The sequence below is a fragment of the Phaenicophaeus curvirostris genome, chromosome 10 (genome assembly GCF_032191515.1).
Source record: "Phaenicophaeus curvirostris isolate KB17595 chromosome 10, BPBGC_Pcur_1.0, whole genome shotgun sequence".
Lineage (NCBI taxonomy): Eukaryota > Metazoa > Chordata > Aves > Cuculiformes > Cuculidae > Phaenicophaeus > Phaenicophaeus curvirostris.
In genome coordinates, this window is record NC_091401.1 from 25,796,284 (window position 1) to 26,071,746 (window position 275,463).

Sequence of the window (275,463 nt, forward strand, 5' to 3'; positions counted from 1 at the left end):
GTGGATCTCGCTCAGCCCCACTGAGTTTGCCCAGCTGCAGCAGTACACGGACTGTGAGTACCCTGCACGCGCCCCGGGGCGGGGAGAGGGGGTTGACAAGTCATAGAATCATGGAGCAGTTTGGGGTGGAAGGGATCTGAAAGCCCATCCAGTCCCATACCCTGCCATGAGCAGGGACACCTCCCACTAGATCAGGGGCTCCAAGCCCCATCCAACCTGGCCTTGAACATCTCCAGGGAGAGGACATCAACAACTTCATCCTAAGATCCCATCTCAGTCTCCCCTCTTTCAGCTGAAAACCATTCCCCTGGTCCCATCCCTGCCCTCCCTGATCCAGAGCCCCTCCCCAGCTTTCCTGGAGCCCCTTTCAGCGCTGGAAGCTGCTCTAAGTTCTTCCCAGAGGCTTCTCTTCTCCAGGCTGAACAACCCCAATTCTCTCAGCTTGTCCCCATAGCAGAGGTTCTCCAGCCCTCAGGTCATCTCCGTGACCTCCTCTGGACTCTCTCCATCAGCTCCATGCCCTTCCTAGTCCTGTTGATCTGTGCCGGGCCGGTGACCCACATGTCCTCGGTGTCCTCCTGGAGAACCATATGACTTCTTAGGTTTGGGATGGGGAGGTTCCTGACCCCCAGCACTGCCTGGTGGGGCACAGCAGAGGAGTTCTCATGCCTGCACGCTTGGGAGGATTCAGCTGAGCTCCAGCCCCCCCTGCTTTGGGGGATGCACGCATGAGCTCGGCTCAGTCCCTCCGGAGGCGGCCGTCTCCCACGTTCGTTAGTGAAGTGAAATGCCAGCGAGGAAAGCAGGCTGGCTTTTCCTAAACACGCGGCGCTGCTTCACAGCTCGCCTTGGGGTTGCCAATTTTACTCAGCACTTTTGCAGAGCAGCCTTCTCCTGCAGCTCCTGCTGAGGAGAGGAGGTTGGCTGCGGTGCCTGGGGGTCCCAGGGCTGCGGGTGAGGGGCATGGGCAAAGCCCAGGGCTCCAAAACCAGGTCCTCGAGGTCCTGCCTGCTGGAGAAACCAGGTCCTCGAGGTCCTGCCTGCTGGAGTAATCAGGTCCTTGAGGTCCTGCCTGCTGGAGAAACCAGGTCCTTGAGGTCGTGCCCGCTGTAGAGCTGGCATGCAGGTATGCTTGTTGGTGTGGCTGATGGAGAAGCGGTGCTGCTGTGACCACCAGTTCTGCTCTGTGACCACCTGTCCTGCCCCAAGCACCCCAGACAGTCGTTGTCCAGTGCCATTAGGGCACTAATCTGCTACCAGAGGGACAGCAGAGGGCTGGGGACAGCAGGAGCCTGCGCCTTCACCCCTCAGAGAGAGGTTTTCACAGTTAACAGAGCTGGAGCATCCAAGAGCCTTTTAAATTCATCCCCAGCCATCTCTGCCTGAAGGTGAGGGCTTGATGTTCGCTAGCCTTGATCTTTTTTTTTTTTTTCCGGCTTTCCCTTATTTCTCAGTTTTGGAAGGACCAGTGTCCCTCCAGCCTCTCCAGCACGGAGGACACCCAGCCAGGAGAGCTTCTGGGCCACTTACTGTTTGTGTGGAGATTTGCACGGAGCAATACCCTTCTCGTTCTCCATCCTGCCACCTCCTGGAGATGCCAACAGGCAGCCCAGAGTAGTCTGCAGGGATGCCAGGGGGTGCTGGGAGGCACCCAAAGCCCCTGTGGCGGTGCCAGGACAGGGCACTGCAGCCAGCCGGGAGCAGCAAGAGTATCCCAACTGTGTGTGGGACAGGGCCAGGGTTTGTTCTCAGCGTCACCCTCGGAGAACCCAGGACTGGGGAGTGCTCTGGGCTTTCCTTGCCCAGCACCGTGGCTTCACTCTGGTTCTGAACTCATTTTTAAATAGATTGGAGGAAGAGAACCCATCCCTGCTGGGCAGCTTTATGTGTATGTCCTGCCAGCACATCGTCCCCCTCCAAAGCAGGAGGAAAGCAGGCACAGGTGACCCCTTCCCAGGCATGGAGGAGTCCAGAAATTGTGTATCCAGCAGATAAACTCATCTCCAGCACAGCAGGAGCTGTGTTCTAGGGCAAAGGGGTTTCCATGGTGCCAAGCTCAGTGCAAAACCTTTGCCTCCCCAGACTCCACCAAGAAGCTCAAGGATGTGCTGGAGGAGTTCCAGGGGGACGGTGTCCTCTCGAGGTACAACCCTGAACAGGTATGACCGTGTCCTTTCTGGCCTTTTCCCAGGCTGTTTCCAGCTCCCGGTCCCTTTTCTCCTCAGCCCAGCTCCTGCAGCCGGGACAGGGCAGGTCTGTCTGTCTGTCCATCCCCTGGCTCCCCACGGCCGTGCTCCCAGGACTGGGAAAGATGCTCCCATAGAGGAGGAGCCGCATCTCACCCCAACCATCCTGGGGACCAGGGTTGCCATGCAACCACTCCATCCCATCCCCATCCCCATCCCCATCCCCATCCCCATCCCCATCCCCATCCCATCCCATCCCATCCCATCCCATCCCATCCCATCCCACCCGTGCTGGCTGCAGGCTCCCGTTAGAGCATCTTGGGGCATCTTCTTAACCAGGCAGCAGTCAGGAGGGATTTACCCTCTCTTAGCAAAGCAAACGATTTTGCCGTTGCCGCGGTGGGGGCAGGAGAAGACCCTGTGCCTTCTCGCTTTCACCTGGGGAAGGCTGAGCTTATTTTTTTTCTACGCGGTGCTTTTAGAGAGACCTATTAGTGTGCCAGCAGGACAGAGCCTTTCACAGGCCGTAATCACTAGAAATGAGGCAAAATGTGAAAAATCAGTGGGCTGACTGCAGCAAGGAGGGGCAGCAAAACTACCCAGCTATTCAAGTGCCCCGCAGGACCCTCGCTCCGGCTGCAAAATCCATCGGGAAGGCAGCATCCCAATGTGCTGGGGATGCCCAGCAGGGAAGGTGGGGGTGAGGAGCCCCCAGGGCTGGGGGTGGGTGGGCTTGGAGGGTCATGGTGCTCTGTGCCCTGCCCAGGGGGAGTGGGAGGCTTTGGGGCACAGCTCGCTACACCCCTCTGCCTCCTTTGACTGTGCCAGAAGGTCCAGATTCAGTTTTGGGGAGGGCTCTGCAGCCCCAGTGCAGGGAGGGGCAGGGCATGGACCCCCCCAAGCCCACCACCAGCTCTGAACCCCCATGGTGTGTCCGGGGCACCTCGTAGAGTCACAGAATGGTTTGGGATGGAAAGGACCTCAAAGCCCATCCAGTGCCACCCCTGCCCTGGGCAGGGACACCTCCCACTGGATCAGGGGCTCCAAGCCCCATGCAACCTGGCCTGGAACCCCTCCAGGGATGGGGCAGCCACCCCTGCTCTGGGCAGCCTGGGCCAGGGCCTCCCCGCCCTCATGGTGAAGAATTTCTTCCTAATGTCTAGTCTAAATCTTCCCCCTTCCAATTTAAAGCCACCCCTCCTCATCCTGTCACTCCAAGCCCTTGGAAAAGCCCCTCTCCAGCTTTCCTGGAGCCCCTTTCAGCCCTGGAAGCTGCTCTAAGGTCTCCCCTCAGCCTTGTCTTCTCCAGGCTGAACAATCCCAGCTCTCTCAGCCTGTTCCCGTAGCAGAGGTGCTCCAGCTCTCACATCATCTCCATGGCCTCCTCTGGACTCACTGCAACAGTTCTGCCTCCTTGTGTTGGGGATTCCAGAGCTGGACGCAGCCTCCCGGTGGGGTCTCACGGAGCAGAGGGGCAGAATCCCATCCCTCTCCCTGCTGGCCGCACTGATTTGGATGCAGCCCAGGAAATGTTTGGCTTTCTGGGATGCAACCACCTCCATCCTCTTCCTCTGTCCCCTCCCCAGCCCATCGACTACGAGGGCTTTCGCCTCTTCATGAAGACCTACCTGGAGGTGGACGTGCCCGAGGAGCTTTGCCAACACCTCTTCACCTCCTTCAAGAGGAAGATCTGCCAAGCGTCCCCCGAACCCCAGCACCAGAGCCCCAGCGCCTCGCAGCTCGGCACCCGCGGTGAGCCAGCCGGCACGGCGTGGTGGCATCTTGGGCTTGCTCCCGTGCTGCCCCAGGGGACAAAAGTTGTGGGGTGGCATTGGGGTCATCAGACGGATGGATTCTTAGGGCCCCTGCGCTGCTCCAGGCGGGGAAAGGACTTACCCTTGGGCTGGGGACCAAGTGGGCTCTGTTGCACTGATTCCTCCCTTTCCTCCATGCATTCAGAACCCAAGTCACTCGATGCCGGCGTCTCCATCCAGAGCGAGGTGGCCTGCGCCCCTGTCACAGGTAGTGGCGTGGGCGGCGTCTGAGCACGCAGCTGCACCCAGAACAAGGGGTTTGCGCTGGGCCACCAGCTTCTGCCTCCCCGAGCCCTTCCCAAGGGGATTCGCAGTGTGTGGAGACAGTGGTCAATAGGACTATGAATTGCAGAAGGAAATGGAGAAGCCTCCCCGGGTGCTCAGCTGCTGCACTGGGGCTCCGGAGTGGCTATGCCAGTGGTGGAGGACCATGTCATCCCCACCTCGTCTTGAGCACCATGATCATAGAATCACTAGGTTGGAAAAGACCTCTTAGATCATTGAGTCCAACCATTCCTATCTGCCACTAAACGAGATTCCTGAGCACCTCGTCCACCCATCTTTTAAACCCCTCCAGGGATGGTGACTCCAACCCCTCCCTGGGCAACCTCCGCCAGGGCCCACAGGCATCTGTCTGCTTTGCAGGGATCAATGGGAAAACGCTACGAAATGCCCTGGGACGTCACCCTCCTGAGCCCAAGAGCTGCCACAGCAACGCGGCTGAGCTGCAGCCGGCATCCCTCACGCCGGCATCGATCCCCAGCGCCTCCCCCAGCTGCTCCAGGTCATCCTCTCAGAAATCCACCACCGGCACCCCTTCTGCTCACAACTCCTCGGGCTCTTCAAAGGTCTCTGTGCTCAGTCCTCAGTCGCCAGGTGAGCTTGGCTGGGGCTCCATGGGGGACATGGGTGGTTCTGGGCCCCTCACCACAAGAAGGATGTTGAGGCTCTGGAGCGAGTCCAGAGAAGAGCAACAAAGCTGGTGAGGGGGCTGGAGAACAGGCCTTATGAGGAACGGCTGAGAGAGCTGGGGGTGTTTAGCCTGGAGAAGAGGAGGCTGAGGGGAGACCTCATTGCTCTCTCCAACTCCCTGAGAGGAGGTTGTGGAGAGGAGGGAGCTGGGCTCTTCTCCCAAGGGACAGGGGACAGGACGAGAGGGAATGGCCTCAAGCTCCACCAGGGGAGGTTCAGGCTGGATATTAGGAAAAAATATTTCACGGAAAGGGTGATTGGTCCCTGTCAGAGGCTGCCCAGGGAGGGGCTTGAGTCACCTTCCCTGGAGGGGTTTAAGGGATGGGTGGATGAGGTGCTGAGGGACATGGGTTAGTGATTGATGGGAATGATTGGACTCCATGATCCGGTGGGTCTTTTCCAACCTGGTGATTCTATGAAAAGCTTTCTGAAGGCGGGGAGCCCCACTTTGCCTCGGCAGCGTGGCTGATCAGGTCCCCAGCGTGGTGCTGGTGACCTTCCAAAGTCAGCAGGTTCCTGGTGTTTTGATACCTTTGCTTTGCAAACTTAAGCTGTTGATCCTGTCCCGCGGTGCCTACACCAGACAATGTCTTAATTACCTGGCAGCAGCTCGTAGCGCGGGGGGCTCGGAGCGGGGCTCGGAGCAGTGACTCACGGCTGCCTCCAGCCCAGCTCCTGCCAGGCACCGAGGCCGGGAGCGCTGGGAAGGGCTCTGCCAGGAGCAACCATCTGCTGAAGCTGCTGTCGGTGCCGGCAGCCGTAAGCGTGGGCTGTCCTGGCGCGCTGGCGAATGGTCCCACCGCCAGCCGAGCTTCTCGTTCCTTCTGGCTGGCTGCTTGTCCCCAGCAGGGCACATGCCCTGGGCTCCCACCACTCATCCTGCCTGAGGTGTGAGGCGTGAGCTGCCCCAGGGACCAGCTGGTGGTGTTTAGCCCTGCTCCTTCTCGTGCCCGCAGGCACGAGGAATGTGGAGAAGAGGTTGCCCTTCAGCCTGCGCAAGAGCCACGGCTCCCAGAAAGCCGCCCCGCCACCACCCCTGGCCCCAGCCGTCCACCTGAAGGACATCGTCTGCTACCTGTCCCTGCTGGAGAGGGGACGAGCAGAGGACAAGCTGGAGTGTAAGTGGGACCTGGGATGCGGGGAGCGGGGAGCTGGGGTGGGGGGTTACTCAAGGAACGGCACGGGGATGGATGTCCCTGCTCAATTTTTCATGCTGAAACATTAAAACCACTTAAGAAAACTGCTCGGCATCGCCCCTCTGCTCCCGTATCCGACAGAGGGGCAGCCGGGACAGCCGTGGGCTTGCTCTGATACCCCACAGCCTGGTACGGGCTCAGATCTCATCTCGCCTGGGCTGAGCCACACTCAGCTCCCATCCTGCAGCTCCAGCACCGGGCACTGGCTGCTCCGGCTGCCCCAGGCTGGACTCTAACCGGCAGCCGGCTTCTCTCTCTTCTCCCCCTCTCTCTTCTCCCCCTCTCTCTTCTCCCCCTCTCTCTTCTCCCCCTCTCTCTTCTCCCCCTCTCTCTTCTCCCCCTCTCTCTTCTCCCCCTCTCTCTTCTCCCCCTCTCTCTTCTCCCCCTCTCTCTTCTCCCCCTCTCTCTTCTCCCCCTCTCTCTTCTCCCCCTCTCTCTTCTCCCCCTCTCTCTTCTCCCCCTCTCTCTTCTCCCCCTCTCTCTTCTCCCCCTCTCTCTTCTCCCCCTCTCTCTTCTCCCCCTCTCTCTTCTCCTCCTCTCTCTTCTCCTCTCTCTTCTCCCCCCAGTTATGTTTCGCCTCTACGACACAGATGGGAACGGCCTCCTGGACAGCTCGGTAAGTCTTGGATGGAGAGAAAGCCAGGGCTGCTCAGGGGACTGGAGACACATTTTTGATAGGAATGGTTGGACTCCATGATCCGGTGGGTCTTTTCCAACCTGAGGATTCTGTGATTCACACAAGGCAGTGTTGGGATGCCAGCTGCCCCGGGAAGGTGCTCTGAGCTCCCCAGGGCTCTGGGAAATGGGAAGGAGGAAGGCAGGGCCAGACCGTGGGGCTGGGGGATGCACTCCAGCATCCAGCAGCAGCTCCAGAAAAAATCCACCTTCTGGTGATTGTAGCTCTACATCAGGTCACAGTGTCCCAGGAAAGGAAAATCCATGCACGCCCCCCTGCCATGCAGTGTTTTCTCTTTGTCCTTATTGACCCTTAGCAAATAAATATCTGTTTTATCAGAGGAGTTTTTCTGAGGGGAAGCCCAGTGCTGATTTTCTGGCAGGTTTTCAGAGGAGAAAGCAGCAAGAGGAGGGGTTTAAGGGACGGGTGGACGAGGTGCTGAGGGACATGGTTTAGTGTTTGATAGGAATGGTTGGACTCGATGATCCGGTGGGTCTCTTCCAACCTGGTGATTCTATGATTCTATGATTCTAAGAAGTGGGAGGTCCCTGCCCCACTGTGTGGGCTGGGGTCCAGGGCAGCCCTGGGTGTGGTGGGATGTAGACCTCCTACGTCCCCGGTGAGGCTGGACACGCCACTTGTGCCCTAAAAGCTGGTTGCGGTCGTTTTTCTGTGTTCAGGAGTTGGATCGTATCATCAACCAGATGGTGCACGTGGCCGAGTACCTGGAGTGGGACTCCACTGAGCTGAAACCCGTGAGTGCCGGGGCTGGGGCCACCACGGGAGCTCTCGGCAGCAGCCGTGTCACCACCGCTTCTCCCTCCTCCAGATCTTGAAGGCGATGATGGAAGAGATTGACTACGACCACGACGGGACGGTGACGCTGGAGGAGTGGATCCGGGGTGGCATGACCACCATCCCCTTGCTGGTCTTGCTGGGGATGGAGACGGTGAGCGCGAGTACGGGGACCTGTTTTGGCTGCATCCAACCACCCTGCCCGCTCCTGAGGAAATCCGAGGGCTGGGTGGCGATGGAAGGTGTGCAGGGACCACGGGAGGGCACCCTACCCCCAGCAACACGCCGCAGACTGTCTGGCACCGCACAGCCCCGAGCTGTTCCCTGCAGACACCGTCACCTGCCTCTGCGTTCAGTTCTGAGCCCCTCACCACAAGAAGAGGAGTCCCCTTCCCTGGAGGGGCTTAAGGGACGGGTGGACGAGGGGCTGAGGGACGTGGGTTAGTGATTGATGGGAATGGTTGGACTCGATGATCCAATGGGTCTTTTCCAACCTGGCGATTCTATGATTCTGTGACTCAGATCTTTACAAACTGAGTTTTCAGCCGCAATTGTTACCAGCTGCTGTGCCCAAGCAGGCTGGACTCGCTCCTTGAGGTCTTGGCACGCTCCAGTTTGAGGAATATTTAATCAAAAAATGAGCACCTGAAATGCCAGCTCCTCTCCTGGGGTGGGCTTCAAAGAGCAGGAGTGGGGTGGTTTGGGACCCAGCCCCTTACTTCCCTGTGTTGTTTTTTCCTCCTTTTGGGCTTCATAGAATCATGGAGTGGTTTGGGTCGGAAGGGACCTCAAATTCCATCCAGTCCCACCCCTGCCCTGGGCAGGGACACCTCCCACTGGATCAGGGGCTCCAAGCCCCATCCAACCTGGCCTTGAACCCCTCCAGGGATGGGGCAGCCACCCCTGCTCTGGGCAACCTGGGCCAGGGCCTCCCCACCCTCAGAGGAAAACATTTCTCCCTAAGATCTCATCTCAATCTCCCCTCTTTCAGCTGAAGACCATTCCCCCCTTGTCCTATCCCTGCCCTCCCTGATCAAGAGACACTTTCCCGTAGCCCCTTTCAGGACTAGAAGCTGCTCTAAGGTCTCCCCGCAGCCTTCTCTTCTCCAGGCTGCACAACCCCAACTCTCTCAGCCTGGCCTCATAGCAGAGGTTCTCCAGCCCTCAGATCATCTCTGTGGCCTCCTCTGGACCCATTCCAACAGCTCCATATCCTTCATTTCATGATGGTGCATCACCTGGTGCCCACCCTGCTGCTTACTTCCCACGCAGAGGCAGGGGGTAGGTTCCTTCCAGCAGGAATGTTCAAGAAAACAGGGAATTCTAAGTGGCTCCTGCAAAGCTCGGGTACCTGGAGCCAGATTTGCTTTAGTCACCCTGTGGTGCTGGTGGCCCCAGACATGCAGTCCCCTCCTTGCCATCAGCCACCGGCAGAGCATCCCCACGGCTGAGCTGCCCCGAGGGTCTGCGCGGAGCCAGCGCTCGGTGCCAGGGGCTGCACATACCCTGGCAACAAGGGGGGGGACGCAGAGGGAGGAGGGATGCTTGAAGAACACCTGGGAGTGACCACCCCAGCCATCCTTTCTCCTGCCCTGCAGAACGTGAAGGACGACGGGCAGCACGCGTGGAGGCTGAAGCACTTCAAGAAACCTGCCTACTGCAACTTCTGCCGCACCATGCTGCTGGGCGTCCGCAAGCAGGGCCTCTGCTGCTCCTGTGAGTCTGAATCATGGGCCCTTGCCCAGCAGCTCCCACCCTCTCCCAGTGCCCCAGCGAGGGGGGACACTGGTCCGGGTCGATTCCCATCTCTGCGGGTGCCGAGGGTGAGCAAGGAGGGGGCAGCGCCCGTGCCAGGGGGTGATGCTCACCACCTTCTCTCCCACCAGTCTGCAAGTACACTGTCCACGAGAGATGTGTGTCCAAGGACATCGCCTCCTGCATCAGTACCTATGTGAAATCCAAGAGGAACACGAGCGTGAGTAGGCGGCTGCCGCGGTTCTGAGCCAGCACGTCTCCCACAGAGCCCTCCCAGAGGTGGCACCTCCGGCAGCAGCAGCCTCCTCGCTCTCCTGTTGTTCTCCCATGGTTTTTTCTCTTGGGATTTGCCTGTTGTGTCCTGGGCAGCATCTTTTAGGCACTCCTAGCATCCAGAGCCTGGTGGGATGGGGCTCGTCTGCATCCCCAGGACCCTCAGCCCTGAGGTTTGCTGCAGCTCGGGGTGGGCAGTGGTGTCCTCAAAGTGCTGCACAGAGCACTGGGGAGGGAAGGCAGCGGTGCCAGGGGCTGGTTTGGAGCAGTCAGCATCCCTTGCGTGACAAGCTCCACTCCGACATCACGGTGCAGCCCTTAATGGAGAGGGGACCCCCATGGGGCAGGGGGTGCTGCGCCTGCAGTGCCCGCCCCGTGCCTTGCAGGTGATGCAGCACACCTGGATCGAGGGCAACTCCCCCGTCAAGTGCGACCGGTGCCACAAGAGCATCAAGTGCTACCAGGGCATCACTGGCCTCCACTGCGTCTGGTGTCAAGTCACTGTGAGTAGACGGGTCACAGAATCATAGAATAACCAGGTTGGAAAAGACCCACCGGATCATCGAGTCCAACCATTCCCATCAATCACTAACCCGTATCCCTCAGAGCCTCGTCCACCCGTCCCTTAAACCCCTTCAGGGAAGGGGACTCAACCCCCTCCCTGGGCAGCCTCGGACAGGGACCAATGACCCTTTCTGTGAAAAATTTTTTTCCTAATGTTCAGCCTGACCCTCCCCTGGTGGAGCTTGAGGCCATTCCCTCTCGTCCTGTCCCCTGTCACCTGGGAGAAGAGCCCAGCTCCCTCCTCTCCACAACCTCCTTTCAGGGAGTTGGAGAGAGCAATGAGGTCTCCCCTCAGCCTCCTCTTCTCCAGGCTAAACACCCCCAGCTCTCTCAGCCGCTCCTCACAAGGCCTGTTCTCCAGCCCCCTCACCAGCTTCGTTGCTCTTCTCTGGACTCGCTCCAGAGCCTCAACATCCTTCTTGTGGTGAGGGGCCAGAACTGAACACAGGATTCGAGGAGCGGTCTCACCAGTGCCGAGTCCAGAGGGAGAAGAACCTCCCTGGACCTGCTGGTCACGCTGTTTCTGATCCAAGCCAAGATGCCATTGGCCTTCTTGGCCACCTGGGCCCCTGCTGGCTCATGTTCAGTCACTGTCAACCAACACCCCCAGGTCCTTCTCCTCCAGGCAGTTTCCAGCCAGACTTCTCCTAGTCTGGAGCTGCTCAGGGTTGTTGTGCCCCAAGTGCAGGACCTGGCATTTGGCCTTGTTGAACCTCCTGCCATTGGTCTCAGCCCAGCGGTCCAGCCTGTTCAGATCCCTTTGGAGCCTCCCTGCCCTCCAGCAGATCCCCGCTTCCACCCAGCTTAGTGTTGTCTGCAAACTTGCTCAGGGTGCACTCGATGCCTTCATCCAGGTCATTGATAAAGACATTGAACAGGGCTGGACCCAGCCCTGAGCCCTGGGGACTGCGATTGGAACTGGGTCTTGCGGGGCAGGGTTCACCCTGCGCCGTGGGGCAGGAGAGGCTTACAGGTGTCCCCTGCCTAAGGTCCCTCCTTCCCACCTCCTCCAGCTCCACAACAAATGTGCCTCCCACGTGAAGCCGGAGTGCGATGGGGGCCCCCTGCGGGACCACATCTTGCTGCCTTCCTACATCTGCCCCGTTGTCCTGGTAAGTGCCCTGGTCAGGGACCTGTCTGGGCATCACCACGGCCAACCTTGCTTCCACCGGTTCGCGGGGCAGCGTGTGCATCCGTGCCTCTGTTCCCCAAAGGACAGGCAGTCCCACTGCCGGAGATCCCAGAGCGACTCCCCTGCCAGCACCAGCCCTGAGGACAACCAGGGCTTCAAGTTCAACTCCACCACGGTGGACGGGCAAGGGCTGCAGGTAGGTTCCTGTGCTGGGCTACCGGGGAGCCCCGCAGCGGCCGGGCATCCGCAACGACCCTTTCTGCCCTCCAGATCAGCCCCCGGCCCGGGACGCATCCGCTCCTGGTGCTTGTGAACCCCAAGAGTGGAGGAAGACAAGGGGAGCGGTAGGTGGGGACCGGCATCCCGCTGGGGTCAGGGGCTGCTGGTCCCTGTCTCATCACCTTTCTCGGCAGCGGGGTCACCTCCGCAGCACCTCTCACTCCTCCCTTTCCCTAGGGTCCTCCGGAAATTTCACTACCTGCTCAACCCACGCCAAGTGTACAACCTGGACCGCGGCGGGCCCGCGCCGGGGTAGGGAGACACTGCGGCTGATCCCCTGCTCCCTCCTGCCAGCCCCTGCTCCTCCACCTCACCCCTGGACCCTTCTGCCTTTCTGCAGGCTGAGCTTCTTTCGGGACACTCCGGATTTCCGCGTCCTGGCCTGTGGAGGGGACGGCACCGTGGGCTGGATCCTGGACTGCATAGGTAAGCGAGGAGCCCTCGTGTTCCTGCAGAGCATCCTCGGTGATCCCAATATTCCCTCAGCACGAGCGGTGATCCTGCCACCAGCGTCACCCCGGGGACGTCGGGCAAGAAGGGACGTGGAGAGGAGCAAGGAATGAGCCCGTTCAGCCCCAAATCTCTCTTTCCCCTTGAATTGCAGACAAGGCGAATTTGGTGAAGCACCCACCGGTGGCCGTCCTGCCCCTGGGGACAGGCAACGACCTGGCCCGCTGCCTGCGCTGGGGAGGAGGTGAGGCTGGGCGAGCGTCTCCATGGGGGTGTCCAGCCCGTGGGGACCATCCATCTGATGTGGCTGGGTGGGGGCTGTCCTGGTGTGGGAGTGCTCCGGGGCTGCATCTTGGCCCTGGCATCTCCTGATGGTGCCTCTAATGCCTTCCAAAAAAAAAAAAACCAACCACTGCTTTCTAACTTCTCCATCAGCCAGGTCCTGCCCAGCTTTTCCAGCTAGGAGAACCTGAAACCTCTGCCATGGCTGCAAGGACAAGCTGGGCGTGTTGCTGGTGCCCCAGGCTCCTCTGGGTGCTCAGCACCCACCTGCCTCCATCCCCACGTGAGTTGGCTGTGCTTGCCTTCATCCTCCTTCATCCTCCACCTTCTTTCCCTTCCAGGCTACGAAGGAGGCAACCTGATGAAGGTCCTGAAAGACATAGAGCACAGCACAGAGGTGATGCTGGACCGCTGGCAGATAGATGTCATTCCCAGCGATGGAGAAGCCAATGGAGATCCTGTCCCATCCACCATCATCAACAACTACTTTTCCATCGGGGTGGTGAGTTCCGGGGGGCAGGGACAGGTCCCCAGGGCAGCCCAGCACGTGTTTTAGCTAGAGACTGTGCCTGGATTGTGCCGTGCCCACCAGAGCCACCCAGCCACAGCAAAGCAGAGTCCCAGGAGCAGGGGCTGGGTCCTGCTGATGATCCTAGTGATGTTCCTGATGATGTTCCTCAGAGACCATGGAAGCCTTCCTAAGTGTTTGGTGAAATTCAGCATTTGAGCTTGAGTCCCCCAAGCCAGGGACTCTCCCTCCCTGCTCTTCCTTGCTCATGTTCCCAATCTCCCTCCATCTCCTGGCATTGTTTTTCTGGTTTTATTGTCATTTGTAATGCATCAACAGGCATGGAATCTCTTCCCAGCTGGGAATGTTGCAAGAGCAATTGTGCAAGTAGCTTAGATGAGGTTCAGGGAAGGTTGAGGTCCCAGAGATGGGTTGAGATCTTCTAGACAACTAATGGAAGCTTTTGCTGAGACGGCACCCTCAGCGTGAAGAATTTCTTCCTAATGTCTCATCTGAATCTCCCCTCTTCCAATTTAAAGCCATTCCTCTTGTCCTATCACTCCATGCCTTTTTACAAAGCCCCTCCCCAGCTTTCCTTGGAATAGTTGCAGTACTGGAAGCTGCTCTAAAGTCTCTTCTCCAACAACCCCAGCTCTCTCAGCCTGTCCTCACAGCAGAGGTGCTCCAGCCCTCAGATCATCTCCGTGGCCTCCTCTGGACCCATTCCAACAGTTCCATCTCCTTCTTATATTGAGGATTCGAGCAATACCGCCCCAGCGTGGGTCACCCACGTGGCAGCACTGTGGGATCTCCTACTTCCACATCAGCTCCTAGTCAGATTTCAAAGCCCCCAACCCTACCAGGGGAGCCATCAGGGTGCAGAGTTCTGGGGTGTCCCTCGAGCCTCATTGGTAGCTCTTCCTCCCTCCCTCAGCATCACCTCTGTGCAGAGCCCCTGTGATGAGGGAAGGAGGAGGCCAAGTGCGCTAATTAGGTCTTGCCTAATGAGCCTGTTGAAGGCTCAGCCTGGCTGAGGGCACCTCCATCGCCACGGGGGCTGGTGACAGGGAGGAAGAGCTGAACCCCCTTATCCCAGCATGTTCTGCTTCCATGGCGGACTTCTCTGTCTCCTCTCCCCACAGGATGCCTCCATCGCCCACCGCTTCCACGTCATGCGAGAAAAGCACCCCGAGAAATTCAACAGCAGGTAAGGGCTGCCTGGGGTCCCCCTGTCCCAGCTGGGGACACGCCAGGTGGGGGCAAAAACCTGGGCACGGAGTGGGGCTGGGCTGCTCCTTCAGCCCCAGGCAGCATGGCAAGCTGCTCGAACTTGGCCCCGCACCCGATTACGTTCATTCATGCTTTATAATTAGCGATGAATTCCAGGACCAGCAGGAGCAAGCCGGGCGGGCAGCAGGTTGCAGCTCGCTCCCGCTGTGCTCGGAAGGTGTGGAAACAGCAGCAAGAGGCGTCCGGCCCCATCCCTGTGTGCAGAAATGCCTGTTAGGAAAACCTCAAACGAACCAAAGCATCTTCCTCTGCTCTGAAATTCAGCTTTTCCTTGAAGCTCTGTGCAGCAGTGGATGCAGGAGATGAGCAGTGCTCAAGGGATACCTGGGAGGGTACAAGGCAGGCGCTGAGGTAGGGGACATCCCCTCCGGGGTGTCCCCCAGGGGACCTGTTGAGAGGTAACAGCCCATGCTGAGAGCTGCTGAGAGCTGGTGGAGGCCCCCCTGTCCCATGCCAAGGGAGCACCCAGCACCTCCAGCCTGGTAGGGTGTTGGAACCAGGTCCACCTGAGCCACCTGTCCCCCCTCGATGGCTCCTGTCCCCATCACAACAGCTCCAGAAAGGCTCTGCCGGCCCATCCGGCTGCGCAGCTTGTGAGTGGGACGTTGATGCCACTCCCCAGTGGGACGCTAACGCGCCTCTGTGCCCCAGGATGAAGAACAAGCTGTGGTACTTCGAGTTTGGGACGTCGGAGACCTTCGCAGCCACCTGCAAGAAGCTCCACGACTACATCGAGGTGGAGGTGGGTTTGCTGGGCTGCTCCCTGGCACCAGCCCCAGCACAAAGGCTTTTGGGGAGATGTCACCCGCGGGTTCCTGGTGCTTTTGGTTGGTTGGGGAGAGGGTATCAGGGCAGCTTTGACCCCTTATGGCAGGGGAGGATGCTGTTTCTGGCAGGACCTGCTCTTCCACCACGCGGCGCTTGCTGCAGAGCCGGCCAGCTGCGGGCTGAAGAATAGCCCTGTATTTTCCCCCCCTTTCCAGCTGTATTCCAGAGCGTGCTTGGAATATTCTCTCTGTAAACTCTGCTTCTGCTCCCAGCCCTCGTTGGATGACATGGAAACAGCCTTTAATTACAGCGGGGAGGAGGGCGCACGGTTGCTAAGAGCGCTTGTCAGTTCTCCGCTCGCGCTGGGGGGTTTGGGCTGCGCTTGGCTATAAACTTCCGCCTCTCCTCACCTCGGGATAAATGACCCTTTGATAATTTAGGCTTGAGGGTGAGGGAAAGAAAACGTTGCTCGCTGCAGAGGGCTGGTGCGGGTCTGAGCTGGTGGTGGGTGCAGGGCACGAGGAGCTGGTGGGTGCAGAGCACGAGGAGCTGGTGATGCAGGGGCAGAGGATCTTTGAAGCCTGTTTCTAGGCAGGGATTTTCAGCCTTTTCCAAAGCCCAAAGTCAGTAGCTACACCCTTGGCAGTGGTGGGAAAGGGCAGGAGCAGGGGGCATGGTCATCTCACCCCACTATGTCCCCAGAGCACATAAAGTCCATGTCTGTGGGGCTCGGAGCTGGTAGAGACGGTGCGAGGCGTCCCCTGCTCCTTGTGCTTCCCCACCAAGCCCGTGTTGGTACTGGTTGTGACAGGAACGTGTTAATCCTACAGTGTTTGAAGTTGAAAGCCGCAGCCTGTCCTCCCTCCAGCTCCCAGGCAACTGTCAGCCTTGCAGAGAAATGGCAGTTTTGTTTTGGAAATTGGCACTCGTTCCCCTACCGCTCCTGGAAATGAATTTGCTTTTTCACCAGCTGCAAATTTCTACTTCCAGCATCGCTGCCAGCGCGCAGTCAGCTGCCCCTGCTCAAAGAGCCCATTGTAGCTCGCTGGCAGGCTGAGAGGGAGGCTACGCGGCGAGGAATCGCTCCCTGCACGCGTGGGGGTGTGGGCAGGCGTGGGCAGCCAGGATCTTGCAGCCCCTGGGATCTTGCAGCCCCTGGGCAAGAACGGGCTCCCGCAGCATCTCTGAAAATCCCACAGCCCAAGGGAGCCAACCTGCCCCATCCCACCACGCCGGGGTTGGTAATAACCAACCTGCCCCATCCCACTACAGTGAGGTTGGTACCCACCAACCTGCCCCATCCCACCACAGTGAGGTTGGTACCCTCCAACCTGCCCCATCCCACCACGGTGAGGTTGGTACCCTCCAACCTGCCCCATCCCACCACACTGGGGTCAGTACCCTCCAATGTGCCCCATCCCACTACAGTGAGGTTGGTACCCTCCAACCTGTCACATCCCACCACGGTGAGATTGGTACCCTCCAACCTGCCCCATCCCACCACGCCAGGGTCGGTACCCTCCAACCTGCCCCATCCCACCACGCCAGGGTCGGTACCCTCCAACCTGCCCCAACCCACTATGGTGAGGTCGGTACCCACCAACCTGCCCCATCCCACCGCGGTGAGGTTGGTACCCTCCAACCTGCCCCATCCCACCTTGCTGGGGTCGGTACCCTCCAACCTGCCCCAACCCACTACAGTGAGGTCGGTACCCACCAACCTGCCCCATCCCACCACAGTGAGGTCAGTACCTGCCACCTTGCAGGCCAGGAAGGAATCTGGGAGCGATGCTTGGCTGGAAGACGTTGTCCATCCTCCAAGGAATCGAGCCCTTTTGCTCGGTACCCACTATTCAGAGAGTTAGTGTCTGTTCCTACAATTCATAATATCATTGAAATGTATTGAGGACAAAAGGATTTGCATCCTTTGCAAGCCTCGGAGAGACAGCTCTGCACTCCCAAACTAGAAGATTCCTGCCTTTTGCTTTCAGCACGAGGCTAAAAATAAGATTGCGGAACACTAAGGGAGGAAGATCAGATCTGAACATACAGGGATGTTTGTTTGGGTGTGCACCCAGCTCCACGGGGTATTTAAAATAAGCTTGAGGCAGGCTTGATTGGGAGCAGCCCTGCTGAGGAGGACTTGGGGCGCTGCTTCCAGTCCATAGGAAAAGCCACAGGGAACAGATATTTTACCTTTTACAGGGACTGTTCAGCTAGGCAGTCCTGCTGTACGACAGCGAAGCCCAGGATATAATTCCGTGTCCTGCTATGCAGTTTTCTTTCCTAAACTGACATTTTTTTAACTCTGACACCTTTTCTATCATTCCCTTCCAGCCTCGTTTCTAGCTTCCAAATTGTGCTTGAAGACAAACTAATTTGAGCTGGTTTCTGAGCAGCCAAGCTTTCAGGTTCTTTGAAGTCTGTTTGAACAAGGGGAGGTGGGGAACCACATGCTGGAGATGCTTGGATGGAGGTCACTCAGGGGCCGAGGTGGCATTGCTTCCGATTTTGGGTCGCAGCACCAAGCTCAGCGAGGTTTTATGTGCTCTCGGAGGAAATTTGCTTTTCAAAACTGTTTATCAGTCACGTAGTAAAATTCATATTGAAGCAGAGGGGAAAGCAGCACAAGGAAGGGGGTGGGGGGTGCTAGTTGAGGGTTATTTGCATCTCTGGTCACCCTGGGGCTGCCTGTGCCACCCTTGGACCAGCTGGTAGCTGCTTGGAGTGTCCTGCTCCTTCAGCCTGACGCTGCCCCTGTGCCCGGCAGTGTGATGGGACCCTGATCGACCTGAGCACCACGTCCTTGGAGGGCATCGCCGTCCTCAACATCCCCAGCATGTACGGTGGCTCCAACCTCTGGGGAGAGACCAAGAAGCAGCGCGGTTACAACCGGCTGGGCAAGAAGGCACCGGAGAAGCTGCACACCACGGTGGTCACCGATGCCAAGGAGCTCAAGTTCTGCGTGCAGGGTGAGCAGTGGGGCCGGCAGCGCTTGGGTTTGGGGGATGTTGGAGGGGGGTTAGCACAGGGAAGCTGGCAGGTGCCCATTCTGGCTGCAGCTTGGGGCATGCGGAGCTGGAGCACCAGTACCAGGGGGGTGGCTGTCATCTCACTGCCCTTTGGGGTGCCACGGTGACCCCAGCAACCACGCTGGGAAAGGAGAGAGCGGCTCTGCCCACCTGGGTATGGCCCAGTGCCGTATTTTTGGTGCTGGCGAGGTCGTGGTGACCGGAGAGGACGGGGCTCCTGCTCCCCACCTCCCGAGGGTCACGGCTTGGGGGTGCCCGGCTGGGACCCCTCTCCTGCGGGCGTGAGGCTGGGCACCCCCCGTGCCCGGTGGGGCTGGCAGGCGGCCGCTGCGGCGCTTGGGCACCCGCTGCCGCAGAGGAGGAGCCGGAAAGGGAGCCGCAGAGCTAGCACCGAGGGCTTTTGTGAGCCTCCTGCCAGGCTCCGCCGCGGCGCTGCCAGCCTGGCTGCGGGCTTCGGGGAACAAGACGGGGGCTGTGCCCCATCCAGCACCTCGCACCCGCTGCGGCTGCGGCCACCGGAGCCGGCCCCGCGGGCAGCCCCGAGCGCTGGCAGCGTTCCCCGGCGGAGAGCGGTGGGTTAGAAAGCAGCCAGCGAAATAGGCAAAGCGCCCGTGTTTTCCACCCACGGTTTGCACCCACTGCACCTCGCCAGGAGCCCGTGGACATGGGCAGCAGGGAGTGGGGCAGAGCAAAAGCCGGTTCCGAAGGTGGTGAGAGGCAGTGAGGTTCCACGGGCACATCCCTACTTGCAGGAGGGCATGGGAGGCTCCTCCCGAGGAGGTTTCTACCACGAGACCCTGAAGGGAATGAGAGTCAGAGAGAGCTGCCCCTGTGCCGGGCACCTTTGCTGGCAGCCCCGAAGGGCAGGAGGAGCTGGGAAAAGGGGCGATGCCCTGGGATTTGAGGAGATCCCCCCGCTGGGGAGGATTCTGCCGTGCATCCCAGCTCCCCGAGGGGCTGCAGCACCCCAGGACACCCAAGCTGGGATGTGTGGGGGGAAGCGTTGTCTACTGCAGTTTCATAAAATGCTCAAATAAGCCATCGAAGGGCTGGTGGGGATGCACGCTGAAGCCACACAGGACCAGGTGCCTGTTCAAACCAGGGGTGGTTTTGCTCCAGGTATTTTGGACAGCAGCGTTGCCCAACACTGCATCCAGCTGGGTGGTCTTGGGGCACAGGGGACTTGGGGACACATCCCCACGGTGCCACCATCGCCGCTGCCCCACGGAGCAGCCAGCAGGATCCCTGAGGATGGGGAAGCTGACTCAGATCCCTCTTTCTTGCAGACCTGAGCGACCACCTCCTGGAGGTGGTGGGGCTGGAGGGCGCGATGGAGATGGGGCAGATCTACACGGGGCTGAAGAGCGCTGGGAAGAGACTGGCCCAGTGCTCGTCTGTCACCATCAGGTACTCATCCCCGTCCCGTCTGAGCACCCAACTGATGGGTGAAAGCTGACATCTGTGTCACCCTGCGTTCCCTCTCTTTGTGCCTTGCAGGACCTCCAAGCTGCTGCCCATGCAGGTGGACGGGGAGCCCTGGATGCAGCCGTCGTGCACTGTGAGTCGATGGGATGGGATGGGATGGGGTGGAGCTGGAGCACAGCAGGATGGGAGTGGACAGGGAATGGAGCCCAGCAGGACAGGGTGGGCAGACGCTGAAGCACGGCAGGCAGCCTCAGCTCCCCGTGCAGCGTGGCAAAGCCTCTGGAATTGGAAGGAGGCTCCTGTGCTGGTGGAGGGGTGCAGGGAGCAGCCACCTGCGAGATGGGGACATTCATCCCTTACCAGGTGGGTGGGCACAGCAGCAGCTCTTCTAGGGGAGCTGTCGTGGGGTCCTCCACCATCCAGCAGGCAGCTTGCCTGGAGGAGAAATCCTCTGCCCATCCCAGTGCTGCCTGGATGTGATTACAGAGCTGTTCCTCCAGTGCAACAAAGCATTTAATGACCCGGGTTGGGAGCTCTGGTGCTGGGCTGCTCCCAGCTCGCTTGGGTCGCTCCTCAGGCTTGCTGGGCTGGGGAATGCCCAGAGGGGGCTCAGAGCCTGGAACCCCATTGCTGAGCTGGGTTTTTCATTTCTTTTCAGGTCAAAATTACACATAAAAGCCAAGTGCCGATGCTGCTGGCGCCCCCGCAGAAGAGCAGCTTCTGTTTCCTCAAGAGGAGAAACCGAACTCGAGATTAAGCAGCGTGCAAGGAGCCACAGCCCCGAAGCACACAGTGTCTCGGACACCCACCCACTGACTGGGGGAGTTCCCCAAATCCCTGCTCTGTGACAGGGAGAGAAAACTGCCTTCCAAGCCTGGCAGGGATGATTTGCCCTGGGAAAGTCTCGGAGGCTCCTTCCCAACCACCACAAGCATCTTCTCCAGCCGGGATGGAAGCAGTGGGCGAAGGCAGGACCCGTGCAGGGAGTGCGTTTGCTGGAGCAGCACTAAGACTGGGTTTTTTACCCCCTTTATTTAAATAACTCCTTCCCCCGCTGCCCCAGCGGGGCTGCGAATGAACGTGCTCCCAAGAAAAGGCCGAGCTTCACTTATTTATTTCTCATCCTCTTGAAGGACGTGGATGTTTCGCTGCGCTGCCTTTCTGCCCATCAACCCCTGCACATCAGAGAGGTTATTTATTTTCTTAGCCTAGAGGAGACGGTCTCTGCCGTGGCTTTGGAAAGCATTTCTAGGAGGAGTTTGAAGCAGATGCAAAGCCAGCCTTCCGTGCTGGCCCTGGGAGCCACGAGGCATGGGACAGGCTGGGGACAGACGGTGTTTTGATGTGGAAATGGCCAAAAAAAGGGATTGGGGAGGAGGGGGAGCTGCTGGGACCGCTCCGTGCCCCGGTTCTGGGCTTCGTGTTCATATTTATGTATTTATTTAGCAAACTTTTGGGGGACTTCGGGCATCACCTTCCTTTTCCGAGCCCAGGTTGGGCACCAAGACCACCTCCCTTCTCTGCTGGCTGTTCCCCTGGCTGCACCCACAGCTCCTCCTTCCCTGTGGACTTGCCTCTCTCCCAAAGCCTTCCAGCCTGCGCCAGGGGCTGGGAACCCTGGGGACAGACATCCAGGAGCTCTTCTCACTTGAAATTGTCCCCCCACTACCTTTTTACACCTCTCCTCGTGCTCCACCCGGCCGTTGCTCTCCTGGTTGCGTCCAGAGCTCTGGGATGGCTGCAGGGAGCCGGGCAGAGTGGTTGCACCTTGATTTCTGCGCAGCCAGGTCTCTCTCTGACCCACCTTGAAGCCGAGGAGCTTTTTGGCCGGCCCTGCCGCCCCCTGGTCTGTACAAGCACCCACTGCTTGCCCCCCAGCCGCTCCTTTTTTCCTTGCCCACTTGACTGCTGGAGTCCGGCTGGGGGGCACACTCAGTGGCCTCGTCCACGTGTCGCCAACCAGGTGCATGGGGACACAGAGCATGGGATGCAGCATCTCCCCAGGATGCGATGGGGACCAGAAAATGGATGAATGCACGGAGGAAGCGGGGATCTGGATGTGTGTCCCACTTCACCACCCTCCCAGGAGGCAGGAGGCAGCCGGACGAGCCCATGGAAAGGGCTGCTGGGTGCTTCTACAGGCAGCTGCTGCCTCCTGTGTGGGGCAACACTCACCTCCTCCACCAGCTTCCACTCCCAGACAGCTCTTCTGGGGCTGGTGGAGGCCCCTGTGCTGCTGGGAGCAAGCTGGGAGCGACATGTGCCCCGTGGACTTCACTGCAGGCAGGAAACCCATTGCTTGTCCCCGCTCTGCCCCTGGGATCACCCACAAGACAAGCCACCCTGCCCTCCCCCAGTGACCCCGCGCCCCCATCCCTCCTCGTGCTGCAGGTCCCCATTCAATAGCAACGCCTTGGCTGGCCCTACGCTGCTGCCATCATTATGTTTCAGAGTGAACAAGGAGCCGAAAGGGAGCTGCTCCTCACTGCCCAGGCAGTGCTGTCGTGCACCGTTCACGCTCAGCTCGGGGCTGCTCCAGGCTGTGGGGCCCTGCTGCCACGGGAGGAGGTGGCAGCGCCCCAGAGGAGCCCCAGGGTGCAGGAGGAGGCTCCAGGGAGCTACCCCAGCTCCCTCGCCCCCCGCTCTCAGCACCCAGAAGGTGAGAGCGAGCTGGGAGGCACAGAGGTCACTGCGGCTCAGCAGAACCGTGACCTGCATCCACGGGCACGCTCCACCCACGGTGCAGAAATCCACCCTCCTCCTCCTCCTCACCCGGGGCAGCTGTTAATGAGTAGCCAGGCGAAAGCGCGTGGGAGCCAGGCCAAATAAACCCTGGGACCCAGGGAGGGGCAAGCCTTGTTTCCCCAGCCTCTCCGTGACGCTTTGGGGAAGGGGAGAGAAGGAAACCTCCACCATCTCCAGAACTTTGCTGGCAGGTGGGGCGATGGGTTTGGTCTGTGGGATGACAACACACGGGATCAGCAGTGTTTATAGCAGCAGGTTTGGCTCCGTTGCCCTCGACCTGAGGTCTTATCCCAGAAAGTGCTTGTGTGGAATCGGTTTTCACCACAGCCGTGCTCCTTGCACCCGGTCACGGTTTGCTGGGCTCCGGGCAAAGAGCAGCACTCGGGTCTCGTGTTTTGCCATCGGTGGCGGAGCTGGGGGAAGGAGGTGGACGCTGCACCCACACCAGTGGCTCGTGCTGGGGTGAGGAGCTCTCCTTTGAGCTCAGAGCTAGGGGGGAGCGCAGGGCCACCACCCAGGTCCAGTGGGACAAGGACACACCAGCACTACAGAGACATCAGCTTTGAATGGTCCCTGCCACCCGTGTCCATCTGCTCCCATCATGTCAAAGCCATGCTTCAACGAGCCTCACAGCTAACGACCTCCTGAGTCCAATAGTGCAAAGTTTTCTGGCTCAGGAGGGGACCCCCAGGGGCCAGGACACCAGCCCAGCTGTCCCTGGCTCCCTGGAGGAACACATCATGCAGCTGAGGGGCACTCGAGGCTCTGAACCATCCCAATCCCCATCAATGTCTCCTAGCTCAGCCCTGTTTGTCCCCCAAAGCCCATGGGATGGACTGGAAGCCCCCAAACTTTTCCCAGTGGTGATTGTCCCATCCCTGGAGGGGTTCCAGGCCAGGTTGGCTGGGACTTGGAGCCCCTGATCCAGTGGGAGGTGTCCCTGCCCATGGCAGGGGTGGAATTCGATCATCTTTAAGATCCCTTCCAACCCGAACCGTTCCATGATTCTATGAAACATCCCCAGCCACAGATGCCAGTGCGCAAACCCCCTGCCGAGCCAGCACCGTGGTGGGGGACCCCAAAAGCCAGGAACCCCTGTTCCCATGGGAGCCCCAGCCCTGTCCTCCTGCTGTGTGCGTAGCCGTGGTTGCCTGCATGGAAATGGCATCAGTAACGTAGCGCGTGTTGCCGTGTACGCCCGGACTGCTGCGGGCTTGCCTCAAATAAAGATGGTGATGAAACTCTTGGCTGCTCCTGGGGTTCTCCGGCCAGGGTTGGGGTCTCGACCTTTGGGGATTGAAACGAGAGGTGCCCACTTTGGGGCTGAAGGGCGCTCTCAGCAGCAGCACGATGGTGCAGCGCTTGGTGAACGCTGCAACCGGCTAATTTGGGAGCCTACAACATGGTTTTTTTTCCCCTGAGCAGGCTCTAAATTTAGCAGGCACCGGTTGCCATCCCCCCTCCCAACCCTGACTCTCTGGGGGCTTCTGCTTTCCCGAGGGCACCGCTGCAGCCACCCACCCACCTGCCCCGTGGCTGCGCTCGGTCCTCAGCATCTTTGCTGAGCGGCTTCAAAACACCCAGGGGTGCTGAGCAGCCACCTTGGGGCACCGGTTGTGCCCAGCTCTGCGCTGACCCAGCTCATCCCCAGCAGGTTTTGCCACCTGCCTGCCTGTGTGTCATGGGCTAATTTTACCAGCGGTGATTTAATCCTGGTTGCCTGCACAAAACGGGGGGAAGTGAGAGCGGCAGCACCTGCAGAGCCCCCCCGGGAGCAGCTCTGGGTGCCAAGGACACCCCGTGCCCTCCGCGTGCTTCCCCTCCTCGGAACGGGGGCACCCGGTGTTCAGCCAGGACAAATGGGAGACAAGCTACCTGCCACCACCACCACCCCCCCTGTCATCCCTGGGGGATGGGGGTGGCCCTGGAGGACACTGGAAGCTCATCCATACAACTCAGCCACAGAGGAATTCCCACCATCAGCCCAGAGACAAGTCCTCTCCCAGGACATGCACAAGCTCATGACCTGAGGCTGAAGATTCCAAAGGGCTTCCTAGCCCTGGGGTATCATCCCGGCTTCCAAGCGGAGGCTCCTCTCACTCCCAAGCCAACAAGAGCGGTATTTAACTGAGCAATCCCCCTTGGTATTCCTTTCTCCTGCAAGAATTTCCCATTCTCACTCCACACTGAGGCCTCCCCATGCTCAGGTTGTCCTGTGCAAACTGCTGCACCCACCGTGAGCTGCCACTGGCAGGGCCCCATGGCAGCAGTCACCACTCTCAGTCACAGATGGGGAAACTGAGGCAGAGCAGCCCTGGGGAGGGTGCCTGGCAGCCCCTCGCCTCGCAGCGGGGCTCTATCCTGACCTCATTCCCAATCCTCTGAGCCATTCGCAACCCTGCAAAGGGCTGCATCCTCCACTTCTGCTCAGAGGGATGTGTGGCTGGGGCAGCCACAAAGCCCTTTGTGGACAAACTGTTTGGGCTGTGGCCTCCTCCAAAGAGCTTTTACAAAAAGCAAACCTGGCTTTAGGGTGCCTGCAGGGGCCAAGCTGCCAAAGCCGCCGCTCAGGAGTGGGGTAAGCCCTGGGCTTGCAGGAGAGCTGGCGTGACACCACCACTGTGTGTGACACCATCTCCTGAGAAGCACAGAAGACACACGGTGGGTGCTGAGGGGACCTCACAAGCGTGGGGCTCGAGGTTTATTCCACCTGCAGCCTCTCGGGCACTGTGTACAGGTAACAGAGCCCCCTCAGCTTAGATCATAGAATAGCTTGGGGTTGGAGGGGACCTCAAAGCCCACCCAGTGCCACCCCTGCCATGGGCAGGGACCCCTCCCACTGGATCAGGGGCTCCAAGCCCCATGCAACCTGGCCTTGAACCCCTCCAGGGATGGGGCAGCCACCCCTGCTCTGGGCAACCTGGGCCAGGGCCTCCCCACCCTCATAGTGGAGAAATTCCTCCTCATGCCTAGACCCGGATCCCCCCCGCCCCCCTCCCCTCTCCCCGCGGGGGCCGCGGCCCCTTTAAATCCCGCTCTGCCCCCGCCACCCCCCCCACCTTTCCCCCCTTCTATTTTTTTATGAATGAAAAGCTCTCTCCGCGCGGCCCCGCCAATCGCGCCGCTCCCATTGGCCGCCGCGGGCCCCGCCCCCCCGGGCCCGGCCTCAATGGCGCCGCGCGGCGGCCAATCAGCGCGCGCGGGGGCCCGGGCGGCGCCTTCTGATTGGCTGCGGCGGAGGGTAAACAAGCGCTGGGGGTGGGGGGGGGGGCGGGGGCCGCTGGCGCGGGGGCTGCGGGCGGCGCAGAGCGGCGGGAGCGGCGCCCGGGCGCGGAGCGGCCCCTTCCCCCGGCCCAGCTCCTCGGTCCCCAGCCCCGCGAGCCCCGTCCCCGCCGCGGCCGAGCTCCACGGCGGCGCCCCGGCCGGGGTACGTGGGAGCGGGCGGGGCGGGGGGTGTTGATGAATGGCGCGGGCCGCGTGAATGGCGGCGGGTTGAGGCGGGGGGGGGTGGAATGAGGGAGGGGGGGGGAGGAGGCGCGCGAGCCCGCGCGCGGGGGAGGGGAGGGCGGGCGGAGTTTATGAATGGGAGGGGGGAGGAGTTTATGAATGGGGCGCGCGGGGCGGCGTGGGAACGGGCCGCCGCCACCGCCGCCGCAGCAGCGCTGAGCACCGCGGGGAAGCGAAGCGGATCGGAGCGCCCCCACCGGGCTCCCCGCTCCCCCCCACCGGGCTCCCCGCTCCCCCCCACCGGGCTCCCCGCTCCCCCACCGGCCGCCCCGCTCCCCGCCCCGGGCTCCCCGCGTGATGTCAGGGCCGTTCCTATAGAAATCGGGTGAGATCAGGAGCCGGGGGGGGCTGCCAACCGGCCCCAAGGGGATCCGAGCCAGCCCCCGGGGCTCCCCCTGACCCCTCCACCCCCCCTCCCCTCCCCCCCCGCAGCCGCGCACCTGCCGGACCCCGGGCGGGACCCCCCCACCCCCTTCCCGGGCCGGCGTCGATGCTGAACGGGCCGGGGGCTCTGCCTGCCTCCCCCACACCATGGACGGCTTCTACGACCAGCAGGTGCCCTTCATGGGGCCTGGGGTAAGTTTGCTCTCTCCCCCTTCCTCGCTCCCTGCTGGGCTCCCGCTCCCCTGCACCCCCCTGCCCTGGGGGGACCACCTCCCTGCACCCCCTGTCCCCCTACATCCGCCTCCGTGGGGGCCATCTCCTCACCTCACCCTTGGGCAACCTCCCAGCCCTGCACCCCAGTCCTTGAGGGGCCAATCCTCCCTTTCCCCTACACCTTCATCGTTGGGGGACCACTTCCCTGTACCCCCTGCCCCCCTACATCCCCATCCATCCCCATCCCTGGAGGCCATCTCCTCACCCAGCCCTTGGGCAACCTCCCAGCCCTGCACCCCAGTCCTTGAGGGGCCAATCCTCCCTTTCCCCTGCACCCTCGTCCTTGGGGGACCACCTCCCTGCACCCCCATCTTTGGGGGCCATCTCCTCACCCAGCCCTTGGGCAACCTCCCAGCCCTGCACCCCAATCTTGGGGGGGGTCACCTCCTCATCCTGATCCTTGGATGGCAGCCTCCCTGTCCCCCAGCACCCTATCCTTGGGGGCCACCTCCTCGTCCTTGGGGGCCACCTCCTGTACCCCATCCTTGGGGGCCACCTCCTCGTCCTTGGGGGCCACCTCCTGTACCCCTGTCCTCGGGGAGCCACCTCCTCGTCCTTGGGGGCTGCCACCCTCACGAGCCGCTCTCGCCCTTGTCCTCGCAGAAATCCTGCGCCGAGGAGGGCCGAGGCCGGCCGGGGTCCGATAGGAAAAGGAAATTTTTGGAGACCGACCTAGCCCACGACTCGGAAGGTAGGCAGGGCTGGCCCAGGCAGCCCCGGCCTCGCTGTGGCCCCGTGAAACCACTCGCCTTCCATTCATCGGGTTAGAAATAATCCTGAAAATAACAGCAGTTTTATTTATTCTTCTGTGGAGTGCCTAAGTCTTTCTCTCTGTTCCAGAGCTCTTCCAGGATCTCAGCCAGCTCCAAGAGGCCTGGCTAGCTGAAGGCAAGTCTTCACCTCCTCCTTTTGCTGTGTAAAATCTTCCTGCGAGTGTGTTTTTAACAGAAAACGCCATAAAACCACGCTTTTTTTTTTTTTTTTTTTTTAGCTCAGGTCCCTGATGACGAACAATTTGTCCCAGATTTCCAGTCTGACAACTGTAAGTGATTGTTCTGGGTTTTTTGTTCTCTAGGGGAGGAAATGTTTGGGTGCCTTTGCAAAACCTCACGCTGGGTTCGAAGCCGCTTTCTCGGGGAGGCGGTTGTTGCTGGGGCTGACGCTGTGACATCGTGGCCTTTTGGGAGAAAGCACGTGCGGTTTGGGTTCATCGAGATAAAACTCGCAATGTAAATGAGGAAAATTATAGCCGAGCGCTTGGAAATGGCTCGAACTGATCTCCGGGCTCCTCTGTGCCTCGCTGCTTGTTTGTACTAGAGTCGATTTGCTTATAAATGCTTTTTTTTTTCCCTTTTCAAGTGGATGCGGGAGCCTGCGCTGGGCTCCTCGGTTAGCCACAAGCTCTGCAGTTTCTGGAGCTTTTTACAGTCCTGGCTCGGCGCTGTTGGCAAGAGCGGACCTGAGCGGTGAAACTTGAGCCGCTTTAAGCAGCATTAATCACTGGCAAGCAAGCGTGGTTAAAAGGAGGCCAGTGAAAATGCAGTCCCTCTTGGATTGCATAAGAGGGAGAGTTGGTTCTGAGTCGTGGGTCGGTGCCAGCGCGGGTTAGCGGCGAGGGCAGGGGCTGCGTGTGGCGCTTGCGCCGTGTTGGAGGGGCAGGAGGGGGGAAATGAGGATGTTTTCAGTCGTTACCTGGCAAAGAGAAATAGGAGCTCGGTGTTTGCGGCTGGGTTTTGCTGCCGAGCCAGACACTGCTCCAGAACTTAAAGGAAATCCAACCTAGCCTGCAGTCGAACAGATTTTTCATTCCAGCTTTGTCACAGCATGCAGCGGGGTATCTTCTCCTACAGTAAACGCATGTTAATTATTGCTCTTTGATTACTCCTGAGTGGGAAGCTTGCCATTAAACTGTTCCAGACAGCCCGAGTTTCGGATGCGCTTCTTTCCCTTGCTCCCCTGAGATAAAAGGCAAGCCCGGAGTCAGAAACCCAACTGGCTGTTGACATCCTAGCGCAGCCTGGCAGCTCTTGCTCGGAGCGGTAGAAACTGCAGCGTGCGTGGGAGGGTGGCTTGTAGAGCTGAAGCTGTTTCCAGTGCCTTTTGGCAGTCTCTTGTTTCCTTGTAACCTGAAGAGCTCGGAGAGGAGAGAGACAAACTTTTCTTGGGCGATGCAGGCAAAGTGGAAAAAAAAAAAAAAAAAGGAAAGGCTTTTGGTTGAGGTTTAAAATGTTCTTCTGACCCGCTCGGCCTCTGCAGACCTGGTGTTGAAATGACTTTGTCACTCAAAAAGAGACCTCTCTGGGTGGCTCCCGGCTATAATAACCTTCTTTAACTTTCCTGGGGTGAGAAAGCAAAGATTTGCTTCGCTGCTCTGCAAGGGGCTGTGCTGGCTGGGGGGGCTTGGGCTGGAGGGGGATGGGGAGCCCAGCTCTTCTCTAGCAGCGCTGGAGAGTGTTTAAAGAGGAGAAAGTTGCTACCTTACAGCTTTCTGGCCACATCTTATTTCGCTCTGGTTTTGAACAGTTGTGGGATGCAGGAAGAACGAGAGGAACAGACCTGGTGCAGCCTCCCCCTGCACGTGGGTTTTGCTAGTGGGGACGTGCTCCTTTCCCATGTTGGGGGGGTCACATTGGGGTTCAGTGGTAAATCCTAGTCCATAGGAATGTTTAGGGGGATGCCTTGGACTCTTCCTGCAGTTGTGTAGCTCCGTGCCTTTTCCCTGAGGAAGCTGCTGCTCTCTTTTATCCCAAGCAAACCGTCTCCTCCTCCTGCTTCCTTGATGCAGCATCAAAAAGAGACAAACCAGCCTCAGTTTTTGACTGGAACACGTGCTGCAACGTGCTGGAGGGTGACGGGTTGCTCTGCCAGAGAAGAAATCCCACTGGGGGATGAGGAAAGCAGGGTCCCTCAAAGGAGGGATGTTGTCATTGCTCCGAACTGAGCAACATGAGGCTGGATTTGATGCTATTAAGCTACCTGCAGAAGCAGCAGAGCCTCTTGGAAGGCGAGGAGGCTGTGGGGGGACTCCTGCAGAGCTTGCCACGCTGGCCATCGTGCCACATGCCTGGCTGTGAGTGTAGGTGTGGACTCATCAACATGGTCCTGAGGAGAAAGGTGTATGCACAATGTTATACCTCAGTCGACTCTTTAAATAACACGTGGTTGTGCTGGGGAGATCAAACACCACAAGAGGCTTTGCCTTTTGCAGGGTTTTGCTCCCAGAGGACTTGTAGCCCCCTGTACGGGGCGGCACGTGGTGAAAACCACAGCCAGGGTGTGGAGTGGGGTTTCTTATGCACCGAAATGAGAGCAGGAGGTTTTGTTTCTGAGGCAGGGCTGTTTAAACAAAGGAAAGCAGGAGCCCGGCTTCTATTTCTGTCTCCTCTCCTGGCGTGACCTTGGGTGCGTCCTGGAAGGCTGGGGATGGAGGGGCAGGCGGGGAGCTCGGCTCCCAGGTGACGGCTTGAGCGGGTGCCAAGGGGCTGGAGATTCTATGACTCGATGATCCAGTGGGTCTCTTCCAACCTGGTTATTCTGTGATTCTATGCGATGGTGGTTTGGGTGCCTTCCCCGTGGCTCGGGCAGCGAGAGCTGCCAGCAAAGCCAGCGTCCTCCAGGCTCGCCCTCGTAGAGGTTCCATCACACTGATGGTTGGGAACAGCCTGTCCTGTCCCCCTACCCAGGCATCTGGCAGCTATTTAAGGCCCCAAGCAGCTTGGGGGGGGTCACCTTTCTTGTGGGAGATGTCCGGCTTGGCTGGCAGTGCAGCTGGGGGGATGCGCCTGACCCCCAGCAACCAGTTGTGCCGTGTTACTGGCCGGGCACACCAGTGGCACACGGGGCTGGTCCCCTCACCTGGGCTCTCAGGGGCTTAAAACAGCCCAGAGTGGGGCCATCATGCACCCACAGGTGCTTTCCAGTGACTCCATTGTGGTTTGGGTCCATTGAGGCATCTTTTCCAGCTCCTTCTAGAGTTAAGCTGCTCCCTCTGCATATTTTCCTACTTTTTTAGCTTTTAATTACAGTGCCGAGCACTGGACCGGAAAGGTTAAAAACACTCGCACGCCCATCGTGCCTTTGAGGCACGGGGACAGAGCATCTCCTTCCTTGGGGACCCCTCCTGGTGCCTTCCTTGTGTGGGACCCCAACCCAGCTCCTTCCCCCTGGGAGCACCCTGGAATCCCACCCTTGGGTGCCCCAACCGGTCACGAGCTCGGTGGCCAGGGTGCGTCTTGCAGGGTTTGTGTAAGGAATCCAAACGTTGCACAAAGTCCACGCTCAGCCAGCTGCTCCCTGTTAGGATCTTAAACCTTGTTTTGCTTTTCTTGAATGGCAGCGCTAAGCTCTGGGGAAATTTTTCTTTCCTTTTTTATTTTTTTTTTTTTCTTCCTCCTCAGCCGCATGAATGGAGCGCTCCAAATTGTTTGTGAATGGAGGGTGGTGCCTGCTCAGAGACTTGGGGTTGGTTTTTTTTTTTCTTTTTTTTTTTTTTTCTCCTTTCCTTCAATGAGTAACCAGACCCCATTGTACGGCTGGCGGAAAAACAACCCGCTGCAACAACACGGAGCCTGTTAGGGAGAACCATGCCCGCGATAGGCAGCTGGAGCCCTTCCAAAGCCAGTTCCCTTTGGCTTTCCCACCGCTTGCGGGGTGCTCGGGCTTTGCCGCCGCCGGGCTGGCCCCCCGTTAAGGTTAGAAATGCTGAGAGCGACAAAACTTGGCTTGGGGGGGAAGGAAGAGGGGCTAAATCCGGCTCGGAGAGGTGGGGGAAGGCGTGCAGGGGGGCTGTGCTGGCTCAGCGCTGGGCTTCGTGTTTCAAATCCTCCTTGGGGGGGGTTTATGCCCTTGGTACCAGCTGTGCCGAGCTGTTTCGGGGGGGAGTCAACAGCTCTTTAAAGGTTTTGACAAATTAGGGGAGCAGCTAATTACCTGGCAAGCTGTGAACAGTTGTTCTGGAGCTATTTGCTCCTCTCGGCTGTAGCTGGGCTGTGTTTAGACTTTGCATGAAGCTAATACTCCACTTCCGATTAGTCTTGGCTCTCCTCTGCAGGCACTATTTAGGTAAAGATCTCCGAGGCGCTTTCCCTTTCCTAGAGCGCCTGCTTTTAGAAATTAATTAGGCTAAGCTTATATCACTTGATTTAAAACCATATATTGCGAGTGAGCTTGGGGAGCCGGAGGAGCTGTGAAGCATTTGGGTTTAGTGGAACATTTCCAACGTTTCCCACTTGAATTCATGCGATTGTGAGATCCCAGGTCTGGAGCACCTTGGTTGGGGGAAGGTGGATCCCAGTTAGCTGCTTTCTGACTCTCTGGCCAGCAAACTGGGAGATGGGGCTGCCCTGATGAGGGTAAGGGGGTCGCTTGCAAGTCCTGCTTGCAAGTTTTTGGAGCTCGAGGCTGTCAAGCCCCCTTGTTCCTCGCCCGCGGCTCAGGGAGGAACCACTGTCTGCAGTGCACAGGCTTGTCTGCGCTTGCTGAGGGGGTTTGGGGAAGCAATTTCTCCTCTGTGAGCAGTGTCCTGGGCTGCTGGGATTGTTGCTGGCCTGGCAGCTCTGCCCTCCCCTGCAGAAGCCACCCTAGCTCAGTCCAGCAGCACGTCAGGGTCTACTGGAGCACCATTCTACCATGGTTTGGTTGCCTGATGCCCCTGGGGTGTAATTCATAGAATAACCAGGTTGGAAGAGACCCACCGGATCATCGAGTCCAACCATTCCCATCAAACACTAACCCATGTCCCTCAGCACCTCGTCCACCCATCCCTTAAACCCCTCCAGGGAAGGGGACTCAACCTCCTCCCTGGGCAGCCTCTGCCACTGCCCAATGACCCTTTCCGTGAAAAATTTTTTCCTAATATCCAGCCTCTTCCCCAGCTTCGTTGCTCTTCTCTGGACTCGCTCCAGAGCCTCAACTTGCTCCCCAGGGGTGACGTCCCCCATTCCCTTCTGCATGGATGATCCTGTATCCCCCTCCATCTCGTTGCAGTGGTCCTGCACGCCCCACCTCCAGCCAAGATCAAGCGGGAGCTGCACAGCCCGTCCTCGGAGCTGTCGTCCTGCAGCCACGAGCAGGCTCTGTGCGCTGGCTATGGGGACAAGTGCCTCTACAACTGCTGGTAGGTCGGACAGGGGTGGCTGCTGCCTGCAGACCCCTTGGATCACGGCATGGGGACTCGTCTCGCTCACCAACCTGGTGTTCTCGGTAGCATCACTGCCAACCCCCCGTCTCCTCTCTCCTCCGCAGTGCCTATGACAGGAAGCCCCCCACCGGGTTCAAGCCATTAACGCCGCCCGCCACGCCGGCATCTCCTGCACACCAGGGATCGGCTCTGCCGCTGCCGGCCCCGGCCGTGCAAGCAGCCGCCCATGGGGCAGCTCCGGCCCCGCACGCGCTGCAGGAGCCGAGGCAGCAAACCTTCGCCGTGCCGCGGCCGCCTCACCCGCCCATGCACATGCCAAAGATGATGTCTGAAAACCAATATCCTGCAGAGCACAGGTGAGGCATCCTCCAACGAAGCAAGCGCTGGCGTCGTGTGGGGGTTTATGGGGACTTTGACCCACTTGGGATCAGTGGTTTGCATTGGAAGGGACCTCAAAGCCCATCCAGTGCCACCCCTGCCATGGGCAGGGACACCTCCCACTGGATCAGAGGCTCCAAGCCCCATCCAGCCTGGCCTTGAACCCCTCCAGGGATGGGGCAGCCACCACTGCTCTGAGCTGGTGCCTCCCCACACTCACAGGAAAACATTTTTCCTTAAGGTCTCATCTCAATCTCCCCTTTTTCAGCTGAGAAACAGTCCCCTTGTCCTGTCCCTGCCCTCCCTGATTAAGAGCCCCTCCCCAGCTTTCTTGGAGCCCCTTTCGGCACTGGAAGCTGCTCTAAGGTCTCCCTGGAGCCTTCTCTTCTCCAGGCTTAACAACCTCTCTCAGCCTGTCCTCATAGCAGAGATGCTCCATTCCTGAGATCATCTCTGTGCCCTCCTCTGGGCTTGCTTCAACAGATCAGCACAGGAAAGGGATGGGACTGATGGGGTGGATCGGTGCCTTGAAGGGTGTGGAAGGAAGAGGGGTGCCCAGGCCTCTGTGGCTGCCAACAGTGGACCAGGCATTGCCCTCTGGCATCCCCTGTAAACCAGTGCAGCAAAACTTGCTGCTTCCCAGTGGGTTTCATGGCTCTTCCTGTCCACAAGGCCCCTAACAGGGACCTGCTCCTTGTGGCCACAGGGACAGCAGGCTTTGCCTCCCCAAACGGAAGGCGAGGTCGGCAGGGGCTGCAGTGATGGGGAATAGCACCGGGTCAGGGCACCCACTCTTCTTTCCTACCTGCTTTAGCTTTCTGCCCTCTGAGCTGAGCCCCACCTGGCTGGGGAGCTGTGGCCAGTCCTTATGTCCCCTGTGCATCGCATGGCATCCCTGTGATTTTTGGGGCTGTGGAGGGAGAAGCTCTGGTCTTTGTTTCCTCTCCAAGCCATGGCTTGTCCTTCATCATCCCCATGTCCCCAGAGGCTTTGCTGGATCCTCCCTCCCCTTGGGTTTGGTGCTATCAGTCGGTGGCTTTGCACGGGTCACAGTTGACCTCCAGCTTTGCTTCTGGCCTCCTGGCTGGCTTTGCAGCATCACTGGTGACGGGATGTCCCTGTGGCAGCTCAGCAAAGTCCAAGCAGTGGCGCCACGGAAAGCCTCGGGATGCGGGATGTGAGCATCTCCGCACAGCGAAGCGGGGCTCGGCTCTGGGTGACCTTCAAGCTACGCAGTGGGGTTGGCTGCGACCCCTCGGGAAGCGCCGTGCCAGCACGGGGCTTGGGTTTCACTCAGGAAGGGCAGAGGGACACAGCTCGGAAATGGAGTAATCCCAGCTCGGCAGCTGGGAGGGCTCTGGTTACAAAGCCAAAGGGCCGAGAGGAGCCGAGCGTGGAGATTGCAGATTGCCTTTCAAGGTACCGGAGGGCAAGGGGATGCGGCAACAACCCCTCGAGATGCTCCCTTATCCATCGCAGTCTGGAGAGACTTTGCTGGGGCTCGAGCTGGCAGCGGCAGCACCCGGAGCCGAAAATAGTGCTCCCTGTTGCCGAGTTCAAGGTTTAATCCCAGCCGCGCAGGCGGATTAGCGGCCAGCTGGGGCTGGGGGGCTGCTGAGTGGATTTGGCTTTGTGTAAATGCCTGCTTGGGCGCAGCATCCCCTGGGCCCCACAGCTCTGCCCCCACCCTGGGCAAGATTTTACTGTTGGGTGGTGGCTGTTTTTTGTTTCCCTGGCATCACCGGTGCGGCTCAGGACTGTCCCCATCGTGCAGCACTGCCCCATGCGTTGTTCTGCTCTTCCAGTGAGGGGTTCCCGGTGCTTGGAGGGTTACGAGGCTTCTTAGCACCCCATGGGGAGACCCCTCGTGGTGGCTGTGCTCCATCCCAGGTGGAAACATCAGCACCCAAACCATCCCAAGAGCACCCTGGGCTGAGGGCATCGGTCCTGCATGGGGTCCCGGGTTGGGGAGGGAGCTGGCAGAGTGCTGGCTCCTAGGTAATCGTGGAATCACTGGGATGGAAAAGACCTTGAAGATCGTCAAGTGCAATTGTACCTGTCCACAACCAAACCAGATCCCTGAGCACCTCATCCACCCGTCTGTTAAACCCCTCCAGGGATGGGGACTCCACCACCTCGCTGTGCAGCCTCTGCCAGCGCCCCAGAACCTTTTCCCTTAAGAAATTATCCTGATGTCTAATCTGAACCTGCCCTTGTGTGACTTGAGGTTGTTTTCTCTTCTCCTATCGCTTGGGAGAAGAGCCCAGCACACACCTCACTACAACAACGCTGCATCCCTCTTCCCCGCAGGTTTCAGAGGCAGCTGTCGGAGCCCTGCCACCCCTTCCCGGCGCAGCCCGGCGTCCCTGGGGACAGCCGCCCCGTCTACCACCGGCAGCTCTCAGAGCCCCTGGGCCCCAGTGCCCCCCGCCCCGCTCAGGGATTCAAGCAGGAGTACCACGACCCGCTCTACGAGCACGGCGGCCCCAGCCTGCCCGGCCCCGCCGCCCGCAGCTTCCAGCCCGCCATGGGCATCAAGCAGGAGCCGCGGGACTACTGCATCGACTCAGGTGGGTGCACGCTGGGGGAGCTGCTGAGATGGCATCTGCAGCTCTCGGATGGCAGCGGACGCGGGGTTGAGCCTTGGGGCTCCCGCGATGCCCGGCTGCTGCTCCGACTGTAGTGCTAGATGATCTCTTCCTTTGTTTTCTTTCCCAATCTCTCACCCCATGCCTTTTCTTTCCAAAGTGGTGGGGCTGGAGCAGGCGTCACCTGCTGTAGCTGCGGGTTGGGGTGCCCCGTGGCACTCGGCAGGTCCCCCCGCAGCCCCGGCCCTGGGGCCAGCTGGGAGTTCTGGCCGCTGGACCCCATCGGCATCATGGAAAAAAATCCTTTAATCGCCTTAGGACCTAAAAATACCCCAACCTCGCGATGGAGGGTGGCACGGCCGAGCAGATGGCAGGGGAGGTGCGGCGATGCCTTCCTTCCCTCAGGGCCTGAACGATGCGATGAGCGCTTGAGCTGACTTAAAGCTCGCTCCCAGTGCTTGTTTTTGTGCCCCTACTCCAATCCTACTGGTTTTCTCCTCGAGTTGAGGATGGGGGCTGAGGTGCTTCGTGGAGGGTTTGGCTGCAAGATGCGCTTGAGGGGAAGATGCTGCCAAGCGCTTGGTGGGCCGTGAGTCCTTACGGCTGCCTTCCTCTCCCTCGCAGAAGTGCCTAACTGCCAGTCCTCGTACCTGCGCGGGGGCGTCTTCCCCAGCAGCCACGATGGTGAGTGCGCCCGTGGATCCCTTCCGCTCACGAGCATCCTCGACGCGTCCCATCCCATCCCTCCCACCGGGCAAGCAGGGCCCCTTTCAGCGGTGCTGGACACCCTGAAAATGCCCACGAGAACCCACATGTGAACAGCGCCGGCACCGCCGCTAAAAATAGGGGCTGTGCCACGAGGGCACGGCGGTGCCGTACTGCGTAATCCGGGATAACACACCCCGATATAGCTGCTAAGAGGGTTTTGGTTCCCCCAGCTCCCTGGGGTGAGGGAGGGACAGGGCTGCGTGGCGCTCAGCCAGCGAGCTGCTGTGGTGCCACCAGAATGAGTGGGGACGGGGCTGCTCATGGGGATGGGGTCTTGAGGCTGGATTGGGCTACACCAGGGATGTCGCGGGGTCTGGCCAGAGTGGTGGGGTCCCCTGCTCACTGAGGGTCTTTTTTTCATAGGATTTTCATATGAAAAGGAGACACGATTGTATTTTGATGACACGTGCGTGGTACCAGAGAGGCTGGAGGGTAAGGATCCAGCCCCTAGAGGAAGATTGAGGGGGTGATTAGCGCTCATGGAGGGAGATTTGGGGCTGGGTTCTGCAACAGCCAGTGTCTAAGACCAAGCTGTGCTGGTGCGGGGCTCTCAAGAGCTGCCAAGCATTGTCTTGTGCACCTGCTTGGCATCACTGCCTGGCTCCATCCCCATCCCTGCCGCTCGGTGCCCGCGGCTCCATCTCCTGCACCTCTCCCCTCTCTGATGCTGTGACCCCATCCTGCAGAGGGGTCCTGGTGCAGGGGTGAGCCCAGCATCGCTGTCTGTGACCCCTGCTGGGTGGCACAGCCCTTGAGAGGGGCACAGCCCTTGAGAGGGGCCCAGCCGAGGTGCTTCACCAGCTGCGTCTTGGTGTGAGCAGGTAAAGTGAAGCAGGAGCCCACCCTGTACCGCGAGGGCCCTCCCTACCAGCGCCGCGGCTCCCTGCAGCTCTGGCAATTCCTGGTGACCCTCCTGGATGATCCTGCCAATGCCCATTTCATCGCCTGGACCGGCCGGGGCATGGAGTTCAAGCTGATCGAGCCCGAGGAGGTACGGAACGACGGAGCCGAGACGCAGCCAGGGGGAAATCTGGGGATGGGGGCGCAAATCCTTCCCGTGAAACACAGCAATTCACACTTGGGCTTGAAGCAAGACACGTGTTTTTTACGCTCTGGGCAGCTTTTGAGGGCAAGAGGGAAAAGCCAGCTGCACTAAGCAGCCGTAGGCATTTATTTGCCTTTTATCTCCTCCCGGCGCGCACGTGCTCGGCTCCCGGCGCCGTCACCAGCCGCGGTGGCGTTGCCCCTGCGATGTCTCTTGCTGAGGCTCGTGGCTCCTGCCCTGCTGTGGCTCTGCAGGAGGGTGACACAGAGGAAGAAGCAGTTTGGGCAGTAATTGAAAGCAGCTGTTAGCACCGAGCGGCGCATTGTGGGTAATTACCCATAATATCTCTTACGCCACGCATGGAAATTGTATGGTGGTTGGTTTTTTTTTTTTGGTTTTTTTTCTGAAGCGGCTCTTTTGGCAGGCTCCCCTCATCAAATGGCTTTTGATTCGGCCCCCGGGTTGGCTGTGGCGGCGATGTAGCAGCCGTAGCTCGGGGCTGGAGCGGCAAGAGGACAACGGGGAATGGGTTTTGAGCTGGAAGAGGGGAGGTTGAGAGGAGATCTTAGGGAGAAATGTTTTCCTGTGAGGGTAGGGAGGCTCTGGCATGGGTTGCCCAGGGAAGTTGTGGTTACTCCCACTGGGGACACCTGGTAGCAGCCTCTCTAGTACTTTGAAAGGGCTCCAGGAAAGCTGGGAAGAGGCTTTATATGAGAGCATGGAGTGATATTTTGAGGGGGAATGGCTTTAAATTGAAAGGGGAGAGGTTTACATGAGACATTAGGAAGAAATTCTTCATGATGGGGGCGGGGAGGCCCTAGCCCAGGCTGCCCAGAGCAGGGGTGGCTGCCCCATCCCTGGAGGGGTTCAAGGCCAGGTTGGATGGGGCTTGGAGCCTCTGATCCTGTGGGAGGTGTCCCTGCCCAGGGCAGGGGTGGGACTGGATGGGTTTTAAGGTCCCTTCCAGCGCAAACCACCCTGCGATTCATTTATCACAGCAGGTGGGGAACATCTCCAGGCCCACACTGATGCTTTCACCTCTGGCTGCTCCAGCCCCTCAAAACAATCCCTCCCCCTGTGTTTCAATTACTTTCCCGTCCGAGCTGTGGCTGGAGCCTTCACGGCTGCTCCCTTTCTCCCTGCAGGTCGCACGGCGCTGGGGCATCCAGAAGAACCGGCCAGCCATGAACTATGACAAGCTCAGCCGCTCCCTGCGCTACTACTATGAGAAGGGCATCATGCAAAAGGCGAGTGACCCCTCTGCCACGGGATGGGGGTGGGGGTGTGTGTGTGAATGTCCCCTGTTGTCTCCCCAGCATCCTGGGCCGCTGTGTCCCGCATCCCCTGTGTTATTCCAGTGGGGAAGGCGTGGGGCCCCTCTCACCCCCTTACGAGGAGCAGCTGAGAGAGCTGGGGGTGTTTATCCTGGAGAAGAGGAGGCTGAGGGGAGACCTCATTGCTCTCTCCAACTCCCTGAAAGGACGTTGTGGAGAGGAGGGAGCTGGGCTCTTCTCCCAAGGGACAGGGGACAGGACGAGAGGGAATGGCCTCGAGCTCCACCAGGGAAGGTTCAGGCTCAACATTAGGAAAAAATTTCTTCACAGAAAGGGTGATTGGTCCCTGGCAGAGGCTGCCCAGGGAGGGGGTTGAGTCCCCTTCCCTGGAGGGGTTTAAGGGACGGGTGGATGAGGTGCTGAGGGACATGGGTTAGTGATTGATGGGGATGGTTGGACCCGATGATCCCGTGGGTCTTTTCCAACCTGGTGATTCTACAAGTCTATGATTTTCCTCCTCGCAGGTGGCTGGCGAGCGGTACGTCTATAAGTTCGTCTGCGACCCCGACGCCCTCTTCTCCATGGCTTACCCCGACAACCAACGCCCCTTCCTGAAGACGGAGCCCGACTGCCCGGTGCCCGAGGAGGAGACGGTGCCGCTGACGCACTTCGAGGACAGCCCCGCGTACCTGCTGGAGATGGATCCCTGCGGCAGCCTGCCCTACGCCGAGGGCTTCGCTTACTGACTCGGCCGCCCCGCAGCGCCTCGAGCACTAGCACATCATCCACTTTGGGCAAATACGGTTTTGTAAAGAACACTTTTTTTTTTGTTTGTTTGTTTATTTTTTTGGTTTTTTCGCTGATCCTAAGAAGGTAAAAAAAGAACCCGAAGCCACCAAACCGCATGCGTGCACACACACAGATTGGAGGAATCTAAAACGCCCGGTGTGTGTCAGTGCTGAATTCCCACCTTACTGTCCAAGGGCTAGTGCGTAGGACTGCCCGTGGCTGGAATCTCCCCCCAAGCATCGCCGCGAGGTTTTTTTTTGGGGTGACGGGAGCTAAGGACGCGAGGGCTGCCGGCTCCAGCCGTGCCCCAGGACTGGGCTTGAGCCAGCGTGGCCGCCGAGCCAATTGTCACGACAATCCGCTTTGCATCGAGCGCGACCCGCGTAGCTGCCTTGTGTGGTGGAAAGGGCTTTGATTTGCACAGAGGAGGGATGCGGGGAGCGGGGTGGGGGGCGCTTCTTGCCCAGCACCCCGGGGCTGATGTGTGCAGCATCCTACCCCGACCCCACGGAGCCTTCTGCCTTCTTCCCAGCCCTCCCTGCCCCACTCTCGCGCTATAACCCGCTGTAACGGTCTCCCTGTCTCCTCTCCGTGCCCCTCTCGCTCCTCCTCCCCAGCTCCAGCTGCGTGCCAAGGGTTGCATTTCAGGGAGGACACCCCGACACTATCTCCCTCTTTTTATTTTTGTTTTTTTTTGATGGTTCACGGGGCGGGGGGAAAAACGTTTCTAAACCGTTTTTTGTAGATTTTTTGTATTTTAAGGCAAAGCTATTTTTTTGCAGCCTGGCTGCCGTTCCCACAGCCCCTAGGGATGTGCCCCTCCAGCTTTCCCGGTGGCGGGGTTGCAGCAGGTAGCTGTGGGTACCCGTGGCTCGCTGGGACGGCTGCTGAAGTATCTGGTCCACTCCATTTCACCACTCCAGTCCCCTCGCGCCGGGGAGCCGGGGCAGAACCCCCGTGCTGGCTCGGCTGCGCTCCCTTCCCGCTCGGCACAGCCGCGGAGCTGGGCAGGGACAGTGGGTCCCCCACCCCGCTCTCCCCAGCTCCCCCTTCCACGCTGCGCTTCCTAACACTCCTCCACCACTCATATATTCATCCCTGCCTCTCCCCGCCCTGCTACATGTTTTTGTTGTAAATGCTGTATAGGAATTTTTTTTTCTTCCTTACTTAGCTTTGGTTGGATTTTTTTTTTTTTTTGGTTTTTGACTGATTAATTCTGGTTTTTTGGCAAGTATGAAGATTAACCCTGGGTAGACTGGGTTGCGTGCACCCATGGGGAGTGTTGGGTTGTGGGAACCCCGCCTCGGGGACAGGGTTTTAACCATTTGCTCGGTGTGGCAGGTCTACAGTGCAGAAGGGGTTAATCTGAGGACTGATTTGAAATAATCTTTACTTGAGCAGGGCTGTGTATCTCCTGCAAAGCTGCATTACATTCTGTACTGTGTACAATAAAGGAACTTGCTTTCTGTTCCCCCCTGGCTGCCTGGGCCCCTGCTTCGCCGGCACCGTGGGACCTGCCTCCAGGTGGGATCTGGGGGCAGAAGTGGTCCAGGGGGATGCTCTTCATCAGAGCTGGGACTAGATCATGGGCATTGCGTCCTACTTTGTGGCCTCCTCTGGACCTGTTCCATCAGTTCCATCTCCTCCTTCAGTTGGGGATTCTAGAACAGGACCCAGGGCTCCAGGTGGGTCTCTCAGAGCGGAGCAGAGGGGCAGGATCCCCTCCCTCCCTGCTGCTCCCACGGCTCTGGATGCAGCCCAGGACATGGGTGGTTTCTGGGCTGCGAGCACATGTTGCTGGATTGTGCTGAGCTCCTGCCCCAGCCCCCCAAGTCCTTCTCAGGGCTGCTCCCAATCACATCATCCCCCAGCCTAGGTTGGAACCACAGATATTAAACAACCCTGGTTCCAGGATGGGCCCTGGGGGACACCACTTTTCACGGATCTCCATCTGGACATTGAGCTGTTGACCACTATTTTCCCATTCCTTATCCTCTGAACGGTCCACCCATCAAATCCATCTCTCTCCAATTCAGAGAGAAGGATGTGGGGGACCATGTCAAAGGCTTTGCAGCAGTCCAGCTAGATGACACCCACTGCTTTTTCCCTTGTCTACTGCTATGGTCACCCCATCAAAGGAGGCCACTAGGCTGGTGAGGCAGGACTTGCCCTTGGTGAAGGTGTTGCCGGCTCTCTCTAATCACCTTCCTGTTCTCCATGTGCCTTTGCACAGCTTCTAGGAGGATCTTTGCGGTGCAGAGGTGAGACTGGCAGGTCGGTAGTTGCCAGGGTCCTCCTCCTTTCTACCCTTTTTAAAAATAGGAGCAGAGTTTCCCTCCTTCCAGTCACCTGAAACTTCCCCCTGGTGACCTTTGTTACCACAGGGCTGTCCTCTCCTCAGCTCTGGTGCTGCTGCTCCTGCATCTGGATGGTGCCATGTCCAGCAAGAGGATCCTCTTGAGATGGGAGCAGCTTCTCCCCAGTGAGGTGCAATTTAATATTGCCTCTTCCCCAGGGTTTCTCAGCAAGTGGATCTAGTTTTCTGTGTCCCCTTCCCTCTCCTCTGGAAAGCCAAGCCCCTTGCCATCAAGCAGGGCTAAAGCTGGCAGGGACCTCTCAGTGTTGGGACCTGGAGAAGAAAGCCCTGCCAGGAGCTCCTCCAGGTGCTCTCCCAGCTCTTACTGGCTGGGAGAAATCCCATGGAGCAGGAGGGTGTGCAAAAGGCTGAAAGAGGCAAGTGGAAGGTGAAGGCTGTTCCACAAGGACTTGGTCTACTTGAAGGGTCTGTGCTGCCCCTGACAGGCTGGAGAAAAGCTCGAACACCCTTGATAGGGAAGGTTCTTACGTGCCACGATGTTCTTGCAGGTGGGAAGGAGTCACAGAATCGTAGAATCATAGAATCACCAGGTTGGAAGAGACCCACCGGATCATCGAGTCCAACCATTCCTATCACAAGGCAAGTCCTTCTTCTTGTGTCAGGATGGTTGGACACCCTCAGGGCTCTTGGTATGATGAATCCACCCAAACTGGGCACACAGCTCATGCCATCCTCCCAGCTCCATCCTGTGTTTATTTTCTCCAAAGCTTTGTCCTCTGCCTAAGACCGCAAAATCAAGTTAAAGACGAGAGGGTGAAGAAAAAAAAACCCCTTGCTGTCAATCTGAGCTCCAGACGATGGTGCCCAGTAATCCCACCTCGCTGGGGATTGCAGGAGGCTGAGTCCTGATGCTCGGGATGGAGCAAGGGGAAAACGGGGCCACCGGCAGCGCTGCCGGCAGGCAGATGGCCCAGGGCGGCTGGACCTCAAGCTGGTGGTGTGGCAAGTGTGGGACCAGTTAGGGAGGGTGAGGATGAGCAGATAAGGCAAAGCTTTTCAAAGTCTTTATCGAGCAGCTTGTCACGGCGCGGCGCAATGGACCCTGCAAATCCTGCTGGGGTGGTCCCAAAGCACCCCAGGAGCTGCACTTGCTGAAGGGTAAGGACAAGAAAAAAGGTGGTTTTCTATTCCAGCCCATCACCGTGGGATGAAATGTTTAGACACTAAAGGGTTTGATACCACAGTGGCTTTTAAGTACTCAGGGCATTAAGAATTTGTGTGCATCTGAGGGACATGCAGATGCTTTTTCTCCATCCAGATGGGATGGAGCTGCCCTGGGTGGGCGGTTACCCTCATTCCCTCCCCATCCCGCTTCCTGAAGACCAGGGATGGTCTAAAGTGGCTCAATGTCCTTCCTGCAGCCCCCCCAGGCCATGGGGACAAGAGCTCCAAGGCAGCCCAGAGCCTGGTGTCAGCCTCCCCAGCCCTTCGTGCCGCAGCTCCCACCTCCCATTCAGCTTGTAGGGTAACGAGGCCATCAGGGTGATTCAGGGTGATCAATAATTTGTGGTAGTGTGTGAGCAGATGATAAAACAGAGCTGGTATTGAATAATAATAGATGGTTTTCCTATTTTCTTCTCCTTGCAGTCTCGCAATGTGCACCAAGCAAGAGAGATGCGTGTTAAGAATTATTTGGAGAAGAGGAGCCCGTAAAAGGGAGAGCATCATTACGGCCCTCGACACATCCATAATTCACTGAGTGCATTTCTGCTCTCCCCATCTCAGGAGGATGGGGCTGGACTGGAAGCCATTCAAACAGCACCAGACGTAGCCAGAGGTCTGCAGCGGCTCTTAGACAGGAGCATATAAATAGTCTAGCGCTTCCGCCTGGAGTAGGATTTGTGGCTCAGGGACTTCATATTTAATAGCTCTTGATGGAGTTTCCCATCCCTGACTAGAAGAGCATTTGTGGGAAGTCTTACTGCCCACACAGCTTGTTCTTACGGCAGATGGAAGGACCAGCAAACCCAGAGGTGCCAAGAAGCAGCTCCTACCAGGGCAATGTTCCTCTGCCCTGTCATGGGTGACGTAGGATCCTGGCATAGTTCACCAATTTGTGACAAATACATTTTTACACAGCTTTAATTTCAGTTTCTGTTAACAGTTTTGAGGTAAATCACAAGATTGCGCTAATCCCTCCCAGCGCTTTATCAACAGGCAGTTTAGCAAAGTGATTCAATGGAGTTTGTCACAAGTGAAACTGCTACTTAGGGGGAATTGAGACTGGTAAGGTTCACGTGAGACTTAGTGCAGGGCTCCTTATGTTGAATCACGCGCACACAAGCACGAAGACATGTGGAGAGGCACTGGAACAGGTTATCCAGAGCAGGGGTGGCTGCCCCATCCCTGGAGAGGTTCAAGGCCAGGTTGGATGGGGCTTGGAGCCCCTGATCCAGTGGGAGGTGTCCCTGCCCATGGCAGGGGTGGGGATGGATGCTTTTTAAGGTCCCATCCACCCCAAACCACTCTATCATTCTATAGAACACACAGAGGTTCGCCTATGACCATAACTGCGCTCTTCTTGAGCCTAATGAATTGCTGGTGCTGCACAAAAACCTTGGAGTGTTTGAGTTTCCAGCCCCTCATGAGGCAATAATACCGGAATAAGCTTCAGAATCCATTAGCCAGTTGCTGCATCAAATGCTCTTGGTGCCACAAGAGAGGCTCCGTCATTCAGCAGCCCCTTTCCAGAGAACAAGAACCTCTGGAGAGGCTCAGGTGGGGAAGGAGGCGCCCCCACCTCAGGAACAGGTCCCTCCTGCGTGGTGGGGCTGGGGCTCACCTGGCTGGGAGTGAAACGCTGGCACAGGTTTTGCAGAGAGGTGGGAGAAGCCTGGAAACGTTCCAGGCCAGGTTGGATGGGGCTTGGAGCCCCTGATCCAGGGGGAGGTGTCCCTGCCCATGGCAGGGGTGGAACTGGATGGGCTTTGAGGTCCCTTCCAACCCAACCCATTCTGTGACTCTGTGATTCTACAACTTGCCTGGTGTACGAGGAACCAGCTGCAGCATCTTATTTTGAAAGCTTTTTTGTTTAACATAAACAAAACCCCATCCTGGGGAGAGCAGGTAGCATCTGATACCAGAAACCGTAAATACTCACAACGCTTTTCCCTGCAAGAAGATGCGCCAAGGGTGACCTGCACCCAGGCTTGCAGGAATCTCTCATAAATACCATCTCTCAGCTTCTTGGCTGTCTCGGACCCAGGAGAGGGCAGCAGCAGCCCAGGCTGCAGCCTCAGCTGCCCTTTCCAAAGCTCCTTCAACTCCTAAGCTGCTCAGAGAAGGCTGAGAAAGAAAAGCAGCGGATGCAGGGAGCAAGCAGAAAGCCAAACCGCAGTGGGCAGTGGGCAACGACCTCTTGGGCTTCAAAATTTTTTGCTTTCAAGGTGCAAGTGGAAAGAAAATGGTCTTTCTTTGAAAACAAACTGGAGCACCAGGGCTTTCCGTAGCAGCCTTTCATGGTTTTGGTATCGGTGAACACCGTACGGGTGCTTTTTACAGCACCAGAAAAGGAGGTGGTGATGATGGGGGGATTAAAGGGGTTCCCTGTAGAGGCGGAAGGTAAGAGCAGGCAGCGTGTGTGCTTCATTCTGTTGCAGAGATGCTAAAAGCTCATGAGCTCCTGCTCTGGAGCTCTTGTGGCCTCGCTCAGAGAGCTTCGGGATAAAGAAACAGGCTTACAGCGCTCCACGGACACACCGGCTGCCTCCCCATCACTTCCCTGGAAGGGAAGGTTGGAAACAAGGGGAGTTTCTCCTTCTCCACCTTGGTCCTCTGAAAACAGGTTCACAACCGAACACCGTGAAACTCGTCGTGCTCATTTCCACTCGTAGCATCACCTTTTTAGGTCAGCATCTCCAACACAGCTGTGGCTCCGCTTTGCAGCCCAGCCAGCCTGGTACCACCCTCCTAGTTTTACCGGCTGAGATCACCAGGATGAGTCACGCAGCAGGTGAGTGGGAGGAGGACATCCTCATCCTCACAGCCACGCTGAGACCTACCCAACGCGGTACGGAGCCAACCTCGGTTTTGCAGCAGGACCTCCCATTTCTGCAGGTGCTGGTCTTCTCCACGGCACACGAGCTGCAACGTGTCCCTCTCCGGAGCTCGCAGTGTGGCTCCTTCTCAGGCAGGCTCGATTCATGCCTTTGATTGCTTTCTTCTTCTTTTTTTTTTTTCCTTTTGGTTCACACCCTCTGAAATCACAGCAAAGCGCAAAATTGTTGCTTACCAAAGCTGTTCTTCTGCAATGAGTCATTGAAGAAGGAGCCTTGTTGCTCTGCCAGGCACAGCCTGGTTGCTTCTCTAAATGGAACAAGAGAGCAGCTTGATGCTCCGTTTGGGTTTCAACCTGCCCGCACCCCAGGTGTTACCCAGGTTCCATCCAGAGCCTGGACAGAGTAATTCCTGCATCATTCCCACCTCTCTGGATGACCATCCCTTCTCCCCGAAAAGGCTATAAATTTGAGAGGGGCAGATTTAGACTGGATTTGAGGAGGAATTTCTTCATGATGAGGATGGGGAGGCCCAGGCTGCCCAGAGCAGGGGTGGCTGCCCCATCCCTGGAGCGGTTCAAGGCCAGGTTGGATGGGGCTTGGAGCCCCTGATCCAGTGGGAGATGTTGGAACTAGGTGATCTTTAAGGTCCCTTTGCACTCCTGCAAAATTGCTTTTTTACTCTTTTATTCAGAAAAACATTCAACCAAACTCAGTGCTGCCTCTTCTGCTTCCTCCCTGGTGGCTCTGGCGCAGAGGAGCGGCTGTGGAAGGAAGAAGCAGCAATAATGTCCTCACAGCTGATGCTGCGTCCGCACCGGCTCTTGGGAGACATCACAACAACCACAGCCAAATTTCTGGTCTAAATCTGTAGACCAGATTTATGCTCTACATGCTTTCTTGTTCCCTTTAGGTGATGTCTCCTGTCCTGGGTCTGCAAAGTCAATGGGAATGGTTTCTTCTTGGTGCCTGAGAAGAGCCAACCAACAGCATTAGGTATCTCACTGCAATTTAGAGCTTAGTTTCTTACCTTCGGATCTTGGACTTCTCCTTCCCATCATGCAAGGTTTTGGTATTCTTAAATCATTTCCAGAGACAGGAGTCAGAGAGGGGCCTTTTGGAGCCTTCTTTCATGTGTCTAGTGAGAGACCAAGAGTACGTGTGAAGCTAGATCTACTTTCCATGACTGCTCTCAGTTCCTTCTCTAGTCTGGATCTGACACAGACCCAAACCCCATTGCTTGGATGCCTCTTGGACCCCTCCACCCAGCTGTAAGCAGCTCACAGAGCACAGAGCCTTGGATTTTCTTTTTTTCATTCTTTTCTCTCCTCTGCAGAGACCCCTCCCAGCTGAATCCTGTGCTGGAACCCCTGGCTGGGATGCTGGGCACGTGGCTCTCAGACCTTCCCTACCACAAAACCCTTCCAGGACCCAGAAGAAGTGCACATCTCCTAGATTTAGCAGCTCACACTCAACTCCTTAGCCCAGAGCTCTGTTGGAAGCAGCGTTTGGATCAGAGCAGGTCTGGCTCCAGGGAGACTGGCTTCGCTTTTCTTTTTTTTTGCTTTTTAAGGCAATAAAGATTTCATCCGCTGGGTGAGAAGATGTGACAAGATCTGGCCCGATAACTTCATTTTTCTTTAAAACTGCTGATAGTTTCCAGCGTTGTCGAAACCTGTCTTAGGCTGCACGCCCGCAGGCAGCGGCGGCTCGCTAGCCTGCAAGCGTGCCTACACAGCTGAGCATTTCCAACTGAACTCAAACCTTCATCGGGGAAGGGATGGAAATGGACAGGATCAACGCTGCGATCATAATTTGGTGCCTGAGGCATTCTATGGGGAAAAATAGTGTGCAACAAGCAACGCAGGGTTGTATCAGAAACGTGTGGCCAGCAGGACCAGGGAAATGATTCTGCCCTTAAACTCTGTGCTGCTGAGGCTGCACCTTGAATCCTGGGTTTGGTTTTGGGCCGCTCACTCCAAGAAGGACATTGAGGGGCTGGAGCGTGTCCGGAGAAGGGAACGTAGCTGGGGAAGGGGCTGGAGAACAAGGGTTCTGAGAGGCAGCTGAGGGACCTGGGGCTGTTTAGCCTGGGGAAAAGAAGGCTGAGGGGAGACCTCATCTCTCTGTGCAGCTCCTGAAAGGAGGTTGTGGTGAGGTGGGTGCTGGGCTCTGCTCCCAAGTTGCAGGGGACAGGACAAGAGGGAATGGCCTCAAGCTCCACCAGGGGATGTTTAGATTGGAAATTATGAAAAATTTCTTCACAGAAAGGGTTATCAAGCCCTGGCAGAGGCTGCCCAGGGAGGTGGTGGAGTCACCATTCCTGGAGGTATTTAAACATGGGTAGATGAAGTGTTCAGGGATATGATTTAGCAGTGGACAGATACAATTGGAATTGGTGATCTCTAAGGTCTTTTACAACCCAATGATTCTATGAAGGGAACTGAGAAGTTGAGCTCTGTGGGCACCACAGGGACCTTACAGGGGCCCCAAAGCTGCCAGGGTGGCATCACCATGAAGAATAGCATCACCTGCTTGAGCAAATGCCATCAGCAGCAGTCCTTGAAAGCTCAGCGACGCTCCAGCTGGAATCTGGCACGCACTGTAGCAGGGAGCAGCCAAGAGACAGGCTGCAGAGGAGATGCCCTGCGTTCCTGCTGTGTGCTGCTTGTTGTGACAGAGCTGTCAGCCAGGAAGGGAATATTTTTAGCCTGGTTTCCAAAGGAAACAAAGCTCCAGCAACCATGCTCCGACTGTCAAATACCCCCTGCGACTTTGGATCAGTGGCTACTTTTCAAGACCTTTTCTTCTCCTACCCTAATTTCAGGACAAGAGGGAATGGCCTCAAGCTCAATCAGGGGAGGTTTAGGCTGGACATTAGGAAAAAATTTTTCACGGAAAGGGTGATTGGGCACTGGAACAGGCTGCCCAGGGAGGGGGTTGAGTCCCCTTCCCTGGAGGGGTTTAAGGGCCGGGTGGACGAGGTGCTGAGGGACATGGGTTAGTGATTGATGGGAATGGTTGGACTCGATGATCCGGTGGGTCTTTTCCAACCTGCTGATTCTGCGATTCTTGCTGGAGAAATACAGCTCCAAGACATCAAATACCCATAAGTGGCAGGAAAGGAGGTGACAGGGTAGAGGTAGAAGCCCCCATCCTCTCAAAATCATGGAGATGCTGCCACCTGACTGCCCAGCAGCAGCACCCTCAAATACCCTGCACACTAAAGAAGCCTTATGGATGTTCATCCCATGTTGGACTCAGGACAGTCCCACCACAATGTAGGACACCGGCTTTACCAGCTGCTGAGCTCACAGGTGGGGATGAACACCCTCCAGCACCGTCCTGCACCACCAGCTTGGCTCCTTCCCCTCCCACACCACAACTGGCTGGCCATGGATAGGAGGAGACACCCTTCGTGTACAGGCAAAGCCAAACAGGAGGAGTAATTCACCCCCGGGGAAGCCTCCAGTAGCTGAAGGCACCCAAATTTCTCCTCAACAGCGTATCTTTGCTGTGCTCCCCGTGCCCTGCCAGGTTTCCAAGTGAGCTAATTACAGCTTGCAGAGGCGCTTTGTGCCAGACCTGGGACGTCAGCCTCCAGGAGACTTTGATTTTCATAGAATCATGGAACGGTTTGGGTTGGAAGGGACCTCAAAGCCCATCCAGTCCCACCCCTGCCATGGGCAGGGACACCTCCCACTGGATCAGGGGCTCCAAGCCCCATCCAGCCTGGTCTTGAACACCTCCAGCTACCACTGCTCTGGGCAACCTGTTCCAGGGCCTTCCCACCCTCATAGTGAAGAATTTCTTCCTAACGTCTCATCGAAATCTTCCCGATTCCAATTTAAATCCATTCCCCCTCATCCTATCACTCCAGGACTCCATCACTTGTAAAAAGCCCCTCCCCAGCTTTCCTGGAGCCCCTTTCAGCACTGGAAGCTGCTCTAAGGTCTCCCCGCAGCCTTCTCTTCTCCAGGCTGAACAACCCCAACGTTTTCAGCCTGTCCTCATATAGGAGGTGCTCCAGCTTCATCGCCCTCTTTTGCAGGATTATTCTATCTTAGCTCACATAAGAAACACATTCTTTCCACTTTTGAGCTCTGAATATCTCAGTAATGGATAATTTCACTCAGTTTGCCACATGGCAGGACCTGGACAAGCCCCTTGGTCAAGGGGACAGGAGTTGGACTCGATGGTCCTTGTGGGTCCTTCCAACTCAGGACGTTCGATGATTCTACGAGATCTGTTCTGCTATTGCCTCCAACAAGAAACAGATGAAAAAGGCCAGTCTTCCCATTGAAAAAAAAACCCTAAAACACTGCAAAAAGAGAGTATTTGGGATAGAGTGCAGCTGCGGCACCAGGGGAAGGTCAGGCTGCCCAAGGGAGCTCCTCAGCCAGCTGCTCAAGAGACCGGGGAGCTCTGGAGTATCTAATAACTAACCCTGGCTACAAGCACAAGCTGTGACTTCTTTTCTACATATTTATTCCAACCCTGAAATATTATTCTCCTGTTGCCTAAAGCACTGCTGCATCCAGCCACGGAGATGGCTCTTTGAATCTGGCGTTCATCGTCAATGCACTATGAATGAACATGTATTTAAATAGAACAACACCTCCTCTGAGACAAGACCAGGCTAAGATCTGGGGAGTGTTTGAAGAACCACAGCATTTTTTTTTACCAAAAGTGGAGAATCAGCCACATCAAACCTGACACCGGTAGTGGCACCATCAATGCCCAGCGCCGAGAGAGTCCTCCTGACCCATGGATACAGATGTGCTGCAGGAGGAGCACTGTGATCATTGCTCTCTACTGCTCTTTTCAACATCATATGGAAAATTACTGGGCTGCTCTAAAGGATACACCCCTGCATCTATCAGTGGGTTCAACGTGCCCTTTCTGGCACGAGCACCTTCATGTCCAAAGCCCCACATTTCCAATACGGGAAACATTTCCTGGTTTCATATAGATTTTTACATTGTTTAGCTTTGTATTGGACTTTGGCTCTGGCCTCCACCAAGAAGCTCTGACAGACCTTAAAAAAAAAATCACAAATTTCAGAGTTCCTCAAACGTCTCTTGCAGTTTCCCACAACTGAGCGACAGGATTGTCTTGCGCTTCCCTCCTGCTCGCTCCCCTCACGCACAAGTCCCTGAGCCTTTGAAACCTTTGGCAGCTGGTTGAATTTCCAGGGCATTCACATGTTGCTCCTGGCCCTGGTCCCACCAGTGGCGGCTGCTCCGGGCTGGCAGCTCCAGCCTTGCTGCCAGCTCTGATTTGTGCTCACCAGCCCTGTTATTTCTTCTTTCAACCTGCGCTCACAGCCCAGAGGGCCAGTTGTGTCCTGGGCTGCATCCAGAGCCGTGGGGCCAGCAGGGAGGGAGGGGATCCTGCCCCTCTGCTCCGCTTTGAGAGACCCACCTGGAGCCCTGGGTCCAGCTCTGGAGTCCCCAACATAAGAAGGAGATGGAGCTGTTGGAACAGGTCCAGAGGAGACCACACAGATGATCCAAGGGCTGGAGCAGCTCTGCGATGAGGACAGGCTGGGAGAGTTGGGGTTGTTCAGCCTGGAGAAGAGAAGGTTGTGGGGAGACCTTACAGTGTCATTCCAGTACGTGAAGGGGCTCCAGGAAAGCCGCGGAGGGGCAATGGGTATAAACTGGAGAGGGGCAAGTTTAGACAAGACATAAGGAGGAATTTCTTCACCATGAGAGTGGTGAGGGACTAGAACAGGTAGCCCAGAGCAGGGGTGGCTGCCCCATCCCTGGAGGGGTTCAAGGCCAGGTTGGATGGGGCTTGGAGCCCCTGATCCAGTGGGAGGTGTCCCTGCCCGTGGCAGGGGTAGGACTGGATGGGCTTTGAGGTCTCTTCTAACCCAAACCATTCTATGACTCTATTGAGGCACTTGGCTCAATATTCAAATGAAAGGCAGCAGGATTAAATTCCACTTTTGAGATAATCCTCAACTCCATCTTCAAGGGAAGTGCAGCGCTGCCTCCAGCCCCGGCTGGTGCCTCCGTGCTGAATCACTCTGATCCGCACATAAATAAAGCTCTTCGGGAAAGGGCAAATGTTTTCTCAGCTGCTCTTCTTCCTTTCAAAAGAAGGGCTGATTGAAATTTTTATGTCTGCAGACATAAACATATGCAGTCAAAAAATGCTTCTTAGGAAGAAGCTATCTTCACAGGATGACTGGGGTTTGGAGAGCGCGTTGTGAATCCATGGGACACTCTTGGGTCACGTTGCTCTCCTTACAGCTTCTCCTTCTCCTTTCCCTCACTGCTATGCATTTCATGAACTCCTAAATGACTTAAGTAGCTGCGAGTGAATCTTAGCACGTTGTCAGTTCAGGCTCCTGCTGTCCCCAGGGCTTTGTTGCTGCTTGGCCCTGGAGCTGTGTTTGCCCTACGAGGCAGCAGATACAAAGAGCAGATATAAACACCCCCTTGGCACGACGAGCAGCAGTGATGCAAAGGGCTAAAGCCCTGAGGTGGGTGCCAAGCTGTCTACTCATAGCAGCAGCCGCTTGGCAAGTTGCTGAGCCCTTTCCCATCACCCGATGCTTGTATTCTCCTCCAGCTCCAGTTTTGAAACTAGAGCTGAAGCCTAAAACCGATGGGGCAACCTCCCTGCCAGCTCAGGACTGAACGCTCCCAGCTCTCCTCCGCTCTGGAAACTGTTAGGAACTAGGCTTGAGCATTCACCTTCACAACTACAACATTTTCCAACCTAAGAGGGCAGGTTCAGGCCAGCCTGAATCACAGAATCATCAGGTTGGAAGAGACCCACTGGATCATCAAGTCCAACCATTCCTATCAAACACTAACCCATGTCCCTCAGCACCTCGTCCACCCGTCCCTTAAACCCCTCCAGGGAAGGGGACTCAACCCCCTCCCTGGGCAGCCTCTGCCAGTGCCCAATGACCCTTTCCCTGAAAAATTTTTTCCTGATGTCCAGCCTGACCCTCCCCTGGTGGAGCTTGAGGCCATTCCCTCTCGTCCTGTCCCCTGCCACTTGGGAGAAGAGGGATCTTTGTGCATCAGCCTCCAGCCAGTCTCGAGTCGGTCCCCTTGGGGGCCAGGCTGTCCTGTCTAGCTCGGACACTGGTCCCCATCTGCAGCAGTGATGCTACCCCGACTTTTACCTCCCCTTCCACAGCCCTCACAGCATGAGGCATAAAACTATTCCACAGCCGCTCGCTGAGGCAGAAGTTAAAGGATTTAACAGACTCATCCCAGTCAGCTGGTCCAAGCAGCTTCCTTGCTCCGTTCAGTCACCACCCCTCCAGAAAACCTCCGGGCTCTGAATGCAGAATCAAAGTAACACAGGGCACTCTACAAGATTTTTTTCTTCATGAACCTGCTTAAATTGAAGCAAAACTGCTGTGCAGGTTTCCCAGTCTTCCCTGATGTGCTGCAGGGTTTGGGAGGGATGTCTTATAATTCAGATCCAGATTTATTGTTTGTAATAAGATACAGCCCTAGCTTCATAGAAACGTAGAATGGTTTGGGTTGGAAGGGACACTGAAGCCCATCCAGTCCCACCCCTGCCATTGATATTCTGCAAAACACCATGGGCAGGGACACCTCCCACTGGATCAGGGGCTCCAACCCCATCCAACCTGGCCTTGAACCCCTCCAGGGATGGGGCAGCCACCCCTGCTCTGGGCAACCTGCACCACTGCCTCCTCACCATCATAGTGAAGATTTTTTTCCTAATGTCTCACCTAACTCTTCCCCCTTCCAATTTAAAGCCATTCCCCCTCATCCTGTCACTCCAGACCCTCGAAAAAAGCCCCCCCTCAGCTTTCCTGCATCCCCTTTCAGCCCTGGAAGCTGCCCTAAGGTCTCCTTGGAGCCTTCTCTTCTCCACTTGAACAATCTCAACCTTTGGGGTCGTTTTCTCCCTTTCAAATGCCAGTTGTGCTTTATCCTTTCCCCAGTCCTGCAAAACACATCCTGTCAGCCCCAATAAAAGGGAAAACAGGCCAGGCTGTGGGGCTGCTGGTACAACGCTGCTCGTGATAGTGCCCAACCCCAAGGGAGCATCACCAGCTTCGGGAAGGGCTGGCTCCTCCGGGAGAGAAAACAACCTGCTGGGACCGATGGCCTCGGAGGTCAGACAGCTCTCCTGGGAGCTGGGGCAGCGAGCTTGCTCTTCAGGCGTTGAGGGAGAAAGCCTGAGAGCAGAGTCAAGGGGTTTCACCAGAAGAAGCTGGCCAGGCTTGGGCAGAGCAGCCTCCTGGCTGAGGAACTGAGAGCCAAGTGTCCTCTAGCAGCTAACCAGGGATTTAATGGTTCTTTTGAAGTGCCAAGGAGATCAAAACATAAGTCTGTTGAGGGGGAGAGGGAGCGTTAATCCCCTTTTTAGATTACCAGAAAATCCAGGCTCGTTTGTGGTGGGAAACAGGAACAAACTGTCCCCACGGCAGCCACCGCGCAGTTCAAGTCACACCAAAAGGTGACACCCTGATGCTGAGAGGCATTCCAGTTCAACTTTAGGGTGACTTTATGTTCCGTGGGCTGCATCAGAGCATCATGAGAGTGGATCAGCGCTGCAGGGACCAGCTACGAGACCTCCAGCTCCTGCTCCATGCACGAGAGGCAAGATCTAGCCGGGGAGCATCTTGTGCTGCAGGACAGAGCGAGCAGGGCCTGATCCTGCCAAGCAGCCAGTCCTGCCTCCCACCAGATCAGTGGCAGCGAAGACCCCTCCCAGAGTCCTCCAAAGGCCAAACCAGTTGCCCTTTAGTTGACTGAAGGAGACTCAAGATCGAGCCCAGCGCAAGTTACGTTCCAGCAGGGGATGGGGATGTTCTGGAGGTGGAGAACACATCTTGTCTTGCTGAAATGCAGATCTTAACAAGACCTTAACACGTTTAAAACTGGGCACTGAGCTCTCCAGTGCTCTTTTTCTGAGCTTAGCTTCATAATTCAGTATTTGATACAAGCAGAGATGCATCATCAAGTCTTCCTGCAGTGATGGAGAAGACCAGCTCTGGTGATCCCTGCTGGTCTATGGGCAGAGAAAAAGAGGTGAAGTTTTTGCTGAGCTAAAGCCCTGAAACAGGCTTGTAAGGAAGCTGAAAATTCCCTTCCCAGCACTTTTTTTTTTTTTTCCTGTGGGAAGGGAAGCTTTTCTTCATCTGAGCTTGCCTGGAGATGGACTGCGTGCCGTGCGATTGACCCAGGAGCATTTCCATTTCCCACAGCCTCTGCTTGAACACTCCAGGTCCCGGGTGACGGTGTAAAGTTCAAGCAGGGTTCGCTCTGTTTAGCTGTTCTGGGGTCTCACAATCCCAGTGGGTCAAAATGTTTAAAGTTAGAGGTTACAGGCTTTTCTGAGGGAGTATTTAGGCTCCATCTGTCAAACTCTTGCATAGAGGAAACGTATAGACCCTGCCAGCAGCACATTAAATGACTGTTTTCTTGCCTTTAATTTAGTAGCGTGCATTGTTTTCATGTTGCCCTAAGAGGATAATTAATCTGTGGCAAATTTATGCCTATAACAATTCAAACTACTAGATTTAAAGAAAACAACAACAGCAAAGAAATTCTCATCATGCACTGATGAGAGCCACATCAAGAAGGCTCTTGGCAAAGCTGCTGCAATGCCTTAGGGGCTTGATCTTTTCAGAAAAGGGCTTGAAACCTGCTTTATACTCAGTCTAATTGTGCTTGCAGACATTAAAAGGAAAACGGTAAAAAAAAAATAGGCAGAGCTTTTACTCAGGGTCTAAATGAGTTTGAAAATGAGGAAGTTTGCCAGGAAACCCACTGTTGCTCCCCAAAGCTGTTGTTCCACACTGCAGTGCAGCAGAGCGATGCAAGGCTGAGAAACTAAGGGTTTCACCTCATGAGGTTCAACAAGGCCAAGTGCAAGGTCCTGCAGCTGGGTCGGGGCAATCTGGGGTTTCAATCCAGGCTGGGGGATGACGTGATTGGGAGCAGCCCTGAGGAGAAGGACTTGGGGTGCTGGGGGAGGAGAAGCTCAACATGAGCCAGCAACGTGTGCTCACAGCCCAGAAACCAACCGTGTCCTGGGCTGCACCCAGAGCCGTGGGAGCAGCAGGGAGGGAGGGGATCCTGCCCCTCTGCTCCGCTCTAGAGACCCACCTGGAGCCCTGGGTCCAGTTCTGGAATCCTCAACATAAGGAGGAGATGGAGCTGTTGGAGCGAGTCCAGAGGAGGCTGCGAAGATGATGCGAGGGCTGGAGAACCTCTGCTATGAGGTCAGGCTGAGAGAGTTGGGGTTGTTCAGCCTGGAAGAGAAGACTCCAAGGAGAACTTATAGAGACCTTCCAGTACCTGAAGGGGCTCCAGGAGAGCCGGGGAGGGACTTTGTAGAAAGGCTTGTAGTGATAGGATGAGGGATAATAGGTATAAACTGGAGAGGGGCAGATTTAGATGAGACATAAGGAGGAATTTCTTCACCGTGAGAGTGGGGAGGCATTGGAACAAGTTTCCCAGAGCAGGGGTGGCTGCCCCATCCCTGGAGGTGTTCAAGGCCAGGCTGGATGGGGCTTTGGGCAGCCTGATCTGGTAGGAGGTGTCCCTGCCCATGGGAGAGGGGTTGGAGCCTGATGATCTTTAAGGTCCCTTCCAACCCTCTATGATTCTATGATTCACAGATTGTTTTTTTTCAGGAGAAGCAGCAGTGCAGGAACACAAGTGACACCTGCTGTGAGACTGAGGTGACTTTAGTCTCTCCAGGTGCTTTGAAACAGGTGAACCTACTGGCAGTGTTTGGCAAGGGAGAGGCATAAGTGAGGCTGTGGTTGAAGCAAAGTCACCTCTAGGACATGATAAGCACTGCTCAAATGCTTTCCATTGAAACACCCAAGCTGAGATGGCTTTTCTGTTCCTTACCTTTTTGATAAAGCCAGTATTTCCACTGACTGAACTTGGGTCTCTTACAAAGAAGCCGAGAATGAAAACGGCACCAGGAGAATGATAAACCCTACTGGAACAAGTTCTTGTGACCAAAGGAGTGCTGAAGCTCATTGGGAACACCGAGGGAAAAAAAAACCTGTGAGATGGATGTCTTGGGGCGTTCAGTTCATGGTGCTGGAAGATGAACAACAGACAGACTTTCAAATAATATTATCAAACTCAGTACTTAGATTCTTGGCTTTCTTTAACAGCTAAAATGTAAGACACAGTCCTGTTATTGCAGGAGTGAGAAGGGTGGAATCATAGAATCACAGAATAGTTTGGGTTGGAAGGGACCTTGAAGATCATTGAGTTCCAACCCTCCTGCCATGGGCAGGGACACCTCCCACTGGATCAGGGGCTCCAAGCCCCATCCAACCTGGCCTTGAACCCCTCCAGGGATGGGGCAGTCACCCCTGCTCTGGGCGACCTGGGCCAGGGCTTCACCACTCTCATTGTGAAGAAATTCCTCCTTATGTCTAGTAGTAAAAGGACCATCCCAGTTTAACACTAAGCACATGCCGAGCAGCACACTCTGTGTACACAAACACAACAAGAAAGGCAAAAGCCAGAAGTCCAAAACCTCTTTGTGGGGAGCTCCACCACCTCTTCATTATCAGCAGCTTCCAGACTGAGTCTCTGCCTGCCTGCCTGTGTAACCCCCTTCCCACCCACACACATTCCTTTCCTGCAATGCTGCTTTATTTGGCTTAGGATCCTTTCTGTTAAAGCCACTTAATTGGTGCATTTAACTCTTTGTGTTCCTTTTCATTTACTAAAAATAGCAGTCATAGCCTTAAATATTACATTCCAAAAAAACATTGAAATTGAGAATCATAGTTGGAAAAGACCTTTGAGATCATCGAGTCCAACCGTCCCTGTCCACGACTAAACCAGATCCCTGAGGACCTCATCCACCCGTCTGTGAAACCCCTCCAGGGATGGGGACTCCACCACCCCCTGGGCAGCCTCTGCCAGTGGAAGCTCTTGCCAGTCCCAGTTTCGACTGTGCCGACCCCATTAACTCACACACACTTTATAAAACACCAGGCACGTTAAGGCAAGCTGGACTTTACGAGGTGTGAAGCTGTCCAAGCCAAAGTCTGCACACAACCAGGGTATTTCCAGAAATCCAAAGGGTACTTTTCCATAAGCTCTTTTAAGCCAACACAGCTGCATCCCCTCCAATGACCTGCGCTGCTTTTGCTCCATCTATTGCAAACCAGTGGGGATCCTCTCCGTGCTGCTCAAAGCATCATCGGTTTAATTCACCATGTGTGCTCTACCTGGGCTAAGTTTCCATAGCCAGATCCATCAGGAAAATAAGGAAGATAATACCAAGTTGAAGAGGTGTCAGCAAAACCCCCAATGCTGATGTCAAGAGAATATATATCACATAATCTATTTGACTCAATGATCCAGTGGGTCTTTTCCAACCTGGTGATTCTATGATATATATATATTCTTTTGGTAATCTGGTCTTATTTGAAGAACTACCGCAAGCACCAAACACACAAAAATGCACCAACCTCAGGGCACCACCAGCTTTGTTACTATAACCCCTCCGACTTTTAATACCGTAGCCAAAGCCCCACCAAGACACTATCAAAGGCAGCAGGCAGCTTCAGTAGAGCAGAGGAGGCTTTCTCCTCCTCAGGGAGTGTTTTTGGTGGGGGGTTAGGAGTGGGAGAGGTTGTCTAGAGGGGTTTGGTCCACAGGAATTACTTTAGTACTGAAAAATGGGAAGAACAGGAAGAACATGGGTGTGTTGAAGCAAGTCCAGAGGAGGTCACGGAGATGATCTGAGGGCTGGAGCCCCTCTGCTGTGAGGACAGGCTGAGAGTTGGGGTTGTTCAGCCTGGAGAAGAGAAGGCTGGGGGGAGACCTTAGAGCAGCTTCCAGTGAGGTCCCTTCCAACCCAAACCATTCCATGATTCTATGAAATAGCAGCAGACGGAGCTGGTGGAGCACCCTTCCTTGGGGTGCGGTGCTGCAGGCGACACTGAACCTGCTGATACATCCAGGCATCAGCAGAAGAAACAGTAAAGGCCCTCTACACACAGGGGAGGGAAAGCAGGACAAGAAAATCAGTCAGCAAAACCTCCTGTAGTGCTGCGTGTTCTTAACTGACGACAGCGTTTCTCTGCGACGCCAGCCTCTCGGGAGTGAGGCACCAAGCAGGGTGTCTCCTGCAAAGCTCTGGCAGAGAAGAGGCTCCATGGCTGCTGCTGGCAGCAAGTCTCCACTCCTACCAGTAAAGACAGCGTGTTTCCAACACAGCAACAACAGGGGTTAAATTCCTAGCAGGAACCGAGGGAGTTGTAGTTTTAACACATTAACACGTTCCACCAGGGAAAAAGCCAAAGTATTTTTAGCATGGCCCCAGTGTCCGTCTCTGTGCCGTTCTGGCCTTTTTTGGAATTTTTAACTCTGGAAACAAACACAATACCCTTTGCAGTAGTGAAACACCACCTATTTTCTTTTATTGTTTGCCACAAATACGACTGTGAGTTCTACTTCCGAAGACATGAAGGGAGAAACATAAATCAGCTACTCTGGACACAGCTTTCCCCCTTCGTAACATCAAACACCTCACTTACCATTTCCCCAATTCCTGCCTGTGCTCCCCAGCCTTTCCTACTTCCAGGCTTCGCTCTGAATCTCAGTGGAGAAAACATTTTGCTTCACTACAAAGTTCAATCCCGGGTTGTTGCTTGAAGGCGCCACCCCTCGCTCTCCTGTTTGAGACGGCGCGTGAGCACGGTAAGAGGGGTCAAGAAAACACACGTGCAAACTGCATCTCATGCGATTGCCCTCGAGCCGCTCGGTCTGATATCTAAGATACGTCAGGGACAAGCATCTGACAACAGCACCTTTGATTTTACCACATTAAAACCCTACAGTCGCACTCTCCCCTCCACCGTGCAGAGCCCAGCGAGTCAGGGTTAGGTAGAAAGGAGGAGATGGAGCTCAAGCACAAACATAAAGAACCAACGCCAGGGCGAGTTGGAGGGCTGAAGGGGGACTCACATTTTCTACTCCATTTCAAATAATACTCCCTTCCTCTTCCCGGCTGCCTGGCACTGGGATAAGCATGCAACACAACCGTAGGGAACGGATGCCTCGCAGCCCACGCTGCGCACAGCAGCCCGGAGACCGGACACATCCAGCCCACACACACATCACCCAGGGAAATGAGACTCTGGAGAGGATTAATGGTGAGAGAAGCTCCTGGGGCTGCAAAAAGCAGACCGGTTGATCATCAGCTCCAGGCCAAAGGGAGAGGAGAACAAGCCTTTTGTTTGTCCCAGTGCTTCTCTTCCTCCTCTTCAGAGATTGTCGTTACCATTGCTTCTGGAGCGGGGGAGGAGACGGGGTAGGGGGCTGCAGTCGCCACTCCAGCTTCATCTCTCAGGCAGCAGGACGAAGAAGATGGCCTTGAGGAAGTGACCAAAGCTGCAGAGAGCAGCCACGAGCCAGTGGGAGCGAAGGCTGGGGTCGGTATTCACCACGCACTTTGTGATGTCTGCCTGATGAGGAGGGAACAGAGATCATCAGAGGGATGCCCGGAACCACATCAGCCACCGCCGCGGACTCGCCCAGCCCCACAACCCGCGGCGTTGCTGCCGCAGCACCGCTTGGCCACCCCGTCAGCAGCCACAGACGCTTGCTCTGGCACTTCCACACCCTACAAGTTATTAAATCAGGCTCGCTGTGAAATGCACCATCTTTCTGCTGCACCAACAAGGCAAAGCATCCCCGCTTTTCAACCACCGGGGAAAAGAAATGCTACAGGAAGATTATCAAGCATTTTCCATTTTGAAAAGCTAAATAAACTTTCTTCCCCTTTTGAAAAGAGCCAGGAAGCCTTGGCAGTATCAGTACTCTCATCCTTTTCTGTGAAGCAAGATGCTTCCCAGAGGTTGTCCTGCTTAATATCAGCTCCAGTTGCTTGCACTTTTCCTCTTGCCTTAATGTTTTATTTGGAACTCATTCAAGCAAGCCAACCCCCCATTGAAACCTAAAGCAATGCAAGCTTTGTTTGTGGAAATATGTACGCTGGCAGAGATGCCTCCCAGACGTGTGGGCCAGATTTAAAGATCTCTTGGGCAGCTGGTTTCAAGTATTAACAAGAAGAGAAGCTGGCCTGCAATGAATCAAAAATAACAGCAACCCAGCAGATTCACGAAGACAGGATCTCAGCTGGCATTGGGAGGAGAGGGTGGAAAATATCTGGAGGGTAAAGCGAACGGGACGGAGGTAGATAGAAAATTGCATCTTCTGGTGGGGGAAATGAAGTTCTGGCAGTGATATAATTGAGTTTGGGATTAAATTTCAGCCGAGCCCAAGAAGCCAAGGGCTGGAGTTCTGCAGCAGAAGGTGCATCACTAGCACATCAACTTAACACAGGATTCAGAAATGGCTTTTGAGTGGCAAACACGACCAAGAATTGGGTCACAAGGAAGGCAAACATTCATCAGCCCCTAAAGCCTTTCCGCTACAAGCTTAGCTCAGCAGTCTTCTAAGTTTGGCTTTGACACAAGCCTCTCATTGATCAGGCAGAGGGAAGTCAGACTCTCGACCTGGAGATGTTCCCCTTGTAAAACGGGGCACAAGAGCTGCTGAACACTCCAAAAATACGGTTTGGGTCAGAATGGTTTGGGTCAGAAGGGACCTCAAAGCCCATCCAGTCCCACCCTGTCATGATGTGCAAGTACCTGTCTGAACACGAGCGCGGAAGTTAGGGGAGCTGATAGATAAGAAAGTTAAGCTCTGAAGGGTTTTAGTGCCTCGTGTGAACCTGTACAAGGCCCAAATATGCGCACACCATGGATTATAGCTGCAGAAGGTCAACTTCCAGATGAGGTGTGAACTCCTTGCACCTGCTCATGCCAACAACCTCCTGGTGCTAATCAGCAGGAGCTGCAGTCAGGAGCACCTACAAATGCATGTGGTGCTTGCTTAGATAAACCAAATCCCTCAGCTGTTTAACAATTGCCTTAGCTATTGTTATCCAAATAAAGCATACCTGATAAGGCACTGGAATTAAAAAAATTCAAAGCTACTTAATAAAGCAGGTCCTTGATCCATGTGAGGCACCGATAAACTGCTGCAATGGCAGTTTGATCTTTGCCTGTTAATTATTCATAGGAGTTCAAGTCGCACGCTCTTCTTTGCAGCAAATGTACATAACAGCTACTAAAAAAATAATCTTTCTGATCTAAGGTAAAGGCACCAGTGAGGCTCCAAGCTCTCCCCAAGGAGAGGTGATGCCTCAAAGGGTTAAATACTTCTTGCTTCTCCCAAGAGGTTTGGTTTGGGCTTTGGGGAGTCAAGGCTTTCTCCACCCCATGGAAAGTGGAGACTTTCCAATGCCTTTCCAAGGTCTCCACAGGAGGTTTTCCGAAACCGCTTGGAGCAGGTGGTTCCTCTTGGCAGCTCCAACCTGAGCCCACGTGTAAAAGACGTGAGCCAAGGGCACAGGGGAAAGAAGAACCCCACGCCAAGGCAAGCTAACCACCAGCTAGGTCGGGGAGCAGAAAGAGCCCCCACTACCGAGCTGTTTTGCCTGGTCCATTTGTGAACTAGGCTGGGAGACGTCTTGCTGCGGTGCCAGGATTGAGAAGAACACTCAGAGAAGCACAGCATGAGAAGGCAAGAGAATCAGCAGCCTCTCTCCAGACTGAGGGGATAATTCATTTCTAGAGGGAAAATATCTCCTTGGTGCAGCCCAGAATTACTGGTGAGGGTAGCGGAGCCAGGTTGTAATCGGTACAGCCCAGCAGCTCTTCCAGCGGTTTTGTTTGAGCAGGGGCAGCAAGATTGGATTCCCTTTCTTAGGGCAAGATCCTGAGAGCAAGCAGTATTGGTTCAGCGACTCCAACAGAAACATGCTGGCCATCCAAGGAGGGATTGGCAGCGCTGATCTCCTCAGCTGCAAAGAACCACCCCTGGTTTGGGGATGGGGCTTGAGGCTTGTTTGCTATGCAACGAACTTTCCAAAAATATCCCTTTAGAACTCTCAAAACACCCTGTTCTGAACTCCAATAATGTAATACAAAAATTAAAACAAGATGCTAACTTATCAGAACATGAATGTTTTCCCAAAATAAGGAAAAAAACATTAGTTGGAGACGAGGAGGAGACACATTCCTGCGCAACATTTTGATTGTAAAGAAATTAGACTTTTTCCAAAGGAAAAATTGTTTCAGAGAATACATTTTGACCAGCTCTACAGGTACACAGTTAAAACCTCAAATGAGAGCGCAGCAGGGATTTCACAGGCAGGAACAGAGCTATTTAATCAGTCGCTTTTCACGGGACAACCTCTTCAACCCTTGGCACAATTATTTGAGCAGATGCAAAATGAAGCCAATCAGGGAACTCAAATCAAAGGTTATTTTTCATCCCAACCACACAGTTTCCTGACCCAGCTGGCCTCAAGGTCATGCAGTTTTAGAGAAGGAAGGGATGAAGAGGTTGAGACCAACCCTGCAGAGCAGTGTGGCCAGCAGGGTGAGGGAGTGGATTCTCCCCCTCTGCTCTGGTGAAACCACACCTGTATCCAGTTCTGGAGGTCTCAGCAAAGGAAGGACATGAAGCTGTTAGAGCAAGTCCAGAGGAGGACCACAACAATAATCAAAGAACTGGAACCCCAGCTCCCTCAGCTGCTCCTCATAAGGCTTAAGGCTTTTTCTGCACAAAGCTGCAGTGGAGGAACGCTCATTTTCATTAACAGGGTTATTTTGGTCTACATGTCTTTGGAGAACAGGCCTTATGAGGAACGGCTGAGAGAGCTGGGGGTGTTTAGCCTGGAGAAGAGGAGGCTGAGGGGAGACCTCATTGCTCTCTACAACTCCCTGAAAGGAGGTTGTGGAGAGGAGGGAGCTGGGCTCTTCTCCCAAATGACAGGGGACAGGACGAGAGGGAATGGCCTCAAGCTCCACCAGGGCAGGGTCTGGCTGGACATTAGGAAAAAAATTTTCACAGAAAGGGTGATTGGTCCCTGGCAGAGGCTGCCCAGGGAGGGGGTTGAGTCCCCTTCCCTGGAGGGGTTTAAGGGACGGGTGGACGAGGTGCTGAGGGACATGGGTTAGTGACTGATGGGAATGGTTGGACTTGATGATCCGGTGGGTCTTTTCCAATCTGGTGATTCTGTGATTCTATGTGCGGAAGCAAACTTGATTAGATAGCGCTTCTTACCCAGCCTCCTCTCCTTTTTAGCCACGTCACCAAGGTCTTGCGGACAAACTCCCCCAGGCAGTCCACGATGGTGTGAACCATGGCTGGCTGTGCGTGCCGCACGCAGTCCACCGCCAGCCCGGCCGCCACGGCGTAGAGAGACACCACCTTGCCCCATGTTATGCCTAGGAAAAGAAGAAAGGTCACTCTGATTTGCACACACGTAAAGCTCAGTCTTGAATAATCAAAAGAAGGCACTCTCCTTCATTACAGGTGTGCACGTTGCATGCGTGCAGCTCTGAGCTCAGGTGCAGACACAGCTCTGCAAGTGCTCCACCATGGGGAAAATAAATACCAGGGGACCAGGGCTAGGGAAAAGGCTCCATCTGGAGCAGCAGAATTAATTGATCTTCCTAATGTCTAATGTCAGCCTTCCCCCTTCCAATTTAAAACCATTCCCCCTCATCCTATCCCTGCCCTCCCTGATCCAGAGCCCCTCCCCAGCTTTCCTGGAGCCCCTTTCAGCGCTGGAAGCTGCTCTAAGGTCTCCCTAGAGCCTTTTCTTCTTCAGGCTGAACAATCCCAACTCAAAGATGTGCACCAACATGGTTTGTATTGCCATTAACTTGCAGCCATGCATGGGAGGTGATCAGATTCAACGAGTTTGAGCAACAGGAATGTTTTGTCACTAGAACAACTCAAAAAGATCCTTAAGACAAAGCATTCCTGTTTTTTTTAACTAGATCAGAGGAGTCTGTTGCAATGTGACTCAGAAGGCACAACACACAAGATAAGCATCTTTTGTCAGTCCTACCATAAGACAAGACCAAAAAAGGGAGGCAAAGCTACAGGCCCAAGATGTTTCGTGTCCTGCTTGATGTCAGGAGCGTGTCTCAGTCTCCACCTGAAAACCAGGTAGCTTCTACAATTTGGCCACTATTCCTACAACACTTAACACCGCCCATCCCACCCACTGAAGGCAGCAGAGGGACAGTGAGTCAGTCAATCACCTAATCTCCCAGAAAACAGTTTTCCTGCTAGGCTGGTCTGCCAGCAGCACGTGCCCTAGTAGCAGTCATCTTCCTATTAGTGCTTGCGAGAAGTGGTCGAGCTCAGTTCTGGGCGCCAGCCAATCCCCCCAGGTCTCTCCTGCTCTTTGCCAACACCATTGAGTTAAATAGTGCAGCCACCAGTCCCCCCTCAGGCTTTTGTCCAGACCAGAGATCTGGAAACACAGCCCTTCAGCCCTCTCTTCTCCAGGCTGAATGACCCCAACTCTCTCAGCCTGACCCCATAGCAGAGGTGCTCCAGCCCTCGCATCATTCCAACAGTTCCATGTCCTTCCAGAGCTGGACCCAGGGCTCCAGGTGGGTCTCGCAGAGCAGAGCAGAGGGACAGAATCCCCTCCCTTCCTGCTGGCAACGTTTCTACGGATGCAGCCCAGGACACAGTTGGTTTCTCGGCTGCAAGCACCCATTGCCAGCTCATGTTGAACTTCTCATTCCCCAGCCCCCCAAGTCCTTCTCCTCAGAGCTGCTCTCATTCACATCATTCCCCAGCCTGTATCGAAACTGTGCATTGCCCCAGCCCAGCTGTAGGACCTTGCACTTGGCCTGGCTGAACCTCATGAGGTTCACACAGCCCCACTTCTCCAGCCTGTCCAGGTCCCTCTAGATGACATTCAGTGTTCCAAAAAAGCCATTTTTCTCTCCTGACCAATGCAAGATCAAACTCTGCAAGCGATTCTTCGTTGAGGCTCTGTAGCACCAGAACAGCAGCAGCTCTCCTGACAGACCCTGCCCTTCCCCAGCGCTATCACCCAGATCAGAGGAAGTTATTAACGTCTAAATGGGCTGTTACTGGTTTTATTTTCTGAGTAGGCTCTGTGGTGTCCCTTCCCCCGAGCTGTCGCTCAGGAAGTTCACTGCCTGTGTGGTATTCACATTATTTATCTGTCTCTCTCACATTGCCTGTCACCATGACAGCCAGCAGAATGAGCCAGGAAGAGGCTATGAAACCACAGGAGAAAACACCAGAAACACTGCCCTGTGGCAGGGCAGTACCTCTCCAGCCCCAAAAGAGGCTTTAAGGGGTTGCTGACCACAATCTCCTGGACCAGAGCCTCAGCTGGCTTTATTCAGCTTTAGTGTAAGTCAGTTCTTGCTGTTCTCCATCCCTGCAGTAATGTGGTTCCTTGTATCTTGAGTTACATGAACCAAAGTTACCCAAGATTCCAGGGAAGAGTTCACTGGCTCATTCCCAAGCTGCTTCTGACAGCGCTCTTCAAGTATCTGAAGAAAACCCTTAGCTTTGAGATATTTACACGGCAGTAACTAGGACAGACAGGGCTCTGAGGCCACCCTGGCAGAGAAAGACACCTACAGTCTTGATTAACTTGGCTTAAACCCCAGGTTTCTCTTCCCAACAGCAGAGAAGTATATCCACAACCTGTGAAAGAGAGAGGCTCCATAGACCCATGATTTGCCTAACACACAGGAAAGCAGTTTGCTCTACGGACACATCATGCCAGATGTCTTCTCCCATGGCGAATGGAGAGAAAGCCCTTTGACTCTGGCTTCTTGGTCAAGGTTGCTAGATAGTGGTGCTCGCTGCAGAACTTGCCCGTGGTGAAGGGTTCTCCAGCGTATGGACGGAGCCCCTCTCCCTTTCACACAGCAGGAAGAGGGCAAGTTGTGGTCTGATGCTTGTTGTGGTGATGGATGCAAGGGGCTCAGTGGTCACTTCTCATAATCCTCTTTACGGAGCATCCTATAAGAGTCAAACCCATCTTTCCATCCGCTTTTCCTCCAGCTGGCAGAGCTGGGCTGCAGGGGTGGGAGAGGAAACCCCCACTCAATGTCTCTGCATGGAAACCCTTTGCCACTTCTGGAGACAGATGATGCCAGACAGCTGCCTGGGCTCCTCACTGAGAGAACAGGGCACAGCTTGCGCTCTTGTTCACTCCGAATGCTGTAGGGGAGCCCTGAAGCAAGGAAAGAACAGCCACCTCTAGAGCAAAGCTGGGCAATGCCTACAGCAAGTCCCTCTGCCCTCAGAGGGCTCAAGCAGCCACCCAGCACCAGGCAGGGCAGGGGAACAAGCCCCAGCAGACTCTCCATTAACTCTTTTTGCTCAAGGATTCCCTTGGCAGAGGAGCACAACCAACTAAGAGGGCAATGCCTCCGCCCCTTGCGATGTCCAGGCCAGGGTTGAGGTGATGCTATCTCGATGCATCCCTCAGCAGAAGCTGGAATTGCATCTGGGCAGTGCACACGAGCAGAGAAGATAAATTGCCTTGCTGAAAACCCCTCAGAAGGACTGGCTGCCATCCAGACTGGGCGACAAGGGCACTCATCACCAAAAGAAACAATCTATTCACAGCTTCCCACTGTGCGGAATAGCGTACGCAGGAGCTAATGACAAGAAGGGATGGAAAACTGGTCTAGAAAAGAGGGATCGAAACAGAGAAAGCTCTGAAACTTCTGCTCACAGAGATGGAACAAAAGGCCACGGAAAATTGGTAAAGCTGCTTAGAAGGCGTTTAAAAAAATAAGAAACGCAAGTTGCAGACTCAAGGCCAGTCACAGAGCTGAAGGTATGTAAACACTGGTGAGCCCAGGAGAAAGTGAATTAGCAGGAGGAAACCGCTCTTGAAAGTGCTCTGGCTGCATGTCAGCTCGCCTGCCCCGGGGGAGAGCTTGAGAAGCCACGAGACAGACTGCAGAGTCTCAGAGCACCACACTACCCATGGTGACTCAAACTTGCCTCTGCTCCACTCAGCAAAGCCTAATTTTCAAATCACACCTAAGCGAAACATGATCAAGTGCGACATTTCAGCAGCTGGGAGGATACAGTCGGGCACAATATACTTTCCTCCGGTGGAGAGAAAGAAGCCAAGAATGAAGTGCGCGAGGTATTGGATATTATGAGGAATTTCTTTACTGAAAGGGCTGTCAAGCACTGGCAGAGGCTGCCCCGGGAGGTGGTGGAGTCCCCATCCCTGGAGGGGTTTAACAGAGAAGTAGATGTCGCACTGGGGACATGGTCTAGTGGCAGATTTAGCAGGGCTGGATTGATCTTAAGGGTCTTTTCCAACCAAAACCATTCTATGATTCTACGAGGCAGGAAGCTCAGCTCCTAAGCCCTAAGTGATGAGGAAGCAGTGGGATGCACTTCCAACAGCATTTCCTCCTGCAAGGGTAAGTGTTTTCTCCCTAGAACCCACTAACCATGCATCCCTGTTGTACAGGGTTCACTTCAGCCCAAACACTTTTGATTAAAAACTTATGAGCACCTAAACTGATACAAAACCAGGATGAAAGATTTGAGGGAGCCCTCGTGCCCAGCAGCTCTTACCAACTGGAGGAAACTGTTCCCTTTAGGAAAGGAAAATGCATGTCCCTTTTCTACTTCTGTTTTTCCACCAAGTGACTCCTTCCTTCTGGGATTTATTTAAACAGCTAATGTAAATGCCAGCTCAGCCAGGCCCCAATCCAAAGCCTGTTAAAGTCAGTGGAAAGTCTCCTGCTGACCGCAGAGCAGCTTTGGACCACACACCAGAACCGGTGGAACTGTCACAGAGGTGATGCTGCTGCAGATCCTTCAATATCCAAAGCTGGTCAGGGTTCTGCAGCACCAGTCTCCACATGGATGGGCTCTCCTCACCCTGAACAACTAACAGGTTGCATGGAAACACACCTTCTTAATCAGCTGGGCAGTGAAAACCAAGCTGGGATGCTTTAGCCATTGGTAATTAGCATGAAAACTCAGACTGCACTTGAGCCTCTCGTTACCTTTGCACAATAAGAGCCTCTTTCTTATGAACTATGACAAAAATTCAGAATGAATGTCTGGCTGCCACAGTCAACTCTGATTTGCTGGATTTAGCATTAAATGTTGAGCCTTGAGACTGCAGCTGGGATCCAGGAACGTTAAAAATCAGCCAACTCCTCCCCCTCCAGCACTCATCAGCCTTCTAGCAAGAGAAATTACAACAGCAAATTGATAAAAGCAATTGAACACACAATCCCAGCTTCACGCTCACAGGTTATCCCGTTAGATGCTCTGAGGCAGAGATGAGAAAGAATAAAAATTGGAGCACCTGAGCACCGGGATGGCTTGAATCCACCCCGTGTCGCCAGCCACTGCCAGCCATTTGTGCAGCACGGTGCTCCCACATGAGAGCCTGGACTTCCACCACGTTGCCAAGTCTCTAGCATTGCCAGCCTCAAAGCGCTGAGTCTGGATCCTGTTCTTACAGCCCTGAAAATCCCAAGTTTAAACCAAGAGTTACAATTTCTAGCTTTACTTTCAACTAAAACATTTTATACCATTTGCACTTCTCACTTGACTCCTGAGGTGAGAGGTTGAAGAGCATCAAAAACTGCGGCTCTCAATGGATTTGCTATCATACATGGGTGAGAGCATGACTCCTGAAAGCCAGCAGAGCTTTCTCCCCAGCATCGTGTTGACGCAGCACAGCACCGTGCACAGTCCGTGACACCTTTCTGGCTTAATTCCCTGTGTCACCTCAGCTTTGGAGGTGGCCCAGTGCTCACGGAGGCAGTTTGAGTTGCCTAAGAAGATAACCTACTTACCTGCAATGCAAATACCTCAGCCTGCAAACTTGACCTTTTGTTTTCCTGTAAGCCTTGATGCAAGTGAAGCTCAGCACTACGGGACCAGACAGGGCACCTGCACTGTGAACACAGCCACACACAGACACTCCTGCTCTTGTTTCCTGAGCCCACAAGGCCTCCCAAGCCAGCCCAGAGCAGAGGCAATCTGCATTCCAGTCATGCTCCGAAAGGATGGCGAGCTACAGAATCCAATTCCATACCACACAGCTTCATTTTCCCTGATCCAGGGAGTAATTCTGCCAGGAGCCTTGCTTGAGCAGCCCTACTCAGAGATCTGCTTTGTCCACTGTTGTGATTCCGGAGAGGACCTGTGCTCTCCACCACAACACACCACAGGTCTGAAGTCGGGGATGTGCGCACAGGGCTCCTCCAGGCTGCCCATGGTTCCCAGGCAGTTCATATGCCTAAAGCAGCACAGCTTGCGGTGAAGATATAGTTTGAGTAAGGAACCTTATACGAAAACACAGCAACTGGACTTTTATCCTGTACCAACAACTCCCAAAATCACAAGAGTCACTGTGATGCTTTGCATGCCAACAACACTGGATCCAGTGTTTTCCTGGTACTACACTGTCTTTGTTTTGTTTCCAGTCTCTAACATCTACTGCTGCTTCTATGGACAACACAAGACATTGCAGAAAACCTGTGTCAAGACTTGCCTGACATAAATCTCTATGCAAAACCTTTCTTTTCCTGTGATTCCACAAGCTGCATTCCCAGACTGTTTTCAGGGGAAGCAGAGGTTCCCTTGCAGGAACACAGCACGGAGCCTGTCTTTGCTTTTGACAATCACCTCTAGGACCAAACAGAAGAGCTGTAGCGAGACAGCTCAAAGCACCACCATGTCCAGAATATCTAGCTTTGAGGGCCAAGACTCTGGTCCCTCAGAGACTGAGAACGGAGCAGCAGCGACTGGAGGCAGCGGGCCCCATCGCAGATCTGGCTGTTGCAGGGGTGGGAAAGGAGCCAGAGAAAGAGGAACTCCCTTGTGATGAGTTGGTTCTGGCTCCGAGCACCAGCAGCGTGAGCTGGAACGAGGGAGACTCCCATGTAATGAATCTTCTCCAGCTGCCAACGGTGAGCGAAGGAGCTTGGAATGAGCGACCTCCCTGTGCAATGAGGTAACACCACCTCCTAATGAGGAAGGGCAGGAGGTGCCTTCTAGAATGAGCGAGAACCTGCCAAGAGGATATAATAAAACAGGGCACTTCCCCAGGAGAACAACAGAGCTCTCATTAAATCATTAGAGCGGGGCGCGCTGCCAAACTGCCCACAGCCCTTTCACAAACCGTGCCCCACCTTGCAGGTCATCCCAGCAACATGCCTACCCTGAGAGGTGGTTCCATCCTGTTCCTTTCTGCCCAGCCCTGTCTGCGGATCTGCCAGGGCACAGTACCTGCAGTGAAAATCTGCGCGGCCACTGCCAGGAAGGCGTCTGTCACCACCGTCTCCGAGTGCAGCGAGATGTTCAACTGGCGAGCGATATTGCGGTAGACGTTTGGGCGAATGTATTCGAGCTCATCCCCTGGAAACAAACAGTCAGGAGTCAGCACACGGAACACCGAGTCCTGCTCTCACCACGCAGGAATCACCACTGGGGCCACCCCGCTTATTCCTCCAGCCGGAGAGATTTAACCTCAGCTCCACCTGATGTTAAACAGGCAGCAGAGTGCTTAGGGGCACTGAGATGCGACCCCCAGCCACCTGCACCCTGATTTCATCGAATCCCTAGGTTGGAAAAGACCTTTGAGATCAAGTCCCACCATACAATACTAATATCCCCTGAGATATTAGTATTGTACTGAGACTCCTAAAGGGAGAGAGGATGGGCAGTGGCCCTGTAACCAGTGCTGTGGCTGCAGTAACCCCTGGTAGAAATGATGTTTCCAGGCTACCTGCCTTTCCCCAACACAGGAGAACGGCCTCAGAGAAGCAAAGCCAAAAGAGGCACGCACATCGATGTAAGCTTTTCACAGATAAGCCCTTTCTCAACGCCCTGGACTTGTACAAAAAAGCCTCGAGATGAGAGCAGCTCAAGAATGCTGGAGGCTGATGAAAGCCAAGGATCCACCCAGAGCTGCACAACATGAATTGAGCAAACAGACCATCAGCTCAGCTATTTAACACTCACACGGGTGCTGAGGGACAATTCAGAGTTCTTTCCTCCAAATGGTTAAAGAGATGTTCATTTGCTCGGCTGGCTCCTCAACAACAAGGTTCCTGATGCACACAGACACACGCTTTCACCTCCGGGCTGTTTTCTCCCACGTGGGAAGTGGTTGGAGGTGCAAGGTAGCTTGAAGACCAAGACGGAAATACCAAGGACAGGCAGAGAACCTCCTCCCACACACTATGGAGCTTGGGCAACAGCAGTAAAGCTTTTCCTCTGCAGCAAAACAGACCATTATTGAGCAGTAGAATTACTAAAGCCCAGCTTCCGATGGATTGATCTCTCTATAATGTTTAAGGAGGGTTGTGTGGCTGCTGTAGGAGCATTACACAAAGCACATGGCGCGCGCCCAAGGCCTTTTGTGCACGGAGAGGCTCTTTCCTTTAGGTTTAGAAGGTCACTCTGTCCTCCTCCGACACAAGGGTGCCCTGGAGCAGCCAGGGGAAAAGGAGAGCTGTGACAATGGCTTGACATCCCACTCTGAAACCCAAATGACTTGACCCCATCAGAGATTTCAGAAGCAATTTCAGATCCTCCTAAGAATTTCATTGGGATAAGAACTGAAAAGGAAGATACCACTCCAAACAGGAGCAAGTTACGGAGTCATTAGCTACTGAACCTAACTGGTCCTTGGCACTCGGCGCAGCACAGGCAAAGCCCAGCTCTACAGACTCTCAGACGAGCTCTCCGGGTCCTTTGTGCACACGGCTGATCCCACACAATCCGACAGGAAAAGGAAACACATGGTCCACCCTGATAAGAGGTGACATTGCTCCCACCACTCCACAGCTGGTTTCTCCTCACAGGGAGAGCCCAGGCTTCCCTGTAAATGCCAGGAAACAGGGATAGCCCTGCCCGTGGTTGGCTGAGGGGCAGGCATGGGAAGCAGGGATCAGCACTTGGTAGCCTGCCACTGCCACAGCTTTTAACAGCAGTGCCTGGAGGCCCTGGATGAAGTCAGGACCCATTTTGGTTGGAGGTTCACGCAGCTGAAGCCAGCCCTGCCCTGCAGCAAGGCACAGGACACACACGAGTGGTGGGGAAAGGAGAGAATCCCTGCCTGGGCAGCCTCAGGAACTCTCCAGCAGCACGTTACATTGGTGGCAGCCTGCAGTGCCCGTGTTCAGATGCCCAGCTGTGCACTGTGCAACATTTAGAGCAATTTCTGTGCTCCTCCTTCCTCCAGTAATCACAGAGGAACAAGCAGTGCAGAAATGACAGTTCCCATATGCAGAAGCTCAGCGCAGCAGTGAAAGGGCACTTGGCTGGACTTGGCCACAGGAGAGACAAGTTCAGCTAAACCAGAGCTCTGGCACAAACAGCAGGCTGGTCTGGGGTGTCTCATGTGGCCATACCATTAGGTTTTACCATCTGTGACTCATTAATTGCCCTAATTAGCTTCTAAGCTTCACTGAGCTCCTCAAAACTTTGTAACTGCATCGCCTGTGCCCAGCACCTTTGCTGACGCATCAGACAGTCCATCAGCTCCTCTACTACCTTGGCACATGCAAGAGGGCTAGGAAACACTCCTGCTTAGCACAGGGAGGACATGGATCTGTTAGAGTGAGTCCAGAGGAGACCACGGAGATGATCCATGGGCTGGAGCACCTCCCGTATGAGAACAGGCTGAGAGAGTTGGGGTTGTTCAGCCTGGAGAAGAAAAGGCTCCAGGGAGACCTTAGAGCAGCTTCCAGTGCTGAAAGGGGCTCCAGGAAAGCTGGGGAGGGGCTCTGGATCAGGGAGGGAAGGGATGGGATGAGGGGAATGGTTTTCATGGGCCTTGTACTGTTCGTAGCCACAAAGGAGAAAAGAAAGGCACAGGCCAGGTGGCATCTCTGAACAAACAGTTCAGGAACAACTGTTCATCCTAATAAGGAGGGCTGCTCACCCTTCTTGTTGCATGGGTACCACAGGGTTCTCTCCAAACTGACTTGCTCAGAGAAGATGCCAAGTTCCCGGGACTATCAGCCAAATCTTTCCATCTGGACATGAATAAGTAACAGGAGAGTCATCCAGGAGACGCCTTCAGATCCTGTCTGCCACCTGCTTGCCCTTTACCATGCTCCTGGCCACCCACAGAAGATCTGGTTGAAAGCAAACAAATCTCAACCCTCAACCCAGGCAGAGAAGAAGTGGAGGACAACAAGGCAGTGAGATTGACAGAAGAACAAAAAAAACCACCAAACGCCCAACAATCACTGAAAACAAAAATAGAAGCAAAGTCAGCATAGGAGAGAAAAAAGTAAAAAAAGAATGAATGAAAGAAAAAACAGTCAGTTAAAAGAAATACAGCTATGCCTTAAGAAGAAATGTAGGATAGTATCAAACAGAAGCAGAAAGAAAGAGGAGAAAGTGGGGAGAGCAGCTTGGTCCTGAGTTGGTTAGGCCCAGCTAAACGTTACTTCATCAGATTTATTTGAACTTGGATGTAATAAAATCAGATGCAAATGGCAGTGGTAGTTCCCAAGCCAGATGTGAACTAATACACCAGCCAGTAGGCAAAGAGGGATGTGGAAACAACTTCCAGGAATGAGGGTGTCAAGATGGCAAAAGACAAAGAGCTGGATTTGACCATGCAGGAGGCTAAAACCTAAAACAAAGGATAGGCAAACAGTATTTTGAGGGTACTCCTGGTGCAAGCACAGCTCTAGAGCTTCTTGCAGCAGCTGTGAGGGGTCCAGCTGGTTTGGGCAAGTGTGCCAGGTGACATCAGCCAACTCCTCCTAGCTCCCACACACAGCAAGAGAACTCGTGTCTTCCTGAATGAGAAAGGTAGGCAAAGTAAAATTAAACAGTCAGCCTGTCATTGAAAACTGGCTTTTATAAAATCTCCAATACATGTGGTCTAAGCAACTACCCCCAAATTAAATGTCCTTGCAGCTGAAGCCCAAGTCTCCAGGCAGCAGTGTCCGACCAACTTGGGTTGCGTCACGGCAGCCAAGTCACCTTCGTCTGGTGAGAACACTGCAAGACCTGTTACAGCACCAAGCTGAGAAAGAAACCCTGGTGCAAACTGTTACACAGCTGGAGGCTGATGCAGAGAAAATGAGTTTGTTGCTGGGCTTTCTCAGACTGCAATGTACCTTGAAGAGAATGCAAGTAAAGGAGTAGAGAAAATCACCAAAACCAAATCTAAATGCCCAAAGCAGAGCCAAAAAAACTGAATGTCATCACATGAAAAGCCTCTTGGCACTCATCAGTTCCAGAAGATTGTTTGGAATTGCTCTACATGCTTTCGGCTCCCACCCGTTCCCGCAGACACTCACCGAGTCGCAGCAGGATGGTGGACACCTCAGCCAGCTTCCCACCGGGCACCGGCGTGTTGTGTTCAGGTTTGCTCCAGCTGACCCCAGCTCGAATCAGCCTCGAATTGATGTAGTCCCTGCAGAGAGCCTTGGCTTGAGACACAAGCTCCTTGTCAGTGGGAGACCTGTCAAAAACCTCCATCACCTCTGCAGCGAAGACTGAGGAACGACGTAGCACTTCCATTCTTGTCTGCTGAGCCCACACCTCAGCACACGCTCGCTGGAAGGCTGACTCGATGCCTCAGATGAGAACCTGCAAGCCTCCAGCCTCTTGGATTCTCACAGCCCCAAGCAGCTATTCTCAAAAGGCCATTTTTTCATTTTACCTGGTGAATAAAAGCATCTGTAAGCATCATGTAAATCAGAAACCCAAGTGTTATATCTTACAGTTATGCTAAAGTCAATACTAACAAGCAATAGGACAAGATTAAATGATCTCATGTTGCACCAGGGCAGGTTTAGATTGGACATCAGGAAAAATATCTTCACCAAATGGTTCTGGGACCCTGGCAGAGGCTGGGGTGGTGGAGTCCCCATCCCTGGAGGGGTTTGACAAAGGGTGAAGTGCTCAGGGATCTGGTTTAGTAGTGGATGGGTACAGCTGGACGCATCTCAAAGATCTTTTCAACCAAATGATTCTATGATATTTGCAAAATGTCTGTCTTAAAGCATCTTACAGACATGGGGCAAAGTTTTAGGTCTTGCAGCCGCTCTGACTCCCACCAGCAACACAAAGAGCTGCAGGTTTGAACTATCAAGGTGTTTCCTCTTTTCTAGTTCAGATTCAACGCTCCTAGAATTCCCCTTCAGAGAGCATAGACGGCCAGAGCATGGAAACCATACACAGAACGCAAAGACAAAGCTCAGCTTGTTTCAATTAAACTGGGAAAAAACCCCTGAATCCCAAACACCAGCTACAACAACCTCAACCAGATGTCAACAGACATTCCAGCCCAGTAGGTCAGGGATCCAGTATTGCAAGAACAGGGGCACTATTGCAAGAACAGGGGTACAGGAGCACTCGAAACTCCTCGCTGGAGACTCTTCACCACGTCCTCAGTTTAGGTTTTGCTTCTGCTACTCTTTCCCCCCCTCTCAAAGTAACCTGCACACACCTTCTCAAAAACCTCCAGCAAGAGCAGGGAGAGCAAAACTGGTTTTAGAAGAGTTTTGAGGTGTGAATGCCTGAAGAGAAGACTCCAAATCTCATCTGAGACACCTGAATTCATCTGCCGATCTGCCTTGGCTGCTTCTGAAGTCAGAGCAAAGTCTTGATTCAGGCGTTTCAGCCCCGGTTTGAGGCGTCTGCGTACAATAACGAGTCTCAAATGAAATAAACCCACTTCTTGGGGCTTTTCCCGAGGGAAAAAAAAAATGCATTTACCTCTCACGTCGCGCTCTCCTCCTCAGCGCCTCCTTTCTGGGCTCGCTCTCTCGCATCTCTGGAAGCCGCACATCGCTGGGGACACCGGGATGGGGACACCGGGATGGGGACACCGGGATCCTCGGGACCCGGCGGCGACGCTGCCCTTCGCCTTCTAAGGAAGATGAACTAACGGGGAGGAGGGGTTCCACAGCCTCAGCAACGCCCTCCCCTCCCCTTTCGCAGCTCTTAAGGAGGAGTTTTTCTCTCCTGTTGGTGAGTAGGGGTTGTGGGTGAGAGTGTGACCTCGGGGTGAGGGATGGAGAGGGGTCCCCGCACCGGGGTGAGGGATAGAGAGGGGTCCCCGCACCGCGGTGAGGGATGGAGAGGGGTTCCCACACCGCAATGAGGGATGGAGAGGGGTCCCCGCTCCAGGGTGAGGGATGGAGAGGGGTTCCCACACCGCAATGAGGGATGGAGAGGGGTCCCCGCACCGCGGTGAGGGATGGAGAGGGGTCCCCGCACCGCGGTGAGGGATGGAGAGGGGTCCCCGCACCGCGGTGAGGGATGGAGAGGGGTCCCCGCACCGCAGTGAGGGATGGAGAGGGGTTCCCACACCGCAGTGAGGGATGGAGAGGGGTCCCCGCACCGCGGTGAGGGATGGAGAGGGGTCCCCGCACCGCAGTGAGGGATGGAGAGGGGTTCCCACACCGCAGTGAGGGATGGAGAGGGGTCCCCGCACCGCGGTGAGGGATGGAGAGGGGTCCCTGCACCAGGGTGAGGGATGGAGAGGGGTCCCCCTACCGGAGTGAGGGATGGAGAGGGGTTCCCACACCGCAATGAGGGATGGAGAGGGGTTCCCACACCGCAATGAGGGGAGAGGGGTCCTCGCACCCGGGTGAGGGATGGAGAGGTGTTCCCACACCGCAATGTGGGATGGAGAGGGGTCCCCGCACTGCAATGAGGGATGGAGGGGGGTTCTCGCACCAGGATGAGGGATGGAGAGGGTTTTGCACACCCGGTGACCCCAGGATGAGGGATGGAGGGGGTTTTGCATGCCAAGTTACACTGGGGTGAGGGGTGGAGAGGGGTTCCCACACTGAGTTACCCTTGGATGAGGGATGGAAAGGGTTTTGGACATCAGGTTATCCCGGGGTGCGAGATGGAGAGGGGTTCCCACATCGGGTTACCCTGTGTAACCGATAGTCAGTAATGCACTGCTGAAATGGGAAGAGCTCTTGGTGCATTCCTGCAGTGGCTTTTGCAGAGTTGACGTTGATTAACAGAGCTGTAGCTTGGCACTTTCATTACTGGAAGCTGCTCTAAGGTCTCCACGGAGCCTTCTCTTCTCCAGGCTGAACAACCCCAACTCTCTCAGCCTGACCTCCTAGCAGAGGGGCTTCAGCCCTCAGATCATCTCCATGGCCTCCTCTGGACCCGTTCCAACAGTTCCACCTCCTTCTTATGTTGAGGACTCCAGAGCTGGACACAGGGCTCCACGTGGGGTCTCACACCAGAAACTTCTCTGCAGGCCACTCCTGGTGGCCTCTTGGAAAATTCTATTTTTTGCCTTTGCAACTCTGATGGTTGAAAAATCATTAAAAATTAGGTTTTAGCTCCCTGCAGCCACTGGCAGTTTGAAACAGGAGTCCTGTTGAAACTGTGCCTATTCAGAAGAGCTCTGAAACAAAGACGAGTGCTTAAATAGCAGGAGCGTTTGGTAATGATAATGTTTCCCAGATTTCTGGCACACATGCGAGTGCCACAGTGCCTCCCAGCTCTCTGCGGGTGCCAAACCCGTCCCACGTGTTCCCTGCCAGACTGCCACAGCAGGCAGCACCCCCTCAACTTCCACCCTGCAGCAAAGACAAAAACAAGAGGCTGCGTATAAACCCCACGCCCAACAGGGCACAATATTCTACCTATATTATTTATGCGCTAAAAATACAGCTTCACACTGAAAGGTACCTTTTTAAGTAAAAATAGATGAAATCACAGCATACAGCGCTCAGCTGAGCGCAGAACAAGGTGTTACCAGGTGATTGGACCAGAATAAATGGCCTCAAGTTGCACCAGGGCAGGTTCAGATTGGACATCAGGAAGGATTTCTTCACCAAAAGGGTTCTCAGGCCCTGGCAGAGGCTGCGCAGGGAGATGGTAGAGTCCCCATCCCAAAGAGGTTTCACAGACGAGTGGATGAGGTGCTCAGGGATCTGGTTTAGTAGTGGACAGGGACAGTTGGACTCAATGATCTGAAAGCTCTTTTCCAACCAAGCAATTCTATGATTAGTCACTGTGGGAAGCAAAGGGATGCTGAGCCAACAGGAGACTCAGCTGCACTCTGAGCTTTACAGCTGCAAGCCCCACTCTTGCTTATTCCACTTTGCCAGCAGAATTGGGAGATAAAGGCTCTTTTCTTCGCTGAACACTCAAGACAGCCTTGAGAGCCACAACATCAGCAGAAAGAGAGCTCCATGCAGCCAATATTGCAAGATTTGTAGTGATAAAGTCTGAAAGCAGGAATGAGAGGACTTCAGCTTCAACAGTCTGCTGCAGTTTCTGTACGGGCCGGGATCTCACAAAGAGCTATCGTCGAGGCAAGCGGATTTCTACAGCACCAGCTTAGTGTCCTCTATAGTGTAAAGGTGTGGATTCCTCTTTGAATTCCCCCTTGCATTCCTACAAGGAGCAAGATTTGAGGCCCAAAGGAGTCCGTTGTAGCCAGAACAAGGCTTATCAGGCGCTGTGATGCACCAAGGCAGAGCAGAACCAGCCCTGTGCCTCACCCGAAAGGAGGAGCAGTTTAGATTTAGAGCGCACCCTACTGCCACTTTGCTAAATTCAGGTAAGGTGCTTACTGGGGCAATTCAAACTCTCCACCAAGAGGAAAGCTGAGCGGGGAGAATATCCCCGTTTAAAACTGTCAATGTAGTTTGCATGTTCAAGCAGAGACTGTTTTAGCATGAGCTTGAGCGGCACCTGGCACACAGAGCTCAGCGAGCAAGCCCAGACACAAACTGTAAAGCACAGCAAAGAGGAAAACTGCTGGTGAAGCCCAACTCTTGCTTCTCCCTGTGCGCTCCTTCCTGGGGCTTGAAAGCTCCGCTGTGCAAAAGCAGGGCAAGCGATAAATCCAAAGGATCAGGAAGATGACTTTCCTTCTATTCTTGGAGCGCTCCTGCTTAACCACGCGATGCAGCAACGCTGCTTTTCCACATCACTGCTCTGCAGAAATACCACTCAGAAAAGCATTTCAGCCTCTCAGCATACTAATGGGGCTGGGAACAGCTCCTTCCCGAACAAGCGCTGTAGCATTGGGAGAGTTATTCCATTGCATTACTTAAAGTGAAGTTTAACCCTTCTATCCTGCTGAGTAACTGCACGCTCAGGGAGAGCACGTACCACCCCAAATGCCGCACTCCACAGCTCTGTTGACACCAGGAAGGCGCTACCGCTTCTCAGGGCTCTCCAGGCTCCAAGTGCCTAAAGCTGCTGCAGCAAATCACATCATAGAATCATGAAACAGTTTGGATTGGAAGGGACCTTAAAAATCATCCAGTCCCACCCCTGCCATGGGCAGGGACACCTCCCACTGGATCAGGGGCTCCAAGCTCCATCCAACCTGGCCTTGAACCCCTCCAGGGATGGGGCAGCTCTAGGCAACCTGGGCCAGGGCCTCCCCACCCTCATTGTGAAGAATTTCTTCCTAATGTCTCATTTAACTCCTCCCCCTTCCAATTTAAAGCCATTTCCCCTCATCCTATCACTCCAGGCCCTTGTAAAAAGCCCCTCTCCAGCTTTCCTGGAGCCCCTTTCAGCCCTGGAAGCTGTTCTAAGGCCTCCCCTCAGCCTTCTCTTCCCCAGGCTGAGCAACCCCAGCTCTCTCAGCCTGTCCCCGCAGCAGAGGTGGGGAGCGTGGGCAGCCCCCCGCCCTCACGGCAGGGAGAGAAGCCGCCAGGACCGGGCCAGCCCCAGGGGAGGCACCGTGGGGCACGAAGCGTGCCCGGGACGGTAAAGAAATCGCTGCTGCCGCCCCGGAGGGCGCCACTAGCCCACCCTGCCCCGAGCAGGAGGACTCCCCGTCCCAGCAGCCCTTGCGCCGGCGCAGCGCTCCCCACCCCCGCGCGCGGAGCATGCCGGTCTTTGTAGTCCGGCAGAGCGCTCTCGCTGAGAACAGACACGGCAAAAAGACTACAACTCCCAGCAGGAAGCGCGGCACCGCCTCTCTCGCCCCCTCCCCGCCCCGCCACCGCCCGCGCCGGAGGACTCCCCGTCCCAGCAGCCCCTGCGCCGCAACACCCCCGCGCCGAGCATGCCGGGCTTTGTAGTCCTTCTGGACGGTCCTTGCCGTTTTCCAGCATAGTGCTAGAACTACAGCTCCCGGCAGGCATTGCGGCGCGGCACACCCCCACCCCCTCGTTTCCCCGCCCCGCCGCCGCCGCGGCCGAGCTCGGCGTCCCAGGGCAGCCCGGGGCGGCGGCGGCTCCGTGCGCCAGGGCCCGGCATGGCAGCGCCCGGCGGCCCCGCGGGACGGAGGTGAGGCAGGGAGCGGGGCCGGGGTGGGGCGGGGCTGAGAGCGGGGGGCCGGGAGGGGACGGGTCGGGTGTGAGGTGAAGGGTCCTTGAGCTGGGGGGGTGGGCTGGGAGGGGAGGGGTCCCTGAGGGAGGAGGGGTTGAGTGCGAGGTGGGGTGAGGGGTCCCTGAGCAGCAGGGGGGGCTGGAGTAGGAGGGGAGGGGTCCCTGAGCTGGCAGGAGGGTTTGGGTGTGAGGTGAGGGGGGGCTGAGGTGTGAGGTGGGGTGAAGGCTCCCTAAGGGGAGGAGGGGATGCTGAGGTGAGGGGTCTCCGAGTGAGGGGGGTGTTGGGTGTGAGGTCAGGAGTCCTTGATCTTGGAGGGTGGGGGTCGTTGAGGGGAGAGGGAAGGGTTCCCCAAGGGAGTCGGTTTGGGTGTGAGGTGAGGGGTCCCTGAGCAGCAGGGGGGCTGAGGTGTGAGGTGCCTGAGCTGGGGGTGGGTGTGAAGTTGGGGAGGTCCCTGGATCGCGGGGGGGGCGGGTTGGGTGTGAGGTGAGATGACGGGTTCCTGAGGAGGGGCTGAAGTGTGAGGTGAGGTGTCCCTGAAGGGAGATGGTGTGGGGCTGGGGTCCTCTGGGGAGGGAGCAGTGTAGTGGGGAGCTGAGCTTCCCATGTGGGGGTGCTGGGGGGAATGGGAGTTGGAGGGTTTCCCTCCCTGTGGGGTTACTGGGGAGCAGCAGGAGGCAAGGGGCGTCTGAGGATAATGCTGTGGGCTGCGCTGGGAGTGGTGATGAGGGGATGGTGCTGCAGGGGCAGCTGTAACACTGAGGAGCACATTGAGGTGAGGGTGACAAAGATGGTGCCTGAGGCTTTGTCAGTGAAGATTATTAAAGTGGGGTTCCTTGATATGCCTGGAAGGCACATCTGGAAAGGATTGAGGAATGGGGTTTGCAAGGAGGGGCTGGCATCTTTAGAATGGGCTGGTGCATTCAAAGATTGCTCCGAATCGAGGAGAGAAAAAAGGTGAAGGTAGCTCTTGGGGAACGAGCCAGGCTCTGAGGACCTCGAGTTGAAGCTGCTGTGTTCTTGCTTGTCACAGTTGACTGGTGGATGCGAAAGCATCGCTTTCCCACTCTGCTACAACACCCCAACCCTCCCTGTCTTGGCAGAAGTGGATGTCTGTCCATCCCACAGGCATGGCTCACCTGAGAGAATTTGCCAGCCAGGTAAGCAGCAGTTAAAAAGTTTGTTCTAAGCTCCTGTATCAAGAGCAGACGTAACACCTCCAGAAAATCCCTTTTTGCTACTCTTTATCTCTTTTGCACGCATCTCGGCTTACTCCTGTGAGCCAACTGATTTGTCTCTTATTCTGCGGTGGTGTTGGACTGACAGTATTAGGTTGCCAGCCATACAGGAGGGGAATTCTTAGCTCATTATGGTGCCTTTCTCTGAGATTAACTCTGCTCTTCCTAGGGAGATGAAAATCATTGTGCTCTAGGTATTTTGGGGAGGGGAGGTCTAGAAATAGGAATAGAAAAGCTGCGCGTGCAGGCTGTGCCAGACATACCTTACTGAAGTGTTCCTAACAGTAGCCTGAGAAAAACAGAGCTTCTAGCCTTAATGCATAAGAAGCAGTGATATTTGACACTGAACGTTTAGCTGTTCTGAGAGAGATATCAGCCTCGTTGGATGTGGTTAAATCCTGTTGTGATGACATTTTCCTAAGAGGAATGATGACGTCATGACTTGGGACTAAAAGCTGAAGCACGTTAATAGTGTTGGCTCGAATCTTCTTTGTTCTGAGTGTGGTTGTGGGGTGTGTTTGATTATCAGCAGATGTCAGTACTGAACACAGGTCTTGTTAAACCATTGTTTTGTGTGAATTTGTGGCACTTTATGTTCTGCTCCGAGGTGTAGAATTATAATACTAAGCCTCTTGATGTTTTGAGATGGTGCTTTCTCAAAGCCTTTTCCAATTCATATTTGATTTGCAGTGCGTCCTAGTTCTCATGCTGTCTTTCACAGAAACTGTTTCCCCAAAGTGGATATGGAATTAAATGCAGATACAGTGCTGGAGTGAGTCATAGCGCAGGGAGAGGACTGGAAGGAGTAGGAGAGGGTACTGTCTGGTCCCGAGAACTGAGTTCTGTAGCTACAGAGGAGGTTGCTCTGGAGCCTTTTTGTACATGACGGGCACTAATGAAGTGAAATTAAGTGAATGTCGGGCATTCTCGGATTCTGTCACCCTATATCTCTCTGCCCCATTCTGGAATAGGAAGACAGTCTGTGTTGTCCATTCCTTGGGTGTCTTCAGGAATCCTTACTGTCACCTCATAATCTCTGCAACTGAGGCTTGCTGGAAGGGGCAGTAGAAATGGGGCAGTAGAAATTGGCCTGAAGTTCTCTTCACCAGATTTCAGGGCTTGGTGGGAATTACTTTGAAAGCTGAGAGACTGAGACTTGGTTTGGGATATCAGGAACTCGACTCGTCTCTGATTCCCAGTTCTGTTGCTGATGTGCAGGGTTACCCAAAGCAAACCCCTGGGTTGCTTTCCCTCTGCGTTTGCTGTGTGCATACAGCACAGTGGGCCTGCGGTCTTTGTTGGGAACTCTGTCTGCTCCCAACAAGTGATGTATTTGAGTTAGTGTTTAAAGCTCTTGTGTGAGCTCTATTTCTAGTTTTGTTGTTCCTTATGTGACCTTGAAGACGCCGCTCTGGTTCTCCAGCTAAGTACTGCTTCCCTCCCTTGCAGCAGAAGGACACAATCTGTGAAGTGAGTTTGGAGTCCCAGACAAATTCCTCTTTCAAGGTATTGAACATGAACTTCCCTCCTGTCAATACTGCAGAAATTCAAACCCCTCAGATTTAGCAGTTGAAAAAAGAGGAGTGCACAGATTTCATATAAACAGGGGAGCTTTCAAGTGTTTTTAGATACAAAGCTGATTTCCTCAAAGAGAACACCGTGCCTGCTGCAGACATCTCCTCTGGTGGCCCAGAGGTTGGTGTGTAGCACAAGATGCGGGTGAAGGCTGGATGAGAAGTTTGAGAGGAGAGGGGGCAAGGACAGAAAGAAAGTCAGGAGGTTTATTAAAACTAGCTTCACCCTTCCACTGTGTTTAGCAGAGGAAAGTGAGGTTTGCTTGGCTGGTTTGAAAGTGCTCTAGTCAGAAGTAACTGATACTGTTGTAGTTCCATATCAACCTTTCTTTGGAAACTACCAAACTCCCAGTCAGCTTCAGCTCTTAAAGCATTGTGGCCTTGCTAATCTGTTCTGGTTTCAAACTTCTTCCATGCAGAGCATTGATTCTGATCCTGACCTGCCCCAAACCAAGGAACTTTCACTTTGAAAAGGGTTTAGGCACTTCTCAGTGTTTTACGCAGCAAATGCAGATGTGACTTTGTCTCGTTATGCTGAATGAGACTTTTGAGACTTGGTTCAAGCCAAACTGAGCCTAGAGAGAAGACTTTGAGCTGGTTCAAAGGGTGTTTGCTTCTGTTCCCAACATGCAGCTTATCTTGCCAGGTGGTAGTTTTGAAACGCAGGTAGATATTTATTCTTTCCTAGTTGCCTCTTAAGGCTTGTGGATATTGCGTCTCTGCAGCTGGAGGTGGCAGAGCTGCCAAACCCATTCTTTGCCCACGAAGCAGCTGCTGTTACTGCCAGGCTTGTGTCATAACGTGCTGCAGTTCTTAATTCCTCATGTCTGCAGTGAGCTGCTCTGTTTTAAACCATGGCATCATGGCAAAACCCCTACACCTGTCACGACAGAGCATTCTTCTTTCCTGTGCTGCGAGATTAGATCCTGGAAGGCAGAAGCGGGGCACATTATGGGTAGATTGTCTTCATCCTTTGCATACTCATTCCTCCCCTTCCTGCACCTAAAACCATGATAGCCCTTTGTGTGCTCGTATGCCTGTTGGTCTGAACATTTGCCCATCAGCAGTGAGTTACCACATGGCAGCTCAAACAGAAATTGTTTAGTGGACGAGAGCTTTTGAGCAGGCATCCTGCAGACCAGCATAATTTTATCTGTCTCAGTGTGTCATGGGAATTCAGGATTGCTTCCATGAAAATGCCAGCTGGCATTGTCTTCTGTGGTGTCCAAGGTGTTCCACCGGGCTGCTTGAATTGAGGATTGGCCTGTTTCTTCCTCCGCGCTTATAGAAAGGGAGGAAATTGGTTAGCAGAGACTGGTCTGCAGCAGGCACCCAGGGGATAGTAACCGCAGCTGGAACAACCATCACTGCCCCACACTCAGTCACTGGGTTCTGGCAGTTGATGAGTAGGATTTGTGTGATTTTGGCAGCTTCGGGAAGGGCTGCACATCCTCAGGCCTCCGTAAAGTCACTTGAGAGCTCTGAGGTGTTGCCAGGTCAGTTTTGAAGTGGCAGGTGCTGGGAAGGTAAATCCAGTACCTACAAACAAAGCTTCCTTTCTAACCTAAGGTGGTGGGCCTGTCTCTTCTGCCCAGCAGAGTTGTTTTCCCGGGTGACTGGGTCACAGTTTCCACGTGCTTGTCAGGAAGACTTGTCTCCTTTGCCACCCCCAAGTTCCACAGAACTTTGTTCCACAGAAAACAGGATAAATCAACATTGAAGCATGGCGCCTAGTTTCCAAAGCTGCCTGTGATTACAGAGCCCAATACATAAACATGATGGTGTCTCAAAGCTGACTGCAGGAGCCAGTGTTCCTATGTTTGATGTCTTCTTCTTGGAGAATCAGCCCTGGACCTTTGATGTGCAGTGCCAAGTTGAGGAGCGGAGCAGTAACTTGCACCTTGCCATGTCTTTTCTCATGGAAAAAATCCTTATGTGGGAGGGAGGAAGGTTTTCTTGCAGGGTTGCTTCCCTGCAGGATTTGTGTGGATAGTGTTTCCTTTACCAGCTGAGCCAGGTGCTTCTCGGAGACGATCCTCTTTCTCTCCTTTTTCCCCTAATGCGTGGAGTGGTGGATGTGGCTAGTAGTGTTGTCACCGTGCAGAAGGTGACTGTGCAGGCCAACATCTGGGCCTGCTGTGTCCCTTCCTGCAAGGTGAACAAAAGGTAGAAGCTGCTCCTTGTCTCTCGTGAGCCTGGCCTAGCCAGACTGTTCTCTCTGCGCAGTCATAAATTTGATGTTGTCTCCTGGCATTTCTCAAGCTCAAATCCTCTTCCTTTCCCCTGCCCTTCTCTTTCCAGTCCCTGTTATTTATCTCCAGTTCCTTTCATCTCTGCATATACCCCCCAGGTCTGTTTCCAGGGCGTTTGTTCAAAGTACAGCCTGTTTGGGTGTTGCCATGGATGCACAAGGATATTTGGTTATCCTTCTGTATCTTGGGCTGGAATGCAGGTGGAGGTCTTGTGGGGCGAGCTGACTGTAAGGCTCACTCTGGGCTTGGCTCACTCTGTGTAGCAACGCACTGAGCCCAGAAGGCAAACAACCTGGAATGCCTGGCTGGCTTAATCATTAAGCAGCACCTTAGGCTGCACAGTGCCGGCCTTCTGCTACAACCTGGTGCAAGATGGAAAAACGCAGCTGCCCTGTGCTCAGATACAGTCTCTGCCAGCTCAGGCCCTTGCAAGGGAGCGGTCCCTCTGGGTGAGGCGTTGGAGGTGAGACTGGGAATTTCTGGGTGTGGAAACCTCGTGGTAATGGCTCAGCTGCTTCCTGCAGGTCAGGCTGTATTTTCCAGGTTTTGGGGTTTTTTTTAAGAAAACTAGATTTATTTTTTAAAAAAGGCAGACAAACTAATTGCAGTGGGCCTTTGAGAAGCATGAAGCACAGCGTGGCCTCCTCGCCTCCAGCTAGACACAATGAAATAGTATCAGGAAATTATTCTGATCTTGTCCCTTTCTTGTCGATACTCATCTCAATAAAGAGTTAACTTTTGAAGCCGCTGTTAGAGAGTCAGTATTTCTCCAGTGATTTTATTAGTAGCTTTCCAGTTGCTGTGCTTATCTCATGAGAGGAATGCTCTTTGCTTTTGCATCTGGGCGTGCCAGCCAGAGGAGCATCTGTTCCAGAAAAGCAGGTCTGGAGATGGAATCCAATCCTCTGGGACAGGCAGGTGTCTGGCCTCCTTGCTGCTGACCTTCCAAAAGGTGGGAGGCCAGATGAGCTGGGTGTGCGTGGCACTCTGCAGGCTGCTGTGAGACCTAAAGGGCTTTTCCCCGTCTCTGCTTTCTCTTCTAGCACTCCAGGGTGGATCCTGAGGAGCTGTTCACCAAGCTGGAGCGGATCGGCAAAGGATCCTTCGGGGAAGTGTATAAAGGGATCGACAACCGCACCAAGGAGGTGGTTGCTATCAAGATCATTGATCTGGAGGAGGCTGAGGATGAAATTGAGGACATTCAGCAGGAGATTACGGTGCTCAGCCAGTGCGATAGTCCGTACATCACCCGGTACTATGGCTCCTACTTGAAGGTAGGATGAGGCCGTGGCAGTTCTCTTGTTGGCAGTTTGGGAATGGGGTGGGTTTCTCTGCGGGTGCTGCAGCTGGTGGTGGCACACACGCCACTGGAAGGGGCCTGATCTGTGAAATTCAGTGTGGCAGCAGGCACAGCAGTGGCTCCGCTTGCCCTGTTTATGTCATTTTAACAGGAGGCTGGGCTTTCAGACACTCACAAAGCACATGGAAATGAGGTGCCCAGGACAGTGTGGTCCCAGGAGCGGGGCATTTCACTGGAGAGATTTTTTCATTGAAGGGGCAAGTCCCTCTCTGCGCTGACTATTCTGGAAAGGAAGTTTGTGGAATATTTATTCGAAATATCATGGGTTTAAGATAGTATTGCTGGGGCCTTTATGCTTCTGGAAAGAACAGGAGTTTGAAAGTGTACTGTGTGATCTTCTGAGCATCGCTTCATCAGAAATGATGAAAAGAATGGAAACAGCCTTTGCAGGATGCTCATACCACTTCCGTTTAGAACAGGCTTAGGTATCCCCTGATGGAAGCTGCTGGTGGTGAATCCCAATGGAAGCCACACACTGGCTGCTGTACTCGTGTGACAGTGGGTCTGTAACAAACAGCCCTTGAGCTCTTTGGATCCAGATTATTCCTTACATATCTTTCAAAGGCCGTAGTGCATTTTCTCAGCCTTCTACTGAAAAGAGCAGCAAGCTGTGGTCTCATAGATCTGCTGCTTATCTCCTACTAGGGCCCTGTGAAGCTCAGTCTGGAAACCTCTCTTCAGAGGAGTAAGAGCGTCTTACTGATTGTACCCTTCAGGCTGACTGGCCTGTTAATGAGATCAAAGGCTACAGCTGTCAAGAAGGAGATGAGCTAGCGCTGTTGGAGGGAAGTGAAATGGCTCCAACCTGAGAATAAGCTCTGTGGGCTGTGTAGCCTGGTGCCTGCAGGGGCACTAAGCTTGCTCAGATAAAACTGCAGACAGAGAGAAGGGAATGTACGGGGGGCAGGTCCACTGTTACAGTGCTGTGCACTGCAGGAAAGACAACTGGGAGCTCTCTCCTTAAACCTCCAAGAGCTGCGGTGTGCAGCATCTCTGGGATTGTGTATCAGACTACTCACGTCCTGCCTTTGGGGTGTTTCACTTTGCCTGCTTTATTACTGCCTTTGCTCTTGGTTTGTGCTCTTGCTTGCAGGGCACTAAGCTGTGGATAATCATGGAGTATCTAGGAGGAGGTTCAGCTCTGGATTTGGTAAGCTCTGGACCGTGAAAAATAACAGCTGGAGCCCTGATTTGTGAAATGCATGTAAGCCAGACACTCACTTGCCATACACCATCTTTTGACAGCTCTGCACCTGAAGGCTGGGCAGACTGGGGCAGACACGCTGGTCTCTGTGACGGAGAAAGCGTTTGCAGGGAGCTCGGCTGTCAAAGCGCTGCTCCCCAGTGTGCTTTGCTGCTTTGTAATGCAAAGAGTCAGCAAACTGAAATGTGACAGCGGCTGACTTTTTGAACAGTATGAATCCATCTTTCCTCCAAAGTTCTGTGCCTGCAAAGAGTTGATGGTGTTTTTCAGTGCTTGCATGACATCAGGATTAGCTGGGAGCAGCTCCATGATCGGGATTCCCAGATATTTGATAATGCAAATTATGTTTACCAAGTTACCCCAGATTTTAAGGGAATACCAGTGCAGAACAAGCACATGGACAAAGTTCTGTGCTGTAGTCTGTCCCAGGATTTGGCTTTTTGCCTTGGGACATGAAAGCCTGTTTTTCCAGAGCAGTAACCTAGGTCCTGTAGTGAAAACTGCTGAGCTTGTGCTGGCTTGGAGGGGAGGGTATGTGTGGCTGTCAGCAGCAGCAGTCACCTGAGTGTCAGAGGCTCAGTATTACCCTGAGAAAGCAGGACCTGTTTAGGGAAGAGCTTTGATCCAATACTCCACAGCCAGAGGGTAGAAGCTCTCTCTGGACTCTTGCACTGGCTGAAAGTCAGTTCTTGCAAGCTAGCAGAGAGACGTGAACAAGAGAAACTATTCAGATGTTCTGTTCACCAATGTATTTCCAGGACAAAGTGAGAGGTGACCATCCTGCTGTTTGTCTGGGAAACCTTCAGTACGCTAAAAGAATATCCACAAAGATTTTCCACTTAAAGATGCCACAGGCAAAGTCCAGCATTCCACTTACAGAAGGCACACCAGGCTTGCAGTGGGTGCTTCCTGCTGAATAGGACTTGCTTGGCCAAGGTTTCCAAGGAACAAACTAAGATGCTGGAAAATCCTAGGCATCAGTCACCTCTTTAAGTCGTCTTTCTGCTCTTTATCAGCTGAAGCCAGGACCACTGGAGGAGACTTACATAGCTACTATCCTGAGAGAAATCCTAAAGGGTTTGGATTATCTGCACTCGGAGAGGAAGATCCACAGAGACATCAAAGGTAAGAGTGGATAGCTCAGTGCTCTCTCGTAAGGGATGTTACTAACATAAGAGTCAGAAATATTATAAAGCAGTAATCTGAGAGATTTCAAAGGCTGTTTCTTAGTGCTGCATTTCCTGTCGGGTTACTTGTTTCTGCATCTTGTTTCTTCACAATGAGGGTGGGGAGGCCCTGGCCCAGGTTGCCTAGGGAAGTTTGGCTGCCCCATCCCTGGAGGGGTTCAAGGCCAGGTTGTATGGGGCTTGGAGCCCCTGATCCAGTGGGAGGTGTCCCTGCCCATGGCAGGGGGTAGAACTGGATGGCCTTTAGGGTCCCTTCTAACCCAAACTATTCTATGATCTGATGCTTATAATTTTATTGCACTTCATATTTTTTCATGTCTTCAGAGTTTAGAGTAACAGAGAGGATCTGTAGCTCTTCTCTGGCATTTGTAGCTTGGACAGGCAAGGGGTTAAGGAGTTAATGTTTATTTGCGTGAACAGCTGCCAACGTGCTGCTTTCGGAACAAGGAGATGTGAAATTGGCTGACTTCGGGGTGGCTGGACAGCTGACAGACACACAGATCAAGAGAAACACCTTTGTGGGGACTCCATTCTGGATGGCACCAGAAGTCATCAAACAGTCTGCTTATGACTTCAAGGTGAGCTGGGAGCAGAAGGAGGGTTGCTGCTTGGTGCTGCTGGATAGGAGATGGTGCGAGAGTTAATACAGGGAGTGCTGCTTGTTGTGAGAATGATGCTTTCCTGTCACGGTTGAGAGTCAGTGGGAGAAGTTTGTCTGTTAGGCATGAAACATGCCTATCTGATTTGACGTCATCAGCCCTTCAGCTGTGTGAAAGTTGCATGCTTCCATGTTGCAGAATTGCTCCTTGCTGCCCTGTGCTGTCACTGTTCTTGCTCTTCTTTCAGGCAGACATCTGGTCTCTTGGAATTACAGCCATTGAACTAGCAAAGGGAGAGCCTCCAAATTCTGACTTGCATCCTATGAGGGTTCTCTTCCTGATCCCCAAAAATAACCCTCCAACCCTTGAGGGTCACCACAGCAAGCCTTTCAAGGAGTTTGTGGAAGCCTGCCTCAATAAGGATCCTAGATTTGTGAGTGTTGCTGTCCACCTGTGAATTTGGGTGAAGTATCACAGGTTTATTTAGCAGAAAGACCATATGGTGCATGGCTCCTGGAGAGAGTCATAGAATCACAGAGTGGTTTGGGTTGGAAGGGATCTTAAAACCCATCCAGTCCCACCCCTGCCATGGGCAGGGACACCTCCCACTGGATCAGGGGCTCCAAGCCCCATCCAGCCTGGCCTTGAACCCCTCCAGGGATGGGGCAGCCACCCCTGCTCTGGGCAACCTGGGCCAGGGCCTCCCCACCTTCATTGTGAAGAAATTCTTCCTAATGTCTAATCTAAGTCTTCCCTCTTCCAACTTAAAGCCATTCCCCCTCATCCTGTCACTCCAGACGCTTGTAAAAAGCCCCTCCCCAGCTTTCCTGGAGCCCCTTTCAGCACTGGAAGCAGCTCTAAGGTCTCCCTGCAGCCTTCTTTTCTCCAGGCTGAACAACGCCAACTCTCTCAACCTGTCCTCATAGCAGAGGTGCTTCAGCCCTTGGATCATCCTCGTGGCCTCCTCTGGATCCTTTCCCACAGTTCCATGTTCTTCTTACGTTGGGGACTCCAGACCTGTACACAGGACTCTAGGTTGGGTCTCAAGAAAGAAGAGCAGAGGGGCAGAATTTCCTCCCCCACTCTACTGGCAATGCTTTTTAGGAATTACTGAGCTTGCAGAATGTTTGGGTTGTAGTCAGTGCACTTACATGCTTAGTTTGCAGAGATGTTTTGATGTAGCGTGCTTTCCTTATTTGCTGCAGAGGCCGACAGCTAAAGAGTTGCTAAAGCACAAGTTCATCACACGCTACACCAAGAAAACCTCATTTCTCATGGAGCTGATAGATCGATTCAAGCGCTGGAAGTCAGAAGGCCACGGAGAAGATTCCAGTTCTGGCGATTCTGATATGTACGTATGTGTTCTGCGTGAAAGGGTGTCCCTGCTATATCCTGTGTGCCCCAGGGCAGCCTGCTGCAAACAGCTTGGGTCCTTTTCCTAATCTTAACGGTCGTGCAGGGAGACCCGCAAACATCCATTTGTGGGAGCAGGACACTGCTGCCTGAAGGCTGTCACCGTAACCCAGGGAGCCTCTTTTTTGAATGTGAGGAATCACAAGTACCAAGAAACATCTAGCGTGTGCATCGCTAGTTAAACAAGGCTCTTGATACCTGTATTTTATGTACATTCACTTAAATACATTGCCTTTCAAAGAGCTTCATGCTTTACTAACTATGACAACAGCTGTGTGTGTGTTCACAGGTAGGGAGCTTTGCTGCTGATGTGGAGGATGAGGAGGCTAGGAGACTTGGGTGGTTAAGGGCACCTTGTTGCCAGGCTGGTGTCGCAGAGCTTCTCTTCACCTGTAGTGGCAGTGAGTCCCTGTGACCTCTGGGAGGTTGTAACATCAAAGCCTGGCCCCTCAAATCCTGAGGGAAATTGTCTTGAAATTGTCTTGAAATTCTTCTAGCTTTAACTAGCACTTGATACTGTCTTTGAGCTGATTGGCACAGGAGCTCATTGTGGTGATTTAGAAAATGATGAGGTTCGGGTCTCTGTGGTGCTGTCTGCGGGCTGTAGAGACCAAAGTGGTGTCCTTGGGGGACTTTTTCTGGGATGGGAAAATGCCTGGAATGCTGTGGTGATGTGACAGTCAGGTCGGGGAGAGCTTGGACTATGGGAATGCACAGGTAAAACACCCAGTGAACGGAGCTGAGGCTTTGTCTTGACCTTCCACTTTTCATCTGCAGTGATGGAGACACAGAAGATGGAGACCAGGGTCCAATCTGGACATTCCCACCAACTATTCGCCCCAACTCTTTGAGCAAGCTGCACAAAGGAATGGCTCTTCATGGTTCCCAGAAGGTCTGTTTGCCATCAGTTCCTTTGGAAGCGGAGTTTAGTATTTGATAGGAATGGTTGGACTCGATGATCCCATGGGTCTTTTCCAACCTGGTGATTCTAAGATTCTATGATTCTAAACTACACAAGCTTTTGAGTGTTTTGAGGACGCTCCCAGTCACTTGTGCTCTATCTAGAGTCTAATTTAGTCTGGTTTCAAAGGCCAGGGCCCCAGAGTTGCCTCTTCCACATTAACATGCCACTGCAATCTGTGGCGTTCCTGAGAGCAGTGAGGCGGCTGCCATCAAGGTGCTGTGAATTTAGCAAAGGCTGAGTAGTTTATGTGCCTGGGAGCCTTTTCCTGTGCTTGTAACTTCCTTTCCTGTTGCTTTCTAGGCTACTGAATCCATCAAGAGGCAACCACGGTCACAGTGTCTCTCCACACTTGTTCACCCAGTTTTTGGAGAGGTGAGTGGAACCTTCTTGGTGCCTGTGGTGGTTGGAGATGAAGAGATATCTGACATGGATAAGTCAGTGGGAGTGATTTGGAGAACGGAGGTGGGGTGAAGTACCCAGTAGGGTTCAGGGACTATGAAGCATTTGTGCCTCTGTTCTGGGGTCTGTACCGTATGTTTGTAAAGTGAGTATGCCCCTGGAGTGTCCTCTCCAATACACTTGGCCTTGAACACTTCCAGAGATAGGGCATCCACGACTTCCCCGTGCAGCCTGTGCCAGTGCCTCACCACCCTCATTTTGAAGAATGTCTAATCTAAATCTTCCCCCTTCCAATCTGAAGCCATGCCCTCTCATCCTATCTTTCCAGGCCCTTGTTAAAAAGTCCCTCCTCAGCTTTCCTGGAGCCCCTTTCAGGGCTGGAAGCTGCTTTAATGTATCCTCACAGCTTTCTTTTCTCCCGGCTGAACAACCCCAACTCTCTCGCCCTGTCCTCATAGCAACAGAATTGCAGGCAAAGAACCATGAGGCTTATGTAAAGACCTTTTATCAGCATAGCTTAAGAGGAGCTTAATTGGACTGGACAGTGGTTTGCTGGCAGACATCACTTGATCAACAGAAAGATTTGACTTCTGCTCAGCTCACTGAGCAATGCTGCTCACTAGGGAGCTGTGCGAGCTGCTGCTGGGAAGGAGGTGGGGAACGCTGGAGGCCAAGTGGCTCAGGATCCATAGCGCAGCCATAGTTTGCCTTGGCCTTCCAGTTGCTGGAAGCAACTCAACCCTTTTTGTGGTTGTTAAAAGTGGTGGTGATGAACTCCTGATGTTTGGATGTTTTCTGCCCTACCTGTCTGCCAGCCTTGCTGTGCATCTGGGTGCTGAGCTGTCGTTAGCAGCCAAGGAACCGTACTGGTTCAGGTACAGCTGGAGTTCTTTGTTCTGTTACTGCATAGGGGTTTTCAGGGCTGTGGATCCATTTCTAATATCATTTAGTTTGTTGAAGTGTACATCAGGGCCTGTTTAAGGACTTCAGTTGCTGTTAGTACTTGGGGGAAATCTGAACTCCAGGCATTGGAATTCATAGAATCCCTAGGTTGGAAAAGACCTCTGAGATCATCAGGTCCAACTGTACCTGTCTACTACTAAATCATATCCCTAAGCACTTCATTTACCCACCTTTTAAATACCTCCAGGGCTGGGTACTCAATCACCTCCCTGGGCAGCCTCTGCCAGTGCTTGATAACCCTTTCAGTGAAGAAATTTTTCCTAGTGTTTTCCTAATTCCATCTTCCTGAGCTACAAAATAGCCCCTTTTTATTAAGAATGATATGGGTGCCTTCCTGCATCCTTGTGGAGTCGCGCTAAGAGGATAAAGGGACATAATGTCTATACTGTGCTGCCTGACTGGTGCTTTCTTTTTCAAGGAGGGAAGGAACTAACACACTGTTTGTGGGTTGCAGCTTAAAGATAAGCACAAGCAGACTGGAGGCAACGTGGGAGCTATGGAGGAGCTGGAGAACGCCTTTAGCTTGGCAGAGGAGTCCTGCCCAGGCATCTCAGACAAACTGATAGCACACATGGTGGAGCGGGTACAAAGGTGAGTGTCCTCTGGAGAGGGAGCTGGGGCAGAGCTCACAGTCAGCTGAACTGTTGTCTTGCTGCAGATATACAGTGAAGGCTGGTGCTGAGCAGACTCCCGAAAAGGGGCAGTAGCTGACCTAGGAGTCCCTAAGCCACTTCTTTTCATAGAATCATAGAATAACCAGGTTGGAAAAGACCCATCGGATCGTTGAGTCCAACCATTCCCATCAATCACTAAACCGCGTCCCTCAGTGCCTCGTCCACCCGTGCCTTAAACCCCTCCAGGGAAGGGGACTCAATCCCCTCCCTGGGCAGCCTCTGCCAGGGACCAATGACCCTTTCCCTGAAAAATTTTTTCCTAATGTCCAGCCTAAACCTCCCCTGGCAGAGCTTGAGGCCATTCCCTCTTGTCCTGTCCCGTCACCTGGGAGAAGAGCCCAGCTCCCTCCTCTCTACAACCTCCTCTCAGCGAGTTGTAGAGAGCAATGAGGTCTCCCCTCAGCCTCCTCTTCTCCAGGCTAAACGCCCCCAGCTCTCTCAGCCGTTTCTCATAAGGCCTTTAGCTGCTTTTCATTCAATGGAAGCAGTTCTTCCTGCCTCAGCAGTCCCCTTCACACACTGAACAGCTTCCTGAATGTTGCAGAGCCCAGATGTGCTGCTGTTCACTGTGCCTCGGCTTTTTTTTAAATGCTGGTTTTATTCTTTCAAGACTTTTATATCAAGAAAACTGGCAGTGGGGACAAACCCATCCAGACGTACCTGTCCATCTGCAGACGCAGATGCCACTTCCAGGCGAGGGCTTGACAGCCATGACTGGTTCCTCCTGTTTCTCTTCCCTGCAGGTTTTCACACAGCCGGAACCACCTGACCTCTGCCCGCTGACACCTGTGTTCCCTGCTGCTGCTGTGAGGGGGGAAGGATCTCTTCCAGTTTCATCAGAACTACATCTCTAATCCAGACCACCATCCGCTGTTGGATGTAACGTTGCGTTACGGACTCCAGGACATTTCAGAGCCTTCATATCACACCTCTTTCCATGATAACCCAGGGTGGGGTTTGCAATGCAAGTACAATTTAGACCTTTTGCAGAACCCGACAGGGGTGGTCTAATTGTTTTTACAATGTAATCAATGCAGTTTTTAATTGTTTCCCTTTGGATGTATCCATTTTGGCTTGGTTTGATTCACAGCTTGTTATTGGTAAATGCCTGGCTGCTGGAAAAGAGGGAGATTCTCTTCCATTGCGATATGTTTCAAAGGCGAGTCTGATGGGTTTAGCCTCCTGCCCTTCCCAAAGAAGTGTTTGTGAGCAGTAGCATGTGAGTGCAGGTATGTTTGGAAGCTCTCCATGCATTCCAGCCTCTGGGAAAGTGAAAGCAGCTTTCCAGTTGTTCTGGAGGATGGCTTCAACTCCTTCACTCACTAGTAGCAAAGAGCTTTCTGGTACAGCAGCGTCTGAGCTACCGTGCTGCTGGTTTTTTCCAGCTTGTCTTTTCACAGGAGGGTGGGTTTGCTGACTGTGCTTTTTCTTTGCTCTGGGACATCACTTTGCATTAGGCCTTGGTTCATCTGACTCTGGTAACAGCGGAACTGCCGGGGTCTCCAGAGCAGCCATGTTTGTTTTGGGAGCTGGTGGAGTCCCTTTCCTTGCTGCTTTCTGCAGCTGAAGCAACTCGGTACACAGGTTTGGTGGCCCTGGGCTCTAAGCTGAGCAAACGCTTACCGTGCATGTCCAAATGTTGCAGAAGGATGAAAAAAGTGGGATGTGGGGAACACAACAGCCAAAGGGGCTGAGGGGGCTCCAAAGGCTGATATCACGCTGCAGTTCTTGAGGCAAGAGACCCCCGTCTGCAAGCGTGTGGCTGGCAGCGATGGCATCTCCGCGGTGTGAGTCGGGGTTTGCCAAAGACCTCAATCCCCTCCCAACTTTCCCTTTCGGGCTCTTCTTTCAGCTGGGGATCTAAAGCCAGGGCTCTGCTCCGATGGACGAGCTGTGGTGGTGGTTGCTAGCTGAGAAGCTGCTGCCATGTGGCTGCTTAAGGTATTTGAGTGGCTCTGTCCCCACCTGGCTTTGCTTTTGTGTAATATGCATTTATAAAGCGAACCTTTAATTCAGGAAAAGGCACAGATCTTAAATCTGCACCTGAAACATTTAGAAAAATGGATTAGGAAGATAACTTAGAGATCTGCTCTCTAACTGTAACGATATTCCCATCGAGTCAGCAAGACCGTAGCGCTCCGGCTCTCTGTCTGGGTGTCGTGTGAATGATGTGGCTCCCCCAAAGCCATGGAGAACAACGGCTGTAGCTGTTCAGCACTTGTTTAAAAGAGAGCCCCCCACCTTGTTAGCAACGAGGCCTGGGCTGTGGTACTTGGGTTCCGACCTGCAGATTGTAAGTGCTAAAAGTAGCTCCAAAGGACACGCGTCCCTCGTGCTGGTGTGCGGTGTTCACTTCAGCCTGGGACTCTCCCTTCCCCTTCCTCTCTGCGGGGCACAGGCCAGCTCAGCAAACACCAAGCGCTTGTCCCGTAGAGAGAGGTGCTGCTGTCTGATCTCGCTGGAGAGCTGCTCGGGAGCAGGGGTTCTCGGGGAGAGCCGTCTCGGAGCTTGCGTTTATGAGGATCAGAGCAAATCCATTTTTCCTCAGTGCTGGCGTACAGACAGGGAACGCGCGGAGATGGGAGGTGGAGGCTGCAGGCAAGCAGAAGGGAAGGGCTCCTGCTGCTTTTAAAGTCGCTGTTCATGATGGTAGCAAATTGTGTCGGTAAGGTACCTTGTACTGTTACTCACCTGCACGGCAGTGTAACGAGTAAACTTTTTAAAGGAAACAATCCCCACAACCTCTGTCCAGTATTCAAAGCAACAACGGTTTTAGTTTTTAAAAACGTTGAAAGGGATCTGCCACTTTCAATAAAGTAACAGAACAGATGAGGCTGCTGTGACTCTTGTCTTGGTAAGGAAAAAGTTTGTTTAAGCTGCTTTTCTTTGCAGTTGTCTTGTTTTTTTCCTGCATCTCCCTGCCTCGTGTGCATCAAACAGGGACCCGCGTGCCAGAGCTGCTGCAGTGCTGTCTGTGCAGGGGGTTGGGGCTGTTCAGCCTGGAGAAGAGAAGCCTCAGGGGAGACCTTAGAGCAGCTTCCAGCGCTGAAAGGGGCTCCAGGAAAGCTGGGGAGGGTCTTTTTTACAAAGCCCCGGAGTGATAGGATGAGGGGGAATGGCTTTAAATTGGAAGAGGGGAGAGTTAGATTAGACATTAGGAAGAAATTCTTCTCCTGCTAAGAGACTTCAGGATGTGACCAGGACAAAGGACCAGTCGGGATCATCCACGAAAACCACTGAATGCAAAGACCCATTGATCATCGGCACGAAACCTCTTCTCTCCGTTCCCAGGAAAAAGAGGCTGAGAGAGTTTTATAGCAAGTCACTATTTACTTTCAACGGACACATCCAGCTGCGTTAGACCAGACCCGGTCAAACCACACGTACGTACACACCTACAACAGTTAATTAAAAAAAAAATAATGAAGATACTAATAAATTAAGTACATTTAACTTACATGGGATGTGGCCATTGTGACAGTGACAGCAAAGGCTGGATCTGCAGTCGCTCGCCTTCTCTAGGATGCGAATGTTTGTGAGCAGTCTGGAAAATCCCTCTGGAAGCCCCTCCCTGCAATCCTCATCCCACTTTTTAGACCAGAACCTGACACAGCCTTGGAGAACACGCGTGCCGCCTCTGAACTTCCCCCGTGCACAGGGATCTCCACGTTCCTCCATCCTCAGAACACGCACCACTTGCCTTTTGCTTTCGCTACACCACTTCATTGCTCCTTCTACACAAATGATTGTCTAGCTAATGTAAAAGCAGAGTCCCCAGAGCCCATCAAAGCCACGTCCAGCAGCACTTGGTGTGTTTCAGTCCTTCTGCGGAGGCAGCCAGAGCTGACAGCTTTACAAAACCAGAACAAACTGCAACCAGTTCGGATTTACTACGGAGATTTAATAGAGTCCAGAGACGCTAGTGCTCCAAAAACGGACAAACGGAAGATGGATCCCACCCCAACTTTAAAGGTAAGAATAGGGATTTTCAGAAGTCTTTACATGACATAGAAGCACAAGCAACAGTGGCTTTCAGAGCAGCTTGTTCTCCTCTATTGCTTAAATGCCTTGAAAACATCACCCACGTACAGGCGGAGAGCGTGTTTGCCACCCTGTGCCTTAAAGGAATGGCTGCTACAGGATAAAGAAACTCCAGAGCTGTGATACGGGAACAGCATCGACCCTCTCAGCGTGCGCCACAGCCGAGTTCAGAGGAAAAAACCTGCGCCCTGCCCGCACCAACCCCCAAAATACCGAAACCTAAACAGCTTAGCAGAGGCTCCGTCCTCCTTTCCCTGGAGAAACGATGCCACAGCAGCTTCCAAAGAGTGGAGCCGTTCTGGGAGTGCTGCAGTCTCTGTTCCAAACGAACCGTGTGGCAGCCAATCCAGCTGTGGCTCCCCTGGTCCTCCAAGAGCGCTGTGCCGGCAGGGTGACGCCGAGAGCAGCAGGGCAGCGGTGGTGCAGCCGTGCCAAGCCAGGGGGAAGGGAACTGCGAGCCAGGTTTCTGGATTCCTCCCGTGCACGCCGACTGTCCAGTCACAACGTACAACCAGGGTGGCATTCAACTTCAGGGCAGGCAAGGGCGTTACTGTACAGCTACAACCGGAACCATCAGCCTTCCAGGATGCACGCCGGAGCTCTGCGGTTGTTGGGTTCTCTCTAAGCAGGTTCAAACTGGAACGGCCTTGACCCTCTTCCATACCAATGAGATTGGGTGTGATCCCCATCTGCACCTCCCTCGCTTCCACTTTCCATACCAGGTGGAAATGAGCCTCCTGGTTCTTTGCTTAATCACCTCCAGAGACTCCTGTTTCCCCCCCGGCTCGGTTGTTATGTTCACAGCAGAGACCCAGCTCTGCCCCCGCCTCAGTCGCTGTGAGGGTTCTTCTCCTCCTTGGGAAGCAGCAGGTTCGACCTGGCAGGAGAGCTGGTGGCTCTCTTGATCACCTCCATCCACCTGCAAGAAAGAAGCAGAGAAACACTCAGCCCATCGCTCCCCGATGCACAAATCTGTTCCTTCGGCTAAGAGCTGCACCCCTTCCCCACACCGCACGGGAGAGGCGGCTTCTCCCTTTCTACCTTTTAGGACACCAACTCTTCAAGGGCATCACTTGAGATGTAGAAAATACACAGCAGAACACGGTGCCTGACTGACTGAGAGCTCCCGAGAGCACCCGTATCCTCCTGTACGCGTCGTGCGAGCGTTAGCCAAGGAGGATGGGCTGACAAAGCTCTCCCTGAGCCACTGGATCACTGTTCTTAGATAAATTACCTAAGGGATTTGCTCATATGGGTGAATGCAAAGTGACAGTGAAAAAAAGCAAGACGAACACCTACTGTGAATTGCAGATTCACCTACTGTGAATTCCTTGAGACCATGAAAACAACGCAGGGGATTAAAGAGCGTGACTGATTCGTACACCACCCGTAGCGTGGGATGCTCTCCCAAGGAAGGGATGAAACACCAAGACAAAGAGAGAACACAGAACGTTACCTTTCAAAGGTGTATTTGCTCTCAGCCCTGAAGAAATACACATGGGACTTGAACTGCAGCTTGAAGACATAATCCTTCTGGATGCCGTCCGCCTCCACCGGGGAGCTGACCGTGTAGCCCAGCAGCGGGAGACTGGCCAAGGGATAATCGTCCTGGAAGAGCCGAGAGTCCAGCCCTTAGCACGAGGTGTCCCCTGCCACCCAGCCCATCCCAGAACAGGTAAGGGCTTCGTGGCTTTGTTCAGGTCAGAACAGGACAACAACGGACAGGGAGCGACCAAAGGCTGCGATTCATAGAATCATGGGACGGTTTGGGTTGGAAGGGACCTCAAAGCCCATCCAGTCCCACCCCTGCCACGGGCAGGGACACCTCCCACTGGCCCAGGGGCTCCAAGCCCCATCCAGCCTGGCCTTGAACCCCTCCAGGGATGGGGCAGCCACCCCTGCTCTGGGCAGCCTGGGCCAGGGCCAACCCATCCTCATTATGAAGAATTTCTTCCTAATGTCTCATCTAAATCTTCCCTCTACCAATTTAAAGCCATTCCCCCTCATCCTGTCACTCCAGACCCTTGTAAAAAGCCCCTCCCCAGCTTTCCTGGAGCCCCTTTCAGCCCTGGGAGGCCACTAGAAGATCCCCCTGGGGATTCCCTCACCTCCCTTGGTCACTGCGTGAGGAAACCTTCCCCTCTCACCCACAGAGACTCAGCACCATCAACAGAACGAGAAATACCGATTCCACTCTCCAAGAAGTGCCCGTGGCCTTACAGAGCCCGGCTTTGTTATGAACTCCCTCCTCTTTCCCTCCCTCCTCCCCCTCAAAGAGCCGGGAGCTGCACCCCCAGCAGAGAGCCCAGCACCCCCGAGCCCCCCACACCGTCTCCTCCGCGACGTTCCCTCACCTGATGCGTTTTGTAGAAGAACAAGCAGAAGTTGGTGAAGACGACCCAGAGCTTCTGCCAGCCGTTGCTGTTCTTGAACTTCCTCAGCAAGTACCCGGAGAGCTGGTTCTAGCACAGAACAAAGACACCAGCGTGAACCCGGAGGCTGCTGCTGCAGATGAAGAGCTCGAACCCGCCTGCTCTGTCCCCCGTGTTGGAAAAGGCCTCCTAGATATTCCACATGGTGCCTGAGTGACTTTGTCCCTTCAGTTCAGTAATTCCCAGCTATCTCCTGATGAACAAACCAGTGTTTTCTCTCCACTAGCAGCATCCCCGCCGTCTCTTGGCCCCGGGAGGTGCTGCCTCGGCCCTCCAGCCATCGCTCTCCTGCGGGCAGGGGACCGCTGACAGCCACGAGGGCGCCCACCCCTCCAGCCACCCCCCTTTCCACAGGGAAAACCCCCCCGGGGAACACGCAGAAGGGAAATAAAGCAGAGGAGGAAACAGAGGATGCCGGAGTGAGGACAAGCTACGTGTGGCAGCTCCGCGAAGCCAAGCCCGGCGCGGCGAGGAGGTTGCAGAGGAGCTGAGCATCCCTGCCTCGGAGTTAGAGGCACCCGGTGCAGCGGGATAACGAAACCTACAGCATGGAATGACAGCAGATGGGTTGTGTAATTAGGGAAAGACAGGAGAGGCAGCAGAATTATATAGAGAACAACTCTGGGAAGCAGAAGGAGGAGGATCCTGCGCCAACAACATGACGGCTCTGCCGCTGGCTTGGGGCTTCCTCACTCGTGGCTCACTGGGAATCATGGAACGAGGGGTAGTACAAGTTCCTTGGCATCCCACGGTTCCTCGGCATCCCACGGCTCCTCCCCACCAGCGCAGAACGAGAGAGACATTTTTACCTGGATCATGCACAGGTAATCAGACAGGGACAGGCTCTGGTTCCGGTACCAACAAACATGGGTGATTGTGTTGGGCCGTTGGGCCTGGCCCAGCAAATAGCGAGGAGGAAGCTCTGGAGAAACAGCAAGAGAGCAGAAAACTGAGCAGAGAAAAGGGGGAGAGAAAAACAGAACATTAGGACAAGAGAAGTAATAAGAGGAAGGCGTCTGTTAATGGAAAATGGATTGTGAAAAACAATAACGCTGTTAGAGCACGGAACAGATGAGAGTGAGAGGGAGCTGCAAGAATTCACAGGTTGAATCTCAGAGCTGGTAGGAGGGAGATCTCGTGATCCGGGTACAGAACAGCAGGATGGTGCCTTTCACGAGGTGCTCAGCAGGGAAAGGGCTTGACCCCTCTGACAGAAACCACTCTCCCTGCCAACTGAAGGGCCGCCCCTCTGGCCCCTAAGCCCGGGTAACACCTCCAGGACTCCTTTACCGAGCTGACTGACACTTGTCCATCACCAAAACCCCAGCACTACAGTGCCCGACTTCCAACTCCTCCCACCATACAAGAAGGGCCTTCGGAGCCGGGCAGGAATGGTGGGAAGGTCCCAGAGCGTGGATACCACACCCTGGCCCGCTGCTGCTTGGAAAGTTAGCTGGATCCTTTTTCTCCTCATGGTATTTAGAATCATAGAATCATAGAATAACCAGGTTGGAAAAGACCCACCGGATCATCAAGTCCAACCATTCCCATCAATCACTAACCCATGTCCCTCAGCACCTCATCCACCCGTCCCTTAAACCCCTCCAGGGAAGGGGACTCAACCCCCTCTCTGGGCAGCCTCTGCCAGTGCCCAGTGACCCTTTCCCTGAAAAATTTTTTCCTAATGTCCAGTCTAAACCTCCCCTGGTGGAGCTTGAGGCCATTCCCTCTCGTCCTGTCCCCTGTCCCTTGGGAGAAGAGCCCAGCTCCCTCCTCTCCACAACCTCCTCTCAGGGAGTTGGAGAGAGCAATGAGGTCTCCCCTCAGCCTCCTCTTCTCCAGGCTAAACACCCCCAGCTCTCTCAGCCGCTCCTCATCAGGCCTGTTCTCCAGCCCCCTCACCAGCTTTGTTGCTCTTCTCTGGACTCGCTCCAGAGCATCAACATCCTTCTTGTGGTGAGGGGCCCAGAACTGAACACAGGATTCGAGGAGCGGTCTCCCCAGGGCTGAGTCCAGAGGGAGAAGAACCTCCCTGGCCCTGCTGGTCACGCCGTTTCTGATCCAAGCCAAGATGCCATTGGCCTTCTTGGCCTCCTGGGCCCCTGCCGGTTCATGGTCAGTCGCTGTCAACCAACACCCCAGAAAACAAACCTCTGTGCAGCAGAATGTGACCCTGCTGCAACACGGCCCTTCCTAACACCTGCTGTTCACCCCCGCAGTGAGGGAAGAGCAGAGGAATCCTATTCCCACCGAGCTTAAAGCACCTTTCTTAACTCTAGGTGCAGCACAGGAGCCAAGCAGACCTCAGTACAGCAGAAAACACCACGGACTGGTAACCTCCTCCAGCAAAGCTGATGAAACCTAGAGGAACGACTCATTCCTAGGACATCCTGCGTTTCCTTTAAAATTTCCCTCCTTCAGTGTCTCTGCTGAAGCCGAGCCCTGCTGCGCGGGGAGCAGAGCGTGAGCGCAGCCACACAGACACGCACGGCGCGGGGCAGACATGCAGCAGCCTCCGCAGACACAAAGATGCTGCCCAGGCCGAGACGGAGATGGAGCGGAGGATGAGTGGTGGCCGAGCGAGCCGGGATGGACAGAGCGAGAGGCGAGAGCTGCGCCCGGCGGGTACCTCAACAGCCACACTGTGGTCAGTCATGGAGACGCTGGTGTTGCGGTACCAGCACACGTGCATGGTTGTGTTGGCACGGTGGTGGCTCTGCCTGTCCAGGGAGCTACGAGAGGAGTGTATGTCATCTTCGGACTCCTGTTCTAGAGAGACCTCATCAGAGGATCCTGGGGGAGGAGAATTCGGCAGCGGTTTAAGAAAACGGTGCAACCCGAAGAGCGAGAGAAGCAGGGACTCCTGAGAAAAGCTGTTTTCTCTTGCAGTGGCCCAGTTCTAAAACACATCGACTTGAATTGGCTACCCAGTTCCTGAAGGCCACTCGGAGCATAGAACAGAATCAAATCATAGAATCACCAGGTTGGAAGAGACCCATCGGATCATCGAGTCCGTCCACCCGTCCCTTAAACCCCTCCAGGGAAGGGGACTCAACACAGCAGATCTCTGTGGCTTTCATTGCTCAGCTCTGCTTGAGGCAGCTGCCTCAACACCTTGTAAAACAAACAAACATCCCCACATCTCCTCTTTGGTCGATTCTCAGTGAGGAGTAGAGAGAAGTGCTCCAAGAAGGGACACTAGAGGTTTCAGCACCTCCCTGCCACCACCAGACGCAGGCACGAGAACGCTGGGCTATAAAAGAACTTGCTGATCTCCAAAGACACCACGTTTCTGGACAAGAAAATGCACTACATGGTTAAATTGAGAAAAATCTATGTGAGAGATGAATAAAGGCCATATAAAATTAGCAATTCTGCAACTGGAGCATCTCTGCCGCATCTAAAGCTATCAGGAACATCAGTCTAGGAAGACAGGGGTATTTATTTTGATTAAAACAAAATAAAAGCATGATAGCTCTCCCATTACTGTATGAATTATAAAAATACTCCACTTATGTCATCAAATTCACAATAGGAAAAGCGACAAGGGCACAAAACCTGATGTTTTCAAGGGGGCAGGGAATCCAACTTACTGTTGGAGCGGTTGCACACTGAGTTTTCCAGCAGCATGTCAGATTTCTCAGTGGATTTCTTGGCCATTTCAATTGCCATGTTCAGGTCTTCCATCCACTTCCCCATCTCCAAGCGGGTGCTGCAAGAAAAACAGTGTGAATGGAGACCACCCCAGCCTGGAACCGTGACGGTGGTGGCTGAGGGACTCATCGCTGCCTGATACCAGAGCAGTCTCTGCCTATTAAACAAATAGAACTAACATTAAAGTCCCCCCCAAAGCTTTCCAGACAGAAAGCTGATCTCATACAGCCCTTACTTCTACTTTCAAGCCCTGAAATAAGACTAAAATAACCACTGGTAATGGAGCTGGGCAGTGTCCTTTGTTCAGAAGCTCTGCTTTCCCGGGGACACAGGAAAGACCCTCATCTCTACACCACACGATTGAACACCAAGTCTTTGGAGAAGGGATCAGAAGGAAGAGAAATGCTACCTTGCTGCCACCACGATGGTCTTCTGCGCTGAATAAATAGTGAAGCAGTGAGGGACAGCCCATTCGTTCTCACTCTCTTCCACCTGCAGAGGAAGAAAAGTGTTTTCTCATCACTGCTTGGTGACTGATATACACTGGAACTGCCCTCCTTGGCACAATATGATTACACCCTGGTTGCAGTAAGAGAACGCAGCTACTCTTTTATGGATACCGCCTACTTGGAGTCTATTTTTGCTCTATATGGGTCTATATCGAGCATTTCTACTGCTGCATCTCTAGCAGCACAGCACCACATCCAGCAGGGCAGGAACAGGAGGGTTCTGAGCAGGACACAGCTCATTACTTACCGGTGGGTCAAGCACTATCAGCTGCAAATCAAAGACAGAAAGAATAGTCCCATTAGAACAGAGGGGTGGGGAGGCAGGAGCACTGCTTGTGTGCCTGGAGGTGTTCAAGACCAGGTTGGATGGAGCTTGGAGCCCCTGATCCAGTGGGAGGTGTCCCTGCCCAGGGCAGGGGTGGGACTGGATGGGCTTTGAGGTCCCTTCCAACCCATCAGGGTGTCACTGGGCTGGGAGCAGCTTTGTTCCTCGTGCCCTAAAGCGCTGCCTCCACCTGCCTTCAGGCCACTCCATCTCCTTAATGCTGCAACAGAACTGGAAACCACTTACCAACATGCCATGCAGAGGAAGGTGTCCGTGAATTTTGAACTGGTTTGTCCCCGTAACCCCTTTGCTCGTGTACAGCAACATATCCGAGAACTGCAAAGGCAGGAAGAAACAATCAATGCTACAAAGACAGCAGGGAGGGCCACAGATTTTATGACATCTTTTAGAAAACAGTTGTTTAAAGGCCACTGTATATACAGGAACAAGTGCCATTTCTCAGTGAATTTGACCTGCTTCCCTTTTGTTTATTTACAAGAGAGGCAACTAATTTAAAAAGCCTGTTAAATGCGTGCACCCTTAAGGAAATGTGATGGATAGACAGGGTTGTCACAGCCCTGCTCCAGCTAAAAACCCCTCGAGTGAGTTTTCAGCCACTATCAAGAGCTCATGGAAACAAGCTTTCACAACAACTTTATCTTAAAGACTTTGAGTTTATGAAAAACAGAAGCAAAACTTACCAGAAAGAACATCCGCTGCTGTAAACCCTTCTTAGTGAGCTTGTACAAGCAGCCTTCCCGGATAAACTCCTGCAGTGGAGAATAAGAAGTCAGACAAAGCTTGATCTTTCCCAAACACAGAGAATTTTCATGGGTTTTTCTTTTTTATCCCAGAGTACACAGATGTTGATTGATTAGCAGAGGAAGAACATGGAAACATTGGAGCGACTCCAGAGGAGGCCAAGGAGATGATCCAAGGGCTGGAGAACTCCTGCTATGAGGACAGGAGGAGAGAGTTGGGGTTGTTCAGCCTGGAGAAGGGAAAGGAAATTCTGTGATTCTGTGATTGGTGCCCAGCAATGATCACTAACAGATTGGTCAAACCCCAGATGAGACGTTTCCTTCTGTTTGTAAGAGGAATCAGCTCCTTGCTGCAGGCAGCGTTTAAATCAACGAAGCGTTTAAATCAAGAAGGAAAAGGAGCAGAGTTCCTGTTGGACACCAGCAGTTCACCTATTGCACTTACATCCCACCGCAGTCATTGCCATAAATCCCCAAAGCATACGTGATGCTCCTGTACTGACGCTCAGTACATCTACCAAAAACAAAGAAACAAAAATCCAAGCAGGAACTAAACAAACTCCCGGGAAAATTTCTTCATGGAAAGGGTTCTGGGGCCCTGGCAGAGGCTGCACAGGGAGGTGGTGGAGTCCCCATCCCTGGAGGGGTTTAACAGGTGGGTGAGGTGCTCAGGGATCTGGTTCAGTAGTGGACAGGGATGGTTGGATTCAATGATCTCAAAGGTCTTTTCCAACCTAACGATTCTACAATTTCATTAAAGTTGTAATTTTAGTTTCCAACCTGCAAGTCTTTTTCTCTCATTTCACTTTCCCCTTTTCCTGGTGAGGGAAGGGAATTGGGAGCCAACTGCTTAGTTTCAGCTGCCAAAATTATCTGAGTTGGGGCTGAACTGTGACACCTCTGTGGTGGAAACACCACCCTGCAGGCAAGGCCTAAGCACAAGCACTTCTCATCTATTCCCTAGGACATCCCCAAGCCCGAGACAGAAGACAATTATACCAAGCAGAGGGGCAGTGGTGCAAACACACGGCTGAAAGGCGCTTCCCTGGGAATAAAGCCACCCACGGCTCCGAACGCTAAGCAAGAGCACTCACCCTGCCGGGCGCCGAGAGGTTGTCTATTCCGATCAAGTCGTGCTGCAGCTCGGTCAGCTTCTGGAAATTCTCCAGGCGGATGAGACTGTGCTGCAGCTGAGACGTCATCTCCGTGACTTCCTTCAGCGCATCTGGAAGGAGAAGAGCTGAAAGGGGCTCCAGGAAAGCTGGGGATCAGGGAATGCAGGGATGGGACGAGGGGGAGTGGCTTTAAATTGGAAGGGGGAAGGTTTAGATTAGACATTAGGAAGAAATTCTTCACAATGAGGGTGGGGAGGCCCTGGGGTTGCCCAGAGCAGGGGTGGCTGCCCCATCCCTGGAGGGGTTCAAAGCCAGGTTGGATGGGGCTTGGAGCCCCTGATCCAGTGGGAGGTGTCCCTGCCCATGGCATGGGGGTGGAACTGGATGATCTTTAAGGCCCCTTCCAACCCAACCCATTCTGTGGTTCTGTGAATTACACTGGGTTGTCTCCCGCAGGGCACAGGCAGGGGAAGCGGCTCCTGCCTCGAGGGGCACAGCCGGGCGCTCACTCACTCCGGCAGTCGGGGAAGTCGCGGTGCTCGGCCGTGTAGTGCTTGCAGAGCCTCCCCAGGATCAGCTTGTAGTGCATCAGCCGCTGGATGGGCTTGAGCAGGAAGGTGTTGAGGGGCAGGTAGCAAACCTTCTGCAGCTCAAACTCCTTATAAACCGTCTCCAGCTTCTTTAGGCGTTTGGTTGCTTTCTCCAGCTCGGTCAGGACCTCATCGTGCTTCTGCAGGTAACTGGTGAACTCCTGTGGGATCATACAAAGAATTACTGGGAGCAAAGGAAAACAATCTTAAAGAAATTCCACAGGGAATAAGAAACTCTCCCCACTCTGCTTTTGGCTCTGACCATGATTAGGGACACCTCCCACTGGATCAGGGGCTCCAAGCCCCATCCAACCTGGCCTGGAACCCCTCCAGGGATGGGGCAGCCACCACTGCTCTGGGCAGCCTGGGCCTCCCCCACCCTCACAGCAAAGAATTTCCTCCTTATTTCCAGTCTAAATCAACAACCCTGAGATTCCACTCCTTCCATCCCTCACCTACCTTCAGGGTGCGCATGTTCCTGAGCATGACATCTCCAATGCGCTGATAATCTCCTTTCACGTGAGCGTTGGTTCTCCCTTCCCTAAAACACACACAGGGACATGAAATAAGGAGGCGCAGTACAAGGGAGATCAAGAAATTCCAGTTTCCTCCCTCTACCTTCCCTGTACTTCAAGATAGAGCCTTTAAGAAGCGCTTCCCAGCTTTCTGTGTATGTTCAGAACTGCTCTGGTAAAACCAAGCGAATCAATATGAACATTAACCTCTCCTCAATCCATCTGAGCCACTTGATGCTCCCATTTCACTGTTCAGGTTGAAAACTCAGTCCAGGAAACATGGAAGCACAAAATAACAAACACAAAGCCATGCTTGGAAAACTGAGAAAGGAATAGAAATGAATCTATGAAAAGAAATCTATTTGAGTTGAACGTCTCAGTCTGAATCCATGGCGTAACGTGATCCCCCTGAATTTATTTCTGCTCCTAACTCCTTTATATAAAACATCCCTCTGAAAGGTAATCACACTCTCATATATTATGTTTCACGTCAGGAGAAAGTAATTAATGGTTAAAAGAGTAAAAGCACGTTTTTTGAAATCAATTGTGCTGCAAGAACTGAACTCTAAAAGTCCTTCCCAGATTTTCACCTGGAGCTGCAAGGGGTCGAAACCACACACATTATCTTTTGACGTGGTGTTCCTTCTCTTCTCTAAGGCAACAGAGTTTTATTTACTGCTGGACCTAATGATCTGAAGGGTCTTTTCCAACTTAAGTGACTCTGAAATCATGAAACCTTGGTCTGGTGCACAATTTGCATGACTCCAGGGCCAAAAAAATGATCAAAGGCCTGGAGCACGTTCCCTGTGAAGAGAGGCTGAGAGAGTTGGGGTTGTTCCACTTGGAGAAGACTCCGAGGAGACCTTATTGAAGCCTTTTTGGTACTTAGAGGGGGCTTTTAAGAAAGATGGGGGAAAGCCTTTTAGCAGGGTCTGTGGCAAGAAGACAAGGGGTGATGGTTTTAAACTAAAAAAGGAGAGGTTTAGACTAGAGATTAGGAAGATATTCTTTATGCTGAGGGTGCTGAGGCCCTGGCACAGGTTGCCTAGAGAAGTGGTGGCTGCCCCATGCCTAGAACCATTCAAGGTCAGCTTGGATGGGGCTCGGAGCAACCTGATCTGGTTGAAGACGTTCCTCCTTACTGCAGGGGGGTTGGACTGGATGACCTTCACAGTCCCTTCCAACCCAAACCAGTCCATGATTGTACACGACGTACAAAGCCACGCTTGAAAAACTGGCTGTGCAAAATGCCTTTAAGTCATTTTTCTAAAGCTATAATTCACTAAAATACATTTTCCTTGATTCTATTTCAGCAGAAATACCAGTTCGAATATACATTAGGTGTGGTTTTGATGTGAGGATGAGGGAAAAGGTCCCCCTGCTCACTGCCCACATGCTATTAACGCTTACCAGAGCGAGAGCCGTTGCTCAATCTCCTTCAGAAAGCCTCGATGGAACTCATAAATGGGGTCTATGTTAGAGAAGAGCAATGTCATCAGCCCCTCTGGCATCGCGTTCTCCTTGATGACCGCACTGCGAAACCACTGCCGGAAACATCATTGATTACGATACATGTTTCTATTTGAGAAATTAATTGCTAGCACAAAAAATCTGCTCCTGCAGCAACGGAGGGAGGAGACTGTGCATGCAGAGGGAAAGAGCAGGGAGGAAGGAGAAACACTTAGGGAAAACAGAATCAGAGAAAGATGAAAAGATGTCATTTCTTTCCTTGCCAGATATTACAACAATGAGGCTTATTATGGGTTCCAGGCACAAGCACGGCTCCTCGTGCAGTGATGGGATGGTTGCTCACAGCTATAAATTACCGAGCAGCAGACACAATTGCTTTCCCACAAAACCTGGAGCCCTGTGCAAGCTATTCAGCAGCTGGAGACACCTCGTTGTGTGTCACATCCTGCACTTTTTATCACTTTTGGTTCCCTGCTTTCTGGAATATCGAATATTGCAGATCAGAATGCCTCGTGATGTAGCTATCGGAGCTAACAACACAAGTGCAGAGAATGTCTCTGTTCTCCTATGTAAGGACCTATAGAATAAGGAATATAACATCTACATGGCTCATGGATTATGCTTTATTATTGAGCTTTCTTCTGTTGCCTGGAAGAAATTCCAAGTTTTTCCAAATTAAGAATTACAAATCCGTTAAGAAAAGGAACTGCATTGAAGAAAGGAAAACCCCTTACCACTGTAATGACCTCCAGGTCCTTCAGATACGTCCGCTCTGTGGCGAGAATCTCCTTTGCTATGAAGTATGCCTTGTCAGTGGGATAGCGCTGAAAGAATACACAGCAATCCGTAAGTATTAAAATAGAAATGCTCTATTTATTACCAAGTACGAGCCCAAACCTGAGCCTTCGCTGTGAGCAAATGGAGCAGTTGATTCATAGAATCATAGGATCACTAGTTTGGAAAAGACCCACCGGATCATCGAGTCCAATCATTCCTATCTGGCACTGAACCATGGCCCCAAGCACCTCGTCTACCCATCTTTTAAACACCTCCAGGGCAGGTGACTCCAACTCCTCCCTGGGCAGCCTGTTCCAGACTCTTTCTGTGAAAAATATTTTCCTAATGTTCAGCCTAAACCTCCCCTGGTGGAGCTTGAGGCCATTCCCTCTGGTCCTGTCCCCTGTCCCTTGGGAGAAGAGCCCAGCTCCCTCCTCTCCACAACCTCCTTTCAGGGAGTTGGAGAGAGCAATGAGGTCTCCCCTCAGCCTCCTCTTCTCCAGGCTAAACACCCCCAGCTCTCTCAGCCGTTCCTCATAAGGCCTGTTCTCCAGCCCCCTCACCAGCTTTGTTGCTCTTCTCTGGACTCGCTCCAGACAGGTTCCTAACAAGGCACCTCTGCATCCAGTACCATACTCTCAAATACTGACTTTACTAAAAAACACCATTTCTGTTTCAAGAGTATCAGAAAATAATGTCAACTATACATCAAATATATGACCTTCCCTTCCAAAATCAAGGGAGCACTTTACAAAAACATGGAAACCTTTATTCCAGGCTTCCTAGGTTTTAAGCACTTCTCTAATCAAAAGCAGCAGAGCAGATTTGCAGTACGGTCCTTTTCCAAAACTATCGCACTTCCACTTGCAGCTTTTACTCAAATCCTTGGAAGATGATCCAAAGGCTGGAGCGACTCCCGCACGAGGACAGGCTGAGAGTTGGGGTTGTTCAGCCTGGAGAAGATTCCAGGGAGACCTTAGAGGAGCTTCCAGTGTTGAAAGAGGCTCCAGGAGAGCTGGGGAGAGGCTCTGGATCAGGGAAGACAGGGATGGGATGAGGGGGAAGGCTTTTCAGCTGAAAGAGGGGAGCTCTACCCTGAAAGTTCAGGGGCCCACAGCGGCCAAAAATAAAGGACTTGACATTACGAAAGATCAGCAAGTGCAGCTCACCTGAATCATAGAATCACCAGGTCGGAAGAGACCCATCGGATCATCAAGTCCAACCTGAAACCATCACTTTCTCATTACACAAACTCCCAGTCACATCATTCTTACCTTACGCTTCATTTCATCGTCCTCTTCTATCCTGGCACCACCTGCATCGCTGAGGACAGGACTCAGGAGAGGAGAAGAACCTTGGCCGGTCACGTTCGAGTTCACCTGGAAGGCTGGGTTCAAGCCCAGGGAGCTCTTCAGCATGAGGGAAGAGAGCGGAGAAGGGTCCACGGGGAGGCCTGGGGGAGAGAACGAGACTGGATGATTCCTCCCTGTTAGTGTGAACCGTAACTGCAACGTCACAGTGTTCAAAAAAAGGCAAAAGAACAAAAAACACATCACCAGGCACAGATATCCAAAGAGCTAAGAGTGAATCTCAAAGCCAACGGAGCGCTCCCCACAACCCAGCCCTCACGTGGCAGCGCGGTGCGGACACACAGCATTGAAGGGAAAGGATAAACGGTTCAGTGTTAGGAAAAAGTGCTCAAATCCTGTTGGATTTTGTCGAGAAGCAGCAGGGCTCACAACACAGGAACACGCTGCAGCAACAAAAACACCACTTTTCATTTTTCCTTTGTAAAATAAGAATTCCTTTTCACCCCAGGGAAAAGACACGACCCGTCATTCCACTGCTCTCCACTTTGGAAAAACTCCAGAAGGTAAAGCTCATTAAAAACACACTCAGAAATCAGGGAATCTCCAAAATTCTACTGATGGAAGAGGAAAACCTATTGCTATACAAAGAGAGACCATGTGAGAGATTTCATTCCTGGCACCTCAAAGTACATGAGCAGGATAAACTACAGACCAGAAAGGAGAACGGTTTCGCAGCAGTGAGTCTTGACCGGATGGAATCAACCTTCTCGCACAGCTAAACTTGTCTGAAGAGGGAGCAACACGCGCTGCTTCACTTTAGGTTATTAATTGGGGATTGGTTTATGTTATTATTCCATTTTGGACCCTGTAGAGCTTTCTGACGCATCAGGTGCCGTTACAGTGATTCCTGCTCCTCTCCTCTCCAGAAAAAGCCCACAGTCCCCTCTCAGGAGAATCATAGAATCACCAGGTTGGAAAAGACCCACCGGATCATCGAGTCCAACCACTCCTATCAAACACCAAACCATGTCCTGGAGAAACCACTATTCAAGACCCTCTACCTTTTGGGACCACACGAAGGCCACAGATGCTCCCGTAACTCACACTACATCCACAAAATTCCTACCTAACCTCAGCTATTTTTTTTTTTTGCTGGCTTTTCCCTAAGATAAAGAGCCAGGCTCTGTCAGAGCAGGCAACCGAATGGGTACCGAGCCTGTCAGCATCTCCTGCAGCTGCTGTGCTGCTCCAGCCCCTCAGCCACACTCGCAGGGTCCCCGCTACAGGTTATTGTGCATCCCAAGCAGAGATTAGGGGCTAAACCACCAAACCAGAACTGACAGCACAGCCATCCATTCCAAAACTACTTAAAAATCATCCCAAAAGGCTTTAAAACCCCCTCCGTCCCCCGTGGATAGCCGGTATCTCCGGCCACGGAGCCAGGGCACGCGAGCTGGAGGACGAGGAGCGAGGAGTTCCCCACGGGCTCGGGAAGCAACGCCCGGGCAGCGTGACAACGCGAGGAGCCTGAGCGCGTGTTTGCACATTGACAAACGCAGGAAGCTAAACAGTGCTGCGCTCCGTCACCTGGAAGAGATTCAGCTCGTCCAGGCTGCGGAGTTAACTATTAATACACTAGTCAAGTACAGGCGTCCCGCAGCGGAGTTTTGATTCCACCCGAGCATCTTCCTCACTCTTTAAAATCTTGCTTTTTAGCACAGGTAAGCGCCAAGGATTGGCGTTCCTTTCACCTCCACGGGGACAGGAGTTTATTGCAAGTTCGCTTTTACACGTCGGGGATGCTGAAACAACAGCTTCAAACAAACCAGCTCCAAGCTTACAGGAGCGAGGAGCTTCCTTAAACTCTTGGAATTTAACACGATGTAGTGACACGTTCCAAAGTTTGTAATTTGAGCTGTTTCTGGACAGCCCGAGTGTTCAGATACAAAGGGAGCAAAAGGGATATAACTTGCTCTACACAAACTCCACCGCCTGCCTAGTTCGATTGAGTTATTGCAGATTTTAGCACCTCCAGCAGAAGAAGTTGGCCATTAAATTCATTCCCAACCCTTGCTGATTTGTGTCTGACAGCCAGAACTCCACTGCTCAAAGCCACAGGGAGATTTATGGAAATGAGAAGGAAGTTCAGTTCCTCAAGAAGCCTGAAACAAGAAGCAGCAGGGAGGAGAAGCTTCCCCTCTGCCCAAGCTTGGCAGGGGCTGAGCTACCAACGCCAACCCCATTGCTCCTTCAAATCAGGAGGGTCCTTCCCTGCACGCCAAGGGTGACGGGAGGCCAGCGTGCTCCTCGTTTCTTGGATAGAAACAAAACAGAAGTCGGGAAGAACCTGCTACAGCTGGAATTTGCTCTCAACTGAAATGGAAAACTCTGTACAGGGACTTCCCAAGGTCAACGTCGCTTCCAAAATCTGTCTTTTCTGGAGAGGAATATAAAATATCACAGAGCAGCTCACAGAAGCATGTATGGAAATTTTCCTTCCCATTATCCAGCAGCATTTCTGTAGCAGCAAGGGGGGTGAGTGTTAGCTCCTCACCTTAAACCATCCCTTTCTCGTTATGCAAATTCCCAATCATGTCATTATAGAATCATGGCATGATTTGGGTTGGAAGGGATCTCAAAGCTCATCCAGTTTCACCTCCTGCCATGAGCAGGGACACCTCCCACTGGCCCAGGCTGCTCCAAGCCCCATCCAACCTGGCCTTGAACCCCTCCAGGGATGGGGCAGCCACCCCTGCTCTGGGCAACCTGGGCCAGGGCCTCCCCACCCTCACTGACCACGACCCGTTTGTATCCTAAGTGAAAGGTCTGCACACACCAGGAAGGTGAAAAGCTCAGCTGTGCTCTGTTTTCACCAAGGGGAACAGGAGGAAAGCTGCCTGGAGAAATCTGGTAGTGAAACTCTAAAATGCCTTGGCCAGGAGAGCAAATATTTATTCTATTTCAAACACAAGGGTAACGACAAATAAAGCTAAAAAGCCCATGTTGTCATTTATATCAAAGTTTTCCTTATTTTATTGCATAAACAATTAAAGTTATGAATTAGTACAAATCTATAGGTTCATAACCAGCAATGTGAACAGACACAAAGGTATGAAAAATCCCAACATGTAATTCAATAAAACATTTACTGTATAAAAGATAAAAGTTCAAGAGATCAATTAAGAAATTCCAGCCCTCTTTGGTTTCTTAAGGCAATCCTTTCCTGAACAGAGCAGCATCTATTGGATCAGGGAGTCGCTCGAAACACGATGGGCGTACGTACCGATAAAAGGGACATTCTGGGTTTCTTACTGCTCAGCGGAGCGTCCCAGCCAAGAATATTGTGATTTTGAGCAATCTATAGCAATTTATAGCTTCAATCAGCCACGCTCCAGACTGGAAACACCCAAAGCTCTCCTGGTGGACTCATCCCACCGCAGCGGGTCAGAAATGAAGTGGATTTTATGATGCATATTTGGAGCTGTAAGGTCTCCCCGCAGTCATACAGCGAGCGGAGCAGCTTGTGATGCGAGATCTACTGAAAACCACGGGCTACGACAGCTAAAGAGCTGCACGGAACTTTGTATCATTCCTTCAATCAACACCTGGTAATTATGGCTTAGAACTCTTTGCAAAATGACAATAATGGGAATGACTTACCAACAGGGTTGCACCCGAAAGCATACAATTAAAATGACTTTTATTAGTGTCTCCAGGGAATCTTACCCTTAGCAAGATTTGCAACTAAATAAACACTACCATCACCAAAAAAAAAAAAAAAAACCAAATTAAAAAACCCCAAACCAAGCCACCAACTGGAAAAAATTCATCTCTTAAACAAAATCACCTCCGACCAGAACACAAATACCCAGGAAAAAGGATGCTCGGTGTTATCTGGCAACTCTGAATTCACTGGAAAATCAAGTGAAGGTAGAGAGCAGAGCCATATCTCACCCATTCTGAGATCTGAGAAGTCCCAGACAACATACAGCGCGTTTCGTTTGAGTAATGAACGAGTACGTTAAGATTACAAAGTCTACACGTGGTCGATAACGCAGGTTAGTGACGGCAAGCGAGTTTCACTTTGGGTAGGTCAGAGGACCTGTGTCCTGAGCAAATAAAGAGTTCCAGTAACAGCACACACAGAGATCAAACACGGGCTGCAGCGGAGCTTTACCCTCAATAACCGTGCACGCACGGCTGCCGGGGCCGATTCCAGACACACGTTTCTTCATCCCCATAGTACCACAAGAGAGCTCAACCCCCCAGCTGAACCCACACTGAGAAGCCACCACGCTCACACAATTCCTACGGCTGAAAGAGGAAAACCGAGCAGTGGAAGGGTGGGAAGCAGCCCTGTGGAAGGGTGGGAAGCCCTCCCTTCATGGCGTTGCTGCTCCAACAGCTGCTGGAGGCACAGGCAGGAGAGCCAACCTGGCAGTCCCGGTGGTTCTCCACACCAGAAAAACACAGCACTAAAACCTGTAGGTCAACTAGAAATGTGGGTACCTCTAGGTGTCCCCTCAGCCTTCCCGAGATGGGGCTGAGAGCACACGTGAGGGAACACATTTGGAGACGTGAGAGCGTTGGGAAGAGGAGACAGTCACTCACTCGTCACCAACAAGGGATGGTTCCCCGAGGCTTTCATCTGCTCCCACCACAGCTCCTCAAAAGCTTTCTTCTCAAAGCGAGAGCGCACGGGATACTCAACAGAGATCTTCAGATTTTTCCTAAGTACCCTCCCCATTTTATCACGCGATTCCCATCAGGGTTTTGACTGCTTGGGGTCTGCAAAGGTCCCAGGTGGCTGGCCGACTCCAGACCTGCCAGCACGCTACACAACACCTCGTAAAGAAAATTGCTCAGGAAAAACAGGAATCAGTTCCGGACACTGGGATGTGGCAGCGTCAATGCTCTAACATGAAAACAAAACACACTGCTGAAGAGTGGTGAGGCACGTGGCCCTGAAAAGTGGCGGCTGTCCCATCCTTGGAGGGGTTCAAGGCCAGGTTGGATGGGGCTTGGAGCAGCCTGGGCCAGTGGGATGTGTCCCTGCTCATGGCCCACAGCTTTCTGGCTATAATAAAAACCCTACTTAGAAACTAGATTTTCTCCTCTTTTGTGGCTATCTGGGAAACGACAGATAAAACAACAGAGCTACGGATGTAGGTATTTCCTCAGAAGCCTTGAAACCCAGAAAAGACCAGAAAGAAAGCACCGACGCAGCCAGGAGCAGGGGCAGCAGAACCCAAGGCTCATGAAGCCTGCGAGGTCACCACGCTGCGGCCACCTGGTGAGGGACAGGGGCTGGTGGGGGCTGAGCAGCATCGCCTTTCTGCAAGCATCCCAAAACCAGGTCACAGGGAATCAGATGATCTGAAAATTAAGCATTCCTGGTGATTCCCATAATTAAATCTCCTTCCAAACTGCTCCGTGCCTGGGTGGGAGCTGCCCCCGTCCTCACCTGCGGGTTCACACCTCGCTCTAAGCTAAACAACCGAGATCCCAGTCATCCTCTTCCTTTAGAAAACAAAAGGGACAATCCATTAAGACTCTAATTATTGTTTTTTTACATCCCCAAGATTTAAAATTGCCAATAAAAGGTCTGCATAGTTGCAAAATACAAGAAGAAATAGACTGAAAACATCTTTTTGATCTGACTGCAGTGCAAGACAATATACTGGTAGCCCTCCTCTCAGGGTTGCCAAGCCTGTTAACTGAAAGCCCAGGCAGCTCTTCCTCAAGATCTTTTGCAAACCTAAAGAATGCGGTTGGATTTATTCCCATATTAACCCACCTAACGCATTTAGAGAAAATGCGTGTGACCGAGGCACAAAACAGAGGCAGACATGGTTATGTGTAAATTGCTGGATGCTGATTCTTTTTTAAAAGATCAAAGAAATGACAATTAAATCTCTATCCACACATTTATCCCTGACTCTATGCCCTCTAAGAGAATTTGCAGGCAGAAGCCTTTTTTTTCTATTTTCCAAGTTAGATGATGCAGTTGGCTGTGGGAAGAAAATCAGACAAACTGCCTAAAAACACCTTTCAAGGTACAACTGAACATCCCTTTGGGCACAACTGAAGAGCTCTTCCACGTGTCTACTTAGAAACGGCACCTCACGCACCCCCGACATCACCCCCACGGGCCGGAATGAAGTCGCCAAGACTAGAACGTGCGTTTAACAGAAGAAAAAAATAAACTTAACGTGTAATACTGAGAAACAAAAGAGTAATCAAGCTGTTGTACGTTCTCGTAGGTCCAAACCAACACTTTTGAGTTCTGTGGCCCCAGCAAAGGGGCAGGTTTCTCATGGGAGACCAGCGATTCCACTCCAACACAGTCACCGTGACAGAAAAGCAAGTGAAGAACAATCACACCTTGGTAACAACTCACTCAACTAGAGGACACGGGTAACTAAAGGAGTAAAACCTCCCTGTGTTCTATTGTAGTGCGAGAGGAATGCCCTTGAGGTTCTAGTTATCAGAACTGAGAGAAAAACCAGTATTTTTAACACGTTTGGGAAAAGAACAAAGGTATTCTAATGATAAGACCACATTTAGAAAACTGATATGAATAATATCAAGCATAAAGTCCTGCTTCTGACCACAAGATACTCATTTTGAAAATGTGGATTGTCTGAGCACGGCACTCTCTGCAAAGGATGGAAACCTGGGCAGCAGCGAGCCCCAAAACCGAGTGGTGGCAGATGATGTTTCCATCACAAGGTTTCATCACCCATCACGCGTTTCACATCCGTGCTCATACAAAAGCAAAATACCCTGAAAAACACGATAACAAACTGAAGCTTGGAATTCCACACGCCAAAACATCCCACTGGCAAACAGGAAGGGCATTTCACAACTTTTACTGTCTCACCTCAATAAATCTTGCTAAATTAGATGTGAGCAGTTCCATAACTGTCTTTTCAATCGTACAGGCTTTCAAACTCACAGGCTACGTCTCACAGAAAAGCCACCAGACTCAAACTGACTGCTCCCAACATTCACTCCTCCCAACAGCTCCGTTCTCGGAAAGGCTACGGTGTTTTTCTGAATGCGGCTCACATTTTAAAGAGAAAGTTAAAGCTCTCCCCAGGTTCGCTACTGCCTGCCTTCCACAGATAAAGGACACTTGGAGGAATGAATTCCTAAGCATTTTTACACTGAGTGATTGAATAAAGAACAGAAGGTGGTACTGAACGCCGCGGGGATTAAGTGCTTTCACAGTCTGTGCGCGTATCTCCAAACCACCACGGAGCAGAAGGGTGCTGGTTTGTTGTTGGGCTGTTGAAGGCATTCTGAAGTCACAAAACATCAGGATCGTCTTGTCTTCATGAGAAGTTTTGGTGCGTGCTGTTTTCATTGGATTTTGTACACATTCCCTCTTCAAAACTTATCACTTCCCTCTTTGACCTCATCGCTCTCTGCAGCTCCCTGAAAGGGGGTTGTGGTGAGGTGGGCACTGGGCTCTTCTCCCAAGTGACAGGTGATAGGATGAGAGGAAATAGCCTCAAGTTGCACCAGGGCAGGTTCAGACTGGACATCAGGAACATTTTCTTCACAAAAAGGGTTCTCAGGTCCTGGCAGAGGCTGCCCAGGAGGTGGTGGAGTCCCCATCCCTGGAGGGGTTTCACAGATGGGTGGATATGGTGCTCAGGGATCTGGTTTAGTGGTAGACAGGCACGGTTGGACTTGATGATCTCAAAGGTCTTATCCAACCAAAAGATTCCGTAATTGCCACACAGTTTGCTTCTCCTTCCAAGTACGGCGCAGACAGGTTGCACAGGTTAGTATTTTAAAACTTGCCTTCAGAGATGATTTGAAGATTGTCCATTTTTTAACAACAACAACAAAAAAAAGCCCAAGTGAGGACTCCCAGTGCAGAAAACCAGCGAATTTACTGAACGTGGCTGCTTGATAACAGCATGTGCATAAGTGGCTGTTGCCTTTGGCTGCTGGAGAAACAGCACCTTACATCAGACTCTTATAGATGTATTTATAGCCAAAACCTCCTTCAATATACAGTACTTCATGATGTACCCTGTGGAGAAGGACGTTGGATGATAAGAAGCTTGACATGAGCTGGCAACATGTGCTCGCAGCCCAGAAACCAGCCACGTCCTGGGCTGCATCAAAAGCAGTGAGACCAGAACTGAGGGAGGGGATTACGCCCCTCTGCTCTGCTCTCATGAGACCCCACCTGGAGCCCTGGGTCCAGTTCTGGAATCCCCAACATAAGAAGGAGATGGAACCGCTGGAACAGGTTCAGAGGAGGCCACGGAGATGATCTGAGGGCTGGAGCACCTCTGCTAGGAAGGCAGGCTGAGACAGTTGGGGTTGTTCAGCCTGGAGAAGAGAAGGCACCAGGGAGACCTTAGAGAAGCTTCCAGCGCTGAAAGGGGCTCCAGGGAAGCTGGAGAACAACCTGATCCAGTGGGAGGTGTCCCTGCCCATGGCAGGGCAGTGGAACTGGATAGGCTTTAAGGTGCCTTCCAACCCAAATCATTCTATGATTCTATGTCTACAAGAGCCAGCGGATGATCCTTAACTTCTCTGAAATCAGTGGTATTTTCCTAAATGCAGTATTTTGCAATAATCATAGCCTATTAAAGCACATTCTGGATGCAGTGAGATGCGAAGAGTGCAGCACCAAAGCCAGGATGCTTTGAGGGAAACTGAAGAGGCACGTGGCAAAAATAACCAACTACATTACGTGATTCAAAATCCAGCCACCGGATTAGAGTTCTCTTCCATAGTGACTGATATTGCACCCTTTTGACTTCTAAGCCTGAAGAGCACAGAGGGACCCATCACAAAAATCAAGACTCAATCAGTTGACATCTGCCTTCTCGGCCCAGTCTTCTTGCGTGAGATTCTTGATGTTGTTCTGAAAGTCAAAAGCAAAGTTATCGCTGCTGGCTTGAGCAAAAGCGTTACTAAAGAAATGGTTTACATCCAGTGGCGCAGCAGTTTCAGAGTCCCAGGTGTCTGTGTCTGTGCTGCTGGAGTCTTCCGTGGTGGTAGGTGGGTAACTCAACTGCTCCAACTGGTCAACGATGTCCGTGAATTGGAAGGCTGAGCTGGACTCGGAGCGGACCGAGTAGGTGGGGAAGTTCACCATGGAACTGGCCTCGGAATGGTTGGCGGAGCTGTATGTGTGTAGGGAGGACGTACCGTTCAGCGGCAAATTATTGAGGGAGCTGCTCTCGGAGCGGTTGTTGATGAGCGAACTCGTTTCAGACGGGCTCAGGAGACTTTGCATTCTGCTCGCTTGCGCCTTCACCTCAAACAGGTCCGAGGTGGCCGACGGTCTCTCATTGCCATTGAAATCACTCCCATCTTCAAATTCAAACTCATCTTCCACGTTCATATCTACGGCTTCGGTGGAATACCTGTCCGGGCTCGACTGCGAGGAGACCGGGTTTTGCTGAAGGGCATCTGTGGTTAAGCCAGGCGGGTCTGAGATACGCTTAGACAGATCAGAGCCCTTCAACTCTAACCCACTGTAGACGTACGAGAACGCCTCAGAGCCCCCAGCGAAAAAGGACATTTCTGCTGGGTCATCATCAATAAATTCCTCCGACACCTGTAACTGGGAATTGGTCAAGGGGAAAAGAGGGGCGCCCCGACTGCCGCGCTGACGCTCTTGTTCAGCAACAAAACCACCTGCGGTGAAGTCATCTGCATCATTGTCATTTCTACAAACAGCAGCCCTGCTCTCCTTCCAACTCTTCTCTACATCTACATCTAAAGCACGAGCACTCGCAACAACAGGACACACAGGGTCACAGTTTCCTCCAACACTACCAAACCCAACACCTTGGAGCACGGGAGATCCGGGCTGCTGCATCAGTTTCCTCCCCGCTTCTTCTGGTGGCGCCGCAGTGGATTTTTCTGGAATCCTTGTGTATGGTGCTCGGGGGTCCAAAGAGGGAGGGCTGGTTTCTGCAAAGATGGGCAGGACAGGAGTCGGAGCGGCCGATGAGTGAACCAAGTGGAAGGGGGCAGCTGCTGAGGCAGGAGACCCTGGGGCTCTCAAGCCCTCAGTGAGCAGGACGCTCTACGAGGGGAAAAAAAATAGAAAGACAACAGATAAAATGATTTTTATCGTATATAAAAACCAAATACAACATCCAGTTCCTGACGCAGAAAGAATACGTGCTTCAGAAGAGCTCACTTCACAGCAAACAAAACACGGCATAAAGAAACAGATCCAGCAGCCCCAGGCAAGATCCTTCTCCTGAATTCTGATACCTGGATGGAAAATTAAATCCACGTATTTTACAGCCTCTGCCGAAAGAGCATCCACAAGGGAAAGCAATAGAAAACAACAGCAACAGAACCCTGCAATGCTTCCTTAACCTCTCGTGTGTAAAGCACGTGCCTTCAGTGAAACTCTTGTTTCTTGCCCCTGGTAGTAGAAGGCACCTACACAAAGAACTCGGGGCTTCTATAGAAAGCAGTTAGATGGCACTTGCAGACAAACTAACTCTCTGAAATAACAACACGCTGGAGAGCACGACATCTTTTCAGTTCTGCAGAACTCTGAGCAGTATTACTCACTTCACACTCCGCCAGCTACGACTATAAAAACTGACACTCCCTTCAAAGACAAGAAAAACCGCGCGGCAGGGACAGAGGTCAGAATGAAAGCAGCTCCACACAGACAGGTGACTCGCGTCACCTTCTCTTCACTGTCACCGTCCCCGCCTGTGGCACTGACCTGCTTTGGCACATCGGTGTTGGAAGCACGTGTGGACGCTCTGATTTTGCTGTGCCTCCTGCGGAACAGAGAGCATCCTGTGAGCAGCCAAGACGTGGCTCAACCTTCTCCCTTCCTGCTCGGCTATTTCCATTCTAGCAGGCAACAGAAACCCCTCCAGCGGTACTTTATCACGATTGGTAATAACTAATTCAAGATTTATAAACTTACGAGAGTTATAAGTTAACACAGGAGTACGAAACATACAGGGAATAGAATACAGCAAAACCTGATCATCCACACCCCGGGAGGACTGGAGAGCAACTTGGGGCAGAAGACCAGGCTAAACAGCACTTAATTTAACACCTTCCTTTGTCATACATATAAACATCTACAAATGAATGGCTTCAAAAGCTCATCTGTAACCATTTTAAAATCAGCTTACAATTTATGGCATCAAAAATTCATTGTTACACCCCAAAAGGTGCCAACTTGCATCCCATTCGTGCTTAGATTCATTCCATGTCAATAATTTGCTAGAAAATCAATTTTTCGTATAGAAAAGGAGCTCAACTGGAGTCCAAGACATTAAAAATATTTATTAATTAATGCAAACTTTGAACATTTCCTATTCAGTTCCTATAATCTCTCAGATGAAAGCTTCCCACACAGAAATGATGAGATGTCACACTTCACAGTCAAGGAAGTAAATGACAATTTTATATTGAAAACACACATTCATTCCTTCTTTTTTTCTTTATCTGTTTACAAATACAGGAGTATTTACAGTCACTGTTTCAGACTTGCAGAACCAAAGTTCTACTACTTTAGACTAGACATAAGGAAGAATTTCTTCACCACGAGGGTGGGGAGGCCCTGGAGCAGCCTGGGCCAGCAGGAGGTGTCCTTGCCCATGGTCAGGGGTGGAACTGGATGGGCTTTGAGGTCCCTTCCATCCCAACCCATTCTATTTTATCACAAAATTATTAATTTATTAACTTCAGCTCAGCTCCCTGAAACAGGAGGCAGCCCCACAGTAACGGAGAAGTCAGCCAACGACCACGCCTCCACACTGCCGTTAGGGAGAAGGGCACGGTGAAAGTCCCACCTATATTCCATATTAAAGAATTATTTGTACTTGCCTTTCATATGGGGTTTTCTTCATCCCGCTGTCCTTAATATAGTCCACCAGTTGCTTCTGTGTCCGTCCGCTGTGAACCCACAAAAGCAGAAACGTTACAAAGTGCAGCGGATGAGACTTTGAGATGGAACGACTTTAGAACACTCTGTCCTTTTGATCTCATTTTCTAAAATAAAAGGAACTTTAATAAAACCGTTCTGGTTTCTCCCTACCTGTATCGGAAGGACGACCCTCTGGTGAAGAACACGGCTTTAGCCTTTGGCTTTGGCTGATCAAACAGCCTAAAGAACGTGTGATATTCCACACAGATCTTCCAGAAGTTTTTACACTCATCCCTACTTCCCAAAAGAAACTCCAGCGTATCTTGATACGGGCCCTGGGAACGAAACATAAAAGTTAAGCAGCAAATAAAATGGCAGTGGAGGAGGAAAGAAGTGTACGCATACATGCCAACAACTCTGCATGAACAAAACTTACATAATTAAGATAATGAACCTTCCAGTGGGAGGTGTCCCTGCCCATGGCAGCAGGATTGGAACTGGATGGGCTTTAAAGTCCCTTCCAACCCAAACCATTCCATGAATCTATGATAACCTCAGCTGTCTATCCCTTCCCAAGGTGTGACAGGTTATTCTCATGAGAATCAGGGCATGCTCAATCATATGGGCAGTCCATATTCCACAAGTTCCTGGAGGAACCAGTCCTGGAAAACCATCACCATTCGTATCATCAGTGTTCTTTAAGAAGCTACAACCAGAAGCACGCCCAGAGATTTACTGTTTCTGAGGATTTATTATTCCGAGGCCGCACCTTGAATCCTGGATTCAGTTTTGGGCCCCTCACTCCAAAAAGGACATTGAGGGGCTGGAGCGTGTCCAGAGAAGGGAACAGAGCTGGGGAAGGGGCTGGAGAACAAGGGTTCTGAGAGGCAGCTGAGGGACCTGGGGCTGTTTAGCCTGGGGAAAAGGAGGCTGAGGGGAGACTACGTCAAGGATTAGCTGAGGCTGATATACACAACCTAAAAACCCAAGACAATAAACACGTGGCAAGAAAGGGAAGATTTTGACTTGAGTGATGAAGCCAAGCCCACCCCACTGAAGAGGCTTTATAAAATTACAAACACTGAGCAGCCTGTCATTACAGTTAAACTTACACAGACCTCTGGGTGGAGTTTAATAAGGAATCTTTTCCTCTTGAAGCTTAGTTTGCGGACCTTTGACCAGTTGAAGGTATTGATTTTCGTGTTACCCTGCAGTAAAACGATAAGAGTTAAAAGTTGGCACAAGTTTCAGGAGTCAGAGCAGCAAAAACCTGGCAGGCACACAGACACGTGCACTGCGCACACCTCCACCTCCCAACTCATTCTGTTGGAGCTTCATTCCTGGTGATGATATTCCCTGGAACAAGATGATCTTTAAGGTCCCTTCCAGCCCAGACTATTCTAGATTCTCTGATTCTATAATTCTGTGTAACAAAATTCCAGGATTACAGACCCGTTCCAGGGTTGTACCACACAAACTGATGATTTTCTCTGAACCCATAGGTAACTTTCAAACACAACAAAAAAACCTTCTACTTCCATGTCACTGTTGGGTTTGATGCTCTTCTCTGTGCACCAAGGGCAAACTGCACTAAACAATATTCTGGGGGCTGAAAAGGTGCTCCCTTGACCACAACAACGTGCTAAGGTTTCAAACCATCTGCCAGACACAAAGTTAACATGAGAAACTGGTTCCCTAGATGTGCCAGTGGATAGAGACACCCCAGCCCGCTCTCCCACCTCACCTGGAACACCAGCACACCCATGTGGGAAACGGCCAGGTTAATTTTGGTGCCCTCCCGGTCAGATGCGAGGTGAAATCTGATGCCGTACATCTCCAGTTTCCGAGCAATTTCAAGCACTTGAAAGTCCGACTCAGCAGGAGTTTGACCCCTGTAGTTGGGAAGAGAAGGAAACACAGTTTTAAGAACAACCTGATTCTACAACGTTGCCAGCAGCCTTCTCTTCTCCAGGCTGAACAACCCCAACTCTCAGCCTGTCCCCATAGTAGAGATGCTCCAGCCCTTGGATCATCTCCATGACTTCCTCTGGATCCGTTCCAACAGTTCCATCTCCTTCTTGTGTTGGGGATTCCAGAACTAGTTCAGAGCTTTCCCAGTTTAGAAACGAGAAAGTTGAATAAATCAGAATTCAGTCCCCAGTGCTCCTTCTTCGGCTTGCTTGTGCACATATTAACCAGGTAAAGAGTGGGAGATGACAGAGCTGCACAGCCAACAAGGCAGAAACAACACAAATAGAGCAGCCAAACGCTCACAGCAGGGTGGTGTTGGGACCACAGCGGTTACACCAGCAATCTCCAGTACAGTGCATTCCTCCATCCTTTAGCTGCGTGAGTTCCTCGCTGCCGAGGAATCCAGGAGGTTTTAAATGGTTTTTGAAGCATCATCTGCTGTTGCAATGACTTTGGCAAAGGAATAAGATGTGCAGCCCCTCCATCCTGGTGCGCACCAGGTCTGAGCAAGCACCGTGGAAGCTCTCAGAGATGCTGGCATGCAACCCTCACAGCGTCAGTTATCATTTATGTCTTTTGCTGGAGACAAACAACTGACATTTTGTTTTCTAGCATGACAAAAAAGCCCTGTATGTTCTTTTTTCCTTCCTTTCCCCTGTTTTTTCTCCACGAGGGGGAGTTCACTGGATTACAGGGCGCATTCTGGCTTGCTCTCCGGAACAGGAGGGGTGGCTGTGGACTCTGGGTTGGTTCCTCAGCAGAGCCAGCGCGGAGCAGAGCGAGTCCAGGGAGCAGGAGAGGTGCAGGGCCTGAACTGCCTCTTGCTCAGGACAGAGAAGGTGGTGCAGAGCTCTGTGCCACCAACACCCCAAAACAGGGACCACCCAAGATGTGTGATCTCACAAGCCTTGAGGTGCCTGGTGAAGCACGGGCACTCGTATTAATCAGACTTCTTCCCTGCGAGGCAGAATTGGTCGTTATCAGTCAGGGGTCCCAACGTGGGGTCAGGAGGGACACAAGCAGCACAGACGCTGCCGGGCGTTAGGAGCAGTCAGGCTGTCTCAGCCACAGCTGTACAGAATGACCCTCGATCCCTACGGAAAAGGATGAGGAATAACAGATATTACGTTACTTCTGAGGAAGTGCTGCATGAACCACTTCTGCAAAGCACTGACTGAGTTGCTCCTGCAACGTGGATGTCTGGTAGGATAAATGCAGTGGTGGAGAGAAAGCACGGGAGGTAGGAATGGATTGGAATTCTGTTTACAACCAACTGGTGCTGAAAGCACACCGGATTCCTGCACACGCAGTCAAAGACAAATCTTAAAAATCTTATTTTCCAAGAAATGGCCTTCCCTCCTTAAATCTGTCTTTCATTAAACTAGATGGTTGCATGATTTATTTTCGGGGACTATGTAGTGCCAAGCACAACACTGGCACTAAATAAATTCTCCTGCTACTCGGACTTGCCTTTCTAGGCAGCTTCCTTAAAAACACCTCCTTGGGATTACCTACAGTCACAGAATCACAGAATGGTTTGGGGTGGAAGGGACCTCAAAGCCCATCCAGCTTCAACTCCTGCCATAAGCAGGGACACCTCCCGCTGGATCCCCTTATAAAAAGACCCTCCCCAGCTTTCCTGTGGACCCTTCAGGTATTTGAAGGCCAGTCTAAGGTCTCCCCGGAGCCTTCTCTTCTCCAGGCTGAACAACCCCAACTCTCTCAGCCTGTCCTCACAGCAGAGGTGCTCCAGCCTTTGGATCATCTCCGTGGCCTCCTCTGGACCCATTCCAACAGTTCCATCTCCTCCTTATGTGAGGGATTCCAGAGCTGGACCCAGGGCTCCGGGTGGGGTCTCACAAAGGAGGAGTCATGCTGCAGATTAGACAACTATTTTTGCTGCTTACAGATTTCTTTTAAACATAAATTGAGAATGTTCAAGTGAATTACAATTACACTTTAACTGGTCTGAAACAGGGATGATGACAATTCATATTAACTGCATGTGGGAACGGCCTCTAAAATTCCAAGTGCAATGACGAAACTTCTTTAGCATGTTAACATTTTAAAAATGGAAGCTGTTACAAGAAACAAAGCTTCTTTGATTCTTAGTGAAATGCTTCTTAGCCTGAAACACATACATACACAGAAACACACTGAGAAAGTGAGCCTGAATGCACACACATCTGACGATAGGATTTCAACAGTTTTCTATCGTCTTATTCATTGCAGAGGGAAAAGAAAATAATCTGAAGCATTACAACAGGAAATCCAAAAATTTCTTTTGCCAGCTGGAGAAAGCGGCGATTCAGAGAAGCTCCCAACTTTACAAGTTCAGTGCTTAGTTCCAACCTTATCCAAACATCAGTCCCAGGCTGGATGGGGCTTGGAGCCCCTGATCCAGTGGGAGGTGTCCCTGCCCAGGGCAGGGGTGGGACTGGATGGGCTTTGAGGTCCCTTCCAACCCAACCCATTCTGTGATTCTGTGACCGTGTATGTGTAACGGGGTTGTGGAGAACAACCACAGAGGAAAAAAACTCCCATCACAAAAGGAAAAAGACATGCCAGCCTACATCAGTGTAGCTACAGGTCTGTCAGTGCCACCATCACACGTTCCAATTATGTTTGAGAGCTTCAACACACAAAGCAGATTTCTTCTCCACTCCCTGAAATGAGCAATGCTGGAAGAAGCAGGTTTACAGCATCTTTATGTGTTCCCAGCATTTCTTCCACGTCAAAACCAGCTGCAGTACCACGGCTCCTTTTTATTAAACAGATACATAACCAAAAAGGTAGATAATGACTATTAATTTTGGGCGCAGCTTGCTGAGTTACACTTTGAGCCCTGTGTGTAGCTCCCACCCACACTAATTCCTGCTGTAATTCTTCTGAACAGAGCGGCATTAAGCATGAAAGCGATGCTTTGTGTTTTAAAGAGGATGCTGAGGGTGCTGGAGGTTGAGGAGAAGGGCTGGAAGGGGAGGTAAACAAAAATTAGGCTAGAATGGCAGCTCAAAAATTGGAGCTCTCTGGTACCAACAATTCTTCATAAGCAGCCTGGGGTTACTGGTGCAGAACCAAGCCGCGTTCTATCAGATGTGATCCAAAGCACAATAAAACTCAAAGAAAAAGCCAAATCAATCCCTTGGAGGTGTTTTCACGCACACAACCTGCCTGCACCGACCACCGGAGAAGCCTGGATGGGGAAAGCCGCAGCGACGCCGCGCAGCCCACGCTGCCCCACAAATGAGTACGGAGGAGAAGCTGTTCCAGAGTAATCACCCTCCAACGTTTACGGCACTAAGCTGCGCAGACCGGCCTGGAAACAACCCTGGCTAATTCCGTCCATCCATTTAAGCCGATAAAGCTACTTAGTCCTCCCCGCTCCATGTACAGCAGGCGATCGTTACGAGCTGCTGCCAGCGCAACAGGCTGGAGCATCATGTTTCCTTCCACACACCCGTCAGACAAACAGAATCAAACAAGGGGTTGAGTTGGAAGGGACTTTAAATCCATCCAGTTTCAACCCCCTCACCACACTGACAGTGTGTTACAATATTCAGGTGGCGATGGGGTGAGCGAGCCCAAATCCATGCTGTTAGGTGATTTACGGAGCATTTAATACCAGGGGTTAATGTAGAATTTTAAAGACAAACTACCGAAATGCTGCATGTGTAGAAATTGCTGAGTCTATGCAGCAACCTAAAGTTACTGGTTTTCTAATCTAAAAACTATTTATGAGCATCCTGCTTTCAAAAAGAACTGAAATGATGGACAACCAGGCTAACGAGTTCTGAAAGGGCATGAGGGATAAGAGTAAACACAAACACACACCTATCAAATCTGCACGTTCTTTCCTGACTTCTGAATGCATTCACAAAAAAAACCCTCAGAGTCACCTGAAGGCAAGCAAATTGTATTGGGTTTAATTCTAGACCCACACTCACCCCGCAGAAAGGATTGTACTCGCAGGAAGGCAGCAGGCACTGCATTCTGAGTGCCTGGGGTGCCAGGATTTAACTGCACCACCACTAACACTCCACCTTCAAAACAGAAATCTTTTTTTTTTTTCTATAAACTATAGAAATAAAATAAGTAAAATTCATTCGGGCTCTTCCTGAAGCAACTAAGTAATGTGCCAAACCCACAACTCGGCCTGTTTACTGTCACTGTATTTGCAAAGTTAAGTATAAAAAAATGTATTTGTGAAAGTAAAAGAAAGTGTTTGTAAAAGTGGAAGAAACAAATTAAAGGGGATTTAGGATAATATTCTCTGCCCATGGCTGGGGGGTTGGAACTGGGTGATCTTTAAGGCCCCTTCCAACTCAAACTATTCCGTGATTCTATGATAATACAAGCTTTCAAGTCCCATCTTCCTGAATACAACCTTCTCAACCTATTTTCTCTTCTTTCGATACAGAATGGATTGGATAAACAGATTCTGTTTTATTTGGCTTTATGTTCTACCAGTTCTAACAGCTGGCAGGAGTCCTGTGCAGCTCCAGCCAGAGAAAACCTGATTGATGCTCCTGGCTTGATCGGGCACAGAACCCCCTGTATGCTGGGAGATGAGTAAGAGTGTCCAAAGCAAAGCGAGGGCTGCAAAGAAGGAAAACAGAGGCAGAAGGAAGAAGCTCCAGTGAGCTGGAGATGAGCCATTCTACCAGAAATGGGCTTCCCTGCCTGGAGGCACTGTTTGTATGGTCTCCGTCAAAGCAAGAGAAGAGAATACCAGTCTGCTAAAAGGAAGTGGGGAACAATAAAAGCAACAGAAGGAAATAAAAATTTAAAATAAAACCACAAAAGTAAAAATATGATGTATAAGGATGGTCAGAGAGAGAGCATTTTGTCCATTTAACTGTGCTCAGATCGCCACAAAGGAGATGAATGCATGAGGTCTGTGCTCCCGCAAGACTCAGGAAGCAAGGAACCTTTTCTTGATAACCTTCCTCTCACTTCTTCCTGACAGGCAAATCCACAAACTTTCCTCCCCACAAAGAATGATTGGAAGTAACTTGCTTGAAAGAAAAGTTCACACCTAATTAACAGAGGTCACTGGTGCTTGCCCTCTGCCAAGCAAGGCCACCCTAGGGGTATACATTAGGGATATACATTAATCCTCACTTACACGTGCATCCTGTGGAACTCCAGAATCTTCCCTTCAATCCTTCCCTGGTTTGGCAAATACTGGTTTGTTTTAAGGTGTTCTCGATCCTCTGATTCATCAAAATCCCCTATCTCAGCTATTACAGAAAACAAACCAAGGTTAGAACAAGAAGAAACAATGGGAAAGGCACAATGACAGAAAACATAGGGTACAGAATTACAAAGACCCCCCTCAGCCAGAATGGATTTTCCTTTTAACAGCTTCAAATTTGTGCTTCTGCTTTGTATCCAGCTTCATGGCACAAACCCCTCACATTTATCCCAAGCAGACTTCCCAGGGATTATAGCAGTAATTGAACATCACGTGGGAAATTGAGGCTTCGCAACAATTAAAGAGGTGAGACTTAGAATCATAGAATCGGAGAATAACCAGGTTGGAAGAGACCCACTGGATCATTGAGTCCAACCATTCCCATCAAACACTAACCCATGTCCCTCAGCACCTCGTCCACCCGTCCCTTAAACCCCTCCAGGGAAGGGGACTCAACCCCCTCCCTGGGCAGCCTCGGACAGGGACCAATCACCCTTTCTGTGAAAAATTTTTTCCTCATGTCCAGCCTGAACCTCCCCTGGTGGAGCTTGAGGCCATTCCCTCTCGTCCTGTCCCCTGTCCCTTGGCAGAAGAGCCCAGCTCCCTCCTCTCCACAACCTCCTTTCAGGTAGTTATAGAAAGCAATGAGACTTGTACCACTGTGAGGCGGTCTGAACATTTCTTCCCTACAAATCCCTCCAACCAAACCAGCATATTCCGATTTAGTTTTTCTAAATATACATAAAACAGTGATGGACAAATCTATTCATGAAGAGGGTAAATTCAATTGAAGGCATTGTCCAAAAGGAAATACACAGCAAGAAGTGAAAGCAGTGTTATCATAGAATAGTTTGGTTGTTTTGTAGCATCAAGGCCACGTCCACAGCTCGGGTTATGGATCTGGGACAACGGCAACGCTCGGAATGCTTTCCTGCCTGAACCCATTCAAGTTGTTCATTCAACAGGTTCAACTTAAAGGCCTACAAGAAAGTCAGGGAGGGACTGTCCACAAAGGCTTGGAGTGATAGGATGAGGGGGAATGGGTATAAACTGGAGAGGGGCAGATTTAGACTGGACAGAAGGAGGAATTTCTTCACCATGAGAGTGATGAGGCCCTGGCCCAGGCTACCCAGAGCAGGGGTGGCTGCCCAGTCCCTGGAGGGGTTCCAGGCCAGGTTGGATGGGGCTTGGAGCCCCTGATCCAGTGGGAGGTGTCCCTGCCCATGGCAGGGAGTGCAACTGGATGATCTTTAAGGTCCCTTCCAACACAAACTATTCTATGATTTCATGATTTTTAGGTCTTTAGGTGCCTACAGACAGAGTGAGCAACAACACAGAGGGCTTCCACATCAATCACTTCCCATTTCCACTTCCACTCCCAGCAAGGAGGGAAGCTGCTGACAGCCCCACTGCCAAACTCATCCTGGCTCGTTTCTCACTTGATTTCAGCCCAGTCTCTATAACATGGATCTCCCCCAGCCACAGGGAAGCTAAGGAATGAAGCCAAGGAAGCGGGGCGGCAGCCAGGAGCAGCTGTCTGGAAGATGAGTGCCAGGGATGTGGATCACAGAGCCAGGGAAAACAGACAACACGCAAGGGCTTTGGTTTCGTAGTCTCCATGCAGCCCCAGCTCTCTTGTACATCAGCACCGGCCGCTCTGCCCCGCAGCAGCCCTGACGATAATCCCAGCATCCAGAACCAACAGCTTTACTGCTTGTTCAGGAGGAAACACCATGAGATGGAAAATGCTTTCAGTGACCCGCAGCCCCCCCAGGCTCATACTCACACTGCAGGAGGTGGGAGACCAGAAGCGCGGCTGTGTTGTCGCTGCAGGTCAGCCGCTCCTCCGCCAAGTCCCTCTTGATCTGCAGCGCAAAGAGGTACCTGGGAGGGAGTGACACGCACCGGGGTTACAAGACTGACAGGGACACCGGAAAGGACGGAGAAACGATGGTGCAGCATCTATAAACCCAGCAGCTCCTGGTGCTTCCCTTCTCCAAACCCCATGGAACACAGGAGCCTCGCTACCACAGATGGTCAGGTCAACCCTCAAGTTGCACCAGGGCAGGTTCAGATTGGACATCAGGAACAATTTCTTCATGGAAAGGTTTCGCAGGCCCCAGCAGAGGCTGCGCAGGGAGGTGGTGGAGCCCCCATCTCTAGAGGTTTTTTTAAAGATTAACAGATGGGTGGATGAGGTGCTCAGGGATCCGGGTTAGTAGTGGACAGAGACAGTTGGACTCCATGATCTCAAAGGTCTTTTCCAACCAAACGATTCTGTGATTGTATGAACCTAAACCACCTCTGCCTAATCCAGCACAATTCACCAGCACAATTGAACACACAGGGATTCAGAAACAGAAGGAAAACCATGTTTTTAACAGGTTTCCTTTGTGGAGTGACACAGCAGCCATAATTTTTACCTAGAAAGAACCTTAACGAACACTTCAAGCGATTTTATCTGTCACAACAAGGATGGGAGGACATCTATGACTCAAATAGCTCATTAGGAAAAAGAACAAGCCTTTCTTCTAGCACTCAGTTCACCTCCTCAGTTCCAGGACTCTCATGTTGCAGCCTACAAAGAGTGTGAGAAACTGAACGTCCTTTTCTGATACTGCTACACTCATTTAACTATGTCCCAAATCGGTTGCTAAAGAGGAAGAGATTTCAGTTTTCTAGAAGTAGCAACCTGCCTGCAAAACATACAAGGGCAGAAGAAAACACGGCAACTTGACAGTGTGTGGGTAAGGACTGATTTAGGGACTTGATCTGATTTTTATGTATTTTTATGTATGTAATGCTAGCAACTCCTTTGTGCTTTCCTTTCAACTCATTACCACAAGCCTTTAACCTGCCAGAGCAATCAATGCCCTTTACTGAATTACATAAGATATCACATTCTTGAGGCAAAAGATAACAGAATTCCACTAAAAAATACTCCATAAGTAGATGGAAACAGTAAAACATGTTTTCTAGTTGTAGAATACAAGTGTGGACTTTGGAAGTTTAAACGATACATCATCTACTAAAACATACACTGATTATTTTCATAAAATCATGGAATAGGTTGGGTTGGAAGGGACCTCAAAGCCTCAAAGGACCGCAGAGCCTGACCCTGCACTGTGTTTTCTTTTAAAACGTAGTTTTCCTGCTAATGTTCACCACCACGTGTCTGCTAACAACGTGCTGCTAACGAGCAGCGCTCTTTGGCTCCCCTGCAGCATGAGTTTTGTTTGGGAAGAGATGCAATGCCCTCCATACTCTTACCTGCCTTTTCTTCCAGCAGGCAACGCAAACCCCATTCCTCCCAAAATACTTTACCTGGTGTATTCCTCTTGCAACTGGCCCGGGTCAGGAGGGAAAAACTTCACAGCCAGACGAAGCGTTGTAGTCTTTGGTCCTAGGAGAAAAGTCAGGCACGTCACAAAACGCTTTTCTTCTTCAGGAGCACACGCGCATTGTATTTTCTGACATGCAGACACCCCGCACGGGACGTTCAACCAGCTTGAGGCCCGTGGGTACAGGCTGCGAGCACCAACAGGATGGAGCAGATGGATTCCAGAGGCCCTACCCGTGCTGCTCCCCTGCAATCCGAATGCTGTCAAGATAGTTTCATGCAACAAGGCAGCTCTAATGCCCTGAAGTACCTCCTTGATTGCGTACAAAGGCATCCCAGGTGACCTAGTGAGGCTTTCCCAAACGGGAGGAGGGCACAGAGACATCCCACAAGCTCTCCCACCACCAGAGCTGGTGATGAGCTGAATCCATGGGTCTGGCCAGACCCAGCTGGCTTCTTGCCTGCTCCTGGCAGCTCCATAAATACCCACGTCCTCTAAAGTACATGGATTTCTTCTGTCTGATTCCCACAGGCCAGATGTTCCTCCTCTCATTCACCCTCTCGTCTGCTAAAGGGGGAGAACCAACCAGAGCAGCTTCCAGCCTCCAATGCCAACACCACCAAAGTTCTGGTGAACCAAACCCCCTAAAATCCTCATCCTGATTACAATGGAATATCCAGAAGCAAAAGGAAGCTGGAAATAACACCTTATAAGGATACATGAAACTCACATTTGGCCAAAGCCAGAGCCACGCTATGGATTTTGTAGTTCTCGAGATGCACCACAGGAGGAAAATCAAATTTTACATCACATTTCTGAAAATATTTAGAGTTTTCTGAAGACCTTCTCAAGGCTAAGGAGAGACCTGCCTGTTACCCACACCAATTAACAGGAAGCATTGCCGTGGGAGCAATTTTGGCAGCATTCTGAGCATGACTAACATTAAATGACAATAAACACTAAAAATTAAAGACATAACGATGCCTCAGGGGTCTGTCCCGTGACCAGTGCTCTTTAATATTTCCCTTGATGGTACAGACAGCGAGACAGAGGGCACCCTCAGCATGGTTGCAGATGACCCCAAGCTGAGAGGTGCAGTTGTCACACCAGAAGGATGGGATGGCATCCAGAGGGACCTGGACAGGCTAGAGAAGTTGGGCTGTGCCTTGTTAAACCTCATGAGGTTTTAAAGGCCCTTGGAAAAAGCCCCTCCCCGGCTCTCCTGGAGCTACTTTCAGCACTGGAAGCTGCTCTAAGGTCTCCCCACAGCCTTCTCTTCTCCAGGTGGAACAATTCCAACTCTCTCAACCTGTCAGATGCCACCTCCACCCACACAACAGCTCCAAGAAGCTGGAGCGTTCCATTTTCTTCCCATCATAAGAAAACACAACTCACAGAAACTCACAAGCAGCTGATGTCACGTTTCACTTAACACCAGCTGATCCAATCCATCTCAATCTTTATCAGTGCGAAAGAATCCCACCTTCAGGAAGCTTCCATTCCACCCACAACCATGGAATTCCACACATGGAGTACATCGGGTTTGCGTGCTCCAACAGGAACCACCACCACCACCCTCACCAAGTACAATTTTCAGGGAAGCCCAACCAGTAAATCAAGCAGCAATTGTGAAAGCAACCCACATAAAGCAGATGCAAATTAAGAAAAACTTCCTTTTGTAAAACTACTTACTCCGTACTTGTTTAATGACCGGTTTCATAGGTTCCAGCCAAATCTGAAAGAAAAAAAACATTCCAAACTGACATTCCTATTTGAATACAATATGAAAACATCTGAAGTGAATTCAAATCAAGCAGGAATTTATTAGCATGCATTTCTCCCTTACTGCAGTAATGCAGCAATTCCTTTGCGTTAAAAAAGCGTGTCCTTACCTGTTTGAAATGACATTTATCATGTACGCATGGAAAAAAACACGGAGCTGGGCTTAAAGCTCATCTGGAGAGATGGGACATGTCAGCCAAAGGTGACAGAAACCACGCTGACATGGCTGGAGCCAGGCTAGAGCTTCACAAAATCAAGGAATGGGTTGGGTTGGAAGGAACCTCAAAGTTCCACCAGTTCCATCCAGTTCCACCCCTGCCATGGGCAGGGACACCTCCCACTGGATCAGGGGCTCCAAGCCCCATCCAACCTGGCCTTGAACTCCTCCAGGGATGGAGCAGCCACACCTTCCCTGGGCAACCTGGGCCAGGGCCTCACTGCCCTCATTATGAAGAATTTCTCCCCAATGTCTCATCTAACTCTTCCCCCTTCCAATTTAAAGCCATTCCTCCTCACCTTCTCACTCCAGGCCCTGGGAAAAAGTCCCTCCCCAGCTTTCTTGGCACTCAGGGATCTGCTTTAGTAGTGGACAGGTACGGTTGGACTCGATGATCTCAAAGGTCTTTTCCAACCAAGTGATTCTATGATTTTATGATGATGACCTTGCAGGTCTGTACATCTGCAGGGGTTTATGTTTATTGTAAAGAGGTTCATAATGATTCCTCAGGTAAGTTAACTGAAGTCTCAATTAAATGAAGATAAATCTGAACACTATGAGAATTACCCACTGCAATATGATTTTACAAGTGCTCCACAAAGGACACTTGGAGTTGACGTTCCTTCTTTCAGAGGAAAGGAGGATTATAGCAACATCCCTGAAGGTGGAAACACCAGTGGCTGATTAATTGCTTTAAACATGTTTGGAGATTTCCCAAGAAGTAGAATCTGATTCCTCCCCTCTGCTTTATCTAGTTGTCGTTCTGATGAGTGAAGTAGATTGACACGAATCAAAGGGTCAATCCTACAGAAAGCTCCCGTAGGCTTTGGAACTTCTGACACGCAAGCAACTTCGTTCACCCACTCTTTTTATTACATCGCATTTGTTAGGGAATCGTACATACCCAGTGTGACTGGATGTTCTGGAACTCAATCCCGAAGTAGTCCGATTCGATCAAGTTCAGATGCTTGTAAACTTCTGTCAGTAACGTCTGGCCGTAATATTTTGACTAAGGAAGTAAAAATACAGAAACACTGTGAGATGAAGCTGAGTGAGCCAATAGAAAATCAGAAAAAAAAATACAGCAGTTTTAGAAACTGTAGAAAAACACCTGGAAAATCTTTCATGTTGCTTTTGTAACCATAACAGGCAAGCATCCAATACACAGACACAGCTCCATCTGGATGGGAGACACAGGAGACAAGCAACACAAGCTGGAATAGAAGCGATCATAGAATAGAACCAGAGACTAGAATCATGGAATGGTTTGTGGTGGAAGGGACCTTAAAGCCCATCCAGTCCCACCCCTGCCATGGGCAGGGACACCTCCCACTGGATCAGGGGCTCCAAGCCCCATCCAACCTGGCCTGGAACCCCTCCAGGGATGGGGCAGCCACCCCTGCTCTGGGCAGCCTGGGCCAGGGCCTCCCCACCCTCAGTGTGAAGAAATTCTTCCTAATGTCTAAGCTAAATCTTTCCCCTTCCAATTTAAGCCATTTCCCCTCATCCTCTCACTCCAGGCCCTTGTAAAAGACCCCTCCCCAGCTTTCCTGGAGCCCCTTTCAGCACTGGAAGCAGCTCTAAGGTCTCCCTGGAGCCTCCTCTTCTCCACGCTGAACAACCCCAGCTCTCTCCTCCTGTCCTCACAGCAGAGGTGTCATTTATAACCACGAGTTAAGAAAAACCTCATTCTAAACTGAATCTCATTTCTCAGCACTTCCTTCAAAGCAACAGCAGTAACTGTAATAACACCACATTATTAAAAGACCACTATTTGTTTCAAAATAAATACTCAAGACAACACCATCTTTTATGATTGCTGTGGAAAACCCTGGTCAGAGCTGTTTCATCCTCAGATCGTGTGTTAAATTTGGAGGTTGTCAAAAATGAAAGCCATACAGCCGGCAGCTCCACATCACCGTTTCAGCTGCATAAAAGCAGCACAAAGCAAGTTCTTTTAAGCAATTATTTAATTACTGTAGTTTTGACGTCAGAACAAGAAGCTGCATGACTGCAGAAAGGTCCTGGTTTCAGTACAAACTCACACCACGGCATACTTTCCATTCCAAACGTCTCAATTGCTCTTTATACGCTGCCAAGACGATGACTGCTGCTATTACTGAATTATTCCACGTTATTCCATCTCCCCCTCTGCTTCGCTCTGAGAGACCCCACCTGGAGCCCTGGGTCCAGTTCAGGAGTCCACAATATAAGGAGGAGATGGAGCTGTTGGAGCGAGTCCAGAGGAGGCCACCGAGATGATCCGAGGGCTGGAGCAGCTCCTGTATCAGGACAGGCTGAGAGAGCTGGGGTTGTTCAGTCTGGAGAAGAGAAGGCTGTGGGGAGACCTTAGAGCAGCTTCCAGTGTTGAAAGGGGCTCCAGGAAAGCTGGGGAGGGACTTTTTCCAAGGACATGGAATGACAGGATGAGGGGGGATGGCTTTAAATTGGAATGGGGAAGATTCAGATTAGACTGGGTAACCTGTGCCAGTGCCTCATCACCTCATCATGAAGTCTTTCTTCCTCATGTCTTGTCTAAACCTTCCCCCTTCCAACTAGAGCTGCTGTCTGAAGGAGGTGGCTGTGTTTACACTCAGTAAACATGCTCAACATCCACACTTTTTAGGACAGAGGAGTAAAATGTAAGTAAAAAAACCCAACAAGTCAGAAGGGCGTTATTTTTGTTTTACCATCCCAGCCGCTTTTGCCCTTCTCTCAAACATCTTCCCCCACAGCCTCAGGGCAGCTCCTCCCTCGGCCACAGCGTTCAAGCTCCGCAGACAGAAACCCAACTGTGGATTTTCCGCAGACCGCAGTTCAGCATTACCAAAACGGGTTCTTCCCCGGTAACTCCCAGACACGTCTGCCAGAACGTCTTAACTCTCTGCTTCCACAGCTTCCAACTTAAAACCCAACCAAACCTGGTATTTCCATAATGAGCAGGATCCTCGGATTCAAAAATGGACAAACTGCCCTGGCTCAGACTTTCCAAAAATGAAATCCACTCTTGGCAGCAGTTATGCTGAGGGGGAATATCAGCCCAAAGGCCAAGTGTTTGGAAAAAACAGAGTTTCAGAGCGTTCTGAAGCAACGTTATGGAACGGCAACTAGTGCAGTCAGAGCCAGAGGAGCTGCTGGTCCCAGCTTCAGCAACGCCGGCTGCCCTGGGGCTTGTGTTCCAGGAGTCAGGATGATCGGACCCTCCGGCAAGGAGAGGGAGATGTTTGTACCTGACACCCCTGTGGACATGGGGCCACCACGGAGCAGCTCGCCGGCAGCCACAGGAAGAGCAAGTAGAATGGATTTCGATGGAGACCCTTTCACCAGTCATGGGTTTTCCTTTCTGTCCTCATTTTTGGGGCGCTTCAGTGCTTTTCCTAACAACAGGGTTTGTCTCTTGGCCCATCCCAAGCGTGGCAACCAGCATCCAACCATGGCTGGGACACCGGATTTGTCATTTCCTTTCAGAGCCAGAAGTACACAAACACTTCAGTGAGTTTACAGCTCTGTTTATCCCCAGCCCCTTCGTCATCTCTTAGATCTCTGTCCAAAGGCAGCATGATACAGAAAAAAATGCCTTCACAGCTCCCTATTAACCAATATCATTAAATGTCCCGTATAAACAAGAGCTGCGTTTATGAACATAGAGAATACATTTAAGTCGCACCTATTAGAAAGGCGGAAATAATATTGGACAGCGAGGAACATCATCCGTTAACTTCTTGATTTCATGGCAAAACCAAGAAGATGTGACAGCTCCGTATCTAGTTTTTAATCCACAAATTGGAAAAGGATGACCATCTTCTTTTACAGGACTTTATTAGCTTCTTTAATTTTGATTGTATCAATTAACTTGGATTTTAGGAACAATTTCTTCAATAAAAGGGTTCTGGGGCTCTGGCAGAGGCTGCCGAGGAGGTGGTGGAGTCCCCATCCCTGGAGAGTTTAACAGACAGGTGGATGAGGTGCTCAGGGATCTGGGTTAGTAGTGGATAGGGAAGGTTGCACACAATCTCCAAGGTCTTTTCCAACCTAGCGATTCTATGATTCAAATCAAATCGGTCCCTGCCTCTGCAAAGAAGTGGGAACCTGGAAACACAGATGCACCCAACTCTGGTTTTGGGTGCTTGGTCAAGTACTGCTTAAATACTGTTTCATTTTGATTATCTGAACGTTTAACAATACCTTCCAGCTTCGATTATTTCAATTTTTCTGTTAATACCATTGTATTTTAGATACATGTCTTTGTTTTCCTCACTCTCACATAGTGACAGGTCCCAGCTACCAGTTATTTCTCTAAGGCGAGGAGGCTCCGAGGAGCCGCAGCCATTTGTGTTCCTTATGTCACAGTCAGAAGCTGAACTTCGGGAACAAACCACCACCCCGAACACCATTCCATTACTCCTTCAGAAATTCCAATAGCAAGCATTTTCACCTTGAAAACGTGCTTCTTTCATCAAGGTTGAGTGCCACGGTATGTCTACACTGAAAACAGATTTATTCAAGTATGGAAGCTGCAAAATCAAATACAAATCTCTGGGCTATTTTAAGTTATGTTATTAAACCCCATATTGGGCATAACTTAAAAAAAAAATAAAATATCTGAGGCTCTCTCCAAGAATTTTTGTCCCAAGATTTCAGGAATTAGTTTTGGTTTCCATTTTTTTCTAAACAGAATCATAGAATCATGGAACAGTTTGGGTTGAAAAGGACCTTAAAGCCCATCCAATTCCAACTTCCCTGCCATGGGCAGGGACACCTCCCACTGGATCAAGCCACAACCAGACAAATTATTCCAGAAATGTAAACCTCTGGCTTATTTAATTAAGTTTAGCTTTAAACTCTGTGCTCATTTAGAGGTTCAAGCTCTCCTGAAGCGCTTTGCTGCCAAATGAACCGGCTCTACCCAACAAACGTGCTTTTCCAGAGAGGCCAGACTTGCTGGATGCCCAAAAGTAGGAAAACAATAATCTGTTGACATGGGAAAAGATCCCCAAGAGGGAGGGAATTATATGAACGAGACTGGGAAACGTGCACTTAGATAGATTGCAGGTAGAGACAAAAATTGGTCCCGAGTTCAAAAAGTCCTCTCGTGCTGAAATACCTGGGGGGTTGGAACAAGATGATCTTTAAGGTCCCTTTCAACCCAAACTATTCTATAATTCTATGATCACTTCATACGTGTGTGCACGTCTCTAAATAAAACTGCGTTTTTAAGCCATTTTAAACCAAGTCCTTGCTCCGCTTCCCTTCATTCCAAAAAAAGGTCACTAAAATTGCTAGTCTTCCTCCAGTAATTACGCTTTTGCCTCAAAACTATCATCCATGCTCACATCAACCAGATTTGATCTGGGCTTTCCCTACGCAGCATTACGGTAACTCCAGGCTGGCACAGTGCTTGAGGAAGCCTGCCAGAAGGAAAGCTTAAAACATTAAGGAATCAGGATGATCGTGAAAGATTCTTTACACAAATCAGGTATTTTGACAGGAAAGGGAGGTTGTAGAGAGGAGGGAGCTGGGCTCTTCTCCCAGGTGACAGGGGACAGGACGAGAGGGAATGGCCTCAAGCTCCACCAGGGGAGGGTCAGACTGGATATCAGAAAGAAATTTTTCACTGAAAGGGTCATTGGTCCCTGGCAGAGGCTGCCCAGGGAGGCGGTGGAGTCCCCTTCCCTGGAGGTGTTTAAGGGACGGGTGGACGAGGTGCTGAGGGACATGGGTTAGTGTTTGATAGGAATGGTTGGACTCGATGATCCGGTGGGTCTTTCCCAACCTGGTGATTCTATGAACATTGCTGTACTTTGAGCAGGGCTGCGATACCACGGCGATGGGTTAATAAACACCAACAGGCCAGATTAGATAAGACCGAAGCTTTGTTCCATTCCCACTTTCCACTCTTTCCTACTCCCCCGGCTTCAGGGCTGCTGCCCAGCTGCTTCCTAAGCAACATTCCCAAAGCTGCTTTCACCACCATGAGCGCGCTCCAAAACACGTGCATGTCTGCAAAACCCAGGCACGGTGCAAAAAGAGGCCTTACAAGTTCTCCTGCAGATGAGGAGATCACTGAAGAGCCACAGGCTCCAACCCAGAGCACTGAGGTTGCGTTTCCCCTCCACGCTCTGCAGCCGTAGGGTTCGATCAGGCAGCTCAGGGCAGGGCAGCAGTGCCTGCAGAACCTGTTCAAAGCTTCTGGAGCGCCCCAAAACTCACAATACGGGCTACCCAGCACCTCAGAATTCTCTTTTTCCCTTTTTAACTTCTTAGTTTAGCTCACGGCTGACTGCTTTGTCAGACACGTGGATCCTTCCCACTCCAGATCCAATTTTACAGCCTTAAAAAGCAAATCTTTCACACTAGGTATTGCCCCCAGAGCACACATTTCTTTAAACATCCCACTTGCACGGTCTCCCTCCTACACGAGTGGGCAACCCTGGACTACTGCGTTCAGTTCTGGAATCAGCACAGGAAGGACATGGAGCTGTTGGAGCGAGTCCAGAGGAGGCTACAAAAATGATCAAAGGCTTGGAGCACCTCCCTTATGAAAAGAGGCTGAGAGAGTTGGGGTTGTTCAGCCTGGAGAAGGCTGTGGGGAGACCTTAGAGCAGCTTCCAGCGCTGAAAGGGGCTCCAGGAAAGCTGCGGAGGGGCTTTTTACAAGGGTATGGAATGATAGGATGAGGGGGAATGGCTTTAAATAGGAAGGGGGAAGATTAGACTTTAGGAAGAAGCAGCCTGGTCTAGTGAGAGGTGTCCCTGACCATAGAATCATAGAATCACCAGGTTGGAAGAGACCCATCAGATCATCTAGTCCAACCATTCCTATCAAATACTAAACCAAGCCCCTCAGCGCCTCGAGCACCCATCCCTTAAACACCTTTGATCCAGACAGAAAGTTCTCAGCTCACTTACGATGAATAAAAGAGAGCAGAAAATGAGTTCAGCTTTACACCAGCTCAGTGTGAAGTGAAGTAAATGTGTGCAGCTCACAGACTACAGCACAGCGTGGCCAGACCAGCATGACCTCCATCCATCGCATCCCTGTGTTCAAGGCTGCGATAACACGTAATCACCATTTTCCTCAACTGTTTCTGTGATTATTTGCTACAATTTGTGCAATTAACAGGATTTTCAGACGGGAATATTGCGACTGTTCCTCCTTTGCTGCTGTGTAACTCAAATCTTTTCTCACATCATGGGACAACCAATGCCCAGAGAAATGTAAAGAAGTAAATTTTTTTAAAAAATACAATTTAAGTCCACATCTTCCCTTAAAACGAAACAAAACATAAAAAACACACCCCTAAAATGCCTCTCAGAACCCTTGTTCTCCAGCCCCTTCCCCAGCTCCGTTCCCTTCTCTGGATGCGCTCCAGCCCCTCCATGTCCTTGTTGTCATTTTACCTTTCCCCACCCAATGCCACATTCCTACTTCGCACTGAAAAAGTCGAGTCCCCAGGCACAAAATAACAGGCTTAAAAAAAACACACAGCAGAATCGGGCAGCGCACAAAGCACAAAGCTTCAATTACTTCCTTTTTAAACCCTATAATAACTCGCATTTTAAACAGCGAATTACCAACTTTCTCTGCTGAGGTCGGACAAAAATAAGCCTTAAGGCAGCTTATTTGCCATATTTAGGAGAGTCGAAGCACAGCAATGACAAACATCTGGCTCCGATTCCTTCTGGAATTTTGACTGCTTCTTCCCAGCCAAGGAAGAACAACACGGACCTAACACAGCATCTCGGTTCCCTCAGCACGGCGCTTAATAGGATTCTGAAGGAGCCTGCCCTCCCACTTCCCACATATTTAAGCTGTTAATGCTTTTACAGTACAGAAGGGAAAAAAGCCTTTCTGAAGGGAAGGTCTCAGCAGGCGAAGGGAGAGGCAGGAGGCAGCTCAGGCCAGAGCTCGACCAGCGCTCAGGGACGGCCTCTCGAAGGATCATTATAAATGTTTGTCAGTGCCCACGGCACGCTTGTTGTTTTTAGTGGATACGTATTTTACCCCAAACTGCTCAGTAACAGCATTTTAAGCTGCACGGTTTCTGTTTCAGCCCTGACAACGTTCTTAGGGAAACGGGCTGGAGCACCTCCCGTATGCAGACAGGCTGCGAGTGTTGGAATCATAGAATCATGGGATGGTTTGGGTTGGAAGGGGCCTCAAAGCCCATCCAGTCCCACCCCTGCCATGGGCAGGGACACCTCCCACTGGATCAGGGGCTCCAAGCCCCATCCAACCTGGCCTTGAACCCCTCCAGGGATGGGGCAGCCACCCCTGCTCTGGGCAGCCTGGGCCTCCCCACCCTCAGCGTGAAGAATTTCTTCCTAATGTCTAATCTAACTCTTCCCCCTTCCAATTTAAAGCCATTCCCCTTCATCCTACCGCTCCAGGCCCTGCATCAGCCTCCCTTCGCGCAAGGCCGAGGTCCCACTCCGGAGGCCTCTCCCACCGACACGCCGCTTCCCTCCGTGATAAAGTTATTTTCCACACTGCTTACAGATAGAAGGAAAAACAGCTGGAAGAGGGGCAAACCCAGCCTTTTGCTGTCCCATCCCCGTTTGAAGCAGTGCCCACAGCACCGATGAGCGAGGCTTCGGTATCCCACTACCCTGAATCAATAAACCCCAACCCCACAAAGCCAGTAATGGAGACACCACCACCTCTTGCTTCCACACTCAGTGGAAAAAAACTGTACAAGCAAACAGAGCAGGCAGTGGTGCCACGACCGGAGCCTCGGTCCCTCCAGGACAGCTGCTTAACAGTGAATTTCTCTCGGTTTTTAAACCCATGCCCGTGCCAGCCCACACCACCCACGCAGCAAACGTGGAAACCCGATGGAGAATCGTCAGCTGTGCATGCGCAAGAGCAGCCCACAGGTCCTGCTGTCCCCAAAGGACCAGGAGGCAGAGGGTTACAGCTTAATATCACACTCGTATTCACCCTCATTTGCTACCTCGTGGGGACAGAAGCGAAAGGAGACGCCGGCAGCACCTTAGCAGGGTTCAAACACTACGGCTGGTGCCTATGGGACTTGTCCTCCATGCTCTGCAGATGAACAAAGGCTCTTCTCCTCACCACTCACACCACCAGGAAAGGTTTGGGAGCTGTTTGGTTCCAATTGCCCTCATAAAGAGGAATATGACATTAACCATGGTCTCAGCACGCTGGCCACCCAAATTCAGGTGTTCCTGTGGGCGCTGCAAGCAGAGGGAGCTTTGCAGGTAAAAAGAGAAAAATAACACAGCTCTCACTGTGGGAAACTTGTGGTTTGACCTAAATTAAAGTCAGTTTTCTGACTCCAATTCAGTCTAGTCTGAGTAACTTCACTGTCTGGAAGTGAATTGCATGTTTTTGAGACTGTCTCTCGCAGTGATCGCACGGGGCACTGGGATGCAGAAAGGCCAGTCATGGAAGGGTGGGGGCATGATCTCATATTTCTATATATTACTTACTATTATTTTCTTCATTATTGCAATGATGATGGTTATAAGCTGGAGAGGGGCAGATTTAGATTAGACATATGGAGGAAATTCTTCACACTGAGGGTGGGGAGGCCCTGACCCAGGTTGCCCAGAGCAGGGGTGGCTGCCCCATCCCTGGAGGGGTTCAAGGCCAGGCTGGATGGGGCTTGGAGCCCCTGATCCAGTGGGAGGTGAAGATAACTGGAAGGATACAGTCAAGACTGTTCCAGCAGGTCGAGGAGGACCAGGTGAAGGCAGTTTCAAAAACCAAGGTATTGTGAAAAGCAGGAAGCTGTCCCGCGTGCAGGCAAGAACTGAGGGAGGGTGCTCGGAGGTTGGGGAACAGTGGAGACGCGAGCGCAGAGCTCCAGGACGGGAGCACAAGGCCACCCGATCACCAGCCAGGCACCTGCATGTCTTTCAGACACAAGCACAGCCAAAGAGTTTCCCCTCAGAGGGAGATCAAAGACAACATAGTGGCTCCAGCTGCCACAGGAAAAGCCAGGTGGAAGTTTGGAAAATCAGAGAATCGCTTGGTTGGAAAAGATCTTTGAGATCATCGAGACCAATCGTGCCTGTCCATGACTAAACCCAGATCCCTGAGCACCTCATCCACCCACCTTTCAAACCCCTCCAGGGATGGGGACTCCACCACCTCCCTGCGCAGCCTCTGCCAGGGCCCCAGAACCCTTTCTGTGAAGAAATTTTTCCTTATGTCCAATCTAAACCTCCCCTGCTGCAACTTGAGGCCATTTCCTCTCATCCTATTGCTCATCCCTTGGGAGCAGAGCCCAGCACCGACCTCACCACAACCTCCTTTCAGGCAGCTGCACACAGCAATAAGGTCTCCCCTCAGCCTCCTTTTCTCCAGGCTCAACAGCCCCAGGTCCCTCAGCCACCTCTCAGAACCCTTGTTCTCCAGCCCCTTCCCCAGCTCCGTTCCCTTCTCTGGATGCGCTCCAGCCCCTCAATGTCAAAGAGGATACAAACCTCTACAATAACTAATAATAAACAGTAACTAAACAAACCGTTTTCAGCAGCCAAACTGACCAAGCTGCGCACGGCTCGGGAGCAAGAACAGTTTGGCAGCAGACAGTTGGTGTTCCCCCAAAGCAAATAACAGCTAAAGCTTCTTGCTACAGCATGTGATTGTATTCAAAGTCTGTTAGAAACATAAAACATCTGCTCTACTTAGAAGTTTCTAAACAACAAGATGTGCTGCTTATTTAACTACTTGTAAGCAGGTAAAATCCCTACAGGAATCTTTATTCAGACACCGCCTCTGTAGGGCAGCACATCCTGTGAGCTTGTCATTACCAGCGGCTACAAGCACTCAAAGTGGGGTTCAAACCTCTCTCACCTCAATGTCAAGAACTTCCACCGTGTTGTCCAACATCTTGATTTTGATGGGCAGGTCCCGCTCATGCGCTTTGGCAGGCGATGAGGCCATGGCCGTGGAGAGGTTCTGCCCTGGCTCCAAGGTGCTCACTCCCGCGCTCTTCTGGACGCCCAGACGCGAGCCGGGGGTCTGCAGGACTCTGTATGTTCCCTCAATCTCTCCCATCTTTCAGCAGTGAGCAGAGTCTATGGAAACCTGGAAGAAAACAGAGGATTGGAGCCTGGAAGGTTGCTTTTCACTGATGTCCCGCATGAAAACGCTACCGCTGAAGCACAATTGCGCACGAAGTCCTTATTTAATGCTCTTCATCCCGTTATTATGAAGTTGAGGAGACTCTGATCAAAAACCCAGCTGATGAGAAAACAAATAAGTGGAAAAAAAACTTATTCACAAAGGCTTGTGCTGACAGGATGAGGAGGAATGGGTATAAATTGGAGAGGGGCAGATTTAGGCTTGACATGAGGAAGAATTTCTTAGCCAGGAGGGTGGGGAGGCCCTGGCCCAGGCTGCCCAGAGCAGGGGTGGCTGCCCCATCCCTGGAGGGGTTCCAGGCCAGGTTGGATGGGGCTTGGAGCCCCTGATCCAGTGGGAGGTGTCCCTGCCCATCGCAGGGGATGGGAACTAGATGACCTTTCAGGTCTCTTCCAACTCAAACTATTCCACGATTCTATTCCAAAACATGGTATGGAAATGCGATGCTCAGACCTGTGCCCTGTGCCCCCTTACACATCAACATCATCGTTGCTGAGGAATTCTTCTGCCACTGCAGCTCCCTAACCCCAGGTCGCTGCTGGCAGCACTGGAGCAGGCGTCGGAGGGCAGGGAAGGATTCTGCCTCGAGCTGGTACCCAGCCCTTCCACTGACTTCCCTACCGCCGGACCGCGCCCGAGATAAGAGGGACAAGAAATTTTCTTCATCTCCCAAAAGGATGACTCACACGGAACCGTAACTACTCCAACCACTGCTGGCAGCTCAGCGCCCCTGTAATGCAGATCCCTGCCGCAGAGAGCACTCCTCCACCTCCCAGCAAACCCGCGCTGGACCCAGATTCAGTCAGCAAGCAAAAAATCTCAATTATAGAAACCTCGACGAGTTCCAGTAGGGCCGACTCCTGCATCCCAATCCCTGCCTTCATGGTCTGCCGGCAGTTGTTGCAGAGCAAATCTTTCATTTGCCATGGGGAACACGTGCTGTGTGCCTCTCCCTGGAGCTCTGGCACTACGGGAGTCCAGAGGAGGTCATGGAGATGATCTGAGGGCTGGAGAACTTCTGCTATGAGGCCAGGCTGGGAGAGTTTGGGTTGTTCAGCCCGGAGAAGAGAAGGCTGCAGGGAGACCTTAGAGCAGCTCCCAGTGCTGAAAGGGGCTCCAGGAAAGCTGGGGAGGGATCTGGATCAGGGAGGGCAGGGGTGGGACGAGGGGAATGGTTTTGAGCTGAAAGAGGGAGGTTTGGATAATAGGTAGAAATGTTCACCTGTCAGGGTGGGGACCTGGCCCAGGTTCCTCAGAGCAGGGGTGGCTGCCCCATCCCTGGAGGGGTTCAAGGCCGGGTTGGATGGGGCTTGGAGCCCCTGATCCAGTGGGAGGTGTCCCTGCCCATGGCAGGGGTGGGACTGGATGAGCTTTGAGTTCCCTTCCAACCCAAACCGTTCCATGACTCTATGACTCCACCACGCTAGCACAGAGCCAAGCTCAGCAGAAGCGCCCAGGGAAGCCACTGGGCTTTCGGTGGCATTTCCCAAATACCAGGCTACGTCTGAACAATCGAAAGTATGTGGACACGGACGCTGGGACAGCCCTCGCACGGCCACCACACCACAAACCATTCGATGGAGTGCGAGGTCATTGTTCCGTAATAAACGTGTTTTGTCTCAAGAGGAGAGAGGCAGATGGTGAACGCATTCCTTTGTGCCTCTGTGCTCCGAGGAGGGAAGCAGCACGCTGCAGGGAGCCAAACGGAGCCAGCCCTACGTGTCCTTCCAAATCAGTGAGGAGGTAGGTTCTAATCCTTGCACACATGGAGACTGCTCCAACATAGTCCTAGCGTGCAGATAAGCAGGTTTCAGCACTCTTGGTTTGTTCTTCTCGTACTTGCAGACTCCCTTATAGACAAACTTCTCATAGGAGCAGAGACGGCCACCCCTGCCCTCATCCCACCTTCCTAATGTCTCATCTAAATCTTCCCCCTTCCAATTTAAAGCCATTCCCTCTAGTCCTGTCACTCCAGTCCCTTGTAAGAAGCCCCTCCCCAGCTTTCCTGGAGCCCCTTTCAGCACTAGAAGCTGCTCTAAGGTCTTCCCACAGCCTTCTCTTCTCCAGGCTGAACAACCCCAATAGCAGGGGGGTTGGAACTGGTTGATCTTTAAGGTCCCTTCCAAACCAAACCGTTCTACGATCCCCTTTAAAGCACGCGTACCCTGCCCAGAGCCCTACTGACTGGCTTTAGCTGACAAAAGAGCAGAAAGATTCTTTCTTAGACCGTTTCTCACATTTCATCAAACTTCTCAGTTTGGGGGCCACACAGATGAGGAAAAATCTTGGTCACAACTTCTAAAACCACCACAGCAAAACTCAGCAGAGATAGCGGCCCAGGCTACACCTCAAACTGCTAATCCGAGCAGAAACCACAGCTTGGTGTCATCTACACCTCCATATCATGTCCCGTGTAACTCAATCCATGGTTCAGACTTTGCTCCTGCCACTCAAGAGCTTACAAGCACCTCAAGCTGCCCAGGATCAGCGGATGCTCCTCACAAGGCCATTTATTAGACAGCTGCTCCTAAAATCACCAGCAATATCGTTCTGATATCTTATCGTTCTGATAAGCAGCTGCTGGAAGAAGGGACCAACGCCGCGGTTACTCAGAAGGAAAAGGCGAGAGCAGCAACAGCCCAGGCAGCGCACAGAGAAGCCTGGTGGCAGAGAGTCTTCAGCAGAGCCTCTTCTCCCGCTGCAACCAGACGGGTCCTGAAGGCACGGCCAGCTGGCCACTCACCGGACCAAAGGAGGAGCTCTGGGGGACTTGGCCTGGCGCTGGTTACCAGCTGGGGAACGTCAAACAGGAGCTGCAGATGCCAAACCCCTTCCTTCACATGTGAAAAGTTAACCCAGTGAGGCTCAGGCTCCTGTCTGATGGCACATCCCTAACAACGTTTACCACCAGATTCATCCCCAGCAGTGTATGTTCAGATTTTTAGGTCAAACACGCATCCGGGTGGAAAATATGATGTGCAGGAGCGAGCCCTGCTTCCCTAGACAAGCAGAGCCCAGCCCACAGAGGGGCCGCGAGCACCTCCCCACGTCACCAACACCGTTACAACCATCAAACATCCCTGAAGAGCCTGCACCAACACCTCAGGGTCCTGGGGCCCTGGCAGAGGCTGCCCAGGAGGTGGTGGAGTCCCCATCCCTGGGGGGGTTGAGCAAACGGGTGGATGAGGTGCTCGGGGATCTGGTTTGTAGTGGACAGGGATGGTTGGACGCGATCATCTCAAAGACAGAGGGAAATGAAAGAGCAAAGCCTAAGTGTTGCGATTTGAGTTGAAGCAGAATTGGCTTTCAGCTCAGTCTCCTCTGTGTAACTTCATTGTCTGAGAGTCACCTCTGTGTCTTTCAGACAGCGTTTGTCTCTCGCAGCGATCGCACGGGGCACTGGGATGCAGAAAGGCCCGTGCTTGGACTTATTCCTACAGAAACCCAGAACACCCTGGAGCTGGGGGAGCCGCAGGGAAAGGGGGAAAGGGGGGCACCTGCAGGGAGGGGCGGACAGGAGAGGGGCCCCCAAACTGGGCTAAAACTGAGGGATTACGGGGATCTCGCTCTCTTCTCCGATGGCCGATGTCCACTGAGGATCTGTCTGTCTGTCTGCCCTGATCCCAGATCTGTGTGTTCCTGAATCCAGATCCTGAGCCCAGCTCCCTCCTCACCTCAGACCCTTTCCCTCCTGCCTGCTCTGCAGCACCAGTGGGGAGGGAGTCATTGAGGGGAGGGGTGGGAACACAATTCCATGGATTTATACATCTATTATTTTCATCATCATTATCCTTTCATTAAAGCTGTTTTAGTTTCCAACCCACAAGCATTTTCCTCTCGTTTCCCTTTCCCTAGGGGTGAGGAGAGAAGGGAATTGGGAGCCCAACTGCTTGGTTTTAGCTGACGAAACAGTCTGGGCTGGGGCTGAACCGTGACACCGAGACAGGCTGGGAGCACCGGGAAGAAAGAGCAGCTTATGTGCGGAGCAGAGAAACCATCCAACAGCACCGAGAGTCCCCTGCTCCAGGAGAGCCAGAGCCAGGTCCCATCTACATCCACAGCACCGCAAAACTAAAATGCAATAGAAGCACTTCTAAGGAAGGGCATTCACCCACCCTGGACTTCTTTGCACTATTCATCCTGATAATTCCCTATAAACACGGAGCAGGCATCACAGCTCCATCACCTCCCCGAAGCACAGTGACAGGACAACTCTTGCACTCAGCCTCAAGCGAGTCTGAAGGAGCAGCTGGGAATAAAACCTGCATAAAGGCGAGGGGGAACGGCTTTAAATTGGAAGGGGAAGAGTTAAATTAGACATTACGAAGAAATTCTTCACAATGAGGGTGGGGAGGCCCAGAGCAGTGGTGGCTGCCCCATCCCTGGAGGGGTTCAAGGCCAGGTTGGATGGGGTCGGAGCAGCCTGGGACAGTGGGAAGTGTCCCTGCCTGTGGTAGGAGTGGAATGTGATGGGCTTTGAGGTCCTTTCCAGCTCAAACCACTCCATAATTCTATGAAAATTTAGGTTGATATGCACTTTTTGCCACCTTCTTAAACAGCTTCGAAGAGGCAATGAATTTCTGCTTCTAGTTCGATGGAATAAACTTATTTTTCAGAAGCAAGGCAGCATTTTTCAGCTAGCAGCAAATCTAGAACCGAAGCTTAGGTGGAGGATGCACCCATGCAGGACACCAAGGGCTTCACAGGAGCTGCTCTGGGCACAGTGTCTGCACAGTGATGGTCACTGCAGCTCAGTCCCTCGCCTGGGCAGGCAGCGGGGAAGCATCAGCAGTGCCTGGGACCTGTGCCTGCCCTACGAAGGGATCCCGGCACCCACACCCGGTGGGAGCTCTCAACTCAGGTCCCTTCAGTCATAGGATCAGGGAACGGTTTGGGATGGAAGGGACCTCAAAGCCCATCCAGTTCCACGGGCAGGGACACCTCCCACTGGATCAGGGGCTCCAAGCCCCATCCAGCCTGGCCTTGAACCCCTCCAGGGATGGGGCAGCCACCCCTGCTCTGGGCAACCTGGGCCTCTCCACGCTTGCAGGAGAACGTTTCTCCCTAAGATCTCACCTCAATCTCCCCTCTTTCAGCTCAAAACCGCTCCTTTCACCCCATCCCCGCCCTCCCTGATCCAGAGCCCCCCCCCCCAGCTCTCCTGGAGCCCCTTTCAGCGCTGGGAGCTGCTCCGAGGTCTCCCCGCAGCCTTCTCCTCTCCCACCCCAGCTCCCCCACCGTGTCCCCACAGCAGAGCTCCTCCAGCCCTCGGGTCATCTCCGTGCCCTGCTCTGCACTCGCTCCAACACCTCCGCGTCCCCGTTACGTTTGGGACCCCCGAGCCGGGGCTCCCGGAGGGGGTCTCACCCCCTCCCTCCCTCCCTCCCTCCCGGTTCCCCTGCTCGGGACGCCGCTTCCTTTCCGGGCTGGAATCGCGCTGTGGCGGCCCAAACCCCCCAAGGCTTTTCCTCCCGCACCCCCCGCGCGGCCCCCGTTACCGGCGCGGCCCCCCCCGCCCCGCTCCCGGATCCCCGGTGGAGCCGAGAGGGAAGAACCAAGCCCGGCCCCGCGGAAGGCACCAAGCCGGCCCCGCGGTGCCAGCCTCCCCGGCCCGAGGGGAAGGCGGCCCGAGCCCCGCTCCCCGCCGGCCCCGCTCTCACCTCCGCCCGCGGCCCCGCGGGCCGCCCCGGCCCCTCCCGCCGCGCGCCGGCGCGCCACCACCGGCCCCGCGCGCCGCCCCGCCCCGCGCCGCCATTGGCCCCCGGGAGGGGGCGGGGCTTCTCCGGAAGGGGCGGGGCTTGAGCGGTGGGCGGGGCTTCGCCATAACAGGATTGGGGGCGGGGCCTCGGGGAGGGGCGGAGCTTTGCTTAAGGGGGATTGGGCGTCGTGGCTCGGTGGGCGTGGCTTCAGTGAGGGGGCGTGGCCATGAAAGGGGGCGCGGCTTTAACAAGAGCGCTTGGGCTTTGGGACCGGTGGGGGCCCTGCTGTAGGGGCGGGGCTTGGGAGCAGGAACAGGGCAAAGGGGCGGGGCTTGAGGCGGAGGGGGCGTGGCCAGGGGCAGCCCGGGACCCCAGCCCGGGGACCTCGGAACCTGGAGCCCAGCCCCACAAGCAACCCCTGAGCTGGGACCCCAGACCCACCTGTGACTCCAGCCCCCAGACTTGTGGGTGGCTTCAGACCCCGGACCCCAGATCCCAACCCTGTGGGTGGCTTCAGATCCCAGATCCCGGACCCCAGACCCCCATACTGTGTGTGGCTTCAGACCCCAGATCCCAACCCTGTGGGTGGCGTCAGACCCCCGATCCCGGACCCCAGACCCCCATGCTGTGGGTGGCTTCAGACCCCAGCCCCAGAATCTGTGGGTGATGTTGGATCCCAGATCCCAGACCCACCAGTCTCTCCAGCCCCCCAATAACTGACCCCAGCCCTTGGACTTTCATAGCCTGGGACCCCAGCCCCTGAGACCCAGCCCCGCAGGCAGCTCCAGCTCCCAGACTCTGGGCCCCAGAGCCACAGGCAGACCCGGACCCCAGCCCTGAGCCCCAGCCCCACAGGGACATGAGACCCTGGCCCCGCGGGCAGCTCCAGATCCCAGACCCCAGGGCAGAGCAGCCGCTGTGTTCGGCTGCCACCTGGGTAGGACGGGTCGGCAAGAGCCCTTCCAAAGGGCAAAGTCCCCTCCCCTCACACCCTGACCTAGAATTAAACCTCCAATATGAACCAATTCTTTAGAGCAGGCGTGGGCACTCACATATAGGAGAGAGTTCTGCCATCCTGCTAGCAGGAATCATAGAATCACAGAATCAGCAGGTTGGAAAAGACCCACTGGATCATCGAGTCCAACCATTCCCATCAATCACTAACCCATGTCCCTCAGCACCTCGTCCACCCGTCCCTTAAACCCCTCCAGGGAAGGGGACTCAACCCCCTCCCTGGGCAGCCTCTGCCAGTGCCCAATCACCCTTTCCCTGAAAAATTTTTTCCTAATGTCCAGCCTAAACCTCCCCTGGTGGAGCTTGAGGCCATTCCCTCTTGTCCTGTCCCGTGTCCCTTGGGAGAAGAGCCCAGCTCCCTCCTCTCCACAACCTCCTCTCAGGGAGTTGCAGAGAGCAATGAGGTCTCCCCTCAGCCTCCTCTTCTCCAGGCTAAACACCCCCAGCTCTCTCAGCCGTTCCTCATAAGGCCTGTTCTCCAGCCCCCTCACCACCTTTGTCGCTCAAGAAGGAAGAAGCAAGGGATACAGCTTTTTTTGTGATCACCTGCTTTGACTTTTATAATCCATATTTTAAGTCAGCTCTCGTGGTGCAAGCGGCAATTACAACAAACGAAGCCCAGCGTACCTGTGCGCACACCTGCCCTGCACCGGCTCAGCAGCTTTTTCAGTCCGATGGGTGCACTTGTCTCAACAGGCTCTCCCTGCCCCGCAGGCTCAGGCTGTGCTCACAGTAGTTCTGAGGCAGCAGCGTGAACATTGCGAGCGAACACAAGCTACAAGGCGCAAAGAAATATGGCTGCTGAGCCACACACGCTGAAACAAAGCCCAGGTGAAGCAAAAAAGCTCCAGCTGGGCCACCCTTGAGGCTCCCACAGCCAGCAAGGAGCAGACCCAGACCTAGAATCACAGAACGGTTTGGGGTGGAAGGGACCTCAAAGCCCATCCAGTCCCACCCCTGCCATGGGCAGGGACACCTCCCACTGGATCAGGGGCTCCAAGCCCCATCCAACCTGGCCTGGAACCCCTCCAGGGATGGGGCAGCCACCCCTGCTCTGGGCAGCCTGGGCCAGGGCCTCCCCACCTGCACAGGAATAAAAAAATGCCATTTTTTTTTCTTTAAATCTCATTGAGATTCATCTAATTTTCCTCTGCATCAAACCAGGCCAGTATCTGTTACCTCAGATGAGCCGCATGAGGGTTTCATCCAGCCCCAGCTTGTCCAACACTTCAAAGATCCACATCAAAAACTGCTGGAAGTGTTGGGTGGGAAAAACCAAGACCCAGAAACCACTACTCCCCCGAAATCTGAAATTCTAATAGCAAAAAGATCCCCCCACCCTGCCTTTCAGGAGGGATGGCTGGACACCAAAACCTTTTAGTTGACACAGTGACACACAAGCCCAATGACTAGGAAGCATGGTTCAAAACAAAGCATCTTGAAGCAAAGGAGCAAAAGGTCCTGTCCTGCTCACAGACTCCAGAACAAAGAAGTCCTGGCTGCCCCATCCCTGGAGGGGTTCCAGGCCAGGCTGGATGGGGCTTGGAGCCCCTGATCCAGTGGGAGGTGTCCCTGCCCATGGCAGGGGTGGGACTGGATGGGCTTTGAGATCCCTTCCAACCCAAACCATTTTGTGATCCTATCACTGGATTCTTCCTCCTTGCCCAAACCAAACCACTTGTGCCAGGAGACAGCGTACGGAACAGCTCCTTGCAGGACCCAGGGGTGGGACGGACACACGGACTGCCCTGCCCGCTGCTGCAGTTCCAGGGGAAGAAGCCAGTAGCCAAGACTCTTCGCTAGGCCTGAAAGGAAGATTTTAAGCTCCAGGTTTCTCAGAACCTGGAGCGAGCGCTGCTACAGAAGAGCTTGGCCTGGGTTTTAGGCTCTCCCTTGTGGAAAAGCTTCTTAAAAGTCCAAATTGACCAAAACCATTTAAACAAGGGGGGAATTGCAAATGATGAGGCACAGGAGGGGGCATGCTCTGAGGAGTGTTTTACTAGCAGTGCCTTTCCCCATTTTTAATAAAGCCGCTGCTGAAGCAGCGCAGGGTCTGTTAATGAGTGTTTTGCATTGGCTCTCAGGGTGTGTTTATTTACTCATCTCACAGAACACAGCGAGTTCTCTTCACAGAACTTGGGAGCTCCTGTTTCCTGCAGGATATTCCCATGATTTTTTGGCTTCTGCCTAAAAAACCGAGGCAATTCTTTCTCTTTGCCCCGTGCCCCAATTTGTTTCTCAATAAAATCCAGGACAGCCAGCTCGAGGCACTTCAAGCAGGATCCCTCAACACGGCAAAGCTGCTAATGGTTGGCATGTCTTATAACTTTAATATCTCTGACCTTTCGTCATCCCTTCCTTCATGTGGGTGAGCAGAAATTTGTTATCTGGCAACTGGGACTCCTCTTTTGGAAGGCAGCCGTACCGTAAACCTGACGTGCCAAACATCAGTTACAACCCCACGGGAGATACATGCAGAGCTGAGGATCCAAGGAGACCAAGACTGGAGCTCACTGCAGCATCTCCCATTGCAGGGTTCTCAGCAGAGGCTCCCCACAAAGTGGTGGAGTCCCCATCCCTGGGGGAGTTTGAAAGACAGGGACGTGAGGTGCTCAGGGATCTGGTTTAGTAGTGGACAGGGACAGTTGGACTCAACGATCCCAGAGGTCTTTTCCAACCAAGCGATTCCGTGATCCCCGCAAAACCATTCCAACTGTGTTTCAAATGAAGCGAGCAGGAGTCAGCCCCAGGCTCAGCAGAGTTCGCAGCTCTCCTCATTCCACCCAGGAGCTCCGTCGTTCCCACAGCAATCAAAGCGTGACACTTCTTGCTTTGTGGGATCCACCTTCCAACCGAGCAGGCTGTCTGCAGGCCACCCCCGCTCTTGCCAGAGGTGGTTTTCCAAACAGCGTGTTGTTCCGTCTGGGACAGCCAGACACCTCTTCTGCCTTGCTGGATTTACAGGCTCTCATTCCTGGGGGTGGAAGTGAGCTTCATTTGTCTCCTGCATTTCAAGCACCGAAACTGAACTTGTAGGCACGCAGCTCCGTAAGATCTTGCATTGCTAAACAGGGTAGAACCTCCCCAACACACCTGAAACTCCGACACACCCTTACCCGGCTGAGAGCCAGAGCCAGGCAATCCTATCGTGTCTAGGCCACGCAGCCAACAACAGCCACCAAACCACTCCTTAGACAAACTTTTTCTTCATCCTCATGCTCCCTCCATTCCCAGTTTCTCTGGATTTGACCCAGAATTACTCCAAATGGAACTTCGCTACACATGCTCTCACCCGGTTCCGGGGACACGAGGCTGATTTCGGCATCATTCCCATCTCCATGTGAAAGGAAAACCGATCCCATTCATCCTATCCCTGTTTCCTGGAGCCCCTTTCAGCACTGGAAGCTGCTCTAAGGTCTCCTTGGAGCCTTCTCTTCTCCAGGCTGAACAATCCCAACTCTCTCAGCCTGTCCTCACAGCAGAGGGGTTCCACTTCAGCCTGGAGAAGAGGAGCTCGGGGGAGACCTTTGAGCAGCTTCCAGTACCGAATAAAACCTAGTAATTATGTTGAAGAAGAGGCACAAGAGGGCAAAAAGGATTGGAAGAGAAATACCATGGAAGCGCAGGCATATATTGTATTGGAAATGAATTCTGAGAGAACGGTTTAAAAAGTTAAAGAGTTATAAAGAAAATCTGCACCCAAACACACCCAGCTGCGTTTTGCTACTACACATAAAAAATAAGAGTTTATCTGCACAGCCATATGCGAACACGGCACTGCGACTCCAAACCAGTGTGAGAGCTTGGGTTTATTAAGCAGAGTTAAAATCAAATAGAACTTGTTCCAGCATGTGAGCACATAAGTCAACGTGCCGCTTGAAGAATGCCCGAGTGTAACATTCCTTCCAGCACTGCTGACGGCAAAGCAATGTGCAAAGAACATTTCCAGTGGGGGGAGTTCCATTTGTCATGATTTTAATGATAGTTCCAGGAATTTTTGTACCAAGAGAAAGTACCTTTAGCTACCAACTATAAAGCTCTGCAAATTCTAAACTATTTTGACTCCTAAAATAAAAACCGTAACTATGGTATAACAGGAAAAGAAAGGTGGCCAGTTCAGCAAAGCCACCAAAGGACATCAAGCTTTTGTCTCCAAGTCTTCCTTCTACCAGAAGCTGAGTTTGTAGGAAATAGAATCTGAGGAAGGCAGTTTTTCATGGCTTACCATGAAACCTTTAATCACAAGAGCATCACAAGAGGAGTGAAGAGGAGACAGAATTCCAGAGCTGCCGTAAGGATTGCAGTTAACATGGCAAGTGCCATAAATTCCCCTTTTCCTGTTGAAATCAAACCAAACCAAACCTACAAAAATATTTCTCCTGTTAGAATTAGTCTATCAAAACTTATCTGCCTACGAAGGAAACAGAATACTTCATCCCGATCGAATATTACAATAGATATGATATTTCAAAGAATACATTGCCTAAAAGGCTTCCACAGGCAGTGAGCAAGCAGCACTAAACACATAGACAATCTCCTTTTGTTCCCATGTCAGAAAACACTGGAAAATACATCAAAGCAGCACACACAGAGTCACCGTGCCCCCAGCCCCACTGGGTACCTGTGAGATTTCACAGTGGTTCTTCATGTCAGGCTGACGGCACCACCACAGCTGATGAAACCCTCCCAAAAATCACAAACCAGAGCCACGAAGCTCAGCAAAGCCACAGCGGCTGCTCAAAGCGTTTCACACAGAGTTGTCAGACAAAGAGCCTGACAGCAGCCAAACACTGCGTTATCAGAAAAAACAAAGAGATTTTGGGCAACTGAAGGACAGCATGAGACCTCAAAAAGTGTTTATAGTAAGTTCTTTTAGTAAATTTATGATTTGCAACTGATTCACAAAAATATATAAACCGTTTAGAAATAAATGGGTGTGGTGAGGTGTTTTCCAACAATCCACGACACTACGGTGTTTCCACCTGCTCTTTCAGAAAAGCAAGACAAGAACTTTGAGGTGCATGTTTGTCCATCTACATTTTAGATGTAAATACTTGATGATGGGGGACTTGTGCTCCATCTCGTCACACAGCAAGGTTCCCATCTGCACTGTTGTCAAGGCTAGGGTGCCAGATTTTAACACTAATCGCTACCGGGAAGCAAAGCGGAGCTCCACGGCAAAGGCTGCAAGGCAGGACTTGGCTTCACATTTTTAGAAAGATTCAAATACAAACCAATTTATACAGAGCAGTTGCAGGTAGGTGAAAATGTCAGTTGCTTAGCAGGTTTATATTTACTGTAGCCACTTAAGAATCACTGGAATTAGACATTTGCTGCACAAATCCTGATATTTTTTTCAAAGAAACATTAAAAAATTTTCTCTAGCTGCACCTGAGCTCTGAGAAGAGAAGAAAGTTGCAATTCTATCTATTTATTAGCTGCCATTTTTAAGGGATCAGATCAGGAAATCTGATCACTGGCTTTATCCACGTTCCTTCCTGCCTGCCTGAAGCGCTCCAACGCGTGCAGCCGGCTGGTGTCGCACACACAGTGCCGGGTACAGGGAACAGTAGAAGTCCAGCCACACTAAAACCACCCTAAAACCACCCATGTAATTTCCCAGAGTCCCTTCAAAACGAATACTGCTGCTTGGCCTTGGAGCACGACCTTCGATACAGTTTGCATCGATACCATCAGGCACAGGGCACTTCAGATAAGTGTCTCGTACGTATTTTATGCTACAATGAACAGCTTGCAATGCCCTAAAAACAGTATAAAAATACTCACTGGGAATTACAGAATTGCTTACACATTTGGCTCTAGTTTTCTATGCATAGAAAACTGCTCTTTGGGGTCTAACTTATTTAACAATATTAGAGTTATTCAAGTTTATTTGGCTATGAGAAGCCAGAAAATAGCAGGGCTGATATGTGCTGACCTACGAGAAACTCTTAAAAATTATCTGCAATAGAGTAAGAGATTTTAGGCAAAAAAATAAAGACTATACGTCCGTCAAGGTTATATCTGAAGGAAATAATGCCTGGCTTATAAAATACAGTGTGCCTCTTCAAGAGGCATTTTCCCTTCTTTTGTTAAGACACAAGGCATGCTTGACTTTTAATTCAGGACTTGCAGAGGACAAGAAAGTCGCCTGCCCTGAGCAGAGGCAGAAAAGGGCTGAAGGTCTCACAGACACCCCTGTAAACACGGCATGAACCTCACGGGGATCCTTGGAGAGGTGACTGCTACCTGCTCCTGAGCAAGGTATCGCTGACAGCTTGGTTTTCTACACGTAATATGAAGGTGAAAACAGGGAGCTAATAAGCCATATTAAACCAAAGAATATTATCTATTGCCATATCAAGCTAGAAAAGTTTCAGTGTCTACTTTGTGTCCCTCATACAACGGGAAATTGAAAATAAGCTAAAAATAAGAATAACTAAACTAAACCAAAGTCAAACGTGTATAATATATAAAATACTGACTGGCTACGTGTTACGAAATAGAAATCACGAGAGTTACCACACTGCATTTCCACATTAAATCCTAAAGCAAACTCCAAGTCACACGTCGAGTAAAAGGCCTCCTTTCTGGTGTAACAGCGCCGTTACTCAGCTCCAGAACGTCAGGGTATGAAGCCATCTGAAAATAAGACAGAAAAACAGGACTTGAGAACCCTGAAAGAACTGCAGAGGTTTTAAAAGCCACAAGAAAACAACGTCTTCCTCCTGAGTTTGAGAATCACCTGTTTACACAGCGACAAAGACTCCTTCTGTGACTCCTGCCAGCGTGTATTGTATTGGCTTTCTGGAAAATCTGAACATGTCCACACATCTATCCACACAGACACGCAGCACCACACTGATGTTTACTGCGGCTCCAAGTCATTCCACATCACAAACAGCAGTTAAACCTTTAAAATCAATAACACCAAAACCCAGGCAAACCCATCTCGTAAACACTTTTCCCAAATTTCTTACTACCAAGCCCCACAGCGAGTAGTTGAAAAGTTGAAAAAGAACTCTTTTCAGTGGTTGTTTGCACATCTTACCTAACACTTTATACGTGGTGCGCAGGAACTGCGGTGCCGTCTCCTTCTCCACTTTGCATCTGCATCTGCATCTGCGCCTGCATTCTCGCAATCATCTCCTGCATGCGCCGAAGCTAGAAAAGTTGCACAGAAGAATCCTTCAACCTGATTTCCCCTCAGAATATGACTCTCTGCTGCCACTGGGCTATTCAGTATTCCGATTCAAGAGGGAATCCCTATCTGCATTATCTTCACCTGATGGGTAATCATCTCAGGTGACAGCATCATCCTCTACTGCTCTTCTTCATTCATCAGGAGGCTGGGAATTTACTACCTGAATCAAGCAGGGTTGCTTGATCTAGAACCTGCACTCACGTGAGGATGCTCTCCCTCCCACACAGCGGGCATTACACCCATCTCCCAGCAGCACGGTGGAGTCGGACATTTTACCAGATCCACCTGTTCCAATAAATCCGTATCCTGAGACTCCTCGACACCTCTTTGCTCTCCTCTTTGTTACTACACGTTGAATAACTTTGTATTAGCAAATTCTGCCTTTTCCTTTACAAATTACCAAGATCACAGAAATTATTTCATCTAAAGTAGTGATACAAGAATAAAAATTCCCCCATCACAAGAATATAAAGTTCTGTCATCTTACTTCAGCTTCTTTCTCAAGCAGAATCTGGTCTTTATTTACTTCTTCGTCTTCTATTTTCCTAAAATAAAATTAATATCGTTCAATAATGTGCATATATTCCAGATTTTGAGCTTCCAGAGAATGCTTTATTGACAAAAATCAAGGCTCTCAGAACACAAACATCAGTGAAACATGCTCTCCACACAGCAGCACTCAGTCTACTCCTTACTCCTTCATAAAGTCACACCCACAACAAGTATAAACCATTCTAGCTATGGCTTTAAACCATGACAGATCTTCACATGTAGGAATCGATAAAAATGGATTCTGAAGCACAGCAGTTTACCTGTGCACAACATCTCCTGCCTGATGGCAATTAGGGTACCACACAGATACAGCAAATTCAGAAACATCACAAACGCGCTCGATTCCTCCCTTGTATTGGTGCAGTAAGTTAATAGAATGAAATCAAAATGTAACTTTGAGGTAATGCTGGACAAGTTGTTAACAGAAGTATGGAAGGAACATGTAAAATAAGCAGTGCTCTAAGAAATCCTGCTTCTGGAAACCTGCCCACCTCCAGGTAAAACCTTCCTTCAATGCAGTTCTATGCCACCTCTAATCATAGAATCGCTTGGTTGGAAAAGACGTTTGAGATCATCAAGTCCAACCGTCCCCATCCACTACTAAACTAATGTCATGAACCAAGTTTACCATCTAAAAGGCTCATCACAAAATCCACGGCAGACACACAACTGCCACACAGAGCCGGAATCCTCCCAGTCGAAGGAATTCTTTATCCTCTGCTCCACTTACAACTTTGCAGTTTGAATAGTTTTCTAGTATAGTCACCTTTTTTATTTTGGAAAGTCCACAAGATTTCTTTTGCACAACACGATAAAGAATGGCACAAACATTGACTAGTCCTGTGAAAACTAAGTAAATGCCTTCAACCAGTATCTCGGCGAACTCTTGCTTAATCGAGACATCCAGTTTTACACTGAGGAACTAAGCAGAAGAATCTTTTTCTGTACTACATTTTCAAGATTCCCTGTTTTGCGAATAGAATCATACAATCACCAGGTTGAAAAGACCCACCGGATCATCAAGTCCGACCATTCCTATCAAACACTAACCCATGTCCCTCAGCACCTCGTCCACCCGTCCCTTAAACCCCTCCAGGGAAGGGGACTCAACCCCCTCCCTGGGCAGCTTGTTCCAGCACCCAATGACCTTTTCCGTGAAAAATGTTTTCCTATCCCATATTTCAATGGGGGACCTTGGCAAACAGATTTAATCACACAAGTGTCATCAAAAGCACAAAGCAAACCAACTGATGCTTAAAGGTTAACAGAGAAACAGATCGTCAAAAACCCCTCTTGTGCCCAGAAGCCTCTAAAACATTAGTGAATGCAGTCAGTGAGTACTAATTGCCAAGCACTGCTGGTGTGGTAAGGGCAAACTTGAAATAAATTCACATTCAAACTGCCCTCACTTACAGTCAACGTAACTACAGCCAAGCACCACTCCAGACATGAAAACAAAGGCACGTCGGCTGCTTAACCAGCCAAGGTACAAGCACATGCTTTAGTTTCACAGATACCCCAACTTAACAGCAACTGTCACAGGTCCTTGGCAGAGCAACCTTAAATCCTCTATAAATGGCTAAATAATGTTTTAACTCTGCGTGACCTTAAGCTCTCCTACTGCCAAGTCCTCTTTACACGCCTGTTGGAGAACGGGCACCAGAACTCAGCAAAACTGCTTTATTTTTATCTTGAACTTCAGAAGACAGGATTTAAAAGTCAGAGAGAAGGGCACGTCGTCTCGCCTGAAGGCAAAACCTGACTTGTAGGCCAATGTCACAGGCAGAGGCAAACTCCTTCTCCCAAAAAGCCACCAGGCACGTGACAAACCTGTGGCAACAGATGGAAAAAGCTTTGCAAAATAAATCAACCCGACAGAAAAGTGCAGTTAGGAAACCCTCTAGTGGCTGAACCAAGAGAAGCAATTGAAAAATCTAAAGCAGGGAAACCCTGGGTTCCAACAACTGACAAACTCAGCTGTATAAACCCTGCTGTTTCAGTTACAAATGCGGTGTGCTGCCTCTCTTACCAGGAAAGCCGGGCCCTAACCACCACAGCTCTGAACAGGGTTGAAAGGCATTATCCCCTGACTGCTTTGTCAAAAAAAAAAAAATTTATTTATACCATATTTAATAAAGTGCTGCAGAAGGACTTGAGTTTCTCTTTTCAAAGACCCAGTCCAAGCGCTCCAGTTGATAATTCTGAAAATTAAGATTTCTTAAGACATTTATCAGTCATCTGCCCACTTACTGGCCTCAAACTCTTCAATCCAACCATGTTCAATCCCTACAACACAGCAGAGATCAAACTACACCCTTTAAACTGCCTCTTCAGCTTCAGGCAATGCTTTTTCTTATGCCCACCATAAGCACTGAACTCAGTTCTGACTGAAGCTACAGAGCTATCCATGATCTAACAAACCCTAGGAAGGAAATGGTACGAAAGACAGCGAGAGAGAGCACAAGCAGTGAATTCAGACGAGGAAGAACCACACGTAAGCATGAGATGACAACCTGCCGCCTCGTTTGAGCCTCTCGGAGCGGAAGTTCTCGTAGTGAAGATCCTGGGTCACCTCCTGAAGATCTTGCATGTGGGTGCTGGAGAAAAAAAAAATATAAGAGATCCTTATGTCACATCAGCTTGCTCAACCAACTCCGACACTCAGCAATGTACTGAGTCAAAGCGTTCAGCGTGTAAACCCATTGAACAATGATTTAGAAGCTAATTTAAGTTAAATTCATGCAATAAAAATTGTGTAGAGACCACGTCAGGTCCTAGGGCAGCCCTGACACACCCTGTCTGCCTGGCTGGGGCACTTGCTGAAGTCCTGCTGAGCAGGGGAAGCAGAGCAGCAAAGCCTGAACAAACCCAACCAGTGGGGTTTGAAGCCCGGCCCTTTGCAAATATGTATCTGCACAGAAATAGAATCATAGAACACTAGGTTGGAAAGGACCCACTGGATAATTGAGTCCAACCATAATAAATAGATGTAAACAAGCCCAAAGTGTGAAGCATTCTACTTTATTCTCTTGGGATCTGACCAGCAATGCAACGCTGGTTCAACCAAAGAGTTGGACAAGAGATTATTTTCACAGAATGGTCGAATAATTCAGATTGGAAAGAACCCACGGAGCCTGTGTGCCTTGGCCTAAGACAGAACACTGGTGCTCACAGCCTTCCCCAGACCAATCCTGAATCCTCTGAGGATCCCATCACTGATCCAAACACGCGTCACAGTGTCCGAGTGTCTTCCTGGTAAGTTCTTTTTTTTCTTTAAAACTACCATTTAAATTAATTTTCTAACTTACATCAACATGGTCCTCAGCTTCAGGAAGTCATTGTGTTCCGGATTCTCCACTTCAACTACACCCCATGGGTAGAGTCGGCCTCTAACTTTTTTACCTTTGGCTTCAATGAGTTGATTGGATCCAACTACACAAAACGGGATGCTGGCCTGAAAGCCAAAAAATGCCAAAATTACCAGAAAAAAAACCAACTCCAAGAACAACTCTTGTTCTGCTCAGCACTGCCTATTGCAGTAGTAAGTTTGTAATGCTTTTAATCTGAAGCTCTTGGAAGAAAAGTCACTGTTACCACCATCTTCCAGAGAGGAGAGACTGAGCAGAGGGACACGGTGACTCTCTCGAGGTCTCATCGCAGGCCACAGAACACACATTGTTCTAAATCCCACTGAGCAGTTCTAAAAGAGACAGCATGTTACGCACAGACGTAACCCAGCAAGCCAGCCCTACCTTCAGGAGCCTAGTCTGCTCTTTAAAGTCTTCGTCCTCATCTGATTCAGCATCAGGCAGGTGATAAATCTTGATGCCATGCTCTTCTATTTCATCCAGAATCTGAGATTTAGAATATATGAAAAATGAGGTAATACACATGTAAAGTCAGTACTTTTAAGGTAAATTTACTTGTAAATGTAGCCACCCTGTAATTTCACAGGCAACACTTTAAGGACAATTTCTCAGTGAAATCCACAATAAAAGAATCTACAAGATCTCAAACTACATCTTAAATGATGTGACACTGCGCTTGAGATGTTTTTCCTGGCTAGGACAGGGCAGGTTTGAATAAGAACGCCCCTCTCTGCAGCAACTTTGCTGCTGTTACCGCAGCACAACGTTGTTCTCCAAGCTAGAAAAAACACTTACCCTTTTCTTTAGTCTTTCTCGCTCTTTCAGAGAAAGCGTGTCAGCTTTTGCAATCACAGGGACAATATTGACTTTGTTGTGAATGGCCTTCATAAACTCAACATCCAGAGGCTTAAGGCTAAAATTAAAAGATGGAAAAAGTTTAATTGATTTTATCTTAATTAGCAGTTTATTTTCATACCAAGACAGATCTCTGTCTTTGCAGAGACAGAAAGAACACACACAATTATTTCCAGCAGCTCTAGTACTTCCTTAAGCAATGACAATTGTTTCTGCACATTTAGGTCAACATGCACAAACCAACCCCCTGAAATAAAATCATTTAGACAGAGAAACACCTACCCGTGACCAAATGGTGAAATGAAATAGAAGCAGCAATGAACCCGGTTGTCTATGATGTGTCTTCTGTTCAAACCACTCTCATCATGCAGATATCTCTCAAACTGCTCATCAATGTATGAGATTATGGTCTTAAAACTGTAAAACAAACATGGATTTGAGAAATCTCGCTCATTCCCAAATGGACAGCAATCCTAGGGACGTTTCAAAAGTAATATTAAAACAAAAAGACATTCTGCTGATGAACCAGCCTGCTGAGAGACAAAAACTAACATGGTGATGTTTTAAGACTGCAAGAAGAGCGTAGATCTTAAATTTTTAATTGAATTCTAGAATAACAACATGCCTATTGTTTATCTACATTAAGATAAAGCAGCAAATTTCTCTTGGGTTAGCATTTATCCTTTGACTGGCATTAATCACACACATTCAACGTAATCTGAGCTTCTGGTTCTAGATACATTTAAAATCACAGATAGAATAATTTGGAAGGGACCTTTAAAATCCATATGATCCACAGGCAGAGATACCTCCCACTGGACCAGGCTGCTCCAAATATTAAAAGGCCTCAACCAGCTCTCCCCGGAGCTTTCTCTTCATGAGGCTGAACAACCCCAACTCTCTCAGCCTTTCTTCACTGCTGTTTCAGCCCTTGGATGACTCCAACAGGGCCATGTCTGTCCGGTGCTGGAGGCCCCACAGCTCACCTTCCAGGAGCTGCCACTTGGGCCACCCTCCTTTGAACTGCTCAGCATTAATACACTTAATTATTTCGCCCCTGAGAAGAAAAAGAGAATGCATGTTGATCTCCACAGATACTCCGTGCACGTACCAGTCTCGGCAGTTGATGGCATCCCCATATCCCGGCGTATCTACAACCGTCAGGCGGAGCTTCACGCCCCTCTCTTCAATTTCAACTGTTGAGGCTTCGATCTGCACAGTGCGTTCAATCTTCTCTAAAAGAGAATAAACATGATCTTTCAGGATAGAAGTCAGAAGACTGTGTCGTTTTGAGAGAATCCCAGAAGATTAACTGGCAGATGCGAGCAAATTAATGTTACTGCATGGATTCCCTTCCAAGCCCTGATAAGTACTGAGTCTTGCTGTGCAGTTAAGTTCTTCAGAATCTGAGATTTCATATGGTTCTTATATATAACATAGAAACTCAGGCAAAAGGGAATGTAATGAACTGTTTATCATCAGCAAACTGGAGAACAACACTGAATTATACACAGTGCATCTTTGTTCCAAAGGTTGAAAGCGAGAAGTGATAACTTATCCCAGTAGCTGATAGTTAAAGTGAGGCATTCAACAAGGTGTAAAGAGGTGGGGGAAATAGCATCTTCCTCTATTTTCCTATTATATTCCCTTTTGTTAAGTTACTGTACACCCTGGTTAACAGAAAGCCCCAAAGAAGAGAAGGAGGTGATGCTCACATTCACTAAATATCAGCTCAAGGCAAAGGAATCGAGTCGCAAGCCTAAGCAGGAATAAACAATGCACATGTTTAGAATTCCCGATTAAAAATTAAAGACAGTTTCCAGTTCTTTTAGTCGATTGCTTATCTGACTGCGACACGATGACTTTTATCCCACGTGCAAGAAGGGATCAACTTTCCAGGCGCCAATACAAACATCTCTGAGGGCTCCACACACCCTCTGGGTGCAGAGGAAACCAGTTCTATCCAACAGCCCAGGTGTAAGGGAGGACATCAGAAATTATCACAGCTGGAAATCACTGCTGGCTGTTACTAAAATCTAAAGAGAAAAGCATTCAACTCCAAAAATCCACGAGAAAACAGAAACTAGAACAAAGGTGTGTTTACCAGCAGCTCCTGGGATTATCCTTTCTGGGTAAAGGTCTGTCAAGAAGAGGCTGTTGATTAACGTAGATTTTCCCAATCCAGATTCACCTATGATTCAACATAAACACATTTACATAATTAATTTCAATTGTATCCATACGGCATCACCTGACTACACGTAATTTCATGTTAAATGTAAACCTTTTAATCGTGATTTTAAAACGTACGGCTTTGAATTTTGTATTAGAAAAGTTTACACAAGAATAGCAATTTTTACATCCCAGCTTTATAACACAGTTTTTCAGAGCTCCCTCTGCAATTACATCTGAGTCAAGCGGAGTTCATAGAATGATAGAACCTTAGAGATCATCAACTGTCCCTGCCCACTACTAAATCATGTCCCTGAGCACCTCATCCACCTGCCTTTTAAACCTCTCCAGTGATGGGGACTCCACGACCTCCCTGTGCAGCCTCTGCCAGTGTTTGAAGACCCTTTCTGTGAAGAAATCCTTCCTGATGTCCAATCTCAACCTCCCCTCACTCAGCTTGACACCGTTCCCTCTTGTCCTGTCACTCGGGAGAAGGTTGGATCAATTCAGACTTAAAATTTCCTATTTTGTGTCTCCTGATTTTTTAAGGCATGCTTTCTGCTGCACGAGGTATTTCTGCTTTCGATGCCTACGTGGCAAACCAGAACCCAAGGGAAGAGGGACGTGACATGGCATTTTCACAGAGCTGTTTTTTCACTGATGAACCAGAGCATAATGTAAATATATTTGTGTTTTAGGGCTACTGAGTGAGCCACGAGGAAGGCTCAAAAGCCAGCTCATTAGCTAAAGATCAAGATCTTAATCAGAACAAACACATACAGCATGAAGAAAGACCAGCAAGTTAAAGTGCTCGGTACTTCAATTCACTGAACGACTCCTCTAGAATTCATGTGCTGACAGATTTAATTTAAAAAATTGAGATATTAAAAATGACGAGCTGTATGATCCCCCTGCGTAACACAGACTCTTCTGCAACAGAGTCCAACAGAAATATCTGAGCAGAAGAGACAAGAGATGGAATTATTTTGTAAATAAAGATTTGGTGAGAAGCTACAGAATTCATCTCTCAAGATCAGATGTCACCCGTGAGACAGATGTGCAGCCAGAGGAACTCGGTTACACAGGCTTAATCCAGCAAACCCAAAACAACTATGATTTTAACCAGTGGCACCTTCCACATCTTCAGTCTGCGTAAATATTACAGGTAAAACAAATCACGTTTCATAGTGACTGTCAAGAACCAAAGAGAAGAGCAGTAATTCAAAGCACTGGCCACAGTAATTAGACCTTAGTGACTCTCAAATGAAATAACAGACTAATTCGTAGGATGGTTTGGGTTGGAAGGGACCTCAAAGCCCATCCAGTTCCACCCCTGCCATGGGCAGGGACACCTCCCACTGGATCCAGTTGCTCCAAGCCCCATCCAGCCTGGCCTCGAACCCTTACACTTATTTCATAGCACAATAACGAGAATGAACACAAAAGTGTTAATAAATACAAGTGGTTAAGATTTCTTTGGAGCAACACAGCCAATCAGCCAAACTGTCATAGATCCCAGATCATATTTTCACAAACCAACCAGAAACAATAGCAGAAAAAAAAAGGTGGAGAAGAAAAATCATTGATTAGAACTCTGTTGGAGTGGCTTTCAAAGAATTCTCCTGCTCAAAAATTAAGCAGCACAGCAATTTAATGAAGAATAACAGTTCACTACAGGCATTGTGATAGAACCCACAAGAGAGCAGACTGAAACCCTGTGCATATTTCAAGAGAAAGAATTCACATTCCAAACTGTTGAAATAATCAACGATTTAAAGCGCAGTTTATCTTATCTTACATTAACTGCCTCCCCCTGCCAGTGTATCTTAAAATAGCATTCCAAAGTTTCAATGACATTACTTTCCTCCCAGCAGTTTCCATTTATCCTTTAGAATATTGGCAGGCAATGGCTGCGAAGTTACATTTGACTCTGGAACATGGGTGGGGTTCACTGTTTTGTCACTCTGACACCATGTCATTTCCTCTCTATTTTCTAACTTCCAAGAGGCTGGAAACAGCTGCTCGGTCCACAACTGCCCATAGCGTTCGGCCAGAACTGTTTCACACAGCAATGTCAGTGATTAATCTCAAACAGATCTGGAAATCAAGCACGGCTGCGGCAGAGAAAGCGCATCTCTTGTTTCTCAGAGCCGCTCAGCTTTTTATGGTCACTGAGCAGTAAATTCTGAAGAGTGGATTCCATAATGCGAAACATCTGCTTATAGTCTTTACGCTTGGATTTTATAACAAATCCATGATGACACTGCCTTAGGCAAATCCAAAGATACAGTAAACAATTCCATTAAATCCTAGGAAGACAAAAATCAGGGAACTTGGTGCAACACCAAACTACCAAAGACAGAAACAGGATAAAAGGGATGCTAGGGCTGTCATTTAGCAAACCTAATGAAAGGCTGGAGGAGAGACTCTTCCTGTAACTCCTGGAATTCAAAACAATTAAGAACTTACACACCTCCTGTCATGTATCACCTCACCTCCCCTGCTCATTCCCACTGTGATCTCTCTTGGACAAAGCCATCACACAAATGGGACTGACATCTTGTGACAACAAGTAATAAAGAACCTAATTCTGCTGCGATGCTTTTGCAAAAGCCCATTTCAACAGCGAGAATTACAGAGTTCAAACACCAGAAGGCAGAAGCTCCAGGTCCCCAGCAGCGTGACCAGAAGCAGTCTAGATGATGTCCAAGTGTGATTTGGGATCCTACTTAATTTGTAAAAATTAACACCGACTTCCGAGAGGATCAAGGTATTTCTGCAGACACACTAGATTTCTCTTTCCATTCTAGATATCAACACAGATTCTTAACAAAATAACAAATAGAGTTGAATTTTAAATTATAACTGCTAACAGAAAATCAAGATCAATTTTAAAAGTCACAGTTCACATCAAACCAATCCAATTCTCACTCTTAAAAGTGTGTTTAGAAGGGTTGGGAAGACCAGAGCTCAGACTCTTCTGAGCTACCAAAACATACATTTTAAATAAAATAGTCTCCACTCTCTTAATCAAAAGACATATTCCATTTTAAATGCTTTTCTCTGTGATTTCCATTTTAAATGGAATGCTGGAAGCCGTAAGAAAGAAGAGAAGGAAGCAAGCGATGACCAGCAAGATCTCTTCACTTCTCCCACGAACTTATCAGTGTATTCAGCCCTAGTTTGTAGCGTTGAAAAAAACTGCAGCCTGAACGAATAAACTAGAACAGAAAGTTAAACACTATGGAACAGAAGAGCTTCTGCTGCAAGCTGGAGCCTTGCAATAGAAGCAGTAATATTTATTTTAATTCCAAACTCCCTGTGAACAAACACTAATTCTGAGAAAGACTATAAACCACTTCCTTACCAACCACCATAAGAGTGAATTCAAACCCCTTCTTCACAGACTTTCGGTGAACCTGATTGGGAAGGTTGGCAAATCCAACATAGCCAGGGGTTTCTGGATTGGTAAACTGAGCAGGCTGTTGCTGAAAAGACAATAAAATAAGACAATAATAAGCAAACACTCAAGACACGTTTGTATATTTGCTTTTCTCCGACATTTCAAATGGTTCGAAGCTGCACCACGTACAGAGAAAAAGCTACGTGGCTGTTCCTGCTGCTCGGTCTCACAGAGAAATACAGAACAACTGCATTCACCTGGAGTCTTTAAAAACAAGTTTGATTCATTCAGCTGCCCAGCCAAGATCTCCCTCAGTAACAAAGAAACAGACCCCCAAACATTTCTTTATTCAAGTGTGAAGTGCATTCACTGATCACACACTTCTTAAAGTTAAAAATTGTCCAATGTTTATAGACTTAAATAAAAACACGACCGTTTCTAATCTGCTTTTAGCACACAAACACGGCACAAATAGCAAAGCAACAGCCCCCTGATCTCTTTTATGGGGCAGGGGACGGTTACACAGCAGTGTTTCACACGCCCACGGCTGCAAACAGTGCAGAGAAAGCTTCAGATGTGTTCATTTCCCTCTTTAAACTCACTGTTCAAATACCCTCCAGCATTCGTGTCACTCCAGTCAGCTCACAGGGATGTGCCACCTACTACAGCAAACGCAGGGGCTGAGAATTAGATAAATCCCACCTCATCAATAATACTTTTAAGTTACCACATTGTTTATGAAGCTTTTTCTCCAGAAGATCAGTCGATTCTGGCAGCAAATGAAGAAATTAAATCTAAGAATATTCTTTTCTTAAAGGATTCCTGCTCGAAACACAGTAGCAGAATGGAAGTTTCGATGAAAATGCACCAGGCAGCTTGTATGCAGCTCCACAATCAAAACAAAACCCTCCCAAGGTTAGTTTATGGCTGAGGTTCCTCCTTGGAGGAAACAAAGTTGTGTTTTACATCACTCAGTCTCTCAATATTACACCTTCTAAATGTACATTCCCTCTTATGTAGTTTAGCATACACATCACCACCAAACAAGATGCAAGTCACGCATTCTGCTGGTGCAGATTCATATTTAAAAACAAAATACTTGTTTCATGTTGTTCTGTTGGAAGACACAAATGTTGTTCTTACCTTGGACATTTTTACGGAAGTTCAGGAACAAATCTGGAAAAACAAGAATCTTTTTCAGCTTATAAAGAATCATATGAGAAGGAAAAAAAACCCAACAAAACACAAACCAATATATTATGTCACTGAAACAGCGTTCCTGGCTGGATGTCCAGATCTTGAAGCAGTGTCAGTTGCTGCTCGGAGGACAAGTCTTTGACTCCTTGATATTAAGGCAGGGCAAGATTTTCATCGTTCCTATTGTCCAACTGGACAATAAATCCACTCAACATGAGTGGGGGTGCTAAAGTCGAGACAAACCATTTTGAAGCCTAAAAAGTCCATTTCCTTTCCGGAAACCAATCAAACCAGACACCCTGCTTACAGACATCTTGCTGCTTACAGGAAACGGCCTTTTCAAAGCTCAAAAAACCAATTCACGTAGTATTTTTAGGCCTCCCTCCCCTCAACATTTCCCTTCACCCTCGAGCGTTTAGTATAGACAGCATCACACTGAAATATTTTCTCTTCCTCTTTCCTCTGGATGCTTGCGAACGCGGTCATTACAACTTCTCTTGCCAAGAAAAGATGTTCTCATGCAGCTGCATCGCTTTGAATCATAGAATCATAGAATCACCAGGTTGGAAAAGACCCATCGGATCATCGAGTCCAACCATACAAAGCAGACAGGGGGAAAAAAAAATCTGTCCTCTAACACCTCCATGCAAAAAAAGTCTCTTCACAAAGACAAACAAAGAGTGCCTCTATCGCAACGACTTGGAGGAGTTGGAGAGATCACATAATTCACCACGGCAATATAAAAACCTCAGTGTGAGCCGGATCACGGTTACTTTACTCTGAACAGCTACCAATCTGGTTTCTCCCTCTCCCCAGTAAGGAAGAAGCCAGTTCCATGAAGGTCTTTTGATGGGAGAAACACAGGAAAAATGCTAAAGGAGACAACCCGATGTGGTTTCACATGAAGCTGAACTTGCTGACAAAACCCTGGCAACCTGATTACGCACATGGAATAAAAACTGGGAAAGAGGCTTCTCAAGGGAAGTTTCATGTTAAAACCAAAACAGAACGTCTGCAAGGTCTGTATTTCAGTCAATATGCTGGCCTATGACCTACAAAGCATTCGACCACTAAAGGGGTTATCTGAGAGACTTTTATCATCCTGCAAGATTGCAAAGACAGCAACTCCTCCTTCCAAGAGCGTTTCCTGCCGAGTGGTGTCATTGATCCCTGTCTACCCATTCTCCATGAGAGATTTTCGCCGCCAAACAAAACTAGATCCTGCTAGAACACAGAAGAGCATTCTTTTAATTCATGAGGCTTGTTTGTCACCCAGGGCAGGCAAAGAGCAGAGGAAAGTTTCTCACGGCTACCCAGGAACCAAGAAGAGCTGTTTATGCCGATGGCTGCAGCCACATCACGCTTTAATATATGGACCAAGCACAGCAATCTCTCAGGAAAGATCCTTCCCACATCATTCCCCTTGGGGCAGCGGCTGAGCGCTCCCACGCAGGAAGGGGCAGCCCAGACTTTCCTCTGGAGCTCGTCGATCATGTTCCGAACCCTCCGGTTTCAACCACCCAGCTGGAGTTTTCTGGGACAGTGTGGGTGTAAGAGCCTTGTAGTGACTTCCCCGCAGCCCAGGAGGAGAGAGTGGCGCCTGCAAGCCCTGGGGCCACAGCCCAGCCTGTCCCGCAGCCCCTGGGCCCTTCCTCCTCCTCTGCAGCCCCTTCCTCCTCCTCCTCCTCTGCAGCCCCTTCCTCCTCCTCCTCTGCAGCCCCTTCCTCCTCCTCCTCTGCAGCCCCCAGCCCCTTCCTCCTCCTCTGCAGCCCCTTCCTCCTCCTCTGCAGCCCCTTCCTCCTCCTCCTCTGCAGCCCCTTCCTCCTCCTTCTCCTCCTCCTCCTCTGCAGCCCCTTCCTCCTCCTCCTCTGCAGCCCCCAGCCCCTTCCTCTTCCTCTGCAGCCCCTTCCTCCTCCTCCTCCTCTGCAGCCCCTTCCTCCTCCTTCTCCTCCTCTGCAGCCCCTTCCTCCTCCTTCTCCTCCTCCTCCTCTGCAGCCCCTTCCTCCTCCTTCTCCTCCTCTGCAGCCCCTTCCTCCTCCTTCTCCTCCTCTGCAGCCCCTTCCTCCTCCTTCTCCTCCTCCTCCTCTGCAGCCCCTTCCTCCTCCTTCTCCTCCTCCTCCTCTGCAGCCCCTTCCTCCTCCTCCTCTGCAGCCCCCAGCCCCTTTGTACTCTCCTGCACTTTCTCTTCTTCCTCCTCTCCTCTAGCCCCTTCCTCCTCTCCTCCAGCCTTTCTCTACTTCTTCCTCTCCTGCAGCCGCCCCCAGTCCCCAGCCCCTTCCTCCTCTCCCACAGCCCCCAGCCCCTTCTTCCTCCTCTGCAGCCCCCAGCCCTTTCCTCCTCCTCCTCTGCAGCCCCTTCCTCCTCCTCCTCCTCCTCCTCCTCCTCTGCAGCCCCTTCCTCCTCCTACTACTACTCTGCAGCCCCCAGCCCCTTTGTACTCTCCTGCAGACTCTCTCTTCTTCCTTCTCTCCCTCAGCCCCTTCCTCCCCTTCTTCCTCTCCCTCAGCCTCTTTCTCTTCTTCCTCCCCCAGCCCCTGGCCCCTTCCCCATCAACTGCAGCCCCACCCAGTCCTCTCCTCCCTTCTTGTAGCCTCCATCCCCCTCCTCCTCTCCTTCAGCCCCCGGCCTGGAGGGCTCACGGAGGGGCCCCCATCCCCTTCCCTACCCCCCACGCCCCCCCTCTCCCCTCCCTCCTCCCATCTCGCCCCCCCCTCACCTCGCGCCCCGCACACAGAGGCCCCTCCGCTCCCGCCACTCGCGCGCGCCGGCGGGGGGGGGCGTGGCCTTAGTAAGTCCCGCCCACCTAGAGGGGGCGTGGCCAATCGGCTGCTCAGACCCATGGGGCGGGGCCAATGGGATTCTACGTCCATTACGGGGGCGTGGCCACGGTCTTGCCCCGCCCACCTCGAGGAGCGGCCAATCGGCTGCGCAGTCCGAGGGGGCGTGGCCAAACCAGCGCGCTGCGAGGCGGAGGGGGCGTGGTCAACCCGTCTGCCTCGCCCTTTAAGGGGTTGCACCGCCCACTGTGACGGGTGATCCCAGTGCGCATGCGCCGCGCCTCCCCCGTTCCCATAGCAACCGCCGGGCAGGGTCCGCCCGCGCGCCGCAGGTCACGCACAGCTCTTCTTCCCCAAGATGGCGGCTGGCCGCTCGGCCTCGTACCCAGCATAGGCTTCGCTGTGGGCCTACTAGAGGTAAAGCCCGGCCCCTCGCCTCGCCGCGCCGGCGTCGCGGGAGGCGGTAGGGGGTGGGGGGAAGCGCTTCAGGGGTGAGCGGGACGCGGGCGCGGGCGCGGTTGGGCGGACGGGCGGTGTGCGCCGCCTCCGACAAGATGGCGGCAGCAGAGAGACGGGCGCCGCGCGCGGAACGTCTGGCGCGCGCCCCGCGCCGCTCTATGGTCTCGGCGCTGCCGATTGGCGCGCGGCGGGGCACGTGCGCCGGAGGGGGGGGGGGTAGGGGGCGCGACGCGGGTGGTGGGGCTGGTGGGAGGGCGCTCCCCTCGCCACCATAGAGACGGGGGGCGCGAGGGGGGTCCCGCGGCAACCATAGAGATGGGGCGCGGGGGCTGCGCAGAGCGGCTCCTCCCCCCCGCCGCGGCCTCCGTTGCCCCCGCCGCGGCCTCCTTTCCCTCTGCCGCCTCCCTTCCCCTGTGTGGCCGCCCCCGCCTTTCGCCTCCCCATCCCCCACCGTCCGCTTCCTCCCCGCCGCCATCTCCCTTCTCCCGTCCCCCTGCCCCCGTTGACCCCCGCTTCCTCTCGCCGTCCTCCGCCTCCTCCCCGCCGTCACTTCCCCTCCCCGTTCTCTGCCGCCGCCGCTTTCCTCCGGTTCCTTTTCGCCTTCCTCGTCGCCTCTTCCCTCCCGCGCCGCAGCCTTTCCCCTCGTGTCCCCCAACCCCGTCGCCCTCTTCCCCCTGTGTGTCCCCCCCTCCCCGCCGCGTCCCCTATTCCTCCCGGTCACCCCCCGATGCCTTTCCCCGTCCCCGTTGTGTTCCCCGTTGCGCTGCGGTAGCCGCTGGGGACCGGGTAAAACCCCTGAGTCACGCCCCGCGCTCTCCCTGCAGCAGCCGGGCCCGAGGAGCAGGGGGTCCCGGGAGCTTAGAGGCTTGGGGTTCTGCCCACCCTGCAGTGTTCGTGCAGGATTTATGGTCCTCCCACTGCATCAGGTGCTCCAAGCCCCATCCAACCTGGCCTTGAACCCCTCTAGGGATGGGGCAGCCACCCCTGCTCTGGGCAACCTGGGATAGGGCCTCCCCGTCCTTACAGCAAAACGTTTCTCCTTAATATTTCATCTAAATTTCCCCTCTGAAGAGGGTTCAGTGCGGGGAGGTGGCGATCCTCAGGCCCTGCTTGGCTGCAGCTGAATTGGCTCAATATGTGATGAGTAGCGCTTCCCACGCCAGCCTTCCCCACGCAGCAGGCAGGATTCCCGACTGGCAACAGCAATCCCTGCCGCTAACAGGCAAGAAGCCAGAGCAGGTCGTGCTGGAAATGTCAGTTACAGCAATATCAATTACCAGCAGGGGTGGCTGCCCCATCCCTGGAGGGGTTCAGGGCCAGGTTGGATGGGGCTTGGAGCCCCTGATCCAGTGGGAGGTGTCCCTGCCCATGGCAGGGGTGGGACTCGATGGGCTTTGAGGTCCCTTCCAACCCAACTCATTCCGTGATAAGATGAGCCAGGGTTCTTGTGTTCACAGCTCTAGGTTAGAATTTGAATCCCAGTTCGCAAGTCTGTGGCTTGGAAGTGAAGGTTAGAGACACTCGATCCTGGGGAGTCTGAAGGAGTCACTTCTGTGCTGTGGTGTAATGACAGTAAATTCTGCTCGCTGTTATGTGCAATATGGCTTTATTGCATGTTTTCTGTTTAGTAAAGCAAGTCAAGCTGCTGCCTGATGGTTTAGTCTCCGTTTTCCCTGCTGTTGCTATCCCGATGTTACATGATTGCTTTCAGTTAGAATTCTGATAATTTTACAGATGGCATAATGGCTTTTTTTTCCCCCAAGCCAGACTGGAAAGTGATGTTCTGTATATCATTTCATAGGTGGGTTGGATATGGCTCCTTCTGGTAGGGGAATGTACATCAGTGGCAGGAGAGGAAGCAGTATTGTAGTTTGTAGCTGTTTCTGGTAAAGCTGCTAGAAAAAGCACTCGTCCTGTTTGTACGTGGATTTTTGTGCCCAGATTCTAGGTTAGGCAACCCGTATGCTCAAGCCACAAAACACCCCAATCTCTTCCTTCCAAAAACACCCACAGGAATTTGGTTTTTCACAGATCAGGAGAAGCTCTTGCTAGATGCAGACAGAACAGTATGTGAAGGTCTGTAAATGTCAGGTGCAAGAGGTGGTGTAACTGTCTGCTCTGAGCTTTGCTGCTCAGGATGCAGCACGCCTGGATCGATCTGCAAAGGCAGTTTTCCAAGTGGCTTGTGAGAAGCAGTTACGGAAGTTCAGAAGCAGTTACTGAAGTTAAGAAGAAGTTAAGAAAGCTCTGTGTTTGTCCTGTATCCGTTGTTCCTGGGTTTCGCTCCTGATAGTGTGACACATGTTCCTGTCTCCTCCTTTGGTGCAAGTTAAGTTGATTTCTTGTTGCCTTCTTTGCCTCTGCTCCCCCAATTCTGCCTGGAAAAGTGAAAAAATTGGGATACTACTCATGTATTGAAGGTTATGATGTTCCCCACTTTCATTGTTCTTGCTTCTCTGGAGTAGGATTTTTAAATCTCTTGGTTGGAAAAGACCTTTGAGATCATTGAGTCCAACCGTGCCTGTCCACAACTAAACTAGATCCCTGAGCCCCTCATCCACCAGCCTGTGAAATCCCTCCAGGGCTGGGGATTCCAGCACCTCCTGGGCAGCCTCTGCCAGGGCCTGAGAACCCTTTCTGTGAAAAAAATTGTCACAATATCTAATCTAACCCTGCCCTGGCACAACTTGACACCGTTTCTTCTCATCCTATTGCCTGTCACTTGGGAGCAGAGCCCAGCACCCACCTCACCACAACCTTTCAGGCAGTTGCAGAGAGCGATGAGGTCTCCCCTCAGCCTCCTCCAGGCTAAACAGCCCCCGGTCTCTCAGCCGCCTCTCATATGACTTGTTATGACGAGGGAAGAGATTTCGCCTGGATCTGGAATTTGATCTCACTGGTATCATTATGTTATGTAGCAGAATGGTAACCACAATAATTTGTTTGGGTAGGATCCGAGCAATTGTTCTCAGTCCAGCAGCTTCTGGTTTGCATCCAGCTGCTTCTGATACAGTGTGGCCTGTGAGAAGAGAGGTCTGTAACCTTGGATTCCATATCCTTTATCAGCAGAGAGCCAGCCCAGACGTGCTGGCCTGGGCAGTTTACACGTTTGCAGAGGAATTTTATTGGTTACAGCATTCAAACTGATATCTCCTTTCCCAAAACATGCTCTTCCCTTTGCCTGTGGAGCATGTTAAGCTGGTACAAATGCCCTTAGGATTGTGCTGCTGTGCAAGTGTGGGTAACCAACCTGTGTCTCTGCTAGTCTAAATCTTCCCCTTTCCAATTTAAAGACATATTTATATAAAATATAAGTCTATTCATACCTCACAGTACTAAATTCTTGCCTTCAACTGGTTCAAAAAGCCCGCTTGGTTTAATCTCAGTCACTCTGGTTTGCGTCCATGTGTTCCTGTGCTGTAGGGAGGGCTGCCTGGGTCGCTTCAGGGTCTGCGTTTACCTGCGTGTTTGGATAGAATGAAGCTGCTTGGGTTTCTGCGTGCTGCGGAATGGCAGAGGGGGCAGAAACGTGACGCTGCGCTTGGGATCTTAGTGATGCTCTTGCTTCAGTGTAGTCTTTTCAGCGGCTCCTTTGTGGTTGCTGGGCTTGGGAAGGAGGCTTTGGCCCCAGCAGGAGCAGCGCGTGGCCCTGGGAGCAGGTTCGGGAGCAGCAGGGCCATGTGGGTCTGGTGGCCAGGTGGTGCCAGGGCCAGCCTTGGCTACAACCGTCCGCAGCGGGAGCTGGCTGGCTTCCCGAGGCAGCACGGAAGCGTGGCACCCTGCGAGGAGCTGCATCCGGCTGGAGTCTCAACAGAGGTGCTGGGAAAGCAGTGGACACAGAAACCTGAGAGAAAAGAAGGGCTGCGAAAGGCTGGGTGAGAGGAAATCGTAACGAGTTTGACTTCAATGGAAAAACAGCACCGGAAAAAGGGAAGGAATGGGCCCAATAGCTGTAAGACACCACAAAGTGGTGATTCACAGGAAAAGTTTTGCCTTGGAGATGACTGAACAGCACAGAAACATTCATGCGACCTTGCTGAGATGACTCTGTTTAATTTAATTGTGAAGTAAAATGGAATTTGATGCAAAATGGAAGCAGCGCGGGATTCCCTCACACCCAGCAGCACGACGTCTGGAACCATTTTTCAGCAGCGGTTGCATCTTCACTACTAAAGATTTTTCACTGGTAGGATCATAAAATCATGGGGTAGTTTGTGGTGGAAGGGACCTCAAAGCACATCCAGTCCCACCCCTGCCACGGGCAGGGACACCTCCCACTGGCCCAGGCTGCTCCAAGCACCATCCAGCCTGGCCTTGAACAGGGCCTCCCCACTTTCATTGGGAAGAATTTCATCTAAATCTTCCCCCTTCCAATTTAAAGCCATTTCCCCTTGTCCGGTCACTCCAGGCCCTTGTAAAAGATCCCTCCCCAGCTTTCCTGGAGCCCCTTTCAGCACTGGAAGCTGCTCTAAGGTCTCCCTGCAGCCTTCTCCATGCTGAACAACCCCAACTCTCTCAGCCTGTCCTTATAGCAGAGGTGCTCCAGCCCTTGGATCATCTCCATGGCCTCCTCTGGACCCGTTCCAACAGCTCCATCTTTTCCTTATGTTGGACGCAGGCTCCAGGTGAGGTCTCGAGGAGCAGAATCCCCTCCCTTGCCCTGCTGGCCACACTGCTTTTTGCAGCCCAGAATGTGATTGGCCTTTTTGGCGGCGAGCGCACTTCTTGCTCAGCTCCAAGGTGAGCAGGGTGAGCCCGGCAACGGCTCAGCTATGAGAAATTTAAAATGTTAAATAATATTTAGTGCAGCTAGTTCTACTCGGTGTTCTTGCACGCTCTCTGTTCCCAGCAGGCTCGGAGCTGGGAGGGAAAGCTGGCTGGGTTTTCACTGTCAGCTCGGATCACCGTGATGTGATTCTGTAACACACGAAGAGCCTTTTGCTTGGGCTGGTGGAGATTAGGAATTAGCGCCTGGCTGCGGATACGCTGAGCCCCTGTTGCATGGGCTATGAATAGGACAAAGGCAAGGCTGGGCTTAAACAGCGAGGGTCCCAGTGTTGCTCCTGAATCTGAATCAGTGCCTTTTCAAAGGAATTGAAGCCAAACTCAAGATTTTTATTTTTTTTTTCTCCAATTTTAAATCGTTCTTTCCCTCTCCAAGCGAAGTGCTGCCTCCCTGTGGGTTTTCATTATTTTATTCTTTTGAAGTTGTTGTTTGTCACAGTAACTTTTCTGGGCTGTATTTTCAAGCTGCTTATTGTAACCGAAAGATAGAAATAAACAAAAAGTCCTGCAGAATTGGAGAGTTTTGGGAAAGCCTGGGGTATGAGGGGTGGAACCTGGAGGAAAACATCCAGGAGTGCCTAGGAAGTTTATGAAGTGGAGCTCTGGTGTTCTCTTCAGCTTCCATAGCCAATAAACATCAGCAACTGAGGAATCTTCTGTCAAGGAGCCTTGCTGAGGCTTTTCCCTCCAATACCAATTTTAGCAAGACTGGGAAAAAAAAGAAAACCAAGCGAACCAAGCGAAAATAAATGTATATTTACAGGTTCCATGCTGAAGTTGCAAATTCTCCCCCTGCTCCCTTGAGAATGTTGCAGTGAGTTTGCCTCTTTTTTTTATTTTCCATTTGCAGTACATATTTAACAGAGTTCCTGTGGCAAGAAGCAGCGGTTGTCTGTATGAACTGTCCTTAAATCCTGCCCTGCAAACCATCTGCTTGAGCATGGGAGGGTGCTGGGGAGCAGAGGAGCTGGGCAGGGATGGGCTGGAGCCGAGGGAGCCGGCAGCTTTGCGTTCTCCAAATACGTTACACTTACTCTGAGAAAGGGTGAGTGCAGGGCTTGCAGGTCCCTCGCCTTTCCGAGCTACGTGCCAGGTAGTGCCTGAGAGCTGCTGGCAACACCTCAGAAAACCCCATGAACCCCTCCTGCCACGTGTTCATTTGACATTGCAATCACCAAGGGAGTGGGAGCAGGAACGCTGCAAAGGTAAACAACGGAACTGAGCCGGGCAGCCAAGGGAGGGCGAAGGGAAGGACGTTGAGGGACTGGAGTGTGTCCGGAGAACAGGAATGGAACCGGGGAAGGGACTGGCGAACACGGTTATGACAGGCAGCTGAGGGACCTGGGGGTGTTTAGCCTGGAGAAAAGGAGGCTGAGGGGAGACCTCATTGCTCTCTACACCTCCCAGGGAGGAGGTTGTGGTGAGGTGGGTGTTGGTCTCTTCTCCCAAGTGATGGGCGATAGGAGGAGAGTAAAGGGCCTCAAGTTGTGCCAGAGCAGGTTCAGATTAGATACTGGGAAAAATTTCCTCATGGAGAGGGTTCTGGGGCCCTGGCAGACGCTGCACAGGGAGAGGATTGAGTCCCCATGGCTGGAGGGGTTTAAAAGCCAGGTGGATGAGGTGCTCAGGGATCTGGTTTTGTAGTGGACAGGTATGGTTGGACTCGTTCTCAAAGATCTTTTCCAACCAAATAGTTCTGTGATTTTATGGAAGGTCCCTTTTGGAGAGGAGACAGGCGATGGTGTGGGCTTTGTTTTGTGGTACCTCTGCAACCTTCCTGTCCATGGTCATTGGGATATTTCCCTGCAAGTGTCCGGGCAGGCTTTGGGAAGGAGCTCTCAGCTACCTGTGTGCGGGAGGTGTTTGTGCAGTGCGAGCTGAGCAGGAGCTGAGCTGCAGTGCTGTGCCGAGAGAACCTGGGTGTGAGGAGCACGCGGAGGGAAAAGTGTTCAGGTCAGCATGAATAGCCAAATGGAAATGAAAGGTTCTGATTGCAAAATAAGGAACACTGTTTGCTGTCAGGACAGTTGGATACTGGAATAGGTTGCCAAGAAAGCTTGCGCAGCTCTACAGGCTTTCAAGATCTGACTGAAGAACGCCCTGAGTGCCCTGATCTGGTCCAGCTTCGAGCAGGAGTGTGGACTTGGGCTTCAGGACTTGACCCCTCTGGCTGTCAGAGGTTCTGGAGTCCTGTGACTTCCTTCACGGCTGCTGCTCTGTGCTAGTGCTGCTTTCCAGGCAAAGTATCAGGAAACTTTTCCAAATCTCTCTTCCCAATCTTGAGTCAAGTCAGTGTTTTGCTTTACTGTGAAACTATAAAGCGTCACAGAAAGGTACTTAATGTCATTTGTGTTCTAAAGTATTCCTTTTCAGTGTTTATTGTCTCTCCTATGCCAAGAACCTGAAATTTGCTTTGAGAACCTTTTCAGTTCCTAAATTTGCTGATAACCGTCTCTGAAATACAGGTGGGAAATTCACCTCAGTCACTCTTGGTCTGAATGTTTTCGTCTCATTCCGTTTTATCTTGGTTGTTTGAAATCCTGACTTCTCTGGAAACCTAAATTTGTGTTAAACAATCAGATTTCTCTTCCAGTGTAAGTGGAAGGATGGACTCTGACCTGTGCTATGTGCCTTCCTTTTGCTTTGCTTTTGGATTGATTTTATTAAACTGTCCATTGATTTTCTTCTTTGGCTCTGAAATGGCATTTGTTTTGTCACAGCACCTGGCATCCCAGGATCGCAACGTTCTGAACAGCCCAAAATGAAATATTGAGTCCGCAGAGTAAACCAAGGGTGCTGTGTGTGCACAGCCAGGGCAGCTGAGAGAATTTTGCTGATCAATTCACCACACTGGAAGCAAAACTTAAATGGAGAGCTTGAGCCTCTTGTCTGGTTGGTCTGCATTAACCACTGAAACCAGTTTTCTCACAGCGTCCCAGTGTAAAGTGGGCATATCCACCCCTTCGCTACCAGCCTTTCCCCTCTGAATCTGAGGGCCTGAAGCTCCTGGTTCACGTGAGAGCTCTGACCACACAAGTAAAGTTGCTCCTGTTCAAAATGTGGCCAGCAGAGTGATGGAGGGCATTCTGCTTTAAATGGCTTTAAATTGGAAGGGGGAAGATTTAGATTAGACATTAGGAAGAAACTCTTCATAATGAGGGTGGGGAGGCCCTGGCCCAGGTTGCCCAGAGCAGGGGCGGCTGCCCCATCCCTGGAGGGGTTCAAGGCCAGGTTGGATGGGGCTTGGAGCCCCTGATCCAGTGGGAGGTGTCCCTGCCCATGGCAGGGGTGGGACTGGATGGGCTTTGAGTTCCCTTCCAACACAAACCATTCCATGATTCTTCCTACCTGCTGTGCTTGCCCATTTTTATAGAGCACCCCGTGACAGTCTGGGGATGGCAGTGTGTGTATTGTTTGCTCACTGACAATTGCATAATTTTATTGTCAGTGTGCCCAGGAAAGAAATAAGTCCTTTTGCAGCCGGTTTGGCCTGGGAGGCTTGCTGAGGTTGGTCACCGTCCTTCAGTGTCAGGTCAGCTCCTGCTTGTGCCAGAGAATCGCCCTGGATAAACAGTGCGGGTGCGCCAGGAGACAGGCGAGCGGTGCTGTGCTCCCCCAGGACCATGTGTTTGTACCACCCAGGTCTCGTGGGAGACAAACACATGCAGTCGCTCATCCTCCTTCCACCTCCCTCCCTTTTCCACAATAGAACTAAATGGCTGGAGTTGGGATTAGCACATAGGCTCAAGCAGAGTTTTCTCTCTTTCTACCTGTTCTCATTACAGAGACATGGAGTGATAGGACGAGGGGGAATGGCTTTAAATAGGAAGGGGGAAGACTGACATAAGACATTAGGAAGAGATTCTTCACGCTGAGGGCGTGGAGGTCCTGGCCCAGGCTGCCCAGAGCAGGGGTGGCTGCCCCATCCCTGGAGGGGTTCAAGGCCAGGCTGGATGGGGCATGGAGCCCCTGATCCAGTGGGAGGTGTCCCTGCCCATGGCAGGGGTGGGACTGGATGGGCTTTGAGGTCCCTTCCAACCCAAACCGTTCCATGACTCTATGATCATGGAGTCCAACCACTGATCCAGCCCTCGTGGCACTGATGAAGGATGTGCTGAGACAGATGCTTTGAGGGGCAGTTCTTCTGTGGTCTTCTCTGACTTCAGCATGTGGGATGAGCACAAAGAAGGTGCTGATTTGTACAGTTTTAGAAATCTGGAGTTGTGTTTAACAGGAAATAAAGTCACAGCACGCACTCTTTGGAGCACAACTTGGGTTGCTTTCCAAATAAGGCTTGTAGTTTCTGGCAGGGAAAATAGAGATGTCTTACAACAGAAAATGAGAGCAGGCTAGAAGAAATCCTCTGCAGAATCCTAGCTCAGTTTAGGGCCAGGAAAGACCAGCCTTTTTGTGGTCCTTGCTCCAGCAGTTTAAGGAGCTGCAAGTTTTCTCTCCCTCCCCTGGGAGTCCTGGCATGGGATGACTGTGGAAAACTTAACTCTTCCACCTTTCCTTTCACACTGGTGAACACATGTTCCCCAAAACCAACCCCTAAACCTCTGCTGTCTGAGTTTTATCTGTGTATGATTCGTATTTTTGCTGGCGTCCCACTTCTGTCCTCCCTGTGCCCGATGATAGGAGCTGCCGGTTGGATAAGCCATGGAAACCATGTATTGCCCAATCCCTCACCCTGTCAGTCAGTGCTCTCCTTGGGAGGCTTCCTCTCCAGTTGTTCTCACAAGTGGTGAAACCAGGGTGTGTTCTAGTGCTGCCAGGCTCTGGGATGCTGGAGAAAGAGGGGTAGGTTGGTGTCTGCCTAGGGGCTGGGTACCTCCTTCTGTCTCCTGCCAAAAATTCCTGCTCCTGGCTCATAGAGGAGCCATTTTACACCCATCTCCATGACAAGCATCCCATTTTCCATGTGAAGTTGCACCTATGGGCTGGTAGCACTGGGGAGCCCTTCCTGAACTCTCTCTGCCTGTACCCCATTGTGTTGTTGAAGAGGAGGGACAAGGTGCGATGTGGCTGGCAGGAGGAGTGGCAACTTGAAATTGGCCTCCTAGTACCCTCTAAGTGTGCCTTTGTCCTTCTATAGGATGCTTCTATCCTAACGAACGTGGGGGGAAAGTTCAGCTCTGCCCCCACTGCCCTATTCCCTGTGGAAGGCCTTCCGCTAAGGAGAACAGCCAGTAGCAGATTTCCTTCAGCAGGAATCATTATTTGAGGGTGGCATGCAGTGAGATGCTCTAGACCTTCCAGCACCTTCTGGGCCTGGGGAGCTTCCCTCCCGCAACTTGAACCTGCAAATAAAGGCAGAGCCACAGAAACTGGTGGGGAAGATTCCCTCAAACAGTGCTGGAGCTGAAGCTGTGATAAAAGCCAGAAGCGGATTGTGTCCATCCAACCCTAGCGCTCCGTAGAGCCAGAGAGGGGCAGGCGGTTGTCCCGTAGGCACAGGGTGGCACATCCCCAGGGAACCAGGGCCCCTGCTGAACCAGGTGATGAGGTAGAAGGGAAGGGGTGTTTCAGGAAGGTGCTCCGGGCTGGGGTTGTGATGTGCTTCTGGGCCCCCAGCACTGGGGATCGCAGCACTTGCCCGTGTCGGAGCTAATTGGACACGGTGAAGGGAGAGCGGTGAGAGAAGGCTGCCTGCTTTGCGCTGGGGAGTTAAACACGGGGGAGTGAGAGCACCAGAAAAGCATTGCACACCTTGAGCGAGGTTCAGCGCTGGGCTCCGAGTCCCAGAAGGCGACTCCCCCGTGCTCCCAGCTGCTGCCTGGAAGCAAAGCGTCCCAAGCTGGGAGGTGCTGCTGTTTGCCCAGGTCCCTGGAGCTCCGCTTCGGCATGAACCCCCTGTCACTACTTGCCAGTGCCGTGCTGGGTGCTGCTGGTGTGCACAGCCCGGACGTTTTTATCGGAGGCGCCCGAGCGAGCTCTTGGAGCGCCTGTGACGTGGCAGCAGTGGCGGCTGCCCGCGTCCCCACGTCCTCGCAGAGCGGGCGCTGAGGAGAGGCCAGGGCAGGGGAGATGGATCATCGCAGTGCCTGGGCAAAGTCTCAGCTCTTGACGGCTGCTCTCCTCCTCCCTTTAACGTGCTTCCCGATTTCAGCCCCTAGAGTGTTTTTATTTACAGTGATAAATTGCTTGTGTTGAAAAGTTCAAGTGTTCTAATGATGTCCTCCCAGCTGCAGGATTAAGAGAGGAAACAGAGAAACCTCCTGCTCTCATTTGATAATAATAACTGTAATTTTACTTAAAGCTAAATACTATCCGTGTTTCCATAAATATCGCACATGAATATCTTTAAAAATTACTGCATGTAATCAAAAGCAGTTATTCCAAAGACCTCAGATTTCTGCAGTTGGTGCTCCACAAAGCAGGACTTCGCATTTTGTTTGCATTTTGTTTGCCAGGGTCTGGGGGAGTGCAGGGTGTGAATGAGAAAACCAGTCACTAAATGCAAGTTAGGAATGATGAAGAAAACTAATCCTGTGTAGGGAAATGGACAGAGGCTGAGCTGATGCAAGCATCAGTTCAAATTCCATGTATTTTTTTACACTGATGTGAAACCCCCACCCCCTGATTCCCTGAGGGTGCAGGGCTAATAATTAGAAATATCTATATTGCACAAACTTTAACGAACATCCTCTGGGCAGGAAGGAGGGCTTGCCTTTCCCTTCCCGTGCTCTTCCTCCTTTCCACATTAGGAACTGCTATGAGGAGAGGGGCTCAGGGGGATGATGGTGATGATTATCATTATTATTTAAATCATGCTCCTCCCTTGCCCCTTCTCCTGGTGTGGCCTCCCAGGGCCTTCTCCCTCCAGGCTACCTCTCCCTCCCCTTCCAGGCTCCTGCTCTTTCCTGGCTCCCTCTCCTTTTCCTTCCAGGTTCCCTTTCTTTCCTCCTTTCCAGGCTCCTTCCCCTACCAGGCTCCGTTTTGCTCCTGGCTTCCTCTCTTTTTACATTTTTCCTCTCCCTCCTGGCTCTCCTTCTCCCTCCAGGTTCCCTCCTCCCTCTCCTCCCAGGCTCTTGCTCCTTCTTGGCTTGCTCTCTTTCTCCCTGTAGGCTCCCTCTCCTTCCACTCCCTCTCTCCTTTTCCCTCTCCCTCCCCTTCCAGGCTCCCACTCCTTCCGCTCTTTCTCCTTCCAGGTTCCCTCTCCCTCCTCCCTTCCTGGCTCCCTCTCTTTCCTCTCTTTTCCTCTCCCTCCTGGCTCTCCATCTCCTCCCAGGCTCTTGCTTCTTCTTGACTTGCTCTCTTTCTTCCTCCAGGCTCCTTCTCCTTCCACTCCCTTTCTCCTTTTCCCCTCTCCGTCTCCTTCCACTCTTTCTCCTTCCAGGTTCCCTCTCCCTCCTCCTTTCCAGGCTTCTTCCCCTCTCAGGCTCCCTTTTGCTCCTGGCTCCCTCTCCCTCCTCCTTTTTCCTCTCCCTCCTGTCTCTCCTCCCTCCAGGTTCCCTTCTCCCTCTCCCTTTCTTCCCGAGCTCTTGCTCCTTCGTGGCTTGCTCTCTTTCTCCCTGCAGGCTCCCATTCCTTCCACTCCCTCTCTCCTTTTCCTTCTCCCTCTCTCCTTTTCCTTCTCCCTCTCTCCTTTTCCTTCTCCCTCTCTCCTTTTCCTTCTCCCTCTCTCCTTTTCCTTCTCCCTCTCTCCTTTTCCTTCTCCCTCTCTCCTTTTCCTTCTCCCTCTCTCCTTTTCCTTCTCCCTCTCTCCTTTTCCTTCTCCCTCTCTCCTTTTCCTTCTCCCTCTCTCCTTTTCCTTCTCCCTCTCTCCTTTTCCTTCTCCTCTCTCCTTTTCCTTCTCCCTCTCTCCTTTTCCTTCTCCCTCTCTCCTTTTCCTTCTCCCTCTCTCCTTTTCCTTCTCCCTCTCTCCTTTTCCTTCTCCCTCTCTCCTTTTCCTTCTCCCTCTCTCCTTTTCCTTCTCCCTCTCTCCTTTTCCTTCTCCCTCTCTCCTTTTCCTTCTCCCTCTCTCCTTTTCCTTCTCCCTCTCTCCTTTTCCTTCTCCCTCTCTCCCTCCCCTTCTAGGCACCTTCTCCCTCCCCTTCTAGGCTCCCTCTCTCCTTCTCCGAGTTTCCTCTCTCTCCTCCCTTCCAGGCCCCTTCCCCTCCCAGGCTCCCTCCTCTTTCCTCTCCCTCCTGGCTCTCCCTCTCCTCTCCCTCCAGGTTCCCTTCTCCCTCTCCTCCCAGGCTCTCGCTCCTTCTTGGCTTGCTCTCTTTCTCCGCCCTCCGTGTCCCGGTCCCCGCTCTCGGTCGCTGCCGGCGCTGTCCCCCGGTGCCCCGGCGGGGCGGGCGGCGCTGACGTGCGGGGCGGGGATTGGCGAGGCGGCTCTATATGTGCGGCGGGGCGGCGCTCGCCGCTCCCCCAGCAGCAAGGACCGACCGGAGTGAGTCACGGGCCCCGGGCCGGGGGCAGCGGGGCCGCCGAGCCCCGCTCCCCTCCTCCTCCCCCCGTCCCCGCTCCCCCCTGCTCCCGCCGCCCTCCCCTCCCTCCCCCGGCTTCGGCTCCCGCTGTCTCTCCCCCCTCTCTCCCCGCGCCCCTGCCCCGGTTTCTCTCCCGCTGCCGGTACGCGCTCCCCCTCCCCGCCGTGCTCCGGTGCCCCCTCTCTCTCTCCTCTCCTCGCTCGGGCCCCGGTGCGTCCCCCCCGGTGGCCGCGCGGCCGCGGGTCCCTTTAAGGGCGCCGCCCCGCCCCGCGCCGCCCCGCCCGGAGCCGGCAGTGCTGAGCTGGCGCTGCACCCCCCCCCGGCCCCTCCCGCCGCCTCCCCTGCCCCCCGCGCCTCGGCTTCCCCGCACCGACACCTCCGCTTGAGCTCGAGCCTCCTACGGGTCAGCGCTGACCGCCCAGCCCGCTCTCCTCGCCGTGTCCCGCTGTAAACGGGCGCGTTCGCCCCGTGGCCGGCGGCTTGTCCCCTCTCTGCGCTCCGAGGGGCTCACGCCGCAGATCGAAAAGTTGTTCCTGGTCCAAGCGTGGCCAGCAGAGCAAGGGAGAGGATCCTGCCCCTCCGCTCCGCTCTGTGAGACCCACCTGGTGCCCTGCGTCCGGCTCTGGAATCTCCAGCGTAAGAAGGAGATGGAGCTGTTGGAACAGGTCCAGAGGAGGCCACGGAGATGATCTGAGGGCTGGAGCACCTCTGCTGTGGGGACAGGGTTATTCAGCCTGGAGAAGAGAAGGCTCTGAGGAGACCTTCCAGCACTGAAAGGGGCTCCAGGAAATCTGAGGAGGGGCTCTGGATCAGGGAGTGCATGGACAGGACAAGGCTGAAGGGTTTTGAGCTGCAAGAGGGGAGATTGAGATGAGATCTTAGTGAGAAATGTTTTGCTGTGAGGCTGGGGAGGCCCTGGCCCAGGCTGCCCAGAGCAGGGGTGGCTGCCCCATCCCTGGAGGGGTTCAAGGCCAGGTTGGATGGGGCTTGGAGCCCCTGATCCAGTGGGAGGTGTCCCTGCCCGTGGCAGGGAGTGGGACTGGATGGGTTTTGAGGTGCCTTCCACCCCAAACCATTCCATGATTCTGTGGAATTGTTTTTATCCGTGACCACTCAATCCTCTGAGAGATGTCCCTGCCCTGCGCAGTGTCCCCAGCCACGCAGCCCCGTTGCCATGTGCCATCCTGGCTGCATTTCCCACAATCAATGCCATGCTAACGCCTTTGTTAACTGCAGTTTAAATCCTCATCCCTGGCATTTCTGCCCCCAAGTACAGACCATATAGGCAACGTAACTCATGGCTTTGCTTTTGTTTCTCTTCATGCAAACGTTTCCCATGTGGTTAGGTCTGGGCCTTGCTGGAGGTTATTTTTAGCATGATTTCATTCTCTTTATTTTAAACGAGCTCTAAACTTCTGAAACTTCTTGTTGCGCACAGAGCCAGAGCTACAGATGGGTATAAGCGAGGTGGTTTCAAACCTGTTGACCCAGTCAGCCTCACGCTAGTGTGACGTAGCTGTAACCTTAGTTTCAAAACCAAAAGTGGGAAGTTGAAGAGCTGTGAGCTTCAAATGCCGTGCCTGGTTTTGACGTTATGTTTAAAATACCGTTCTGATGGCCACCTCTGATTTTGGCCAGAGATGAATCCCTGAGGCCTACAATATCCTAGATTTTTTGGGGCTATTGGAGACGAAGAGTGTTTGTTCTTAGCTCGCTGTAGGGGTGACGAAGCAGAAACTCATATGGATAAAGCTGCCTTTAGAATTCTCTTTAGCTGCCCAGCTCTTCTCTGAGATAGAGGCTGTGAGGAAGATCTCCAGCTGGTGTGGACACAGCGAAACCAGCAGCTGTGCCTCGAAGTTCTGCCTTGCAGGCAGGCACTATTTCAAGTGTCGCTCCCTCACTTCTCATCCCGCAAGGCGCAGAGCACATGCAAGATGAGCCAGGTGGTGCTTTCCTGAGAAAGGAGAGCTGTAAGCAAACCCATGCCGTTAGGAAGGCTCTTGGCAGCTGTTTGTGATGTCTAGGATGCTCCTCGCTCCTGCCCAGCTTCCTCTTTGCAGCTTGCTGTGAGGTGGTGGCACCCTCGATCGTGACCCGATGGCCGAACCCGCAGGCCTTGCTGAAATAGTCTGGAACGGTGCCGTGCTGCTAACGCGCTTCCCTTGGTTCTGCAGCGGCTTGAGCCGCGCAGCCGTGTCCTTTGGACACGTAACCATGGGCAGCCAGGAGAACTCGGAATTTCTCCGAGATCAGATTTCTAGCCACCCTTTCGTGTACCAGCCAAGGCCACGCGGAGTTTCTGTGCACTGCAGCTGCGGTGCCTTCTGTCCAGGTAGCTGCTGCCTCGCCTCATCATAGCAGATCGTTACAGGATTAATTGCACCATTGGCTCTGTCGCTTTGATAGCACAGGTGCTGTTGCCTGATCAGAGATGTTGGAGTCAGGGTGCAGCGAGGCGCAGGTCGGGCTTGTACGGCCCCGTTGTGTTGATGCGCTCCTTGTCCTTCCCTCCTTTCCTTCTGCCGCTATCACCTTCCCTTGCTGTGCCACAACTTAAGCGTGATGCGAGACGCCACGTCAGCGGTGCTGTGGTTTTGGGAGCCTTTCCTGGCACATGGGAAGGTCGGAAACGGCAACTGTTGGTTTGCGTTTGCTGTTCAAAGAAGGCCCGAGCAGCTCTGCAGGGTTTATATAGGAGAGGGGCCTCGTGTCCCGTGGCAGAGGCACAGGGTTTCAGGAGAGCCCAAGCCCTGCTAGAGCGCACGTAGCTGCTTTGGAGGGCTCCAGGTGTCCTGTCTGCTTTAACGTTGTTACTTGGATTCCTAAACACGCTTGCAGTAAATCCGCGGATGCATTAGATGTAAACCTCCCACCGACGCTGTGGGGTTTTCCCCATTTGCATCTCCTGTCGACATTTAAAATAGTCCACATAAATCAGCGTGGGGTTTGTCCTTCCGACTTGCAGCTTTAGGCCTGGAGACAGATTTCAGTGCCCAGTGCGTGATCTTATTACAATAAAAACTGCAGCGGTGAACTGGCCGGCAGCTGTGTGCGCGGACGGCCCCGAGTCTGTGAGGACGTCTGTGTTGATTCACCCAGGCTCCACCGAGCTGCATTCCTAACTGCTGACTGATGGCAGCAGGGCTGGCAGGTTTTCAGGTTGCTGCTCTCCTCTGCTGGGATGTTGATGCTCTTGCAACCCTGAAATTTCACGTCTGTCTTGCACATCTGTTAATAATTGCCTGTATTTTTTTGCGTGATACTGAGTGACTGCTCTTGCTGCCGGTGTGATGAAAGAGTGACTACCCAGGCTTCCTGCTGTGAGTTTTAAGTCAGCAGCAGAGTTGCCTGTAGCTGTAGTAAAACGTGACAGGTAAAGCATGGCGAGATGTGACTCGGTATGAGAACGTTTTGGATAGGGTGCAAGTTTGGGACGAGGGACTGGCAGTGCTCTTGTGCAAGTTACAGTTACGGGGGTGTCGTGTTTTCCTGTTGTCTTGGAGCAGTCGCATAAATACTGTTCTCTTTTTTTTATTTTTCCTTTTTCCCCTGTAAAGCAAAAGCTGGCAGGCTGACAGACGGGCAGCGTACAGGACGGACTCTCTGGCTACTGACCATTTAGCTGGTAAGTGCTTGTTTTGGGAGAGCCAAAGGTCTTCCTGCTGCTGCCCCTGCTTATTGGAGCGGCTTTCTGAGCATGCCCCTAAGTCAATGGGACTTCAGGCACCTCAAGAAGTCTTTTCCATGAAGAGGCAGCCCTTTCTCTTTCCTTTCCAGGGTCACACAGTGGTCTTGGACTGGGTCTCCAGACCTTTGGATACTCGTTTAAGTTACACCATTAATAAATGATAGATTAATTAGAGTCTGCTTTAACAACTTCTGGTGTCCCTCTTTCCAGTGACCTTCTTAGGTTGCCCATCCTTTGCCTTCTTAATGAGCTGTGGCTCTGGTGACCACTGCGCAGTGAGGAAATACCTCCCCAGGTTCCTGTCTGGTTCAGCAGGAGAATCAGGCAGCTGACTGGCGCTGTGGGTGCTTTTCCAGAGGCTGATTGGAAGCGGGCAGTAACACAAGCTTTGTCTTCCTGGAGTGACTTCTGTGCATCTGTAATGGTGTTGGTAACGGCGCTGCCACCTCTGTCTCTTGCAGTGGCATACCCGGATTGTGTGTGGGTGGGAAGTCGACAATGAGCTCCGTGGCAGTTTTGACCCAGGAGAGCTTCGCTGAACACCGCAGCGGCCTGGCTCAGCAGCAGGTGAAAGGTGAGAACACACAGCTGAGCCTCTAAATACAGACTGCGCAGGAGAGGTTCCTTGCTACATCCAGTTCCTCAGAGCCAGGAGGAGGCAGCCCGCCGATCCCCATAGGGTTCTGGCTGGCTGTGCTGTGAGCCATGGGACGCTGGGCTATGGGAGAGCCTCATGAGGTCGGTGTGCTGGGCTGTCCTGTCCTTCCTTCGCTCCATGTGGTGCTGGTATGACTGTAGTAACCAACTCACTGATGAGTTTTGGCACCCATCCTCCAGCTGCGAGCTGCCCCACGTGGCACGGCCCAGTGCACGATGAGTCAAACACACGGCACAGGCTTTCCTGATGCTCTGCCCTAACTCTAGTGCTCCTTTCCACCTTCCTCCTGGGTGTAAGTTTGTCTCATGCCCTTCCCACCTTCAGCCTTACTCTGTTCCTTCCGATTCTTTCTGCTCAGCCCATTCTCCCCTAAATAAATCCCTCTTGACGAAGCAGTAATGTGCTGTTTGCCGCCACCATTCACTTGCTCCTTTGCTTCCTGTGTCAGCAGTGCCTGCTCAGACAGGGCTGGTTTTCATGGCATCTTCTGTGGTCTGCGCTGTGGTCAGTTGTGCTCCAGACTCGGCTGCTCCACAAGTATAACTGTCAGTGGATTAATAGTAGCGCATAAGTCATTTGCTTTCTGTTGTCAGTCATGCCTAAATACAATTGCACTGCCTATGGATAAGGGCATTTCTGCAAGGGGAGCGTCTCATTTACTGTGTTTGCTTCAACCCAGTTACAGCTTTAAACTCGGAAGAAGAGAATGATCCTCCGACGTACAAGGAAGCCTTCCCTCCGCTCCCTGAGAAAACACCATGTTTGGAAGCATCGCAGGAACCTGCCGGGCCCTGGAGCAAAATCCGACCGATAAAGGCTTCTGTCATCACTCAGGTTGGTGGGAGTGGCTGTCCTGTCTCCCTCCTTTTCCCCCCTCCAGAAAGTAGGTGAAGTGAAGCTTTCCCTGGAGTATGAAATCCCTGGGGTGTCAGATTGACAGCCTCTTTGCCATACTTTCCCCTGGGGCACAAGGAGGACTGCAGCCGAGAGCTAAAGCAGCTCTGGAGAGATTTGTTGGAAAACAGTCCAGAAAAAGCTCTGCACTCCTGTTCTGCAAGTAGGTGGCACAGGCCTAAAGGGGGGATTACAGAATTGGAGGAGTGAGTGCTAATCCATTAAAGCATTCCCCCCACAGCTTGGCCCTCTTGCCTGCTGGATGTACTTTAGGAAGACACCCAGCATGGACAGACCACCTACTGCCGTGCGCTCGCATCTGTCCTGGTGGCCTCTGGGATCTCCACTAGAAAGGCATAAACTTACCGTGCCAGTAAAGTCCTGTATGGCGATGGGAGAGGGAGGCCCAGCAATCCGAAGCGATACTGACTGCTCACTCTGCCCTTTTCTCTGTCCTGACGCCGAGCAGGTGTTCCATGTGCCACTGGAGGAGAGGAAATACAAGGACATGAATCAGTTTGGAGAAGGCGAGCAGGCCAAGATCTGCCTTGACATCATGCAGAAGACGGGAGCTCACCTGGAGCTGTCTCTCGCAAAGGACCAGGGCCTTTCCATCATGGTCTCTGGCAAGCTGGAAGCGGTCATGAAGGCTCGGAAGGAGATTGTCGCTCGGCTGCAGACTCAGGTGAGGGCATCTAACTGTTCCTCTCCTCATCTTTGCTCTTGCCCAAGACTCACAAATGCTTTGAGACCTTTGGGCGTGTGTGCTTATAGGCCAGAGAGGTGTTATTAGATGACTAATTCAGCTTTGCCATATATTTTCAAAGCGCACACTTGGTAATTGGGGTTGCAAATGAGGCTTAAAATAGGGTTCAAAGCTAATTACAGGCCGTGGTGTTGCTTAGAGGGTGGAGTCTGCACTTGAATTGCAAACAGTGACTTTGTGCGGAGGTGCTGGAGGGGTGCAGGCCCCTCGCACAAAGCCCAGTGGTGTGTGAGAATGGGACTGTGCTTCCTCTGACATCCTTCAGAGGAGAACGTGGAGGGATGGGAGAAAGAAAAGTAAAGGAGAGGAAGTCCTGCTGAAAACTGAAAGCTTCAGGTCAGGGTTCTAGGTCGTGTAACTCGGGCTATGCTGGTAAGGAGCCATAACCCCATTGTTTCAGTTGCTTCTCCTTTCAGTCCTCTAGGTTTTGATTTCTTTCCTTCAGATTCTTGAGTTTGTGATCCAGATGGTCATTCTTGTTGGGGTCTGTCATAGCCAGGCATCACAGTGTGTTTCAAAGTGTACCATGAAAGGGAGTGAGTGCAATCATTAATACCAGTGCTGTGCAGCCTGTGTGTCATCCCCCGCCAGAGGGAAACGAAAGGGACAAACCCTACATCATGTGCATCTGAAAAAAGAGTTCAGGTCGTGCTGCTGCAGGTCTGTGACACACTGTCCTCAAATACACCTCCCACTGCCTCGGCCCACGTCTGAAAGCTGTGGCTGGATTCTAGTTTCTCCCAGAATTGGCTGATTTCAAGACAGGGACACAGACTTGAAGAGTCACACCAAGGGATCTTTGATTATTTTTTTTCCAGTTTATTTTGAATTTTAAGTGTCTTAATTAGAATCATAGAATTGTGGAATGGTTTGGGTTGGAAGGGACCCCAAAGCCCATCCAATGCCATTCCTGCCATGGGCAGGGACACCTCCCACCAGACCAGGTTGCTCCAAGCCCCATCCAACCTGGCCTTGAACCCCTCCAGGGATGGGGCAGCCACCACTGCTCTGGGCAACCTGGGCCAGGGCCTCCCCACCCTCATGGTGAAGAATTTCTTCCTAATGTCTAATCTTAGTCTACCCCTTTCAATTTAAAACCATTCCCCCTCATCCTGTCACTCCATGCTCTTGTTAAAAGCCCCTCCCCAGCTTTCCTGGAGCCCCTTTCAGCACTGGAAGCTGCTCTATAAGATCTCACCACAGCCTCCTCTTCGTCGGGCTGAACAACCCAGAGAAGAGATCAGTAGTTACATATTCACAGGGATCAAGAGCCTGGTAGCAATCACAAGCTACCACGTCAGTAAAAGCTCAGTGAGAAGGGAAGAAGTCGGGATCCCCTGCTAGAAACCAGCCTGTTAATGATAGACTGAGAGAAGCTCTTGGGAGCCCTTTTCCAAGAGGAGCCTTCTAGAAGCAGTCCCAGGAGCAGCTTGTACTACACTGAAGACACCTTACCACTCAGTAGCAGTAAGCATCTCCCAGCTGTCTGCCTGCAGGAATAGGTTTCTGGTGTTGAATTTCTGTTTCCTAGGAGTCAGACTGTCTTGTGCTCTGTAGCCTTGGCAGCAGATGTCAGAGTTCAAATAAACTCCACCCATGAGGCATCGTCTCCCTTGGTGTCTGGTACTGCTCCAGTGCCTTACGCTGGAGAATAGGTGCCTCCTCGTCTGTGCCTAAAGGCCTTTGCTAATTCACGGTGCTACTCCTCTGCAAACAGAAGGGGTTTGAGAGAAAGGTGGGGTTTAGACTCCTGATATACAGGTACCGTAGATCAGCTGCTCTGGTGCTGTGTCAGCACTTGGACAGAGTGTGCTGGGAAAGCGTGTTTGCTCCTCAGCGGTACCGCTAAGCAGCATCTAACTTGCTTTCCTTGGCTCTGTTCCCGTGGATCTGCCAGTGCAGGGCAAGGGCTCTCACAGATGCTTGGTTCCTGTGTTGCAGGCTTCAGCGACAGTTGCCATCCCCAAGGAACACCACCGTTTTGTCATTGGAAAGAATGGCGAGAAGCTACAGGACCTGGAGCTCAAAACTGCAACCAAAATCCAGATCCCCCGCCCGGATGACCCCAGCAACCAGATCAAGATCACCGGCACTAAGGAAGGGATCGAGAAGGCCCGGCATGAGATCCTGCTTATCTCTGCTGAGCAGGTACTCCCAATACCGTGATCTTTCTCATGACATGAGCTGGACAGCTGTTTTCCTTCTCACGTGAGATGTTTGTAGCCACCGCGGCCACAGCTAATGGCTAATACGTTAGTCCGAACAGAGACGTGTGCTGTGCCACTGGCTGTATGAGCACCACTGCCAAGTTCTGCACCTTCTCGGTGTCTGTTTTGTCCATCTCTGAAGTCAGATAAGCGTGTGACGTAGTTGAAGTGAACTTTGTTAGGTGCCAGCAGGCAGGACGTGACAGAGGTGAGTATCATAAATCAGCAGCAGCGACACCAGGATTCTTAGGTTGAAAGGGATGGAGCTCTGCAAGCCTGCAAACTGAAAAGGGTGTTTGGGCCAAAGCACCAAGCAAGACATCTCTGGGAATTCTGCTGAGACTGTAATATAGAGGGCAGTTCCCACCGAGATCTGTTCTGGGCTCTTCCAGGATAAGCGTGCCGTGGAACGACTGGATGTGGAGAAAGTGTTCCATCCCTTCATCGCTGGCCCTTACAACAAGCTGGTGAGCGAGCTCATGCAGGATACTGGGACACGGATCAACATTCCTCCACCCAGTGTCAACAAGACAGAGATAGTCTTCACAGGAGAAAAGGAGCAGCTAGCCCAGGCTGTGGCTCGCGTCAAGAAGATCTATGAGGAGAAGGTATGGATGGTCCATAAAGCTTCCCACCTTCCCCCCACCTGCTCAGAGTCCCTCTTCCCTTCCTGTTCTACTTTTGCGCGTCCCTCTGTTGTATCCTCCTCACATCAGATCTGACTCAACAGCCCTTGGCCCTGGATCTTGCCATTTCCTTACTCAGCAGAGCAGGACTTGGGGCAAAGCTACCAAGGAGATGACAGATTTCTCTTTTCTGTGTCACGGGAGTTGGCAGACCACAGAGAGCTCCCCTGGCTCTTGTTCATGTAGATGCTGCTCAGGAAGGAAGCGTGAGGTCTGCAGTTGTGGCCACCTAGCAGTATCAATGTTGCTACATAAGTAGAAGTTGCTGAAGAGGGAATTTCACTCTGGTTTATTTTTCACAGCCAACGTTGCTGTGAATATCTTATTTGTGGGTTGTGTTGGGCTGTTTTTCTTCATGATCAGGTCTGTATTTGTACCAGTCTGGATTTCAACAGAGATAAGCAGCTTCTAGCCTAGTAGCCTACATGGCGTTGCGTTACTGTAGCGCCTGGGGGAGAGCGGGGCGTCGAGCCCTGTTGTGCAAGAGAGTGTGAGAGAGGGTGCTGGGGCACTGCAGAACCACTGTGCTCACCTTGGCTTTGCTCCTTCCCAAGTCTCACTGCTCTTGTCCTTCTCTGCCTCTTGTGACTGACACCTCAGTGCCTCTACCTTACAGAAAAAGAAGACTACTACCATTGCAGTGGAGGTGAAGAAGTCCCAGCACAAGTATGTCATCGGCCCCAAGGGGAATTCCCTGCAGGAGATCTTGGAGAAAACTGGAGTCTCTGTCGAGATCCCACCCACTGACAGTAGCTCGGAGACGGTGATACTGCGAGGCGAGCCTGAAAAGCTTGGGCAAGCATTGACTGAAGTCTATGCAAAGGTACTGACTAAATGGGCTTGGTCTTCTTTGAAAGTCCCACAAAGGTGGGTGTGTTAGCACTGACAGGCATAGGGGAGCTGTGCTGGGCTCTTAAGAGATGCAGCTTAGAAGCTAAGGGTGCAACAAGGGAATTGGAACTGACTTTTAAGGCCTCGTTTCAGCGTGCTCATCAAACAGCTTCTCTGTTTTTCTGTCTCTCAGGCCAACAGTTTCACCGTCTCCTCGGTCTCTGCCCCCTCTTGGCTTCATCGTTTCATTATTGGAAAGAAAGGACAAAACCTGGCCAAAATAACTCAGCAGATGCCAAAGGTATTGATTAGCTGGATAGCTTTGCACCCTTTGATAGAGAACATGGTTTAGGCTGAATCACTCTTCTAGAAGTTAGGAATGTATTCTATCATGAGTAAAAGCAGGGAGGAAATTACACAGATCTTAGTGTTAAGGGGAGCCTCTCTTTTACTGCTGCAAACACTGCTCATCCTGTGTTATTTTCATGGATTGAGCCCTTCAAAAGATGCTTTTTGTGATTCTGTGTTGAGAATTGATTTAGTAGGATGTCTGCAAATGCTGACTTCAGTGAGGCTTCTCCCTGGTGAGTTAGATGATATCTAGGGAAAGTAACTTCTCCATAGCTCATGAAGACTCCAAAGCAGCACAAAGCCTTGAACTGTACACACTGTGAAAAGGCCCCCATTGTAAGTTACCTACTTCTGAAATCGTGGGCATGAAGTGTGTGCTCTGTGGGAAGAAACCATCTCTTAGTGGCAGGGATTGATGGTGTAGGCGTGACTTACAGCATTGGCCTGGCTTGTAGCTTGGAAAATTTTTACTGGATTCATTACTGTGTCTCAAGGTTCACATCGAATTCACTGAAGGAGAGGATAAGATCACTTTGGAAGGACCTACAGAAGATGTGAATGTGGCTCAGGAACAGATTGAAGTCATGGTCAAGGATCTGGTAAGTTGGTGTTACTGGTTCCAGTGCATAGGAGTAAAGTGGGGGAAGAAGGGGCAGCAGAGCAGAGATCACAGAATCACGGAATGGTTTGGGTGGGAAGGGATCTTAAAGCCTATCCAATTCCACCCCCTGTCATGGGCAGGGACACCTCCCGCTGGCCCAGGTTGCTCCAACCTGGCTTTGAATACCTCCAGAGATGGGGCAGCCACTACTGCCCTGGGCAGCCTGGGCCAGGGCCTTCCCACCCTCATCACGGATTTCTTCCTAATGTCTCATCTAAATCTTCCCCCTTCCAATATAAAGCCATTCTCCTTCGTCCTGTCACTCCAAGCCCTTGTAAAAGATCCCTCCCCAGCTTTCCTGGAGCCCCTTTCAGCACTAGAAGCTGCTCTAAGGTCTCCCTGGAGCCTTCTCTTCTCCAGGCTGAACAACCCCGGCTCTCTTGGCCTGTCCTCATAGCAGAGGTGCTCCAGCCTTTGGATCCTTTTCATGGCCTCCTCTGGACCCGTTCCAACAGTTCTATCTCCTTATGTCAGGGTTTCCTGAACTGGACACAGGACTCCAGTTGGGGTCTCACCAGAGCAGAGCAGAGGTGGAGGATCCCCTCCCTTGCCTTATCTATCACATCTATAGGATGTTTGAGGTACTTAACAGAACTTGCAGAAGACAAGCGTGGCAGGTGGACGAGACCCTCAGTAATGAAGCTTGCCCATAGCATTCTTAACAAATCAGCAGCAGTTCTTATATCTTCTCATGCATAAAAGGAAGGATTCTCTTTCTCTTGTAGCTGGAGAGGCATACAAGGCCCTTTAAATGTTGCACAAGATGTTCCTCTTGGCTCAGACCAGAGGAGTGCCTCTTCTCCACTGAATAGCAGGAGTGCTTGAAGGTGACTGCTGGTGAGGCAGTGCTGGTACCATTGTCAGGCAGTGATGTAGGGCACGAGACGGGTGACGCGGTGGGGTCCTCACCCTGCCCTCTGCAATTCTTTATAGATCAACCGGATGGATTATGCAGAAATCAATGTTGACCACAAGTTCCACCGACACCTCATTGGCAAAAACGGAGCAAACAGTAAGTGGGGTGTCTGTCTAATCCTGCGTGCGCTCAGACTCGCTGTGTTTAGGTTGTTCCAGGGGCTCTGTAGCTCATCCAGTGGGCTCTCTCCATCACTCTGCCTCTGCTCTTCTGCAGCAGTGTTGGCAGAAGATAATAAATGGGCACGGAGGCTGCTGGGGTGGCTTTAACTTTTGCAGAAGTGTATTAGGAGTTTGGAATTGCTTTGCCATGGCCTGGAGGAAATATTCTTTTTTTTTTCTTTTGGAGAATTATCCTTTCTCTTTTTTTTAAGTTGCTCTGTGGGAATTACATTTTAGCAGCCAATTGGGGGTGGTGAAAATGTGCTTGGTGAGTTTCTTCTCAAAAAAGATGATCATCTTCTGATATAAATGTGGTGCTGTTTGGGAACAAAACAGATGCCTTGCTCTGGCAAGTGAACAGTTGGCTCCGTAGATGCCACAGGTTTTTGTGTGGCACAGATGTGCTCTCACTAAATTCCAGGGTGAAGAGGCACTTCCCCTGTTTCAACCCCATCCCATGACCCTTTCTCAGAGGCTGGTTTACTTCTAAAACCACCTCTGAGCACTGATAATCAAGGTGGCTTGCTTCCAAGCCTTGGCCTAGCGGGCTGTGTCACCATAGCCTTTGCCTTGAAGTTAACAGGATTAAGGACCTCTACAAGGTGTCTGTGCGCATTCCCCCGGACAATGAGAAGAGCAACCTGATCAGAATTGAAGGAGACCCGCAGGGGGTCCAACAGGCCAAGAAAGAGCTGCTGGAACTCGCTTCCCGTATGGTGAGTAGGATGTGGTGCTTGGGAGGCTGCAGGGTTTGAGTTCTTATGTTCCCTCGTAACCTTCTCATACAAGTATGTGCCCCTTGCCCGATGAGGACTTGGATCTTGTGACAAGTGCGAGTTCCTCTTCACAGATGTTCCTCTATTCCCTTGGATACACCTTCTCTGTCAACCTAGAGCGAATTTTGTCCAGGGGAGAAAAGAGGGATGATGCTGGCATGGAAACTGCCAGTCAGCAAAGTAGTTAATAAAAGCGTGTGACTCTCGTGTTGAATGCTCAACATAAACTCTTCTCATCAGGAAAATGAACGCACCAAGGACCTAATCATTGAGCAGAAATTCCACCGGACCATCATTGGGCAGAAGGGCGAGCGGATCCGGGAAATCCGGGAGAAATTCCCAGAGGTAAGGCTTCCTGGAAGACGAGGAATCTAGAGGGGATATTTCCTGTTTGGGTAGGAGATCCATTGTTGCCGAAATCACTAATTTAGTGGGTTTGTATGTAGTACGTGTGAGACGATGAGTTCTTTTGGCTAGATGTGGTTCTCTTTTCCGAATGGGACACGGGGATGCGTAGGATCCCTGTAACCTCCGCTTGTGTCTGACTAGCAGTTGCCCATATTGACTAGAAGTGGCCACCTCTTGCAGGTTATCATCAACTTCCCAGACCCCGCGCACAAGAGTGACATCGTCCAGCTTAGAGGTCCCAAAAACGAGGTGGAGAAGTGCACCAAGTACATGCAAAAGATGGTCGCAGACCTGGTAAGGGGAGCTTCTCTTTGCTATTCTGCATGTCTGGATAACCCTGGAATAAAACAGACTTGTCGTGGCTTGGCTAGGGCTGAAACACCTCAAGGTGTGGGAGCTGTGGATGCTGTTCTGGCTGGCTGGGGGCAAGAGGGAAATGTTTGTTGCTTAAGGGCTCTAGGGAAGGGTGCTTGCCTTTGCTTATTCCATATGTATCATGCAGGGAACTTCTTTGTGTCTAAACTTGTTGTCACAAGCTTGTTTATTGAGCTCCTGGGACAGGGCCTCGCTTGCTGTGACAGTATAACCTTCAGTTCTCCCTTTCTTTCTCCCTTAGGTTGAAAACAGCTTTTCTATTTCTGTCCCCATCTTCAAACAATTCCACAAGAACATCATAGGGAAAGGAGGTGCCAACATCAAGAAGGTGAGCTATCTTTTCTGTCTCTGGTGCTCATTATGGTCACTGCTTGCAGCTAAATCCCACTTGCTGCTCTCTCCTGCTTGTTAATAGCGTCAGATATAACCTCTAAGGACTTTTTTCTGGCATGGGCCACCTCTGAGATTATTTCTTTCTTCCTTTGTGGCAGATCCGTGAAGAAAGCAACACCAAAATTGATCTCCCAGCAGAGAACAGCAACTCGGAGACAATTGTTATCACAGGCAAGAAAGCAAACTGTGAAGCTGCTCGGCACAGAATTCTTGCCATCCAGAAGGAGCTGGTAAGTGAAACGACTGGCCTGTTGCAGGTGGGGTACTTGAAAATGTTGCTAGAAGACCTAAATACAGAAGAAGTGCTCATAGTGGGGGAGGCAGGGAGGAGACAACTGTGAGTGTCAGTCTGTTCTTGTGTCTTAAACCTAAGTTAGTGGCTGCTCATGTGTCAGGAGTAGCCAGTCTCCAAGCCTTCTCATCAGGCATCTCTTATAGAATCATAGAATCATTTGGTTGGAAAAGTCCTTTGAGATCATCAAGTCCAACCGTGCCTGCCCACTACTGAACCAGATCCCTGAGCACCTCATCCACCTGTTAAACCCCTTGAGGGATGGGGACTCCACCACCTCCCTGGGCAGCCTCTGCCAGAAAATTTCCTTTGGTGAAGGAAATCTGAGCCGGCCGTGGTGAAACTTGAGGCCATTTCCTCTCATCCTATTGCCTGACACTTGGGAGAAGAGACCAACACCCACCTCTCTACAACCTCCAACCACACAGCTCTGTAGAACTCCTAGCTGCCTGGGTTTGGGAGGATACGCAGAGTGGGTGCAAACACATTTTTGCACCTTAACTAACAGCCTGGTGCTCTCCTCTCTTAGGCCAACATCACAGAGGTGGAGGTCTCTATTCCTTCCAAACTGCACAATTCCCTCATTGGCGCCAAAGGCCGCTTCATCCGCTCCATCATGGAGGAGTGTGGTGGAGTCCACATCCACTTCCCCACCGAGGGCTCCGGCAGTGACACTGTGACCATCAGGGGCCCAGCCCAGGATGTGGAGAAAGCCAAGAAACAGCTGCTGCACCTGGCAGAGGAGAAGGTGAGCCTTGTCTCGGAGGGGAAGGAGCAGATTGGTTTGGCCAGATGTTTATTTTCTGGGGTTGAAGTTATCCCCTCTGCCTTCTGGGAAGCTGCTGGCATCAGACGGCTTAATCTGCTTTGGAGGGATTTGAGCATGGCTTGGATGATTAAAAGAAAACTATGCTTCCATCCTTGTGACAGTGACTTCTTTCCTCATGGGGAGAAGAAGTAGCTGTAATGCTTTTCTTCCTCAGGCTGGGGACATTCTCAGGGGCTTAAGGCTCCCTGCTCCTATGGTTTGAATGTCATCGGGTATTCATGTCTGCTCTATGTATCTCCTTCTCTTTTCTCTTGATCATGCTCAGTTCTTCCGTTTCACTGCATGTGTGCAGGTTTGAGAACCTCAGATTACAAGAGCTTCCTCTGAGTTGTGACAAACTGGTCATTTTACAAAGAACAAACCCTTCCATAGCAGCATGTGACCGTGTTCTCCTGATCAGTTGGTTGCCTCTGCTGCCTGCCTTGTAGTAGTCATTTAACAAAGGGCTACGCAGCCTCGTGTGAGGCTCTTCTCCCTCTCTTCTCGTCTCCCAGAAGGGTCTTTTCCTCTCACATCCTCACCAATCACACTGACTGCTGTTAGCTTTTCAGCCCCATGAACATCTTTCAGGTTGTGTTTTTGATTTAAGGCACCTTTTTGACTTCAGCAGTGCTGAATCTATCTTGCTTTTGCACCACTGTGTGTGTGCTTACTGCGATGCTGATGTGTATTTTCTGTGTGTTGACATGCTCCGTGGGTATCTGACTCCTTACAGCAAACAAAGAGCTACACCGTGGACCTCCGTGCAAAGCCAGAGTACCACAAATTCCTTATTGGGAAGGGTGGTGGCAACATCCGTAAGGTGCGTGACAACACCGGGGCCCGCATCATCTTCCCAACCTCTGAGGACAAAGATCAGGAGCTGATCACTATCATGGGAACTGAGGAGGCCGTCAAAGAGGCGCAGAAGGAGTTGGAGGCCCTCATCAAGAACCTGGTAGGAACTGTTTTTCCTTTCTTGCCTGTCACTGTAGCAAGATATAATGAATCAGTGTGGAGGACCTGCTTGTCATCTGCATCTGCTGCCCTTCATGGGAGCTCAGGAAGCTCCTCCTCACTGTCACTTGTCGGGGTGAGGTTTTTTTGATTGCTGTTGAGTGCAGCAAATTCATGCTTATCCTCAGGACAGGCAGGGCTGACTGACTGTCCTTTGTTGGCAGGATAACGTAGTTGAAGACTCCATGGTGGTTGACCCCAAGCACCACCGCCACTTTGTCATCCGGAGAGGGCAAGTTCTGCGTGAGATTGCGGATGAGTACGGTGGTGTGATGGTCAGCTTCCCACGCTCTGGCACTCAGAGTGACAAAGTCACCCTCAAGGGAGCCAAGGACTGCGTGGAGGCAGCCAAGAAACGCATCCAGGAGATCATTGAGGATCTGGTATGTCGCAGGAGAGCTGTTTCTTCAACACTTTGTTGCTTTAGCAGTGCCCTTGTTGAGCCTGCTGTACAGCCAAGCTTTACATGAACAAATCCCACAGTAGCTCTGGGATCTGAAGCACTGCTGTCAGCATATAGGGTCTACAGACTTCAGATCCCGGCCTGGGAAACAAGAGCTGGCTCCAAAAGGGCAATGCTTTATGAAGGAATTGCTTCCTCTGACCCTCTTCTTGGGTTTTAAGAGTGGAAATAGGAGGCCCTTCCTTGGCGTACTTCTAGGCGTTAAGATTGGTCTCTGCTTATGCCTTTCCATGCCTGGTCTTGGGCAGTGGTTGCTCTCTGGGATTCCCTGTGCTGTTGGCTGCTTCCAAAAGACAGTGCTAACTGTCAAACCTGTGCTCTTCCATTCTGTCCTTCCTTCTTTCTGTTTTTCCTTTCTTCTAACACTTGCTCCCCTTCAGGGGAGCTTGAGCTTTGGTCTTGTAAGTCTTTAACATCATGGGTTGAGGCAGCCTTCATTAAGAAATCCCCTACTAACTTCTCTGAGAGAGGAAAGATTCTAGGAAACTTTCAGCTCTTGCCCTGCAAGCAGCTGTTATCTTTTCTAAGTCCTCATTATGTCGGTTATGGATTTCACCATACGCAAGCATCCTGTTTTCTGGTGTGAAAGAGGCTGCATCGCAATAGAGCAACTCTGCTTTCTCACAGGAAGCTCAAGTGACAATCGAATGCACCATTCCACAAAAGTTCCACCGCTCCATTATGGGCCCCAAAGGATCCCGGATCCAACAGATCACCCGGGACTATGGTGTCCAGATCAAATTCCCTGACAGAGAGGAGAACCCAGGTATATCCACGGATGTGTGTTCGCGTGGTAGTCAGTGCGATCAAATGGGTGTAGTGTACGTGCCGCATCTGTGGAGGAGTCTTAAAATCTAGGGAGAACTGACCCCAGATGTTCCTTGAATCTGGGCTTAGCATCAACCTAGCCCTCTAGGAAAGACAGGGCAGTTTTAGGAGGTAAAACTGCAGACTTGGGTGTCCTGTGTTGTATTCTCACCACAGAGCACAGGGAGTATAAGAACTGACCCCAGCAAAAAGGGCACTACAGGCTTGCCAAGGTCTCCGAGCTCTCGTGCTCTCGTTACTGAGTACCGTGTTCAGCACAGCTGCTTGTTGGGTTCTCTGGCACAGCACCAGCCGCCCTGCTGTGACATTCCGTGCGGTCCTGCCCTGCCCTGCCCTGCTGGCGAAGGAGCCGTTGCCTCTGCTGACGTAGAAGCGCAGGCTCTGCTCCTGTAGTGCCACTGCAGGTCCTCCCTGTGCAGGCAAAGGCAGTGTCAGTGCCGTGCAGAGAGGTGCGGGAGGGTGTTCTTGTTCAGCCAAAGCAAGCTGCCCGTGCTAGGAGTAACCTCCGGCAGAGCGGTCTGTATGTCTGAGCTCTTGGGGCAAAGCCCAGGCTGAGCCTGGGGGTCTGAAGGGGAGAGGTAATGAGCAAGGAACAGGCTCTGTGCATTTAACACGAGACTTGCCATGTTTTCAGCCCCTGTTGCAGAGCCAGTTGTGCAGGAGAACGGTGAGGAGGGTGGGGAAGGCAAGGATGGGAAGGATACAGATCCCAGCTCTCCAAAGAAATGCGATATCATCATCATCTCTGGCCGCAGGGAGAAGTGCGAGGCGGCAAAGGAGGCGCTACAGGTATGTGGCTTTCGAAGTCCTCTAGCCCTGTTGTGTGGTGATGCCCTCATGCAAGAAGCTCACCACGGGCTTTAGTGGTGGTCATAGAAACTATTCAATCGAGGTTATGATCTGAGTGGTCACCAACGCCAGCTGCAGAGGTGGTCTACCCTCAGGAGAAGTCCTTCAATAGCTCTACGGTTCATCCTGGCGACTTGAATTGCATTATATAACCTCGCAATTGCTAGAGCTCAGGGGTAGCCCCAAGTTGCTCGCCGTAAAAGCACAACTTGCTTCCTCTGTGGAGCATAGCTGGAAAGAGGAAGGGTCTGATTGAGGCCGAGTCATTCTAGCTTTAGCAGAGGCTTGGACAACATCACTAGGTGGAAGCCAAGGATGTGAAAGCAGCCTGTCACCAGCGATGGGGTTTAGGGTTTCTCGTTTGGCAAAAACACTCGAACACCCAACAGGTCAGCTTGGTGTTGGCAGCTGCTCTCTCTTCCCATAGAGTTTGTATCCTGGCTATAAGGGAACACACCTCAGTTCAGCAACACGTTCTGATTGAGAACCAGAACTATATGGTGAGCTGAAAGGCAGGAGAAGGCTTTCAGGTGGTAAACTGTGCTCCCTCCCCTGCAGGCTCTGGTTCCTGTCACCATTGAGGTGGAAGTTCCCTTTGATCTTCACCGTTACATCATTGGCCAGAAAGGAAGTGGGATCCGCAAAATGATGGATGAGTTTGAAGTAAGTGGTTGATCCCCTTCCTCCCGTGTCCTCTTGTTGCAGAGAATCTGTAAGTGACCGTGTTTGTGGTGATGCCAATCAGTCACAATGTAGTCAGGACTGTCGTGGCTTGCCCATGGAATACAGGCTCTGTAGTAAGAAAACAAGACCTATGTGATTCAGTCCCTGGCCCCAGGGCTCAGTAGGCTTCATGCTGAAGTTGTATGATCTGTATTGATGCTGTGAGTGTTGCAGGACTTGCTTGATGCCTGCAGGGATTCCTCACCAGTGTGAGAGTTGTTTTCCTCCTAGGCCATGGGAAACAGCTGTGCTGTGCCTGCCCGTCCAGGAGGGCTTCCCCAGAGGCCCACAGGGACTTTTGGGGATGATGCAGGCTGGGTGAGGCAGGGCTGTTGAACATCTGTTTGTTTCCAAGCCTCTCCCAGCTGGCACAGGGACTGCTGAGGGCTGAAGCCCCACAGCAAAGCAATCTGATATAGATAATTGCTGGAGAAACAAGGTTCAAAGACCATCTAGGCATGGTCCTAGGCAACTGACTCTAGGTGGCCCTGCTTGGGCAGGGGAGTTGGACCAGAGGACCTCTGGAGCCCTTCCAGCCTCAGGCGTTGTGTGGTTCAGGCTGTCTGGGTGGGAGCTGGTCTCAGTGACTGCGTAGATCAGCGAGATGCCAGCCAGCAGGGATACAAAACAATCACTGTTTGTTACTCAGGTGAATATCCAGGTCCCTGCTCCTGAGCTGCAGTCCGATATCATCACCATCACTGGGCTGACTACCAACCTGGACCGTGCCAAGGCCGGGCTGCTGGAAAGAGTGAAGGAGCTGCAGGCAGAACAAGAGGATCGGGTAAGGCCTGTGCATGTCCTTCCTTCTTCCAGCCAAACGTTGGTACGGTTGGACTTGATGATCTCAAAGGTCTTTTCCAACGTAGGGGTTCTATGATTCAAACAAGGCTCCAGCCTCTGGGGGTTCCTTTCAGAAGTTGTGCAGAGTCCTGGAGCCCCTCTGCTTTCCCCAAACATAACCTATTTAATGTGAGCACACGGGAGAGTTTTGGGATTCTATTTTAGGTGACTTTGGGCTGCCCGGGACTCTATCACAACTTTGCTATCCCTTCAAGGCACTGCAGGGTGGGAACCTCGCTGTGCTTGAGTTCTCTCTGTACCTCTCCTCATTGAATCCTTATCACAGCTCTGAATAAATAGGTGAGGGATGAGCTAGATGGTTGTTTGCTACTTGTAGCTTCCTGCTGTGCTTGGCAAAACCGTAAGGCCCCAGCAGATGGATGTCGTGGGAGCTCTTCTGTAGCCATGTATGCTGATTCGTGACCTGCAGAATCTGCTCTGCACATCTCAGAAGTGAGCAGGAAACGCTGGCGCTTAGAGGTGGACATCACTGGACCAGCCATGGTGTGTTCTCTGCTGTTGTATCTCACTCTGCTTCTCCTGTCCCAGGCCTTGCGAAGCTTCAAGCTGACGGTCACTGTGGATCCCAAATATCACCCTAAAATCATTGGGAGAAAGGGAGCAGTGATCACCCAGATACGCACAGAGCATGAAGTCAACATCCAGTTCCCCGACAAGGATGATGAAAGCCAGGTGAGAAGTCAGAGGGGGCGCAAGGAGGACTGCTGCTTGTCTCTGAGTGTCTTCTCTCAGGCTCTGAACTCCCTGCCCTGCCTTTGGATAAGGTGGAGGGTAAAACAGATCAGTAGGGAGAGGGCTGGCTCAGCTGCTTCTGAGCATGGAATCTCACATTTCCCTGTGCCCCAGGCCCAAGACCAGATCACCATCACTGGCTATGAGAAGAACGCCGAGGCTGCTCGGGATGCCATCATGAAGATCGTTGGTGAGCTGGAGCAGATGGTCTCTGAGGATGTGACTCTGGATCATCGTGTTCACGCACGCATCATTGGTGCCCGCGGTAAAGCCATCCGCAAAATAATGGATGAGTTCAAGGTGAGCGGTGGGGCAGCGCAGCGCAGGTGGGACTGGGCCTGGGTGGCTGACGGTGCTGTTTTGCTCCTGAGCGAAGAGCTCGGTGGCAGCTTGGCACTAGGGGCTGAATTCAGAAGCATGAGGCTCACATCTCGTGGCCCTCACATCTCGTGGCCCTCACATCTCGTGGCCCTCACATCTCGTGGCCCTCACATCTCGTGGCCCTCACATCTCGTGGCCCTCACATCTCATGCCTGTTGAGTACCTTCAGCTGGAACATAGGCAAAAGAAAAGTCGAGTGCTGTCCAGCTCAGCTCCATTTCTGTCCCCACAAGCCTGTGAGCAGAATTCCTGGGCCACGCACCCCAGGATGCCCCAGGCTGTCTGGACTCCTCGCTCAGACACCAGCTGCAGCATCCCCACACGCCCTCAGCTGTGAGTCACCCTTCTTGTGGGAGCCAGGCCGTGGGGAGGCTGAGCTCTTCCTGCCTTGCTGGAACGCAGCCAGATGAGGAACCTAGAAATGCTTCTTTGGTGCTGTGGGATGGCCCTGCAAACAGTTCTGAGCTCTGTTCTTCTCTGCAGCCCGTTTAGGGGTTCCTTCCCAGTGGTGGTTGTGTCAGCTGCTCTGGTTACTGACATGGGCAGTCATGCCTGTCGCTGCGGGCCTCTGGGATGGGTCTCTGCCCAAACCCTTCTTTGTCTCTCTAAGCTGCTGTTGATTCCCAGACTTTGGGAGTCTCAGGGCTCCAGATCTGGCCAGGTCCCCTGGCTCTGGGAAGGGCAGGGGCCTTTGCCCCTGACAGCGTGTGGCAGCACGATGCTTTGCTACAGGGGGAGCAGCGAACGTGAATGCAGAGCGATGAGGCTCTGGAGACTGGCATCTTGGTGGGCTCAGCTGTTGAAACAAGCTGTTTGGTTCCCAAATGGGGGTTGGTCCTGGCCTGTAGGGCTTCCCTGCACCCATCTGGAAGGTGAGGGCTGTGTGTGGAGTACACCGAGCCAGCTCCGTAAAGCGATTGTCAGCCAGGATTGCTGTCTCTGGAGGAGACAGAAATAGCATTGTGCTTCGTGCTGAGGGCTTGATGGTGGATGTGCTTGCACTGCTGTGAGGACACTGTCTGGAAATGTCTTCTGCCTCTGCGAGTGCTGTACAGGGGTGCTGGTTGACAGCAGCTGAATGGGAGCCAGCAGTGACCCAGGTAGCCGAGAAGGCCAAGAAAATCTTGGCTTGTGTCAGAAGCAGCGTGGCCAGCAGGAGCAGAGAAGGGATTGTGCCTCTGTACTTAGCGCTAATGAGGCTGCACCTCAAATCCTGGGTTCAGTTTTGGGCCCCTCACTGCAAGAAGGACGTTGAGGGGCTGGAGCATGTCTAGAGAAGGGAACGGAGCTGGGGAAGGGGCTGGAGAACAAGGGTTCTGAGAGGCAGCTAAGGGGGCTGGGGCTGTTTGGCCTGGAGAAGAGAAGGCTGAGGGGAGACCTGGTCACTGTCTGCAACTGCCTGAAAAGAGGTTGTCGTGAGGTGGGTACTTGGTTCTTCTCCCAGGTCACAGGATGAGTGGAAATGGCCTCAAGTGGATGAGATGCTCAGGGATCTGGTTTAGTAGTGGACAAGTACAGTTTGCTTCCATCTCAAAGGTCTTTTCTAACAAAATGATTCTGTGGTTCTATGGAAGCACCAGGCCCCTGGGCTGTGGGAAGAGGGGTTGTTACTGCAACAAGCAGGCTCTGCTCTGCCTTCCTTTATGGGGCAGCCAAGCAGGTGTCGGGGCCAGGCATGTTGTGTTTTCAACCCCAGTGTCTGAACACAGCAGAGCTTTTCTGTTCTGTGGGTCTAACGATGAGGGTCGTGGGGGGTCTGTGGCTTTTCAGATGTGCAGGTGAAAGTCCCGTCCTGTTCCTTGTGTTGCAGGTGGATATTCGCTTTCCCCAAAGTGGAGCTCCTGACCCGAACTGTGTGACTGTGACAGGACTCCCTGAGAACGTGGAAGAAGCTATCGATCACATCCTGAACTTGGAGGAGGAATATGTAAGTGTTCAGCAAAACTGTGCAGGGGCTTAGAGAGGACTTATATCTGCAGAGCCAGATGTCTGAAGTACCTCCATGAGGTGCTTTCTGCCGTTCCATCAGAGAACACGTGTCCTGTTCAGGTGGAACCCCCAGAGCAGGTGGGTGCAGACCCCCAGGGCATGGACTGGCCTCGCTGTCCAGGAGAGGGCAGGGAGTGAGAACCCTGGGACACCACTAGGCTGTGCGCTCGCCTGCCTTGCTGCAGCTTGCGTCAATTTGGAGTTGTCGGCCCTCAGACTAGTGCAGAACCACTGCGTTCAGTCCTTGTAGAACAGGCTGGTGACCTTGGTCGGTGAGATCCGGGAGGGAGGTGTGTTACGCCAGTTTGAGGAACTGTCAAGACCCACCTCTAACTGGGCTGTGTTGCTGCAGCTTGCAGACGTGGTGGACAACGAGGCGATGCAAGTGTATATGAAGCCCTCTTCCCACGAAGAGTCTAAGGCCCCATCCAAGGGCTTTGTGGTGAGAGATGCCCCCTGGGCCACTGTCAACAACGAAAAGGTGAGTGCTGCTGCTGCTGGGGGCACAGGGAGCGTGGCAGCCTCTGCTGAGGACCTACCATGGGGTCTGGCCCTTCCTCCACTGGGGAAGCAGGATATTCCACTCCCCTGGTAGCAGAGAAGGCGGTGAAGGGCCCTCCTGCTCTTTGTGGCCTGGGCAGGCTTGGGCTCTGCCTCTCTGCAGTCTCTTTCCTCCAAATGCCTTGCCCACACTGAACCCCACCCCGTGGGGAACAGGGAAACTTTCCTGGAAAGCATCCTGTCAGGTCCTGGTGTTATTTAGGGGTAAGGACGAGGCCCTGTGACTCTGCTGCTGCAGCACAGAACCAGCTCTGTATTTGCAGCCGTGTTCTGGCTGGGAGCAGCGAGCTGAGGCCTGGGGCAGCTCTGTCCTTGGCTGCCCTGGCACCGCCGCAGGGCCTGACCCAGCTCCAGCGACTCTTACTGGGGTTGGCCTTTCAAAGCCCTTGATCTACGTGCACCCTCCTAAGTGTCACCTATAGGTGGCTCAGCTGCCCACCCTGGGCGGTCCTAAGGACATCATGATCCCTTTTGGCCCTCACCCCTTGTCTCCACTCACGGGACATGAGAAATAGCTCAGGGGCACAGTGTGCAGCTTCGCAGCAGGGCAGGAGCTTAACTTGTTCCCTTTTTGTTTGCTCTAGGCCCCTGATATGAGCAGTTCTGAAGACTTCCCCAGCTTTGGGGCTCAAGTGGCCCCCAAGACTCTTCCCTGGGGACCTAAACGATAATGACCTGGAAGCAGAACCTTCTCCTCCAGCCCGCTGACCTGACACTAACCTGCCACAAATACTTCCTGTCTGAAATCTGACCCAGTGGCTGGAGCTCGAGTCAATTGCCCCAAGAGGTCTCCTAATGGTGTCTGGAGTGCTAGAGCCCATCCTGCTCCCCTCAGCTATCACCGTGGCTAGGACCCACCCTCATCTCTCAATGGATATTCTTTCCTCCTTTGGAACAGGACTTCCACTCAGATTCAAACACTAAATGTGTGTGTTTTTGTTAGAAACTTCATAATTGACTCAAAAGTGGCTAAGATTTGCAGCTTCCCAAGCGCTAGCAGAGCGATCTGCTCTCTTGAGCATGTCTTACAGGCATTCTCGCCTTCATTAGGAGACCTCCTTTACTGTGGCTAGGAATCTACTTCCTGTCTCATGACCTCAGGAAATAAATTTCCTTGACTTTCTAAAGCCAAAACGTTTGCCCTCTTTCCTTTGTGTTTATCCCAGGCCTTACCTTACCTTTGTAGAGTGCAATCAACTTTTTTTTTTTTTCTCCTTTTAACTGCCAAAAACTCATTTAACGCTGATAGCTGACTGTGGGGAGAGCTTACAACAGCTGAAAAGAGCAGAAATTTGCTTTTTAAAGGAACAAACCCTTCCCTAGGCTGTAGAGGCAGCAGAGATGGAAGGGACGAGAACAACTGCCGGCCCCCCTGGTCAGGTAAACAGCCCGTGGCGAGCGCGCCCCTGCGCCGCCCCCAAGCGCAGCCCCAGCCTGCACGCTCGGTGAGTCTTCCAGTGATGCCAGAGCCCGCTCCCCGGTCCCTCGGCCGGCCGTGGGAGCAGGCAGGCAGCCGCCACGTGACAGGATCACCGCACGGGACAGGTTTGGGCCCAGGAGAAGCCGGTGGGAAGCGCAGCCTTGAGAAGCTCTAGTCCTCTGCTAGCGCCGCAGCATCATCTAGGCACGACTGGTAGGGACAGCTCTTACTGTTGCCTTCTTTCTACCTCACAAGTCAGTACGAGGGGGGCCTCTCGGGGCAGGCAGGGGAGCGGCTGTTCCAGCTCTTGCCCCGGCACCCAGAGCAGAAGGAGCCTCTTGGCTCTGAGTGACTGCGGGATGGAGGGAAGCCGAGCGCGGTGCCGGTCAGACAGGCTCCGAGTTGGAGAGGGCTCGGCCCCGGGGCTGCAGAGCGGGGAGCCAGGCTTCTGCTCTGCTGGCACCATGCATTGAGCCCTCCCCAGGCCCCCATCGTGCAGGCAGAGAGGGTGACGTGTGCTCTGGGCAGCTCGTGCCTGGGCCCAGCCAGGGCTTGCTCGAAGGTGGCTGCATCCCAGCTCCTCCAGCCAGCAAGAGGAAATCCAGGGCACTGTGGAGGGAGGCAGGGAGCATGGGGTTCCTGAGTTCCCCTGCTTCAGTCCTAAAGAGCTTGTAGGCTGAGCCCATTCCTTCAGCTCTGAGACAAACAGGACTCCCTGGCCTCTCCTCTCCGGTGCTGCTCACGGAGTGAAGGCCCAAACCCCTGGCAGGCTCATCCCAGCGCTCTTGCCTCTCCCTCTGTCCATCGGGCCCAACCTAACAGTGCTCGCCCTGCACCAGCTCTTCTTTGAAGAGGCTGCTATGCAGAAATCAAACCAAAACCTTGCAGCACTCTCCTGAAGCCCCAGAGGTGGCTGGAGCTGGCCGGGGCTGCCCCCAGAGGACAGGGTGGCCTTGATTCCAGCACAAGAGACAGGACCCGGGCGCCACCCTCCCACCTGCGTCTGTCAGAAAATGGGTTTTGTCCCCATCGCTTAGGTCTGTCCCCACTCTTCTCTCTGCCCCGGCCCCCTCACCACTCGCACAGGTTTGAGCTCCCTTTTGGGCGCACACCCCAGCGCCCGACTCTCCACTCTACAGGTCATGAAGTGATTGTACCTAGTCCTTCCCCAGCGCCCGCCCTCGCAGCAGCCTGTGGCATGTGTCCATCTCCTCTCTTTGACGTCTTCCATATTGTACATTTCCATAGCAATGATCCCTTGGCCTTAACTTTGGAATTTGGAGACTATATGCAAACCTGTACAAAGGCTCATGAGAATGGATGACACTGGAATTTTATAAATTCTAAAATAAAACCTGAAACGGCTCCGAGTGTCGTGGCTGTTCTTTCTCCTGGTGGGGTGAGATCCAAGGCAGCCCTCCTGGAATCGCTCGGTTGGAAAAGACCTTTGAGAGAGAGGGAGGCTGGGGAGGAGAGGGAGTGTCTCCGGCTCCCCTCCACCACAACCAGAGCCTCGCACTCCCTGCAGCTCCAGTGCAAACGCTCCCGCTAAACAAAGGACGCAGCACAACGCAGGCTCTTCTGTTAAGATTTAATAATAATAATACTAACAACACCGTTTCAAAAACAATGAGTGCGTCGCTCACAAGGTCTGGTATTCAGTGCTCTTTATTGACCAGTTGCTCAGAGTGTCAGTGAACTGAAGACCCGGGGAGTGGCAAGTGGATAAAAAAACCCAGCCGGGACGACTTCTCCGGGGAGGGCAGGAGAGAGGGGGCAGCAGGAGCTTCAGAATCGAACGAACGTGGCATCGATCTGCCGGATGGTTGGCAGGGCCAGCATGATTTTGCGCCGGTACTGGGGATCCTTCTGCAAGGGGTTTCGCTCCAGGTAGACCGTTTCCAAGTTCTTGGCTCCTTTCAACTCATCCAGGTCGCTCCAGCTCTCCACCAGGTTGTCGTTCATCTGCAGAGCACACACAGGCACGTTCACACCAAAGCCCCCCAGCCTGGTCCGCAGGGACCGCGCTGACGCTGCTCCGGAGGATCTGGCGACGCCGCAGTGGGAACACTGCAAGGTCTCCACGCACGCGTAGAAGAACCCTGGCTGTGGGGTCCAGCCTTCTGCCCCTGGAGCCTCCGAGATTGGCTTTCCTGTCGCACAGTCCAGGCCTTGTTCACCATCTCCAGCCACAGAACGGTTTTGGTTGGAAAAGACCACTAAGATCATCGAATCCAACCAACAATCCAGCCCTGCTCAGTCCACCACCAGATCATGTCCACAGGTACGACATCTACTCATCTTCTAAACCCCTCCAGGGCTGGGGACTCCACCACCCCCCTGGGAGCCTCTGACAGGGCGTGACAGCCCTTTCAGTACAGAAATTCCTCCTAATAACCAACGTAAATCTCCCCTGGCACAGCTTGTGGCCATTTCCCTGGTCCCATCCCTGGTTACCAGTGAGCAGAACCCAGCACCCACCTCACCACAACCTCCTTCGAGGCAGTTGCAGAGAGCGATGAGGCCTCCCCTCAGCCTCCTTTTCTCCAGGCTAACCAGCCCCAGGTCCCTCAGCCACCTCTTGGAAGGCGTGTGCTCTAAACCCTTCCCCAGCTCTGTTCCCTTCTCTGGACATGCTCCAGCCCCTCAATGTCCTCCTTGGAGTGAGGGGAACAAAACTGAACCCAGGATTCCAGGTGCGGCCCCCACCAAGCCCAGGGGCACAATCCCTCCACGCCGTGTCTGATCCAAGCCAGGATGCTGCTGGCCTTCTTGGCCACTTGGGCCATTACTGGCTCGTGTTCAGTCGCTGTCAATCAACACCCCCAGGTCCTTCTCCTCCAGGCAGCTCTCCAGCCGCTCTTCCCCAAGCCTGGAGCTGCGCGGGGCTGTTGTGCCCCAGGAGAAGAGCTGATATAGAATCACCAGGTTGAAAAAGAATCACCATCAGATCATCCGAGTCCAACCATTCCTATCAAATACTAAACCCCACCCTGCCCCATGGGAACGGCTCCTTTCCCCTCGGAACCATCGTCCCAGGGGAGAGCTCTGACTTGCACTCACCCAGAACTCCTGCAGCTCCGTTAGGTGACTGATATTTTCTATCTTCTTGATTCTGTTGGATGCAATGTCCAGCATTGTGAGTTTGTTCTAGACAAGCAAACACAAATACGTTAGACTGGGTTTCCTCTCGTCGTCCCCATCCCACTGTTTTCAGTTTGGAAACAGAAGCAAACACACACACACCAACTGCTTCCACGCAGCCCAAGGAGCCCTTGCCTAAAGATGGCAAGGAAGAGTTTTTAATTAAGCTGTTATCGACCCCTCAGAAGCCGTCTGACAAAAATCATGGAATAGTTTGGGTTTGAAGAGACCTCAGAGCCCATCCAGTTCCATCCCCTGCCATGGGCAGGGACACCTCCCACTGGATCAGGGGCTCCAAGCCCCATCCAGCCTGGCCTGGGACACCTCCAGGGATGGGGCAGCCACAGCTTCCCTGGGCAACCTGGGCCAGGGCCTCCCCACCCTCATCAAGAAGGAATTGGGGCTTGGAGCCCCTGATCCAGTGGGAGGTGTCCCTGCCCATGGCAGGGGTAGGACTGGACAGGCTTTCAGGTCCCTTCCAACCCAACTCATTCCACGATTCTACTCCAGCAGCTCTGGAGCTAAGGGAGCAGCTTGGAGAAACAACCCTGTCACGCAGTTAGCAAGAGTTTTCTCACATTGTTCTCCAGTCCCTCGATGACTTCGATGCCGTTGTGGCTGAGGTACAACTCGCGCAAGTTCACCAAGCTCTGAAGCCCCTCGATCTTGGTCAGACGGTTGTTCTGAAAGAGCAACAGCGGTTTAAATCCTCTCTAAACAAACCAAACCAACCGAGTTACTGGAGAAAAGGCATTTCTCTGAAGTATGGAAGGGGAAGCAGCCTGCTCGGGTCCATGCTGATCATGCAAGCTCAGTTTGTTTGATCCCTGCACCACCACAAAGAAGTCCTAGAGGAGCCCATGAGTTTGGAAGAATCAGACTGACTTTCCCATCCTAAGTAGTTTCCTGAAAGGTTTCTGTTTGGTGTCTTTGGAAACAACATGAAGAGCATTCACTGTGTTAGGTTTTTGTCACCGGTCTGATCAGAAGGGAAATTCCAGCCCTCAGATCCCAGCTCTGCTGCGCGTGACCCCGTACGCTCTGCACTGTCAGACTGATGAGAAGGAGACTCAGCGGAATAAATGAGTTGAGTAGCTTTCATTTCACCTCTTAAAAAGGAAGAAAATTTGCTTAAGCCCATTAAGGACAGGTTTCATTTAGCACAGGCTTGTTTAATTCTTCCCTCATCACGATGAAGGCAGGGATACCGAGCCTGCTGCTGTTACGGCTTCCCTGGTGTAACTCGTTTGATTTTAATGTATTAGAAAGAGATATTTCAGGGAGAAAATGGGGATAATGTTGATTTTCTGTTCTCCCTTACACAAAAATGAAACAGTTGTGTTATCATTTCATCAGCATCTGTCAATCTCATTTAGTAAGGATGAGAAAAGACAGCAGAGAGACCATCATGCTTCCTTCCAGAGCACGAGTTCAGCTCAGACCCTGAAGATCTGCTGCCTCAGGGCTGCTCATCATAAATTACGAGGGGGTTTGTGCCACCACGGCTGTTTAAAACACCAGCGCAAATCAGAATCGATACCTGTATACTGAGCACAGCCAGGTTTGTCAGCGCATCCAAGTTCTGGAGCTTGGTGATTTTATTCTTTCCAAGGAACAGACTGTCCAGATTAGCCAAAGCGTCGATGTTTTCAATTACCTGCAACACGAACACAGGAGACAGCGTAATGTCAGCAGCGCACAACTCCTGCCTGGGGACGTGGCCTCGACAGCCAAGGGGAGAAACACGAGGCTGCCGATCCCTCAGGCTGAAAGAGTTGGGGTTGTTCAGCCTGGAGAAGAGAAGGCTGCGGGGAGACCTTACAGCGACATTCCAGTATCTGAAGGGGCTCCAGGAAAGCTGGGGAGGGGCTTTTTGAGGGCCTGGAGTGACAAGGTGAGGGGGAATGACTTTAAATTGGAAGGGGGAAGATTTAGATGAGACATTAGGAAGAAATTCTTCATGATGAGGGCGGGGAGGCCCTGGCCCAGGCTGCCCAGAGCAGGGGTGGCTGCCCCATCCCTGGAGGGGTTCAAGGCCAGGCTGGATGGGGCTTGGAGCCCCTGGGCCAGTGGGAGGTGTCCCTGCCCATGCCAGGGGATGGAATTGGATGGGCTTTGAGGTCCCTTCCACCCCAAACCACTCTGTGATTCTGTGATACAAATCAATCTAGAACTAAATTTGCATTCAATAGGTTTTATCGATAGAGCAGCAGCCTCTGGGAAGGTAAAAGCAAGCGGTAATTGCTGGTTTTGATAGGCTTGGCTCTCTATCAGGAGGAAACCATCATCTGCAAAAGGCAATGCACAGGGGATGCACGAGTTCATTAAAGAGAGACATTCATAAAGAGTAATTTAGTAGCCAGGCACTGCACACATACATAATTAAAGGATCCAGCATGCGCAGCAATAAGCAATTACACATTAAGCAAGTGGAACAATAAAAAGCAAGAAATTGCAAGTAAAAGCCGATAAAACACATCACAAAAGGCTCATCCCAGAGCTCTGCAGCTAACATCTCGCAGAGCAAACCTACCCGGATGCGATTGGATCCCAACTCTAACATCTGTAGCATCTGCAGGTTGCTCAAATTCTCAATTTTGCTGATTTTGTTGTTGACAAGGAAGAGTTTTTTAAGCTGGGTAAGCCGATCGAGTCCTTCAATGTGTCGCAGAACATTAAAGGAGATGTCCAGGATCCTGAAGCAAAACAAAACAAAGATCTCTTCAATCCACCAGGCACGGAGGATTCTGGAAGAGGCACCTGAAAATTGGTGGGGAACGTCACTATCCACAGAGATCAAGTACTTTGTCAGGCCAAGACCCTCCAAAAAGTCCTAATCTCCCCTGAAATCTCTTGTCATTTTCCGCAGGAATAAAAACCTGCTACATGGAGCTCCTGCTGCCAAGAGCAAGGGGTGCCTAAGCTTCAGGATCATGAAATTAGTTCACTGCACATAAATACCAACTAAGAACACACATTTTCCTACACAGAGACCCCAGATGAATCACGACAAAGGCCTGGGTGATCAATACTGGAAGAAACACAGCAGGAGTAACTCGGCGAGCAGCAAACCACCCTCAAAGCCTAGTGACTCCCCTGGACTCACTCCAGTTCCACCAGAGATTCCAAGTTCTCAATCTTCCGAATCTGATTGTCATAGAGATCCAGTTCCCGCAGGGTCTGCAATTGCTCCAGGTTCTCGATGCGCTTAATCAAGTTCTGACGGAGACACAGAGTCTAATAGTGGGGGAGAAATTTAAAAACAAGAGAGAGAAACAGAAATGAATGACAGCGTGTAATTCCTTTGAACGTACAGACAATAAGGCCTTGCGGTTTTTTTCCTCAATGGGTTTTGGTTTTTTTGTTTGGTGTTTTGGGGTTTTTTGGCAATAGAATCTTTTGTTAGTTTATTCCAGCTCTGCACAAGGAAATGTTTGTACCACACACAGAGGGTTGGACACTAACATGAGCCCAGGGAGGCTGTGTATGTGTCTCCATCCCTGGAAACACCCCAGAGCTTGGCTGGAGAAGGCCTTAAGCACACGCTCTGACCTGCTTTGAGCAGGGCTTTTCTACAGACCTCCAGGGGCCTCTCCAGGCTGCATCAGTCTGCGTTAATTCTGCTGTGCAAGCACAGAACGAATCTCCTAGGATCAGCCCTGATGCGTCGTCTCACCCACTTCCAAAAACAACTTGCAGAACCCCAGGGTTTCTATCACCACTTGACAAATGGGTGAACACCGCCTCCCTCCCTCAGACACAGCGTGAGCTCATCAGGATCTCAGCCAAAGAGAGGCTCCTGTGTCTGAGTTCTTACAGGTTAGATACGCGAAACCTCCAGCTCCAGAGGCATTCTCAATCCCTTAGGGCCGTTACCTTCACTTTCTTGAGCACCTCAAACCCTTCAATCTTCCCAATTCGGAAATGATTCAAGTCGACATCCTGAAACAGAAACGGAGGGATTCAGCAGTTGTTTCAGAACCCTCTTCAAAGACCAACCCAGTTCTCTGTTCTAAGAAAAATTACAGTCTTACAGAATGTATCGCTTATTAACACTTCCCTTCAATGAGCTTGTGAAAATGGGGTTTGGCACACGATCTCGCCACCGCAGGTGAAGCACGTGGCCTAAGCTCATCAACAGCAAACAGCATCTGCAAAAATTCCCCGGCCCTCTCGAGTCTGAGCATCGTTTTGCCACAACTAGAGATCTCTTGCAGTGAATTCTGAATTTACAGACAAATTCTGTCCGGCATGAACAGAGTGTTGCAGAAAATTCTCTTACATACTTTGCTAGAGCTTAACCGGAAAACATCTTGCTATTTCCAGTTCCAGGCCCCAGCTGAACAGGAATCACCGACAGTGCAAATAACTCCGCACCGGCAGTCGCCTGGCTCACTTCATCTGTGCTGTGCAGCCTCAGATGTTCCAGTTTTGCAAGTCAGTCAGGCAGAGAAACACAGAATTTCACCACCCAGGCTCAAAAACTCTCTGGCTCTTGGGCTCAGGAGGCTGCCAAGGCACAAGGCTGGTTAAACAGCTGTAAGTCATGGGCCTGACAGCAGCAACCAGTTCATTACAGAGACTCTCCAACAGCTCATGGCCTGTCAGTAATGCCTGCATTCCAGCCTCACTTTCAGTGCCTCCAGGCACTTAGAGTGCTAAATTCCAGCTGCTGATCAAGAATAAACCACTTCTGCTTCTAGTCTAAAGGCTCTAAACCAATTCCAGGGAAGACCGTGACAGCCAGTGACTTCAGAATTGGATCTTTTAGCCAGGTTTTAATATTTGCCTTTGCCTACGTTTTCCTCCTGCTGTATAAAGCCTTTAAGGACAAAAATCTGCTTTTACCTCAGCTTCTGGGTCCAGGCTAATCGTCTCCATGTCCACTGGTGTCTCTGCTTCTCCTGCAGGAGAAGTAAATACGTTATGAACTTCTGCTCTCAGACATCTTAAGGCAAGATAACAACGGCTACCACCCAGAGAGAGACAGGGAGCGAGTGCTCCTCAGGGGAAGAAACACAGGAGATGCACAGTTTGGATATTCTGCCACACTGAAGATACACTTCACTTTCATCCTGACAGCTAGGCCTGACAAAAAGCTTTCTTAACAACAGAATTTTATGCCTAAATGCAAAAGAAAAAGAACTGCACCTTCCCAGCCTGCCTGTGGCTGCTGTATAAGCCTGATCTGGGCAGAATTCCTTTTCTTTACACTTAGGGACATCATTCCTCTGAAAATACACCCTCCAAAGTCTCTGTGCTCCTCTGAGAAACTAACACCACATTACCTAGAAGGAATCTAAACTGTCTGAACACCCTTACACTGCCAGTTTACGTCACTGCGTGCACTCTCCCGCATGGACCTTCCTTCTCTTGTTGGACTGAACTTACTAACATGCTACAAAACACTGTTTATGGCAATTTTGGGGATCTTTGTAGCTCTGGAAGCCAGCCTAACATTTGCTGTGCTTCTATCACAGCACAAGAGGGAGCGAGGTTTACAGGATAAATCTGTGCTGAATAATTCATGCCCGATTCCATTTATGAAGATGGTGTGCTGGTTCGCATCAATTCCCAAATAAATCTTTAACTCGACTGTGCAAAACAGCCAGAGAACACGCGACCCCTTCCCATTTCACCGTGAAGCTCCTGTAGGCACGATGATAAAATCAAGCAACTTTTTTCCTTGTCAGATCTCAAAGCTGTTGCATTAACTCCTGCATTCTTGCAAGCTCATTCCATTAACCCAGAAGTAACGACTATTTTTACAGCACAGCACGGTTACAACATCCTTATCAACACCCAGCGTCCCCTGTATTTAACAAGTGTTTTCTCTACTGATTTTCAGGCCATTATCCCTCTGAATACGCTCCCTCCAAAGCGTCTGTGCTCCTCTGACAACCTAAAATGATTTACTTAGATTTTCAGTACTCTAAGTTGCATTGTAAGGATGAGCAGGGTTTCAGAGGGTTTGATAGCCCCACATGTCATCATCCACCTTGCAGTACCTGGGCTGCTGCTCTGCCTGGGCATTTTGGCAGGAGGGAGCACCAAAAGAACTGAACGCAGAATTTAAGACCAAAACACAATCCTCTGTCCCTTATCCTTTAATAGTCTTTACAGCATAAACGCACAGGGACCATAGATTATATTTGGGTGACATTGGATAGCAGTATAGAAATGCCACCAAGAGTGACCGGCATACAAACACAGAATCGCTAAGTTGGACCTTCGAGATCATCAAGTCCAATTGTACCTGTCAACTAGTAAACCAGATCCCTGAGCAACTCATCCACCCATCTGTGAAACCCCTCCAGGGATGGGGACTCCACCACCTCCCTGCGCAGCCTCTGCCGGGGCCCCAGAACCCTTTTTGTGAAGAAATCCTTCCTGATGTCCAATCTGAACCTGCCCTGGTGCAACTTGAGGCCATTTCGTCTCATCCTATCACCTGTCACTTGGGGGAAGAGCCCAGCATCCACCTCACCACAACCTTTCTGGGAGCTGGAGAGAGAGATGATGTCTCCCCTCAGCCTCCTTTTCTCCAGGCTAAACAGCCCCAGGTCCCTCAGCTGCCTCTCAGAACCCTTGTTCTCCAGCCCCTTCCCCAGCTCCGTTCCCTTCTCTGGATGCGCTCCAGCCCCTCAATGTCCTTCTTGGAGTGAGGGGCCCAAAACTGAACCCAGGATTCATTGCTACCAACACCAAGAACACACATGCCTCTCAGTGTTTCAGCAGTGGGCAACGCTGGACTTTTCTTATTTTCCTTCCAGCTCAGGAGCCCTGCCCTTCAGCAGGGGAGCACAACACCATGCCTTGCTGTTACCAGGACTGCATCTCTCTGACCTATTTCTGAGGTGCAAAGGGCTGTCAGCACAGAGTACTCCAAGCCAGACACGTCCCCTAGCTGGATTTACAGCCAACAGGAACGCAGACAGGTTTGGAACAACAGCTATTTGAGATATCACATAAAAAACCCCAACCTGTTCCCCTTGTATCAAGTTGTATTAAGTTGTAAGCTAGTTCTCATGGCGAAGGAACCTCTCCTTTTGAGATTTTAAATTGGTCCAACAGTCAGGCACTCAGTAAAAAGAATTCTTCAACCAGATGTGGTAACGTGCGCTCAGAGCCCAGCAGGCCAACCGTGTCCTGGGCTACATCCAAAGCAGCGTGGCCAGCAGGGTGAGGGAGGGGATTCTGCCCCTCTGCTCTGTGAGACCTCACCTGGAACACAGTGTCCAGTTATGGAGTCCCCAGCATAAAAAGGAAGTGGAACTGTTGGAACCAGAGGCGCCCACGGAGACGATCTGAGGGCTGGAGCACCTCTGCTACGAGGACAGGCTGGGAGAGGTGGGGTTGTTCAGCCTGGAGAAGCGAAGGCTGCAGGGAGATCCTAGAGAAGCTTCCAGTGCTGAAAGGGGCTCCAGGAAAGCTGGGGAGGGACTTTTTACAAGGGCCTGGAGTGACAGAACAAGGGGGAATGGCTTTATATTGGAAGGGGGAAGATTCAGATTAGGAAGAAAATCTTTACGATGAGGGTGGGGAGGCCCTGGCCCAGGCTGCCCAGAGCAGGGGTGGCTGCCCCATCCCTGGAGGGGTTCAAGGCCAGGCTGGATGGGGCTTGGAGCCCCTGATCCAGTGGGAGGTGCCCCTGCCCATGGCAGGGCTGGGACTGGATGGGCTTTAAGATCCCTTCCAACCCAATCCAGCTGTGATTCTAAGGTCTAAAGAAAAATTCAAGTAAAAAAACTCCTTGGACCTTGTTTGGCTGGCTGGCTCCTTTACAAACCGATGTGCTCCATCACAGCACCTGTTACAGACTGTTCACACACACCTGGTTTCGACAAAGCATAAATGCTCTGCTGCAGAATCTGTCAAAAGGCAGCTCCAAGCGAAGGAACTTCAGCACTACAAGAACATCCGCTCCTCAGCTTTTTGCCGTACGGCTTCGAGTGCCCCGTCCTGGTAGCGAGGGGAACACAGCCCACAAGTCCAAAGGTGCAAACCCAAACCAGAGGCAATATGTGTGCTGATGTCACAGAACACACCCCCTGGCAGTCGGGGAACGAGGTCAACCCACACGGTTTATGTGCTACGCACAACACAACCTCCACACTGCAGCCTGAGCGAGACGTGTTACCCATCGACCACCACTGCATGAGAACGCTCAAGTGCATTTTCTCTCAAATAAGAGAAACAAAACTGGTTTGAGCAGATTCGCAGCCCTATCAACTGCCAGCCAGCATTTTACTGATGAACCAAGTGGACATCAAACACCCTAAACTGACCCTTCTACAATCACTTTCTCTTGTGTGCAGGTAGTATTCAAACAACTCTCCAGTTCACAATTAAGGCTGCAGGTTTCTCAAGGGGAAAACACATTGCTCTGACAGTGTTACTTAAGTGATTTTTTGTGTAACCCGTGCCTGCGAGCTCCACGGCTTTGCAGCTGTAGGAAAAAAAAACCATGACATTCAGGAAACCCAAATTCCGCAGTAGGGAACAGTAGTTATGTAAGTTCACCGTACCACAAGCCTTTAAAGCAACTAAAAGCCTACCTACATTTTTTAATTGCATATGCATGAAAAACATTATAACTAGCCAAGTTCTAAGCTTCCCGACCACAGGCGATGTTCCTCAGGGAACTGGCTAAATGATAAATCTGAAGTTTCAGCCGCTTGAGCTCTTCCTGTTTATGATCTTCTGTGAAAAACACGGAAGATTATTCATTTTCCTTTGAGTGAAGGAACTGGCTGTAGAAACTAATTCTAAAGTTCCAAAATGACCCCTCTGCTTGGTTTCTGCCCCGGTGGAAGTTAGAGCCAGGAGATGAGGTTTATAACCCTTCCAGTAATTTACTAGCTTGGAAAAGACTTTTTCAAGTTCTAAGGGTTAAGATCGGGAGGAATCTGCACAGACAAAAAGGTTCAAGGTTTGGCTGTGCTATTTTACTTCCATTTCCAGACCAGTAATAATCCCACGAACACCTCTACCAAAAGGACGCTATCGCATCTCAGGTTGTTAGCTGGCACCAAAGGTCCAGGTAACGCTGCCATACAGAGTTCTTCAAGAATGTATTTGCTCTGACAAATTCTACAAAAGATAATGAAAAATAAACTCTTCCATCAAACCTGGACAGGCTCAAGAGAAAGCCTGTCAACATTTCCAGCTGATGTTTTAATACAAACACTCACAACAGCAGCACAAGTTTAAAGCCGAGAGGATCCAAACAGATAGAATTTTCATAGGGCTTAGAATTTCTAAGTTAATAGAAGCAAAACTGACAGCTTCCTTCTAGAAATAATCATCTTTGCCTTCTGGAGGCAAACGTTGAGGTGAAAAACAACATGCACTAAAGCTGAATGATGGAAAGCTGTTTATTTTTAATGAACATTTAGAATCATAGAATCATCAGGTTGGAAGAGACCCACCAGATCATCGAGACCAACCATTCCTATCAAACACTAAACCTCAGCACCTCGTCCACCCGTGCCTTAAACCCCTCCAGGGAAGGGAACTCAACCCCTTCCCTGGGCAGCCTGTTTCCAGCATCATTCCACAAAAAGGCTACTACATTTCCACTGAACACTATATGAATAAAGGTGTTTTGCATTTTAATATTAAAGATTTCAAACAGGAAAGCGGATGGATAAAAAAGAAAAAAAGTGAAGGTCTAATATCTGTGGTTCTATAAAGAGGAGGCAGCATTGTTTTAGCAGCGGTGACACCGCCATTTATTTAGTTTTAAATAAAGTTGCTCCAAGGCAAATAGATGTTATGAACTGATTTAGCACAATCCTGAGAGGACTGACACAGTGGCAAGAAGACGCTTCCCACCGCGATCGCTGTAGGTACCTGCGGAGTTCTCCCCGTTCTGCTCATCTCTCAGGCTCTGCTGGCTGAGGTCTGTGACCAAGCGAACTGCTTGCTTCTTCCCTTCTTCATCTCCCGACTCCTCCGATTCGATCCGTTTATCAACTGCGTAAGATACAGCACAGCAGGATTAGGGCAACGCCGGCAGCGAGGCAGGGGAAGAATTATCAAGCAGATAAAACAACCAGGATTCACATATACCACTATGCAGTTAGTAGAAGTCCTAAGTTAACTAAATGAAAGGTTTAGTCTTAAATAAAAGGCCTCTTACCCCTTGTTTCTACTTTGATTTTGGATGCACTTTTTCCTCCCATCACATCTTCCTAAAACCAACATTCTGGGAAGAAGACTGGAGGAAAAAGGAAATTTCTTAGATCAATAAAGTGCAATTTCCAAAGATTACGGAGATGGAATTAGAACTTATTACATCACGAAAGCTTTTAGGTAAAGCAAACAGTCCCGTGTGCAGCAGTGCCAGAGACACCCAGAAGGGAAAAGGCTCCCCTCAGCCTCCTCCTCGCCCCCCGCCGGGCCCGGGCTCTGCCACCCCACGCCTCGAAGCTTTCCTCCTTATTTCTTTATGTCTCTCCGCCACGGCCACGCCCGCGGGCCCCGCTGCTCGCCCCGCCGGGCTCTCACCCTCCATCATCTCCTGCGGCCCCTCGGCGCTCTCCGCCGCCATTGCTTCTCCTCCCACCTCGGCCCCGCTTCCGGAAACCGCCCCCGCCAGCGCCGCAGCCAATCAGAGGCGCGGGCGGGGGGGCGAGTCAGCCAGTCGCAGCCAGGCCGGCGGCGGGCGGCAGCCAATCAGAGACGCAGACGGGTCGGATAGCAACCAATCAGAAATAGGAGTGGGCGGATAGCAACCAATCAGAAATAAGAATGGGGCGGATAGCAACCAATCAAAGCCACGGACGGGGCGGACAGCAGCCAATGAAGTAATTCAGTGCGCCCTTAGACTAAGCTGCGTGGAAGCGTGGATGTGCTGGAGAGCAGGGAGGCTCCAAAGGGATCTGAACAGGCTGGGAGGAGAACAAGGGGATGAGGTTCAACAAGGACAAATGCCGGGTCCTGCACCCGCGGCACAACAACCCCGTGCAGCTCCAGGGAGCAACGGCCTCAAGCTGCACCAGGGAGGGTTCACGCTGGATATCAGGAAAAACTTTTTCACTGAAAGGGTCGTCGGGCACTGGCAGAGGCTGGGCAGGGAGGGGGTGGAGTCACCACCCCTGGAGGGGTTTAAGGGACGGGTGGACGAGGTGATCTGGGACACGGGGCAGATTGGAATGGTTGGACTCGATGATCCAAGACGTCTTTTCCAACCTGATGATTCTACGATTTATTAGAACAGGCGGACAGCAGCCAATCAGAGCCGCGGACGGGGCGGGCCTCAGCCAATCAGAGCAGGCTGGGGGGGCAAGTCGCAGCCAATCAGCTCTGCGGATGGTGCCCGAGGAGGCGGGGCAGACCCGAGCCCACGCCCTCTAGCCCTCGCGCATGCGCGCAGTCGCCCCACGGCCTTCTGGGAGTTGTAGTTCTCGTGCTGCGCGGGAAGCCGCCATCGAGCGGGCGCTGCCACAGCGGGAGCTCTCGGCCCCCCGAGCGGTGGCACCGGGGCAAGGCGGCCGCGGCGGCGGCTGCAGGCACGGCTCGGCGTGTGGCGGCGGAGGGAGGGGCCGGGCAACGCGGCCCTGGCGCCTGTTCCCGCGCTGGCGGCTCATTGGCTCCGCTGGGGCTGGGGGTGAAGGGATAAGGGGCGGGGGGATGAGGGGATGAGGGATTAGAGTTGGGAAATGAGGGAACAGGGGCTGAGGGATGAAGGGCTGAGGGTTTCGGACTGGGGCTGAGGGATTGGGGATGGGGAATGAGGGGTTGAGGGACTGGAGATGAGGCGCTGAGGGACTGGAGATGAGGCGCTGAGGGACTGGAGATGGGGCTGAGGGGCCGAGGCATTGGGAGGGGGGATGAGGGGTTGAGGGGCTGAGGCTTTGGGAGTGGGAGATGAGGGGTTGAGGAACTGGAGATGAGGCGCTGAGGGATTGGGGATGGGGCTGAGGGGCTGAGGAATTGGGAGTGGGGGATGAGGGGTTGAGGGATTGGGGATGAGGCGCTGAGAGATTGAGGATGGGGCTGAGGCATTGGGGATGAGGAATTGGGGGTGGGGGATGAGGTGCTGAGGGATTGGGGATGAGAGGATGGGGTCTGAGGGCAGGGACTGATTGATGAGGGCTGGGGCTGGAGCTGGAGCTGGGGCTGAGTCAGAGGCAGGGGTTCAGCTGGCCAGACTCTCACTGCTCGCCCTAGGGTAGGAGGGAGGCGGTGCCACACTTGTTGACTCCAAACTGGGAATTACTTCCCAAATTACCAAAGCCTGGGCTTTTAAAACAAGTAGGAATGGGGACAGAGCACTGGCTGGGTGCTTGGTAGCTCTTATAGCAGCATGGCAGAGGCATCCTGTGCCCATCTGTAGTCAAGAGACGCTTATGTGTTAACAGCACAGCCCAAGTGTTGATGGGACACACGGGACTAAGTGGCTGTAAGGCTTAACTTCTTGTGTCTTCTGTTACCTGTCTCCAGGTGTGGTGTGTCAGCCAGAGCGTGACCATGGCAGCCGAGGTTTGCAGCCCCTCCAAAGGGGGCCTTCTGGCTCTGTCAGCAGGCTCAGTCCTTGTTCACTTGGATGACTCTGACAAGCTGAGTAGATCCTACCCCTGGGTGAGCAGGAAAAGTCAGCTCTCTGACCTCTGCCGGCTGAGAACATCTCTGCCTGGTGAGTGCAGTATTTTGAGACCGTGTTCACAGGTTTGCAGTGAAGGTTTCAGGTGATGGGTTCAGGTCTTTCTTCTCCTCTGCCTCAAACCCAAAGTCAACAGCAAGAACTAGGTGCTGGAAAGCACTTGTTCCACAACCATCTGAGCCATGGACTGCTGCAGGCTGGGAGAGTTTGAGGGATGCTTGGTTGGATAGGTGCTCTGCGCTCAGAGTTGTCCCTGGGCAGCCATCGGACCCCCCCAACAGCTTGTGTTATTACCTAAAACATGGAAAAATTCCATGAAAGATAGAATCATAGAATCGTTTTGTTGGAGAAGACCTTTGAGATCCTTGAGGCCAACTGTCCACTAGTAAACCAGATCCCTGAGCACCTCATCCACCCGTCTGTTAAACCCCTTTCAGGCAGTTGCAGACAGTGATGAGGTCTCCCCTCAGCCTCCTCTTCTCCAGCCTAAACAGCCCCAGGGCCCTCAGCCTCTCTCAGAACCCTTGTTCTCCAGCCCCTTCCCCAGCTCTGTTCCCTTCTCTGGACACGCTCCAGCCCCTCAATGTCCTTCTTGCAGTGAGGGGCCCAAAACTGAACCCAGGACTCGAGGCGTGGCCTCACCAATGCCAAGAGCCAAACTGTTAAATGGGATTCTTTTAGGAGGGGAAGAGCTCTGCAGCTTACAATACACCCAGATCCAGGTCTCCCTGTTTTATCCTGGTGAACATATTCACACTGTTTGCGGAAATGTCCTTGTGATGAGTTGTCCATAGCGTTTCTTCCAGCACTGATAACTCTTCAAAGCTGCTCACTCTTTTGGGAGCAAAGCCGTAGCATTTGGCTGCTGATTCCACTTCCCAGGGAAATGGTTTCTAACAGGCAGAACTTTTGACAGTTTCAGTAAAATCATTTGGCGTTATATAACAGCAAACATCAGTGTGGGCACAGGTATTCGGTGTCACGTCTTGTGAACAGTTAATTCACTGCCTTCTGACTAATGCAGTTTTTAATAAGGACTTGAACGCTTACTGCAATTATATTTAATAACAGTTTGAATTTTAACTTGAGAGATTTCAACACCTCTTAAACTCTGATAAGTGAAAAATAAAAGTAAACTAGTCTGGTTGAATCTTATGGGTGTTTGTAGTTTTTGTGTAGCCTACAGGACTGAGTTTAATTGTTCTAGGGGCTGTGATTCAAAAAGATACGTTGATTAGAATTGTTTCTGTTTTCTTTAGTTTCGTTGAATTTGTTTTCTTGTAATTTCTGTAAAAATCTAGAAGCATCTCTTTAGGGATTGCCTGACGGTTGCTTCAGCCAACAACTAGCGTTTTTAATTCATGCCTCTAATACTCCTTGATTGTTAGAGTTACAGAGCTGGTCTTTATCTCCTAACAGGGGAGGAATGGAGCTCTTACTGCTTGTCTTCACTAGCAGCTCATAACATTTGTACCAGCCAAACTGGTATCTCGTGGGCTCGGTGGGCTTCGGCCTCTCTATCCACATCCATCGGAGATTCGGCTTCCTGCTCCTTTTTGCATGCCGTGTCTGCGGAGGAAAGCAGCCACAACATCCCAACTGCTGCGCGCAATCCAAACAAAGCCATCTTCACTGTGGACGTCAACACCACAGAGGTATTTCCAGTGGGAACTGGTGAATCAAGCTGGCTGGAACTGGGATGGCTTGTATGGTGTCAGGCAGGCGAAAACGCTTGTTATTCTTATACGTATCTGCTGGCAGTCAGAGCATTGTGGAGGTGTTTTATAGCTCAAGCCTGGCAGGCTGCTAAAGACTGTCAAAGTGTTTATTTCCATTGCAGTTTGTAGTTAGCCAAATGTACACATGGGAAACACGGGGGTCTTTAGGTTTTTTCAAACAGAAATAGGGAATAAAGAAAAATGCAGCCGTGACGTGGCATGAGGGAAGAAAGGAGAAGCAGAATGTGCCTCATGCCTTATGTCTACTGAGTGCCAGGCCTGGTATGGGTGTGTGGTGGCACAAGGTTTCTTTACTGGTTCCAGTAAATATGCCTTTTGCACTGGGAGGGAGAGAATTGCTCTGCTTCTTTCCTGAGAGTAAACACTGATATAAAACTGAGTACTGACAACTTGCAGGAGCTGTGCCATCTTTAGCTGGGACTGGCAGTTCGGGCTTACCCATCTTAAGGGCTCTTTAATCCTGGCTCATTCTGTAACACAAGCCAGCGTCAGTTAAATATGTGAGTAAAATTTGGTGGTCTGCAGAGGTTTTGCCTCCATGGATGTAGTTATTTAAACTCAAGAGGCTGGAGTGAGTAGGCAGTTAAAAGAAAAGTAGGAAATCAGTGTCTCAGATTCTCTTAACCCAGAAGACTCACAGGCAAGGGATGTTCCTGGAGTAAGAAGCTGTAGTGAACTGGTCTTTAAGCTTTCAGAATTTAAAAGAACCACTCCATTTCCACCCAGAGAAAGGGATATAATCAGACACTAAAAGAACAACCTGAGGAGATGATGATCTATCACCAAAACTTACAGTTTTATTCATTGTTTTGGGGTTTTTTTTCTCCTTTTCTAGATCCTGGTGGCTAATGACAAAGCCTGCAAGCTGCTTGGGTGCAGTAGTCGAGAACTCATTGGTCAAAAGCTGTCCCGTTTGATCTCCAAATCCAGCCAGGAGGTGTGGGAAGCTGGGGGTGAGGACTACATACAAATGGATGAAGGCTTTTCGATGGTTTCAGGAACTGTGGTATGTGAAATGTTCAAGCAAATATCCCCCACCATATGTAGGATTCTGTAGGCTTTGGTTTGGGGTTGTTTTTGACATTTTCAATATAATTTCCTGATATATTTATCTTTGTGGGCATTTGGCAATTGGACTTGATGATCTCAAAGGTCTTTTCCAACCAAACAGTTCTAGGATTCTGTGAAATTAAACTGCTATTCTTGCAGCTGAAATTAAGAACTGTGTTACTAATGTATTCAGTAGCACCATGAGACATCCCTTACGTGACGCATCTCTGAAAGGCTCCCTTCTCAAATGCAAAGTGTTATGTTGGCACATTAATTATGCTGAAGGAAATGCCTTTAGTCTTCCTGAGGCTGTGATAGACACAAAAGCAACCATGGTGTTTTGTGTTTGATAAGTGAATTATCTTCAAACCTTTTAATCTCTATATTAAAACTATGTTTCTTCCAATAAAAAACTAATAAGTAACCAAGAAACAATGTTTTCCTAACAATGACAAGGAGATATCTTGGCTCAACATCTTATTCTCGTTTGAAATTGTTGCTAAATAACCACAGGCTTACTAAATTCTCACCCCATCTCTGAATCCCATGGAAAGGTGGATGTCATCAGCCGCCTCAAAGAGAAGATCCCTGTCTCAGTGTGGCTGAGGCGAATAAGAAGCAAGGACAGCCAGTGTTGTGTGGTTGTGCTGGAACCAGTGGAAAGACTTTCAACTTCTGTTTCCTTCAGGGCTGATGTGAGTGTTTTCCTAATGAACAAATGTGACCGTGGTTTGTGAGAGGTTATGCGCGAATGAAATGTGTCTAAAGAGGCTGCCCAGGAGCTGGTGGAGTCCCTGTCCCTGGAGGGGTTTAACAGACGGGTGCATGAGGTGCTCAGGGATCTGGTTTAGTAGTGGACAGGGCTGGTTGGACTCAATGATTTCAAAGGTCTTTTCCAACCAAGTGATTCTACGATATTTGTTGTTAAAGAATGGATTGGACTGTGATTGAAATGCTAAAACTAAAACAGTCCTGTAAATTTTCTTCCCAAGGGAGAGATTACATCCTGTGACCTCCTTTTTGCCCATCTCCATGGCTACCCAACATTGGAAGAAGTAGTTGGGCTCCACATAAAGGACCTGATTCCTTCTTTGCAGATTCCTCCTCTAGGCAGAAAAATCCCAAAGGTATAGTATAAAGCACCAAACACATTTCTTCCGTACCTTTCCTGTTTGGAACATAAGTGCTTGCTGTTTTCCCTTATGAAAGCGTTTTCCGAGAGCAGCAGTTCTCTGAAAAAGGAATGCTGCTTGTTTATGGAGCTGCTGTCTGAAAATTTGCTGACTGAGAATGAGATCAAACCCCAGTCTCTCATTTTGGAATCTGTGCTGCTCAAAGACACTCTTCTCTAGTCCTGGCTTTTTAAAGAACCTCTGTCAGGTCCTTAAAGTGCCTTTGAGTTCTTTACCTACTTTCAGTCATTTCTGTCTGAGGAGTGAAAGTCTAAAGAATACCCAGATCTTGCAAATGCCTTGCAAATGGGCAGCTAGAGGCCTCATTAACACCTCATTTACTGAAAAGGTGCAGCGTGGATTTCCCTGGTCTCCATTTTCAAGGTATTCATACAGGAGTTCAACATTGGATTCCAAATCCTTAGAAAACCAGGCTTTGTTCAGTTTGATATTCGCGGGCCTGGTTAGTTTTTCTTTCCCTAAGAACATTATGGTGTAGTTTTGTATGATCACTGAAATAAACCCGAAACATTTTGTAGTTTGGATTTGAGTTTGGTTATTTTTTGTTTTACTTTAATTTAGACCCTTAGGATCCAGCGAGCTGTGGGCTATTCGAGGGAGGGTAACATGTTTCCTCTCAGTTTAACGCTGCGAGTGAGCCTTCTAGAGGAGGACCAAGCGGCGGGGCAGGAAGCTGACATCCCACAGACTGAAGGCAGTGGCTCTTTCACAGGCTGTTATTACTCTGCCACAGTTGTCGTTTTCTCCACCATCAGTGGTCTCATCACTGTCTGTTCAGATGGAACCATCTGTGGCATCAAGGACAGCTTTGCTTTAATGCTCTTTGGCTATGAGAAGAAAGAACTGTTGGGAAAGGTAAGAAGGGAGTTCTAATCCCTCCCAAAAGACTGCGAGGTCTGGCAGCGTATCTGTTGAAGTTGTAAAGTCTTCTTTTGCACTCATTTCTGTCTGTCACAAAACCTCTGTTCTGAGTGTAGGATGATATGTAAATTCCCTTGCTATAATTGCAGCTGTGCTGAGGGGCTCATATGGATTTCAAGCAGCCCAAAGCAAGCTGTGCACGTATATGTTCTCCCATGGTCATATGGGTCGCTTTTGCCTGGCTGTCCATGAGAACCAGGCCTGCAAACATGGATTGTTAGCATTTGCCTCCAGTCTGCGAGAGTCAGGTTAGCCTTATAAGGTTTCATTCTCTGTTTTAGAACATTACATTCCTGATCCCTGGTTTCTATAACAACATGGAGAGAAGCAGTGACTGTTCTTTGCCATTACCTCCTCTTGACAACTCCATGGGGACAGAGAGCGAGTGCGTCTTTGAAGCTGTTACTGCATGTCGTACAGCTGGCTCTGGCTGCCAGAACAAAGGTAAAACGAATGGAGACAACAAATGGGCCTGTGAATGTAGGAACATGCTTTCTAAAAGCCACGTACTTTGTGCAGTTTTTAAATTGGATTGTTCACCTGATGTTGTACTTCTGCCCCTGTGCTTGGCGCTGGGGAGGCCACACCTCGAATCCTGGGTTCAGTTTTGGACCCCTCACTGCAAGGACGTTGAGGGGTTGGAGCATGTCTGGAGAAGGGAACGGAGCTGGGAAAGGGGCTGGACAACCAGGGTTTGTGGGAATGGCTGAGGGACTTGGGGCTCTTTAGGCTGGAGAAAAGAGGCTGCAGGGAGACCTTCATTCTTCCCAATGAGGGTGGGGAGGCCCTGGCCCAGGCTGCCTAAAGCAGTGGTGGCTGCCCCATGCCTGGAGGGGTTCAAGGCCAGGTTGGATGGGGCTTGGAGCAGCCTTCTCTGGTGGGACGTGTCCCTGCCAAAGTCAGGGTTTGGAGCTGGATGGGCTTTGGGTCGCTTCCAACCCAAACCATTCCGTGATTCTATGAGTTGGTTTTGTTTCTTGTTTCCTACAGACAGCAGCTTCTTGGCTGAGCCTTTAGCAAGCCCTCTGTCAAGAGATGAAGAGCAGAAATTTGAAGCAAGACACAAAGACGACAAATTAATACATGATGAGACTAATCAAAAGAATGGAACCAGTTTATTTTCTACTCCCCCACCTCCTGCAGTGGCATCCACGCCCACTAAGAGGTAAGCCTTTAACGGACTGCGTATTCGCTTTGAAAAGCAAAGAGCCACGGTGACAGCAAACACTGTTTTTTCAGCTCTGTGGTGTCTTTTTGTTTTAGTAAATGATCTATGATGATCTATATTTAGAAATTAAGCTAGAGAAGGCAATAGTCCATAGGTGAAGAGTGCTGTACAAGTGTACCCACTTCTCTTTGGTCCAGACGGAATTTGTTAGGATTTTGGATGTGTGTGCAACAGCTTCCTGTCTTTTTCTTTTAAACTTAAAACCCACACAGATCACTTTATTTTTAAATAGTGACTATAGTAATAGGAGAGTGGGTAGCATACAGTAGGACGGTCGTCTCATTTTTTTGGCATCGTGACATCACTAATAACTTTGAATTGTTGCAGTGAAGGCAGCGTTGCTACTGAGGGGCTGTCAGCCCACCCTGGAGAGCCTTACCCTGACACCTGGCTTGACAGAATCAGAGCAGTGGAACCACATGGAACAGAGGAGACTGCAGGATCAGATACTGCTCAAGAGATGCTCTCTGCAAAGCACTCTCCTACGTCACCTGATTCAGAGCGGTTTGATTTAGGTCAGAACACGGAGACTGCAGAAAGAAGCAGTGCCAGTGCAGTATCTGGTGCATCTGAGACTCCAAATGCCAGTGAGGCTGGTATCTCACCTAACCAATTACAAGGTCATCATCAAGACCTCAAGAAAGTCAATTGCCAGCAGATCTGTAGGTTGTTGTATGAAACACCGAAGCATCAGCACTCCACCGATGCCTGGGGACAAGCTTCTTCAGTAGATGTTGCCAGGCAGCCTGTTTGTTCCAGGCTAGAAGGCAATTTAGTTACCACACCCTGTGGCCCAATTCAGCCGCCCTCTGATATTCCTTGTAACTCCCCTGGAACACCAACAATGGACGAGTCGTGGTCTGGGGCAACCCTGGATTGCAGACAAGACTTTAAAAGCCACGTGGTTACAGGGCAGTTGTCAAAAAACTTGATGTGCGATACAAAACATTCCAGCCTTGAGCACGCTGTTGTTGAAAACTCCCTGCAAAACGATGTTCCATCCTTCTTTACAGGTGGAAGACATAATAACCATGCTGTTTATTCAGGAGATCCAATGGGTTGTGATCCTTCTGCACCAGGGATTGCCACAGCCTGTGAAGATGCTGAAGAATCGAACACTGGGCTGAACTGTATTTGCTCTGGTCTTGAGGTACTGGGTCTAAATAGCAGCGTCAAGGGGAGCTCAGACAATCGTGTGGGTTTCACTGTGGCTCCTGTGGGCGCATCCTCCTCCGAGGATTCAGCTGCAGGTAATGTGCTACCTCGGAAAAACAGTGCCTTTCCAACTGGACATGAAAAGCAGCTGTGGAATGGTGCTGCCGTAGAAGATAGTTCTAGGTCCCTCACCTCCCAGAGGCATTTAGAAAACTCTGGAGAATCCTCCAAAGCATTTCTGGAGAAGCCCGAAGCTCTCACAGAGATTCTGGGAGACAACGTCAGTGGAAACCCACCGGAAAGCAAAGGTAGTCCTGGAGAAGATTGTCAGTGGCATGGGCAGCAAAATGTGGAGATAAAAGTAACATCAACCCCAGTGAGACAAGAAGGAAGGCTGGATCCAGCAGCTCCCTTGGCCTCGGAGATTCTGGAAGGCACCTATTCTGGGAATTGCTGTCACAGAGATGGTTCACAATTAAGTAAGTTAAACCTGTTTCTCCACTTCCCCAAACGCTTTATTGAGATGTTCTTTTAAATCCTTATTCTGCAGAAGGCAGACACTTCTGGCACCATTGGCCTCGATCTCTAAGGTCTTTTCCAACCAAATGATTCTGCTGGGGCTCAGAGCTTTGGAGGTAGCTGACAAGTATCTCTGGAACTGCGTGCTTTTGTCAGCCCTTCTGGTGGTTCCTCACTGAACAAGTGTTCCCCTAGTCAGTAATGGAGGAATTCACTTTATTTAAGAGCTCAGAATTTTCTCCTATAAAGCCTGCAGTTTCCTTCAAAGCTGCAGTTTCACTCTCCTATTTTAACTTCCTCACTTCTTTCTACAGGCATACTCTTCGAGGTGAAATGTGTGGAACTGCAGGACGCTGCTGTGCTTTTCTGTGTCTGGGTGGTGAAAGACCTGCAGAGCCAGAGAGAAGCCGTCACGAAGGCTCAGCTCTTACGCTCCAGCCTGGCGAGCTCTGCCCAGTCTATTACAGATCTTTCTATACAAAGCCTCGAAGAAGTAAGAAATCCTCCCACTATATATTAGTGAACATTTCTGTCCTTGTTTGACTGTGAAGCTGAAAATTTTTTCAAATTACAAGAACGTCAGGAGGTGCGGAGCAGATAGTGCTGTTTTTTTCGTCAACAGAAACACAGGAAAAGAAATGTTCCTTTGCTGTAAAAAGGACAAATTGCTGTTTTGTAACATTTCTGGTAGCCTAAGATGAAAGCATCTCATTTTAAATGTGTTCTTAGTTTTGTTTAAGTACACCTACAATAAAGGTTTGCTCCAGTGTGGTGAGGTTAATTATTACATCAGTGTAATCACACTGGATTCAATGACACAATACTTCACCTTTCTCTGAATTAAGCTGAATTTCTCTGCATTTGTAGCTGCTGAGAGGCGGCTGTTGACTTAACTTGTCTCATATGGTGATGGTTACATCACCGTACAGTTCTGGCTATCAGAACCAGAGATCACCCTTTTAGTTGTTTTGCAGATTCATCCTTTCTTTTCAGTATTTACTTGATTTTATAAATATGATTCTGTGCCTTGCTCATTTCTTTCTTGCTATCTCTTTTTATCTGTACTAGGCCATCGGATCAACTTCACTTTTTGAGAATTCCCGAAGAGCTGAAGAGCTTGAAGGATTAAGGGCATGTGAGGGAGAATATGCAAACAATTACAGCACTCTCAGTCTTATCGGCAAAGGATCTTTTGGCTTTGTCTGGACTGCCAGGGGCAAGAAAGATCATCAGGAGGTTAAATATTTCTTTTAGATCTCATTGCAGTCATTGTTTAGGATGAAAGCTGAAAGGTTAGAGTCTTTGTATTCTGCCAACACTACACTATTAAAAGCTGCTGTTTGGTAGTTTTCCTTTTAAAGAGAGATCTGGAATCACTAACCTCATGAAATAGAACAGTAAAACATTCACACTGATGTAGTATATGAACTGTTACCTTAGCAGGCACAGAACGAGACTGACCATGTGGGTGATTTAACCTCTTGAAAGAAGCACGTGTTAAGCTTAACAGAATCACAGATTTTAGTCTTTTGTTACTAAAAAGAATGACAAAATTTGAAGTCCTTGTTTTGCCACGACTCAAGAATGCAGAGCAGATCTGTTGAGGTTATGGGATACTCCTTTTTATCAGCAGGAGTGTTTGCATGCTGAGAGGCAAGCTCTGGTGTTCCTCGATGTGGATGCTTAAGTTCTCTCCCTATGCCAGAATTCAACACTGCTGTAGCTGGGTTGATGAGAGAGCTGGCCTGTCAAAGCCTTTGGAATTCAGAGCATCAATTAAAAGAGAATGAATATAATCCACATAGCTTCTAGGACTAAATGAGTTTAAATATGTTTAACAAGCAATAATAATAAGCAATGCACATTGGCGTACGTCTGTCCTAATGTGATTCACTAACAGTTTTCCTGGACACTAACTTACCAACCACCTAAAGTCACACTTTTGCAGGTGACGCTGACTGCTGTTGTCTGTGTAGGTTGTCGTGAAGTTCATCTGGAAGGAGAGGGTGCTTGAGAACTGCTGGGTAGATGTTCCTGGTCTGGGGAGAGTCACTCAAGAGATCGCAATCCTGTCGAAGCTGCAGCACCCCAATATCATTAAGGTACAGTGAACCCAGTGTGAAAGCAGTTTGAACTGCATCAGGTGGCTCCTTTGAATCCCTAATATGGATTAAGGAGGGAGGAAGTGGCCTGTGTTAAATCTAGCCTTTCAGGAGAGACAGGAACCTAGCTATCCTGCCTTCTTTTGTCAGGTTTGTTACAGCAGGCTGTCACTTGCTTCCACGCTTTGACCTCAGACAAGTCATGTAAACAGATCTGGAGGGGTGGCTTGAACAGAAAAAAAAAAATCCCTGTACGTTATTTCAAGATGACAGGATGTGTATCTTGGAAGTGTGATGTCACCTCTGGACATGTACTAGTTCAGTAATGGATACTCATAGAATCAGGGAATGGATTGAGTTGGAAGGACCTTAAAGATATTAAAAAAAAAAAGGTAGTTTGAGGGCGAAGCATGTGATTAAAATGTCTGTTCTTTATAGGTACTGGATGTATTTGAAAATGAGCAGTTCTTCCAGCTGGTGATGGAGAAGCATGGATCTGGTCTGGATCTCTTTACGTTCATTGATAAGCAGCCCAACTTGGATGAGCCATTAGCGAGCTATATATTCAGACAGGTGAGAGCTGGGAACGTCCAGTTGCTCTGTGCAAAGCCACTTGGATCAATGCTTAGTTTAGATTGGTTACAGGGGTAAAGGGCTTTCCACTTTTTAAGGGAAATTCCTTCAAATCAAGACTTTATCTTCGAATTTAGTGTGGCGTAGTGAAAAATGACTCCTGCCTGTGAGTCAGGAGTTTATGTGAGGGATGAATTGTCCTTTATTCATGAAGCTAGCCACAACAGCAGCCCCCAGATAACTGCTGCTCACATGTTTTGGCATGAATTCTTTGCTCTGAGGTATGAAAGGATTACTTTGCACATGGTAAACCCTTGTTGTGTCCACACTCCCCTCACCCAGGGTGCTGATGGAAGCGATGCACCTTCTCTGTGTCCCCTGTGTGGTCTGCGATCCCTTCAGACTTCTGATGGATAAGCCCTTTCCCCTAAACAAGCCTTGAGTCTGCCAGGATGCTTTGTTCCTTCACACCCGTGCAGAATTTCTCTGCAGGGGAGCCTTTTATTATCAGTTGGAACTTTTCTCCTTCAGCTTCCTGCTTTTCTTGCTCAGATGTATTGTGGTAGGGATCACGGTGGTCTCCAAGGTGATATATTACTGATGCTATTCTTAATTATGGCACTCTGGCACGAATCATGCAGGAAGAAGAGCAGGATTTAGAAGTGGCTGTATGATTTATACCAAACTCCACTCCTAAATGCTTTGTCACTGCAGTATCAAAGGTGCACAGTAACAGCCTTCTGGAGACATCAAAGGACCCTCCAAATGAAGCTAGGATAAAAATAGCATCACCTGCAGATTATAACAGTAAGCTTTGCTGCTTCTAACCACAAAAACAAGCACATCGTGACTATAATATGCCTTCTCCCTGCACAGTTGGGAGAGGAAAGCAAGCAGAGGCTTTTTGGAGTCTCTCTCCCAAGAGCGTTCTAACACCCACTGCAGCAATGCTGACAGGCGGGCCTGAGCTCATTTCTAGTTCCCAGAATTAGGATCTATATCTTGTTTAATAGTGTCAAAATGTGGTTGGAACTCCGTGATGCCACACGGACTATCCAGAAGGACACCTCTGCATATTAACACCTGTTTCTTTCCTCCTTTTTCAGCTTGTATCAGCTGTCGGCTATCTCCACTGTAGAAACATCCTTCACAGAGATATCAAGGATGAGAACATCGTCATTGCTGAAGATTTCACCATTAAATTAGTGGACTTTGGTTCAGCTGCCTTCCTGGAACCCGGCAAATTGTTTTATACCTTCTGCGGGACGATTGAATACTGCTCACCAGAAGTGCTGTCTGGTAAACCGTATGTCACTCTCTGAAAAGTAATCTTAATGCCCAGTGCACCAAAAAAACTGCCTGTTCTTCCCTTTCAATGTTTACTTGATAGTTTTGGCTTATAGTGGAGGAGGCTGACGTTCTCTTTTCTCCAGCTTATGTGTGTGGAAGCCTACGTGTGTGTCATATGTACTCATCAATCAAAACTGGTTGGAAATAAGGTTTCCCTGATGCCTTTGTACTCTTCTCTTTCTTTAGCATGCAATTACACATTTGCAACTTGCGTTTACGCACGTTTCTTTCTGCATAGATACCATGGCCCTGAGCTGGAGATGTGGTCACTTGGCGTCACTCTCTATACCCTCGTGTTTGGGGAGAACCCCTTCTGTGAGCTGGAGGAGGCCATGGCAGCCGTCCTGAGCCCTCCTTGGCCTGTGTCAAAAGGTACATTTTTCCTGTTTGTTTCTCTAAAAGAACAGATCTCTTGGGAAAGTGTGAGCAGTATTTATTCCCCAGATAACTTTAAAATCAGTAATGGGTAATAATGTATTGACTTATAATTTCATAATGGCTTGGCCTCCCAGGAAAAAGAGGTACGGAAAACTAATTTTGTGTTAGGTTAAAGAAGTCTTCATCTACAAGTTCTCTGGGATCTGTAGGAGCACTGCGGTTGTAAATTCTGAACCCTGAGTGCACCTTTAACTGCAGATCAAACATGAGATGACTGTAAGAGAAGCCTGGGCTTGGAAAAGGGGAGTCAGGGTTGCTTCTGTGGCTTTTCTTTCACCTTCTGTCCTCCTCAGTGTCCTAGCTCTGCTCTCAGCTCTGTTTTCACAACTGTGAAATCTCAGGTCATTCCCAGAGCTGAGCACGTGGGACTAAGGCTGTGGCAGAGCAGTGCTGCTCAGGGGATTAAGAGGGAGGATTTGTCATTAAAATCTGTATTCTTTGACTATAAACCATATCTAGCATTCCCGGCATGCCTCATACTGCCTGAGCTCTTCCTCTCCCTGCTGTCTCTCCCCAGATCTCATGGATCTGATGGCCGGACTCTTGCATCCCGTTCCAGAGCAGCGCACGACTCTGGTGATGTTGGTGAGGGATCGCTGGCTGCAGCAGCCCGTTCACCTGGGCAATTATACCTGGGAGGAGGTGTACCTCTCTGCTGAGACAGGTGAGATGGCGTTCTGAGAGCGTTCCCTCCACCCAGGGCCCATCAGGCACACGGGAATGATTTATGAGGGAAGGCTGAGCTGTGGTTATCAAGAGCCTTCTGCTGGGAAGGTCACCTGCTGATTCCCAACGTGCTGCGTTTGGAGAGGCTTCTGTGTCCAGCAGCACCTGTGCTTCACCCCTCACTTTCTCTCCCTAGAAAGCAGCAGATTCAGAAACAATTCTGGTGAGTGCGCACACGGAGATGGGCTCCCAGCTCCTTGAAGGAGCCGAGCTTGAACGCTCCCTCCTGCGAGCCTGCAGCTCCCCACCTGGAAGAAGCAGCGGCTGTGGAGTACCCGGGCTCAGCCCTGGGCCATCGCTGCCATCCCAGCCCAACTCCTGCTCCGTGGAGCAATGGCTCCTGTACCACAGGCCACCAACTCTCCCTCAGGAACCACAGGAATTCAGTGGAAGCGCTTCTCTCTTGTAGAAACATGTGTTGGCCGGCCCCAAGCAGGAGGCAGTGCAGCCCTGGGCTAGAAAAGCTTCTCGGTAATCAGCATTTATAATTGCTCTTATCCAGGACTTGTTTTAAATCTGAGAGGCAAAGGGTTTAATGTCTTATTTAAATTGTTCATAACCCAGAATATATTTTTATTGGCTGTTTTTATAAGCTTTTTACACATAGTTTCCCTTTTTCTGAAATGTGAATGAATAAATGAATATCTTGTTCGCCCTCTGCCTGTGGTTTGGAGTTTGTGTGCACAGCGAAGCTGCAAAAGTAGACATGGAACTGCAGGATGGAGGAGGTACCCCCCGTTTTTGATCAGAATCCTCTCTGTGTCCAGGACGAGAGTCCTTGATTTTGGTGAGACAAAGTTATTGGAAAGAAAAGCTAGATTGTGCCTATTGTGTATATGATATGTAAAATGATAACAGCTTGTTCATAAAGTGCAAGAGGCTATAGCCCATTGTGAAGCAGATTAGAGCTTAAAAATGCTAGGTTTTGAGGTTGCACTCAGTGGTTACCCCTTTGAGGTGCCCGTTTCTTACAGCATTTGTGAACACTGTGAAGCTCCCTGGGTAAAAACTTCTCTTTTCCTCTGATTCAGTGGCTGGAAGCTCCCAGTGGGGCAGGAGAGCTGCACGTCGGGACTGAGCTTCTAGATGAATGGTCTTGGTTTAGTTTCTTTTTGCTGATTTGGATTTATGTAACTTCCTTGGTTTCTTCTCTCCAGTAACCTGGGGGTGTTGGTTGACAGCGACTGAACATGAGCCAGCAGTGGCCCAGGTGGCCAAGAAGGCCAGTGGCATCTTGGCTTGGATCAGAAACGGCGTGACCAGCAGGTCCAGGGAGGTTCTTCTCCCTCTGGACTCGGCACTGGTGAGACCGCTCCTCAAATCCTGGGGTCAGTTCTGGGCCCCTCACCACAAGAAGGATGTTGAGGCTCTGGAGCGAGTCCAGAGAAGAGCAACAAAGCTGGTGAAGGGGCTGGAGAACAGGCCTTATGAGGAACGGCTGAGAGAGCTGGGGGTGTTTAGCCTGGAGAAGAGGAGGCTGAGGGGAGACCTCATTGCTCTCTCCAACTCCCTGAAAGGAGGTTGTGGAGAGGAGGGAGCTGGGCTCTTCTCCCAAGTGACAGGGAACAGGACAAGAGGGAATGGCCTCAAGCTCCGCCAGGGGAGGGTCGGTCAGGCTGGACATTAGGAAAAAATTTCTTCACAGAAAGGGTGATTGGTCCCTGGCAGAGGCTGCCCAGGGAGGGGGTTGAGTCACCTTCCCTGGAGGGGTTTAAGGGACGGGTGGACGAGGCGCTGAGGGACATGGGTTAGTGTTTGATGGGGATGGTTGGACTCGATGATCCGGTGGGTCTCTTCCAACCTGGCGATTCTGTGATTCTGCGATTGGCCGTGTGGGGCGAAAGGGGCGGGGCGAGCGCAGCGATTGGCTGGGCCGGGCGAGAGTCTAGTGCTGTGATTGGTCGGGCGGGGGTGAGGGGGCGGGGCCATCGTGAGGCAGCGGGCGCGCTGATTGGCCAGGACGGCGGGAAGGGGCGGGGCGAGGGCAGCGATTGGCCGCGCGGGGCGGAAGTGGGCGGGGCGAGCGGAGCGCGGGAAGCCGGGAGCGATGGCGGCGCGGCGGGGGGCGCTGATCGTGCTGGAGGGGGTGGATCGCGCCGGGAAGAGCACGCAGGGGCGGCGGCTCGTGGAGGCGCTGAGGGACGGCGGGCACCGCGCCGAGCTGCTCCGCTTCCCCGGTACGTGCGGCCGCGACGGCGGGACGGGGGACGGACAGACAGACACCACCCACCGCACCCCCCCCACAGACAGACAGACAGCGCACACACCCACCCACTCACCCAGGCCCAGACAGACAGAGCCCCCATAGTCCCAGACGGACGGACAGACAGACAGACTGACTCCCCACCAGCCCCGGATAGACGGACAGACAGACACCCCCCCTGCCCTGGTAAGGCAAACAGACAGACACCTCCTCTCAGCCCCGGATAGATGGACAGACAGACAGACTGACTCCCCACCAGCCCCGGATAGACAGACAGACACCCCCTCTGCCCCGGATAGATGGACAGACAGACAGACTGACTCCCCACCAGCTCCGGGTAGACAGACAGACAGACACCCCCCACTGCCCCGGACAGGCAGACAGACAGACCCCCCCCCCCCCTCAGCCCCAGATAGATGGACAGACAGACAGACTGACTCCCCACCAGCCCCGGATAAACAGACAGACATACACCCCCCCTGCCCCGGACAGACAGACAGACAGACAGACAGACACCCCCCCTCAGCCCCGGATAGATGGACAGACAGACAGACAGACAGACTGACTCCGCACCAGCCCCGGACAGACGGACAGACCGACTCCCCACCAGCCCCGGATAAACAGACAGACAGACACCCCCCCTCAGGCCTGGATAGACAGACAGACCGACTCGCCCCCCCCACCTCCCCCCAGCCCCAGACAGGCAGACAGACAGAAGACACCCCCCCCAGCCCAGACAAATAGACAGACAGACACCCCCCCAGCCCTGGACAGACAGACAGACTGACCCCTCCCCAGTCCTGGGCAGACCAGCAGAGCCCCAGACAGACAGACACCCAACCCCAGACAGACAAGCACAGCCCCAGTCCTGGACAAACCGAACGACCAACGTAATCCTATCCGGGACAGACAGAACGACCTCAGGCAACCGGGACAGACAGACAGACAAAATAACTAACCTTGACCCTGGTAAGACAGACAGACCCACACCCCGAGACAGACAGACAGACAGACAGACAGACCGACCCACCTCCTCGGGGCAGCCCTTGTGCCTCCTGCCCCCCTTTCTCACAGAGAGGAGCACGGAGATCGGGCAGCTGATCAGCTCCTACCTGGGGAAGGAGAAGAACCTGGAGGACCACACCGTTCACCTGCTTTTCTCCGCCAACCGCTGGGAACACGTGTAAAGCTCGTCTTCGTTAAGCTGTAAAATTAAGACGCGGGGTGCTGAGCCCTCCCGGGGGCTCCAGCTTGGAGCGGGTACAGTGGGTGCAAAGGAAACGTGGCTGGAAGCAACATCTGAAGGTCTGGTAGCAGCTCTTGCAGCTCAAGGTTTAATCTTCCTAGATCAAACCCCAGGGTTTGTATTTGGAAATCATCTCAGGCGGTAATTCCAGTCCTTGTGCTCGCACTGGATTCAAGACTCAGGGAGCTGAGTTTGCCGTCTTCCTTGAAAGAAGAGACTTCGCTTTGCAGGAGAGTCTGTGTGTGTGACAGAGAACAGTCAGGGCATTGTGTCCAGGCTTCCCCTCTGGGCAGAGGCTGCGTTCAACCCTCAGAGCTGCCCTTGCTTTGGGCCCCTTGGTCCTTGTGGGTGGATGAGGAGATCACAGCCCTGAAACCCCCGTGTCCTGGGCTGCATCCAGAGCCGTGGGAGCAGCAGGGAGGGAGGGGATCCTGCCCCTCTGCTCCGCTCTGTGAGACCCACCTGGAGCCCTGGGTCCAGCTCTGGAGTCCTGAGCTCAGGGAGGACATGGAGCTGTTGGAGAGAGTCCAGAGGAGGCCATGGAGATGATCTCAGGAATGGAGCATCTCTGCTATGAGGACAGGCTGAGACAGTTGGAGTTGTTGAGTCTGGAGAAGAGAAGGCTGCGGGGAGACCTTAGAGCAGCTTCCAGTGCTGAAAGGGGCTCCAGGAAAGCTGGGGAGGAGCTCTGGATCAGAGGGAGCAGGGATAGGATGAGGGGGAAGGGTTTTGAGCTGAAAGAGGGGAGGTTGAGATGAAATCTAAGGGAGAAATGTTTTGCTGTGAGGGTGGGGAAGCCCTGGCCCAGGTTGCCCAGAGCAGTGGTGACTGCCCCATCCCTGGATCTTCTTTATAACCCATGTGAGTGATTCTGTGATTTCCAGGTTTCACAGAACAGAAACCATGAACCATGGAATTGTTTGGGTTGGAAGGGAGCTCAAAGCCCATCCATCCCCACCCCTGCCATGAAAGGGACACCTCCCTTTGGATCAGGGGCTCCAAGCCCCATCCAGCCTGGCCTGGAACCCCTCCAGGGATGGGGCAGCCATTTGGATTGCTAGAAAGGAGGGTAACTCTATGTTTTCTTTGTCTCTGACATGTTGATCAGACCTTTGATGAAAGAGAAACTGCACCAGGGGGTCACGCTTGTGGTTGACAGATACGCCTTCTCTGGAGTGGCCTTCACAAGTGCCAAAGAGGTCAGTGAGACCTGCAGCAACCCCTGCTCTCTGTGTGTGGGGAAACAGCTGCAGCTGGAGGCCTGAGCCAGACCTCGGTGAGCCTGGCCTGGGCTCCTCTGCTGGGGAAAGGTGGATGGAAATGGAGGGATGGAGGTCTTTGTGCCGGGACTGACGTGGGCTGTTTGCTCGGCTCTGCCCAGAAAGAGTGGAGAAACTCCTCCGATCAGGAAGAAATTCTTCATGATGAGGGTGGGGAGGCCCTGGCCCAGGCTGCCCAGAGCAGGGGTGGCTGCCCCATCCCTGGAGGGGCTCAAGGCCAGGCTGGATGGGGCTTGGAGCCCCTGATCCAGTGGGAGGTGTCCCTGCCCATGGCAGGGGTGGGACTGGATGGGCTTTGAGGTCCCTTCCACCCCAAACCATTCTATGATATCTCCATGTTTGTGGGCCTGTGTTTTGGGCTGCTTCTCCTCTGGCCGCTCCTTCCCCACCTGGCGCTCTAGCTGACTGCTTCTTTCCTTTCTTCATGTTCTCTTCTTTCACTTCAAACTCTGTTTTCTTTATTTGGGACAGAACTTCTGCCTGGACTGGTGCAAACAGCCCGATGTTGGACTCCCAAAGCCAGATCTGATCCTGTTTCTTCAGTTAAGCCCAAAAGAAGCAGCGGAACGCGGGGACTTTGGAAATGAACGTTATGAGAACAGCTCCTTCCAAGAGAAAGTTCTACAGTCCTTCCATCACCTGATGAAGGACAAGACATTGAACTGGAAGGTGAGGAAATCAGGAGTTGTAAATCGCTCACATCACTGTTCATGGATGGTAACAGTAACAGGGGAGCAGATTTAATGGTAAAGTGAGTTTTTCCCTTGTGTTGTTAATTGACAAACACGTTTCTGTCTATTTTTTTTCTCTTGGAAACAGACAATGGATGCTTCAAAGAGCATAGAAGACTTGCACCAAGAAATCAGGTCCATTGCAGAGGAAACCATGCAGGAGGTGCAGAATAAACCTTTGGGAGAACTCTGGAAATAAAACTTTACACAGGTTTATTTGGCCTGAAGGGGAAACGCACCTCTTGGATCTTCCTCGCTTGGGAAGAACCTGCATCACCTTCCTGGAACTACAGCTTCGATCCCATGTGTTCTGGGTCCAGCGTGGTGGTTTTATCGGCTCCTCCCCTCCGCTCTGTGCAGCTCTTGCTGTTCTTTTATACACGAACACGTGATAAGCACGTAATAATTCTTTGTAACGACCTCCCCGCCTCACATGGAAGCTCTTGTTCCAGCCCCAGGTGTCGCAGAGGGATCCCTGGACAGCAGCAAGGGGCAGGCAACGGCTTCCCAGTTTCAGGTGCTGCCCTGTGTCCGGTTCTCTTGCCTCTCGAGTAAATGCATCCCCTGTGCTGACACCAGGTTCTAGAGGACTTGATAATAAATCACATTTTTAAACATTTTGTGCAGGGCGTTTGATGAGGTTCAACGAAGCCAAGTGCAAGGTCCTGCACCGGGGTCAGGGCAACCCGTGGTTTCAGTCCAGGAAGGAGGATGAGGTGACAGAGAACAGCCCTGAGGAGAAGCTCAACGTGAGGCAGCAACGTGCGCTCACAGCCCAGAAACCAACCACATCCTGGGCTGCATCCAGAGCAGCAGGGAGGGAGGGGATCCTGCCCCTCTGCTCCGCTCTGAGAGACCCATCTGGAGTCCTGGGTCCAGCTCTGGAGTCCCCAGCACAGGGAGGACATGGAGCTGTTGGAGCGAGTGCGGAGGAGGCCACGGAGATGATCCGAGGGCTGGAGCAGCTCCTGTACGAGGACAGGCTGAGAGAGTTGGGGTTGCTCAGCCTGGAGAAGGCTCCGGGTCTGCCTTAGAGCAGCTTCCAGTGCTGAAAGGGGCTCCAAGAGAGCTGGGGAGGGGCTCTGGATCAGGGAGGGCAGGGATAGGAGAAGGGGAATGCATTTTGAGCTGAAAGGGGAGATGGAGATGAGATTCTAGGATCTCTGATCCTAACCTTCTCTGGCCAAGTTGCCCAGAGCAGGGGTGGCTGCCCCATCCCTGGAGGGGTTCCAGGCCAGGCTTGATGGGGCTTGGAGCCCCTGATCCAGTGGGAGGTGTCCCTGCCCATGGCAGGGGTGGGACTGGGTGGGTTTTGAGGTCCCTTCCAACCCAAACCATTCCCCAATTTTTCCAGTATGCTCATTCCTCTAGGACACAGGAGGTGACGGTGCTGTGGCTCTGGCACTAAAATCCAGGGAAAGTGCTTTGCTCAAGCTGTGGAACAGAGAGAGAGGATCTGGATGATGATAACAGGGCAATTGCTGATGGATCTTAATCAGTGTTCTTGCAGTGATGATCAGATGCACTCTCTTAAAAAGCTGTTATTGTTAACTTATTGATCACTAGGGATCATTTGTTACCTTTCTTGTTCTAGTAAGTTAAACTTGATTTCACACAGTAGTTGAGAGTTTGGGCCTTTTATGCTGCTTGCACTCCGATCAAAAGGGCAGGAACAGTTCATCAGTGCCAGGCAGCCTCTATTCTATTGGAAACACTCGAGAAGACAACGTCACCGTCTCAACTTTTGCTCCCACTCCAACTCGTTCATCCTAAAAGGCCAAAATCCTTCCAGCAGGGCGACCGGACACGGCCCGCCACCACCTCCAGTTCACGAGGCGTTGGGACAGGGCAAGGTTTGAGATCTGTTTATTCAGATACAAATTGAGAGCAGCTGAATGGAGCACAGCCCCACTTCCTCTGCTGCCTCTTCCCCCGACTGCCGCGGGGGAGAGGAGAAGCAGGCAGAAAGCAGCAAATAATAATTTAGTGACAGAAGCGTAGTGGTTCCCGGTTCAAACCTCTGCCTTGGGGCAGCACAGGGACAGTTAGAGCATCGGTCGGGCAGGCCTGGGGGGTCACTGCTGGGCAGCGGCCGCCATCCTTGGGCACAAAAGCTTTAAGTGACGGGTTCCAACCCTAAATGTGCAGCACAAAGCCTTGGGAACAGGTCTGCAACGCGCAGCACACGCTGAGGAAGTGACTGCAGCACCGCCTGTTGCAGCTTGTGTTTAGACAACTCTCTTCCACGGTTCCTTCAGGGCCCTAGGCAGAGCCAGCCTCAAACAGCTACAATTCCAGTATAACCAGACCTTCTCGAGGCCCCCTGTCCTCACTGCCCTCCTCGGATTGACTACTTGAGACAGGTTGCTCCGGGTCAGTGCCGGCAGCCCCCCTGTGCCCACTCTGCACAGAGAAGGGAGAAGGAAGGAAAGGCACCGCCGCAGCTGGGAAGCCAACTTGACCTTCAAGCACCTTTTCGGATTTGGAAAAGGAATGTCTACTAGGAGGAGCTGCTGGACAACCCACCAAGGGTACCTTGAGGAGCTTTGAGAGCTCACAGCTCGGTACTGACCGGATTCACACCCTGGATGCACACAACCGGCAAATCTCACCTGTCCCCTTTCGCCTCACTCAGCTGTGGAACCCAGTTCCCTGCTCACAACAGCTTTCCTGAAGATACTCGCTGCAGAGATGGACCCATTAGAGAAGCACAACACTTTATGGACTCACCCAACAAGACCCCGCGCTGTTCCTGTTCTCCTTCCCTTCTTTCTGCTGTTATTTAATGTGAGACGGAGCCGCTCCTCCCCAGCAGCAGAGGTTGGCTCCAGGCTTTTGCAGACAGCCTTTCTTTTTGAATTATCAGTCACTTGTGAGTTCCCTCCGCTTCCTTTTCACGGGGCGTGCGCAGGAGAGGGGGCTTCGCCCGCGAGGAAGGCGGGAGTGACGAGGAGCTGGACCGTAGGCAGCCCGGCTGCCCGCGCTCCAGGGGTTTCCCAGCTGTCTCAGGACGTGGCTGCTGTTCATTCGCGTCGTGAGCTGCAGTCCAGGTTGGCCAGCGAGAAGAGAAGCCGCTAAAGGAATTAACTACGCGTTTCACCTGCTAAGTGACTGGGGGGGCGGGCTCTAAGCTTCGGAGGGGAGTCCCCAGGGGAGGACTTGGTGCTCTAACGATTTCTGTGCCTCCGCGGGAGGGCGACGGACCTGCTGATGGAACAGAAAGACTTGGAACTCCCAAGCACCACCACATCCGCTGCCAGAAACTGTTTTCTGCTGAGAAATTCTGACTCCAGCCAGTAAGGCTGTAACACCCACTCGGTTCTTCATCCCCACGCAGACAATGCGCGCTCCGCTGAGGCTGCACAGAATGCCAGGATGGACAAGAGGCGGGGATGGCAGCAAGCGCCTATGAAAACTGGTAGCCCCAGGCTCTCGAAGGAGCTTCCCTCCCCCCCTTCTCCCCACACGTAACACAAATTCGGAGTCAGTTTTCCTATTGGATTTCAAAGGGATAGGATTTCGAAGTCTTCGTCTTCTGAGTCAAAGAACCTTTCCAATCTGTCGGCATCGGAGGAGTCTGTGAGAGAAAAAGAAAGCGTGATCTCGGTGGGACGCACGGACTGCTCAGCATCGGTGAGAGCAGCAGCTGGAGGGCAGCAGGAATCACGGGTCAGGGGCCTGCAAGCTCCAAGAGGCTCTGTGACGCACCTGAGTGAAGGTTCCAAGGAGGGATGAGAAATAGGATACATTAACAGCGTGGAAACACACTGGGGAGGCTGTCTTTTAAATTCCTCCAGGGATGGAGACTCCACCACCTCCCTGTGCAGACTCTGCCAGGGCCCCAGAACCCCTTCCGTGAAGACATTTTTCCTGATGTCCAATCTAAACCTCCCCTGGTGCAGCTTTAGGCCTTTGCCTATCGCCTGTCACTTGGGAGAAGAGCCTAACACCCACCTCGCTACAGCCTCCTTTCTGGGAGCTGCAGACAGCGATGAGGTCTCCCCTCAGCCTCCTTTTCTCCAGGCTAAACAGCCCCAGGTCCCTCAGCTGCCTCTCACAACCCTTGTTCTCCAGCCCCTTCCCCAGCTCTGTTCCCTTCTCTGGTCGCGCTTCAGCCCCTCAATGTCCTTCTTGTAGTGAGGGGCCCAAAACATCCGTGCACATTATGAACACGATAAGCAGAGCCTGAGGGCCAAGATGCTGCCCAGCACTAGTTCCTGCTGCCATCAGCAGTGGCGCCTGCACAGGGATGGAGCACCTTATGCTGGGACTGTTTGCCCAGCCCTGTCTTTTTGACCATTTTCATGACCTAGAAACTCTGTTTTCAGCCTTTTCAATTGACCCTTTTGACTCCTCCAAGCACCCCTTTACAAGTCATAGATCCACGCTGCTGCGAGAGCCCAGGAACCTGTTTTTACTTCCCCTCAGTCATCATCACCATTCACAGACCCATTCTAGAAATCATCCAGAGACATCGTGGGATCTGTGAACCATGAGCTGAAAGCCAAAGAATTGGATCAATTGACCTATGAACTCCAGATCCAGCTCCAGGCAAAAAGGAACATACTAGAAGACATGATTTCTGTAAGATTACCAGAAAAACAAAGGGACTGGCTCACCCTTAGCTCTCTGTGTGGCCTCACCTGGTGTGAGATTCACGACATCGGGGTTGGAGAAATGTGACGGCTGACGTTCGACCAGTTCAAACATGGGCAGCGCTCCTCTTACCAGGGACAGCTGGGGAGCAAGAGCAGAGCCATCAGAACCAGCAACTCCCTACTCCCAGTGCTCCTTAAAGGGTAACAATGATCTGCTGGGACTTGACTGCAGCTGAAAAACAGTTTCTCAAATCTTTGACTTGCACCATCAGCAGAAGTTCAGAGCTGTGCTCAGTTTGGGAGTTCAATAAACTGTTTTCATATGCTTCAAAATGGGATTGTGCTGCAGAGAATGCGCTTTCTGTGCAGTGGTCTGGAAACAAGACAACACCCTGTATTCCTTTCATTGGATCATAGAATGGTTTGGGTTGGAAGGGAGCTCAAAGCCCATCCAGTGCCACCCCTGCCATGGGCAGGGACACCTCCCACTGGATCAGGGGCTCCAAGCCCCATACAGCCTGGCCTTGAACCCCTCCAGGGATGGGGCAGCCACCCCTGCTCTGGGCAACCTGGGCCAGGGCCTCCCCACCCTCACAGGAAAACTCTTCTTCATAGAACCATAGAATGGTTTGGGTTGGAAGGGACCTTAAAGCCCATCCAGTTCCCATGAGCAGGGACACCTCCCACTAGAGGTATACACTTCTGAAGATCTCATCTAAATCTCCCCATTTTTCAGCTTAAATCCCAGTGATATAAACACAAACCTTTTTGATTTGCTGGCACCAGTCATTAAAGTCTTCCTCTGTGTGGCAGAAAAAGCCCTGAAAAAGAATTTATTTTTATATATTGTGGATTGATCATTTCAGGCATAAGGCATTAACACCAAGCAACACAACCAGGCCTGCGAGCAGTGGCAACATCTAACTGTCTTTCTTTTAAACCATGGTTTGTGCTGCCCCGTTAAACTGAACGCCTGCTGTATGCTTGATGTGAGCAGCACCCAAGTGCTGGTTCCTCAGTCTGCTCTCCCTGCAGAAGGGACGCGGGGCAGAACCAACCCACGTGGAGACAAACAGCAGGCGTTTGGGGTTCAACAGCAACCAAACCACACTGAATCACAATACGGATTCAGGAATGTATTCAGATCTCCCCATCAAAAAGCAGGAATTGAAGGCCAAACCAAACCCAAAAGGACAGTGCTCCACAAGGAACGGCGCTTAACTCCCACGCGAGGGAGATTTCCCCGTACCAAACCGCTTCCTGCATGAGGAGCCGTGTTACCCGCATCACTGCGACACTCAGCAGCACTTCCCAGCGCACGGCGGGCTTGGGGAATACCCAGCTCACCCCCATCACCTCTGCCAGCTCCCTGGGGAAAGGGCTACGGCTGCGAAACAGAGAAAACACAACCCTGCTCCTTCGGGAGAAGGGAAACGAGCAGCAGGAACGCACCACTGCGATGGAGGGGTCGAGCTCGGCGATGCTCATTCTGCAGGGAGGGTGCTGGCAGTGGAAGCTCTCGTCGGGGAGGCAGCTGCTGTCGTTGGGCTCCACTGCAGGCTGCGTAGTGTGGGGATCCAGGTAAATGAGCTCCTCACCTGGACAGACAGACAAGGAGACATCAGCAGCAAGAACCACACCAGAAGCTGCTCTTCTGAGAAACAAACGGTGAGGTACAAAGAAAAGGAAGAGCGATGACAGAGCCAGCTCTCGTAACCCATGTTCTATCACGGTGACTTGCTTCCAACCACTTTCCCCGAGGTTTCTCATCTGGCAAGAGCCAGTCACCAGCAGAACCGCAGTGCCTGCTCCATAGAGACACCCCGTCTCGCGGCACAGGCACTGCCTGCGTACCGTTCCGTGGTCCTGTGCAAGCTCAAGTCAGCCCCAGAAATCCAAAGCACAACCAGATGGAGGGTCGTGGGCAGAGAGAGAGAAAATCAGAGGGAAGGACAAGAATAAAACAATGACAGTTTGTAGGGTTTCAAGACTGGGACAGCTACAGGACAGTTAAAACCAGCCAGGTCCCTAAAGAGAGGTCAGCTCTCTGTAGGAAGTGTCTACACAGACCTGTTTAGAGACAGGATTTAGCGTTACGCAGTGGATGTTTACTGCCTGTACTATGGCCGCTGTTTAAAGCCGCATCACTCAGGTCATAGAATCATGGAATCATAGAATAACCAGGTTGGAAGAGACCCACCGGATCATCAAGCTCACAAAGAGCTTCAGTCCATGCTTCCAGCAGGCAAGAAGAACCCTGCAGCAGGCACCACAGCCCAAGAAGGAGAACTGTACCACTCCACAGATATTTTTTAACTGGAAAGTCTTTGCAGGACTCTGGACACTCACCGACATAGCCAATGAAGTAGTGAGCACTGTTTGGTTTCCCTCCGATCACTCCCAGGGACTGGGGCATCATGAAGCAGTGCTGGAAAAGCAATACAGAAAACACACAGCTGATAGACAGTGAGACAGCGGGTGGTAACAATGACAAACACCCAAAAATGCAGCGGGAAAGAAAGATGGGGATACTGAAAATCAGCAAGAACAGCCATTTTTGGAGAAAAGCTCCACCAGGAAAGCTGAAGAGTGAAACACAGGGCCTTCAAGCAACACAGAAGCAGCTGAAAAACACGTTTAACTGCTGACAGGGACACACAGGTGGGACCAAAGGGAAGCAGCAGCAGGACTCAGCTGGGCAAGTCCTGGAGCTGTCATGAGGTTTCAACAGTGCCCTCGAGAGGAAACAGTCATTCAGGAAACAGTTTAAGTTCCTTCTGCAGCTGAAGTACCCACGCAACATCTACTGAGTTATGGGCAAGTGACTTCCCGTGACTACTCAGCTCAGAGCTTGTACAGCAAGACACCGTGCGCCCTGCCTCGCGCATGAACGCTGCACACCGTAAATCCTGCAGCCTCCTGATCTTCCACACTGCAACCATCAACCAAATTCCAGCCTTAATCTGCAGTAAAAGCTCTGGCCTCAGAGCCACAGGGAGTCTGCCACACTGCAGCCATTCATGCTCCAGTTGCCACCACAGACACCACAGTCAGGCTGAGCCAACGCTTCAACGGGCTGGGACAATCTAAACACAAAGAAGGACCGAGACCAAGTCCTTAAGCATCAGAATACCCAGAATTCAGCTCCAGGTTCCCTACCTTTAGTGTTTCAATGTAGGCTTCATTGATCTCTGTGAGCCCAAGGCGGAGAGGTATCAGCAGCACCAATGGTTTCCACAGGGAGAGTTGATCTCTGACCCCCACATCCCCTGGGCACCCGTTGTAGAGCACGTCTGACTCCAGAGCTGAGCACGCTGCAGCTCCAGCACATGGGAAACTGGACTGGCACAACCGCCCTGTGGAAAAGGAACAGAAAGCAGCAGAAATCACCTCTGTTCCCAGACCCCGAGTCATTCTGTTTGACCTCTGATCAACAATTTCTATTTACTAGAAGCCAACGGCACCGATAAAAAAAAAAGAGACGCTTAACAAGGTCCAGTGTCAGGATAACATGGTGTGTTTACTCCTGCGGGGCTCCTCTAGGGCTCCACATTCCATCCAAGATGATGCCAAACTGTACAGCACACTCTGCCACCACCTGCTGGGCCCTTGGAATCCCAACCCATCCAGCAGGACCTGTGCCAACGCGGCTGAGCGAGCTGATCAGGTCAGGCCTGAATTCAGAGAGCTTGGAGGCAGGAAGAAAAGAACCTGGAGTGTTCAACTCCCAAAGAATTCATGGAGGATATGAAGTTGAACTGAGTGAGGAAAGCATTATGGCTTAACATTTCTCCCTTGGATCTCATCTCAATCTCCCTCTTCAAATTTAAAACCATTCCTGCTGTCCCATCCCTGCCCTCCCTGATCCAGAGCCCTTCCCCAGCTTTCCTGGAGCCCCTTTCAGCACTGGAAGCTGCTCTAAGGTCTCCCCACAGCCTCCTCTTCTCCAGGCCAAACAACCCCATCTTCCCAGCTTGTCAAAGACATCACGGTCAAAATTATTCAAATGGACGATTCTAATGCTCCAGAACAACAATTCTCATTTGGTTTTAGCACGCTTGGCCAAAACTTTAAGCTAAAATATTTACTTCATGCTTGTTGGGTTGTACTTTACGCTCCCCAATATTTTTCTGGCTTCTTGCTGCTAGGGGATCTACCAAACTGTACCCCTATGTGACACTTACGGATTTCTTCCATCACTACAGTGTTGTCCATGGCTATATGGACCGCCAGGGAACTCCAGGTATCAAAAGTTGCAAGTTTCCTATAGGAAAAATAAAAAGGAAGCAAGCAATGATTAGTTACAACTGCAAGACAAAGATAGTGGAGTAGCGAAGAGGAGAAACTAGCCTGAATTTAGACCTTGAATCCCATCCAGTTCCAAACCCCCAGCCGTGGGCAGGGACACCTCCCACTGGACCAGGTTGCTGAAAGCCACGGCAGCCAATGCACAGGAACCCATGAGCCAGAAGGTATCTACAAACCAAATGACCCAACTGCACGTTCGGATGAGATCAAGGAAAACCACAATACTTACTTGAGCACTTGTGCGACTGTGTTTGGTCCGTACCACTGCCCTATGGATTTTCCCTCTCCAACTCCCATCTGGGCTGCACCGTGAGAGAAAAATCAAATTATTTAGCAAGTAATTTCACCTACTCTGTGTCCCTTCCTCAAGAAATCTCACTCGGAAACATTCTGGAGTCAGCAGAATCTGTCCTTTCACAGGGTATCTTAGCATAGACAGGAGAGAGAAGCACCTCCACAAGGGCTGCACAGCAAATCCTCTCCCCACAAGGCGGTAACAGAGAAGTTCAAAAGGCAATGTCACCTCAGAGGAAACTGTACTTGGAGCCTTTGATTACCAGGAGCATCCTTGTAATCCGATGTTCTGTTTGCTGAAGCTATAGGTGCCTTAATGCCCTATGGGGAGAACTGAGACAGGCTGCTTCGCTTTTATTTGTCAGGGCGTTAATATCACAGCGAGATCTGAGTCCATTTGCTATTTCTGGGAATTCCTTTGCTCAGCAGACTTCTCGTATTACAAGGTCCTAGTGAGAACTGCAACCAGATGCGTTCCTCTCACCTTTGCTAACTCGGACGTGGGAAGAGATGCTGAATATAACCTGACAGCCTTAAACATTTGAGTTGAGAAGAAAAATCCTTCACAATCCAGCAGCAGTTTCACATCCTGTCACGAAATGAGCAGCACAGTGGCATGTACCTGCCCCACTAGTAGGTGGGTTTTGGCTAAGCTATTAAAACAAATTGAGTGATGTTCTAAACTCATGGGAAACCCAGAACAAACATCTCCATGCTCGTCAGCACCCCGACTCTTACCTATCTGGTGAATGGAGTAGTAGCTATCTTTTTTGTCAATGAAGGCATTAAGAACGTTGAAGTAATTATCTGTCTGCCTCTTCCCTTTTATCCACCTCCAGTCTACAACAGACAAGGGGAAACAAATAAAACATATTCATTAGCAGTTAAAGGCTGCAAGCTACAATTGTTTTCCCTGCACATCAACCAACTGACCCAGTTTTCACGTCACTCTCTTATTACCAGGCATTCCCAACACTAATTTTGAAGTAAAGTAAGCATTATCACAGCTGGAGTAGAGGAATATCACCATGAATCATAGAATCATAGAATCACCAGGTTGGAAGAGACCCATGGAAAAGCAAATAAACAAAAAAAAAAAACCAAACCAGCCTTGAACTTGGGAAGGCTGAAGAAAAAGAGCCCTCAGCAATTCCCAGCAGTGCCCTCGTTATCTGCTGTCCTTACGAGCGCTGCGCTTGTGGAAGGACGCGGCCCTGGCTGCACGCTGGTTTACCTCTTCCCAAATGTCTGCAGACCAAGGCCTGAGCAAAGATCATCTGGCCACACCGCAACATGCAGCCCCAGCCAGTATCCGATGTGGGACCGGTTCCTCCTGGAAAAGAGGACAGAAAAGAAACACGGAATGAGCAGGAAAACAGGGCCGAGAGAGAGGTGGAATGAAAGCACTGTTAGGCTGCATGGGTAGGAGGTTCACTCAAAAAAAGAGACTAAGGACTCGATGCTGAAAGCATTTCCTTGACAGAATCATAGAATCATGGAATGGTTTGGGGTGGAAGGGACCTCAAAGCTCATCCAGTCCCACCCCTGCCATGGGCAGGGACACCTCCCACTGGATCAGGGGCTCCAAGCCCCATCCAGCCTGGCCTTGAACCCCTCCAGGGATGGAGCAGCCACCCCTGCTCTGGGCAGCCTGGGCCAGGGCCTCCCCACCCTCACAGCAAAACATTTCTCACCAAGATCTCATCTCAGTCTCCCCTCTTTCAGCTGAAAACCATTCCCTCTGTCCTATCCCTGCCCTCCCTGATCCAGAGCCCTTCCCCAGCTTTCCTGGAGCCCTTTTCAGTGCTGGAAGCCGCTCTAAGGTCTCCCCAGGCTAAACTGCTGCTCCTCCACCGAGGCTCTGGCTGTTATTACAGCCTTCACAGATAAAATGGTTAGTGTGACCGCAGCAACTGAGCTGTCTCACAAGCACGCAGTCAGCTGTGCCTCAGCATGGCTGGAAGGAGTTTCTTTGTAGTGCTGCTTTTTTCTTTCCATCCCATGCAAGCGCCCTGCACGGAAAGCACAGGGAGCATCACCCAAGAGAACCAGTTAATCAGCTTCTGGATGGTCAACAGCAACCTGCTATCATTTTGCCAGCAATTTATATCATATACAACATCCAAAATTGATAAAGCTTTATAAAATCAGCCCAGGACCTTCCCCTTAGCCTCGGAGGAGCTTACAGTATTTAAGCAGGCAAGCACAGAGCAGTGACCAGCAATAAAAGGGGTGGCTGGGAGAAGAGACTGCGAAGGAAAAGGTTTATTGTGCACCATGCAAACCACAGCTCTGCTGTAAACGGGAAATGACTCAGAAAATGGGATTTTTTTCCTATCCTTGCCCTTTAATAACTCACACAGAATCCTCTGTCATGTTTGTGAGCCATAGTTAAAAGCACGCTAACCCTACAATTTCACACATGTACTTAGCTATGGCTAAAAACTTGAATTTAAAGGGGTTAAACCACATCAAAGGTGTCTCATAACTCGTTAGCAAAGGGTTTCCCAGCACAGCAAGAACAAAACAAGCCAGAAGGACCAGCTACCGAGAATTCTCTTCCTCAAATCTGAGCCATTTTCCTCATCAGCTGCTAGGGATGATGCTGACCGTGAGGACACGGATGGGGTCTGCAATCGCATTTACCTGCTCTCAGACCTCTTCTGACATCCTTCCCACCCAGTACACATAACCACACCACGAAAGCAGAACAGCTTAAGGTACCAAGACGTCCTCGTTCCACTTCACTGGGAAATGTTCCTTGATTACTTGGAACTGTTGGAATAGGTCCAGAGGAGGCCAGGCGGATGATCCGAGGGCTGGAGCACCTCCCATATGAGGATAGAATGAGAGAGCTGGGGCTGCTCAGCTTTCCTGGAGCCCCTTTCAGCCCTGGAAGCTGCTCCAAGGTCTCCCCACAGCCTTCTCTTCTCCAGGCTGAACAACCCCAACTCTCTCAGCCTGTCCTCACAGCAGAGGTTCTCCAGCCCTCGGATCACCTCTGTGGCCTCCTCTGGACCTGTTCCAACAGTTCCAACAGTTCCACCTCCTTCTTATGTTTGGGATTCCAGAACTAGAAAAAATCTACCCTATCAACTACATGGAGTGCATTTCAGATTCCATTAATCAGAAATGAATTAACATCATGCTTGTAGAGACTGTTTTGTTAGAGATAACCAGACTATCGTCACTTCGACTCATCCAGAGTACATACCGATAGCAGGGAAGTTCTTTCTGTAGGTGAACCAAAGCCGAGAGGTCACATCCAACAGGATCTCTTCTTTCTCTGCAAGTTTTCCAGCATCAATAGGCACATAGATGAGGTTGGCACCAAACACAGCTAAACCCACCTCCCGCCCAGCTCATTCTCCAGCCCCTTCCCCAGCTCCGTTCCCTTCTCTGGACGCGCTCCAGCCCCTCAATGTCTTTCTCATAGTGAGGGGCCCAGAACTGAACACACCATTTGAGGTGTGGTTTCATCTCAGAGGAAACAGCCTGGAGCTGCACAGGGCTATTGAGTCCCAAGCGCAGGGCTCTGCACTTGGCCTTGTTGAGCCTCATCCCGTTGGTCTCAACCTATGGATACAACCTAATCAGATCCCTCTGCAGAGCCTCCCTGCCCTCAAGCAGATCGACAACAGGCAGGACACTGACATTCAGTGTGTTCTGCCAGCAAACAAACACTCTCAGCATCATGCTTCTAAGTTCTCCAGTCACCTTGCTGCTCAGATAGCAAAGTGCAACGTCAACAGAGTCCTCTGGAGACCAGAGCGCGTTGCACCTACCCGTAAAGACACTGTATTTCCGACCAAGGATCCAGACGGGCTCTTTGGTCTCGGGGAAGTCTTCGTATTCGAACCTGAGAGTGTCATAGGTAAGAGTGGCTGGAAAAAGAAAAGATGAAATGACCCACCTTTCATAGCTGTTCCTTGCATTTTAAAATCACACAGAATGACAGAAGCAGAGCTGCTGTGGATCAGCAACTTCCACGCCCAGAGAACCCGGCTCTAACTGGCACAGAACAGCCCGGCTCCCCCTGCCACCACCACCTCGGGAAGGCACAGATTGCTGACGCAGCCCTGGCTGCTCCACAAGCAGAAAAGCAAGAGGGATTTCCAGGCTGGGTCAGCACTGAGTTCTGCCAGATGCAGAAAATGGTCAAGGAAACATCTAGGACCTCATCCGACAGCCACACTCTGCTTCTCACAACAGGCAACATCGTGCACACCAGAACAGTCACAGAAATGGTGTCAGGGTCCTCTTCTCATTGAATCACAAGATGGTTTGGGGTGGAAGGGACCTCAAAGCCCATCCAGTCCCACCCCTGCCATGGGCAGGGACACCTCCCACTGGATCAGGGGCTCCAAGCCCCATCCAACCTGGCCTTGAACCCCTCCAGGGATGGGGCAGCCACCCCTGCTCTGGGCAGCCTGGGCCAGGGCCTCCCCACCCTCACGGCAAAACATTTCTCCCTAAGCAAAATCTCCCCTCTTTCAACTTAAAACCATTCCCTTCATCCCATCCCTGCCCTCCCTGATCCAGAGCCCCTCCCCAGCTTTCCTGGAGCCCCTTTCAGCGCTGGAAGCTGCTCTAAGGTCTCCCTGCAGCCTTCTCTTCTCCAGACTGAACAACCCCAACTCTCCCAGCCTGCCAAAGACATCAAAGTCAAAACTTTGATGATTCAAATGGAAACACAGCAAGAGATTTTCCCCGCGGTTTGCCCAGCCAACTAGCCACCACACCCTCTAGCATCAATCACCTCACTCCCAGCTTCCCTGCAAAGCTTAGATATTTTGTTGGAAAACTTTTTATTTAAAACACTGAAGCAGGGGTTTGGAGCAGAGATAAAAACAGGCTTTTTCCTTCCTTTCCAAATTTCTTCTTGGGCTTCCCTCACCCTCTGGAGAGGCCTCTCCTCAGAGACATTTCCCCGCAGCCATCAGCCTCCAACTAGCACAGCTACAAAAGCATTGGGAGCGGGGTGGATGATCACTTCCCACAGCTGAGAAAGGGACTTTGGAGAGGAGGAAAGCTACTGATAACGGAAGAACAGCCCGAACCCTTATCTCTAGCCTTGCAGGAGATAGATTGCGCCTTTTCTTCCCCCTAATCTCTTTCAAACAAGACCCATCCCAACTCCCTGAGCAACACGGGGGAGTCTGGAGACAGCCAGGGAGGAAAGTCAGTCAGCTGACAAGTGGTGTTTTCCTAGATACCCAGAGCAAACAGCTCAAAAGCCTGCGCCTCAGCTCGCTGAGCGGCCCCGCAGCAGGGCTGGGTGCCGAGGGACCGGAGCCCCAGCTTCTCCCCGCCACAGCGGGCTCTCCCTTCCCTCCTGGAGCCTCGTAACGCTCACACCGAGGGAGAGCGAAGGAGCCTTTCGCAGGAAAGCCTCTCGCAAGAAGCCGTTCTGCCCCCAGGCGCTCCGGCGCCCCTCGCCGGGGCCCAGCACACGGAGCGCCGGCCCCGCCGCCGCCCTCCCGCCCCGTCCCGGCCAATCCCCGCCCTCCCCAGAGGGATTCCCTCTGTGCAAAGTCGGGGAGAGGCTCCCCGCGCCGCCCACCTGCGTCCATGGCGGCGGCGGCCCCGCCGAGGGCTGCGGCCGCTGCTCCCGGTCCCGCCGCCCCCCCCTTCCCTCCCTCCCTCCACCGCATCCGGTCGCGGCGCCACTTCCGGTCGCAGCGCTACTTCCGGTGTCGGCGCCACTTCCGGCCGCGGCGATTGGCCTCTGGCGGCACCCGTCCTGGCGGCCGCCATCTTGCCGTACGGCGCGGGGACCGGGGGTGGGGGGGCGGCGGGGGCCGGGCTGGCGGGGGCGGCGCGGCTGGGCTCGCCTGGGCTCGGCTGGCGGCGGCCCATGACACCAACGCCCGGGTAAGTGCCGCTCGGCGCCTCCTCCCGGCCGGGCGCCCCCCCCCCCACCCCGCCTCGCAAGGCGCCTGCGGCGGCCCGAACCGGCTCCGCGTCCCCGTTCCCCGTCCCCGTTCCCCGTGGGCTCGGAAGATGGCCGCTCCCGTGAGGCGGCCGCCATGTTGCCGCGGGCAGCGCCGCTGCCATCTTGCCGTACGGCAGCCCCCGGGGCGGGGGGTGGGGGGGGGGCCGGGGCGGGCCCGGGGGTGGTTGGGGGGGGGGGGCCGGGGCGATGGTGATCAGCTGCGCCGCCGCCAACTGCTCCAACCGGCAGGGCAAGGCGCGCGGCGGCACCGTCTCCTTCCACAGGTAAGGGCCGCCCGCACGGCTGGGCCGGCGAGCGCCGCCGCCGCCACCCCCAACCCCCCCGCTTTTGTCTCCCGCGGCACCGGGGGGGGAGCGGGGGGGAACGGGGGCCTCCCGGGCCCGAGGGTGGCCACCAGGGCCCGGGAGGTAGCCACCAAAACGCAGCGATGGCCGCTGTCATCGCGCTGTCATCGCAGGGCAGTAGCCACCCGTGTCTGGCCGGTGGCCGCCGTCCTCGCTGACCGATTAGCCACCGCTCTGCCCGGGAAGTGGCCACCCGTGCCCAGCCGGTTGCCACTGTCGTTACAGGCCGGTAGCCACCGGTGTCCAGCAGCAGCTACTGTTCTGCCTAGTTGGTAGCCATCTGTGCCCGCCGGTAGCCCCCTATGCCTGGCCTGTGGCTGCCATCCTTACAGGCCAGCAGGCACCAGTGGCCACCATCGCCCCCGGTCAGTAGCCATGGGTGCCTGGCAGTGGTCACCACCCTCCCTAGCCAGGGCAGCCCAGCAGCAGTCACCATCCTGCCTGGAGGTGGTCCCCAGCCAGTGGCTACCTGTGCCTGGGGGTGGCAATCGGCACCCAGCCAGTGGCTACCGGTGCTCAGCAGCCAGGGGCTGCCTGACAGTGGTCACGTTCTCCAGGCTGCCCAGCGGTGGTCGCGTCCTTCCAGCCAGGGTCACAATCTCCAGGGTGGTCGCGTTGCTCATCCGTGGCCAGGGTGCCTGGTGGTCACCAGCCGGGCTAGTGGCCAAATTGCCAGTGACAGAGGCAACTGTTCTGTTCAGCTCCGTGGCATCTGTGGATGGAAGGCACCAGTCATGAGCTCTTTGGCCCAAAGCGACGCATCCTAGAACAAACGTAACCCCTCAACGCAACCTCCATGATCCAAACCCAGGCCCAACCCTTCTCGCCTCCACATCATGACTTATTTGTTCCTGGTTCTTATCTGTTTGGTTTTTGTTGTAGGTTCCCTCTGAAGGACTCAAAGCGCCTGATCCAGTGGCTCAAAGCAGTTAAGAGAGACAACTGGAAGCCCACCAAGTACTCGTTTCTCTGCAGCGAGCACTTCACCAAAGACAGTTTCTCAAAGCGGCTGGAGGACCAGCACCGGTTGTTGAAGCCCACGGCCGTCCCCACCATCTTCCAGCTTGCAGAGGAAAAACACGACGACCTGGGTTATGTCGGACACGGAAAGGAAATAGCGAGCCCGGAGCCGCTGCGGGATGGAGAGGACCCAAGGGAAGGAGGATGTGAGGTAGCTCAGAGGACCCCGTCTGCCAGCCAGGACTTCATGGTGATGCAAGGGACGAAAGAGATGGAGGAGGAGACTTTACAAGCAGAAATTGGATCAATGTCTGAGGAGAAAGAAAGCCTCCGTGGTCAGCTGGGCAGCTCTCGCAGAAGGACGTTAGGTGATAAATTGGTTGCAAAGCCTAGACCTCAGAAGAAGCCCAAGAGATCTTCTGTGGAGGACCGTCGGAAGGCTGCCTGGGTGGGCAGCTGGGTGGCAGACAGGAGCGGCGTGTCGGTCGACGACTTCACGCCTCCCGCCTCTGGTGCTTGCAAGTTCATCGGCTCCCTGCATTCCTACAGCTTCTCCTCCAAGCACACCAGGCCCTCTCTCCCAAAAGAGCAGCTAGAAAGGAAAAGGCCAAAGAGAGACATGGGACCCAGCTGCAGCAACCAGCTCATGGGACGCGAGAAGGCCGTAGCCGAAGGCTCCCCGACTTCCTCACGGACTGCTACCCCTCAGAAACCTTCCCAGGGTTTGTCGGCATCCCCAGCTGACCTCACCCCGCAGCCGGCCGCTGAGGCCGTGGTGGGACAGAAGGGGGACACGGATGCCAACCCCATGTCCATCAACGAGGTCATCATGTCGGCCTCGGGAGCTTGCAAGCTCATTGACTCCCTTCATTCGTACTGTTTCTCCTCTCGGCAGAGCAAAAATCAGGTGTGCTGCCTGCGGGAGCAGGTGGAGAAGAAGAACGGAGAGCTGAAACTCTTGAGGCAGAGGATCAGCCGCTCTGACAGTCAAGTCAGGAAGCTGAAGGAGAAGCTCGATGAGCTGAAGAGGATTAGTTTCCCTTACTTGAACAGCCTGCTGTCCCAGGACTGTGGTCAGTATTCCCGGGGCTTTGCCTTGAGGCAGAGCTCACCATTTTCTGAGCAATAAGGCTGTTGAAGTTGGAGGTCATAAGGATGTGGTGGGTAAAAGGGATGAGCAAAGTATGGTTTTAGAAGGAGAAGTAGCAGCTGGTGTTAGAACAACAGGTAGAGGTGAGATAAACAGGGTTTTGGGCACGTTTCTTAGACTTCAAGGCAATTCCTGGTGTGAAATGGGAAGCTGGGTTGTAGCGTTGCAGACAACTCTCTTGATGAATTTGGGTTTGGTTTTTTTTCCTTCCTGGAATGTTTTAACTCGTTTGTGACTCAGCACTGGTTGGGATTTGCCTTCCCTTGGATTTTGCTTGTGAAGCATTTTGGTGTGTTAATGAGCTGCCGTGGGCAGCAGGTATCTGGGAAAGCTGCTGTAGTCTTCTTCAGTCACGTAGGAAGTGCTTGTGATCTTAAATTCCATGTACTACGCTCGGGATCCGTGAGATCTAAGTGAAGTGGGAGGTATCGGCTGTGATGGTGTCACTTGCTGGTCACAAGGAGTGTCTGCAGGACTCAGTGTTGGGGCCAGTCTTGTTTAATCTCTTTATCCGTAATCTGGATCGAGTGGCCCCTTGGTGAGTTTGCAGATGACGCCAAATTAGGCAGGAGTGTCAGTGTGCTGGAGGGCTCCGCAGGGGGACCCGGCCAGGCTGGATCCATGGGCCGAGGCTCCGCAGAGGGACCCGGCCAGGATGGATCCATGGGCCAAGGCTCTGCAGAGGGACCCGGCCAGGCTGGATCCATGGGCCAAGGCTCTGCAGGGGGACCGGGACAGGCTGGATCCATGGGCCAGGGCTCCGCAGAGGGACCCGGCCAAGCTGGATCCATGGGCCAAGGCTCCGCAGAGGGACCCAGCCAGGCTGGATCCATGGGACAAGGCTCCGCAGAGGGACCCAGCCAAGCTGGATCCATGGGCCAAGGCTCTGCAGAGGGCCCCGGCCAAGCTGGATCCATGGGCCAAGGCTCTGCAGGGGGACCCGGCCAGGCTGGATCCATGGGCCAAGGCTCTGCAGAGGGACCCAGCCAGGCTGGATCCATGGGCCAAGGCTCTGCAGAGGGACCCAGCCAAGCTGGATCCATGGGCCAAGGCTCTGCAGAGGGACCCGGCCAAGCTGGATCCATGGGCCAAGGCTCTGCAGAGGGACCCGGCCAAGCTGGATCCATGGGCCAAGGCTCTGCAGAGGGACCCAGCCAGGCTGGATCCATGGGCCAAGGCTCTGCAGAGGGACCCGGCCAGGCTGGATCCATGGGCCAAGGCTCTGCAGGGGGACCTGGCCAGGCTGGATCCATGGGCCAAGGCTCTGCAGAGGGACCTGGCCAGGCTGGATCCATGGGCCAAGGCTCTGCAGGGGGACCTGGCCAGGCTGGATCCATGGGACAAGCCCAAGTGTATGAGGTTTAACAAGGCCAAGTGCCGAGTCCTGCACTTGGGTCACAACAGCCCCGTGCAGCTCCAGGCTTGAGGAGGAATGGCTGAAAAACTTCCCGGTGGAAAAGGCCCTGGGGATGCTGGTTGACAGCAGCTAAACATGAGCCAGCAGTGGCCCAGGTGGCCAAGAAGGCCAGCAGCATCCTGGCTTGGATCAGCCCTGGGGTGGCCAGAAGGAGCAGGGAATGGATTGTGCCCCTGGGCTTGGTGCTGGTGAGGCCGCACCTCGAATCCTGGGTTCAGTTTTGGGCCCTCACTTCTTGTGTTTGTTTTGATCATTTCCTCTGTTGGAAGGCAGAAAAAGTCAGGAAATGGATAATGAAGTGGGAAGAATCATAGCTGCCCCATCCCTGGAGGTGTTCCAGGCCAGGTTGGATGGGGCTTGGAGCAGCCTGGGCCAGTGGGAGGTGTCCCTGCCCATGGCAGGGGTGGGACTGGATGGGCTTGGAGGTGCCTTCCAACTCAAGCCATTCTGTGATTCCCCGATGCTCTGATAGTCTTTGTTGGTAGCAACGTTTCAGTTGTCCCGACTCACCCGATGTGTAGCTGTGGTGATGTTATGAGCTGTGAACCTGAGCCCGCGTGATTTTTACCTTCTACAGGCAGTGCCTTTGGTAAGGGGAGCGTCAGTAAAGCCACCAACTGGTTTGACTGTGCAGGTCCTTACCTGCCTGCGTCCCAACTCCCCACGCTGCAGCATCTCTCTCCTGCTGCCTGGCGTTCTGCTTCCATTCACACATTTACGAGCAGAAAGCTTTGGGCTCCGAGCCATTAAGCAGATCTTCACTTGGGTGCTTGTTCCCAACTGGGTTTTCCTCCAGAGACACAGGTACGTTCCTGCTGACTGGATCCCAACGGCAGATGACTGGGAAGAGCAGGTTCCTGCAGAACCGCACGTGAGGCTGGTGACTCAGCTGGGTGAGTTTGGCTCCTGGCGTGCTCTGACTGTCACAGGGCGCTCGAGCAGCCTTTCCCAACCTGTCCTAGCAGGTGAATGGCCTGACTGATTTTAGAAGCCCCGTGCTGTTCCCTGCAGAGCTGCCGCAGTGACCTTCTCCGTCTAACGTTTGGATTTGCTGCGTGTTTGGCAGGAAAATGTTTCCTTCTGAGGTTCGTGGGCTGAAGGCTGAGGAACGCTTCCAGCAGAGGAGCGCAGTTAGGCACAGCGCGCCAGGCAGAGTGAGGTTAGATGTATCTTCTGGAGAACATCAGGCTGCTCTAGGAGAAAGCAGGGAGAGCCAGCGAGCAGATATCGATCCAGTGTCCTGGGGAAGGGAAGACTATTCCAACAGCACTGTCCTCTGGTACGTAAGTGCTGTCTGACCATCCTGTTCCGCTTGAAGGTTCCACAGCTTTGCTAACACAGGCAGGAGAGCTGAGATTGCAGGATCACCTCACCTTAGTGCTCCAGTTTGGTTCTACAGTGAAACTACATCTCCCAGCAGGCAACTGGGATAACTGCCTTACGGAATGGTGAGCTCACTTCCCTTATAGCCATCTTGTCAACCTGTGCCAAACACTCTGTGGTGGTTTGGGAGCCAGGCCAAGCCTTAGAGACCTAACCCAGCAAACCATGGCTGCAAACGCAGGTACGATTCCTGGGGATTGTGGTTATCACAGAGGTAAAGCTGTTGGAATTCAGCTGTTGGAGCCAGTGTGGAGCCCCTTCCATGCTGTGCTGCTTTCATGAAGGTCATGGTAAAGGCAGGAGAGCTTGCTAGAATCCACCTAAAAAATGATGAGAACGTTGCTAGGAATCTGTAGGAAATCGTGTTCCTTCCAGCTTTAGATTTGTCTTTAAATGTTTGTACAAAGACAGCATAGAAACGGGGTCATTTCTAATACTTTTTACACGTGAATGAAGCGTAGTTGGTGAACTCTGGGGAGAAAAGGAAGGGTTAAAACACTGAAGGACTGGTTTTGTGCGGAGATGGAGTCCTGATCCCTGGTATATGGGGCCTGAGAGGGTCTTTCCCACTGTCAGCCCTGGCCTGGCCAGTTTTGGCAGCAAAAAACGAGCAGTTGGGCTCCCAGTTCCCATCTCCCCTGCTCCTGGGGAAAAGGGAAATGAGAGGAAAAAGGCTTGTGGGTTGGAAACTAAAACTACAGCTTTAATGAAATAATGATAATGATGAAAATAATAAGAAAATAATAAAAATATATACAAATCTATGAACTCGCGCCCCCTTCCCTCAATGACTCCCTCCCCACTGGTGCTGCAGAGCAGGCAGGAGGGAAAGGGTCTGAGGTGAGGAGGGAGCTGGGCTCAGGATCTGGATTCAGGAACACACAGATCTGGGGTCAGGGCAGGCAGACAGACAGATCCTCAGTGGACATCAGCCATCGGAGAAGAGAGCGAGATCCCCGTAATCCCTCAGTTTTAGCCCAGTTTGGGGGCCCCTCTCCTGTCCGCCCCTCCCTGCAGGTGCCCCCCTTTCCCCCTTTCCCTGCGGCTTCCCCAGCTCCAGGATGTTCTGGGTTTCTGTAGGAATAAGTACAAGCACGGGCCTTTCTGCATCCCAGTGCCCCGTGCGATCGCTGCGAGAGACAAACACTGTCTGAAAGACGCAGGTGACTCTCAGACAGGGAAGTTACTAGAGGAGACTGAGCTGAAGTCGGAAAATGATTCTCCTTTAACTCAAACCACAACACCAATCAATCTGGCTGTTCTTATTGCAGAAAATAAACAGCAAAATCACATTTCTCAGTGATGATGAGAGGTGAGATTGTGCAAGGATGCAAGATGCTGTGCTTTCATCTGGCTATGCAAGACTTGAGCACCAATGCTTTCCTGTCCAGTTTAGCTTGAAAAGGAGGTGTTTATATGGCATCACCATGATTCGGGAAGAGAATGCTGTTGTTCTGGGGTGAAAGGTGCTGCTTGCGGTTTTTGTTTCCTGGGATGGGAAGGGCCAGGGGAGAAGATTGGTGTAATGGGTGTTACAAGGAGCAAGGGAGCTGTAAAGTCGTCCAGGAGTAAGATAAGGAGCGGGAATATGTGTGCAGAGGTGAAAAGCAGGGCTGAGTCTGCGCAGGAGGCACTGTGCTCCGCACAGGAGCGTCCAGCCTGCAGGCACTGCCTGGCACACAGCAGCTTTGGGATGTTGGTCACAGAGGAGGTCGCTCTTTCAGCGCCACCATGGAGAGAAAGGGGGCTGGAAGGTGGGAAACAAGACTCTGCTGTTCCTGTGTGGTTTTTTTCCTTGGTGGAATGGTCTCTTTTTTCCTAGTTTTTTTTCTCTGCATTAAGCATTTCATTTGCACTGTGTCGGCAATGACTCGCAACAAAGAACCAGCTTGCAACAAGGAAGCGATGAAAGCGCTAACTAAGGAGAACTGGAGAGAAAGTAAAATATATTGAGGGAGGCTTGGACAGGATGTTTGGCCTTCTTGTAATAGTGGACTATCTTAAAGTATTTTTCTGTGTTCTGTAGTGCAGGAGAACTCTGACCATGCCTGCAGGAACATAGCAGTGCGTGGTCATTAGATTAATTACTAAGGCCATAAGATGAAAATTTGTGACTATAACCACATTCCCAGCTTTTAGAGCAGGGATGGAGCCAGAGTGCATCAGTGCTAGGAATTCAGCCTGGAGAAGAGAGGTCTCTGGGAAGACATTATAGGGCCTTCCGGTACTGAAAGGGGCTCCAGGAAAGCTGGGGAGGGGCTCTTTAGGAGGGCCTGGAGTGACAAAACGAGGGGGAATGGCTTTAAATTGGAAGGAGGAAGATTTAGATTGGACATTAGGAAGAAATTGTTGATGCTGAGGGTGGGGAGGCCCTGGCCCAGGCTGCCCAGAGCAGGGGTGGCTGCCCCATCCCTGGAGGGGTTCAAGGCCAGGTTGGATGGGGCTTGGAGCCCCTGATCCCGTGGGAGGTGTCCCTGTCCATGGCAGGGGTGGGACTGGATGGACTTTGAGGCCCCTTCCAGCCCAAACCAGTCCATGGTTCTATGCTGTACTGGTTTACTGGAGGAGCATCACAAGGCATGTAAAGGGGTGCAACGGTTGGGAAGGGCAGCAGAGTGTAAAGCCTCCTGTTCTTAACTATGGAAAAAGTATGCTGAATAAGGCTGCTTCTGAGTTCCCAGAACCTCCATGGTGGCAATTTAAATCCAGTAAGTGACTTGGTTGAAGCAAGGACTGCAGGAGCCTGCCCAGCTGTTGCTGGACGCCCCACACTTTGAAGCCTGAGAAGCTGCTGTATGAGTTGCTTTGGCTTTGTTGGTTTTTTTAATCATCTTTTTCGCTTAAGTTTCTTGCATCAAGTATTCACAAGCTTAGGTGAAACAGGTTGGCTGAGTGCTCATGCTGCAGTTTTATGGATAAAGCTGCATAGGAATTTCTGCCAGCGTAACTTTCTGTGCCTGGGAACCCCCTTGAGAACCACGCTGGCTGAAACCCCTGTAGACATGGCCTGGGGAGGCTGTGCGGCTGCTCTGTCTGGTTTGTCTTGTGGCGGGGAGAGCACATTGTCTCCTGCTTCAAGGCGTCAACAACCAGTTCCACTCTTACTCTGGCAGTGCAGGAGGGTTGGAACTGGATGATCTTGAAGATCCCTTCCAACCCAAACCATTCTGTGACTTCTAAACCCTCCGTGAATGGGAAGGGTGTGGAGTTTGGAGGAGTGAAGTGGCGTCAGAGGGTGAAATGATGCTAACTCATGTGCCCAGGATGTGAACTGGGCAGGTTTGGCCCTAGTGGCTTCCCGAAGAAAAGAGATCTTGGTGATCAGGTTGCTTACATGTCTATGGCTTTTGCCTCCCAACCTGTTGCGTCTTGTGAGCTTCATAGCCGATTTCAGTTGGATTTTGTAGAGGAGCAGAGGTCTTGGCACGGGGAGAACGTGGATCTGTTGGAGCGAATCCAGAGGAGGAAGCGAAGTGGGAGCCCACTTTGGAAGTGGGAAAGCCTGCTTCATCGGGCACCTCCAGCCAAGCTGGGTGCTGCACAGCAAGGCACTGGAGCCAAGCTGTGGGCGCTGGAAACAATCGGTTAGCTTCTCTTGGTTATAATGCATGGGAATGGCCAATGCCATGTTTTGCCCCTCTGTTGTTTCCATGCTTTGTCCTGAAATGCCCCAAGACTAGTGAGCAGAAGGAAAGGCAAATACTCGATGGAGAGATCCAGCTCCTGGGTGTGTGCCACCTCCTGCCCCAGGAGAGGGCAGCAGCAGCCCGGGAGACAGCCTTTCCTGGCTGCTCCAAAGCTCTCCTCTTCCCTGCTGGGAGCCGGGGCTTGGAGAGAAACGCACTGTATGCAGGTGGAAGGCAAATAGTTGAAGGGGGCACGATACATTCTGTACTCACAAAACGTGGATCTGTTGGAGCGAGTCCAGAGGAGGCCGCAGAAGTGATCCAAGGGCTGGAGCACCTCCCATATGAAAACAGGCTGAGAGCTGGGGTTGTTCAGCCTGGAGAAGAGAAGGCTGCGGGGAGACCTTAGAGCAGCTTCCAGTACTGAAAGGGGCTCCAGGAAAGCTGGGGAGGGGCTCTGGATCAGGGAGGGCAGGGATAGGACAGGGAGAACAGTTTTCAGCTGCAAGAGGGGAGATTGAGATGAGATGTTAGGAAGAAATGTTTTGCTGTGTGGGTGGGGAGGCCCTGGCCCAGGCTGCCCAGAGCAGGGGTGGCTGCCCCATCCCTGGAGGTGTCCAAGGCCAGGCTGGATGGGACTTGGAGCCCCTGATCCAGTGGGAGGTGTCCCTGCCCATGGCAGGGGTGGGACTGGATGGGCTTTAAGGCCCTTTCTGACACACACCATTCCGTGATTCCTCTGAAGTGAGGCTGTGTTGCCTTGGTCTCCAAAACGTGATGGCTACTCAGTGCTTGAGAAGAATCAGGCCGTACCATTAGAGATTTAGTTATCATTTAGTGACAATTCTTTATGCTGAGATTTCAGTCGTCTCCTTTCATGTGTGTAGGTGGAAGGGGGCTTCAGACCAGGCTACAGAGAGGAGTTAGAAATAGACCGCCTGGGTCGTGCTCTCTGTAAGCCCAAGAGCAGGTTTGAAAACAAACCTGCTTTCTGTTCATTGTTCCCCATCTCCCCTTGGACCTCGGAGCCGATGCTGCTGGCTGTAGAGAAAGGCGTTGCTACCACGTTGGACTGGTTTGTGTTCACCTCCACCCAGCTCCCAGCAAGCTGCAGAGCACACAGCCCTGAATTTTTTTTCTTCTGCTTCCGCAGAGACTCCCCAGCTGAATCCTGTGATGGAGCCCCTGTCTTGGATGCTGGGCACCTGGCTCTCGGACCCGCCGGGTAATGGCACTTACCCTACAATGAAACCCTTCCAGTACCTGGAAGAGGTGCACATCTCTCACGTGGGGCAGCCCATGCTCAACTTTTCGTAAGTCTGAGGATTTATCTCTGTTGGCAGCAGCTTTTTCATTCTAAGTGACCAAATGTACAATTCCAAGGCCTCATGAACAATAAATCAGAATATGAGCTGAACTTTGATTCTTCTTGAAGCGGGAGAAATAAGTCTGCTCTGTTACTGCCTGCAATTGAAATACTCGGCTCCAGCTCTGTGAAGTAGCTGTGTCTGTAAATTATCCATCATTTTCCATGTTTACGTCTCCCAGCCAGGAAACGCTGTCAGTCTTGCTCTTTTCCAGTCACACTGCAGGCAGTCATGTGGTTAAAGAAAATACTGTTTCCTCTGAGATGAAACCTCACCTCGAATGGTGTGTTCAATTTTAGGCCTCTCACTACAAGAAAGATATTGAGGGGCTGGAGCGTGTCCAGAGAAGGGAACGGAGCTGGGGAAGGGGCTGGAGAACAAGGGTTCTGAGGAGAAGCTGGGGGACCTGGGACTGTTTAGCCTGGAGAAAAGGAGGCTGAGGGGGAGACCTCATCGCTCTCTGCAGCTCCTGAAAGGAGGTTGTGGTGAGGTGGGTGTTGGGCTCTTCTCCCGGGTGACAGGAGGCAGGACGAGAGGAAATGGCCTCAAGTCACGCTAAGGCAGGTTTAGATTGGACATCAGGAAAAATGTCTTCACCAAAAGGGTTCTGGGGCCCTGGCAGAGGCTGCACAGGAGGTGGTGGAGTCCCCATCCCTGGAGGGGTTTGGCAGGCAGGTGGATGAGGTGCTCAGGGATCTGGTTTAGTAGCAGGCAAGCACGGTTGGGCTCCGTGATCTCAAAGGGCTTCCCGACTAAATGATTCTGTGATTCTATAAAACCAGGCCGAACGCCGTATCGTCAGCGTAACGAACAGCAGCCTCTGTGTTTTGCTTTCCCCTCAGGTTCAACGCCTTCCATCCGGACACCAGGAAGCCCATGCACCGGGAATGTGGATTCATCCGCCTCAAACCCGACACTAACAAGGTGGCCTTCATCAGTGCCCAGAACACAGGTACGGGATAGCCATGCTGGGGAAGAGAGGCGCTCCTCGCCTCACTGGGCCATTGCGTTACTTTTCCAGAAGATTATTGCTCCTCTCACTGTTCCTTTTCATTTATTTTCACTGGATGGGCTTTAAGGTCCCTTCCAACCCAAACCATTCCATGATTTTGTGATTTAAAGTCTGTCTGGCGAGGTTTTTCGCGGCAGTATTCAGTGTCTGATGTTGAGTGGATCTGCAGTTGTCAATATGTGTTCATTCAACTCGAACCATTCTTGAGGAAGAGTGGTAGTCTGTTACGTAGCCGAATAATTGTGCTGCTGTGGAGTAATAAGCTTTGTATGCAAATAACACCTATGACCGTGCTTCTCTCTAGGTCTGGTGGAGGTGGAGGAAGGGGAGGTGAATGGACAAGAGCTGTCGATAGCTTCTCACTCCATAGCCAGGATCTCCTTTGCCAAGAAGCCCCACGTAGAGCAGGTGAGTGCACACGTGGCGAGCAGCTCACGCAGTACTGCTCACCCCAGAAGGTGTCTAGTTGACAGGACAGGTCGATTAGCATGCTTTAATTACAGGAGTGGTGCCAGGGCACTGCCTTGCTCTGCGGGTAGTGGTCCTGGGGGCTGGGAGCTGCTCTTTCAGAAAGGGC

General features: G+C 51.9%; 12 protein-coding genes and 1 long non-coding RNA gene across 21 annotated transcripts in view; 7 read left to right on the forward strand and 6 right to left on the reverse strand.

The window, feature by feature from the left end:
- The window catches only part of LOC138724539 (diacylglycerol kinase beta-like), a 23,586-nt gene extending 203 nt beyond the window's left edge, over nucleotides 1-23,383 (forward strand). The window contains exons 1-24 of the mRNA XM_069864601.1: nucleotides 1-53; nucleotides 2,083-2,159; nucleotides 3,773-3,938; nucleotides 4,646-4,876; nucleotides 5,929-6,090; nucleotides 6,735-6,784; nucleotides 7,525-7,599; nucleotides 7,674-7,793; nucleotides 9,238-9,355; nucleotides 9,526-9,614; nucleotides 10,054-10,170; nucleotides 11,245-11,343; nucleotides 11,446-11,559; nucleotides 11,634-11,707; nucleotides 11,820-11,894; nucleotides 11,983-12,068; nucleotides 12,247-12,336; nucleotides 12,716-12,876; nucleotides 14,025-14,089; nucleotides 14,824-14,914; nucleotides 17,711-17,912; nucleotides 19,259-19,379; nucleotides 19,470-19,530; nucleotides 20,056-23,383. The exon at nucleotides 1-53 is cut by the window's left edge and continues 203 nt beyond it. Coding sequence (XP_069720702.1) covers nucleotides 1-53; nucleotides 2,083-2,159; nucleotides 3,773-3,938; nucleotides 4,646-4,876; nucleotides 5,929-6,090; nucleotides 6,735-6,784; nucleotides 7,525-7,599; nucleotides 7,674-7,793; nucleotides 9,238-9,355; nucleotides 9,526-9,614; nucleotides 10,054-10,170; nucleotides 11,245-11,343; nucleotides 11,446-11,559; nucleotides 11,634-11,707; nucleotides 11,820-11,894; nucleotides 11,983-12,068; nucleotides 12,247-12,336; nucleotides 12,716-12,876; nucleotides 14,025-14,089; nucleotides 14,824-14,914; nucleotides 17,711-17,912; nucleotides 19,259-19,379; nucleotides 19,470-19,530; nucleotides 20,056-20,154 — 2,596 coding nt within the window. The 3' untranslated portion in view covers nucleotides 20,155-23,383. The remainder of the gene's footprint in view (nucleotides 54-2,082; nucleotides 2,160-3,772; nucleotides 3,939-4,645; nucleotides 4,877-5,928; nucleotides 6,091-6,734; nucleotides 6,785-7,524; nucleotides 7,600-7,673; nucleotides 7,794-9,237; nucleotides 9,356-9,525; nucleotides 9,615-10,053; nucleotides 10,171-11,244; nucleotides 11,344-11,445; nucleotides 11,560-11,633; nucleotides 11,708-11,819; nucleotides 11,895-11,982; nucleotides 12,069-12,246; nucleotides 12,337-12,715; nucleotides 12,877-14,024; nucleotides 14,090-14,823; nucleotides 14,915-17,710; nucleotides 17,913-19,258; nucleotides 19,380-19,469; nucleotides 19,531-20,055) is intronic.
- Nucleotides 23,384-25,542: 2,159 nt separating this feature from the next.
- ETV5 (ETS variant transcription factor 5) lies at nucleotides 25,543-40,759 on the forward strand. Its single transcript, XM_069865244.1, has 13 exons — nucleotides 25,543-25,569; nucleotides 26,082-26,225; nucleotides 26,910-26,997; nucleotides 27,147-27,194; nucleotides 27,298-27,348; nucleotides 32,292-32,421; nucleotides 32,550-32,801; nucleotides 35,134-35,393; nucleotides 36,036-36,095; nucleotides 36,543-36,611; nucleotides 37,001-37,170; nucleotides 38,370-38,471; nucleotides 39,023-40,759. Exons 2-13 carry the CDS (start codon nucleotides 26,181-26,183, stop codon nucleotides 39,242-39,244), a joined length of 1,497 nt encoding a protein of 498 aa, XP_069721345.1. The 5' UTR covers nucleotides 25,543-25,569; nucleotides 26,082-26,180; the 3' UTR covers nucleotides 39,245-40,759.
- A 3,990-nt stretch (nucleotides 40,760-44,749) lies between these two features.
- Nucleotides 44,750-51,158, reverse strand: LOC138724772 (uncharacterized). Its single transcript, XR_011338103.1, has 3 exons — nucleotides 51,084-51,158; nucleotides 46,690-46,797; nucleotides 44,750-45,860 (listed from the first exon to the last, which is right to left on the reverse strand). It is a non-coding gene; the product is annotated as an uncharacterized lncRNA (long non-coding RNA).
- A 7,666-nt stretch (nucleotides 51,159-58,824) lies between these two features.
- On the reverse strand, nucleotides 58,825-76,404 carry BOK (BCL2 family apoptosis regulator BOK). Its single transcript, XM_069865292.1, has 5 exons — nucleotides 76,274-76,404; nucleotides 74,851-75,215; nucleotides 70,811-70,939; nucleotides 63,797-63,960; nucleotides 58,825-60,123 (listed from the first exon to the last, which is right to left on the reverse strand). Exons 2-5 carry the CDS (start codon nucleotides 75,071-75,073, stop codon nucleotides 59,998-60,000), a joined length of 642 nt encoding a protein of 213 aa, XP_069721393.1. The 5' UTR covers nucleotides 75,074-75,215; nucleotides 76,274-76,404; the 3' UTR covers nucleotides 58,825-59,997.
- A 4,265-nt stretch (nucleotides 76,405-80,669) lies between these two features.
- STK25 (serine/threonine kinase 25) lies at nucleotides 80,670-97,483 on the forward strand. Its single transcript, XM_069865247.1, has 12 exons — nucleotides 80,670-80,788; nucleotides 81,861-81,987; nucleotides 86,935-87,165; nucleotides 88,345-88,401; nucleotides 89,472-89,580; nucleotides 90,063-90,220; nucleotides 90,489-90,674; nucleotides 91,447-91,592; nucleotides 92,432-92,546; nucleotides 92,919-92,990; nucleotides 94,435-94,571; nucleotides 95,398-97,483. The coding sequence occupies exons 2-12, from the start codon at nucleotides 81,937-81,939 to the stop codon at nucleotides 95,435-95,437; spliced, it is 1,302 nt and encodes a 433-aa protein (XP_069721348.1). The 5' UTR covers nucleotides 80,670-80,788; nucleotides 81,861-81,936; the 3' UTR covers nucleotides 95,438-97,483.
- Nucleotides 97,484-97,968: 485 nt separating this feature from the next.
- On the reverse strand, nucleotides 97,969-153,392 carry FARP2 (FERM, ARH/RhoGEF and pleckstrin domain protein 2). Its single transcript, XM_069865306.1, has 27 exons — nucleotides 153,324-153,392; nucleotides 147,373-147,606; nucleotides 137,456-137,560; nucleotides 136,245-136,287; nucleotides 134,536-134,614; nucleotides 132,998-133,095; nucleotides 131,143-131,257; nucleotides 125,788-125,935; nucleotides 125,162-125,251; nucleotides 124,215-124,378; nucleotides 124,004-124,072; nucleotides 122,883-122,940; nucleotides 121,979-122,219; nucleotides 112,118-112,296; nucleotides 110,801-110,890; nucleotides 110,007-110,140; nucleotides 108,541-108,622; nucleotides 108,005-108,242; nucleotides 107,471-107,601; nucleotides 106,317-106,385; nucleotides 105,862-105,951; nucleotides 105,191-105,273; nucleotides 104,721-104,839; nucleotides 103,757-103,920; nucleotides 101,050-101,157; nucleotides 100,152-100,303; nucleotides 97,969-99,614 (listed from the first exon to the last, which is right to left on the reverse strand). The coding sequence occupies exons 2-27, from the start codon at nucleotides 147,574-147,576 to the stop codon at nucleotides 99,524-99,526; spliced, it is 3,144 nt and encodes a 1,047-aa protein (XP_069721407.1). The 5' UTR covers nucleotides 147,577-147,606; nucleotides 153,324-153,392; the 3' UTR covers nucleotides 97,969-99,523.
- Nucleotides 153,393-159,230: 5,838 nt separating this feature from the next.
- SEPTIN2 (septin 2) lies at nucleotides 159,231-173,109 on the reverse strand. The gene is made up of 12 exons (XM_069865266.1): nucleotides 173,074-173,109; nucleotides 171,895-172,015; nucleotides 168,460-168,546; nucleotides 167,467-167,590; nucleotides 166,638-166,772; nucleotides 166,296-166,413; nucleotides 165,885-165,986; nucleotides 165,441-165,586; nucleotides 164,646-164,729; nucleotides 162,068-162,125; nucleotides 161,428-161,540; nucleotides 159,231-161,018 (listed from the first exon to the last, which is right to left on the reverse strand). Exons 1-11 carry the CDS (start codon nucleotides 173,080-173,082, stop codon nucleotides 161,436-161,438), a joined length of 1,089 nt encoding a protein of 362 aa, XP_069721367.1. The 5' UTR covers nucleotides 173,083-173,109; the 3' UTR covers nucleotides 159,231-161,018; nucleotides 161,428-161,435.
- A 3,066-nt stretch (nucleotides 173,110-176,175) lies between these two features.
- Nucleotides 176,176-215,628, forward strand: HDLBP (high density lipoprotein binding protein). Of its 2 annotated transcripts, none has more exons than XM_069865202.1 (28): nucleotides 176,176-176,321; nucleotides 193,123-193,190; nucleotides 193,715-193,827; nucleotides 194,591-194,745; nucleotides 195,275-195,490; nucleotides 197,513-197,719; nucleotides 198,171-198,386; nucleotides 199,081-199,287; nucleotides 199,489-199,596; nucleotides 200,141-200,245; nucleotides 201,241-201,319; nucleotides 201,961-202,100; nucleotides 202,401-202,505; nucleotides 202,749-202,862; nucleotides 203,185-203,271; nucleotides 203,435-203,566; nucleotides 204,158-204,376; nucleotides 205,173-205,394; nucleotides 205,618-205,836; nucleotides 206,544-206,682; nucleotides 207,379-207,533; nucleotides 208,152-208,256; nucleotides 208,966-209,100; nucleotides 209,709-209,852; nucleotides 210,027-210,212; nucleotides 212,104-212,220; nucleotides 212,635-212,763; nucleotides 213,428-215,628. In XM_069865202.1, exons 3-28 carry the CDS (start codon nucleotides 193,752-193,754, stop codon nucleotides 213,512-213,514), a joined length of 3,804 nt encoding a protein of 1,267 aa, XP_069721303.1. In that variant the 5' UTR covers nucleotides 176,176-176,321; nucleotides 193,123-193,190; nucleotides 193,715-193,751; the 3' UTR covers nucleotides 213,515-215,628. The 2 variants fall into 2 exon arrangements, with proteins under 2 accessions (XP_069721303.1, XP_069721304.1); XM_069865203.1 differs by lacking the exon at nucleotides 176,176-176,321 and adding an exon at nucleotides 189,455-189,525.
- Nucleotides 215,629-215,840: 212 nt separating this feature from the next.
- Nucleotides 215,841-228,014, reverse strand: PPP1R7 (protein phosphatase 1 regulatory subunit 7). Of its 2 annotated transcripts, XM_069865269.1 has the most exons (11): nucleotides 227,920-228,004; nucleotides 227,552-227,629; nucleotides 227,263-227,385; nucleotides 222,256-222,311; nucleotides 221,284-221,349; nucleotides 220,514-220,644; nucleotides 219,941-220,103; nucleotides 218,948-219,064; nucleotides 217,986-218,090; nucleotides 217,327-217,413; nucleotides 215,841-216,228 (listed from the first exon to the last, which is right to left on the reverse strand). In XM_069865269.1, the coding sequence occupies exons 2-11, from the start codon at nucleotides 227,592-227,594 to the stop codon at nucleotides 216,052-216,054; spliced, it is 1,068 nt and encodes a 355-aa protein (XP_069721370.1). In that variant the 5' UTR covers nucleotides 227,595-227,629; nucleotides 227,920-228,004; the 3' UTR covers nucleotides 215,841-216,051. The 2 variants fall into 2 exon arrangements, with proteins under 2 accessions (XP_069721370.1, XP_069721371.1); XM_069865270.1 differs by lacking the exon at nucleotides 227,552-227,629 and having other exon boundaries at nucleotides 227,920-228,014.
- Nucleotides 228,015-229,857: 1,843 nt separating this feature from the next.
- Nucleotides 229,858-243,361, forward strand: PASK (PAS domain containing serine/threonine kinase). Of its 5 annotated transcripts, XM_069865198.1 has the most exons (17): nucleotides 229,858-230,050; nucleotides 231,437-231,672; nucleotides 232,592-232,762; nucleotides 233,361-233,501; nucleotides 233,799-233,933; nucleotides 234,561-234,854; nucleotides 235,202-235,364; nucleotides 235,911-236,085; nucleotides 236,476-237,782; nucleotides 238,137-238,315; nucleotides 238,891-239,058; nucleotides 239,799-239,924; nucleotides 240,363-240,497; nucleotides 241,604-241,803; nucleotides 242,086-242,219; nucleotides 242,803-242,949; nucleotides 243,148-243,361. In XM_069865198.1, the coding sequence occupies exons 1-17, from the start codon at nucleotides 229,885-229,887 to the stop codon at nucleotides 243,210-243,212; spliced, it is 3,942 nt and encodes a 1,313-aa protein (XP_069721299.1). In that variant the 5' UTR covers nucleotides 229,858-229,884; the 3' UTR covers nucleotides 243,213-243,361. The 5 variants fall into 5 exon arrangements, 4 of the variants coding, with proteins under 4 accessions (XP_069721299.1, XP_069721300.1, XP_069721301.1 ...); XR_011338120.1 differs by lacking the exons at nucleotides 242,803-242,949; nucleotides 243,148-243,361 and adding an exon at nucleotides 241,888-241,984 and having other exon boundaries at nucleotides 241,604-241,796; nucleotides 242,086-242,182; XM_069865199.1 differs by lacking the exon at nucleotides 233,361-233,501.
- A 1,674-nt stretch (nucleotides 243,362-245,035) lies between these two features.
- On the forward strand, nucleotides 245,036-249,052 carry DTYMK (deoxythymidylate kinase). The gene is made up of 5 exons (XM_069865293.1): nucleotides 245,036-245,188; nucleotides 246,289-246,397; nucleotides 247,569-247,659; nucleotides 248,212-248,409; nucleotides 248,560-249,052. Exons 1-5 carry the CDS (start codon nucleotides 245,059-245,061, stop codon nucleotides 248,668-248,670), a joined length of 639 nt encoding a protein of 212 aa, XP_069721394.1. The 5' UTR covers nucleotides 245,036-245,058; the 3' UTR covers nucleotides 248,671-249,052.
- A 1,269-nt stretch (nucleotides 249,053-250,321) lies between these two features.
- ATG4B (autophagy related 4B cysteine peptidase) lies at nucleotides 250,322-263,308 on the reverse strand. The gene is made up of 13 exons (XM_069865258.1): nucleotides 263,235-263,308; nucleotides 261,457-261,555; nucleotides 260,886-260,957; nucleotides 258,906-259,004; nucleotides 258,410-258,511; nucleotides 257,607-257,679; nucleotides 257,254-257,333; nucleotides 256,229-256,425; nucleotides 255,419-255,497; nucleotides 254,522-254,667; nucleotides 253,834-253,890; nucleotides 253,115-253,208; nucleotides 250,322-252,048 (listed from the first exon to the last, which is right to left on the reverse strand). The coding sequence occupies exons 1-13, from the start codon at nucleotides 263,242-263,244 to the stop codon at nucleotides 251,975-251,977; spliced, it is 1,182 nt and encodes a 393-aa protein (XP_069721359.1). The 5' UTR covers nucleotides 263,245-263,308; the 3' UTR covers nucleotides 250,322-251,974.
- A 491-nt stretch (nucleotides 263,309-263,799) lies between these two features.
- THAP4 (THAP domain containing 4) overlaps nucleotides 263,800-275,463 on the forward strand; it is a 12,192-nt gene continuing 528 nt past the window's right edge. The window contains exons 1-5 of one of the 3 annotated variants that reach the window (XM_069865235.1): nucleotides 263,800-263,890; nucleotides 264,854-266,004; nucleotides 273,661-273,820; nucleotides 274,717-274,826; nucleotides 275,191-275,294. In XM_069865235.1, the coding sequence (XP_069721336.1) occupies nucleotides 263,814-263,890; nucleotides 264,854-266,004; nucleotides 273,661-273,820; nucleotides 274,717-274,826; nucleotides 275,191-275,294 (1,602 nt within the window). In that variant the 5' untranslated portion in view covers nucleotides 263,800-263,813. Of the gene's footprint in view, nucleotides 263,891-264,853; nucleotides 266,005-268,245; nucleotides 269,063-273,660; nucleotides 273,821-274,716; nucleotides 274,827-275,190; nucleotides 275,295-275,463 lie in introns of those variants that run through there. The other 2 variants (XM_069865237.1, XM_069865236.1) reach the window with 2 other exon arrangements.

Excerpts from the sequence above, each read along its gene's own strand:
- FARP2 (XM_069865306.1), bottom strand. The coding sequence starts at position 147,576 with ATGGGAGAGATTGAGGGAACATACAGAGTCCTGCAGACCCCCGGCTCG. Across the intron at positions 125,936-131,142 it reads GAGTTCCACAGGATGCACGT|GGGTCAAACTCCTGCTGAGT; the intron begins GTAAGTGAGGAT and ends TCCCAACTACAG. Across the intron at positions 107,602-108,004 it reads CGACTTCCCCGACTGCCGGA|ATGCGCTGAAGGAAGTCACG; the intron begins GTGAGTGAGCGC and ends TTCTCCTTCCAG.
- ETV5 (XM_069865244.1), top strand. The coding sequence starts at position 26,181 with ATGGACGGCTTCTACGACCAGCAGGTGCCCTTCATGGGGCCTGGG. Across the intron at positions 26,226-26,909 it reads TGCCCTTCATGGGGCCTGGG|AAATCCTGCGCCGAGGAGGG; the intron begins GTAAGTTTGCTC and ends TTGTCCTCGCAG. Across the intron at positions 27,195-27,297 it reads AGAGGCCTGGCTAGCTGAAG|CTCAGGTCCCTGATGACGAA; the intron begins GCAAGTCTTCAC and ends TTTTTTTTTTAG.
- BOK (XM_069865292.1), bottom strand. The coding sequence starts at position 75,073 with ATGGAAGTGCTACGTCGTTCCTCAGTCTTCGCTGCAGAGGTGATGGAG. Across the intron at positions 63,961-70,810 it reads CGCGCAGATTTTCACTGCAG|GCATAACATGGGGCAAGGTG; the intron begins GTACTGTGCCCT and ends TTCTTTTCCTAG. Across the intron at positions 60,124-63,796 it reads TAAAAAGGAGAGGAGGCTGG|GCAGACATCACAAAGTGCGT; the intron begins GTAAGAAGCGCT and ends CCTCCTCATCAG.
- PASK (XM_069865198.1), top strand. The coding sequence starts at position 229,885 with ATGGCAGCCGAGGTTTGCAGCCCCTCCAAAGGGGGCCTTCTGGCTCTG. Across the intron at positions 233,934-234,560 it reads TAGGCAGAAAAATCCCAAAG|ACCCTTAGGATCCAGCGAGC; the intron begins GTATAGTATAAA and ends ACTTTAATTTAG. Across the intron at positions 242,950-243,147 it reads GTACCTCTCTGCTGAGACAG|AAAGCAGCAGATTCAGAAAC; the intron begins GTGAGATGGCGT and ends TTCTCTCCCTAG.
- STK25 (XM_069865247.1), top strand. The coding sequence starts at position 81,937 with ATGTCTGTCCATCCCACAGGCATGGCTCACCTGAGAGAATTTGCCAGC. Across the intron at positions 89,581-90,062 it reads GATCCACAGAGACATCAAAG|CTGCCAACGTGCTGCTTTCG; the intron begins GTAAGAGTGGAT and ends TTGCGTGAACAG. Across the intron at positions 92,991-94,434 it reads TTCACCCAGTTTTTGGAGAG|CTTAAAGATAAGCACAAGCA; the intron begins GTGAGTGGAACC and ends TGTGGGTTGCAG.
- PPP1R7 (XM_069865270.1), bottom strand. The coding sequence starts at position 227,962 with ATGGCGGCGGAGAGCGCCGAGGGGCCGCAGGAGATGATGGAGG. Across the intron at positions 227,386-227,919 it reads GCCGCAGGAGATGATGGAGG|TTGATAAACGGATCGAATCG; the intron begins GTGAGAGCCCGG and ends TATCTTACGCAG. Across the intron at positions 218,091-218,947 it reads TGGCTGTGCTCAGTATACAG|AACAACCGTCTGACCAAGAT; the intron begins GTATCGATTCTG and ends TTGCTCTTTCAG.
- HDLBP (XM_069865202.1), top strand. The coding sequence starts at position 193,752 with ATGAGCTCCGTGGCAGTTTTGACCCAGGAGAGCTTCGCTGAACACCGC. Across the intron at positions 199,288-199,488 it reads TGACTGAAGTCTATGCAAAG|GCCAACAGTTTCACCGTCTC; the intron begins GTACTGACTAAA and ends TCTGTCTCTCAG. Across the intron at positions 202,506-202,748 it reads TCCGGGAGAAATTCCCAGAG|GTTATCATCAACTTCCCAGA; the intron begins GTAAGGCTTCCT and ends CACCTCTTGCAG.
- DTYMK (XM_069865293.1), top strand. The coding sequence starts at position 245,059 with ATGGCGGCGCGGCGGGGGGCGCTGATCGTGCTGGAGGGGGTGGATCGC. Across the intron at positions 245,189-246,288 it reads CGAGCTGCTCCGCTTCCCCG|AGAGGAGCACGGAGATCGGG; the intron begins GTACGTGCGGCC and ends CCTTTCTCACAG. Across the intron at positions 246,398-247,568 it reads GCCAACCGCTGGGAACACGT|ACCTTTGATGAAAGAGAAAC; the intron begins GTAAAGCTCGTC and ends CATGTTGATCAG.
- ATG4B (XM_069865258.1), bottom strand. Across the intron at positions 256,426-257,253 it reads TGTAGTGATGGAAGAAATCC|GGCGGTTGTGCCAGTCCAGT; the intron begins GTAAGTGTCACA and ends CCTTTTCCACAG. Across the intron at positions 253,891-254,521 it reads TCGACCCCTCCATCGCAGTG|GGCTTTTTCTGCCACACAGA; the intron begins GTGCGTTCCTGC and ends ATTCTTTTTCAG.
- SEPTIN2 (XM_069865266.1), bottom strand. Across the intron at positions 165,987-166,295 it reads GAGAAAGACTAAAGAAAAGG|ATTCTGGATGAAATAGAAGA; the intron begins GTAAGTGTTTTT and ends TCTAAATCTCAG. Across the intron at positions 165,587-165,884 it reads AGCAGACTAGGCTCCTGAAG|GCCAGCATCCCGTTTTGTGT; the intron begins GTAGGGCTGGCT and ends TTTGGCTTTCAG.